At 45.1% G+C, this 215,257-nt stretch overlaps 4 protein-coding genes across 9 annotated transcripts; 2 read left to right on the top strand and 2 right to left on the bottom strand.

The window, feature by feature from the left end:
• Positions 1–32,780: 32,780 nt before the first annotated feature.
• On the bottom strand, positions 32,781–69,574 carry MAEL (maelstrom spermatogenic transposon silencer; the record flags this gene model as incomplete). Of its 3 annotated transcripts, none has more annotated exons than XM_080824989.1 (12): positions 32,781–32,968; positions 33,695–33,770; positions 35,424–35,556; positions 36,353–36,415; positions 55,567–55,708; positions 55,830–55,884; positions 56,628–56,752; positions 64,416–64,457; positions 66,368–66,523; positions 67,467–67,566; positions 69,089–69,181; positions 69,428–69,574. In XM_080824989.1, 12 exons carry the CDS (start codon positions 69,572–69,574, stop codon positions 32,781–32,783), a joined length of 1,320 nt encoding a protein of 439 aa, XP_080681115.1. The 3 variants fall into 3 exon arrangements, with proteins under 3 accessions (XP_080681115.1, XP_080681116.1, XP_080681117.1); XM_080824990.1 differs by having other exon boundaries at positions 69,443–69,574; XM_080824991.1 differs by lacking the exon at positions 69,089–69,181 and having other exon boundaries at positions 69,443–69,574.
• Positions 69,575–83,766: 14,192 nt separating this feature from the next.
• ILDR2 (immunoglobulin like domain containing receptor 2) lies at positions 83,767–139,242 on the top strand (the record flags this gene model as incomplete). Its single annotated transcript, XM_080824816.1, has 10 exons — positions 83,767–83,824; positions 100,321–100,653; positions 101,572–101,695; positions 119,946–119,998; positions 122,708–122,854; positions 123,955–124,131; positions 132,037–132,150; positions 135,907–136,123; positions 137,320–138,007; positions 139,207–139,242. The coding sequence occupies exons 1-10, from the start codon at positions 83,779–83,781 to the stop codon at positions 139,240–139,242; spliced, it is 1,935 nt and encodes a 644-aa protein (XP_080680942.1). The 5' UTR covers positions 83,767–83,778.
• A 38,341-nt stretch (positions 139,243–177,583) lies between these two features.
• TADA1 (transcriptional adaptor 1) lies at positions 177,584–194,537 on the top strand. 2 transcript variants are annotated; one of them, XM_080824219.1, is made up of 8 exons: positions 177,584–177,872; positions 182,521–182,612; positions 182,899–182,964; positions 187,346–187,443; positions 189,097–189,306; positions 190,587–190,738; positions 192,710–192,872; positions 193,312–194,537. In XM_080824219.1, exons 1-8 carry the CDS (start codon positions 177,799–177,801, stop codon positions 193,462–193,464), a joined length of 1,008 nt encoding a protein of 335 aa, XP_080680345.1. In that variant the 5' UTR covers positions 177,584–177,798; the 3' UTR covers positions 193,465–194,537. The 2 variants fall into 2 exon arrangements, with proteins under 2 accessions (XP_080680345.1, XP_080680344.1); XM_080824218.1 differs by having other exon boundaries at positions 177,603–177,872; positions 192,668–192,872.
• A 1,300-nt stretch (positions 194,538–195,837) lies between these two features.
• On the bottom strand, positions 195,838–210,502 carry POGK (pogo transposable element derived with KRAB domain). 3 transcript variants are annotated; one of them, XM_080824216.1, is made up of 6 exons: positions 210,366–210,502; positions 208,819–208,952; positions 203,305–203,431; positions 202,222–202,320; positions 199,486–200,975; positions 197,434–197,702 (listed from the first exon to the last, which is right to left on the bottom strand). In XM_080824216.1, the coding sequence occupies exons 2-5, from the start codon at positions 208,948–208,950 to the stop codon at positions 199,504–199,506; spliced, it is 1,830 nt and encodes a 609-aa protein (XP_080680342.1). In that variant the 5' UTR covers positions 208,951–208,952; positions 210,366–210,502; the 3' UTR covers positions 197,434–197,702; positions 199,486–199,503. The 3 variants fall into 3 exon arrangements, with proteins under 3 accessions (XP_080680341.1, XP_080680343.1, XP_080680342.1); XM_080824215.1 differs by having other exon boundaries at positions 195,838–200,975; XM_080824217.1 differs by lacking the exons at positions 202,222–202,320; positions 203,305–203,431; positions 210,366–210,502 and having other exon boundaries at positions 195,838–200,975; positions 208,819–208,831.
• Positions 210,503–215,257: the final 4,755 nt, after the last annotated feature.

Raw genomic sequence — 215,257 nt, 5'->3', positions numbered from 1 at the left:
GCTTTTTTAAAAAAACAACTTTTCCTTTGTATTTATTTATTTATTTTTTCCCGCAAGCTGTCTTTTTGTATTCATCGGCTTAAGCCAGCTTACGTCCTGGTAACGACGTAAAGTCTCAGGGGCGGACGACAACGAGGGGTTACTTCTTGCTCACACGACCCGCTGCCTCAGGTTAGCTCCGCCTTCCCCACGCCTGCCTCGTTCTGGGCTGCGGGCTGAAGATCCACCCGGCTCTTAGGACGGTGCATCTCACAGCAGAGGGAAAAGAAAAGCTGAGACTTTGAGAAGACTCATAAAGCTTCGCTTGGCCAGGGGGTCCGGTCCTTCTGCTCCTACTTTGTGGCCCGGAGCAAGTCACACGTGATCAGAACAGGGGCCCGCCACCCCTCTCAAGGAGAAACAGTGACTATATGGAACCATCAAACCACCTAGTGCACCTCCACTGTTTCCTCCTTCGTCCTCACAGCTTCCCCACACAGTCTAACCTAAAACAAACTGGATCGATCTTTGAAATCACTTAACTTGAAGCCACTTCTTGAATGAAAGGAAGGTACTGGTGCAGTATATGTAGCTTTTTTATTAAGGCCACCAGGTACGGCCCAGGCCTTGTCTTTTATTGTGGGAAAGCCTGTTCCTCACCTCTGGGAAAGCCATCACCTTCCCAATGCCCGAAAGGACAAGGGGAGAGAAGGGGGCCGACCCTTCCAGGACCCAGTAGGAGCCAGAGTCGGGGGACGGGGTTTCCAATGGGAGGTGGAGTCACGGAGAGATGCCAACGTCAGAACAGCAGCACCGGTGCAGGGAGTAGGCAGGGGAGGAAACACCAGTCTCCACCCTGCCCGCCTCCCTCTGGCAGAGCGCAAGGAGAAGCCCGATGGCAAGACATCAATCAGGTCATGCCTTCTGAGAGGATCGGTCTCTTGGAGTAAAAATCGAGGAAGAAAGAGAAGGAGAAGTTCGGGGGGGGGGAGGTGCAAAGGAAGAATAACCGACACATCTGCCTTCACCTGTAACCAGTTATGGGTATCCTGTTTTTACCGAGTTCTAACTCTCTTCACCCCCACTCCTCTGTACCCCCTGCACCTTATTAGAGGGTGAAGAGAGATGCATTCTACTTCTAAAAGAGTTAAAGCTCATTCAGAGATGACCCAGTCTAAGTTCCAAATAAGGAATTCTAGAAACACTCATATCCTACTTTGAGGGCTGAAAGAACAAGGGCCTTTCAATGTCTTCCCAGTTCCAGAAAACGGCGGATTGATTCTTCGGATGAATGGTCCTGCGACAGCGTCACCATTGACTGGGAAAGGCTCTAGGAACGGTGCACGTGGAGATGCCACATACACAGGAAGGTGGTGGGATGCTATGGTATCCCTCCACTGGATTTTTTCTCCTTCCACTATTTTTATTGAAATAATCTCAAACCTACAAAAAATGTTTAAGTACAACACAAAGGACTTTTTTTCCTCAACCATTTGAGAATGCCAACACAATGTTCCATCACCCTGAATGTGAATTATATATGTGGGATACTTATATATTATATATGTGGGATTATATATGTGGGATATATATTTCCTTCCTATAAGGATATTTTCCTATGTGGCTGCAATATAGTCATCAATATCAGGAAATCAGCATCCATACCCTTAGACCCCATTATCCCAGTAATATCCAGTAGAGCAAGAGCATCTAGTTCAGAATTATTCCTTGCATCTAGTTACATGTCCTATCTCTGTCTGTATTGTATAGAAAGTCTCTCAATTTGGGTTTGTCTGCTATTTCGTCATGATTAAACTCGTGTGTTTTTAAGGAGAGCATCACAGAAATGAAGCTGTGTTCTTCTCGTTGAGCCTATGGGGTGGCCCAGGACTTTAATTTCCCTATTACTGATCTCGTGAACTTTGATCACTGGATTAAAGCGGTGCCTGCAAGTTTTCTCCATTCTAAAGTTACTCGTTTTCCTGTTGCAATAAGTAACTTCTTTTTTTGAGAGGTTTTTAGAGACCATGTAAACATCCCATTTGTCACCAGAGTTTTAACTTACTCAACAGTTGATTAAATCTCTATGGGCTCTATTTTATTTCTATTTTATCTCCTGGATTATAATCCCTTGTTGTCATTACTTATTTTGATGCTCGAGTAGTCCCAGATTTTGGCCTTTGGAGTCTCTTTCTAGCTGACTTCTTTGACAACAATCCTATAATTCTTTTTATTTTGTTTCTTAAATTCCATATATGAATGAAATCATATGGTGTTTGTCTTTCTCTGACTGACTTACTTCACTTAGCATTGTACCCTTTAGGTCAGGTCCACCCATGTTGTTGCAAATGGCAAGATTTCATTCTCTTTCACGGTTGAATAATATTCCATTACGTTTAACCATTCATCTGTTCATGGGCACTTGGGCTGCCTCCAGAGTTGGCTGTTGTAAACAACGCTGCAGTAAACACAGGGGTACAAAAGTCCCTCAGAGTAGTGTTTCTGTACTTGTGGGGTTAATACCCAGTAGTGCAATTACTGGATCATAGGGTAGTTCTATTTTGTTTTTAAAGATTTTTTATTTACTTATTGGACAGACAGAGATCACAAGTAGGCAGAGAGGCAGGCAGAGAGAGAGGAGGAAACAGGCTCCCTGCTGAGCAGAGAGCCCGACATGGGGCTTGATCCCAGAACCCTGGGATCATGACCTGAGCCAAAGGCAGAGGCTTTAACCCACTGAGACACCCAGGTGCCCCAAGGGTAGTTCTATTTGTAATATTTTGAGGACCCTGCCTACTGTCTTCCACATTGGCTGCCTCAGGTTGCCTTCACACCAGCAGTGCATGAAGGTTCCTTTTCTCCACACCCTTGCCAACACTTGTTTCTTTTTTAAAAAAATTAATTAATTTATTTATTTTTCAGATTTTATTTATTTATTTGACAGAGAGACAGAGAGAGAGAGATCACAAGTAGGCAGAGAGGCAGGCAGGGAGAGAGGAAGGGAAGCAGGCTCCCCGGTGAGCAGAGAGCCCGATTTGGGGCTCGGTCCCAGGACTCTGAGATCATGACCTGAGCTGAAGGCAGAGGCTTAACCCACTGAGCCACCCAGGTGCCCCCTTTATTTAAAATTTAAATTCAATTAGCCAACTTATAGTATATCATCGTTATCTGCAACTGATGAATTACTGAACTCAACACTTGTTTCTTGAGCTTTTGATTTGAGCCATTCCAACAGGAGTGAGGTGGATTTGCATTTCCCTGATGATCAGTGATGTTGAGCATCTTTTCATGTGTCTGTTGGCCATCCGGATGTCTTCTGACCATTTTTTAATTGGATTATTTGGTTTTCAGATGTTGAGTTGTATCAGTTCTTTATATATTTTGGATACTAATCCTTTATCAGATATGTCATTTGGAAATATCTTCTCCCATTCAGTAGATTGTCTTTTAGTTTTGTTGGTTGTTTCCTTTGCTGTACAGAAGCTTTTTATTTTGATGTAGTTCCAATAGTTTGTTTTTGCTTTGGTTTCCCTTGCCTCAGGAGACACATCTAGAAAAATGTTAAAGCTGATGTCAGAGAAATTACTCCCTGTGTTCTCCTCTAGGATTTTTTTGGCTTCAGGTCTTACATTTAGGTCCTTAATTCCTTTTGAGTTTATTTTTGGGTGTGGTGTGAGAAAGCAGTCCAGGTGCCTTCTTTAGTATGTCCAGTGTTCCCAACAGCAGACGTTGAAGAGAATTCTTCCCAGGGAGCCTCTTTATACTTCAGCCTCAGGCATCATCCCTCTTCAGCCTGTGTATCATAAGTTCATGAATGGGGATGCCTGGGTGGCACAGGTGGTGGAGTGCCTGACTCGTGGTTTCGGCTGGGGCTGTGGTCTCAGGGTCATAGGATCCAGCCCATGGGGCTCCGCCCTCGGTGGGGAGTCTGCTTGGGTTTCTGTCTCCCTCTCCCCCCGCCTCTCCCCTCCCCCTGCATGCTCTCTCTCAAATAAATAAATAAATAAATCTTTTTAAAAAAAATAGTCCTGAACATTGTAAAGCATATTCAAAGACATTTGATCCTCGCAGCCGCACCGTCAGCCAGATAGCCATGCTACCTCAGAGGAAACTGAGGCTCCGAAGAATTGAAGTGACTTGTCAAGGATTCAGGCAGCTGGTTGGTGACAGAGCTGGGGCCCAAACTGAAGTCTAACTCTGTGTCCTGAGCTTTATTATAGAACCTTTTCCTCAGAGAGAGATCCAGAACCCTTGAACAATATGTTAGTTGCTTAAGGCTACATGCCATGAGCCTTAGCCCTTCCCTTCAGGAACATTCTATATGGTTTATCAGCTCAGAGTGGCCTTCCTCCTCTCCCAGAATGTTGCTTTTCTCTTCCTGTTCCCACTTTCTCTAACTGGTTTTTATTATCTGCCTTATGAAATTAAAAATATCTTGCAGTTCCTTTGAACCCATTCCATGACTCAGGAGAGCTGTGTCTTGGCACCTAGGGTGGAGACAGGGAAGAGTCAGGCAGAAACAATGCCACCACCAAAAAGTGCCCAAGACCTCATTAATTGGAGTTATTCTCTAGACCAGATGGGGACAAACAGATGGGGGTTGCATTTGTGTTATTTTTGCTCCCTTAACTTCTCTACAATGTGGATGCAGTGGAAATAACCCAGGAAGATCTGAAAACCAGGGGCTTTGGCTGTGTGACTCAGCAGTAGTAAGATCTGTGGAGTTTTTTCCTTCATTGATAAAAGAAGCCAATGAGACAAAAGGAGGTGCCTAACAGTCATCTCTACGGCAAAAAATTTACCACCATTTTTGACTCACTAGGAGGGATGACCCCAAATTTCCAGATATCAGAGATGGAAGCATGGAGAAAATCATGTAAACCAAGAGTATATTCTTTTAGGGAGAATCTTTCAGCCTGAATCAGAAAAATAATGTGATTTCCTTCTTCATTAGCTCCCTCAGGTAGGAAAGTAAGCTCGTTGTTGGATTTCCAGTGCCTAGAACAGTGTTTGGATATAGCACGTGCTCAAGAAATATCAGTTAATGAGTAAGTGAAATTAATGTAAACACCCAAGAAACCCAAGATTATTAATCTCATAATTCAGAAGCCTAATCAATATTTTAAAATATTTGTAAATACCACCCTCCAACTGCAGTTTTACCAGGACCTAACATTCCTTTAGTGTATCTTATTCTTGTTAAAATTTGAGTCTGCGTTAGCAGAAAGATAATAATTTGAAACATCAGGAAAACCCTGAAAAATCCATTATCAGAGATAGGAACAGTCAGTGCAGAGAAAGAGAGTGAAAACTACCCTTAACCATGTAAAAATATATTCAACGTCACTCACAATAAGATAAACGTAAATTAAAACTACACCAAGAAATATTTCCCACCTGTAAGATCTGCAAGAATCCAAACTTTGGACCACACACACACCGCTGGGGAGTCTGGTGAAAGCAGCACCATGTACCTTGCTGGTGGACGCGCCAAACGGCCTGGCAGTTCTGATGGAGGAGAAACTGGCAATATTCAGCAACAGTATACAGATGCGTACCATGCGGCCCAGTAATTACACTGCGAATCAGTATTTTAGGAATCTAGAGTCAAGACACTATCCTGAAAACACACTAACAACAATATGACAAGATGTATGCCCGAGGTACTATTAGGGCATTATCTGTAATAATAAGACTAGCAATAGCCTGAATCAGTAGGAAAATAGTTAAATAAAAAGGGCTTCAGCTGCACGATGAAATATAGCATGGTGTAAAAAGGTGTGAGGAGTATCTCTACAACCTACAGTCCAGCAGCCTCTAGGTTATATTGTTAAGTAGAAAAGGCAGAGTGAAGAAGAACATGTAAAGTGTGCTACCGTTTATATTAGAAAGGGGGGGATTTGCATATATCTGTATGTTGATATAGATACAGATGTACATATACACATGTATGTACTTGCTCATGTACTAAAAACCACTAACAGAATAGTCGTAAATTTTAAAATGGTTATATAGAGGGGTAGAGAGAGGGTCTTCTTGAAATAGCATGAAGAGGGGCGCCTGGATGGCTCAGTGGGTTAAGTCTCTGCCTTATGCTCGGGTCATGATCCCAGGGTCCTGGGATCGAGCCCTGCATTGGGCTCTCTGCTCAGTGGGGAGCCTGCTTCCCCCCTCTCTCTCTGCCTGCCTCTCTGCCTACTTGTGATCTCTGTCAAATAAATAAATAAAAATCTTTAAAAAAATAAAAAAGAAATAGTATGAAGAGTTGTCTTTAGAAGCATAAGCACTTCACAAAATTATAAAACAAAATTAAATAAAAACTCCTAAAAAGAAAAAATAAAATACAAGTGATAATATCTGCATATCCAGTTAATAGAGTGATTGCACAGAGATGAACTATTCTGAGTGACTTTAAAATAGTAATTTGACCATGTCTTCCCACTGGGATCAACCCTAAGGACAAAACAAAACAAAACCTTAAAAACAAAAACAAAACCTTAAACTCGTCTCAATAATTATAGTGTTGCTAGTAGATTTAGTGCTGCTATTTTGAGTTTGTTGTATTAGAAAAGTAAAGAGAAATGAAAATCTGTTTTCATTTAGAACCGGATGTTTCTGCTGTGGTTGAAGGGAGATACAGATACAGGATTAGTGAGGTTAAGTAAAAGCCTGGGGACCTGCACTTTGTAATAAAGTGTGAAATCATGATGTATTTGATCTTAAAAATACATATTCTCCAGTTGTATCTACTGAAAAGACCCAGACAGAGTTTCTGACTGTATTCGGGGGTCCCCAAGACAAAGTTCAGGTTGATGGGTTCCCTAAAAAAATGTACAGAACTCAGCAAAGCTATTGTACTCACAGTTTCTTCAGCGAAAAGATTACAGAGTGAAGTCAGCAGTGGATCAAGGCACATAGGGCAGAGACCAGGAGAGACCAGAACAAGCCTGCAGTTGTCCCTTCCCTTGCGGGGGAATCATAGAGACAGCACTTAATTTTCCCAGCAGTGACATGTAGCAACATGCACAGAGTATTGCCAACCCCAGAATCTTACTCAGGTCTTGTTAGGATTTATATTAGGGCTTCAGTCATGTAGCATGACCCTCCTGAGGTCAACTGACACAGTGTGGCCCCAGGACCCCTGCCTGCATAAATCAGGTTGCTAGCATAGAGCACCTGGTGTAGCCCAAGGTCCTAGATAAACACTCTTATCAGGTGGGATAGTCCAAGGGCTTAGAGGTTATCTCCCAGGAGTTGGCCACAGGTCAAACCTTTCTTTGAAACGTGCAGGGTTTAGATAACCCAGACCTGCTAAGTTAATTCTTCACTGGGCAGTGACCCAGTACTAGTGCGGCACCAGGCGTACTCAGATTGTGGTTTTTAAACAGTACTTTTCACAAAAGAAAACAGGGTTTTCTGGATAAATTGCTTAGTTCAGGTCTAGGGCAGGAATAATGTACAAGGCAAGCTTAGAACTTTTCATATTGTGATACCAGAGAGTAAGGAAGTTATCAAAGACCATTGGAATTGTGTCAGTACCATTCAGAAATCAATCTTTCAATGGCCAAAGAGGATGATTTGAGCAACAATAAAGATAACTACTAAAGTAGATTAAAACACATAAAAATGTGTGTATCTATTATTCATACTGGTATTAAAATAACTAAAACTCATTGGTCAGCATTGAAGATGCTAGAAGCTATGCAAATCATTAATGTGAAAACAGATAAATGAAATATTTCCTCTCTCTGTCCTAAATGATCAGTGAAACCAGACAGTTGATGTGGGGTGAATAGGGAAGGACTTCTCTCTGTGTAAGTATTTCAACTAAAAAGGGGTGGGGGGAGAATGTCACTATTTTTCAAAATACTACTAAACTACTGGATTTGGGCAATGATCATAACCCCTAAAAAAAGAGAGAGAGAGAGAAAACAAGAGATTGTTCCTTCTATTACAAGTACAAATTCCACCAGCAAAGCAGGTCTGAGAAAAACAGAAGAACCAAAATGTGACCAAGCTTCTACCAGTTTACAGGTGACACAGGAGACAAAGGAACACATTAAGGGACACTCAGGAATGCAGCCATGCAATCAGCAAAATCCAGACTATGGGATAATGCAATATAATTATGAGAAATTATTACTATGGAGCTGGCTTTTCAACCAAAAACTTGCAGAACATAAAGGAAGAATGTGAAGAATAGAAGAAGCATATCAACAAATCAGAATATCCTAATAGATCTCTAAGAAATTACAATATCTTCATTTGTAGCCTAATTCAAACTACAAAAGTGAAAAACAAAACAAAAATATTTATAACACAGTTGGGAAATTGTGAACACTGATTATATGATGATATTAAGAATTTAATTGATTTTTAGGTGTGATGAAATTGTGTTCTTTTAAAAGGACTCCTTATCTTTCAGAGATACATAATGGAATCTTTATAAATTAAAATGACATGATATTTGGGATTTGCTTCAGACTAACCTGTTGGGAGGTACAGGGAATGGTGGAAATATAGGTGAAACAAAAATGGTCATACTTGTATTGATAATTGTTCAATAAGGGTGAGAGGTACATTATATATTCTACTTTTACATGTTTGAGCATTTCTATAATAAAAAACAAAACCTCTGTATCAAATAACAAGATGGCCCCATTATTTCGATTGAAAAAAGGAGTAATAGGTAATCTCATTTATTCATTCATTCATTCATCCAACAAATTATTGATCATCAACTCTTGCCAGACAACATAAAAACAGTGATGAACAGAAGAGAAAGAAAAATTCCCTGTCTCCATGGAGCATACATTCTAATGATGGGAAAAGACTATTGTAAAAAAAAAATAAGTGAGGTGAACAAAGTATGCCAGATGCTTCTAACTGCAACAGTGGCCTGTAAATCAGGCTAGGGAGCTAGAGAATGTGGGGGAACAGTAATTTTGAAGAAGTTGTCCCCAAGAAGACTTTTTTCCCCTTGTTTTTAAGTACTTATTTTAATTCCAGTTAACTACAGTGTTAAAATTAGTTTCAGGTGTACAATATAGTGATTCAACAATTCCGCTCGTCACCTGATGCCCATCACAAGTGTACCCCTGAATCCCCATCACCTACTTTGCCCATCCCCTACCCACCTCTCCTCTGGTAACCATCAATTTGTTCTCTGTGAGTGTGCTTCTTGATTTTTCTTTCTTTTCCCTTTGCTCATTTATTTCTGAAATTTCACATATGAGTGGTATTATCTTTCTCTGACTTATTTTGCTTAGCATTATACTTCCTAGCTCCACTCATGTCATTGTAAATGGCAAGATTTCATTCTTTTTCCACAGCTGATGGACACTCCATTTATGTACATACAACTTCTTTATCCATTCATTAATTGATGGACATTTGGCTGGTTCCAAATCTTGGCTATTGTAAATAATGCTGCTATAAACATCAGGGGGCATGTAACCCTTTGAATTAGTGTTTTTGTATTCTATACTCAGGAAGTGCAGCTCCTGAGTTATGAATAGCTCTATTTTTTAACTTGAGGAACCACTATACTGTCTACCACAGAGGCTGCACCAGCTTGCGTTCCCAGCAGCAGTGCATGAGCGTTCCTTCTTCTTCTCATCCTCGCCAATACCTGTTGTTTCTTATTTGTTGATTTCAGCCATTCTGACAGGTGTGAAGTGATATCTCATTGTAGTTTTGATTGGCACTTCCCTGATGATGAGTGATGAGCATCTTTTCAGGTGTCTGTTGGCCATCTGGATGTCCTCTCTGGGAAAATGCCTGTTCATGTCTTCTGCCCATTTTAATCAGATTATTTGTGTTTTGGGATTTTGAATTATAACAGATATTTATATATTTTGGATACTAACCCTTTATTGGATATGTCATTTGCAAATATCTTCTCCCATTCGGTAAGTTGCCTTGTAGTTTTGTTGGTCGTTTCCTTTGCTGTGCAGAAGCTTTTTATTTTGATGAAGTCCCAATAGTTTATTTTTGCCTTTATTTCCCTTGTGCCAGGAGACATATCTAGAAAAAAATTGCTAAGGCTGATGTCAAAGAGGTTACTGCTTGTGTTCTTTGCTAGGATTTTTATGGCTTCAGGTCTCACATTTAGGTCTTTAATCCATTTTGAATTTATTTTTGTATAGGATTGTTGAGGGTTTTCAACATGAATGGATGTTGTACTTCATCAAATGCCTTTTCTGTGTCTACTAAAATGATATGATTCTTATCCCTTCTCTTACTGATGTGCTGTATCATGTTGATTGATTTGTAAATATTGAACCACCCTTCAACCCAGGAATAAATCCCATTTGATCATGATAAATAATTTTTAAATGTATTGTTGGATTCAGTTTGCTAGTATTTTGTCAAGGACTTTTGCATCTATATTTATGTTCTGCACAAAAGATTCACAATAGGCATGTTTTGGTTTCAAAAAGAAAAGAAAACTTAGTATTATTACTATCACAGAAGCCTAATAAAATCAGAGGAGGAAAGGAATCTATACAAGATGAAGGTAACAGTACGCAGTAAATGAGAAAGAAGCAAAGTTACATCAAACCCGGTACTTGCGACATCGAACCTCCTCAGCCGGGGTGGCCGGATGGGAAACAGCCAGGCTGGAGTCCTGACTGAGAGGCCCGCCGGGCAGAGCGTCCTCCCCTCAGGTGAGACTTCTAACTGACCATCCCCATAAGGGCCACGTTTATAGGGCAAATAACAGGTTTTGAAATTAAACATTTGCTTCCCAATGTGCAGTTTGGAGCGGGCTGCACTTTCCGGTTATCATGTTTCTATATTGTCAAGGAGCCTGGCCCGTGTGTGTCTGCCTCCCCTCCCCGATTCCACTCAGGGGGACCAGCCCAGCCTGGAGCAGGAGCGGATGTGAGACAAGATTTGTAGCTCTTGGTGTCCGGAACAGAAGGGCCAGTTCTGACCCAGAGGCCGGATATTATATTTTAAACAATTAGGCTCCCAAGGTTATTCACACACATGAGTCTCACAAACAACATTCCTTAGCCTGCCTGTGTACGTGCAGGTCTAGCCAGTCAGTTTTCAGGACAGATCATAAAAATACTTATCCATACAGAACAGATACCATGGATATTGGTCTGCAGTTCTCTCTTTTTGGTGATGTCTTTACCTGGTTTGGGTATAGGGTAATGCTGGCCTCATAGAATGAGTTTGGAAGTTTTCCTTTTCTACTGTTTGGACCCGTTTGAGAATAGGTATTAACTCTTCTTAAATGTTTGGTAGTACTCGCCTGTGAAGCCATTTGTCCCGCATTTTTGTTTGTTGGGAGACTTTTTTAAGAAAAAAAATTTTACTACTGATAATAATTTCTTTGCTGGTTATTGATCTGTTCAAATTTTCTAGTTCTTCCTGGTTCAGCTTCAGTAGTTTGTGTGTTTCTAGGAATTTATCCGTTTGCGAAGACGGCATTTAAGCAAATATGGAAAGAATGTAGGGGAAGAGCTGCACGCCCTCTGTGGGAAGAGCATTCCAGGCCGATGGACCGATGGACCGAGCCGCACCGGCCCGAGGCGGGAGCGAGCCCGGAGTGCTGGTGCGGCAGCAGAGACCCGTGTGGTTGCGCAGAGTGAGCAAAGGAAGGGGTGGGAAGCAGTTAAAGAGGCGGCGCAAGGTCTTAGCGGCTACAGAAGGGCACTGTCACGTGACCTGAGATGGACATCACCACCAAAGGTGGTTTGGTCTGTTTTTAAGTAGTTTCAGGAAGTGTGTTTCGATTCCTTAGGACTGCCATGCAAATCACGACAAACTGGATGGCTTAAACCAATAGAAATTTTATTCTCTCAATGTTCGGGCATCTAGAAGTCTAAAATCAGGGTGTCCGCAGGGTTCATTCTTCCTGGAGGCTGAGCCTGAGAAACTATAAAACCTGGAGGGAGGAGGTAATACAGCTAAGACTGAGAACAATTAGTAAGGCAGGAACGAGCCAAGAGAATGGGGCGTCTCTCCTAGAAACCAGGCGAAGAACCCGTTTCAGCGGGGCCGAGGAAGGGTTGCTCACAGGTTAACCGAGAGGAGGACGGAGACTGACCAGCAGCTTAGCAATATGAAAGTCACTGGAGACCTTGATAAGAATAATTACAGCTGAATGACAGGGGCAGATGCCTTATTGAGTTCAGGAGACAATGGGAGAAGAGGAAAGGAAGAAAACACAACTCTTTAGAGACACTTTGCTCTAAGAGCGGATAATGGAACAATATAGAAAAGCATAAGGATTATTTGTTTTCACTTATTTGAAATTGTATTTCTTTTCAGAGAGAGAGGGTGGGGGAGGGAGATAGGGAGACAGAGAGTCCCAAGCAGGCTCAGTATGCGGGAACTGATCTCATAACTCTGAGATCATGATCTGCGCCAAAACCAAGAGTCAGATGCTTAACTGGCTGACCCACCAGGCACTGCAATTGTTTTTATTTTTATTTATTTATTATTATTATTATTTTTAGATTTTATTTATTCATTTGACAGAGATCACAAGTAGGCAGAGAGGCAGGCAGAGAGAGAGAGGGGGAAGCAGGCTCCCTGCTGAGCAGAGAGCCCGATGGATGCGGGGCTCGATCCCAGGACCCTGGGATCAGGACCTGAGCCGAAGGCAGAGGCTTTAACCCACTGAGCCACCCAGGCGCCCCATTGTTTTTATTTTTAATGGGAGAAATCATAACAAGTTTATAAGGCAGTGGGAATTATCAAATAAGAGAAGGCAGCGTGAAGTGTGCCAGAGTAAAAAAGAGTCACAGGTGCAGTGCTCTGAGTGAGAGGGATGAGCTTTAGATCCAAGGAGTGGTGTTGACCTCAAGAATAAGCGCAAGAATCCCTTCTAACAGGCTGAGCGGCTAGGACACCGATATGGGACAGATGCCAGTGGCTGGGTATATGGCCCAGAAGGAGCTTGTACAAGTTCTCTTCCGAACGCTGCTGCTTTCTCAGTAAAGTGCGAAGCTAGGAGTGAGGCGGGGATAGGAGATGTTGGAGTTTTGAGGAGAGAGAAGGTATGGAGGAGCCGTCCAGAAGAGCGGGAGAGGGAGGGACGAGGGTAACACAGTGGCATTAAGGGTGCCCTTGAGGTGATGATCATAGATTTACAGTGAGATGGGGCGGCCTGGTAACGTGTCTCTCTGCGGTTATTATCGGATGCGCAGGTGTTGACACAGAATTGGCAGAGTTGGGTTTAGCAAGGAGTGGCCGGTACCAAACAAAGAAAGGAAAAGATCAGCAAAGGAGATGAGAATGCATGCAAGGGGGTGACCCTTAATTGTGGATTTTAACATGGTAAAAAGCAAAATGAAGACTGTGTGTGGTAAGAGATGGGGGAAAGGGTGATTGAATCAACAGATTGTAGGTCCCACATGCAAGAGAGGAACTGTTGAACTTGGGGTGCCGGAAGATATGAACCAAAACACTGAGGTGCTAAGTGGAGCAGAGAATTTGAAATGAATGTATTCTGCGGTTGTGTTACTAGTAATTATAAGGACCAGGATCGGAGTAGGAGACTGGGTAGCTGAAGTGGGATGCAGGACAAGTTCACTGAGAAGCCGATGTCCAAGAACTGAGACATCAGGATTTGAAAAGATGATCTCCATGGAAACTGAAATCCCCAAGAACCACGGCAGAAGTAGCACTGGAGAGCGCGACAGGGGTCCCAGAGCTGAAACCGGCGAAGGAAGTGTGAGTGTGCCGGCAGAGTCGGTGACCACAGCAAGGAGGGGTAGCTGACCATCCAGCCACGGGACACTCCAACCTGGAAGTTCTTAGGGAGAGGTGAGGGGAAATGAGGAGCCGGGGGGCACCCATCTCCCCTCCAAGCCCAGGGGTATGAGGAAGGTGGGAAAGAGACAACCTGAAGTGGAGAGAACAGAGAAACATGAAGAAGAAGGGAATGTTCTGACAAGAGGTGGTCATAATGGAGGGCGTGCCCACAACCCCCTTGAGCTCCAGAGGTCCCCATGAAAGGGTTTTATGAGATGGGGAGGGTCGGGAGAAGGGACCAGAAAGGAAATGTGCAGAGCTGCGTGGGGATTCTCATGTGGGGAAAGAGGATGACCTAAGTCTGGCGTTTGGGAGCATGGGGTGGGGTTATATGATGGAAAAAGAAATAAATGGCCCAGTGAGATGGGTCTCAGTAGTCTCAGGACAGGGGGTGGTGAAGCTGCTCATAGCTGTTGGATGTGAGGGAGCGGTAGAGTCCTGGGCCGTGCTGATATTCCTGTCAACCAGAGATGAGGAGGCAGGGAAGACGTCTTATCAGGGCACTGACACATCCCCAGGGGCTTGCGGGGGGCTAGTGGTGACAACAAGGTTGTCTTAACTAGAACTTGCTTGGTGCCACGAATATTCTAAGTGTATTAAATCTTTTAATTCTCATAACAACCTAAAAGGTAGTGTTACTACCACCACTTTTAGATGACAAGCAGAGAGGTTAATTTGCCCAAGGCCATACAGTGAGCAAGTGGTCAAGCCCAAATTTGACTGGAGACTGTCTGCCTCAAAGGCCATGCCCTTGACCACTAACTCTACCAATATTTGACATTTCCCAGGTACCATCTGTGTGCCCGCTCTCCGTGAACTCTCTAAGAGTAGGGACTGCCATTCATCTACTTCTCTCCTGCAATGGCATAATGCCAGGTATTTAGAAATTGCTTAATAAATGTCTGTATAGTAAATAAGTGGGTGCGTGAATGGAATAAATAAATAGAAAAATGAAATAAGCAAACTTGACCTTACGGAAGGGTAGGGATTGGGTTAAAAATGAATGAAATCTTTTCTTTGCCATGCCAAATTATTAGAGGTATATAACCAGATACTTGTCAAGCTATAAGTAAAACAGGACAATGAATACATGAAGTTGGGAATTAGACCTAAATATACATAGGAATTTATTAAATGAAAAATCAGCATTTTGAAATTATTGTGGAAACATGGATTTAAAAAATGATCTGGGGATACTGGTTAACCATCTAGAAAAAAATGCAGTCTGAATTCACGTCACACTGTCACCAGGATGCAATTTAGATGGATCAAAATTAAAATATAAAAAACCGAAATTCTAGAAGTCTGAGAAGATTTATTTATTTTAGAGAGAGAGCGTGTGAGCGGGAGGGCCAGAGGGAGAGGGAGAATCAAGTAGACTCCACGCTGAGTGCGAGCCTGGCACGGGGATCAAGCTAATGACCCTGAGATCACGACCTGAGCCAAAACCAAGAGTCAGACGCTTAACCAACTGGACCACTCAGCGGCCCCAGCAAGTATATATTTGTATCTCAATGTGTGGAAGGCATTTATTAATGCAATATAAAGCCCCAAAACATAAAAGATGGATAAATCTGAACAACATAAAAGTAAAAAATTTCAGCATGGCAAAAGCCACAATTAATCAAGATGACAGACGTACAAAAAAGATGGGCTAAAATATTTGCAACTCATACCATAAAGGGCTTCTAAAAGTGAAGGTTAAAAACAATTCAAAAGCATAGTGGACAAAGAACAAGAATGCTTAGTTAATAAAAAGGGAAATACATAATTGCTTTTAAGCATACAAAATATCCTCAGCCTCATAATAAGAGAAATGGGATTTCAATCATACCGCACTACCATGGTTACCTATCACACTGACAAAGAGCCAAGTTTGATAAACATACTGCAGGGTGAGCGTATGGGGAAATGGGCACACTTTTGGACTCACACATTTGCAGAACAACAGATGAACACGGATATTCATTGCAGCTTTTGTAACAGCAAAAGATAAGAAGACATGAATGAAAAAAAAGAGAGAGAAGCCATTAATGAACAGGGATAAGCCACACCCATGCAATGGTGTGTTGCTACAAGCACATGTAGATACAATCACCTGTGAAAATGCAGGGGGAGACTCGAAAGAATAATGTGGAATGAGTTCCAAGATCCATCAAGTACAAAGAAAGAAGGTGCAGATGGTATGCTACTATTTCTATTATTTTTTTCTGAGAGATTAAAGAATATATGAATGTATACATATCTGGTATGCTTCGATGGGTGTAAAAGATGGAGGAAGCATACCCAAGATACTGGCAATACTGGTTGCTTCTGGAAAAAAACAATGAGTCCATGGGAGCAGTGGTGTGATGCAGGTCATGCACACAGATGACTGCAAACCCTTTCTATCTTTTGTATTTGTACAGAAAGAACCTATTCCAGATAACTGTAGCAATATTTAAAAGAATGCCTTTTTGTCCTCAATTTGGGGGAAAAAATATACATACACTGCTTTACTACAAGATGAAAAATGTTAGGTGTCCTGATGAAATTGTCCAGAGATTAAATTGTGTTCTGTTGGCTAAAAAGAGCTGGTAGAAATTTAACAGGAGTATGCTTGTATTTTATTTACATATGCCCAAATGGAACTGGAATGACTATGCCTATTTCAATGTTTAGGTCATGTTCAGCAGCACTTTGGCCCCCAATGAGTTTTCTTCTGGTTAAAAGCAGGTGCCTGAAAATTCGAAGAATTGCCCAAGAGCACGGAGTGCATGTAGTTCAAGCCAAGGGCCTGATGTTACTAAAGGCTTTTTAAGTGCTCATCACCCTCCTTTGTGACCTGTTCTGGCAGTAAAATAATTGTGTTGAACACCATTGTGTGCCAGTGCGAGACAGAAGATGGTCGTTATTTTTAGCAAATTCTAGTAAAAATGGTAGATGGTCTTTGGACTCTGCTGGCAGATTTGCCTCTGAGCTCCTGGGAAGCCAAATCTATTCAAATTGCCATCCTTGTCTATCATCTCAAATGGAGAAATGGACTTTCTAGGTTCCTCAAACCGAGATGCGGTGGGTGAATAAATTCCCAGGGTGGCACCCAACTGGGGCTGATAGAAAGTTTGGGGTTTGTTTTACTTCTTAAAGCCAAGGAAAGACACAAAGTCTCAGCTCGGCAGCTGACACAGACACCTAATTCACTGATGTATCACATAAGGCACTTGCGCCTCCATGTTATTTTCCTTTTTTTTTTTTATGATTTTATTTATTTGAGAGAGAGAGTGTGCACAAGCAGGGGGAGTGGCAAGCGGAGAGGCGGGGGAGAAGCAGACTCCCAGCCAAGCAGAGACCCTGGGATCACAATGAGCCAAACGCAGACACTTAACCACCCCAGCCACCCAGGCGCCCCATGCCTTTATCTTCTAAAGTAGAAGCTTCGGGGCGCCTGGATGGCTCAGTCGTTAAGCAGCTGCCTTTGGCTCAGGTCATGATCCCAGGGTCCTGGCATTGAGCCCCGCATGGGGCTCCCTGCTTGGCAAGAAGCCTGCTTCTCCTTCTCCCACTCCCTCTGCTTGTGTTCTGTCTCTTGCTGTGTCTCTCTCTGTCAAAAAAATAAATAAAATCTTTAAAAAAATAAATAAGGTAGAAGTTTCACGTGACTCATTAACTTTGGCCCTTTCCGTATCAACTAGCAGAAACTGTCTTATTAAAGATTAAAATATTGTAACTTGAGACAAAGAACCTCTATCTCACTATTGCCTGAGTCACCAAAGAGCCTCTATTAAAATTTGCTTTGTACTGTCCCTTGAAATGTAATATTTGATACATGTATTTCTCTGCTTTCTCACTTTCATTCCCCAGAGGCAACCACTGTCCTGACTCCAGGCTTATAATTTCCAGCCTGTGGATTGTCTTTTCACAATCTCTGTAGTTTGTCCTTGTTTTAATGAACCCAGGTTCTTCAGTGTAGTCACTTGTATCGGTATTTTTTTATAGTGAACTCTTTCTGTTCAAAAAACCCTCAAGACCTCAAAGTCAGATGTGATTCGTCTTCCAAAACTTGACATTTCTCTTCATATTTAAATCCTTAGACCAAGTGGAATTACGTTTTTGAATAAAGTAGGGAAGGGGTCTAATTTCAGTTGTTTTCCCTTTATGCATTTATCAATTTTTTTTCTAAATAAACAATCAGCTAAGTGGACAATTTTCTAAGTAGTCCCATTGGTCTGAAAGGTCACTCCTGTCATACATCGGTTCCACAAATGCATGGGTTTTTAAATTCTGTTCCATTTGTTAATTTGCCTATCCTTATTGCAGTATCTCACAATCTTAATTATCATCATAATAAGCTCTATAATAAATTGAAGATCTGGCAGAGCAAGTCCCATCTTCCCAAGCACATCATTCTTCCGCAGGAGTGTCCCTAGCTTCCTCCTCTATTCTTCCCAGAGCTGACTTACGAAGTCTCACAAAAAGAAGGTTGGGATTTTAACTGAGATTGCATTTCATCTATAGATGAGTTCAGGGAGAACTGAAATCTTTATATTTTTTGATAGCTAAAAAACTGATCTATACAGAGAAAACCTATCTATAGAAAGACTCAATATTAAAGAATTCTCTGTATAAGACTTTGTTTTCCACTAAAGCTGTAAAATTTTCTACATATGGGCCTCATACATTTTTTTTTAGTCAGATTTATTCCTTAGGTACCTCACAGTTTTATTTTTTTGAGGGTTTTTTTTTTGGTTATTATAAATGCAGTCCTTTCTTTTTAAAAATATTTTTCCAAACTATTTGTTGCTGATGTATAGAAACGTATTTGACTTTTTATATTGATCTTACAGCCAGCCAAACTTACTATTTCTGCCTACTATCTGTAGGTCTTTTGAGATTTTCTGTAGACAACTGCATCTGTGAATAATGACAATTTATTCCTTTCCAAATCTTTTCTTTTCCTTCTTATATTGTATGTGATAGAAACTCCAGTACAATGTTGGATAGAAGCAAAACAGAGGACATTTTGTCTTATTCCTGATTTTAAAGTAGATGCTTTTAAAGTTTCTCCATTAACAATATTTGCTGTAGAATTTTTGTAGATGCTTTTCATCAGGCTAAGAAGTCCCAGTCCTATTTCTAATTTGCTTGGAATTTTTATCATGAATAGGTGTTGAATTTAGTCAAATATTTTTTCTTCATCCATTCTAATAATAACTTGGTTTTCTCCCTTTAATCTATTAATGTAATAATTGACATTTATAGATTTTCTAATGTTAAATCACTTTTGCTCTCCTGAATAAACCCAGATTGAATACAGACTACTTTTTAAAATATTGACAGATCTGGGACGCCTGGGTGGCTCAGTTGGTTGAGCAGCTGCCTTCGGCTCAGGTCATGATCCCAGCGTCCTGGGATTGAGTCCTGCATCGGGCTCCTTGCTTGGCGGGGAGCCTGCTTCTCCCTCTGCCTCTGCCTGTGCTTGCTCTCTCTCTCTCTGACAAATAAATAAATAAAATCTTTAAAAAAAAAATATTGACAGATCTATTTCTTGAAATTTAAAACTCCCAGTTAAACAATGTGGTCCTGACATTTTATTCTTTTTTTAATTTAAAAAAAATTTGTAATGTTTTTATTTAAACCCAATTAACTAACATATAGTGTATTATTATTAGTTTCAGAGATCAAGTTTAGTGATTCATCTGTTGCATATAACATCCAGAGCTCATTACATCAAGTACCCTCCTTAACGGCAATCACCGAGTTACCACATTCTCCCACCCACTACCCCCCTCTCCAGCAACCATCAGTTTGTTTCCTGTGGTTAAGAGTCTCTTCTGGTTTTGTCTTCCTCTCTGATTTCTTCTTATTTTTCCCTCTCTTCCCCTATGATCATGTTTTGTTTCTTAAATTCCACAGATGAGTAAATCATATGATATTTGTCTTTCTTGGACTGACTTATTTTGCTCAGCATAATACCCTCTACTACCACCCATGTCACAAAAATGGTAGGATTTAATTTTTTGATGGCTAAGTAATATTCCATTGTGTATATATACCACATCTTCTTTATCCATTCATCTGTCAATGAACATCTGGGCTCATTTCATAGTTTGGCTATTATGGACATTGCTGCTATAAACATTGAGGTGTAGTTTCCCCTTGTGATCACTATGTTTGCATCCTTTGGTTAAATATCTAGTAGTACAATTGCTGGGTCATAGGGTAGCTGTATTTTCCACTTCCTGAGGAACCTCCACACTGTTTTCCAGAGTTGCATTCCCACCAGTTTGCATTCCCACCAACAGTGAAGGAAGGTTCCCCTTTTTTCGCATCCCAGTCAACATCTGTCATTTCCTGACTTGTTAATTTTAGCCATTCTGACTGATGTGAGGTGGTATCTCATTGTGATTTTGATTTGTATTTCTCTGATGTTAAGTGATGCTGAGCATTTTTTCATGTGCCTGTTGGCCATTTGAATGTCTTCTTTGAGAAATGTTTGTCCATGTCTTCTGGCCCGTTCTTGACTGGAGTTTTTTTCTTTGGGTGTTGAGTTTGATGAGTTCTTTATAGATTTTGGACACTAGCCCTTTACCAGATAATACATTTGCAAATGTCTTCTCCCATTCTGTAGGTTGCCCTTTACTTTTGTCAACTGTTTCCTTTGCTGTGCAAAAGCTTTTTATCTTGATGAAGTCCGAATAGTTCACTTCTGCTTTTGTTTCCCTTGCCCCATCTAGCAAGAAGTTGCAGTGGCCGAGGTGAAGGAGGTTGTTGCCTACGTTCTCATTTAGGATTTTGATGGATTCCTCTCTTATATTTAGGTCTTTCATCCATTTTGAATTTGTGTGTGTGGTGTAAGGAAACGGTCCAGTTTCATTCTTCTGCATGTGGCTGTCCAGTTTCCCCAACACCATTTGTTGAAGAAACTGTCTTTCTTTCATTGGATATTCTTTCCTGCTTCATCAAAGATTAGTTGACTACAGAGTTGAGGGTCCATTTCTGGGTTCTCTCTTCTGTTCCATTGATCTATGTGTCTGTTTTTATCCCATTACCATCTGTCTTGATGATTACAGCTCTGTAATACAGCTTGAAGTCCGAAATTGTGATGCTTCTAGATTTGGTTTTCTGTTTCAACATTCCTTGGGCTATTCAGGGTCTTTTCTTGTTCCATACAAATTTTAGGATTACTTGCTCCAGTTCTGTGAAAACTGTTGATGGTATTTTTAAAAAAATATTTTATTTGTTTATTTAACAGAGAGAAAGAGAGAGAGAGAGAGAGAGAGAGAGATCACAAGTAGACAGAGAGGGGGGCAGAGAGACTGGGGGAAGCAGGTTCCCCGCTGAGCAGAACACCCGATGCGGGGCTCGATCCCAGGACCCTGAGATCATGACCTGAGCCGAAGGCAGAGGCTTAACCCACTGAGCCACCCAGGCACCCCTGTTGATGGTATTTTGATAGGGATTGTGATGAATGTGTAGATGCTTTGGGTAGCATAGACATTTTAAGAAGTTTGTTCTTCCAGTCCAGGAGCATGGAATGTTTTTTCATTTCTTTGTGTCTTCTTCAATTCCTTTCACAAATCTTTTATAGTTTTATAGACTTTTTTTTTTTTACCTCTTTTGTTAGGTTTATTCCTAGGTATCTCATGGCTCTTGGTACAAAGGTAAATGGGATTGATTCCTTGATTTCTATTTCTGCTGCTTCATTGTTAGTGTAAAGAAATGCGACTGACTTCTGTGCATTGATTTTATAGTCTGTGACTTTGCTAAATTCCTGTGTCCATTCTAGAAATATTTGGGTGGAATCTTTTGCGTTTTCTATACATAGTATCATGTCATCTGTAAAGAGTGAAAGTTTGACTTCTTCTTTGCCAAACTGGATGCCTTTTATTTCTTTTCATTGTTTGATTACTGAAGCTAGGACTTCAGCATTATACTATATACACAGTACTATAAACAACAGTGGTGAGAGTGGACATGCCTATTATGGTCCTGACCCTGGGGGAAGAGCTCTTAGTTTTTCTCCCATTGAGGATAATGTTAGCTATGGGTTTTTCACATATGGCTTTTATGATATTGAGGTATATTCCCTCTATCCTTACATTGTAGAGGTATTTAATCAAGAAAGGATGTATTTTGTCAAATGCTTTTTCTGCATCTATTGAGAGGATCATATGGTTTTTATCCTGTCTTTTATTAATGTGGTGTATCACATTGATTGATTTGTGATTGTTGAACCACCCCTCCAGGCCAGAAATACATCCCACTTAGTCATGGTGACTAATCCTTTTAATGTACTGTTGGATCCAATTAGCTAGTATCTTGGTGAGAAGTTTTGCATCCAGGTTCATCAGGGATCTTGGTCTCTAATTCTCCTTTTTGGTGGGGGTCTTTGTCTGGTTTTGGGATCAAGGTAATGCTGGTCTCATAGAATGAGTTTGGAAGTTTTCCTTCCCTATTTTTTGGAACAGTTTAAGAATAGTTATCTCTATTCTTTAAATTTTTGATAGAATTCTCCTGGGAGACCATCTGGTCCTGGGGGCCTTGCTTTTTGGGAGATTTTTGATTACTGATTGAATTTCTTTAATGGTTATGGCTCTGTTAAGTTTTCTATTTCTTCCTGCTTCAGTTTTGGTAGTTTATATGTTTTTAGGAATGTATCCATTTCTTCAAGATTGCCTAATTTGTTGGTCTATAGTTGCTCATAATATCCTTTATAACTGTTGGTACTTCTTTGGTGTCCTTTGTGATCTCACCTCTTTCATTTATGATTTTATTTATTTGGGTCCTTTCCCTTTTCTTTTTGATAAGTCTGGCTAGGGGGTTATTGATCTCATTAATTTTCAAAAACCAGTTCCTAGTTTTGTTGATCTGTGCTACAGTTCTTTTGAATTCTATTCCATTGATTTCTTCTCTAATTTTTATTATTTCTCTTCTCCTACTAAATGTGGGCTTTATTTTGTGTTCTTTTTCTAGCTCCTTTAGGTGTAAGGTTAGGTTGTGTATTTGAGACTTATCTAATTTTTTGAGAAAGGCTTGTATTGGTAAGTACGTCCCTCTTTGGACCAACTTTGCTGTATCCCCAAGGTTTTGAACAGTTGTGTTTTCATTTTCATTTGTTTCCATGATTTTTTTAAATTCTTAATTTCCTTGTTGACCCATTCATTCTTCAGTAGGATGCTCTTTAATCTCCATGTATTTGTGTTCCTTCCAAATTTTTACCTGTGACTGAGTTCAAGTTTTAAAGTATTATGGTCTGAAAATTACAGGGAAGAATCCCAGTCTTCTGGTACTGGTTGAGACTTGATTTGAGACCCAGTATGTGATCTATTCTGGAGAACATTCCATGTGCATTCAAGAATAATGTGTATTCTGTTGCTTTAGGATGGAATACTCTGTATATATCTGTGAAGTCCCATCTGGTCCATTGTGTCATTCAAAGCCCTTGTTTCCTTGTTGATCTTCTGCTTAGATGATCTGTCCATCGTTGTGAGTGGGGTGCTGGAAGTCTCCTGCTATTATTATATTTTCATCAATGTGTTTCTTTCATTTTGTTATTAATTGGTTTATGTAATTGGCTGCTCCCATGTTAACATAAATATTTGTAATTGTTAGATCTTCTTGTTGGATAGACCCTTTGTAATATAGTGTCTTTCTTCATGCCTGACAGTATTTGGTTTAAAATCTAATTTGTTTGATATGAGGATTGCTACCCCAGCTTTTTTTTTTTTTATGTCCATTAGCCTGATAAATTGCTTTCCACCCCCTCACGCTCAATCTGGATGTGTCTTTAGGTTCAAAATGCGTCTCTTTTAGACAACATATGAATGGGTCTTGGGTTTTGTTTTTTTTTTTAAATCAAATCTGATACCTTGTGTCTTTTGATTGGAACATTTAGCCCATTTACATTCAGAGTTAACTATTGACAGATATGAATTTAGTGCCATTGTATTCCCTGTAAAGTCCCCGTTTCTGTAGATTGACTCTGTTTCTTTCTGGTCAATGTTACTTTGAGACTCTCTCTTCACTTTAAGGGTCCTTTAAATACTTCTTGCAGGGCTGGTTTAGTGATCACAAATTCTTTTAGTTTCTATTTGTCTTGGAAGCCCTTTATCTCTCTTTCCACTCTGATTGACAGCCTTGCTGGATAAAGTATTCTTGGTTGCATGTTTTTCTCAGTTAGTATCCTGAATATATTGTGCCAGTCCTTTTTGGCCAACCAGGTCTTTGTGGATAGGTATGCTGCCAGTCTAATGTTTCTACCACTGTAGGTTAAGGAGCTCTTGCCTTGAGCTGCTTTCAGGATTTTCTCTTTATAAGGATTCTCTCTTTATCTCTATCTAAAATTTGCAAGCTTCACCATTATATATTGGTATGTTGATCTATTTTTATTGATTTTGAGGGGTGTTTTCTCTACCCTTTGACTTGAATGCTTGCTTCTTTCCCCAGGTTAGGGAAATTCTTAGTTATGATTTGCTTAAATGTATCTTCTCCCATCCAAGTACTAACCAGGCCTGACCCTGCTTATTAAATATATCTTCTGTCCCTCTTTCTTCTTCCTCTGGGACCCCAATAATTCTAATATTGTTTCATTTTATGGTATCACTGATTTCTTGAAGCTTCCCCTCAAGGTCCATTAGTTGTTTTTCTCTCTTTTCCTTATCTTCTTTCCTTTTTATTATCTTGTTTTCTATGTCACTGACTCGGTCTTCTTCCTCATTTACCCTAGCTGTTAGAGCATCTTTTTTTTTTTTTTTTTTTTACTATATCTCAGTTAAAGCATTTTTAATTTCAGGCTGATTAGATTTTATTTCTGCACTAAGATATTCTGTAGTGTCTTTTATGGTTTTATCAAGCCCAGCTATTAACTTCATTAGCATTACCCAAGCTCCAGCTCTGAAATTTTACTTACATCCATATCAATTAGATCAATGGCAGAGAGTATTACCTCTGGCTCTTTCTTTGTTGTGAATTCCTCTTTCTAGTCATTTTGCCCAGAGAAGAATGGATGAATGAGAGAATAAAATAAAAAAATCTACCACAACCCAAGCAAAATACATACTAGACAAATCCGAAGAGGTCAGAAACCAAAAAAAGAAAAAAAGGGGGGAGAAAGAATATAATCTCCCAGGTGGACAAAACAGGGTGATCCACTTGGTCCTGGGTGTATTTTGGTCTGTTTGTTAGAAGAGAGTAAATCCCAAAATTGTAAAGAAACCAAACATATATATACAACAATAGAATTGAATACAGTTAAAGGAAGCCAAAATGAAGAATATATCTATAAAATGTAAATGTAAAAATGAAAGTTAAAAATTTAAAACAAAGAGTTGATAAAATAAGAAACCTGTTGAAAAGGGAAAAAAAAAGAAAATTTTAAACTGAAAGATAAAAGAATCATGAGAATAAACCCCTCAAATTCTGTATACTATTTTCCCCTAGCACTGGAGTTTTGCAGTTTTATGTGCTCTGTAAACTTGGTATTTGCCTGATGTTCCAGGTGGTCTTCTGGGGGAGGGGCCGCTGTATTGATTCTCCAGTGTCTTTGAGACACATCTTTTTTTATGCCCAGGGCATAGTTGAACCACACCTCGCCAGGGGGATACACTCAGTGTAAGCTGCTTTGGTTTCCTCTACATGGTTTTTGTTCGTTCCCTAAAGGTTTTCTGCACTGCTTTAGAAGACGGAAATAAAAATGGCCATGATCTGTTCTCCAGCCCTGGAGCTGAAAGACCCTCTCTTCAGTAAACATCAGGGAAAAGCAGTCTTCACTTTTGTGTGCACCAAACTCTGCAAACTCCTGTGGTGCACACCCACACCTATCCTCCGAGGAGAAGGATGAGGGTCACTATGGTCTGCCACTTGCAGGGCCCCTGGACTGAGAGCAGTCACCACCCCTCCTGGATTTAAGGTGGAGGGCCCCCGCATGGAGAATGGTCACCCATTGTGCTGCTGTTTATGGTTTTGTGGCAAACTGGGCTGACAGCTCATTCCCTGGCTCACTGACCATAGCCAGTTTCCCCACTCTGATGCTTGAGATCTCTGGTGGTTTAGGCACCTCTGTTCTTTCTCTGACTTGGGTAGATCCTGAGATGACACTGTCCCACCTAGGATTCTGCCCTACTTCACCACCTGAGCACTTTCCAGGCAAGGACATCTCTCACTAGAACAGACTTCTAAAAGTTCTGATTTTGTGTTCTGGGGCTGTATCACTTTCTGGTAGCAGGCTTAAGAAGGCTCCTTCCCCCTACTATTTATCTTCCAATATATCCCCTCTGATTCAATTCTCCACACCGCCTATCAAGCAAAAAGTGGTCGCTTTTCTATTTGTAGAATTCCAGCAATTCTTTTCCTATATCTTAGGTTGAGTTCATAGGCGTTCAGAGTGATTTGATAGTTATCTAGCTAAATTCAAAGTACCCAATGAAATGAGGTTCCCTAATCTTCCACCATCTTGTCTCCTACCCTAGAACTATATTGTTATATAGAATAGTGGAGAAAGAAAAGGACTTGGTTACTTGAAATTGAAACTTATTTTGCAGTTTTGTCCTTTACCACTTTTTGAAAAAAAGTCCATGTGTTTTTAAAATGAATGTAGTCAACAGACTACTAATTTGAGTTTGTTAATAATATTTCTAAATAGACTATGTTTACTAATTTCTAGTATGCTTATCAATAAAAGTCTTGTATTTAAAACTTTCAGTGAGATGTCTATTTCTCCTTATGCTCTACTGCCTTCTACTTTGCAGTTGTTAAAACTATTGTATTAGTTGCATATAAGAAAAAAATCATTGAACAAAGAAATATTAAAAAAAAGTCTAATGGAATGATTTTTAACCTAAACATTCTTTTGTTTGATGTTAATAGGACGGATTTCAAGCAAGTTTTTGTCTGGTACATATATATTTTTTATCCTTTTATTTTTCATTTTTTTCCTGTCAAATTTGCTGCCAGTATATTTATAAACAGTATATAACTGGGTTTTTAAAAATCCAATCTGCAAACTTATGACTGGCTAGTCCATTTACATTTATTATAGCTATTAACATACTGCACTGAATTGTATCGTTTTACGTTGTAATTTCTATTCTCCTTGTTTCTCAACTCTATTCTCTTTTTTCTTTTAGAAGGAAATTTATAGCATTCAGTGCATATATTGGAAAAAGAAAGAACTAAAGTCAATAATCTAAACTTCCACTTTAGGTAACTAGAAAAAGAAAAGTTAAATCCAAAGTAAACAGAAGAAAACAAAAGTAGAGCAGAAATCAATGAAACTAGGAACAGTAAAGAAAATCAGCAAACCACAAGCTAGTTCTTTGAAAACATCAATAAAATTTATAAGGCTATAGTCAGATCAAAATAAAAAGAGAGAAGACACAAATTACTTCTATCAGAAATGAAAGAGGAGACATTGCCGCAGATCCCACTAAAAGGATAATAAACATTAAAAGAATAATAAATGAATTTATGAACAACCCTACACAAATTTGATAACTTAGATGAAATGGACTAATTCCTTGAAAGACACAATCGCCAAAACTCACAGGAGAAGAAATAGACAATCTGAATTAGCCTGTATCTATTAAAAGAAATTGAAACATAATAACCTTCCAAAAGAGAAAGCACCAGGCAGATTTATTTACTAGAGAATTTTAACAAACACTTAAGAAACTGCACCAATTCTCTACAATTTCCAGAAAACAGAGTCAGAGGGAATGCTGCTTAATTCAGTCTTTGCAGCCAGCATTAGCCTAATACCAAAACCAGCTATAGACATTACAGGAAAACTACAAAGCAGTATCTCTCACAGACATAGATGTAAAAATACTAGTAAATAAAATACTAGCAAATAAAATCTAATATTGTCTAGAAAGAATTATGCATCAGAACCAAGTGGGATTCATCTCAGGTTTGCAAGGCTTGTTCAACATTTGAAAATAAATTAATGTCATCTATCACACAACAGGTTAATGAAGAAAAACCACTTGATCATATCAAGAGATACAGAAAAACAAATGAGTAAACTGTGGGGAAAAAGAGAGAGAAATCTAGAAACAGACTCTTAATGACAGCGAACAAACTGATGGTTACCAGAGGGGTGGTTCGTGGGGGGATGGGTAAAACAGGTGAGGAGGATTGTAACTACACTTACCTTGATGAGCACTAACATACAGAAGTGTTGAATCACTACATTGTACACCTGAAACTAAAATAACACTGTTAACTATACTGAATTAAAATTTTAAACAATTTTAAAAAAGAGTATCTACCAAAAACTTTCAGCTAATGTCACACGTACTGGTGAGAAATTCAAACGTTTCCTACAAAGATTAGAAAAAAGCAAGATGTCTCCTCTTACCACCGCTTTTCAAAATTGTACCAGGAGTCCTTGCTGATACAGTAATATATGAAAAGGAAATAAAAGGTACACAGATTGGGATGGAAGAAATAAAACTGTCTCTGCTCGCAGATGATATGATCATCTATGTAGAAAAGTCAAAGATTAAAAAGCTCCTGGAACTAATAAGCAATGATAGAACATACATATTAATTTATTAATTAAAGATTAATATTAAAAAGTCAATACTTTCCTATATACCAGCAACAAACAAGGGAAATTCTAAATAAAAACATTACCAGCAGAGCACAGAGAATCTTTCTATAATGATGGATACATGTCACCAAGCATTTATCCAAACCTACAAAACATACACCACCAGGAGTGAACCCTCAGGTAAACTATGGACTTTGGGTGAATACAGTGTCTTAATTGTAACAAGTGTACTGTTCTGGTAGGGGATGTTCATAATGGGGAAAGCTATGCATATGTGGGGGCAGGGGACATATAGATCTCTGTAGCTTCCTTTAAACTTTGCTGTGAATCTAAAACTCCTCTAACAAAATACATTCTTTAAATACTTTATAAAAATTATTTCCATTAGCAACCCCTAAACGTGAAATACTTAGTTATAAGTCTAACAAAATATATATTAGATCTATATGAATAAAACTATAAAACTAATGAAAGACAACAAAGAAGAATTAATGGAGAGATATCCCATGTTCTTAGACAGGAAGACTCAATATTGTCAAGATGTCAGTTCTTCCCAAGTTGATCTACAGATTTGATACAATTTCAATCAAAATCCCAGCAAGTTATTTTGTGAATATTAACAAGCCAGTTTTAAAGTATACACATGGGAAGCTGAAAGATCCAGTACAACCAACTCAACATTGAAGAACACGGTCAAAGGACTACTTCGAGACTTTCTATAAAGCAACAGTAATCAAGACAGCATACTACTGAAACAGACAACAGATCAGTGGAACAGAACAGACCCACCTAAATATGGTTAAATTATTTTTGACAAAAAAGGTAATACGGTAGATAAAAGATGGTCTTTTCAAAACGGTGTTGGAACAACTAAACATTCACATGCAAAAATAATGAATCTGTCACAGAACTTATATTCTTCACATTTAACTCAAGCTGGATTATAAACTTAAATGTACAACACAAAACTATAAAGCTCCTAGAAGATGAGAAATCTAGATGACCTTGAATATGGAAATGAGTTTTATAGAAATCAATGATAAGCTGGACTTCATTAAAAATTCTGTTCTGGGGGCACCTGGGTGGCTCAGTGGGTTAAAGCCTCTGCCTTCGGCTCAGGTCATGATCCCAGGGTCCTGAGATCGAGCCCCACATCGGGCTCTCTGCTCGGCGGGGAGCCTGCTTCTCCCTCTCTCTCTGCCTGCCTCTCTGCCTACTTGTGATCTCTGTCAAATAAATAAGTAAAATCTTTAAAAAAAAAATTCTGTTCTGGGGCGCCCAGGTGGCTCAGAGGGTTAAACCTCTGCCTTTGGCTCAGGTCATGGTCTCAGGGTCCTGGGATCAAGCCCTGCGTCGGGCTCTCTGCTCAACAGGGAGCCTGCTTCCTCCTCTCTCTCTGCCTGCCTCTCTTCCTACTTGTTATCTCTCTCTCTCTGTGTCAAATAAATAAAGTCTTAAAAAAAAATTCTGTTCTGCAAAACACAATATAAAGAAAATGAAAAGCTACAGACTGCAAAAAAGTATTTGTGAAAGACACGTGATACATAACTTATCTAAATTGTATAAAGAGCTTCTAAAACCTAAAAAAATGAACCACCCAATTAAAAAATGGACAAAAGAACTTAAAAGACATCATAGCCATTTTTATTTTTTTTAAGATTCTATTTATTTATTTGAGAGAGAGTGAGAGAGATCACAAGCCAGAGGGAGAGACAGAGGAAGGAGAAGCAGACTCCCCGCCAAGCAAGGAGCCTGATGTAGGGCTCGATCCCAGGACCCTGGGATTATGACCTGAGCCAAAGGCAGATGCTCAACTGACTGAGCCACCCAACACCATACCAGTTTTTAAATTAGGATGTCCATTTACTGTTGCGTAAGAGTTATTTATATATTCTGGATTCCAGACCCTTATCAGATAAATGATTTCCAAATATTTTCTCCCATTCCTGTGGGCTGTCTTTTGACTTTGATAGTTGTCTTTTAATGTAAAGAGACACTTCTACTGGGCTTAATTTTGATGATGTCCAATTTACCTATTTTTCTCTTTTGTTGCTTTTACATTTGCTATCTTAAGAAACCAACGCCCCATAAAATGTCATGATTTACTTATACTTCCTTTTAAAAGGTGTATAGTTCTAGTTCTTAAAGTTTTTCAACCATTTTGAGCTAATTTTCATAAATGGTAGGGTCCAAATTCATTCTTTTGAAGGTGAATATCCAATTGTCCTAGCACCATTTGTTGAAAGACAATTCTTTTTTCCCCGTTGAATGGTCTTGACACAAATGTCAAATCAATTGTCCGTAAATAGGAGATTTATTTCTGGATTCTCAATTCTAGTCCATTAATCCATGTATCTTAGCACTTTTAGTAACAGGTTAATCATTTATTACATCCATGAAACAAAGTTCCTTGAAGGCAGGGGAAACATCCTTATTCACTGTAGTATTTTTTACTCAGCACTTAGCAGACCCTCAAAACATGCTCATTAAACAAATGAAACAAATCATTTACATCTGCAGTCCACAGGAAAGGTGGGCTTCTTTCCTCATACAGTACTTTACCATTGGATGTGGATTTGGGATTTTGGCATTCCTTCTCCATTATTTGCAATGGGAATTTTTTCTTAAAGTTTCAGGTGTACAATTTACTGATTCAACACTTACTTACGACACTCAGTGCTCCTCACAAGTGCACTCCTTAATCCCCAACACTTATTTTTTAACCCATCCCTCTATCCCCTCCCCTCTGGTGCCATCAGTTATTTTCTCTATATAGAGTTAAGCGTCTGTTTCTTGGTTTGCCTTTTTTCCCCTCTATGATCATTTGTTTCTCAAAATCCACACGAGTGAAATCATATGGTATTTGTCTTTCTTTTGCTTATTTCGCTAGCATAATACTTTCCAGCTCCATCCATGTCATTGCAAATACAAGTATTTCATTCTTTCTTAGGGCTAATATTCCACTTTGTGTGTGGGGTGTATGTGTGTGTGTGTGTGTGTGTGTGTGTGTAAGTAGACATTTACTGAACATCTTGTACAGCAGTATGGGCATCCTAAAGTTGGCAACTGAGGAAAAGATAGGTCATGAACTCAAACAGCGACAATTAAAAGCTCTAAGTGCTGTCAGAGAACACAAAGAAAATGGCCCTGAAGATGGCGGAGAAACCACTTTCAACCAGGATTGCTAGGAGTATCCCCCACACTCATAGTCTTCTTGAAGGGTAATTAATAACTCAAATTTGCTGCCAGAAGAATTTTTTTGGGGAAAAAAGACAGGAATTTGAATTTTACTAATATGGTTTGGAGGTTGATTAGCTCTCAAGAGAAAGAACAGCTATTCTTCTAAAGTAAATTCCTGGGACCCATTGCTTTGGTTTATCTGACACATATACCTCAAAAGTATAACATTTCCTATAAAATTTTAAAAATATAAGTTTTAGATTAACACAGGATTAAATTCAGATGGCACAAGACTTAGGCACCTAAATCCGTGGATCAGAGTTATAATTTTAGTCCTTTCCTTCCCTTCCTCAGCCAACCCTATTATTGTTATGCTGATTCTTCCCCCCACGAAGGATAAGAGGTGGGGGGTGGGAAGGAGGGGCAGAGAAAGAGAGAGAATCTTAAACAAGCTCCACACCCAGCATGGGAGCCGAAGGTAGGACTTGATCTCACAACCCTGAGATCATGACCTAAGCCAAAAATCAAGAGTGGGACACACCTGACAGAGCCACCCGGGCGCCCTTCCATCATGCTCATTTTGAAGAAAGATGTGTGTTCAAAGTTTGGATGTAAGATTTTTTTTTTAAATCTGCCAGTAGAAAATGTAATATAAACTTACATTGTGTGAGCTGTTTCTTATTCAAAGATCTGTTACCAAAAATAGATGAAAAGGAAGTAGAAGACAGTGCCATATATAAGAAACAGTCTTTGGAGTCAGTTAACAGTTTCTCCTGAATATGACCTGAATCTCTGAGCTTGTGTGTGCGTATGTGTGTGTGTGCACGCGTGTGTGTGTAAAATGGAAGTAATCTCCTTCCTCAGAGTGGTTATAAGGATTTCACAAGAGGATATATATGTCCATAAAGTAGGTACTCATTAAGGTTCCAACATTTCATAATGGGAAGAAAAAGATTAACACCTTATTTAAAAACCCTTTCCTTTCAATACCTTTATTGTAAAGGGAAAGATTATCAAAATATTCCCAAAAGCACACTCTGAAATGCCAGTTTTGTTCTTAAAGGACTCAAAACTTTAATGGTGTTCACATCATACAGTCAGGAAGTAGAACCACCCCTCGGAAAAGGAAAAAAAAAGCAAATATGCCAAGATCTTCTCCAGCCACAATTATTTTTACTATGAAACAGAAATTCCTTACAAATTAAGTAGTTTTTACAGTGGTGACACTTATCATTGATGTGATCTGTTTAATACGACTGTAGTCAGAAGGGAAGTTGGGCCTGTTATTTTTCCAGAAATTGAAAAAGTACCATCATTAAGATAAGGAAGAGAAAGATTTGTATCCATCTTTTTGGGACATGTAAGGCGAGAGTGCAGTCTCACAGTTGGAGAATCTGTGGATATTGCTGGAGGAATTGGAGATGCTCTCTAGCAAGCGGGTAATCCCTCTTCCCCGAACACTGCTGTTTTGGCCAGAAATTCTCACCCCAGATGGATAGTCACCTAAGGATATTGGAAATACAAGAAGAGAAATGTAGCAATTTTAAGGTTTTATTATATAGAGATCCCTTGATTGACTCTTATTCCACTGTAGACCTTTCATGAACAGGACAGAGATTCTTAGGAAAAGAAAACAGATGCTCAGAGTAAAGGCAAAAGGTTGAACAAGAATATTTTTATTTTAGCCACAGAAACCTTAATTGAAGTTCTTCAGGCACCACTTGAAAGTTCATGTCCCTAGGTTTTAAATTTTCTTGTCTGCCCAAAGACATCACAAAACTATAAAACTATAACTGCTACTGGACGCCTGAGTGGCTCAGTTGGTTGAGCGACTGGCTTCAGCTCAGGCCATGATCCTGGAGTCCCGTGATCAAGTCCTGCATCAGGCTTCCTGCTGAGTGGGGAGGCTGCTTCTCCCTCGGACCCTCCCCACCTCTCATTCTCTCTCTCAAATAAATAAAATCTTAAAAAAAAAACAACTATAACTGCTACAAGAATAATATGCTTTATTTTAAATGCCTTGAACAAAAGTCTGGAGGCTAAGTTAAATTATGTTAAAGTGATACAAAAATGTACATATCCAAATTGTTTCAGGTGCTAAAAATGCCAAATTAAGCTCTCAATTCAACAAGATTCTGTGTCTTAAAGCTAATTTAGAGCATCTGTTTAAGTATCATACTGTACCCTACACTTGCTGAGGCTCATTCTTAGGAAACAGAAGATGCTTACCAGTGGGTGTGTTTGGTCTTTGTTCCTGATTAGAAGGGCTGAAATGAGAAAATCCTGGACTCTCAACCTTTAGCTTCTATAAGTAACAAAGAAAAATACAAGTGGAGAAAGGTTTATTTCTTATCAATTATTGGATCATCTACTTCAATTTCAAAGTATTCTTTATAAATACCAATTAACACCCATTTTTCCAATGTGTAATCACCTTTTGAAGAGTACTGCTGTACAGGGAAGCAGAAGGCAGTGTTTGGAGGGGAATTACAGGATCAGGAGAGGGTTATTTTTAAAGATGAGATTATAGCATGTTTCCTGATAAGAAGGATTCAGAACTGAGAGAAACCTGATGATGTAAGAAAGAGAAGTAAATTGTTGGAGCTGTATCTTTGAGCAGGTAAGAGAATAAGATCTATAACATAAACTGAAGGACTGGTCTTAGCAGGAGCACAGACAATACATGCATTAAAGCAGGAGTCAAAGCAGAGTACATGGTAGATGCAGTAGTTGGCAAATGCAGCACATCTCTTCTGACTGCTTCTGCTTCCTCAGAGGAGGCAAGGGCATTAGGTATGTCAAACACAGATTGAAGCAACCCTCGGAGACTGGGAGAAATGGACAATTGACAGTGTTCCACTAACAGCTCTCTTGAAGTTGGCAGTAATATTTAACAAGACCAGTCAGTATAGACAGTTTCTTTTCAGCCTCATTTAGCTACATGAGTATAGGAATAGAGCAGGTGAAGAGTTAGAGTTAATCAGGGTTAGTGTTTGTCAACCAACTATTGATTCTATCAGTTTGGGGGGTTTCCTTTTCACTGTTTTATGAACCATTTTTAAATAACAATATTTTATTTATTACCTACTATGTTTCAAGGCAGAGTTCTTGGCATTTTCATACACAGTTGCATTTAATCCCACAACTACTAGCCCTTATTACTGTTCTTGTTTTACAGATAAGGAATCAGCACAGAAAGTTCAAATAATTTGCATAAAGTCACATAGCCTGTATGGAGCAGGCCTGAAATCCAATTCAGGAATTCTAACTCCAGAGTATATACTCTTCACTGCTATGCTGTTAGCAGTAGATAGAAGTCTACTAGTAAATTGCAAGGACGGAAGCTGGTAGGGAAATTAGATAGCTTTTAATCAAACCCTGAATCAGGTCTTACACGTTTTAGAGGTAGATATTTTAAATGTTTATATTATCTACATTCAGATTTTAATTTCTGAAATGAATTCTGGATATGATTTGTATAAAGACTAATTGCTAATATTAACTTTCTTAAAACATCATTAAATATAGTAGAAAATATACCAGGAAGGAATAAAATTTACGCAACGGGGTCCGACTGGACAATGGGGTCCGACTGGATTAAGAAGTGTGTGACATCCCAGGGGTGCCTGGGCGGCCCCCATCAGTGAGCAGCCAGTCGACTCTTGATTTCAGCTCAGGTTAAGATCTCAGAATCCTGGGATGGAGGCCGGCCCATCCTGGTCTGACTCGGCTCAGCCGGGTAGCTGTTCCCTCTCCCTCTGCCCCTCCCCCTGCGTGCGTGCTCTTTCTCTCAAATAAAAAAAATCTTTTTAAAAAACTGTTTGAAGTTCCATAAAAAAATCTTAAAAAAAGTTTTAGAAAAAAGAACGGAAGTCCCGATCTTTAGCTGCTGTCGAGCAGGAGCGCACTGAGCAGCACGGGTAAAGTGATCAACAGCTCCGAAGAGTCAGTTCTTTACCTGGTAACGCCCTGCATCCAATACAACCATTTTGGGTGTCACACTGTTGCTGGCCTCATAATCCTGAAGCGGTACGTGAGTCTCCGTAAGCTGGATTCCAAAGAGAGTGGCTAGAGAATTACTGATGCAGTACCTTCAAAAGGAAATAAAAGCTCATGATCAGAACCTGACCTAATTCATTCTAAAATGATTCATATTTTAACAATTTCTAATATAAAGAAAAAGCAAGTGAGATATACAGTTCTAAGTTGGGGAAAAAAGAAATTGAGAGATTTGGAGAAGACATGGGGCTGGGTAGCAGGACACCCCATAAAGCGGCCGTTACTGGTAAGCAATACGCTGAGTACCACATAAAATTTCAGGTTCATTACAAGGGAATAGGATTAAAAGTAAAGATGACCAGAATTCCCAAATGTTTAAGGCAGGTAAAGGGCAGAAACTGAAATTAGGCTACAACTTTAAAGCATTTATTTATCTCAGAACCAACTGTAACCAGCCATGTGAAGGGACCACCAAAGCACCCAAAGATCTCAGGCTCCAGGTACTTTCACTACAAAAAGAGAAAAGTATCTATATTTTTTGAGCACTTTAAGAAGGAAATGCTGTTGTTCATGATATTAGGGAAATTCATGTCCTACAAAGAAAATTTTCACTAAGTGCTTCTGAAGGTTCACCCAATTTACTCAGGTGGGAATTATACCAAGCAAGTATGACATGGACAAAATAAAAGTAACGTGAAGTTAAAAACAAACAAAAAAACAACAAAACAAACAAAAAACCCAAGAAAACCAACCCTTTGTCTTAGAAGGGAATTACGGAAATAGAGGTCAACAGTATTTAACCCTGTTTGCAAAGGCAACAGCAAGCAAAATGGCAAAGCACTCAATGCAGAACAGAGCATTTCGATGAAATGCCTTTCTCCAACTTACGCAATTTTCTTGCAAACAGCTAAAGCACAGAAGAGAATATCGTTTTCTTCATGCCACTTGCACCTGTACAGAAAAAGGATTTTAATATCCTTAATGGCAGCAGCACTGCTTGAAGATTTTTATATGCCAGATTTCTAACTTCCCTAGTTAAAATCATTTAAGAAAAACTGACAGTTACTCAAAAATTAAGGTTTTTCATTTAACAAACAAAAAATAGATTTTTAGAAAAGATTTTTTTAAAATGTTATCTCCTCTGATGCAAATTCATGATGCTATGCAAACCATACATAACTGGAACAGGTAAATTCTACCTTGAAATAAAATGAGCATCTTAACACATAGAGACGCATTAACAACTACGGTTAATGTGAAGTTGTCTGACAACTGTTTACTGGTGCACACTCTTTACCAGGTACTGTTCTTGGCACCGGGAATGCAGTATTGAATGAAACATGGGCTCATGGGTGTGGAGCCTAGTTTTAAAAAAGAGGAAGGAGGAGGAGGAAGAAGGAGGAAGAAGAAGGAAGAAGGAGAAGAAAAAGAGTGAAACACAAACTCTTGCCCACACAAAACTTACTTTCTAGTAAGGAAGACAGATCAAAAAAGATGCAGGCATAATACTCAGTAAATTAGATAAAGACAAGTTCTAAGGAGGAAAAAAATATGAAATGTTGGAGAGGTGACATTTTAGATAAGGCAGCCAGGAGAGGGACCACTGAGAAGCTGACGTTTGAGTGGGGATCTCTCAGAAGGTTAATAATTGAGAGGAACTAACAAATAGCATATTTTTCAATGAAAATCAGTATAAACCTGTATCTTTTCACTGAGTACAGTGTATTGAGACTCAGAAGAATACTACCCGCATAATTCAAAGCTTGCCTGAACCTAGCAAGAATCATTTAAAATTACAAACTTGTTAAACCTAAGTGTAAAAACTCAGTTATCTACACTTAAGTTACTTAACCGAATGGAAGACTACCTAGATATAAGATTAAGAATTTCTCCCACTGCTTATCTAAAATGAAGGCTCAGGTTGAAACTAAGCCTATGTTTTTACATATGCACACAGAATCAAGTAATATTTAAAATTCCAGTTAATTTGGCTCCTTTTCCAGAACTTAAACCCCAAGTTTAGTACCTCATATACACATTTCCATTGCAGATCATATTTGAAATAAACGCAACTGAAAACCCAACAATGTATTCAAGAATTAAAAACAAACCCAAGAACAAAGCTATGGAAATCTGATCCCAGGGAAAAAATGCTTCCAAACCTACAGTTAAACTATTAAAAATGACATTGTTGTCATCTGTTTTTACTTAATTTTTTATTTAAATTCCAGTTAATTAACTTAGAGTGTAGCGTTAGTTTTGGGTGTACAATTTAGTGATTAAAAAGTTGCATACGTCACCCCGCACTCATCACAAGTGCACATCTTAAACCCCCATCACCTACTACACCCAGTCCCCCATCCCCCTCCCCCTGGTAACCATCAGTTTGTTCTCTATAGTTGAGTCTGTTTCTTGGTTTGCCTCTCTTTTCCCCCCTACAATCATTTGCTTCTTAAATTCCACATATGACGAAATCATATGATATTGGTCTTTCTCTGACATTTCTTCTTGATTCTCTTCCCGAAAATCATCCCACCAATCCCCCTAAAAATAGGAGTGTATTTTCTAGTAAAGGAAGATTCATTCTAAAAATTTGTCAAAAATCAGAACTACTTTGTACACTTTGTTAAGCTATTAATATTTCACTTTGGAGCTTCAAATCTAGCTCTAGCTTTGACACATCTTAGATGGACTTCTTTTATGAAATTCTACTCTAAAGTCATAAGGTCACAAGTGAGTCGGGTCTTTTGGGTAAATCTGTCCAACACTGTATCTCATTCACTCAAATGATGTCTAAAGGCCTCGACACTCCTCTTTGCTTATCTGAAAAGGTCTCAATGATCTCCTTTCCTCCTGTTTCAGGGTTAAGATTCCTCCTCCTTTTCAAGGACAGCCCAGCCTTTACCTTGCTCAGAACCACTATCACCTGGCAGCTACACAGGCTCTACACTCTAGTTAAATGGAGTCTCTAGTTTCTCTTCAAGTTTCTGTTCTTTCAGTCCTTTGAGTCACTGTTCAGGCCATTTCCTTCTCTTGGACGGTCCTCCTTTCAATGTAAATCTCCGTTCACAGAAATCCCATTCATCTTTCCAGGAGAACCGTATACCCCATAAAGTATTTCATGTATTTTCAGCCCTTACACTGAAGTGATTTCTCCCTGATGTATCATAATCTTTTGAAATGCTTTTAAGAGTTATCAGAAATTATCATAGACAACTCCAGCATCTTTATTGCTCTTGCCAGACAGGGGGCACGGAGGACCAGGACAGTCATGCTACTCTCTCCCATATTTCCCACAAAACCTAGTCTCAGGCCTTATGTACAAGAGCTGCCCAAATACTGGTTAAGAATAAACTCAGTAAATTGGGCTAAGAAAAAAATGATTCTAAAGTGACATCAAAATATAAATTTGCACCCTTTAAAACTATAATTCTGGTGCTTCTGATTTAAAAATGCATAAATTTATCTCCTCTTGCTCCCAAGACTCCACCAAATGACAGTCAAAGAAAAAAAAAAAAAAACCAGTAGCAGTCCACAATAAAGTGAATAGAGAAAGAGGCCTCCATGGAAGAGAGTTTAACAAATGTGTGGGATACAGAAAGTGAGTAAAGGAATGGTAACCAAGGAGGCTAGACAAAGGAAGTCACAGCCTTCAGTCCTCACAGACCCAGCTGCACAAGAGACCTGCCTACGGGAAGTCAACAGAGGCTGTGAACCCACGCACATGTCCCTGGCCAGAAGAGCAGAGGTAAGACAGGAAGCTGAACTACTTCTGAACAAAGAATGGTCAATTCCCCGATGCTGTACAAAGAAGTGAACTGTTTGTAGGAGAACCCGGCAGCGAGAATGGGTGCTGGTACCTTAAGGCAAAGCCCTCAGTATCGTGGCATTCAGGATTCTCATTTAACATCCAGCTCCCTCGTCTGCTTCCCTATAGTAAAGCCCAACTAGTTGATTATCCCTACGGAATACAGAGCACTTAAGTCAGCTTTGTAGCCCAACTTCTAAGCATGAACATAACCAGGGACAATCAGACATTCAAGGAAAGCATACAAGACAGAAACACCACAACTCACAAACCAAAAGAATGAGACAATCCAGAGAACAAAAGCAAACAAACATCCCTGCCCTACCATATACCCCAACGAGATCTGTGAAATTACTGCATCTATGATCCTAGTTTTCGTCCTCATATCTTCAACCCAAATCAGCACTGATGATGGCTATAACAACATGTAACATGTCATAACTGCTGGCTGAGGTGCTGGGACGGCCAAAAGTCAGTCTCTGCCCAGTTTTAAAATGTCAGAGCTTGCAGGGCTCTGTGCTGGGTCTCTTTTTGCCCTCTGCCAAGGGACCTCGTCGATATGCTGTAAGATCCATTAAAGGAGAAGCCTGGTCTCTCTTCACTGTATTTTCAGTGCTGAGAACAGCGCCTGGCACATTGTGAAATGAATGCTGGCATTAACCAAACCTCTCCACTGAGTTCTAGACCAGGACCACCAGCTGCCTGCTTGTTATTTCTAGATCTTACCTCACCAGGGCCTCAAAAAACATTCTAAACTTGCTCCTCTCTTTCCTCCCTGTCTACTAACCTAAGCATGGTCTTTATTTCTTTTCAATCTCCCCTCCTATATGCAGTCCACCAGTAAGGTCCACTGGTTTTTACCCAGATGAAATCTACTTACTCCTCCTCTCCATTTCTACTGTCACTCCCCTCTAAGCCATTTCTTGCCTAGACTAGAGAAATAGTCTAATAGTTATAGACTGTACTTCCTTTTTTGCCCCTTCTCAATATAGCCATTAAACACTCAGGAGATCTTTTAGAAACTTAATCAAATTCTGTTAATTGCCTGCTTGATAAAATTCCCTCCTGTACCCCCTAAATACAGAGAACTGATAGTTGCCGAAGGGGAAGTGGAGGGGGGGGGAATAATTCCTTCCTGCAGCTAAGAAGGCTTATGGTATTTATGGTCCTTGCTTATTTCTCCAACCTCACCTTGTGTAGTCTCCCCTCTGCTCACTCCCTTCCAGTCACACTGACTTAATTTCCAGTAAACACCAAGCTGTCACCTCCAGGCTTTTGCACCTCTCTACCCAGGATGCTATTCCGTTTTCACATGGCTGCATCACTCTCTCGCTTCCGATCTCAGTTTTAATTTTACATTCTCAAAAAAAAAGTTTTCTTGACTACTCTAGAAAGTAGTCTTTCCACACACTCTTCTCTGTTAAAAGAGGAGCAGTATCCTGTTGATTTCCTTCTTAGCACTAATCACAAGCTAAAATCACCATTTTGTTATTTACTCCAAGTTTTACTTAACCATTAAAATATAATTAGCTTCAGGGCACCTGGGTGGCTCACCTGGTTAAAGGACTGTCTTCAACTCAGGTCCTGACCCTGGAGTCATGGAGTCCCAGGATCTAGTCCCGCATCAGGCTCCCTGCTCAGTGGGGAGTCTACTTTTCCCTCTGATCTTACCCCCTCTCGGTGCACTCTCTCTCTCTCTCTCTCAAATAAAATCTTAAAAAAATTTTTTTTAAATGTTAGCCTCATGAAGGCAGAGACCACATTAGCTCACCACTGTACCTTCAGCACAGTGCCTGGGACAGAGTAGATGCTCAATAAATACTGGCAGATTAAAAGCTGCCTTGGGGCACCTGGGTGGCTCAGTGGGTTAAAGCCTCTGCCTTAGGCTCAGGTCATGATCCCGGGGTCCTGGGATCGAGCCCCGCATCGGGCTCTCTGCTCAGCGGGGAGCCTGCTTCCTCCTCTCTCCCTCTCTGCCTACTTGTGATCTCTGCCAAATAAAAACAAAATAAAAAAAACTTTAAAAAAATAAAAAAATAAAAGCTGCCTTATTTCATTCATAGGTCATACACAATTATGACAAGAAGCAACAAGGAGATGGCAGATCTATAAAATCTGTAAATATTCTAGCTTTCAAAATACCAGGACAGTCATCAATAGCCTATTTAAGATTCTGATTCTCACTTTGTCTAACTATTCTCAATTTCACCAATACCTATCCTTTTCACCTATTTCTCCTAAAGCTACAGACAAAAATTTATTATAAACTTTAATGTAAAAGCAGAAGTTTAAGACAAGTGTTGGAAATGAGTCCCATTTGTTTATATTAACCAATTCTTTTTTTTTTTTTAAAGATTTTATTTATCCATTTGACAGAGATCACAAGTAGACAGAGAGGCAGGCAGAGAGAGAGAAGGGGAAGCAGGCTCCCCGCTGAGCAGAGAGCCCGATGTGGGGCTCGATCCCAGAACCCCAGGATCATGACCTGAGCTGAAGGCAGAGGCTTTAACCCACTGAGCCACCCAGGCACCCCTATATTAACCAATTCTAACAACAGCTCCTGTTGGCTACTAAACCAATCTCTCTTCTAAAATGCTACATATTGGAATCTTACACTAGGAAGCTGAGAAAAAGGCAGATCTATCCTGTTCGAAACAATTTACTACCAAGGTGCTTACAGTGCTATGTAATTGTTTCATCATGAACAAAACCCACGGCACAGCCCTTAATGTCTTACACCAAAGCTACTCTTGTCACAGCCCTGTACTTACTCAACTGAGCTCAACAATATTTCTTCAATTTTAAAACTTTTTTTCACATTTTAACTTAAATTGGAATGTATCTTACAATTGAAGGTATTTTACAGTTGCTATTGGTTAGTCTAGAATTAGTTGCATTACCTGAACATGTACAAATTTGGTTGTTCTTGATGATAAAAAACTATTACTCAGTTTAGTCAATAAACCATTTGAAGATTATTTGAGAAAGTATTGATTTGTCTCTGAACACTTTCCGCTGACATTATCTGATAAGATCAAGAAAGAATCAAAACTCACAGAAAAGGTGTTTGTCAGTGGCAAAAGTAGTATTTTAATAGACTGGCATATAAATACATATAACATTATGTAGGTTTCATTTTAATTCATAAAATTCACTTTCTTTGTAGAATACTGACTCAGTCTATTTGTTTCTCTTTTCTCTAAATAATCATACATTTTATCCATCCCCTAAAATTATTTTTCATTTTTTTAATTGAAGCATAGTTGACACACAATGTTAAATTAGTTTCAGGTGTACAACATAGTGATTCCACAAGTCTATACATTACACTGTGTTGACAAGAGTAACTACCATCTGTCATCAGACAACACTATTAACATACCATTGACTATATTCCCTAGGCTATATATTTTTTTCTTTTTAAAGATTTTATTTATTTGACACCCAGGGAGGTGGGGGAAACACATGCATACACAAGCTGGGGGAAAAGCAGCAGCAGATTCCCCACTGAGCAGGGAGTCTGACATGGGGCTAGATCCCAGGATCCTGAGGTCACGACCTGAGCCAAAGGCAGACGCTTAATCAACTGAGCCATCCAGGCTCCCTTATACTTATCATCCCCAAAACTTAGTCATTCTGTAACTGGAAACCTGTACCTCCTACTCCTCTTCACCCATTTTGCCCATTTCCCCACCCTCCTCTCTGGCAACCATCAGTTTGTTCTCTGTATTTATGAGCCTGTTTCTGCTTTTGTTTTGTTTTTTTAGATTTCACATGTTAAGTGGAATCTTATGGTGTTTGTCTTTCTCTGACCTTGTTCACTTAGCATAACACCCTGCAGGTCATCCATGCTTTGCAATCGGCAAGATCTCAATCTTTTTTATGGCCAAGTAATATTCGTGTGTGTGTGTGTGTGTGTGTGTGTGTGTGTTGTGTGTGTGTACACAACACACACATGACATCTTTTTTATCCATTCATCTATGTACGGACATTTGGGTTGTTTCCGTATCTTGGCTATTGTAAATAATGCAATAAACATACGGGTGTATATATATATCTTTTCCAATTAAGTGTTTTCATTTTCCTTCGATAAATACCCAGTAATGGAATTACTGGATCATACAGTATTTCTATTTTTAATTTTTTGAGGAACTTCAAACTGTTTTCCACAGAGGCTGCACCAATTTACATTCCCACTAAAGATAAACAAGGGGAAAAAAACCTCTTGATTTCCAAAGGAGTAACTTCTTAACTTCACACCTGAGACTTTATATGGCTTTTAGGGGGAGTGGAGTCCACAAAATACTGGGGCGGGGGGAGAGAGAAGGGAAATGGAGAGCCTAAGATTAAATTATAATCACTCCAAAATGAGATCTGTAAATATTCAAAATCTTGATAGTTCAGAGCAGAGAGACTTAAAATTGCCTGTGAATCTCTAGGAGGCCACATGGAGGAGAGGGAGGGAGAAGAGTCACTTAGAAACTGTGCGGAGGGGGAAAAAGGAAATGGAAAAGGGGAAAAATTTAGGATTTTTCAGGGCAAAAGAAAACAAAGAAAAATGGGAAGCCCCACACTCACACCCCTGCCACCCTGAAAGTATTCAAAGAAACCAGTTTGCTACACTGACAGAAGAGGGAGCACTTGAACTATGAATCTCACACCTCCCCAAATCACCAGCCCTGTCCAAGAAATACAAAGGAACAACATACCTTCATCTACAGGAAGCTACCACAAGAAGAAAACTGAAAATAAAGCTCAAAACACTCTAGCTGGTAATTCCTCCCCTTACCTTCTTCCCTTCCCCTGCCAAAAAACCATGAAGGGAAAACTATGTGTTGAATTAAATATCCTCAAACAAGAATTTTAAGAAATGAAAACATGCCTTGAATGAGAAATTCCAAAACTAAAATCAGCAATAAAAAGAAATAAGAGTTGATAAAACTCTGGAAATAAAAATTATATCAGAAAAGAACTAAATTACATACACATGTTGGACTCCCTTCAGAAGAGAAATTAAACAAAACAGAATATTAGGGGCGCCTGGGTGGCTCAGTGGGTTAAAGCCTCTGCCTTTGGCTCACGTCATGATTCCGGGGTCCTGGGATCGAGCCCCGCATCAGGCTCTCTGCTCAGCAGGGAGCCTGCTTCCTCCTCTCTCTCTCTCTCTGCCCGCCTCTCTGCCTGCTTGTGATCTCTGTCTGTCAAATAAATAAATAAATAAAATCTTAAAAAAAAAAAAAACCAGAATATTAAACTACTATCAAAGACAAATTTCCAGAAATAAGACCTGATTCTGCATACTGAAACAAACAGTTGAGAAAACGGCCTGCAATAATATACTCAGAGAAATACCCTAATAAAACCATTAGACTTTAAAGGTTTAAGAACATTCTTAAGGTCTCCAGGCAAAAAGATCAAATAACTTAAAAGGCCAAGAGAATTAAATGAGCAAACTTATTAAAAGCAGCACACAAAGACATACAACAATATAGCTGTATTTTCCAGAAACTCAAGGAAATAAAGGTCAAATAAAAAGTTTCAATAGGCAAGAACACAGGGACTGCTGGTTCCCAAGAGCCCTAATCAATCAACCAGATCAAGATTCAGCAAATTATTTTTCTGTAAAGACACCAAATACCACAGTAAACAGCTTAAAACTACAGAGATGTAATGAAACATAAAAACACAGGCGCCTGGGTGGCTCAGTGGGTTAGGCCTCAGCTCAGGTCATGATCTCAGGGTCCTGGGATCGAGGCCCGCATTGGGCTCTCTGCTCAGCGGGGAGCCTGCTTCCCCCTCTCTCTGCCTACTTGTGATCTCTGTCAAATAAATAAAATCTTAAAAACAGACAAGATAGTTACAGCAAACTTTTAATACACCATTCTCATCACATGACAGATCAAGCAGACATAAATCAAGCAACTAAGACAATTTTTTTAAATAACTGGAAGTTTGTATCTCTTAATCTCCTTCACCTATTTAGCCCATCTCCTCCCCCACCTTCCCTCTGGCAACTACCAGTTTGTCCTTTATAGTTGAGAGTCTGCTTGGTTTTTTGTTTGTCTGTTTTGGTTTTCAGTGTCCACATTCATGTGACATCATGGTCTCGGTCTCTCTGACCTATTTCACTGAACATAATACTCTCTAGGTCTATCCATGTTGCCATAAATGGCAAGATTTCATTTTGATGGCTCGGCAGTATTCTCCCGTGCGTGCGTGCGTGCGTGTGTGCGTGTGTGGGCATCAATATGCTTGATCCAGTCATTTGTCAAGGAACATCTGGATTGCTTCCATATCCTATTATTCTAAATCAATAGAATTTATTATTCTAAATAAATTCTAGGGGCGTGTGTATCTTTCGAATTAGCGTTTGCATTTTCTTTGGATAGGTATCCAGTAATGGAATTAAGTGGATCTTGTAGTATTTCTATTTTTTAATTTTTTGAGGAACTGCCATACCGTTTTCCACAGCGGTTGCGCCAATTTACATTCCCACAAGCGGTGCACAAGGGTTCCCTTTTCTCCACATCCTCACCAACTCCGGTCTTTCTTAAGAGATAAAACAACTTAAACCACACAATCAAAGTAGACCTCATGGATAATAAAAACACCCTTACAATATTCTTCTCACACACCCACAGATCATTCACAAAAATTGATTATATATTAAGTTAGCAAAAAACTGCAAAACTTTCATAAAGTAGAATAAAACTGATCACAATGCAAAGACACTAGAATTTACTAACAAAAAACAGAAAGGCCTTTACCTCTGGATATTTAAAAGCCTCATATTAACTCGTGAGTTAAAACAACAGAATTTTTTTTAAATGACAAAATACTATATATATTAATCTAGGAGATGCACTGAAAGCAGTGATTAGAAGAAAACTGACTCAACTAAACACAAGATAATACAAGCAGAAATTAATGAGAGAGAATTTTTAAAAATCTACATCTAATGAAATCCTGTTGTTTTGGGAAAAAAAAAGAGAGAGAGAGACCATAAACTAGCTTCATTTAAGGAAAAAAAAAAAGGCACAAATATACAAGAATAACCACTGAAACAGGAGGAATTTTAACAATTATAAGAAACTAACTTTGCAGACTTTTAAGCAAATTTAGAAGCATATATAAAATGTACAATCTCCTTGAGAAATACAGATTACCAATATCGATCCCATTAAAGTTAGAAAGCCTAATCAAAGACTTTCATAGATGAAACAGAGAAAGTTGTCAAAGAACTGTCCCCCCCTCAAAATTTGCCCAGTCCCAGATATGCACAACTTGTGTGAGAAAATTTTGAAAGTCCTGAAAGACTCAAAAGTAGATTTGAGAAATGGAATGACATCTCTTGTCTTTGGATAGAATTCAACATTATAAACATTTCAGTTCTCCCCAAATTAATTTATAATTTTAATGCAATCTAAGGAGTTTTATGGAGCTGGATTGAAGTGAAATGATACTGCTGACTATACTTTTTTGTTTAAACTCATTAAAAAAGTAAGAGAATCAACAAGAATTGGGAAAAAACAGAAATGGAATAAAACAAGAAAATGGACTGAACTATGTTTCAAAGGAATAATTCAACCACACTGAAGGGGGAAGAACCAACACAAATAACTTTTGAACAAAGTGTTTTGACTATATGCCTTCAGACTAAGAAACAACTGAAAGCAAATTCTGAACTATTTTTTTTTTACAGGGTATCACTTAACAATTCTCTAACTGATTTTTAATTAACATATTCTAGGATTGAACAAACAAGTAAGAATATTGAGTGCCAGGTTTTTCTCTCAGAGAAGGGAAATACAAAAATAGAAAAATGGAAAATAGAAAACAGTATGTGTTGAACTGGAATTATAGGTACTCAGTATGAACTCACGGTGAGACAGACATAAAAATGTGTGTGGAGGCTGTGTATATACGTAGCTCTCTCCACTAAGGGGAACTGGAATGAGCACACCTAACACCCACATCCTATCTCCTAAATACTGTCCTCCATTTAAAGGAACCCGGGCTCCATGCAGAAATGGGTAATCCAAAACTGAAGCAGGGAAAGCAAGGATGAGCCTGGAACATATTAAGCCAGAAAGCAAAGAAGCATTCAGAGAACAATGAAGAAATGTCAAAAGGACACAGAAACCACTGCTCTGAAGGGATGCCCACTGGCCATAAAATCAAGCTGAGCATAAAAAATAAGTTGATAATAACAGATAACAGATTATAAATTGATAATAACAGATTACAGCCCATTTATAGGATTCCAAATAGGAACCCGTGAGTCCATACTCATAAATTATTTTTTAAAAATAAAAGCTCTCTTGGGGTGTCTGGGTGGCTCAGTCGTTTGAGCAGCCGACTCTTGGTTCCGGCTCAGATCATGATCTCGGTCCTAGGATCAAGCCTTGTGTTGGATTTCCTGCTCAGAAGAGAGTCTGACTGAGGATTTCCTCCCCACCCCTCTCTCTCTAAATAAATAAATCTTAAGAAATAAAAGCAAAGCTCTTCCTTACACTAGAATGCCAACTAACAAACGTAAAGCAAACTACATTAGAAAAATCACCATTTCACAAATATAATAATTACTGATTCAGGCAAAGTCATCAAAGGATATGAAATTAAGAGGCAGACTGAAGTTTGAGAATATCTACCAAATCTCAAAATGTTTCCCTATAAAATATTAATTACAAGGTGAAAACCAGTAGCTTTTTAATGGAGAAATCTGGAAGGCATTATCTTAAGTGACCAAAGTTATCAGTAATGGAACAAATGGATATCATATACAACCAGATATGACACACTGAGAAAACATATAATTTTTGTGGTACTCCCGCCAAAAATATATGAACTCAAACTAATCATGAAGAAATAAAGGCAAACTAAAACTAAGAAACATTCTATAAAGTAACTACCCCGCACCCTTCAAAAATATCAAGATCACAGAAGTCAAAGTAAGTCATTCGCAACTATCTTCTCCCATTCTGAAGGCTGCCTTCTAGTTTTGTTGATTTTTTTCTTCGCTATGCAGAAGATTTTAGGTTGGAGTTATCCCACTAGTATATTTTTCCTTTTGTTGCCTTTGCCTCGGGAGATAGCTCTAGTGAGGAACCACCACATCTAATGTCAAAGAAGTTACCGCTGGTGTTCTCCTCTAGGATTTTGATGGTTTCAGGTCTCACATTTAGGTCTTTCATCCATTTTGAATTTATTTTTGTGTATGGTTTAAGAAAGTGGTCCAGTTTACCCACACCATTGTATATTTTTAAAGAACTTATAAAACTGAACACCCAAAAAACAATCCAGTTAAAAGGTGAGAAGATATGAACAGACATTTCTCCAAAGAAGACTTATAATTGGCCAACAGACACATGAAAAGATGCTCAACATCACTCATCATCAGGGAAATGCAAATCAGAATCACAGCAGATAGCAGATAGCACCTCACACCTGTCAGAATGGCTACAATTATCAGCACAGGAAACAACAGGTGTGGTGAGAATGTGGCGAAAGGGAACCCTCATGCATTATTTGTGGGAACGCAAACTGGTGTAGCCATTCTGAAGAACAGTACAGAGATTCCTCAGAAAGTTGAAAACAGAACTACCCTACAACCCAGCAAGTACACTACTGGTATTTACCCAAAGGATACAAAACTACTGGCTCAGGGGCACCTGGGTGGCTCAGTCCATTAAGCCCCTGCCTTCAGCTCAGGTCATGATCCCAGAGTCGTGGGATCAAACCCCAGGTCAGGTTCCCTGCTCAGCGGGGTGCCTGCTTCTCCCTCTCCCTACTACTCCCCCTACTTGTGTGCTCTGTCAAATAAACAAAATCTTAAAAAAAAATACTGATTTGAAGGGATACATGCACCCCAATGTTTATAGCAGCCTTGCGAACTATCCAAACTATGGAAAGAGCCCAGATGTCCATGAACTAATGAATGGATAAAGAAGATGTGGTACATATATATAACAGAATACCACTCAGCCATAAAAAGAATGAAATCTTAAAGGAGGGGGGCAAGGTGGCAGCAGTGTAGGGGACCTTGTTTCATCTGATCCCTCAAATTTAGCTAATCAAATCATTCTAAACACACACAGATTCAACCTGACGTGTAAGATTTATCTGGATCTCCACAAGCAGAAAAATGACTACTTTTTGCAAGGTAGGAGGTGTGGAACCTTGAACTTTGCGAGAAATACCGTAAGAGAAATGGAGGGGGGAGTGAGCCTCCATAATCTGGCCACCCGGTAGTGATGTAACACCGGAGCAAAAAACTGGGAACCCTGGAAATCTGCCGTAGTGAGAGGCACCTCCTTCTGAAAAGGGCATAGGGGGATGAATAGGGCAGAATTCTAGGGGAATCACTATGGTCTCAGGATTCCAGGAGAGTCCATTCCTAAACGGATGGACTGCCCAAGCAGTAGATGGGGAGAATGGTTATGGTTAGCGAGCCCAGAAAGGACTCTCAATTCCCTTCATCATAAACTGTGACACAAGCCAGTAGGGAGGCCACCCTCTGCCTGACCACCCTGGAAAGGACTAGAAGGTACAGGCTGTTTAACACCCTAGGGGAGATATAAAACAGCTTGTACCCACGACAGAGACAGCCCTCTGAGCAGTGTGGCCCATGAGATGACACTGGAGCGGCACCCAGCATGACCAGGGAGCTGCGGAAGAGGGTACATGCTTGAGCCCACGGCCACTACCAGTTGTGGAGTTAAAGTACAGAGATGTTCGTGGGTTCCCGTGACTCCCCCAGGAGAGAGCAGTGGGCATGAAATGCATGAGTCTGTGCAGTTTGGTATGTGCAGAGGTAGAGACAAATCCTGGAGGATTTGTTGTGGGGGGGCAGGAGGGTGGAGGGGGCAGTCCGCGACATTGCTGCTCTAGGCGAGATTCCTGAACAGCCACATTTGCTCCTACCATCTAAAGGCAAGCCACCAGGGAACAAAAGTCACACAGTCCACCAGCTCACATTAAGCCCATCCCGCTGACAAGGTACAGGGAAACTCCACCCAGGCAGAGATGCCTGAGAAGCCCAGCAGCAGGCCTCTCCCCCAGAAGACAGACTAGAACAACGGGTGAGTGACAAGCTCATTTCCCACAGGACTATAAAACTCCAGCAGCAGGGAAAATAACACAGGGAGCTCCAGGTGTTCCCTCATGACTCATTTATACTGTAGGCTAACATTTTATATTTCTTTTCTTAGTCTTTTTTTTTTATCCTGTTCCTATTTCAAATAGATTCTTTTTTCCCAACCTATGTTTTTTAAGTTGCTTAACTTTTATTCACATCTATGTTTATAGATTTATGACCCATACTAGCCCATTTTCATTCTATTCAATTTTATCTTGATATATATAAGTTCTGATTTCTTTGCAATTTTGGGATATAGTGTCTTCTAATACAAAGAACAAAAATCAATCAGGAACAGGGAGATCACCCTGCTTTGTCCACCTGAGAGATTATAATCTCTTTCCCTGCCCCCCTTTTTAACTGAGTTTTGCTTGGGTCATGTTTGATATTTTGGACTCTGTTCGTTTGCTCAACCATCTCTTGACAGAATGACTAGGAGGAAGAACCTCCAACAAAGAAAAGAACCAGAGACAATGTCCTCTGCCACAGAACTAACGGATGTGGATATAAACAAGATGTCAGAGATAGACTTCAGGATAGCAATTGTGAAATCAACAGCTAGGCTTGAAAAAAGCATTAGTGACAGTACAGAATCTCTACAGGCAGAAAGGAAATCTAATCAGACCAAACTTACAAAAATGCTCTGAACAAGATGCAGTCTAAACTGGAGCCAGCATAAATGAGGCAGAAGAACGAATCAGTGACCTAGAAGACAAGCTGATAGGAAGGAAGCCAAGGAAGAGGGATAGGCAGCTAGTAGCCCATGAAAACAGAAAGAGATCAATGACTCCATGAAACCTTCCAATGTCAGAATTACTGGGATCTCTGAGGGGGTGGGGAGAAAGCTGGAAACTTCCCTAACCTGGGGAAGGAAACAAGCATTCGTATTGTATCTAAGAGGCAGAGAGGACCCCTCCCAAGATCAAAAATAGATCAACACCCTGATGTATAATAGTGAAGCCTGCAAATCATTAAGACAAGGAAGCTATCCTGAGAGCAGCTAGAGGGAAGAGATTTAGTACACGTGGAGGGAGGAATATCAGAATAAGAGAGCTATCCACAGAGCCCCGGCAAGCCAGAAAGGGCTGGCGAGACATATTCTGGGTACTATATGAGAAAAACATGCAGCCAAGAATACTTTATCCAGCAAGGCTGTCACTGAGAATGGATGGAGAGATAAAGAGCTTCCAGGACCAGCAGAAACTGAAAGAGTATGTGACCACCAAGCCAGCCCTGCAAGAAATATTAAGGGGGAGTCTACAAAAGAAGACCCCAAGAGCAATATAAATGAGATATTAACAGAGACAATCTACAGAAACAGGGCCTTTCCAGGCAACACAATGGCACTAAATTCATATCTTTCAATATTACTCTCAATGTGAATGGACTGAATGCTCCTATCAAAAGACAAGGGTTTCAGATTGGATAAAAAAGCAGGACCCATCCATATGCTGTCTACAAGAGACTCACTTTGAACCTAGAGACACCCCCAGATTCAAAGTGAGGGGATGGAGAACAATTTACCATGCCAACAGACCTCAAAAGAAAGTTGGGGTAGCAATTCTCGTTTCTGCTTAATTAAATTTTAAACCAAAGACTGCAGTAAGAGATGTAAAGGGACAATATATCATACTTAAAGGGTCTATCCAACAAGAAAAGCTAGCCATTGTAAATATCTATGCCCCAACATGGAAGCAGCCAGCTACATAAACAAACTAATAACCAAAATAAAGAACAATATTGATAATAATACATTAATAGTAGGAGATTTCAACACTCTACTCAGAGCAACAGACAGATCATCCAAGCAGAAGATCATCAAAGAAACAAGAGCTCTGAAGGACACATTCGACCAGATGGACTTTGTAGATACACACAGAACATTCCATCCTAATACAACAGCATACTCATTCTGCTTGAGTGCACATGGAACTTTCTCCAGAATAGACCACATACCTGGTTAAAACTCAGGCCTCAATCGATGCCAAAAGATTGGGATTCTTCCCTGGATATTTTCAGACCACAATGCTTTGAAACTGGAACTCAACCACAAGGAAAAATTTGGAAGGAACATAAACACTGGGATGTTAAAAGGCATCCTGCTAAAGAAAGAATGGGTCAACCAGGAAATTAAAGAAGAACTTAAACAATCCATGCAAACCAATGAAAATGAAAACATGTTGGTTCAAAAGCTATGGGACACTGCAATGGCAGTTCTAAGAGGGAAGTACATAGCCATCCAAGCCTCTCTCAAAAAATCAGAAAAATCCCAAATGCATAAGCTAAACTTACACCTAAAGGAGATGGAGAAAGAACAGCAAATAAAGCTTAAACCAAGCAGCAGAAGAAAAATAGCAAAGATTAGAGCAGAAATCGATGAAACAGAAACTAGAAGAGCAGTAGAATAGATCAATGAAACTAGTAGCTGGTTCTTTGGAAGAATTAATAAGAATGATAAACACCTAGCCAGACTTATTAAAGGAAAAGAGAAAGGGCCCATATTAATAAATTCATGAAGAAAGAGGAGAAATCACAACCAATACCTAGGAAATAGAGACAATAATTAGAACTTATTGCCACCAGCTGTATGCCAACAAACTAGGCAATCTGGAAGAAATGGATACATTCCTGGACACTTATAAACCACTAAAACTGAAACAGGAAGAAATAGACAATCTGAACAGATCCATAACCAGCAAGGAAATTGAAACAGTAATCAAAAACCTCCCAAAAGGGGCGCCTGGGTGGCTCAGTGGGTTAAAGCCTCTGCCTTCAGCTCAGGTCATGATCCCAGGGTCCTGGGATCAAGCCCGGCTTCGGGCTCTCTGCTCAGTGGGGAGTCTGCTTCCCTTCCTCTCTCTCCGCCTGCCTCTCTGCCTACTTGTGATCTCTGTCTGTCAAATAAATAAATAATCTTAAAAAACAAAAACAAAAACAAAAACCTCCCAAAAAACAAGAGTCCAGGACCAAATGACTTCCCAAGGCAAATTCTACCATTTATTTTTTATTATTTTTTTTAAAGATTTTATTTACTTATTTTTCAGAGAAGGAGAGACAGCACATGCATGCACAAGCAGAGGAAGCAGCAGGCAGAGGGAGGAGCAGACCCCCTGCTGAGCAGGGAGCCCAGTGCAGGACTTGATCTCAGGGCTCTGGGATCATGACCTGAGCGGAAAGCAGACACTTAACACACTGAGCCACCCAGGCCTCCCTCTACCAAACATTTAAAGAAGAAATCATCCTTCTCTCTCTCTCTGCCTGCCTCTCTGCCTACTTATGATCTCTGTCAAATAAATAAATAAAATATGTTTTAAAAATTAAAAAAAAAATAAACAGGGTACTGGGTGGCTCAGTGGGTTAAAGCCTCTGCCTTCTGCTCGGGTCATGATCCCGGGGTCCTGGGATTGAGCCCTGCATCGGGCTCTCTGCTCAGGGGGGAGCCCATCTCTCTGCCTACTTGTGATCTCTGTCTGTAAATAAATAAATAAAATCTTTAAAAAATAAAAAATAAAAAAAAAGAAGAAATCAAACCTATTCTACTAAAGCTGTTCCAAAGAATAGAAATGGAAGGAAAACTTCTAAACTCATTCTATGAGGCCAACATTACCAACATTACTACAAAATGAGACAAAGACCACATCAAAAAGGAGAATTACAGACCAATATCCCTGATGAACATGGACGCCAAAATACTCAACAAGACCCTAGCCAATAGGATCCAACAGTACAATAAAGGATTATTCACCATGACCAGGTAGGATTTATTCTTGGGATGCAAGGGTGGTTCAACATTCGCAAATCAATCAACGTGATAGATCATGTTAACAAAAGAAGAGACAAAACCCATTTGATCCCCTCAACTGATGCAGAGAAAGCATTTGACAAAGTACAGCATCCTTTCCTGATTAAAACTCTTCAAAATATAGGGATAGAAGAGACATACCTCAGTATCATAAAAGCTATTATGAAAAGCCCACAGCAAATATCATTCTCAATGGGGAAAAACTGAGAGCTTTTCCCTTAAGGTCAGGAACACAACAGGGATGCCCACTCTCACCACTTTTGTTCAACATAGTACCAGAAGTCCTAGCCATAGCAGTCAGACAACAAAAAGAAATAAAAGGCATTCAAATTGGTAAAGAAGAAGTCAAACTCTCTCTCTTTGCAGATGACATGACACTTTATGTGGAAAACCCAAAAGAATCCACCTCCAAATTACCAGAACTCATAGCAGTTCAACGTGGCAGGATACAAAGTTGATGCCTGGAAATCAGCTGCCTCTCTATACACTAACAGTGTGAGTGAAGAAAGAGAAATTAAGGAATTGATTCCATTTACAACAGCACCACAAACCATAAGATACCTTGCAATAAACCTAACCAAAGAGGTAAAGGATCTGTACTCGAGGAACTACAGAACACTCATGAAAGAAATTGAAGCCAACACAAAAAGATGGAAAAGCATTCTATGCTCATGGATTGGAAGAATAAACACTGTGAAAATGTCTATGCTAGCTACCGAGAGCCATCTGTTGTTTCAAAGCAATCTCTATCAAAATACCATTGACGTTTTTCACAGAGCTGAAAACAACCCTAAAATGTGTGGAATCAGAAAAGACCCTGAACAGCCATGGGATTGCTGAAAAAGAAAACCAAAGCTAGAGGCATCATGCCTGACTTCAAGTTATATGACAAAGTTGTGATCATCAAGACAGCATGGTATTGGCAGACACACAGACAAGTGGAAGAGAACCGAGAACCCAGAAATTTCTGTACTATTCTTGCAACTTTTCTATAAACATGAAATTATTTCAAAATGAAAAATACGTTCCATTTATTTAACTTATATATTTCTTATACGTAAGTCTAAGAAGTCTATGTAATAAAACACCTTTAAATAAACATATTCTTCCATCAGTACAAAAATTCTAAGTGATAAAGCACCATGCCAGTTATCTGGCAATGTGTTTTATTTTTAGTTGTAGACAAAAATGACAATGTATCAGACAACCAATGGAATCTTATTATTCAAGGAAATAATGATTTCAAAGTTTCATAGGAAAATACTGCCTGTTGATGAAAAAGGAAAAACTAATCCTGCCACATTTTCTCAGTACAAAAAAGTCAAAATCACAATCACAAAATCACCATAAATACCTTGTGTTGCTAGAATAATCCCACATGGCCACATCTAGGAGGCTCCGAACCCAGGTTTTAGAGGGCTCCTTAAGAAATTTTTGTTGGTAGATCCCCACAACAAGATCCTCTACAGTGAGCAGTTCTAGATCTTGCCTGATTTCTTCCATTGGTAAAAAGAAAAAGACAAACAATTACTGAATTTAGGCACATAGAGAACACGTACACCAAAATGGAAATACAGATGTTATAATGCACTTCAACAGTGACCTAGTTTTACTTACCTGATGTCTTTGCCATATGCTTCAAACACCAGTTGACTCTGGCTCTGTCATCAGACTGGAGAAGGGAAAAAATTTACTTGTATTTTCTCCTACACTGAGTTAATTTTAATCAATTGCTGTCCTTTCAAACTGGGGAGGTGGGGGTGGCAGGAAGGGAAAGACTAAAGAGTTTGTGACAACTAAATGAGAACCATAAAAAAGAGCAACATATATTTTAAAAGACTGCTGCTTTTAATAACCAGTTACATTTATAAAGCAGTGCTAACAGACTCTGTGAAAAACAAGGGAAATCTAGGATAGGCACATGACGAAACCAATGTTCAGAAAAAGATAAGGTAATCTGTTCATGGTTACACTAAAATAGGTTAAAACCCAGTTCTTTGACTCTTAGCTAAAAGAATTTAGATAAAATTAAGAATAAAGGCTCTCTAAAGGTTACAAAAGAGGATCAAGAGATTGCTACAAAAACAGTTTTAAATAAACAGTAATCTTACTTAGAAGGACAGATGTACAGATTAGAACACCCTTTCTTCAGAGTAAAAAAAATACTGAGAAGATATTTCAGCAGGAGAAACTAAAAACAGGAGATCAAAGTAGAAATGCATTCAGCTTTTGCAGTGTTCAGAATCCCTCTAATACCACAGAAATTATACCTAATCCCATTCCAAACAATTCAGAATGAACATGTTTTAACACACACAGCTAACAAACAAGCAAACTCACTTTCTTTGGGTACCTTTCATGGATCTTTCAGTATCTAACTGGATGCCCTAAAAAAAATTCTAACAATGAAATTACCTTGCAGTAGATAGGTGGCCAGTTTCCTGGGTGTGGGTGAATAAACCTATAAAGGTTTTGTAACACAGCTGCTTGGTCATGCCCAGATTCAAAGTTTGAAATAGGAATCTTGTGACTAGAATCACCTGAAGGGAATAAAAAGGAGGAAGGAGTTCAAAATTTGGCCAAGACGAGTATTACAAAGTGGGTAAGGAAGTAGGGGTATAGGAAGACAGTACTCGGTAACTCATATTTAAGCACTTGTAGCAAGCCTAATTATGGTTAGGTACTTTACATAATTTATCTCATAATCTTATGAGAAAGGGGATACACACCCACACATATTAGAGAAGACACAAATGACAATCACAGAAGTTTGCACAGTAAGTTAATTGTTGGCAAGCAACGGAGTCAAGACTCAAACCCAGATTTAAGTGACCGAGCCTATACGTTTTCACTATTCCCATCTGCCTTTCATGAATCTGGTTTATATGTAAGGCAGGAGAACGTAATAGCAATGGCTGCTTTTTAAAAGGCTGTATGATTCAGATTTCCACTTCCAGTAAAAAAAAAAAAAAAAAGATCAAGTAATTCAGACTAACCTCCCACAAACATTTAATGTATCTGTGGATATCAAGAGTACACACAGTAGCAAGAAATTAATAGATCCAGATGCAAGAGAATACAGGAATCCAGAGAGGCTCTCCAGACAGCCTCCTTTGAGGGCAGTTTTTCCCCAGCAGCTACTTCCCAATTCCAGGAGGAGAAACTGATTAGCTGAGAAGTGTGCTTTTGACAGCTTTTGGGACCTGGTCTGCTAGGACCCCAGCTATCTAGCAAAAGCAAACATCTCCGGATGAAGGGAACATCATTCTAAGCCTCGAGTTACTTTAAAATCTTTTTTTTTTTTTTCAGTGTGGCAGGGGAAAGACTGGACAGGAAGATGGGAGAGGAGAAGCCTGAGAAGCCATGGTAAACTGGGCCCCTGGAGTAGTGGAAGGGAAAGCTCGTCACGTGCTGAGAAGCGAGCAGCTAAAGCAGCAGCTTGCAGACATCCCAGTAAAGCCTACAAAGATCTCCAAGTTTGGATTTTCCAAAGAGACACAAGACAAAGAAAGCCTCAGCCATATCCACCAAACTTGGACCGAATAAGCCTAAAAAAACGGCTTCAACTCTTGCTCCAAAAGCCTTTTCAGCAGCAGCAGCTTTTAATGAAGAGGAAAACTGAACCAGAGGAAATGCCTCCAGAAGCAAACATGAGAATGAAGAGTATTGGAAGGGACACACCTACATCAGCAGGACCAACTCCTTCAATAAAGGAAAGTATGATTTCTCTGATAACCAGAAGCTATGGGAGTGAAATATAAAATCTCATCTCAGAAATGTCCATGACCAAGACAAATGATGTATTTTGAAAGTGGAGTGTGATAGGGATGTAAAGTTAAAAGGAATAGTTTCTTTTTTTAAAGAATGGTAAAAGAATATTCTTGGAGCCACTTTTTTTTTTTTTTTTTAAGATTGGGTGGTGGCACACAAATAAGAGTTTGAAATTAGAGTTAATTTATGTTTTGTATTCAGATTTCAAGACATTTGCTAATTTTGTAGTATCATGTGATTAGTTTCCAAAAGGTTACAGATAATGAAAAAAAAATCAAATGGTACTTTTCTAAGAATTACATATTTTTAGACACTATTAGCACATTAAAAGGAAAAGAAAAGTTATTGTCTACTTAAACTGCAGAATTACTCTTAACTCCCTTATTAACCCAAACCGGCTCCCAGGAACAGCTGCATAAAGAGGGAGTGTTGTACTGGAAGGAAAATGTTGCTGGAATATATTAGATAAAATTAAAGTACAGCTTTTTCCTAATAGCCATTTGTTTTAAGTCATCACAAACGAGGTGTTGCACTGCTATCAGCTGGTACAGATGCTTAGCTCTTTAAATTTTTTTTTAATTTTATGTAAATTGTTGGGTATTTGAAATAACCCACTTCACCTGAATGGGTCTTATCTACCTTCATTAGTGTTCAAAGACCATTTGCTACCAAAGAAATCAGTATTTTGAATGTGCTTCCCTCAGTTTTTGTTATTAGCTAGTTCTTATAAGCATTTCCACCAAATCCTGAGGTGAATCACAAGGAAGCTCTTTTCAAATACAAATCGCCACCAAAAATTTAAATGTACATATAATAAATATTTGGCTGCATTTTTTTTAAAAAGACAGAACCAAAAAAATAACATTTTATGAAGATGAAAAGGAGAATGATGTACTTTCTGCAACTCTGTTAAAGCTTAAGTTACTAACTTGTGAAAGTGAATTTAGTCTTAATACAAGAATTCTTATTTTAGCACAGTAATATGATTTGAAGTGTATACATATTAATCAGTGGCCTCTCAAAAGTACAGTTTAGGTACTGAAGATAAAAGAAAATGCATCTTTAAACACATCTTATGGGGGCGCCTGGGTGGCTCAGTGGGTTAGGCCTCTGCCTTCAGCTCGGGTCATGATCACGGGGTCCTGGAATCAAGCCCCGCATTGGGCTCTCTGCTCAGCGGGGAGCCTGCTTCCCACTCTCTCTCTCTGCCTACTTGTAATCTCTTGTCTGTCAAGTGAATAAATAAAATCTTAAAAAAAAATAAATAAAATAAACATATCTTATGGAATCTTTGACCTCATATATGTTGTTAGATCTATGCATTATAGGGCTTTAAAAAAATTTTTGTATACGAAATTTTTTCATGTGATAGTTAAACACATCTTTAAAAGCACAGTCACAGATAAGAAACAGTATATGATTTCCTTGAAAACTCCTGCAATGTTTAATTTGGAGGCAGCTTCATACTATTTTATTGGTGATAACTACTGGCTGAGCTCTTTTAACAGGTAATAGAGAAGCAACTCGTATATGTTCCTAACATTTTGTTCATTTGCATTTTAGAGTAAGCCCCAAATAAAACAATGGAAATGTATATAGAACTATTAGTTCTTATATGGTTTAATTATAACAAGATACATGAACTTAACTCGCTTTAAGTAAGCAAACGTTCCACTTTTGTCCAATTTACTGTTTCCATTAAAATAACATCCCTCTCCTACATGCTCTTTTCTTGACTCAAATGAAGTATTAACCTAAGGTCAAACTATAAGAGAAACGACTGAGATCAGTGTCTTTACTAAAATGCCAGTAAATCTGGGGCACCTGTGTGGCTCCATTGGTTATGTGTCCAACCCTTGATTTCTTTGGACATGATCTTGGGGTCCTGAGATTGAGCCCCATGCTGGGCTCCGAACTCAATGGGGAGTCTGCTCAAGATTCTCTCTCTCTCCCTCTCCTTCCTCCTGCTCTAAAATAAATCTTAAATACAAAAAAATTTTTTTTCAGTCTATATGAATAACCAGGTATATGAAGAAAAAAGGATGAAACCAAACCAAATTTGACAGGAAGAGATCCAAAGGCATTCCAGCTACCCAAGTTATTCAGCACAGATTTTAAATAATCATGCTTATATCTAAGGAGATCAAATTATTAATTTCAGCATATAGTTATAAAAAAAGGATACAGAAGATACAGTTGCTGAGAAAAGCTGAATAAATGAAACACCTGCTTGAAAGCACTGCTGAGATAAAACTGCAGTAAGGAATTACAGGTTCAAAATCCTGGAGAGAAAGAAATGCTAGAGAGCTTGATTCTGGCATTTGGGCTCATTGGTAATCTGGCCATTTACCAGTTCTAGAAGAGGAGATTTAGAGTCTAAGAAAATGAGCAGTTCTCAACAGACCTAGGCTTGTAAGAACTAAAAATATTACTCCAAAGACCCTGGCTGGCTACATCAGTGGAGCATGTTTTGCCTCTTGGTCTTTGGGTTGTGGGTTTAAGCCCCATGTTGAGTACAGAGATTACTTAAAAATAAAATCTTTAAAAAAATATTACTCCAGTATTACTTGAATACCTTTTAATTACATATTTAATCTATAAAATTGTCTTCTGGCTTCCATTGTTTATGCCATGAAGTCAATTACAAATTTCACAGATGATCCTTTGGTGGTAATCTACTGTTCCCCCTTTTTTAGAGATCAACTAGAAATAGATGGGATTCTTAAAACATCTGAACCCAATTTTGTATTATCTCAATCTCTGAAATTGGATTAAGGTACTCTCAAGATGGCTAGCGGCAGCAGCCTTCTGACAAAAATTAATCATAATTTTTTTTGAGAGGAATAATAAGTTTTTATATCTACTGTTCAGCACTCAAAAATAATGAGACGTAGGAAGAGATCTGATACCTTGACTGAAAATCAAGATAACCAACAGATCCATAAAGAAGATCTCTATAATAGGGTTATCAGACATAAGACTTTGTGTGTTCAGGAAAATAAAAAATATTGATAATTTCACCAAAACTATTAAAAAATAAACCAAGGTAAACTAAAAAAAACTGAAGACACATTCTCTAACCCATGTTAGGATGGCAAAATATTAGTAAACCAAATCCAGCAATTTCTTTAAGAGCTATGTAGGGACTATGCTTGGTTTAGTGCTGGAATGGAAGGCTGGTTAGCAAAATACCAGATGAACAAAAGACAATCACGTGAGACCGAAAAACCATTTACTATAATGTGCAACTGGTATCTCTAACCACACTGGGAATAGAAGGGAACTTCTCTTACCCTGATCAAGAGCGCATATAAAACGTGAGAGAAGGAAAAAAACAAAAAGCACAGCGAACAGCATACTCACTGGTAAAACACTAGAAACTAAACTTCCTAGCCAGCACCCTAAGACAAATTTTTAAAGTTTTAAATAAAAAATAGATTAGAAAAAAGTCATTTCACAGATAGGACTATATAAGGAATTCACTAAAAACTCAATTATAGCTTAGCAATGGCTAAATAAAATACAAAAGTAAATAAAAATATAATTTTAAGAGATATCACTTATAACAAAATTTATAAGCTATAAATTTAACAAGATATTAAGATCACTGTGAAGAAAATTATAAGTATCGTAAGGCATTACAGATCTAAAAAAATAAGAGTATACCCCTATTCACAGATAGAATATCAAGAAGCTGCCAGTTTTCTCCAAAATGATCTGAAGATTTAAAGGTAATCAAAAAGTCAAGAATAATGATGTTCCAAAACAAAGTCAAGAAGCTTTTCTAAGTATTAAAATATTGTGTTTAACAGTATAGATACCAAAAACAAAGTAGACCAATAGAACAAAATAAAAGATACCGAAAAGACGCAGGCATGGAGAAATGTAGCACCACATACTGACAAACAAACTGATGATTGGATAAATGATGCAGAGACAACGGATTATCCACTTGGGGGAAAAAAATGAAAAAAATCTCTACTTCACACCATACAGAAGTCAATGCCAGGTGAATTAAGAACTTGGGATATGAAAAACAAAACTTAATAAAAACTATGCTTTATGGCTTTCAAGTAAAAGAGGATTAAGACACCAAAACCCCTTAAAACGTAAGGGAAAAGATTGATATTTACTAAATTAAAAAAATAAAAACTATTTTCAGTAAAAGACACCATAATGACATAAAGACAATAAAAAAACACAAGGCACAAACTGAAACATAGGTATCTGCACGTAAATCAATAAGCAGGTACATAATAAAATTCCACAAACCCAATATAAAGGACAATCCAACAGAAAAATTGGGAAAAGGCAATGTTGAGTTTAAAAAAATACAGGTACAGAAAGAAACACATAATGTTAATTATATAAAAGTTCAAAAAAGCAAAATTAAATACACAATTTAAATACGTATTCACAAGATGTCTGTCTGGCTCAGTTGGTTAAGCGTCCAACTCTTGATTTCAGTTCAGGTCGTTATCTCAGGGGTCATAAGTTTGAGCCCCAAGTCGGGCTCCACATTGGGCACAGAGCTTGCTAAAGATGCTCTCTCTCCCTTTGCCCCTCCCCTCCCCCACCCCCAAACCTCTGCTCAAGCACATGTTCTCTCTCTCTCAAAAAAAAAAAAAAAAGTATTCAAAATAAAACTATGCAGAAAAGAAAGGAAATGACTAGCACAAAATTCCAAAAACTGTCTCTGTTATAAAGAGGGAGGGGGATCAATGAAGGAGAGATATAATGACCTTCAATGATGGCACGCTGCTCTCAATGTGACATTCCTTGTGTATGAAGATTTTAAAAGCTGACAGACCTTTTGTATAGGAAGCTGAAATCAGTTTTTAAAGCTTTGTTCTAAAGTCAAACTTCTCTCAAGAAAATTAAGCAGGAAAATGGACAGAATCAGAATTCCGCTGGCTAAAGTAGGGGAGAATGAGGACAAAGACCTCTCACCCCTACAAATTCATACAGAACCCGAAGGACCGCTTCCAAGAAAAACATGGCAGTGAGGGTGGGGAGATCAACAGATTCCAGATCAATACCTCTTCCCGATTTGAAATTCTTTGATTCTAATGTGCTAAACCATTAACGCCCATCTATGAAGTCTTCAGTTGCTCTCACTTACGCGATTTCATAAAAGGCCAGAGAGCAGCACGGGAGCTTGTGAAAGATCTACACGCACATTCCTTAGCTTCTACTCACTCTGCATCCACACGTACATCTGCTTCAGTGTATTCCTCTGTGAAACATCACCTTTTCCTAAGCATCAGGCTGATTACATCAGCATAAGCATTTGTAGTTATTATGTCAACATGGCCGTCCCTTTAATGCAATCATTTATTTACCTTCTTTAGCTGGCGCACTTCCGAGGGTTATCAAGTCGACAATTTAAGGCCTGTCTAAATTGGTGAGCTCCAAAGTGGCTTACCAATGAGCTTTCCTGAGTGAGACTGTGATCAATTTTTAGTAGTTTGAAAAGTAAGTTAAGAAAACATTCCTAGAGTCTTTAGTAGGTTTCTGTTAAACTGGTTAACTTGAAAATGTAAAAATAAGCCTTAAAAACGGTTTTAAAATCAAGTATTTATCAGAACCAAAATAATAAACAGTAAAGCCAGTGGCACTCTCACAAATGAGTCTGGCAAATAGCAGGGATTCCAATGCACCCAAAGATGAACAAACCAGAAACAGCTTAAGTAAAAATGTAGTTAATTCACCAGCTAAACTTCTGTTTTTGTCTTACCACCACCTATTTGGTGAATAACCTCAGAGGATGTAACACATGGGGAGATTAGCTAGGTTCACACTTCAAAATCTACAACAGAATTTTTCTTCTGTATTATATATTGTTCTTCATTCAAAGCTATAAAGGGACCAAATTAAAAAAAAATGCCCTCGCCTTGTTCCAGAGTCTACTGCCCTGATTCCAGGCAGGCAAACAAAAAAAAGGTCTAGTACATATTTTTCACTAAGACCAGTAAAAACTCAAAGGACATAACCAAAGGGATTCTAAAATATTCTCTTTATTTATAAAGAACAGCATTTGCAAAACTTATCTGCAAAATTTATTTTGCAAAACTTATTTCTAATTGTTGTCTAACTGCTAGTTGTCTACATTTTTAAGTTAAAAAAAACAACTTATTAAAACAATGACACTTTTTTTTTATACCAGCCGTATTTTTTTTAAAGATTTTATTTATTTATTTGACAGAGATTACAAGAGGCAGAGAGGCAGGCAGAGAGAGAAGAAGGGAAGCAGGCTCCCTGCTGAGCAGAGAGCCCGACACAAGACTCGATCCCAGGACCCCGAGATCATGACCTGAGCCAAAGGCAGAGGCTTTAACCCTCTGAGCCACCCAGATGCCCTACAGCAGTAAGTCTTAACCAGGTACATACACATTCAGTGCCTATTATTCTACCCCATTCCCTTATACTTACTTGCAGCTTGACAATGAAACCGAAATCCTCGTGGAATTTCACCTGTAATACAAAATATTTTATTGAGAGAAGCCCTCTGGTTTTGCTATAGTCATATATCACAGGATGACCAAGTCATAACACAAATAGGTAATGGCTATTGCTATGTGAAAATACGAAAAAATTAAACTTTCATAGAAGTTACTGTTTTTCTTAACCAAAGAATGAAAACTATTAAAAAGAATTTTGGTATATTATCTAAACCACTTTAAAAAGGAAGTTACTCCTTACAGAAAAGAAAGAGTACATAAAGAGGCCCCTTAACATGACACGTACACCCGAATGTTTATAGCCGCAAAGTCCACAACAGCCAAACTCTGGAAAGAACCTAGATGTTCATCCACAGATGAATGGATAAAGACGACGTGGTGTATATATATACAATGAGTACTATGCAGCCATCAAAAACCCTGAAATCTTGCCATTTCCAATGGTGTGGATGGAACTAGAGGGGATTATACTGAGCAAAATAAGTCAATCAGCGAAAGACAGTTATCATGATCTCTCTGATATGAGGAATTTGAGAGGCAGGGCAGGGGTCGTGGGGAGTAGGGAGGGAAGAAATGAGACAAGATGGGACCAGGGAAGGAGACAAACCATAAGAGACTTAATCTCAGGAAACAAACTGAGGGTTCCTGGAGGAGAGGAGGGTGGTAGGGATGGTGTGGCTGGGTGATGGACACTGGGGAGGGTATGTGCTATGGTGAGTGCTGTGAATTGTGTAAGACTGATGATTCACAGACCTGTATCCCTGAAACAAATAATACATTATAGGTTAATAAAGTAAAAATTTTCAAAATTTTAAAAAGAGGCCCCTTAACATAGGGCCTCATGTACGTATAGCTTAAAAAAGAAAAGTCTCTAAATTCAATCTTTTTAATATGTTACAACTATATAAAGAAAAGCAGTTATTAATTTATCCTAAGCAGCAGCTCTCACAAGTGTGAGAAGGATGATTAGTTTCTCTGTCATCGAAACACAAGAAAAAGCACTGGCTTATTCTAATGAATTTTAAAGCAACTGACAAAACTAAAGATGAAGTTCTTTTTTCCCCCCAATCTCTACCCTCCCTTCACTCTTCTCCCTATAGACTTCTCCTACTTGCTGTTAAAGGTATATTGGTCCTGTAACTACCCTCTTGGGAACCTAACTGAATCCTATGCCTTCACTACTTCTTGGTTTGCAGGGGTGGAAAAGCCAGAAGAGCTGTTGAGAACATCTGAGAGACTCTCAAGTATTAGGCTATTTCCATACCTTCTCTTGTATCCCTTAGACCAGTCAACGATAGGTATTATTTCCACTTTACAGATAAGCTAATAAGTTCAAAAAGGTTAATAACTGCTCAAAGTTACAAAACCACCGCAGGTTAAAAGCTTGTGATGTCTGAAGTGAGGGATGGATTAAAGAAATAAAAGAGCAAAGGCATAAAAAACTTTTTTTTTTAAAAGATTTATTTATTTATTTATTTGACAGACAGAGATTACAAGTAGGCAGAGAGGCAGGCAGAGAGAGAGAGGAGGAAGCAGGCTCCCCGCTGAGCAGATAGCCCGATGCAGGGCTCGATCCCAGGACCCTGGGATCATGACCTGAGCCGAAGGCAGAGGCTTTAACCCACCGAGCCACCCAGGCGCCCCAAAAACTTTTAAAAAATTCCAAGATGCAAGGCCACAGGTAAGCAAACAACACACACATTTTTCAGGCATACTATCCACCCAATTCTAATGTTTTCTTGAGGTTAAAAACTTAAACTAAAAAACTCTGTGTAAACACCTAGTTCAACCAATTATGATGAGGTCTTTAATACACTTTAAGAACTATATGTCAGCTCTTAAGAAAACAAATACTGTTAAATAAAGCCAAGATCAAATGCATACTGTTTTAAGATTTAGCATCTATTCACTCCGACTACTTACCAGGATTTATAAACCTGTGGAAATCTGCCATAATACCTTCCTGGAGAGAGTATTTCACACAGCCTATTTCACAAGGGAGGAAGCGCTGTGCACAGTGCGGAGGTAGCTCGCCATGGCTAAAAATGTTCAAAAAATAGAAAATGCCTCCAAGGAGAGCTAAAAAGAAATAAATAAAAAGAAAAAAAAAGGTAAGACAACACAAACAATTGTGAGTTAACTCCTCCACAAAAGCAAAAGTTTTAGAACCATTTTCCTTGTCTACCTATAATCCTAAGAGCTGGAAAAGAGAAAACTAATCATCTGTACCAGATAAATGAATCAAAATTTTTATAATTACACTTATCAAGAATTACAGTGATAACCACTCTGCATGAAGCAACAAAATTATTCAAACTTGCAGCCAGCTCCACATAATTTAGCTAAACATAAGCCCTGAATTTTAGGAATGACTTAAGAAAAGCTGTGACCCATATTCAACAAATAGGAGAGGTTCGGGAAATAAAGCCAAGTAGAATTAGTATAGAAAAACTCTGATATAAACTATGGACAATTTAATTCACTCTTCACCTTTAACCAATATACACAAGAGCACCAATAAATACTCTAAAGGAAGGAAAAAATACGAGAATGTGTGAAGAGTCTTACTTAACAGGATTGGCCACATTTAAGACTGTTGAAAGTTTATTAATCTTCAACAAATTCAGAACACAAAACAGCCAGAAGGAATAACAAGGATTCTTATTAGGTAAGCTCTTCTCTAGGTAGCTCAATAATTCAACCTCTTTATAATTTATATGCATTTAAGGGTCTAGCTATAAACACTTAAATCTAAGAAGTATATTTAGTAACATAAAAAGTGGTTATTAACCAAGAGACCAGATTTTTGTATAAAACACAACAAAATCTCTCCACTGTTAATTCAACAAATGCAAATTACCCGATCTTTTACAACTTTACCACCACCATATTTGAACACTTGTGGTCAATTATTCTGAAATGCAGGATCAAAATGAACAGAACACATAATTACTGATCACTATATCACAGTGTCTGGAGCACCCACATTTATCTAAGCGTTTTGCTTTTAGGATTACTCTACCTTGATCACTTTTTAGAGACAAATTTGAAATATCAGGGGGTGAAACATTCTGCCTTGGTACAAGCATGCCTGGACGCCTCAGTGGGGTGGAAACAGGTTTCTAAAGAGGAAGAAAATAATTTGTCACATACTCAAACTCTTACTGGGCACTTTATACAAATATTTAAATTTAGCAAAATAACTGAAAAACAGTTCACAGATTACTTTGGTAATCCCTGTAAGCCAATGAGCCCAATGAGTAAATACGCACATATTTGTAAGTGATACCAACACCCAAAGGCAGACAAGGGCAGAATCTATAAATATTCTGAATCAAAAGGTGAGTGGTAAACAACCAATTCAACTACTGCTGAAAACCATTTGCCCACTACCGATAATCTAAATTAATTCCACTGAGTCACGTAAGTGACTACGTGATTATAATCTAAAATAATCCCACGGAGTCACTGAGCCCAGTGGCCAAAAGGACATCATTTGACAAAGTTTTCTAAATTGTTTTTCACTTAGGGGTGCCTGGGTGGCTCAGTCAGTTAAGCCTCTGCCTTCGGCTCAGGTCATGATCCCAGGGTCCTGGGATGGAGCCCCACATCCTGCTCTCTGCTCAGCGGGGAGCCTGCTTCCCCCTCCCCCTCTGCCTGCCTCTCCGCCTAATTGTGCTCTGTGTCAAATAAATAAATAAAATCTTTTAAAATTGTTTTTCACTTAAAGTAACAACCCAATCACGCTGATGCAATGAGGTACGTATACAAGACTCAATGAGGTACATATACAATATGGCTTACATTTTGAGGGGAAATGTCTTATAAGAAATTACAGTTTAAAAAAAAAAAAAAAGCAAGGTTCCCCTGTACAACTAAGTACAGTTCAACCGATTAGAGCTTCTATCCAAACATACACCTACAAAATAAAAATCTCTCAAACCGAAAGCAAGCAAAGCTCTCTTGAATTTCAATCCAATGTTGACACTTTAAAGAATGGAATTTTACTATGTAAGAATGGAAAGAACACAGAGGGAAGGGGAAAAGTTGACAATTATACTGAATTTCCCGATACAAATCAACAAGAAAATTTTTATTGAGTACTTTATCCTTCTACTACATGTAAGTTTATCCAAATCAGCTTCATTCCACTCTTACCTATAAGGCACACTAACATTCACCAGCATGTGCAAGTTTTGTTATTTCAACATTTTAAACACAACAGCATCCCTGATTTCAGATTCATTTAAAAAGAGATAATGGTCCAAGCTACTTTTAAACATTAAAAAAAGGGGGGGTTGTTAATCATATAGGGGTTTGAAAGGCGCCCTTAGAGTTCACCTAGTACAAATCTTAAAACCAACACTCTCAGCATTGACCATGATTTACTGGTTGCAGGTTTCCTAACAGGGATTCCCCCAGCCTTTCACCACCAAATAACCACACGTGCCCTAGTTAGGGAACCTGCTGGCTTTTTAACTGGCGTCCTAACACAAGGGGAAAAAAAGAAAAGAAAAATTCTTCTTTGCACTCAACGGAATCACCCACCAGCCCACCCTTGGCATTCACCCACTCGCTCACTCAGCATCTGGCGAACACGCCTGTGGCCCAGGCAGGGAGCTGCTCGTCTCGGGCCAACCTTACCTGCTTCTCGGAAGGCCCAGCGTCCCTTCCCTGGGCTGCTCTCCACTCTCGAGCCATTTCTGCATATTTCTCCTTTTCTTCCTCCCTCAAAAGCTTGGGGACATTTAAGGGGGTTGAGAAAGGAGAGAAACAGCAATGAGTTCCGAGCGCCCTGGGCCCCAGAGGCGGAAGCGTAGACATTACAGGTGGTCCCGGCGTTGGTTTGCCCCAGAGCGGGAACAGGGAGGCTTCCTTTCCCTCCAGCAGGGGCCAAGGCGTCACTGGCCTCCTCGTCGCCTCGCCCTCCCACTGCCCAACTGCCTGGTCTGCCCCCCCCCCCCGAGTCCCCCTGCCCCCAACTCCCCCCAATCTTACTGCCCAGTCAGCAGAGCAGTAGGGGATGGCGTCAGCTACGCGAGCCACAGGCAGGCCTCGCCTCCGTAACTCGGGGATCTTCTCCTGCACAAAGAAATAGTAGGCATTACGGCTGGCCCTGCGGTTTGGCATGGCGAGCGAGGCCAGGATTCGACGACGTGGGCCGGAGACACCACAAGCCGCCGGCGCCCTCGCCGGGCTCCCGCCCTTAGTAACCGAGGCAGGCGCCTGCGCGCGAAGGCCTACAGCTCTCGACCAATCAGGGCGCAGTGCGCAGCCGCACTGGCCTCGCTGGGAGGAAAACAGCCTGAGGCTGACTCGTGGGGCCGTGGGGGTGGGGTGGAGGGGCGAGCGTGGTCACAGGTGCAAAGCATTCTGATTGGCTGGGATGAGGCGTTGGTGGGCGTGCTGTCACGTGGAAGGTCTGGCGCAGTTCCTGGACATTATTGCGTAATATGTGTCAACGCCGGTGGAGGAAAAGAGGACCGCAGGGTGGTTCAAGGTCTTTCCTGTTTTATAACTGTAAAAGGCCGACTCTGTGCCGAGCACTGTGAGGTGTTGGGTGGGGGACAGAGTGAGGAGCACAATAAACAAGATCTTTTCCTTCCAGAAGTTTACAGTCCGGTGGGGAGAGTTTGAGGGGAAGACGACAGAACTGCATCAACCAATAGGGGCTTTTTTCGGTTACTGCTTTTTTGTGTTTCCCCCATTCTTAAGTTACACTGTTTATAGTTGTAAAGAATATGTTTTTTTTTTAAAGGCAAATTTTAATCTGTTAGGAAGAAAATGTACAATAAGAAGCTAGATTTAAATAATGTCCTTGAATAAAATTTTATAGGTTTCCTCATAAAGGTTGTGTCATTTTTTTTTTGTTAGTTTTATTCCTGGTATGTATTTGGAGCTACTATGAAAGCTTTTGTTTCCACTGCATCTTCCTTGTTTTTTTTATTCTGTAAGTTTAATTTAGTTAACATATACTGTATTATTAGTAGAATTTAGTGATTTGTCAGTTGCATGTAACACCCAGTGTTCATTACATCAAATGCCTTCCTTAATGCTCATCACCCAATTATCTCATGTCCCCAGCCACCTCCCCTCCATCAACCCTCACTTTGTTTCCTAGAGTTCAGCTTCTCTTATGGTTTGCCTCCCTCTCTATTTTCATCTTTTATTTTTCCTTTTCTTTTCCTATGTTCATCTGTTTCATTTCTTAAATTCCACATGAGTGAAGTCAAATGGCATTTATCTTTCTCTGACTGACTTATTTCAGTTGGCATAATACCCTCTAGTTCCATCCACATCATTGCAAATGGCAAGATTTCATTCTTTTTGATGGCTGTGTAATATTACATAGTATATATACCAAAACTTCTTGATCCATTCATCAGTTGATGGACATTTCACCTCTTTGCATAGTTTGGCTATTGCAGACATTATTGTTATAAACATTGGGGTTCATGTGCCCCTTCAAATCACTATGACTGAATGGGTCAACCAAGAAATTAAGAATTTAAAAAATACATAGAGGCAAATAAAAATGAAAACATGAAATTTCAGAATGTTTGGGCTGCACCAAAGGTGGTCCTAAGAGAAAAATATATTACAATACAGACCTTTCTCAAGAAACAGGAAAAGTCTTAAATATACAACCTAACATTACATCAAAAGGAGCTGGAAAGAGAACACCAAATAAAGGTTAAATCCAGTAGGAGAAGAGAAATAATAAAGATTAGGGCAGAAATCAATGATATAGGAAAATAATAATAATAATAATAATAATAATAAAGAACAGAACAGACCAACAAAACTAGGAGCTGGTTCCTTGAAAGAATTAATAAGATTAATAAACCCCTAGCCAGACTCACCAAAAAGAAAAGAGAAAGGACCCAAATTTTAAAAATCATGAATGAAAGAGGAGAGATCATAACCAACACCAAGAAAATACAATTATAAGAACATAAGAGCAACTATATGCCAACAAATTAGGCAATCTGGAAGAAATGCATGCATTCCTGGAAACTTACAAACTACCAAAACTGAAACAGGAAGACAGAAAACCCGAACAGACCCATAACAAAGAAATTGAAGCTGTCATAAAAAGTGTCCCAACAAACAGGAGTCCAGGGCCAGATGGCTTCCCAGGGGAATTCTACCAAACATTTAAAGAACTAATACCTATTCTTCTGAAGTAGTTTCAAAAAATGGAAATGGAAGGAAAACTTCCAAACTCATTTTAGAGGTTAGCATTACCTTGATCCCCAAACCAGACAAAGACCCTACCAAAAAGGAGATTTACAGAGCACAGATGCAAAAATTCTCAACAAGATACTAGCCAGTAGGATACAACAATGCATGAAAAGGATTATTCACCACACCCAAGTGGATTGTATTCCTGGGCTGTAAGATTCAACATCTGCAAATCAATTGATGTGATATACTACATTAATAATAATAATAATAAAAAGACGAGAGCCATAATATCCTCTCAATAGATGCAGAAAAAGCATCTGACAAAATTCACCATCCTTTCTTGATTAGATGCTTCCACAGTGTAGGGATAGAGGGAACATATCTCAATACCATAAAAGCTGTGTCTGAAAAGCCCACAGCAAATTTCATTCTCAATGGGGAAAAACTGAAAACTTTTCCCCCAAGATCAGGGAACACAACACAGATACCCATTCTCACCACTGTTGTTCAACATAGTGCTAGAGGTCCTAGCCTCAGCAATAAGACAACAAAAAGAAATAAAACACATCCAAATTGGCAAAGAAGTAGTTACAATAACTCTTACGGTCCTTATCTGTTGAGTCCATCATCTGTGTCGTTTCTGGGTCTGGTTCTACTGATTGATTTTTCTCCTTACTGCTTCTTTGCGAGCTTGGTAAAATTTGATTTGATGACAATTGTAAATTTTATCTTTTTGAATGCTGCATATTTTTGTATTCTTATAAATATTCTTGTGCTTTTTCTGGGACAGAGTTATGTTATGGAAACAGTTGGAAGCAGTTGGAGTATAGTTTTTCCTTCTTTTTGAGTCTTGCTTTTATGCTTTGTAATTTGGTATCAGAGCAACCTTTAGGGCTGATTTTCTCCTTGGCTGATATAATACCCTTCTTAGTACTCTGCCTGACAACCCGTGAATTTGGAAGTTTTTCCGTTTTGGCTGATGGAAATACAAACTATTTCTAGCCCTGTGTGAATTTCAAGGATTGTTCCTTCTAATCCTTTCAGGTTGTTCTTTCTCTGGTACTGTGTAGTTTCCTCCCACACATGCACAGATCAGTATTCAGAAGGGAGATCCTTAGCACATTTCCAGGGCTCTTTCTTTTTACTGTTCTTTCTTTTCTGGTACTCTGCCCTGCAAATTCTAGTCACCGTGGCCTACCTAGACACCAACTCCATCTCCTCAACCCCAGGGAGACCACAGGGCTCTACCTAGGTTACTCCTCCTGTCGCATTCTGGCCACTCTCTCCAGACAGCATCCTGGGGCAATCACATGGCTCACCTTGTTTGTCTCTGTTCTTTCAGGGATTAGTCACCTCGGCTCCTTGATGTCCAGTGTCTGAAAACATTGTTTTATATATTTGATCAAACTTTTAGTTCTTTCAGATGCTGGATAAAGTCGTTCCTTGTTATTCTACCTTGGCCAAGATTGCTTTACCTTATTTTGACATTTTAAGACAATATGCAGATTTAAATGCTAAATTTTTCAATGTGTAATCAGGACAAATCTCTCTGAGGAGATGCCATTTAAAACAAGAAAGCGTGCTAAAGAATAGAGCTAATCATGTAAAGAATTAAAAAAGAGCATTCTAGGTGGCGGGAACAATATACGTAATGGTCTCAGACAATAAATAGTTTGGTGTATCATCAGAATAGACAGAAGATTCGTTGATGTTACAGTGTCCTCTCATGTGGAGAAGGCACGTGCTGAGGATGGAGTGATGAGCAGGAATTTGGACATGGCAGTGTCAAGGGTTCAAGTATTACTAAGTATGTGGGTGGTCATTGAGAGATATTTTTTAAAAAGCGTCATGCTATGGTTTACAGCTGAAGAAGACCAGTCTTGTTACCATTTGGAGAATAGGTTCAAAGCAGTAAGAGTGGGCATAGGGTGACCAGTTAGGAGGTCCCTTCAGAAGTCCATGTGAGAGGTGATGGTGACCTAGAACAGAAAAGAAGCAGGAGAAATGAAGGGGAGATGATGGCTTCAAATTATACTTTGGGGAAAAAAGAACTAACTGATGGATTAGATGTAGAAGTGAAAGAAGAGGAGGAATCCTAGGGTTTTGGCTCGAGTAACCCAGTGGCAAGTCGTGTCTAGCAATAGCAAGAACTGGGGGAGGGAGGACAGTGCTGGTACCAAAGAGGGCCCAAAGCTCTTCATAATTTCTATTACCTGCTCCTCTCCTTCTTTGATACAACTGATGTTTTCATCAATCTTACTTACAGTAAAGTTCTACGTAAATGGATCAGTTTTCCCGCTTTCCACCCAGATTGATCTTCTTATTCAGAAATTCTAGATGGTGGTAGGTTTTGGCTGGGGTGTGAATGGCAGGGGGGATCAAGAATTTAGTTATAGATCTGTTTTGAAATGCCTCTTATACATTCAAGTGGAGATGTCAGGTAGGAAGTTCTCGGTCTACGTCTGGTATTCTGGGCTAGTGACAGAATTTGGAAGCAATTTGGACATAAAGATGGTGCTTAAATTCATAGAAATGAAATAGATCACCTAGGCTGAGAGTGAAGAGAGGAAAAAAGTTTCTAGGATGGAGTCCTGGAGAACACCAGCACTTAGAAGTCAGAACAGGAAAACCCAGCAAAGATGACTAAAAAGGAATGTCTGAAGAAGCAAGGAGAAAACCTGGGAAACCAAGACAAGAGGCTATTAACAAGAAGTGCCTCATTTATTCAATAAATATATATAGAAAGCCTATGGAGTACCAACCTTAGTTTTAGGGCCAAGAACGCATTACACATTGCAAAGCTTATAACATAGTGAGGCACGCAAGCGAGCAAGAAAGAAACAATTATGTATCTAATAAGATGCCTGAACATACTATTGAACAATAAATCTAGTGAAGAAAAATAATGCAGGATAAGGGAATAGGGGCTGATTGAAGGTGAAATTGAGGGTGGTCAGAAAAGGCGCTATTTGAGGAAATGAAATTAAGCAAACCGTGGAAGGAAGTGAGGAAGCAGACCGTGAAGTGGTCGGGCAAAGAGCCTTCCAAACAGAGGGGATAGCACGGGCAGAGACACCACGATGGGCACATGTCAAGTATGAGTGAGGAAGAGCAAAGCAAGTCTGTGGGTGCAGTGAGACAAGCAAGTAAGAAAATAGAGAAGGTTTTGGAAAGGGAATTTGGGCCGAACCAGGCGGCGTTACAAGGCCATCGTAAGAAACTTCGATTTCACCTAAGTAGGGAAGAAGCCACTGAAGACTCGGAGGACATCTACTATTTTTGTTTTTAATATGAAGTATGAAGAGATTTTCAACTGGGTGTTATGAAACCAAGAACACATGGCATTTTAGGAAAATATTTTTCCTAATGCTAGTTTTTCTTCTGATGTTCGTTTAAGTTAAGGCCCTGACATTATTCAGTGTGTATCCTGTGCTGATAATAATAGCAATCCTAGTTCATGTTCCTCGAAAGCTACTGTGTCAGACTGCGAAGCACTGCACGAGGACCCTCTCCTTTCTCCTCCTCACGACAGTCTTGTGAAACAGATTATAGAATCATCCCCATTTTGCACAACAGGAAATTGAGGCTTAGAGTAGTAAAGTGACATCCCCGGCTTGCACAGCCCATGAGTGCCTCTGACCTCTATGAGATCCCTGCTTCTTAAGCGCTCTTATTCCAAGCTGTTCTTTATCGATACTCAAGGGTGTTTATTACATAACGCTTTGCCAAAGCAAAAAGAGGGATTTCCAAGTTCCTCATCACCTCTAGCTGTTGCCCGAGCGCACAACCATACTCAAGTAACTCCACCCAAGGCCTCGTTGATTCCTCTGCCTTGCTCACTCAGGCCATGCAGATTCTACCCGATGTCTCCCTGCCATGCCCCTCCCACTTAATGTTTGCTTCCCATTTCTGCTCCCCTGTAGCCTAGTTTTGGTGCTCGTTCCTTTTTGGGCTCTTGTAATGAGCTCTCACATGGAAAAGGTTGTCTCTCTTCCCATGCATCCATCCTACACCCTGTGGCCAGAATAACTTGGCTGAAACCCAGGTCTAATCTTGTCCTTCTCTGAGAAATCCTTGTGTGGACCATAGCATGTGGAATTGAGTTCAGACCTGGTAGCCTGGCTCCCCTTGGTCTGACCTCAGCCTCCCTTTCTGGCCCTATTGCTGACCCTGCCCTTTGGAAAGCCATGTTACAGGCAGCAGACCCCCTTCTGCGCGGTGCCTGTTGCTTTTGTCTGCGTGACCTCCTGCTCCATTTCTGCTTTTAGAAATTCTGCCCAGATCACGTTTGAGACTTAGCTCAGGGATTACCTTTCCTTGAAGAGATCTCTGACCAGCACGCCTAGTGAGTAATTGACCCCTCTCTCTTTGTTCCACCACCATACCTGGCATTTGTCCTAAAATAAGTCCTGTCACACCCTCACAGTTAAAGACCATATGTCTGTCTCTTCCCCTCCCAACACACACGCATTGCTACATCTCAACTGTAAACTCTTTGACATAAGGGGCTGTGACTCATTCATCTTTAAATTCCTTTCATCTTCAATCTCTAGACTGCATGGTATCTAGAATATAGTAGGTGCTCAATAAATGTGTATGGACTAAATGAATGAATTCAGGGAAGAGAGAAGAAAAGATAAGGAAAAGGGAGGAAGAACCTAAAACAGTTTGCAACTAATTAGACAAAAATCCACATGGTTCCTCTCAGTGTCTAAGGCACCCACTGAGAACTGGGGTGGGAGTATGATATTAACAGGTCTATGAGAGAGCTTCGGGGAACGACGTCAACACAAAGGTCAAGGCTGCTGTTCTTTAACACCAGCTTTTGAGAGCCCACAAATGACCCTTCTTTTGTTTGAGCTCTTTCCTTTTATGCTCAGTGTTCCGGCTCTCTCATTCTAGCTCCCTTCCCTGCCTGTTCTCTGGGGGTGAGGTCATCCGATGACATACATCTTCTGGCTCACTTCCCTCTCTTAGGTCCCACCTTTGACCTGAGCCAGGGAAGAAGGGCTCTAGGGGAATGCTTAGTGCTGAGAAGCAATCCTCTGGCTTAATCATCAAGGCCTTGATAAAAATACGGGAAGACAGGCCCTCTCTCATCTCACCCTCTTTGGGCTAAAGGATATTGCTCCGTCACTAAAATGGTCTCTGCTGCTGATTTGGGGGGCTGTTAATGTTGTTCAGGTCTTTAAAGGACACTAACACTGATGCAAAAAGAAACAAAAGGGGGCGCCTGGGTGGTGCAGTTGGTTGAGTCCAACTCTTGGTTTTGGCTCAGGTGGTGACCTCGGGGTCCAGGGATCAGTCCCAAGTTGGGCTCTGCACTCAGCATGGAGTTTGTTTAAAGTCTCTCTCTCCCTCTGCCTCTTCCCCCTACCCCCGCATGCGCTCTCTCTCAAATAAATAAGTAAATCCTAAAAAAAAAAAAACAAAAAAAAAACAACCAACAAAATAACAAACAAACAAAAACAACAACAACAAAAAGAAACAAAAGCAAAAACCAGAGAAAGGGCTCATGGAAGAGAAGCAAGCTTACTTCATCTTTGGCTCTGTAACTCACAAAGAAATTACAGTTGAACTCTCAGTCGGTAAGGGCTCCCAGGGCCTCGACTGCTCATAATTAACTTGATTAACTGCTTAAGATTGAGACAGAATGAGAGCAGGTGTACATTTGGAGGCTTTGTATCTGGCTAAAGATACAGGCCTGACAAAACACCTGTCACTTCTTCTTTGTGCCTCTCTCCTCCCTCCAGGGATGTACCAGAAACAAAGAATTGTGGCACAGTTGTATCTTTTGTCCAGCAACTTTTTCTATGTTGTATAAACATTAGAGGGTCTAGAAAATTAGGTAGAAGATAGAAACGAATGACAGTCCTACCCAGAGATAACCATTCTTAGTCTTCTGTTGTTTCCATTGCCTCTTTTAACTGCATTTCCCATATTTTGGACCATGCTGTAATACAGTTTTATGTTCTGCTCTTTTTTCTGTACATTGTCCTTGGAAATTGTCCTCTGCAGGGGTATTGTCATTAAGAAGCTAACTCAGGTGGAGGCTGCCCACTGTCGGTGGGGTCTGGCCTCCGGATGGGGCAGGCAGACACCATCTAATTCAGCACCCTATACCACTGTCACTGTCGTTTGCTTTGAAGCTTGAGACAGCAGGCCTTTGGGTTAAATCTGCTTCAAGTACATGGAATTTTCAGCACATTTTCCCAATCTTTTACTTATTATATACTTACCACTGTTCTTGGCAGTACAGCTTTTTAAATTTTTTGGCTCTTGCATTCCACATTTGCATTTCCTTTCTTTAAAGCATTTTCTTAATGAAACAATTTATTCCTCAATCTGAAAGGGCTTCCAGATTGAAAATGTTTCTAGTTTCCAGTATAGAGCACCTAGAATCTCCAATTTTTTTTCAGTTCTTTGCTTCAATTTGGATTTTTTAAAACTTATAAGTCACTGAAGGTGGCTTGGAAGATATGGGAGATGGGGGAAGATAGCAAACCTGAAAGGTGGCACAAGGGAAGGAAAGCTGAACAAAACTTAGATAAGAAACATGGTATCTATTTCCAAGTCACACCTCATAGATTCTTCCTGGAAGTCAAGATCAGAGAGGAGAAGTAGAAATGTGGTGTTATCTGTGCGCTTTAAAAAGACCTATGTTAAGCAGAATTCACGTACTTGCGTGCCTGGGTGCCTGCAATGAAATCATGTTTTAAAGAGGATTCAGCTGAATTATATTTATAACAGTGGGGTTGCTACCAGCTACCAGCATGTCTCCTTGTGGTGGTTCACTTCTCTTCATGTCCTAATTCTGTTCTAAAGTGGGCAGCCTTACTGCAGCTGTTGGCTAGTCCACTCCGCGCCCCCCCCCCACCCGATCTCCGTGACACAGGATTCCGCTATGACTTCTTTCCAGTCCTGCTCTGGTCCCATTCAGGCCGGTGTTCTGACCTGTATGTCTCTGGTTGCAGGAGAGAGTTTGAAGTACTGGGGCTTCAGATCCTGCCAGGGCTGGGAAAAACCAGTCTCTGCCGGGGGTCCTGTCCTATCTGGCCAGGAGAAATGGATCATCATCGGAGCATCTCCAGATCTGAATCTGAGCTCATTTGCAAGCAGCAACCACAGTTCCCCGGGGAAACAATAAAAATAATTAGGCAGTACCTCTTAAACCCTAGAGTGCTTCAGAAGTGCTGTTAAGATGGAGAATTTTCAGGCCCCACCCAGGGTTTCTGATCTTGGTTTTTTACAAGAACCAGGGAATCTGCATTTTAAGCAAAAACTTTAATGTGATTTTGATGCTGAAAGTTCAAAAACCACCCTTGGACGAACACCAGGATTCTGATGTCACACTGGTACCTCTACCATCAACCCTACAGGAAAATAATACCATTGTTCTGCCTTTTTTCTATTACGATCCCTCAGGCTGCATGTTTTGAATCCTTAGGTCTACCCTCCAAGTTTCTCTTAACCTTCCTTCAGCTCGGTAGTAACGGTGCATTTGGGAGGGACACGCACTGTGATTTCTGGTTTGGCACCTCCTTAGCGATGGCTGGGAGCCCCAGCCACTCCAGAAGATGCAGGCTAGACCAACTGCTCCTCTCCAGCTGGAAGGTAGACATGCAGAGCGATACACAGAAAACAAATGCCCGGGTTGGTGGACAAGGCCCCGGGGTTCTATGACTCTCTCTAGCACAAGTTCCTCCCCCAGTCTCTTGAAACCACGTTGACATGCGTACAGACACATACTTAGAGCACACATCCGAAGCTCACTTCTTCAGTGGGCGCGCACTTTCCACTTCCCGGACCCTTGCAGGTTCTCTTTGCTTAGTCCCTCTCCCGTTCCCAATATCTCAACTCTTGAAAGTTGTCCAAGGGTTGCATAAAAGACTGTTGTTCTGTGGGCTTAGACACTAAACACGGCTCATACTTTTGGGCATTATGTGCACCTGCCCATGCACACACAGTCACATGCACGCATACAATAAATGGCAGAGCATAATACAAATACGTCATCCCATCAACTCTCTGGTCTAGGCGTTCCTTTTATGGCGCAAGGGCGTATGTGTTAGCATCAAAAGATTTCATTTCAAATCCTACCTCTGCCATTTACTAGCTACCTAATCTTAGAGAAGTTAACTAAGGCCTGTGAAACACCTAGGACTGTGCTGAGAACCTAATAGGGAATGTTTGGTACATCCTTTACTCTTATTTTCTATTTTTATTTTATTTTATTTTTCTTTATGAAAGGAAAGAGTCCTCCAAATCTCTCTCACAAAGCATATTATTCAGCATTCTTAATTGCAAGTATCAGAAATCATCTCTGACCAGAATACACAGAGAGGGAATTTATGAAAGGATATTGGGTGGCCCACAGAAATGCCAGGAAGGCTGCAGAGCCAGGTGCAGAAAAATGGGCTGGAACGCAGAGAGATCTGTACATGCTAGACCACAGCCAAAATCGCACCTCACAGCAATCTGGTGGCCTGACTTCTGTCCCAGCTGCTTCTGAACACTGGGTGCCCCAGAGTGAGAGGGTCCCTGGCCATGCCTGTGGCCTGGGCCATTACCCCAGCTGGGGTGTTTGGGGAGGTTGTTCTAGATTCTGTGGCCTCCACGGTTGGGAGTTTCTAAAAAATAATGATGTAGGCTGGCTGAGTCTGAGGACCCAGAGGGGGTCCCACAGGACCAGCTAAGAGGGTCCTTGGCTTTGTGCAGGATAGGATAGAAATCAAATGTGAGCAGAGAGGAAATGAGAACAGGGTTTACTGACGACAGAGAGAATAGATACTGACAGAGCATCTGAGAGACTCGGAAAGGAAAAGGAGAATGAGTTTTGTCTTTGCTTGGGGTCTGAATATTTTATTGAGGGTTGTGGTCTGGTGCGCATGTCTTCTCATACATCCAGGAACCAGTCAAAACAGGATTAGTGCTTAGGTGTCCTCCATGAGTTACTTATGCCCTAGAGCAGAAGTCTTGGCATCGAGATGTCTGGAGTTAGTGGTCTACATGACAACCTCACCCAGTCACTCCATAGATGTGAAATATGGCGCAAGAAATCTCCAAAGAAATCATTAACTCCTTGACCTGTACAAGGAGGACAGACATTATCTGTACTGTAAGACATGTGTAAGGTGGGGATGTGGGTCTTAACAAGAATAAAGGCAGAAAAAGGAACAAAAATGCAATCCTTCATCCGTCCTTTTAGTTTCCCTGTCTCAGTAAGAAGGGAATTCAGATGTCAAGCAGTCATAAAAGATCAACGTCCAGAGTCTTTTCTCGCCATTTCTAATGGTCACATCTCATCTCTGTTTCACATATAAATTCGCTCTCAAGTGTGTAGTCTTTCTCTCCAGGAACTCACCTCACGCCTAGAACTACTTTGTTTCTGAGACAATTTTACACCTTTCTGCCTTGTCTCCTTTCTTTTCTCTCTCCAGAATTCCTGATCCTGCCCCCTTTCCACCGCCAATCCCTGTACAGTCCAAATCCTCCCCATGCTACAAATGCCACGGAAGATGTACCATTTCTTTCTTGTGGTGCAGCACCCCGTCCCTAGATTGCTCCTTCCATTGTGTTCTGAGGGTACTTTCTCTAAGTCTCGATTATCACCTTTGCTCCCTTTCACTACCAACATGTATTTAATGGCCTAACCTTCCTCCCTCTCCTGGACAAGATGAAGCTCTCAAAGGGTAGGAGGTCTGCTTTATTTACATTGCAGCCTTGGTTCTTAGTACCTAGTAGATGCTTAAGACAGACTTGTCAACCAAAGCCTAAGTTTCTGCTCACTCGTCTCTTAATATGTCCATTCAGACTCATTTCCTACATACATGTGACAGATGTTTTTAAAAATGGAAACAATCTCTTCAATAAATAGTGCTGGGAAAATTGGACAGCTCTATGTAGAAGAATGAAACTCGAAATTCTCTTACACCATACACAAAGATAAACTCAAAATGGATAAAAGACCTCAACATGAGACAGTAATCCATCAGAATCATAGAGGAGAACATAGGCAGTAACCTCTTCGATATCAGCCACAGCAACTTCTTTCAAGATATGTCTCCAAAGGCAAAGGAAACAAACACGAAAATGAACTTTTGGGGCTTCATCAAGATCAAAAGCTTCTGCACAGCAAAGGAAACAGTCAACAAAACAAAGAGGCAACCCACGGAATGGGAGAAGATATTTGCAAATGACGGTACAGACAAAAGGCTAGTATCCAGGATCTATAAAGAACTTCTCAAACTTAACACACACAAAACAGATAATCATGTCAAAAAATGGGCAGAAGACATGAACAGACACTTCTCCAATGAAGACATACAAATGGCTAACAAACACATGAAAAAATGTTCATCATCACTAGCCAGCAGGGAGATTCAAACCAAAACCACATTGAGATACCACCTTACACCAGTTAGAATGGCCAAAATTAACAAGACAGGGCACAACGTGTGTTGGAGAGGTTGTGGAGAAAGGGGAACCCTCTTACACTGTTGGTGGGAATGCAAGTTGGCGCAGCCACTTTGGAGAACAGTGTGGAGATTCCTCAGGAAATTAAAAATAGAGCTTCCCTATGACCCTGCAATTGCACTACTGGGTATTTACCCCAAAGATATAGATGTAGTGAAAAGAAGTGCCATCTGCACCCCAATGTTCATAGCAGCAATGGCCACGGTCGCCAAACTGTGGAAAGAACCAAGATGCCCTTCAACGGATGAATGGATAAGGAAGATGTGGTCCATATACACTATGGAGTATGATGCCTCCATCAGAAAGGATGAATACCCAACTTTTGTAGCAACATGGACAGGACTGGAAGAGATTATGCTGAGTGAAATAAGTCAAGCAGAGAGAGTCAAGTATCATATGGTTTCACTTATTTGTGGGGCATAAGGAACAACACGGAGGACATTGGGAGATGGAGAGGAGAAGGGAGTTGAGGGAAATTGGAGAGGGAGATGAACCATGAGAAACTATGGACTCTGAAAAACAATCTGAGGGCTTTGAAGGGGCAGAGGGTTGGGAAGTTGGGCCAGCCTGGTGGTGGGTATTATGGAGGGCACGTATTGCATGGAGTACTGGGTGGGGTGCATAAACAATGAATTCTAGTACACTGAAAAGAAATTTAAAAAATTAAAAATTATAAAAACAAAGGGAAACAATCCATGTGCATGCACCCTGCACACGGTAAAGTGTTGGACACATGCATGTGATCTTAGCCAAAAGGCCGATCCGTGATTAAGAGTTGGACACACGTAAGCGATAGACTTGTTTATTTCATTCGAGTTTTACATGTTTTCAGTTAAAGAGCCACATGCCCTCACTATGCCTCACAGTGTTTCCACAGAAGGTCACAGCGCGGGTCTCCCTCCTACCTCTGAGCCTCTGATGTCCTTGCATTGCCAAGAAGGGAAGCAGCGGGGGGCATGGGGGGCCCAGCAGAAGCCCACACCTTTGCCCAGAGGACCTGCTAGGCGAAGTCCGGGGACTATTTATGCCAAGTCCCCACAGGTCCCCCTCTGGGTCTGTCTGTCCCTGTCCCGGTTCAGGCTGGCCACAGCCACCTGCGTTCACCCCTCCCCCCGCCAGAGCCCCCCCTCCCTGGGTTCCGGGACGCTGGCTTCCCTGGGAGCAGCCCCCGGCCCCCCAACCCAGCCCGCTCGGCCGCCTCCCCCGCACCCTCCGCCCGGGAGTACTTTGTTCCCAGGCGCGACCTCGGGGCCGGCACGTGACCCAGAAACTTCGGAAGCCCCGGGGCGGCGGGCGGCGGGCGGCGGGCGGCGGGGAGGAGGAGGCGGCGGCCGAGCTCCCCCGCGCGGCGGGCTCTGCTGCCGGGAGGCGCTCGCCGCGCGCCGCGCTCGCTGCCTGGGCGTGCGGGAGCCGCGCCGGGGAGCCGCGCCGCAGCCGGGAGCCGAGCCGCCGGGAGCCGCGCCGAGCCGAGCCGGGGAGCCCGCGGCAGCGCGCGCTGGGCAGGCGGCGAGGCGGGCCCGGCGGGCGGCGGCGCCGTGGGACCCCGGGGGCCCGCTCGCGCGCGCGGCCGCATCCCCGCCGCTGCCGCGGCCGCCCGGTTACCCCGAGCCGCGCGCTGCCGCCGGCCCCCGCTTCGCCCGCTGCTCCAGCCGCATGGGAAGTTGGGGAACATGGACGGGGTCGTGCTGGCGTGGACCGCCGTCTTCTGGCTAACAGGTGGGAGCCCTTCCCGACCCCGGCGAGCAACTTTGCGCGCGTTCCCTCGGGGCCGCGTTCCCACCCCACCCCCGGGTCCCCCCGGCTGGGCTTCCAGCCGCTCGCAGGTCGGCGGTGAGTGGGGGAAGGGGCCGTGTGCGTGTGCGTGTGTGTGTGTGTGTGCGCGCGCGCGTGCGAGGACGATGGGGGAGGCGGGCGAGGACCCCGGCCCAAGTGAGACGGTCGCGAGGCAGGTGTTCGACTCCTCACGAGATAGCTCGGGCGCGTCCTCTTCCACACAGCGGTTCTTCTCGGTCTCACCCTGACTTTGTGGTGCCGTGGGCCCTGGGAAGAGCCTGGTTAGGGAAAAAAGAAAAAAAAAAAGGAAGCAAGCTCGGAGGAGACATTAATCCAGAGAACTGGTTTTCTGGAGGTGCGGGGCGGAGGAGCGCGTCTCCCCGACTCCTTCCCCGGAGAGGCGGGGGACCCCGCGGCGCTCTCCCTGGGGCTCCGGGGCTGCCGCGGGGCGGGATGAGGAGCAGGATGGGGACCGGGGCTGATTGGTTGTGGAGTTTAGGGCCCTGCTCCCGCTCGCTTGGTACCGGTTGGAGGAGTGGTCCCGCCGCGGAGCAGAACCTTCCTCCGAAGCAAACAGTCTCCCCTCCCCCAGGAAGGAGGAACCGCAGAGACACTCAGGAGGGAGAGCTGCTCCCCGCACCAGAGGCGCTTCCGCTAGCTCCATACTCCGTGTCTCTCCCTCCCTTTGGGGGAACTTTCTTCCCAGCCGCCTGAGGTCTGCAAAGGTTCTTGTTGCCCCACGCCAGGGTCCTGCGAGGTCGAGGGGCCGGTGGCCAGGCGGGGTGGCTGGCCCTGAGACATTCACGAAGTGACCCGGCTTGGATGCTGGTGAGGTCGGGCAGGAAGGTTCCCGGAGTTTGGAAGAGACAAAGATTCCCAGCAAGGTGGAGGCCGAGGGATGGAGAAGGGATCAGGAGGGTTGAGAGGACAGGGTGAGGGCCATGCAGGGCAGGAGAGAAAACAGAAAACAGCACCCCAAAAATGCAGTTCTGTCCCCTCTGGGGGCACCAATCAGAAGATTTGGAAAAATCAAGTCAGTAGGAAGTTTGAAACATCTAAGGCAGTCATTGAAAGAGGGTGGAATGCATTTAAGAAGCAAAGCAAAAACTCTATTGCCCTTAGCTTCAGGATAAGATTATTGATGGCCTCGTTTTTTTCCTGTTCCAAATGAAGGACCCTAACACTAGCTCTGCTCTGTGCTGGCTTGAGGTTTGGGGGGTGGGGGTGGGCAGGCCTTGTCTGCAGAGTTAGCCTCTTCTCTTGGCGGCTCTGAGTTCATCCCTCCCACATTATTCAAATATGAATCATCTCTAATTTCAGGGTTTGGCTGATCCATGTCTCCCCACTCCCCTGGCCTCCCAGTGCCTTCCTCTTCCACCCTCACTGATTCTGAATGTCCTCGATTTGCCTCTCCTTCTGTGTTGCCATACTAGAGGGGAACTCGGGCCTGAAACCTGTGTCGCCACCTCCCTGAGCTCAGCTAGGCGTCCTGGCTCTAAGTCAGGGAGATGCTCTTCCAGACACTGCAGAGTGTGCCCAGAAAAAGCACTTGAGGTATTTGCAGGGAGTGGAAGCAGAAGGGGAACACAGAGCCCTGCTAGATGGCTGACAACATTTTACGAGGACGAGGACGGGGCCACAGGCCATCTAGGCCAGCCCTCGTTTTCTAGAAATGGAGGCCCAGAGAGGTGATGGGCACACAGCGAATGTGCAGTGGGACAGGGACTCGACCCCAGTTCCCCGAACCCCAGGCCGGTCCCATTTGCGCTCTTCGAAGCTGCCTCCCTGGGTTTTCTTGGTCGTAGGGAGTTCTGTTTTGTGTTTATTTTGAGGGGAGTTGCTGCTCTGTCCGTGCCTTCTTTGCTCGGTCCCCGGAGAAGCCGCCGCCTGCCTGGCGGCCGGCAACAGGTCCTTGTTAGGGCCCTCTCAGCTGTCGGACACCCGGGCGGCCGTGCTCTGCACTGAGGCTGGCTTTCGAGATCCCTCGGAGCACTGCAGCACCCCCTCCCCATCCCAGCTTCGGCTTCCCCCTCACACCATCGGGCTGTCAGCGGTGCGGCCCGGCAAGCCCCTGCCTCTCAGCCTCAGCAAGGTGGAGACGCTAACAATGGCGGCCGGGGGGTGGGGGAGAGGAGCAGTCACGGAGGAGGTGGATTCAGGCTCCTCGCTCACCGAAAAGCCACGAGAGGGAAAGGTAAGACATTTCAGTCCGGCCCAATCAATGGATTCTCTCTTGAGGGGGTGGGACAAAGGGAGGGAGAAAAGGAAGGACAGATTAAAAATGAGTCAGGGCTGGGGGCACACGTTCATTCTCCTCCTCCCCCACTTTCTCTTTCTCCTCCCTCCCCCTCCCCTGTTTGTCTCTCTTAATGCAGGCTGAGCAATGTCTAATCAACACTTCAGTTTTTTTCCTCAGCCTCAGGCAGCTCCTTCCTTGTCTTTCATTGCGAAATTCTGCTGTATATTTAGCCTCATGATTTCTTATTGTCATTGTGATGCTGCTTCCTGTACGAAATTGTTGTTTTGAACAAACACGACGCTTCTCAGCTGCTATTTTAGCAACAGGTGCCATCCAGCAGGAGGACCTGAAGGAGGGTTCACTCGGTCTTTGTTCCTGAATGCGGATGGCGTCTCCTCCTTGCTGGCAGCAGAGGCTGTGAGGAACGCGGGTGCTGTGTCCACTCCGCGAACACACTCGCAGGCGGGAAGCAGGCCCTGCGTTGTCCTGGAGACTCTCGGGTCTCTCTGTGGTGACGGTTGCTTGCTCCGTTAGCCTTTCGGTTCTAGTCATTCATTTATTCATCCCTTCCACAGGCACATACTAAATTCCTGTGCTTTCCAAGCGTTAGGATAGGTGCTGAGGGCAAAGAGAGAGAAAAGCCCCAGTCCTTCCCCTCAAAGAGCCATCAGTCGAGTCAGTGACTCGAGTGAGTTTTCTGGTGATTTTCAAGATTTTATTTATTTATTTGACAGAGATCACAAGTAGGCAGAGAGAGGGAGAGAGAGGAGGAGGCAGGCTCCCTGCTAAGCAGAGAGCCCGATGCGATGCGGGGCTCGATCCCAGGACCCTGGGATCATGACCTGAGCCGAAGGCAGAGGCTTTAACCCTCCGAGCCACCCAGGCGCCCAGTTTTCTGGTGATTTTGATCGGGAAGCAGAAGGCCTTCCAGTCAGAGCTGTGAGAGCCACATGAGGGGCTAGGAGAGCGTGGGCACCCCCAAGCCAAGCCTGAAGTGGGGATCGAGTCATCTTGAAGGGAACTCCTAGGAGAGGTGGCGGCCGAGGGAAGACACGTGTTCATGCCTCGTCAGGGGCTGAGTAAACCACTACCTCCAGGTGCGGTTAGACACGGCCCTGCCTTCCAGCACTCGGAGTCTGGTGGCAGGACACATTATGGAGTAGCTCGTGTCCAAGCAGTAATGGAGATCTGCACCAAGTGCGGTGGGGGTACCTCACGGTGGCTCCTAACCCACCCTGTGGGGGGAAGGAGGTTTCCGGGGGGTGATTGTCACCTGCTCTGGTTTGCATTCAGGTAGATACCTGGTGACTGTGTGCCGACAGGCTTGGATGTGGAGAGTTCAAGTGTTAATATTAGTCCTGGAGAAGGAAGAGTCGCTTTCAGAGGCTGCTGACGCCTCAGCTTCCCTTGTCTCCTTCCCTGTCCTGCACACGTTTAATTTCTCTCCCTCCTCTGTTCTCCTTTCCCTGCAGAAGAGACCTTGCTCTTCCCCGAGCACCTTCTTTCAACGCTATCACAGGCCTCCGCTCTCCCCTCCTTCTCTCAGCCAGATGCTTCTCTCTGGACCGGGAGAGAGGGCTTGTTTCAGTATCACTCTTTAGATTTTAGACTCACATGATTCTGCTGGTTGGCTCATTTCTACAGGCTTGGAGTTAGTAGTAGTAGCGGTTTTAGGGCAGTGCTGTGCTTATAGTCTTAGGGTAAGTACTTAGTGCTCAGTACAGTGTTCACAGTTTTAGTACCAGAACATGGTTGGTGGGAGGAACCCTGACCTGGGAATTAAGGTTTGGGTTCTAGTCCTTCCTGCCCCATAGATTGACTCTATAACCATGGGATCTGAGTCTCATAATCTGTTGAATGAGATGACTTTGGAGGTCACTTTCAGCTCTAAAGATGCTAGGGTTTAGAATCTTGTCTCCACTTAATTTTGATGAGTTGGAAGTCATGACCAAAAAGTGACAGGTCCAGTCTTCCTTTTATAATTCACCCAGTGAAAAGCCCATTTCTTTAGCCCTTCCCTGTTCATTAATGATTGGAATGAAAGACACCAGCTGGGGAGGGAGAGCTCTCGTTAGGATTTTCAGGGGGACAAATGGAATAGCACTCAGTGCCTGGTGGATGGGAGAGGGTCCACTCTGAATGATGAAATGTGGTCATGCTGGGGACTGGTACAGGAAAGTGAGCACTTTGGACCAGATGGGATGAACCCCACTAGAGCCAACATGGCCCCAGGATATCCCTTTGGTTTCAGGATGCACACACCTTTTCACTCCTTCCAACATTTTAGCTTTTATGTCTCCTTTTTTCCCCAATCAAGAATATAAACAAAGGTATGATGTGGTGGTTGTTCTTGCTTCTTTATATGCTATAATGCTTTCCCATATGTTAAAGGACTTTTATATACATTATGCCTTTTGATCATTCTAAGCAAGAATGACTAATATTACCTACTTCTACATTAGAACACAAAGGCTCAGAGAGGATAAATAACTTGTCCAAGTCCATGGTATCTTATTGATTAAAAGATCAAGAAATAGTGTCACTGACTTAACATGACTTGGTTGTGTCAAGGACCAGAATCCAAAGGAAACATTCTTTTCTGCTCACAGTGGGTCAAAGTAGAACTCTTGATGTAAGTGAACATACATGGTGTCTGTTATGGGGCACTGGGTCGTGAGGCTCAGAATTCACAGAACTCAGGGAAATGTTGCAAGGGAACATGAGAAAGAATAGCATTTAGTTTTTTCAATTAGATCCTGAGATCTAAAGGCAAGGCATAAATGAGAAGTGAGGCCCAGCGGAACAGAGGATGTGGCCCAGCGACAGCAGATACTGCTGGCATCTCAGAGCCCATCTGGGACTTGGGGTTGGTGCTGTGCACCCAGGAGCCACACAGGATGTAGCTGTGGCATGTGCATGCTTAACATTTTGGTCTTCAAGATAGCTCTTGGCTCTCTGAAAGTGGAAGAAGGCATTTTGGATGACTAGTGTTCTTTATGGGCCAAGAAACAAGGAAGAGCTGAGAAGAATATGTTGCTTCCCCTGTTCTCCTGCAGTGTCCGCACTCCTGCAGGAAGTGGTGCCCTGCCTTGGGAGTCTAACCCTCGCATTCAGCTGGGATCCTGCACTGTCACTCCTCCCATGCCCTTGGCTCATTGGGAGGCAGACTTAGAGGCCGTGCAGGGAGAGGGATTAGATTCAAACTGACCTGGGTTTGAATACTAGCTTAATATTCTACCTTATTTTCTCTGGCTTTAAACATGGGAAATTAATTTACCTTCCAGGGTGGTTTTGATCGTTAAGGTGGATATGTAAAACTCCTAGCGCAATGTTTGGCACACAGTAGGCCCTCAATATGAACTATGAGCCCCAAAGAGGTGTATCAGTCAGCATTTTGATATAGCCATGAGCAGCCTCCAAATCTCAAACGCTCACAAGGGCCAACATTTAGTTCTTGCTCATATGACGTGGGAGCTGAAGTCAGCTGCAAGTCAGCTGTGAATTGGCTAGAATTGGTAGACTTGGCTGAGTTCCAAATGTTTTCTTCTTCTGAGACGGAGGACGAAGGGTCAGCCACTGTCTGGGCATGCTTGTGTTGTGGCAGAGGGCTCAAAGGGGCAGGGCGAGAGCCTCGAGTGACCAGAGCCAAAGCAGGCACATGCCTTTTAAGCTTCTGCTTGGACGCGTCTTATGGCATGCGGGTCACGCAGAAGAGCCCAGGGTTCTTGGAGTGGTAAGTGCACTCTACCTACAGGGAACAAGGCGAGAGTCTGGAGGGAAAACTAACTGGGAACAAATAATCTGATCTATTAACTGGGTTAAATCATTCAACAAATGTGTTGAGTACCTACCACGCAGCGGAGTCTTTCAAGGCTGCTGGCGAGAGTTCGTTGCTGATGACAGAGACAGAGAGCTGGGTAGGAAATTCTCAGGCAACTGCCATGTCATTCTCTGGGGTGCTGGGACTGCAGTAAGAGCGAGAAGAAACTTCTGGAGGAAGTGATAGCTGAGCGAGTTTGGAGGGATGCATAGGAATTACTAGAGGAAAAGTGGGATGGAAGAAGGGGGATTTACAGATTTAAAGAATCAGGGAGGACATGATCTCCGAAAATTCCAAATATTTTAGTATGGTTGGGGAATTTAGTGCCGCAGGAGGAATGAAAGAGAGCGGCCCCTCTGAAAGGGGGCCTGTTGTCCCTTGTGCTCCCGAAGTGGCTAGAAGGCGTCTTTGAAAGGGTCAGAGCAAAGGAGTGCCATGCTCAGATGTGCATTTTGGAAATATCATTTGCACCGCAGTGTGGAGAGTGGGATAGGTGTGGGCAAACATGCAGCAGAGAGCACGCGGGAGACTCGTGCGGAAAGAGAGGCGAGGCATACCGAGAGCCCGACGTCACAGGGTGCAGTGGGGGTGGGAGAGGTGGACAGAGTGACTGCAGATGGAGGGGTAGTGGTGACATGGTTGGACCTGCAGACTGAGGGGGCAGGAGTGCCAGAGACCCTTCAGGCTTGCGGCGTGGGATTGCTAGAGATGACGTTTTTGGGCATGAACTAACACAGGAGACGAAACACATAAGGGAGGGAGATAAAGGTTTGATATTTTGCATTTTATAAAAGTACGGTCTAAGTTGCTACAGCAAAGAAACTCTAAAATACAGAAACTCACACAAAATAATTTCCTTCTCTCTCCGGTAACAATTTAGATGTCCTGGGGGTGCGTCTGCCGTTCCCAACATGCGGCTGCCCAGACGGCCCCCGTGACGGCCGTTCTCAGCCAGCTGGAGCGAGGAGATCAGAGGCCCAGGGCGTGCAGGTTGTCATGCGGCTCTGGGGAGGTGGCCCAGAAGTTGCAAGTCACTTCTCCTCATGTACCTTCGTCCTGAATATTCGGTCACAACTAACTACAGAGAAGCTAGGGAACGTAGTGTTTGGTTGGGTTGGCTGGCTGGATTAAAACCCGAGAAGTTCCTTCACTAAGGGAAGCGGGCAGTTAGTGTCTCCTTCTACAGAGTGACAAGTTGGAGGTGCCTGTGTCCCAGCCACATGTAGAATGAGGTCATGTATTTGGGTCTGGAGTTCAGGTGGGAGATCTAAACTGGAAATACAGGTAATGAGGTGGTAGAGTTCGGTCAGAACTTTCTTATAGGCGTTTTCTCGGTCCAAAGAGCCGGTGCATCCCAGAAAGCCGACCCACCCAGTGAACCAGGACAGTTTCCAAAGGACCTCTGCCTTGCAGGACAGGGACTAACCCCTTCCGGTGCAGCTTTGGTCCCACTGGAATGGTAGGTAGGCCAGCTAGACATTACTCATGAGCTCATGTCGATCTCTGGAAGACAAGGCCAATCAGACAGAAAAGAGAGATGCTTCTGGCTTTTATCTGCACAGTGGCAGCTGAGAACGGGAAAGCATGGCTCAGTTGGACACATAGGACATATGCTTAATGAACGGCAAGCACAGTGTGCACGAGGACCAGCGTGATGGGCGGCAAATAAGACCTAGGCCATGAGCAAGGCCTGCTTGGGCAAGGGCAGCACCGACGTTTACCATAGCACCATGGAAGACAGGGAGCTAGTCCTGCCTTTGGGGATTAATAGGGAGAAAACATACAAGAATGCTGTCATTTTTTTTTTTTTTTAAATCTCCAAATGGTACATCTGGTCACCCTAACCATAAAATGGCTTGAGTAGTCAGGTGTCATGTTAGCAAACAGGAGAAGCTGATCCTGGCCAATTTAGGCAGGAAAGGAATTTGCTGGAAGGCAGGCGATTGACTTACAGAACCAATGGGAGAGCTGGATAATCAGGCTTAGATATTAGGCAAATACGAAGGGAATGTCTACTATTCTTTGTAAAGTCTTTTTATTTTATTTTATTCTTAACCCAGGTATATAGGAAGATGAATGGTTCCTCTTTTTTTAGGGGGAAAAAAATAGATCCTATCTGCATTCTCTCCGCCTTTAAACCTTGAGCTCGCCGGCCGACATTTCTCCAAATACTTTGCTCCCATCCTGACAGTGCTCCTGGGGGATGGACAGGCTTTATTTCCTCATCTGGACCATGGACCAAACCCAGAGGGGATATGGGATACTTCATATTCATCTCCTACACTTAGAAAACCTGCCCATCGGTTGTCCCTAAGCAGTGTTTTAAGAAACTAGGACAATCGTTAACAGTGTGAGGACAAAAGATAAACGTCTTAAAGAAGATCTTACTTGAAGCCAGGAAAAGGAAGATTTGTACCGTCATACTGAATGAAACGAAACCTTAGGAGTCTGAAGGCCAAGATATCCTGGGAGACGTGATTTTGAGGTCAAAACCCCACTTCTGGGACTTCAAGACTTAAAAGATGCCTCTCTTTACAATGATGATTTTCCATGACCTTCAGCAGTGATCTTTGTTCTATAAACTGTGTGGGGCGCCTGGGTGGCTCGGTCAGTTAAACGTTTGCCTTCAGCTCAGGTCACGATCCCAGGGTCCTGCGATGGAGACCCATGTTGGTCTCCCTGCTCAGCGGGGAGCCTGCTTCTCCCTCTGTCTTTGCCCCTTCCCCTTGCTTGTGTGTATGTACTCTCCCTCTCAAATAAATAAATATTTCAAATAAAATAAGGTAAAATGGGGCTGTGCTTCTAGGTCTCCCTCCCAAAGATGCTGGCAGGCAGGAATTGCTTACCAATTAACGAGTGGGGAAAAGGAACTTGCTTTGGGAAAAAATGAAATTGCTAAAATAAGAACAGCTTTGCTTTAGACGCCGCTTTTGTGGTTCTTGCGGGAACACAGTTCCTTGAGTGTGGGATCCTCTTCTTCACAGGAGAACTGGGGCAGGACCTTATCTTGCTGCAAGAGGGGAAGCCGTGTCTGCACGTGGAGCTGAGCTTCCTTGGCCTAGTGACCCGCTGAGCTGGGGGCTGCTCTCTGAGCTGTCAGTCACCACTCTCCTTTCAGGCGGCTTTTCTAGTAATTTGTCAGAATCCATTCTCTGCCGGGTAAGCTGCTAAGAAAGGTCATTCAGACTCAATCCTTCATTTATTCTTCCATTCTTTGATTCTTTCCAGATTGTGTGAGCTTCACCCGTATTCTATGGCTTTGCTCTGTACTGGGGATCAGAGTCAACCGAATCCTGGTCTCTGCCCTCAGGGACCTTAGAGTCAGAAATTAAGTTTATATTGAATTTCTCAAGATCTGGGACTGGTCTCTTAAACCGATTTTCCCAGAACTTAACATAATGTTTTGAAATATGATTTTGATTGAATTTGAATTTAACAGTCAAGGGCAGTTTCTCTGTGCATCAAGGGCACAGAGAAAACTACAGGAATGCTCTGGGGGGGTCTGAGAAAGAGGATTCCCTCCCCTGCAAATGCCCAAGAGCACGGAATCTCCAGTCTTCACTTAGGACCTTCCCTGTGCTGTCTGGACAGCTTTCAGTCGGGAATCCTAATTTTTACAGGTGCCTCCTACACGGCATGCTCGCTCACCTTGCTTCACGTTCTGCCGTCTTCTCTCACCGTTTCTCTCCAGTGTTCTGCAATACTTGCTTTCGTTTGTAGGATGCAACACAGATTCTCTCCGCACCTCCGTAAGTCTCTTTCTAAGGGCACCGACACAGACGTCCCTTACAGCGTCACCAGGGCCTGGACTCAGTCCCAGCCTTGCAGGACCCACACTCAGGGCTGCTTTCTCTCTGGGCTGCTGAGCCTCCTTCAGTTACATGCTCTCGGGTCTCCCCAGAGAAAAGGAGTGACAGATGGACAGGTAAAGAATGGAAACTGTTTCCGTGCGTCTGGAGTGTGCTTGGGGCCAAATCGCAGGGAAGACCTCACATGCCCTCTCTAGGCATTCAGGTCTTACCCTGGAAGCAATGGGGAATCAATGGAGGCCTTAAAGCATGGACGGACATGATTAGATATGTTTTGTTTTTTTTTTTAAACCCGCAACTCTAGATTTGGGGCTGGAAGTACGGAGGCCACTTAGGAGGTAACGAAGGTCTGTGTAGAGGGATGGTCAAGGGCTTTGCAGCCTGGCTTCATACCTGACCGTCACTTGCTAATCCTGAGATGGTAGGGAAGATACACACATTCGCTGAGGTTCAGGGTCTTTATCTATAAAATGAGTATGATAATAATACTCATTTTATACTTTATAAAATTCTATAAAATGCTTTATAGAATTTTTGGAAAAAAATCATGAAGATACTGCATGAATAATGCTTAACACAATTTCTGACACGTAGTAAGCATCTCATGATTAGTATCTAGTAGAAGGAGCGGAACCCCAATTTAAGGAGGTGACGTGGAGGTCGAGAAGGGTCAAATTTGAGAGATGCTGAAATTTAGTGACCAACCAAATGGACTCAGGGACGGACAGGAGATCGCGAAAGCTATGATTTCTATCTGAGGTGATAGGCTGGAGGTATACCGGCAAAGGAGCTAGAGGGAGGCGGGGGGAGGGATTGCTTTATAAGAAACGAGTGGGAAAAGAGAACATGGCTGGGGTTAGACATGTTGAACTTGAAGCATCTGTTAAAACGTGCAGATGAGGCCTCAGAGAGGTGAGGGTCTGAGACATAGTGATAGTTGGAACTGTGGGAAGGAATAAGGTTTCTTAGATCAAATGCACAGATGAACACCACGAAGAGGCTGACATTTTGTTTACCTGGCATACAAAAATGTTCTTATCAGCCTGCAGAGGCTCTAGCATAAGAAGTACTAGGTTTTGGTGTCTGACAAGTGGTAAAATAGGAAAAACTCTGTAGGAGTTGGGACCAGAGCTCAGGACAGGAACCACACCCCCAGGGAAGACCTCTTGGAAATGCGAAGCAGAGAGAGGGTGTTCCCAGGTTTGATCTCAGTGTGCGCGCCGGATTGTGCATTTTAGTGTTTCCTGCAATTACGTACTGTCTCTGAGGGGCCTGATCTGGAGGTAGGAATGGAGGTCCCATGAGAGGTATTTTTTTGAAGTTGGGTGGTTAGCCACGTCAGTTTCGGATTTGGTTCAGTCATGAGTAAGGGATAGGAAACAGTACCAAATCCTCTAGAGAAGGGGCTGGTGTCGTGGCCCAGGCAAGCAGGCTGGAGCTCAGAGTAAGCGTCAGTCCCAGCTGGGTGCATGGTTTGCAAATCAGGAGGAAACAGTCCAGGATAAACACAGGTTAAGCGAAAGAGATGCTGCTTGGTGGGTGTAAGGAATCGAAGCCCTTACCTGGAATTCAGGGCTTGGGCCAGAAGAGCAATTCCAGACCCCACCCTCCAGTGGGAATGGGATTCCTAATAGGCAGGGCCAGGGGAGGCTCAAGAATTGGGTGGCACTCCTCCTGGAGTTTGACGTTTACAGAGCTAAAGCAGAGACAGGCGTTTTCAGCTTTCTCTCTAACTCTTCACTTTTATTTTCCTCAAAGGTCCAATACACTGGCATTTCCTTGAAGTTTCTAGTCCTGTCCTCTCCCGTTGTCCAGCTCCGTCCTTGGCTTACGGTCCCAGGGTCCCGTTACACCTGCACGTGTGCACACATGGTTACCCTCCATTTTCTGATTTCCAGGAGGTGCATACGTGTTTGTGCCATGTGGAGCACACCCAGGGCACCGTCACTGTGCAACTCCTAATGACCTATTCTAACATTCTTGTGCGGTCTTGCCCGTCCTGCACTATACGCATTCAGCACCTCCCGTCCGGGCATCTGTGCTCACCAAGCTCTAGGTTCACAGCTTCACCAGAAGTCAGCTGACTGTCCTTGATGGCAGCAGCCACAGTACATTTACTGAGTGCTCACTGTATACCGTATTATCCTGAGTGCTTAGGTTAAATGCTCATGTAACGCTAGTGAGCTCCATAAGGTAGTTACAATTTTTATGTACCGATGAGGAAATATTCACCAGTGAGAAAAGTGAAACTCTTGAGTTGAGAAATTTGCCTTCGGTCATGCAGCTACGAAGTGGTAAAGCTTGGAATGTACTTTAGCGCTAACTCCCAATTCCATGCCTTTAACTCTCACGTTATAGAAAGGCAGATGTTTCTGACTCTCTATTCCTTATTTTCGGGAGCAGGACTTTATATTTTATGTCATGGAATAAGCTGAGAACCAACGAACTCCCATTAATAATTAGGAGAGTCCAAGGGCACCGGGGTTGCTCGGTCACTTCAGTGTCCGGCTCTTGATTTCAGCTCAGATCGTATCTCCGGGTTGTGAGATCCAGGCCCACGTGGGGTTCCGTGCTGGGTGTGGAGCTTGTTTGAGATTCCCTCTCTCCCTCTGCCCCTTCCCGCTCCCTTTCTTAAATTGAGGGAGTCCAGTGGCTTGGTCAAGCAGCTAATCTCATTAACAGAGGACAGAGCTGGGAAGGAGGTTATTGTTAGTAGTCCCCTAACGAGCAAAACCCCATACTTAACTGTCAAAAATGTCCCCCGGTGAAACGAAACAAACAGAAAACCCTACAACACTTTTATTTAGCACCTGCCTCCTTTGCTGGTTTTATTTATCCTACAAAGACTAGGAAATGGGACTTTCCAGGTATAGCCTGAACAGGTAGCAGAGAAGAAAGGTGGTGTGGTCAAGTACAAAGCGTTGTACTGGGAATGATGTCCGTGATTGGCTCTCCAGCCTCAACCACGGCTAGCTGGTCTCTTCACCTCTGTCCCTTTTCCGTTACCTGGAAAACTGGAGTGCGAATAAGGATTTGGAGAAGAATGACAAAGTTAAGAACTAATGCAATAGAATTTAAGGCGAAACTGTAAAGAAATTTATTTTCCCAATCCAGCTCTGTGAGTTAGGGAGCAGTGGAATGAACCACATCAATATTTGGGGGGGGGTGGAAGGAAACAATGGAGCCTAGAAATGGGGGTTCTTCGGTGAGCTTCCAGAGAGGAATGATTTGCCCCTCGATGGGGCTGATCTGCATATTCTGACTGTAATCAAACCTGTTGGTGGTGAATGTTCATGGAGATTCGGGAGCCTTGGTGTGGGATGTGAGAGAAAAGGCAGGAAACAGGAAGGAGGATTAGTGAGTCCTGGGCCTGGTCCCGGGGCTGCTCCGGAGTCTTCTCCCTGCAAGCTGTTTGTTTACAGCCCTGGGAGTAAGGATTATGAGGCTCATTAAGGCCTCATGGCTAGTGGATGGCCAGATGGGACTCGAAGCCCTATCTATGTGATTCCAGTGCTATTTTACTATATTGTGCTACCTCTGACACATTTAACTGGTTTTCTCTACAAAATCCTAGAGATTTCCATAGTAATGACTATTACCATGTGCATGCATTCCTTCATTTATTCTAGGATGCTTGGTAGGTTCAGAACACTAAGATTTGGTAAATCTCAAATACTCGCACTTCCTCATTCGGCAGAACGCAGAAACTGTTTTCTCCCCAGAAGAATTAGAACACAGGAGACGTTCATAAATAAATGTATGTTTGAACCATAAGAGTGAGTGTGTTTGCAGGAGGTCATTTTGAACTCTGGCAGTAATAAAGGACGGGAGGCACCCGAAGGGAACGAGTCCTTCCTTGTGTGTCTCAAGTCCACTGTAATTCTGGGGTGAAATGTTCTGTCTCAAGCTTCCCGAAGCTGACTTGGCAGCCTCCTGAATTTAATTCAGAACCTCTTTACCGTGTCTTTCTATCCATATTCCTTTTTTCTGCCTCTCATCATCATTCTCTTTCTGCTTCTAATGTCAGATCAAGCTAGAAACGCTCGACTCTCCCATCCAACTGAGGAAGTTAAGTTCTCTTTGCTTGGAATTTCTAGATCTCACCATTGAGTTAATAGAGACCTTTTGCCTCTCAAACACTCCCCTGGTCTGCCATTCACTGAAATTTCCCTCTTTCTTGGACACCAGGCCTCAGGTTGGATCTTTTCACCACTTAAACTTCTCATCTGCTTTCTAGCGTTTTTTTCCTCACTTTTTTTTTTTTTTGATTACCCTTCAAAGCTTTTGAACTTAGTCTACTGCTTTTGATCGGAAAAATCTTCATTTCTCTTAAAGCTTTCCTTTTCCCTTCATCTCTGTCCCCTTCGCTTGGTTATCAGCTGCAAGGGAAGTCACTTCCTCCTAAAGTCATACTTCCCAGCCTCATGGTCTTTATTGATCAAATATTTGTTGCGTACTTACGGGCTTCACAAGCTGGGACCACGACGTAAGACACGTTTCTGACCTGACAACTCTGTTAGGGGTGACAGGCATGAAAATAAATACTTGCAAAGTAATTATAAGAAATGTCTAAAAGAGGATGCTGAGGCACAAAGGAGGAAGTGAGTAATGAATTAAGGGTCAGAGAAGGCCTACAGAAAGCCTTTAACCTGGGTTTTGAAAGGTGGAAAAGAGTTTCCCAATGAAAGAAGTGAGGTAAAAAGCGTTCCAGAAACCGAGAGTATCGTGTGCTAAAGACCTAGCGGTGTGAGCTAGCAAGTCCCGCTTGGGGAACCTGTTACTTGTTTGGTTATTCTTGGTGCTCAAATCGAGATGCCACCAGAAATGAGGCTGAGGAGGTAAGAGGGATTCGATGATGGGGCACCTTCAGTGCCTTCCCAGGAACTTTGGGTTCTATCCTGAAGGCTGTGGAGGCTGAGGGAAGGGTTTTAAGAAGGTGAGCCATAGCAGTCCGATTTAGAAAGATCATCTGAACCATATAGCAAGGATGGGCAACTGTAGGTGGGGATACCAGACAAGAGATTATGGGAATACAAGTAAGAAATGAAGAGGGCGCCAGCAGAAGCACTGGCGGTGAGGTCAAAGCGGAGAGAAGAGAGTAAAGATACTAAGCGGTCAAGTGGCGGGGCACCTGGGTGGCGTCTGACTTTGGCTCAGGTCATGATCTCAAGGGACTGAGCCCCCGGTCAGGCTCCCTGTTCAGCAAGGAGTCGGCTTCTCCCTCTCCCTCTGCACCTCCCCCTGCTTGTGCTGATGCTGTCTCTTTCTCTCTCTCAAATAAATAAAAACTTAGAGAGAGAGAGAGAGAGAGAGAGATCAGGCAGATACGGCTGAGTGATCGCCTGGACATTGGGAGTGAAGGCAGGTGTCTGGACAATGCGACCCGGTGGATATTAATGCCATTAACTGTGATGGAGAAAGCGGGAAGGGGCAGGTTAGGGAGGTGAGATGGAGAGGTGTGCGTGTATGGCGTGAGGTGAGGTCCAGGGGGTGGTTACCATTTGGACGTGAGGTGAGGTCCGGGGGGTGGGCACCATTTGGACGTGAGGTGAGGTCCGGGGGGTGGGCACCATTTGGACGTGAGGTGAGGTCCGGGGGGTGGGCACCATTTGGACGTGAGGTGAGGTCCGGGGGGTGGGTACCATTTGGACGTGAGGTGAGGTCCGGGGGGTGGGCACCATTTGGACGTGAGGTGAGGTCCGGGGGGTGGGCACCATTTGGACGTGAGGTGAGGTCCGGGGGGTGGGCACCATTTGGACGTGAGGTGAGGTCCGGGGGGTGGGTACCATTTGGACGTGAGGTGAGGTCCGGGGGGTGGGCACCATTTGGACGTGAGGTGAGGTCCGGGGGGTGGGCACCATTTGGACGTGAGGTGAGGTCCGGGGGGTGGGCACCATTTGGACGTGAGGTGAGGTCCGGGGGGTGGGCACCATTTGGACGTGAGGTGAGGTCCGGGGGGTGGGCACCATTTGGACGTGAGGTGAGGTCCGGGGGGTGGGCACCATTTGGACGTGAGGTGAGGTCCGGGGGGTGGGCACCATTTGGACGTGAGGTGAGGTCCGGGGGGTGGGCACCATTTGGACGTGAGGTGAGGTCCGGGGGGTGGGCACCATTTGGACGTGAGGTGAGGTCCGGGGGGTGGGCACCATTTGGACGTGAGGTGAGGTCCGGGGGGTGGGCACCATTTGGACGTGAGGTGAGGTCCGGGGGGTGGGCACCATTTGGACGTGAGGTGAGGTCCGGGGGGTGGGTACCATTTGGACGTGAGGTGAGGTCCGGGGGGTGGGTACCATTTGGACGTGAGGTGAGGTCCGGGGGGTGGGTACCATTTGGACGTGAGGTGAGGTCCGGGGGGTGGGCACCATTTGGACGTGAGGTGAGGTCCGGGGGGTGGGTACCATTTGGACGTGAGGTGAGGTCCGGGGGGTGGGCACCATTTGGACGTGAGGTGAGGTCCGGGGGGTGGGCACCATTTGGACGTGAGGTGAGGTCCGGGGGGTGGGTACCATTTGGACGTCAGGTGAGGTCCGGGGGGTGGGCACCATTTGGATAAATTCATTCTGTCTTGCAGCCATGGCTGACGGCCTTCAAGTCACGGTGCTCGACAAGAAGAAGGTGGCCATGCTCTTTCAGCCCACTGTGCTCCGCTGCCACTTCTCCACGTCCTCCCGACAGCCTGCCGTCGTGCAGTGGAAGTTCAAATCCTACTGCCAGGATCGCATGGGCGAGTCCTTGGGCATGTCCTCTCCCCGGGCCCAGTCTCTCAGCAAAAGAAACCTGGAATGGGACCCCTACTTGGATTGCTTAGACAGCAGGAGGACTGTTCGCGTGGTAGCTTCAAAACAGGGCTCCACCGTCACCCTGGGAGATTTCTACAGGGGCAGAGAGATCACGATTGTGCATGGTAATGACACCTCTGCTTTGAATCCAGGAATAGAAGGGAGATGAGTTCTGTTGTCCCAAACACAGGGAGATGTCAGCCTCTCTACCTTGCAGCCCCTCAAGATTTTGATTTTATGGGAAGTGGAAGCATCGAGAAGCCTAGCAAAGGACTTAATGTGACAGCGAGGGGGGAAGGGGGAAGGGTGTAATATCTAGAACAGACACCGAGATGAGCTCTGGAAATGGTCTTTCTCAAACCTGACCTCTAGTCTAAGGAGCTTGCTATCAGAACTGAATCGAAAGAGGTTCTCGTCAAAGAATGTTCTCAAATACACTTTGACGTCAGCCTTTATGGCCCTTTCCCAAAGTCAGAGAGCAGACTTCCCTAAGAAGTTCCTCTGCTGGGAGAAGGGATGTACGTATACACCATCCAGAGCCAGGTAGATGCCTCGGCCTGAGTCCCCTGTGGTTCTGTATCAGTTCTACTCTTCCTTCTGCTCCCTAAAGTATTGGACAAGAAAAGGGCCTACGAGGCTGACCTGATCGATTTGATCATCTGAATTTCGAAGAACTGCTGTGAAGCCAGCTCATTTCCAGGAGTCCAAAGTAATTCTGGAACGACCTGGCTTTCAAGGGCTTCTGCAGACCTGGTTAGTTGAAAGCAGTCTTCCATTCCCCAAACTGGACTAGAACTAGACCAGTTTCTGGGAACGCCCTAAGTCTTTCACCTTAGGGATGCTAGTATTTGCTATCGGGTTTTTATTTGTTTGTTTATTTGGTCATTGGAAGTAAAGCAGACATCTTGTCAACCACCATCTAGGCGGCAAAGTAGAACACGGCAGACATTCCTTCTGGAACGGCCCCCTCTTACCCTCCGTTGTCCAGTGCTTTCCTTTCAGGGAGACGTTTTAGGAATTGGCCCTTCTTTTTATGGTAACAGATGCAGATCTTCAAATTGGAAAACTCATGTGGGGAGACAGCGGACTCTATTACTGTATCATCACCACCCCCGATGACCTGGAGGGCAAAAACGAGGACTTGGTGGAGCTGCTGGTGTTGGGTAAGTGAAAACCATCGGCAGCACGGCCGTCTTAGACCGCTTGCGCCGCTCCCTCCGCTCACTGTTTCCTGCGTGACCCAGCGGCGTGCATACACCGGGCTTTATTTCTTGTGCACAAACGGGTTTTAGAAACTCCTCATGAGCAATAGCCATATTTATTGCACCTTGTTTCTTGGAGGCCCTTTTTGGCACGGTCCTGATGTCTCTTCTGCTCACTCAAGGTGGTTTTTCCCCCTCCTTTCCGCTTGTGTCCCCTTAACCCTGATTTCTCTCTGCTCTTAGGCTCTACTTCTCTTTTTGTGTGCTAAGTGTTGAAGAAAATGCCAGACGCCTTTGAAGCAGAGTAGAGACAACTGAGAGATACGAATTCATTGCTGAGTGAGGAATCTCCCAAGATGTCAGGAATCTTTTTCCATTCAGTTACCTACATGCAAGACAGTCCTGAGGAAGGGTGGCTGTCAGCTGGAGGGTTTAACCATCAAACGTGCCTGATGGGAAGAACTATTGGAGAGTCTGCTAGGGTTTAGTTGGAAGGCAAATGCCTTGAAACCTAAAAGCTTCTGAGTCATTCTCAAAGCAAATAGTTTTAATCTTTATTAATATTAATTTCTTTGTAAAGGAAAATTCATTACTTTTGGCCACGTGTCCTCTTTTGCAGATTGGAGGAATGTCAGTGGGAAATGACTTCTTTGTATGGAACTGAAAATTGAGTACATATTTCATGTTCTATAAAATGTTGGTTGTACAACAAAATTAGAATAAAATATACAGAAATTAAGAAAAGAAGCTGCATTAGTTGTAGGAGAAAAGGTAAATGCTTGAGGCCATTTTTTAGATGAAATGACTTTTTTTTTGTAGTTTCCAAGAAGCCAGGTGATAACAATTTGGAGGAATGTTTCTTTTAAAGGCAAATGAGGTTGAAGGTTACTTTTACCCTATGTGGGAAACTCAGAGCCCAGGGAGAAAGTGGAATTTGCTATTTAGGATTTTTAGTTTTACTCTATGATGACTGTGTGCCTTTAGCAAATCAAGTATTCTGCTGCCTTACTTTTATGGTTTATAAGATGTATTAAGGTAATTATTTATTAATAGCTAACCCTTTAATTAATAATAATTAACCTTTGCTAGGGGGCTGACTTAATTCAAATACATATTCCTTGGGTCTAATATGTAAAGCATAGCTGCCGTGATTTGTAAAAAATGGGAAGTAGGACAGACATACAAAAGGAGGTAAAAAAGTAAAAAGGCTTATACTGACATTGTGAAAGAATGCAGAGAAATCAGATTTGGGATCTGCAGTGACTCTGTAAATCAGAAGGGAATAAAAAGATAAATTTCTGCCCAATCACACAACTCTCATGGCCAAGTTTGAAGGAACAAGTGGCTCATTGAGCCTGCAATTAGCTAATTGTGGACACAATTATCTGGCCAGTGCAGACATTTGCAGAGAAGTAATTGCCTGTGCGGGGGAAAAGGATGCCAGGTAAAAACCACTTTAAATAATTTGTTCCCAATTCTGCAAATGTGGGAAAATGAAGAGAGGGAAAGCCTTGTCCGCTGAGGATGTGCTGACATGCAGGAAGGGTGTTCCCCTGGGTCCAAACTTGTAGTCATTTGGGGGAAGACACCGTCCTTGGGGCAAAGAGAGGTGGGTGAAAGAGAGGCTCAGATGAAGACCGTCACCAATGAGCGGAGAAGAGATGAAGAACAGAAACCAGGGTCACTCTAAAAAGAATGGTAAAGGAAAACGGGGGAGGCTGCAAATCAACTCATCACAGAAGAGGCATGTCTGTGAGATGAGCAGGTACATGCTAGCGTTCTTGGGGAGGAGAAACACATCACGCCGCTGTGTTCCACATTAATTAGAAATGTTTGGAGCATGATATATTTGCCATGTGAACTTTTTAGGGCAACACTAGTTGTGCTATTTATTTAAAGAAGTGAGTTTGAAATCAAAGAGAATTTTCGGGACACAGGAAGGACCGTATTTACTTCCCAGATGCAAACTTCTGAGTCTTCTTCATAGAAGGTTTCAAAATATCATCACAGTTTTTAAAATTCTAACTGTTTGGTTGTTATACCCTACAGGCCTAAAGGTTAGGTATTCCTTTCATGGGAGGCCAAGAGAGCAACCTGATGTCTGAGGTCAACCTCAAGGAGATGAAGACCTCAGGGTCTTCATCTGAGTCAACAGTCTGCTTGTTGCAACCTCCACGAGCCACTGCCTCAGTCATTGACTATTACATCAGGAATGGTTAGAGGGGCTGGGAAGGTTTGATCTAGTGAAGGAGGACTTGGGAAGTATCTCCAGTTGAAATTGTACAGAAGAGGGACTAGAAACCTACTCTGCCTGTGTGGCTGCGTAGAACTAGAACCAGGAGTAGAGGTTACAAGGGGCAGGAGTCTGTCTCAGTATGAAGAAATAACTTAACAATTGGAGCCGTCTGAACGTGGAATAAGCCTTCCCAGGCGTCCAGGAGTAGTGACTTCTTCGTCCCAGGAGGGTGGAAAAAATCTTGGGAGTTGTTATAAATGAGACATTGACGTATAAGAAAAGGTGTTGAGGTTACTTCTGAGATTCACTTCAATTTCGGAATCTGGGGATTGAAAAGTTGAGGAACATGAGGGATGTGACTACCTTGACAAACAAGAAAGTGACCTCCCAGGACTTAAGTCCTCGTGACAGAGATAGAAGGGGTTACAGGTTACAAGATTGTGCAGGGTGACATTCATTCACAAGGAAGCCAGAGAGAATAGACTATGGCCTTTTGCTGTAGGTCAGAGTTAAAAGGAATAATCCCACAGGAATGAAAAGAAACCGTCGATGGTGGCTGGAAGGAGCTGAGCGTAGCTCTTCTTGAAGATGATCACGAAGTGGGGAGCAGAAAACTGGTTGGAATTTCAGTGGGCCGATTAGTAAGGAAAGGGGAGTTAAAGGGATAAATTAGAGAAAAAGTTAAGAATTTATTTTTTTCCATCACACAGAGGTGAAGATGAAATGTTGACAGAACAAGATGGTGAAGTCTCTTATATGTCAGATTAAGAAATTTGGACTTTGTCCTGAAGACTTTGGGGGTGCCAGTACAGAAATACCAACAGAGGAATGAAGTGCGATCTCGGGGTCAAAACACTACTCAGCAGCAGGGTAGACCATGCAAAAGAATGCGAGAACAGAGGCCTGGGCTGTGGGGCTGCTGCAGCAGCGTGGGTGAAAGCCTGTGAGATTCTGAACCAGACCAGTGGCTTGAGAAGCGACAACACAGAAACATTTCAGAGAGGAAGGGATGGATCTTGGTGACTGATGTAAAAAAAAGAAATGAGAGAGAGGGATGAGTCAAAAGGACACCGTGATTTCTAGCTAGCTGGGTAGCCAGCTGTTCTATCACCTAAGAGAGGATACAGGTTGGAAAGCAGGTTGGGGAGGCAGGAGAATGACCTTGGTTCTTGACATGTCAAATATGGGAGGCCTGTGGGAACCCAAGGTAGGGATGTCCCGCTGACAACTGGAAATGGAGGTCTAGAGCCCAGTGGAGAAGCAAGGATCAGACATAATAGATTTGAGAATCCTTAGTGGTACAGCCATGAGAGAATAGATGAGTCACCCAGGAAGATTATATAAAGTGGAAAGGGCCAAGGGCAGACCCTATCAGTCTTATATCCTGGCTTGCTTCGTGGGAGTGGTTCCCCGTGGTGCTGCATCGGTACTTGTCTTGATTTCTCCCACAACACTGGAAGCTTCTCCATAGCACCGGACCACGTGCTCTTCAGAGTAAAGGACTAATGCTCATTTGTCTTTACATCTGTAATGCCTGGTAGAGTGTTGAGTATAAAGAGGCCGGTGTGAATGTTTTTTAAAAAATTATAAATAGATAGCATCTATAACTAATATTTTATGCCCCTTAAATGTTGGCAAGTGCTAAGTATATATTTGTTGACTTACAAAGGGTCAGTACCATAGATGTCTACAGTCTCAAGTGAGGTAACATGGTTTCATCTCACCGGGCCATAATTCTTTATCTGGCTCTTTCAATTCTTACTGGTGGTAGGTCCATCCAGGACTGTGGTTGGAAGCAACAGAGTTGGTCTCTGGCTAACTTCAGCAGGAAACTCAGTTGTTGGAAGGCTGTCATAATCGAAAGGAAGGTTGGACAGTCAGTCTCTGAAGAGGATAGTATGCTAAGGTAACGCTTGTTAGCTTCTGTAAAAACATCCCCCAAGTCTCAGTGACTTACTGCGTATAGTAAAAATCTCTTACTTCCTCTTGTCCCAGTCAGATATGAGCTAGGAGGCTCACCTGGGTAGCTCCCTTCCAGGTGGTGGAGGAGGGGTCTAAGCTTCTCCATTGTTTGGCTCAGCTGTACTGGAGACATTGGCTCCCACCTGCTCAGAAAGAGAGAGTGAGAAACGTCATGTGGGACTTTTTAGGGACCAGGTCTGGCAGTGACATGGGTCACTTCTGCTGTTATTTTGTATTTCCCCCGGAAAAAAGTAAAGATGTTTTGATGAACACAGCACAGTCCTTGATGTGTCAGAGATGCTGTAGGGTCTATGTAGCAAGAATTAGTAGACAATGTCTTTAAGACTCCATAGCCAGAAAAAATCAATTTAACTGTTTTGTTTTTTTTTTTTGGTTTTTTCTTCATTTTTCCACTCAAGTCAGTCTCAGGTGAGCAAGTCGAACTGGCCCAGTTTGGACGTGCATCCGCTGCTTAGCTTTGGGAGATCAAGGGCTCTTGGTGGCTAGTCCAAGATGTGGAGGAAAATCATCTCCCCAGAGTAAACTGGGGCACTCTTACCAAAAAGAAAGGAAGAATGGATGTGAGAGGCAAAAAAAAAAAAAAAAAGGAAAAGAAAAAGCAATTAATGTCCACCAAAGGGATACAATTACTATGTCTGCTCTTCATAAGGTACACTGATAATAAGTTGTAGTTCATAAATTATTTTTTCTGTAAGAACCATGTAAGGTAGGAGAGAGGAGGCATTATTTTCCTTGTTTCCAAATGAAGAAATTAATGTTCAAGTTTTATAATAGTTATCCCTGTTAAAACAAACAAACAAACAAATGTCTTGGTTCCTAGCCTCATCTCTTTCCACGATACCACAGGCCCTGTCTACATTAAGAAGCTATAGAATACTCCTCTGCAGAAGCCTTATTTGTTTACTTATTTACGTAGAATGCGAGAACAAGTGGAGAGGGGGTAGGAGAGGAGGGGTAGAGGGAAAGGGAGAGAGAATCTTGAGCAGGATCCTCGCTCAGCACTGAACCCGACGTGGGGCTTGATCTCACGAACCTGAGATCATGACCTGAGTTGAAATCAAGAGTCAGAGGCTTAACCTACGGAGCCACCCAGGTACCTTATAGGCAATGTTTTAAAAATTGTGGTTGCTGCTTGAGGTCATGGGTAATAATTTTACTTGTCCCAGATTTGCTTTAGTATTTTCACCTTATTTCTTAGGGAAACTGCCTATACCATGGACCTAGGCCCTTACTTCAAAGGCAGAGTTGTTTTTGCCCGGATTGCATACCTCCCCCACTGAGCATGACCCCAGACATCTGAACCATCTACAAATCACGATGGATGCTTCTTTCAGAGGTTTCAGAAATATCTGAAGACGAGTGATTCAGAGAAATGGGAGGACAACTGCTGATTCAACATTAAACACAAAAAGTATACTGAGCACTCTTTAATCTCTTTTTGATGATTCAGAAGGTAAAGTCATGCCAAAGTTAGAGATACACTTGGTGTTTTGGGTACTTTGAGAGGACTGTGACAGGTACCTTAGAAACATTTAGATGTTTGGGATCATAGAGCCATACCATTAGACAGAAGAAAGGAGTGTCCAGAAATCTGCCACCCTGAGATTAGATGCTGGTCTAAGATCTGTGGCAAGGACAGGATGTTTATAACCTGGAAACATGCCACTGTTTGGATAGGAGGAAAGTTCCCTTGGGCAGCTCCAGCCGGCAGGAAAGGACTTCACCATTCAGGAAGGCTCCAGCAGAGAAGTTATTATTTTAAAATCTAAAAGCAGCTCGCCTTGTTCTTACGTCTTCCCATGTGCAGTACGAGGGCTGACCTGTTCTGTCTGATGTCCCGTACGGTAGCTTGATTTTTAAGGGCCTTCAAGTAGAAAAATGAGGGAAAGGGCCCAGGTGGGAACATGGCTGGGTCAACACTCCTGATTCTGGACTGAGAACAGAGTAAGAGGACATGACCCAAGGGGTGTTTAGATTAAAGCGAAGGAAGGCTTTCCTAATGGCAAACAACACTTTTTAGAAATTATGGTTCGTGGGGGCAATTAGAGAAACTTCCTCTCTGATGAGCTTTCAACATGGAACAGGTTCTCTTGTCTAAGTCATTAGGATAAGCAAGATCGCTTTCAGAGTCCTTTCTATGATTTTTGACTTTACTAAGAAGACCCACCGATTGCAGAATTAATTCTCTGTGTAGGGTGATGCCTAAAATACTGCTGTTTTGTTTTGCTTTGATAATGTTTTAGAAAAAAAAATGATGCATGTGTATTGTAAACATTGTTCTTCCAAGCAGAACAGAAATGTACAAAAGAAGAAAATATCTCCTAAAATCTCGCCACCCGGATCCAGTGACCATTTCTTCAGAATTCTCCCAGTTGCAAGGGCTAGACGCTTCACCTGGCTTAGGGAAATTTTTTGGCTTAGGGAACTGGTAAGTCCAGGCTCAAGCGTGTCTGAGTCCCAGTGTTCAGATTATATTTTAAAGAATCGGTTTCTTCTGTGTTAGCTTAATTCTCAGTCAGGCTCCCCATCTGGGGCAAAGGTAGCTCCCAGCAATTCTAGACTTCCACGGTCTTTAGTGCCTTCCCTCTCAGGAGGGTAGATGCCTTTCTCCATGGTGTGGGCAGAAGTCCGGTGTTGGGGGTAGGCCGTGCTTTGGGACAGGAGAGCGAGTACGCCAACAGCCCCCGTCGAACCGCACGAACTGAAGGGAAAAAGGAAAGGAGTAGCTTCCTAGAGGGAAGTTGGGCCATTGTTTCCGAAGGCAGAAGGCGGGCAGAGACCAACACTGTTAATATTTTGTGGAACTCATCCATTTGTGTTTCTTTATAGGCCAAATGCAACGCTATTCCAGGAAGCCAGAAATAGGTTTGCTCCCAGCGGGTCCTTGTGAGTAGGCGCTAAGTCGAGCTTGGTTCTTCCCTGTGACAGTGATGCCACAGAGACACCTTTGTTTTCCTGTCATGCTTCTAGTTTTCCCTTCAGTCTTCTCCTGTGATTTACCCAGAAGCACCTGGGCACGGGATGGAGGCACAGACGTACATGGATTTTCATAAAATCACGTTGTTCACAACACTGGGCCCGAAATTGCTATTGTGGTCGAAAATACATCGTTCAACCCATCAGTATTAAGAAGCCATTAAGAACACAGTCAGAAATCAGGGAACTCTCGGGAGGGGACGTCTCAGAACTTCGGGGATTTTTGACAGGTGCGTGTTTCGGAGGCTGAGCAGGAATGCTCTGGCCCTCACCCCTCGTCAGTGCTGCACGCCCTCCCCACCCCCCAGCATTAGTTCTGGCTGTTCAGAAAGGCTACTTGTCGCCCCGGCTCCTCCTCCTCCTTCTCTCCGTCTCTGCCAGCCCCAGCCCAGTGGTGCTGCTGCTAACCAAGGAGATTTGCTGATTAAAAGGGCTTCAGCTCCTAGAGTTCCCATGGCAACAGCCTCCTTGGAGGTCTTTGTTGCTTGCTAAAACTTTGATCTCTCAGAGTGGCTGCTGCTGTTTCTCTCCAAGATTTACAAACAGAAGAAGAGGGGAAAAGAATTGGGGGAGAAGAAAGAAGAAGTTTACTCCTGGCAGAAAGGAGAGAAGGAATTAATTACAGAGCCACACTCTAGCCATAAATCTGGGGTTTACGCCTTTGGACCATCTTTGGATTTGGGCTCTGCCCGTATTTTCATTTGTAGACTCAGTGATACCTCAGAGATCTGGGCCCCACGTGGAAGACCTTAACTAGGTCTGATTCCACTGAGAGGGCGGAACCATCCTTGCTGTCTTCAGTAGACACCTGGGCCTTCAGATTTCTGGAAGAGCCAAGACAACCATGCTGACTCCGTGCCAGGAGAGAGAGAGGGCTAATGAGGCGTGAGCTCTTTAGGCTTTAGCACCGCCACCTGTCCCCCCAGTCCTCTCTCCCGCGCCTGGCCTGCTCTGCTTACGTAGATTCCTCTGCTGGAGGAGCTAGAAAGCCAGCCAGGCGTCAACTGGAATGTGATTCTGGTTAGTGACTGTCAGTGACAACCATACTACGGTGTGAGCCGTGGGGTGGGGCGTGTGACTGCTCCAGAGACTCGGGATCAGGCCTTTTAGTCTTCACAGGACGTCTCCTGTGGCCTTCAGGCCTCCCTACTGCTTAATTGCAACCTTGCTCTTTTTTTTTTTTTAATTTTTTATTTATTTGACAGAGAGAAAGAGATCACGGGTAGGCAGAGAGGAGGAAGCAGGCTCCCCGCCGAGCAGAGAGCCCGACGCGGGGCTCGATCCCAAGACCCTGGGATCACGACCCGGGCCGAAGGCAGAGGCCCAACCCACCGAGCCACCCAGGTGCCCCGCAACCTTGCTCTTTGATGGGCACCGTGATAGTTCTGCTTCAAGTGTGATTGACATTTAAATTATGATTTACATTTAACTCGTCTTTTTTGCATACTAGGTCCCCAGCACAGTGAAGATACAAAATAAGTGACACTATCTTGTCCTATAAAAATTACTGTGTTTTGGTAAAGATAAATATATTTCTGAAGCAATTAGAGAGTACAAGAAAAGATTAAGACTGTTTGATATTAAGTATCGAGGCTATTGGTTCTCAAGAGGGGGCTATTTTGCCCTCTCTCTCCCCCCCCCAGGAGACATTTGGCAATGTCTAGAAATATTTTTGGTCATCACAACTTGTGGGGTGCCAAAGGGGCCGAGGCACGTGGTCGACTTTCTACAGTGCACAGGACAGCAGTTTTATGCCCAGCAAAGAATTATCTGGCCCCACATGTCAGTAGTGCCAGTGTTGCAAAACCCTGATCTTGACCAAAGGTCCATCTCGACACTGGACAAAGTCTTCTGTGAAGTGCATGCGTTCTGGGGTAAGACATCCCTGGGCTCAGGGCAGCGACATGGCCTAGCGTGAGTCGATGTTGATGAGCCTCAGTGTCATTATCTGTGAAAGTGGGGAAGGGGTCACAGAGGTTACATGGAAGACCGATTGTGAGGCTGAAACGGCCCTTCATAAGAGCTCCCACCGGCTCCCGTCCCCCACACTTCATTGCATCCTTAATCTGAGGGAACCCTCTTTAGCGAATCCTGGGTTCTGGGAATCCTGCTAGCAAGCAGATTTCCCTTCGGCCTGTGAGGCTTTAACGAGCCATCTGCGAATCGGCAATCCTATTACTAATAGATGCACGTTTTCTCAGTGACATCTGTGCGGTGCCTTGCCAGTGGTGACCCTAATCAGCCCGGGGGGACTCTTCCTGCTGGTGGATTTCAGGACATTCCGTCCCAGCATGCTATGTGGTGGTTACTATGTTTTGGTTGCTGTTGGAAGTCCCCCTTTCTCAGTGGATGGCCCTTAGTTAATTACAGGGTGGTCGGTGCCTAAATACAAGCGTTCCACCACCCAGGCCATTTGACGAAGTCTGGAGGGGCTTGGGGAACCCCTGACTTGGTGTAGGATCTGGATGGCCCCGGAAAGACTTCAGCGAGGGTGACTTTCTGATTTACCGTCCAAACCAGGATGCCTCAGGGTGAAAAGGGAAAACTTTTAATCATTTATGTCAAGACAACAGGCATAAACTTGTGCTGTCCAGTCAAACCGGTGTGACGGTCGGCCCATAGACGCGACCACCTTGGAGGTTCTCCTCGGTTTGAAGAGAGCAGAAGATCCAGAGAAGCTGGGGGCAAATTCGCGTCAGCTCCCTCCCTGCCCGGCTGACTCTCGCGGCCGGCAGCTGTTTACGTCGTGGAGACCTGGGGATGCGCACGTCTCCATTCATTTCCCAGAAGCGCGCAGAGGCCCAGCAGAGAGACGTGGTTTGCTTCGCTGACCCCTGGGAGATTTCGCACCAAGCTGTCTGGGGGGCAAAGGATGTCCACTGAGCTCTTCGCGACCCTGGGTCGTTGCGGGGACGGACGCGGTCTTGAAGGCGCTCTTTGCCTTCCTAAGCCCCAGCCAGCCGGTCCCGCGCGGCGCCCGCTCCCCCCTCCGCCCCCCGCCCCCTCGCAGCCTTCATCCCGCCTCACTATTTTTGCTTCACTTGTTGCTCATCGCCGTGGGAGGAGGCTCGGCCTTCAATTAGCACGCATTCCTGCAGCCCCGCGGTTGCCGTGGTTACGCGGGCCGAGCCGGAGCAGCTGGGTCAGCCCGCCAGCTCCATTGTGGTCCCGGGGGCCGGGGCGCGGGAAGGCGGTGGGGGGGACGCGCCCGCACGGGGGGAGGCCCGGGGGCCCCGGGAGTGTGGGTGTCACCGAGAGATCGGCTCAGCCCCGGGAAGAAAGAACTGCGGCCCTTGAAAGCCGGGCAGGAAACAGTCAATCCCTTCTCCTCCAGAGCCAGCTGCCGCCATCCACGGGTGCAGGGTCGCGTTCACACGGGGGCGGTGCCCCCGACTGCCGTCCGGGAAATGCCTCCTGCTGGAAGCCCCTCGCACGGAGACGGAGGAAAGGGCAGGGCCGCTTGACGATCCAACACCTACAAGCGGTGCCCCCCTGCGTGTCTGCCTCCAGCCACCGGGCCTTTGGGGGTTAAGTAGCCATTCTTGGTACCTTTGTGTTTAAGTTGCCAGTCGCAGGTGCCAATCTGTTGAATAGAGCAAAGTGGGCGCAGGAAACCACATTGGGTCCCCAGGAAGTCCATGTCCTCCTTCCATTAAATCCCACCTTCCTCCGTGTCATTTTGGAGTCAAATCTAGCTGTCTGCAGCGTTTCCTCGCAGGCCAAGTTTTACATGTTCCATGACTACTAAGACTTGGCATCTCTTCTCTCTCTGGGGCAGGGAGTTGGTTCACTATAGCACTTTGCAGAGTACTTTGCAATCATTTCCATTATTGTTTATTAGTTTGTAGCAGCATGGTGAATGTCTTTTAATTAGCTCATACTGTGTTGTGATGGATTCAGTAATCATTTTCTGGTCACAGCTTCAAAAGCTGCTGAAAATTTCAACCATCTCTAACATTTCATACATCCAAAAATTATACTTTAATTATATAAGTAGAGCAATAATGCCACAAACATAAATTTCAGAGTTGTTCTCTGCAAATATTAGGAAACTAGAAAGCTGTTGCTGCACATTTCTAAATTAAGGATAAGCAAAGCTTGAGGAGGATTAAGATGTTGGGGGGGGGAAATACCGGAATTGGGGTGAGTAGACCCAGGTTTTACTCCTGGTTTGATTATTCACTGTGTGACTGAATAAGAACCTTAATCTCTCTGAGCCTCAGATTTCTGGAAAATATGGAGTGGGTTATGGATTAGATGACCTCTGAGATTCTTTCTAGCTATAAAATAGAATCCTGAAATTCTATGTGAATAAAAGAAGTCAGAGCCGGGGTGTCTGGGGGGCTCAGTTGCTTAAGTGTCCAACTCTTGATCTCAGCTCAGGTCTTGATCGCAGGATCACGAGTTCAAGCCCTGCGCTGGGCTCCATGCTGGGTGTGGAGCCTACTTTAAAAAAAAAAAAAAAGAAGAAGAAGAAGTCAGTGCCTTAGGCCAAGCATATAATCACTGCCAAAAAGCCTAAAGCACTTATTAATAGTTAATTGCAGATGGTACAATACTAGTCATTTTGTGGAGAGAATTCACTGTCAGAATTATTCACTATAATTTAAAGTGACCTAAAATGTAAAAGATATAAAAAGAAAAAAGTACACACATGAAATGCTTAAATACACTTTATAAATATATGTAAGAGAAAGGGAAGCTATATCCACATTTGTGATGGATAATCATAAATTATATTTATTGAATGCATGGTTGCCATGGGAATATAGAATAAAAACAGGGATGTGTGTGCACTTGGGAAATTTCCAGGCTATTTGGGATTCCAAATAGCCATAGAAACAACTTTATACTCAAGGGGGCCAGAGAAAACCATCTGCTCTCCTAAAAGACTTAGGAGAGAAACATTTTGGACGGTTAGGAGCTGAGAGACCAGGGGGTGGGTACAGTACATCCCTGAAAATGGATCTAGGACATGTTAGGGAAGCTTGGAAGTGGGATGAAGCCCAGATGTGCATTAAACAGAAGGGAGGAGAGGGGAATTGCAAGGAACTGGGGAAGAAAAGCCTCTGAACACCTGATCATCCTGAACAGAAAGGTGACTAGTATGAACACTGGCAAACCTGAGGCGGACTCCAAGGTCACCCAAAGAAATGAATGGAGATAACCATGCTATCAGTGCTGGCGACGTCATAAGCGTGAAGGAAGTATTGTTTTTTTCTCCCGTTTGTGAGTTCCAGTGCCTTAAATAATTTAGTGTCTGTTGTCAGCGAGTAAGTGACTAACAGATCTGGGATCTGAGAACAAGTTTGTCCTAAAGGAGGATTTCTGTAGTTTCCATTGCACTTCGAAGGTTTGGACTAGTAATCAGAGCTCAGACTTAAGTTTTAAGAGTAGAGACAAAAACAACTTTTTTGGCTGAATGTTGTAGGCTTCTTGTCTGCCTTAATAACACCATAGCCTGGTAGTTTGTAACTTGTGGGGAGTGGGGTGGAGTGGTGCTTCCATCCCCCTAGATAGCAAGATGTTGCAAGGACTAGACGATGCTCCTGGCAGTGAGCCCTGAGTCCAGTACATAGAACAGCACTGAATGAATGAATGAATGAATGTCTCCTTCATGTTCTTATTAAGAGCCTGTTTCCGTCTGGGATAAAAAGTGAACAATGAACCAGAAGTTCAGCACTGGACAGTGGGGATTTGCTACTGGAAACCTTTAAAGGGGTTTCTGTCCTGCTAGTGGAGGTCCACGTAAAATGGCCGCAGCAGCGGAGAGATAAGCGCCCTCGTGAATGTGTGTACGGGGTCCTCAGGAGCACGGAGGAGGGAGCACCCTCTCAGGGCAACCTCCTTCCAGGGCTCTACCAGAATGGACTTGAGAGTGCACGTGGTAAGGATCTGAGCAAAGCAGGAGCTTGAGAAGTGTATCAGCTGGTGTTTTTAGTAAAGAAGGTGAGTAATTCCTGCCTTGAGGAGCCTGGCCTACCAAGAAAAGAGCATCGGAACCTTGGGGAAGTCCCACCAGGACGTGGCTTGTGGTGAAATGTGCAAAGATAAGGCCCCGAGGAGAAGAGAAGTGGGAAACCAGGCAAGGACTGTGTCTTTGGGGAAAGGCCTCTTGACCAGGTGGAATGGGATGTCAAGAAGAAGAAAAGAAATGGAAAAAAAAAAAAAAAGCCGATGATAATTAGATTTGGCAGGAGGAAAACTCTTTTGACCTTAGTAAGTTTGCGGAAGAGCAGCCGGTAACTACAACTCTTAGACCGACATTGCTGGGCAGGCTGCAGAGGCTGGACAGCAAACCTCTCAGGCACGGGCTTCCCGCCTTTCTCCTGTTTGTGTCCACCGGCACAGCCCACCTCTCTTTGTTGACCGAATGATGAACGAGTTGAGTTGGAGACATTCCAGAAGTGGGTTTTCCAGGAGTGGTTTTCAGGAATATGTCCAAAGAGTCCAGGTGGGGGGTCACTTCAGTGTGTCAGTGGCAGGAAACAGCTGACATAGGGACTTGCATAGCTAAGATACAGGTTGTTTGAGTCACAATGCATGTTTCTGCCCTAATCATTCAACCCCAAGTATGAGAATGTTTTTGGCTGCAGAGTTTGTGATGGTAATTGTAGGAAGCAGGCACTTGTGTTTGTGTGTGCATGTGCAAACTATTAGTATGCCTAATTTGTTTGGTCTATTCATGTGGAAATGTCTTAAAAGTAATGGATTCTGCAAGGTTTGGGGAAAACTGTTTTGAGTGCTTACATAAGACCGGTATTTTCTACTGATAGTTTGAGCTGTGGTTTGAAAAGCATAGATGTGGCCTTCTGTTCGCAGGGTCTGTTCTCTACCCTTTTCTCAGACGTGAAAGTGACTTGTAATTGCCCCTCTTAAGCTGAATCCTGGAAGAATGGCAATGATTCACAAGTGTTGGTAAAGTGCTACTGAAATCTGGAAAGGATTTACTGGAATTGTTTGGACTTTCTAAGATCAGACCTTCATTGGGTGTGATAGAATAGGAAGAAAAGATAGAGTCTTTCCAGCCGGCAACAGCATTTCTTAGGAACTGTTCATCAAGAAGCTGGAAGCAAAATTATTTTCAGAAATCTATGATTCCAGCATAAATCTACTTTTAAAAATGTCCTTAGCCCCAGGAAAATATAAATTGTGGTATAAAAGCCATAGAGATCTGCACTCTTTCTGCTGCTGACATGATATAGTCATATTGTCTGGTATCCCCAAACCCCTTCAGGGTCCTGAAGTCTGAAGACATTACATTTCACCCACCGTGTGGCAAGACCCTGTCACCCATCCTGGGGCCAGCACTACACAGGTGCATTATGGGAAAACTTCATCCCTCCCTGAAGCATCAGCTACTGACTGTTGCTTGAGGGAGAATGAGAAGCGTGATGTATGTCTCTCTGTCGGAGTGGCGACCTTTGTGGATCTCCTGTCCATAGTTTTGATACCACCCTATCCGTAAGTTTTTAAATTACAAATGCAAACATATAATCTGGAAATGAAAATCCCTTCATTGTTCTTCCATGATGCCCATTCCAGCTCTCCAGAAATAAGGAGCCAACAGTTTGGTGTATAATACTCTTGCTTGCAGATTTTCATTTGAACGTAGGTTCTTAGAGCTCACACTCACTGATGTTCTGCTGTGTGTAGAAACAATGTCAGAAGACCAGCAAGGTGACCTAAACAGACTGTGGGGAAATCCAGCTTTTGTGTTTTATGTGCTCATAAACATCTTGGTCTGTTTATACCTGTCAGTGGTTCAAAGTATGTGATCTCTGGGCCCTACACAGCCCCCAAATATATTTTGTATGGCTTGTCCAGTGTTTTAAAAAATCTATGAATCAGTTGCCAACATTTGAAAATTAGGATATTTCGCACAAAAACTCCGTGGTCTGGCTAATCCTGAGAACCAGGAAGACCCGCAACTCCGGAGCCACATTCCCGTCAGGCAGCGGTTGGCTAGAGGTGAACAGCAGTAGCCCCAGAGACACGTAACCGGCCATTCGCTTCGCCCCTAAACGCTCCCGGATGCGTTACCCTCGGCTAGCTGCATTTACGGGCCTTACCTGCTCTCCCTGTAAACAGCTGAGTTTGCAACTCTAACCATTAAGCACCAGATTTGAGAGCCAAAAATATTATAGATAGGGTGACCATATAATTAATTGTCCAAAGTAGGACACCTTGAGAGTTAAAAGTAGTGCTATTAATATTTACACCAGGACAGCAGGCACACACCCGGACATATGGTCTCCCTCTTTGTAGATCACTTAATTCAATCTCTTCACTTGACTAGGATGGAAATGGAGACCTAGAAAGAAGATTGCCTGTGGCACTCACCAAGCAAACTAAGGACAGAGTTGACTCCCAGTACCCTGCCTCCCAGTCCATGCTTTCTCCAGTATAATGTCATCTCTATCATATGTATGCGCTCCATATTTTCCTTCAATATATGGATTTTTTCTTTTTTTTTTTAAAGATTTTATTTATCTATTTGACAAAGAGAGCGAGAGAGCACAAGCAAGGGGAGCAGAAGAGGGAGAGGGAGAAGCAGGCTCCCTGCTGAGCAAGGAGCCCGATGTGGGACTCGATCCCAGGACCCTGGGATCATGACTTGAGCCGAAGGCAGGTGCTCAACCATCTGAACTACCCAGGCACCCAAATATATGGATTTTTTTTATAGTTCATAATTATCACATGGCTAATACCCTGTGAGGGTGTACAGATCTGCAGTTTATATCGTCAATAATATTTCAATTATGAATGTGGTTAATTATGGGCTACCACATATCTAGAGATGTTTAAAACATTGGTAGGTTTGAGAGCTCAAGGGTAGATGCAAGAAAAGCTTTTTCATTTCACTAGCTACAAGAAGAGATGCATTCAGAAGTGCTAATTGTCTGGATTTTTAAAAAATCACCATTAAGTGACTATCTGACAACTAGCTTGCCGGAACAAGAGAAGTCATTGACCGTTGGCTGGTAGTTAATATGAATTATGTCTTTTTAAGAGATGGCCAACATCCCCAGTCCCAGTCCTTGACCAGTTGTTTCCTTGTAAAGTTTCCAAGAGGCATTTGTACACAGAACACTTTAGATGAGACCAATGCCTGCACTTAATCACTGGCTCAGACTCTGGTCCCAGATCCCTGTCTGGTATTCCATCCCAGGAACGGGATGGGACTGCATGTGAGCCTCAGCGACTCCTCTTAGCATTTCAGGAAGGCTTAGGCCGAAGGCCCGCCTGGGAATTCTCCTCCAGGATGCCTTTTTCCAGTGTTCCATTTGGCTCCTGCGTGTTCTTCCAATAGACCCTGCAAACAGCAGGCTATCCTTGGCACGTTAGCTGCACAAGATAAAAGACAGACAGAAGCCCTTCTTGCCAAAACCTAGAACAGAGTGAGCCTAAGTCACTCATTCTATACTTCTTTGCCCTTGGAATGTATTGTGGTCCCAATTAATTTTTCAAACGAGGGACCATTACCCGCACAGGACATGCAAGCAGGACACATTTTACCACATTGGCCTTGTCTAGTTAGGGAGAGCCAAGAAAAAGTAAATGTCCCAGAGGAGCTGCTTTTTCTTTGACTTTTATCAGTGCTTCTTTTCAATGGAGTGGTTTGAGAGAGGAGGGGACCAGTGAGCCATCGTGACCCATCTTAAGATTCAAAATATGAACCACACACAGGTAACTTTTTCCCCTAATGCAACTCGACAAACTTAAGTTGTTTTCTAAATGAACCAAATCCATATGCATGAAACAGACGCCCTCAAACTGTATTCGTAGGCTCCGGAGCCTCTGAAGGGTTAATAGTTTGGCTACGTTGGTATGAGTAAAAGAATAGTATTAAATTTCTTTCTTTCTTTCTTTCTTTTTTACTCTTTAATGTGATTACTAAGAAAGCTAAAGTTAACGTGTCGCTCACATTATATTTCTATTGGACAGAGCCATTCTGGGGGAGTATGTTAGGCATATAAGTGAAGTCATAAGGTTCGGTCCATGCTTGAGCGGTACGCCAGTGGCTTTTTGCCCTCGGGAGTCTGAAAGGAGGCAACCTGCGGGGTGCTTCATAGGGCAGCTTGCTCGTTAGCGAGGCTTCGGTGTGGTAGAAACATCTAGGATGAGTGCGAAAGTCGTATCGGGGTCTTTACGTTCAGCGTGATATGAGAATGTGGCAAAAGCATTCCGTGCTTCTTCCTATACATCAGGCTGGCGGTTAAAAGAAGGAACCTCCGGATCCCCCACGTCTTCCACAGTCTTGGCGCCTGCGCAGCTCTTTGCCTTACAGAGCCCCGACGGGCACCTGTTCTGACACCAGCCCGTCAGCTCACCTGCTGTCCCCCGCAGAAGGCACTTGGGTTCATACAAGGCCAGCTCCGGGTCCCATATGGAAAAGCCACACCAGATACATATGTATAGAGTATTTCTGAAACCAGAAGGGGTGTGGAAGAGCATGCAAGTCATCTAGCTTTATCTTTCCCTTGCCTTTGAGAATTTTAATCACTGAAGCATCTTTAGGCTATAAATAGAGTCACGTAGTGAGACCATACCGGGTTAAAACCAGATACGGACTTGTGCTTTGATATGGACACAGGACTGTGTATGGATGTATGAAAATGTGGGTTGCACGTTTAGGTACAGATGGGTTTGACTCTCCGATCATATGTGTGGAGAAGACTGTGTACATGAATGGAGACAGCGTATGTCCGTCTGCTCGAGCGGGGCTTTTCATATGGGAATCAGAGATTTCCTCCTCCTATAAATAGTTGGAGAGAAAGTTCTGTTTCTGCTTCCATCTGGTTTCGGTGCAAAGTTCACTTAGGTGGCTGCCGAAGAGGGATGGAGAAAGCTTTTCTCTTGACTGAGCTCAGCCTCTGGGACTCGCCCCTCCTACCGCAGACAGAGAGCCTGGGTCCCCAGCCGTGTGGAGGGACGGGGCCAACGGCACCAGGCTTCAGGCTGTGTTTGCCCTTGGAGTGACCTCTTCCCTTCTTTTTCTTCTACCTCCTCCAGGCAGGACAGGGCTGCTTGCTGACCTCTTGCCCAGTTTTGCTGTGGAAATTATGCCAGGTACCCAGTCATTTCACTCTTTATTTGCTTAATGTGCTGTCACTTCGTCTGTCTTGCTTCTGCATTAATCGCTATCGCTCCTTTAACTTATTTGCACATTTGTCTGTACGTTTCTGTGGTGTTTTCCAGGATGAACTAAGCCCAGTGGAAAAGACTTTACATTGTGTTTCTTCTGTCACCAGGCCCTAAAAGAATCATGATAATTAAAATGGGCTACAACTTCAATGTCGGGCCTTGCAGGCTCTTTGGCAATTTCCGGAACCATTCAGTACCTCCGCTGTGCCTAGACAGCTAGAAGTATCCCTAGCGGAGTTATTCTTTATCGCATTTCCTTATTCCCTAAATTATATGTTTATCCGTTCATTAGGGTACAATCGTGTTGCTCCAAATTACCTTTCATAACTTGATCAAAACATATTTCCAAGCCTTATGAAAGCAACACACCCCACCTCCCTTGAGAAGTACACATGTAAACACCTACATTGCTTTGTATGCAATTTCAGGAGCTTCTTGGGCCCCCTAAGTCCCTGGGATCCATAGACCGTATGTCAAGGAAACGCCCAAATGCACACCCCTGTCGTTTCCTGTAGCTTCGGTTGAATGCACCAGCCTAGACAAGCCCGCCTCAGCTCGCTGCAGACCCAGAGTCCCTAATGGAAGCAGGTTCAGAGAGAAATTAGAATGAGCTATGGGGAGGGACATATGCAAACTCAGGGAATGGGAAAGACTATGATTCAGACTTGCTTTAGACGGCTTCTGGCGAAGGGTTAGGAGCTGCCTAAGTGTTGGCAGCAACAGAGAGATACAAAATATTCCTGGCCACTGGTTTTGACTTTGTTCAGGTTTTAAAACATCTGAAGTCTTTACAGTTGAGTTTCACTAATTATTCTTCCATGAATTCTCCTGTTTTGCCATTAGCTGGCCGTCCCAAATACGGACGTTCTTCATATAAACGTTGATCCCAGGGACGCACGTAGACACCTTTTTGTGACTCCCCCTTATCCAGTTGTGTTTGTTTGTACCCGTTTGTTCATCACACCCACAAACAACGTTACAAAGCATTACTTCAAACTAGATGTTATATCTCCCGGTCCCAAGAAAGAGTTACTGTATTTTTCATATCTGGTCCTTGTCCGTTGAATATCCCTCCCTTTTGACTCCCAAGAACCCTTTCATGGAGAGCATTCTTTTGTTTCTCCGAGATAAAACTGCCAGTCTTTATCCTTGACTGCCTGAGCCTCCTTGTAGCCGCCGAGCCACACCACCGCTCTGTTCCTCAAGGCTCGTATCTGTCTCAGGCTACATAATGTTATTGTGTTGCAGCTGAGGACTGGGACAAAGCCCTCAGCTACCTATTGTCCTCAGAAGGAATGCTCTCCAGACCATTCTCACCAGACCCAAGACCTTCTCATTACCTCACTGAAGAGATGGTGACCTGGTTAATTTGAGTATATTTCAGAGGGAGAGTGAGGAGGGACATTCAGGAAACATAAGTTGCTTGTTTTCGTCCTGAGGAAATCATGTTCTAAACAAAGATAATTTTAGCATGAAGACAAAACCCTTTATATAACAAAAATATCCTATTTTCAAGCTCCAACTGAATGTCCATTTAATTGAAGGAATATTTAACCACCAAAATTCAAGAAAAACAATATGTACTTAAAGTTCATTGTAAAGGGACTTCTGGTAGGTGGCCTTCCATCCAAATGAATCACTTTAATCTTTGGACTTTCAAAGGCAATCCTGGCTCATCCAGTCCATCCCAGGCCTCCCGTGGGAAGCTGGGTCCTATAGCCAAGTCCTAAAAGCATGACATAAAGTCACTGGAGGGTCACGCCATTTTTACGTAAGCCAGATGGAATTTGTTTCCTTTCTTGAATCTTATGGACAAGCAAATGAACCAGAAGTTGTGTTTGGCCCCTGGCAGAGGTGTGAAAACAGCAGAAGTTAACAGCTGGTACGGTTGTCAGAGCCCGGAGCCATTGCAGCCGGGGGCGTGCTGGCTGTTCAGCACAGCCGGCCTGAGTGTGACCAAACCAAGCCACTCCCGGGGCATGGGGACAGCACATTGTCTCCCTGAGTCTTTGTCTCTAGTTTTCTCCCTGGTTTGTTCCACAGATAGAAGCAAAAGGCTTTGGTCTCAGCCTCGTTGCTGGGGACAGGAAAGGGGTTACAGGGGTGGTCAGCAGGGAGAGACCTGGACCACCTAAATATCTTGAGACCGTGTGACACAGAACTTTGTCTCAGGACTCATGTTTTTAGAGGTAAGAATCACTTGCCCACGAAAGGGACATATTCACAGAAGCCACCACTTCCTAGCTCAGCTACCAAGATTCCTCTCCCCAGCCGGGGGTCTTTCTGCTCTTGTCCCATCCTGGTTCAGACACTACGGTGGATGTGGTGAGCCCTTTGCCCAGGAGGGGGCCCCGAAACTCCACCACCACTCCGTGCTGGTCATTACACCGCGCTCAGTGGGACCCTAGGTCCCCTTCCTCCCTCTTCTCCATACCCCCGCCGTGTCAGACCTACACATCTAGCTCTCAGAGTTCCCCCTGAGCTGGGGGGCGCTCTGTGCCCTGTCATGATGCTTCCTTCCCCCGGTGCCCCCTGCCCCCACTACCCCCTCCTCTGACAGGAGACAGCGAGGAGAGCGTCCCGGTCCGTGCGGCGGGCCGCCTGCAGCGTGGGTCTCTCTGTGCGTCCTTCCAGAGTGGGTGTTCGTCGGCCTGGTGATCCTGGGCGTCTTCCTCTTCTTCGTGCTGGTGGGGATCTGCTGGTGCCAGTGCTGCCCGCACAGCTGCTGTTGCTACATCCGCTGCCCGTGTTGTCCAGAGTCCTGCTGCTGCCCTCAGGCCTGTGAGTAAAGTGCCCGCGGGGACACGGCGGCCGGAGGAGAGGCCGCGTCTCCGTCGGAGAGCTGTGTGCCCCGAGTTTCTTCTGCACCTCCTTTCCTTCTACCTCCCGAGCTGGCTGTCCCAGGCTCACTGCTCTGCCGGGAGCCCCTGAGCTGCCCGTCCCTGTTTGCCTTCTCACCTGCATGCAGTCCTCCTACTCCTTATCCACACCCGTCCCCCTGCATCTGCATTTCACACGGGCGCAGCCCACGAAGGGAAGGGCAGGCTCCCGAGGGCCGGGTTGTGGGTGAGGCTTCTGCCCTGTCTCCAAGCGCTCAAGCTAGAGGAAAGCTTCTCTGGTCGTGCCTCTCGGAGGCGGAGAACTCCTCTCTCCACAAGCAGAGTGTGCAGACGGCAGGCTCGCCGTACCAGCCAGCCGGGGAGGAGTCTTACTTACGCCCGAGACAACGTGGCCCACCGAACTAGTCCTCAGCGGGGGACGCACGGTTGTACCGTAAGGGCCGAGCCCGTGCAGCCACCAAGCTGGGCGCCCCGTGCCAGAAACCAGACACATCCTCAAGGGGAGAGACATACGTGCATCTTCAGTGTCCTTAGGCATGAAGCAGCTTCCGGGGGGGTCCGGCGATCTGCTCTGCCTTTGCGATCCCAGAGCAGAGCCACGTGCAAGCTCAGTGCCTGCCCGGCCTCTCTAGAAGAGGCTTGGGATCCTCCCGGAAGTAGCCCCGGGTGGCCCGGTGCTAGGCTTCCTCCAGGGGGCCTGGGGCAGCCTACAGACCACGTGGGGAAGGGTGGGCTGCTGCTGGCACTGGGGAGACCGCCGTGGCAGCTCCTAGGACCGCTTAACGACTCCGTTGCCAGCTACTGAACCCTGTAATTCCTTACGTCATTGCCTTTTGGTGGAGCCGGAGGAGTCCAAGGGAGTGGGGGACAGAGGTTCTGATGAATCCGTTCAGCCTAGGAGAACACGCGCCCGCGTACACGCACGCGCACGCACGCGTGTCCAGGAGCTCCCTTAAGCGCAGCCTCAGGCAGTTTTGGTGTGAGGGTTGTGGAGGGTGGGACGATAATATAATCTCTTTTGCTCTTCATCTCCCTCCACAGTGTATGAAGCAGGGAAAGCAGCAAAGGCCGGGTACCCTCCCTCTGTCTCCGGTGTCCCCGGCCCTTACTCCATCCCCTCTGTCCCCCTGGGAGGAACCCCCCCAGCCGGCATGCTGATGGACAAGCCGCACCCGCCCCCCCTGGCGCCAAGTGACTCCACGGGAGGCAGCCACAGTGGTAAATGTAGTCCCAGACCGCCCTGCCCCATGCTCCTCCCTGGCTTCTGCTCTGGTTCCTTACTGATGGGAACCGTCCGCTCGGTGACGCTTCTTTGGAAAATGACGGTCTCCATTCCAGAAATGGGATCCCTCCAGCTGTACCAGGTATCATCTGGAGTGCATGTCAGGCTTTCCAAGGACCGCAGGATGTCGCTGTCCCTGCTCCCTTCCCAAGCTCCCCGATAACTGAAGTGATGAGGAAAAGAGGCAAGGTACCCCTTGAATGTTGCCCTCCAGTTCATAAATAGTTATCTCATCCCTATCTAGTGTTCGGGACTGTCAAAGGCACTGTGAGGAACACTAAGAAGTATAGGACGCGGTTTGTGTAGGAAGCAGTATGGCCCAGCCAGGGAGAGAGAACGGATTTTTATTAGGACGATTAGATACTGCAAAGAGTGTGGTGCTGGGCGTTCAAAGGAGAAGGAGCTGGAGCGGTTACAGAGGGTTCAGGGAAGAGGTGGGTTTGAGCCGGGCCCAGAGGAACGCAAAGGAATAGGAGAACAGAGAGGGAGGTGCTGAGCACCCCCCAGGAGGGACACGTGGTAGGAGCCTGGAGCTGGAAGAAAAGGAGAGGGTGTTGGACACTGGAAGGAAGTGGAGGGCTTTGATGGAGCCTCACCCAGATCACGGAAGGCCCTGAAACCCATCCAGGAGAGCCCGAGGCTCGGTGCCGTAAGTGAGCGGGAGCCACTGCAGGAAGGTTCCTGAGTTCTTGGAAAGGTGACGCGCTGACGAGGTGAGTGGCAGTGGGATCAGAGATACTGAGCTGAGATGAAAATGAAGCCCTTCAGGGGCTCTGAGAGCAGTTGGGCCACGATAGAGGCCACGGAATTGAAATGAGTAGGTCAATCTGAGAGATACTTCAAAATAAGACTTTGGGGATGAAGGAAAGGGAGGCTTCAGATGAGCCCAGGTTGTCCAGGGATGCGCATCATAGAGAGAATTAGGTAATGGGTAAGGAGAGCTTATTTGGATGGAGATGCACCATGGTGTTTCAGGGCATGATGAATTCGTGGTTATTGGCAAAGGCAGAGGGTTAGAGGGGCGGGGGGGGCATTCAAATGGAGCTTCCATGGAGACGCTTGAACAGGATTACAGAGTAGGAAGGTTAGACGTGCGTGAAGTATCTTTAGGAGATGACTGTTAAATTCCTCGGTGTGGATGAGCTAGTAGGGTTGGTAAAACAGGCATTTCCCCCCAGAGCTATCTGGACTTCTTCCGGTGGGAGCAGGGAAGAGTGTCTTACCCACTGAATGAACTGTCAGTGCTTGACCCTGGAAGGAGTGGATATCAGTGAGTAATTGGTATTTGTGTTTTTTTCTCTCCCTGGAACAGTGGGTAGAATTCTGACATCTGAGCCTGAAAATGAGTCACAGACTGAGAAGTAAAAGTTAATGATCAAGGACACACAGGGAATTAGAGAGATGCAGACAATACAGTTCATGTCCCCAATGGTGGAGGGGGCCAGGGGCATTAATGGAACTTGTCTCATAGTTTCTTTGCAGCTTCCCCTTTTCCCAGTCTTTTTATCCTTCCTTCCCACCAGAACCCACTCCCTCTCCCTTTTTTTAAACAGATTCCTATAATGAAATGATTCTTATTCATAGGATGACAAATACTTCCTCTCTCCTGATTTCAACCTTTTTCTGCTTGTTGCAGTTCAGTCATTTTGGCTCCATCCTGCCCTACTAACCAACTGCAATTAGAAGCGGCTTGCGGGTGCCTGGGTCACTCAGTCGGTTGCGCATCCGACTCTTGATTTCAGCTCAGGTCATGATCTTAGGCTGGTGACATCGAGCCCCATGCCCCGCTCCACACTCAGCAGGGCTGTCGGTCCCTGCTGGGGTCCCTCTACTTCTGCCCTTTCCCCCGGCATGCTCTCTCTCTCTCTCTCTCTAAAAATAAATAAATCTTTAAAAAAAGAAGAAAGAGGTGGCTTGAAAAATAGGAACTTTTCTTATTTCAAATAGCAAGAAATCCCAAAGAAAGACGGCTCTGGGGTTGGTTGATTGATCAGTTCACGTGGCAACACTGAAGGACCTAGTTCTCTCCATCTTTTGTCCTGTGCTTCTGGGCTGGCTCCCCTCCTGGTCCTATAACGACTGCCATAGTTCCAGGTACCAAATGCGTTCAGAGATGGAAAAACATATCCTTCTTCCTTGTGCTGCTTTTTTCAAGAGTGAGGCTACCTCTTCCAGAAGCCCCGCCCCTCCCAGCAGACATCTCCTAGCAATTTTATTGGCAAGAATTGTGTCTTGGGCCCATTTCTATACCTGATTGGTTTGAACTAATCAAAACTCATCTCTTAGGCTGGAACACTATTCATCTTGGAAATGAGCAAAATCAGGGTTCTGTCAGCGGGGAAAAAGGGAAGGTGCACAGCCGATGTCTGCCACAGCCGGTCTAGCCTAGGGTGTCCTTATCTGGTTCGAGTCAGGAAGGAATTCTTCATGATCCCCCAATGGACACATTTCTGTACTCATGGTCCCATGGCCAGACTTACTGATGGCATTTGGCTATATGTCCTTTAAGAAAAAGGTGGCTTAAGCCAGTGTTTCATGTAGCTTATTTTTGAAAGAATGTTAGAGATGTTAGGAAATGCTGACTGAAAAGATGTAAATTTAGCCTATTTTATATTTATATGCTACTTTAATTTTAGGGATTTTAGGGTAATCATCTAGCAACCGTGATTTTTTTTCAGATTACGTTTGTACGCAGTACCCCTTTGGACCCTCTCGGTAGTTGAAGAGGCAAGGTTACCAAAGGGGAGCGACGAGAGTCACCTTGATTCCTTTCCCCGTCCTTCATTCGCGATCTCTGTTCCAACAGAAGAAGGCCGTCTCCTGTCCCTCTCTGGATGCGGCCTCTTCCTCTTTGTCAAGGTTCTGTCTTTACTGAGCGGCCACGCTCCACCAGTCGGAAGACGGGCTCTCATCACCAGTTCCTGCTGCCTGTCCGCATCCTAGCAGCATTCAAGCCATGCTTAAGCCTCTCCCATTAAAATATAACGATCCGCAGAACCCCCATGGTCCTCTGGCGTTGCTTCCCTGTTCCTTCTCTCCTCTTCAGAGCCCAACTCCTTCAGCGTTTTGAGCAGTTCTCGTCCCCATTTCCTCTGCTTTTCACCAGCTTCTCCGCGAACTTCCATCTGGCTATCACTTTCCCTGCCCCAGACACCCGTGCTTGTGACGACGGTCCTACTGCTAAATGTAATGGATGCTTCTAAATTCTTACGCCGGTTGACTTCTCAAAAGCATTTACCTCCTATATCACTTAGTCATTTTCCCTACCTGTTTGGCTCTTTGCCGCCTCTCCTTCCACTGCCCACACCCCAGACGCTGGTGTTCCTGTTTTGTCCAAGGTCCTCCCCCTGGGAAATCCTACCTACTCCAGTGGTTCTGTCATCTTCTCCGTGCTCATGACTCCCAGTCACCATCCCAGCCTCTCCTCTGCTCCCCAGTCCCATATATCAAATTGCTTTCTGGACATCTCACAGGCATTTCGAACTTAAACTCTAGGAAATGGAATTAATCTGCTGTTTTTTGACTTCAAATGAACTCCCACATTTCTTAACGTAGTGGATGGCACTACTGTCCACCCAGCAGCCCAAACTAGAAGCGGGGACCTCATCCTTCTCTCTCCCTCACTTCCCTCATCTGATTTGTCACCAAGTCCTTCAGACTGTACTCAAAATAACCTTGAATCCGTTTACTTTACTCCGTCTCTATTATACTATCCTGGTCCTTTCTACCATCATCCCCCTCCTTGATTGATGTCATGCTCTCCTGTCTCAGCTTTCCTACAGCTTCTCTTGCCTGGCTCTAAGTCATTTCCCATCTACCTGGCCCCCACTCATCCTTCTTACAAAAGAATTGAGTAGGCAAGTAGGGTTTTGAAATGTCATTTTCAAAACTAATAAGGATGTGTGTCTATATATATGCCTACTGTATGTATACAGAGAATATGCAAATTTTAAGCATCACTCCTCCCACAGCTGAGCTGCCCTCTCCCTGGGGGTGGAGCTGGCAGCTGTTCCATCATCCAGGAACAGCCTGACTGAGCTCATTAAGACAGGACAGGAAAAACAAGGCTATATCCATAGGTATCTGCCTTAGACACATTTTTTTTTTGCAAGTTTTATAAGTTAGATTTGGCTGTGAAGAAGAAATTAGCTGAAAAATGGTTAATTTCAATTAACTGGGTCAAAAACATCTGCTCAACTACTTTAACGATACAAATGTTTGAAGTTCTAGTTTGGCATCAAAGGCATAGCCCGGTATTCCCTCTCCACTAAAACCAAAGGTGCCAGGGCTAATAAGTTAGAGGGGCCACACCAGCCAAAGGACTTGGACTGGACAGAACTTGAGAAAGAGAAATCATCCATCCGCCCGAAACTGAAACATCCCTGGGCGGGGGCGGGGGGGGGGGTGTCATTTTCCAAAAAGTGCTGGACTTCGGCCAGTAGTCAAGGATACATCTTATTAAAATATCACCATACCTCAGAGTTCTCTGGTTTTCAGACAGACAGACAGACAGACAGGTTCTTTGGTTTTACGGATCTAAAACCAAAACCAAAACCAAAACCAACACCTTTTACTGGGAGAATTGCCTCGCTTTTAAGCTACTGAAATCAAATGATGTTACCTCTAAAGTCTAAATAATCCATACTTTGCCTTCTTGGCCAATGAGAGGGATTTAGATTTCTGAAGGCATTCGCTGGAGGGACTTGAGAAGTCACGGCTGAAAATGCCTATTCTGCTGGAGTCCCTGTATAATGCCAGTGTTGAAAGGCGAACCTACCACCTTCATTCAAGGCCGTCAGTAGTTATTGTAACTTCTCAGGGACATGATAACCTGCGCATACATAACCAAATCTGTCTCATAATGAGGATTATAATTTGTTATAATGACACAGAAAACAATCTAAGCTTTGGTCCGAGTTGCAATTAACTGAGAGGTGTCCAGCTGTCTCTGAGCGGCCGCGCTCTCTGACGGCCGCGGGACAGCTGGTACACGGTTCCGTAAAGCATCAACCCCCTTCCGCTCTGTCTCAGTATGACTGAATGTTTTATCTTAGTAGCTTTACGTCCTAAAAACACCCCGATAAGGCCATAGCTCAGGTAGAGCGGGCCCGTTCCCTGATGCCTATCAAATGCTAGTTTTCTCCTTTGAAAAATAACCATCGACAATAACAACGAAATCTGCGTACGCCTTGCTGCTCCCTCAAGCTTCCATTCCAGTCCTCTCCTTCCTGGTCAAAACCCTTCAGTGAAGCAACCACGTGGCTGCTTCGGTCTTACCTTGTACTCGTAGTTTCTATTCCCGATTTCCATCCATCCATCCATCCATCCATCCATCCATCCATCCATCCATCCATCCGCACACACACATTTTGAGTGTCTACAGTGTGCCAGGCTCTGTGCTAAATGCTGGGGATGCAGAGATAAACAGAGGGAACTGGTCTTTATCCTCAGGAAGTTGACAGGCTAGAGAGGGAAACTCTACTAAAAATACTATTTCCAAAGGAATCATGAACTTCACCACCGTCCCCAGACTGGCTCAGTTCAGCTCCAACAGACATTAAATGCCTACTCAGCAGTGTCCTGGGCTTTACACTGATCTAGAAGAATTCTTTCCCTTCAAGAATCTTTGGGAAGATTGGACCTTTATATCCATAATTTGGGACAAACTAGAATATATTGAGAGTCATAATGAAAGTTCCAAGTAAATGATTTATGAGAGAAATGAGATGGAAAGAGAGAGGGAGGAAAGATAGAACTTTCTAGCTGTGAGAATCAGAGAAAGCTTTTTGGATGTGGTGCTATTTGAGCTGCCCCTAATAATTACAAAGAACTCAAAGTACTCTAGTGATTTGGTCTTTGTTGTCTTTTTTTTTTTTTTTAAATTTTTCCTATATTTGTCTTCTTTACGATGAGAAGGGTTGAGAAGTATTAGCTGCATTTGATAGATGTGAAAACTTGGTCCTGGATAGGTCATCATTTATTTGAGGTCCCTCAATGAACCAGAGATGTACCCACGAACACCGGGCTCCCCACCTTCTGAGCCCTGTGTTTCATCCATCAGACATCACTGCCTCCGAACAGACATAGCACTTCCGTGGGATAATTGCCTTTTAATTGAACTGTCTGTACAACTCTGTAAACGCCTCTGCAGAGATGGAAGGCTGTGCAGCTTGATAAATAAAATCATTCCTACTAATAATTGCTTCGGCCTAAGGATTACGGCTCCAACCTCCAGGAGAAGGTGCTCCTGAAAAGTGTGTGCAGAGATTCACTGATTTTTTTTTTTTTTTTTAAGAAATCCCACAAGTGGAGGTGAATAGGAACGGCCCAGAATGTTCGCATAGAGAAAATCGGTGCACCTGCAAATGGGCGTGGGGGCGTTCTCTCGGTCTTCAAAGCCAGGGCTGTGAGGAGAGCGCTGAGCAGTACAGCATCTGAATCCTCCGTGTGCGTCGTTTGTGTGCACGTGGGACTCTGTCCACAGCCAGGGCCGCGTGGCCGGAGAGCGGCGTGCGGAGGCTCCTCTGGAGGCGCACGTGGCCATATGGTTTCTTTACGGTATTTGCCCTACTGTGGGAGCAGAGCGCGTTGGCAGTTGGGTTACTTGCTTCCATCCCGTTGTGTACTCCTGACTGGCCAGAAGACAGGACCGATAGGCCTGTGCCCCCGCTCACACCACCCATGACACACCTACAAGCACTTCCTCCTCTGGGCCTTCTTGTCTTCCTTCTTGGGTCGCTCCCTCCTGCCTCCACCTCTGGGCTCCCGAGGTTCAGTCAGGTTACGTAGGTCTAGCCCCTGTGCTGCCCATTATTCTTGAGCAGGGCGTGAAACTCTCTGAGCCAAGGTTTTCTCGACCCTAAACGGAGGCTATCAGCAAATTTGGTAGGGGTTGTGAGGAACAAATGTCCATGCAGAGCATTAGGGCAGTACCTAGCACACTGAGAGGCACGACGCATGCTGTCTCTTCCCACTGGCATGTTGGGTCCTTCTCCCTCGTTTCTCGTATTTGTGAAGATTTGACTTGCCTGTGTCTGGTCACCCTTGGGGCTGGTATTGGACTCGACTGATACTAAGTGATATGGGGCTTAAACAGCCTTTGTTCCTGACAGTCTGAGTGATGGGAGCGTAGGAGATGGTGTTCTCTCTCGTGCTTTTGTCGTGTTCTTTATGGAGCCCCCCCCCCCCCCAAAATAACGCCTGCTTCTGACCACACAGCACCAGGTGGAATTAATCGTGTCTGGAGTATGGTATTCCCTCTCCCGAAAGGAAAATGTCAAAGAAAGAAAGTGGAACCAGAATCAGCCCCTCGCTTTCGTTTGGCACGAACGCTTCTTGCAGTCTATCATCCTGGCTCGTAGACGCCACCTGTGAGGGGATTTTTGCACCATCTCCCGTGAAACCAGAGGCGTTCGGGCCACCCTCGTCAAGGTCCCCGATGTTCGGGTGTCTGTTTTATTTACATGTTCTCCCACCAAGCGAAGATGTGACCCGCAGATGCTATAGCATGATCTATGTCCTCCGTCCAGAAAATCTGTCTCCCCCCGCCCCCCGAGCTTTAAGTGGCGCTAAGGAGGTCAGAAAGTAGGAAGCAGAAGTTAGCAAATGACCCCAAATCTACTGTGAGAGAACTCAGTGGTGCACTGCTGTTCTTCCATTCCAGGGCCACCATCTGATAAAAGGGATCTCAGTCACGGTTCCATAAGTATAAATATAGATGATTATTTCTGGCGATTTCAAAAAGAGTTGTCATAAGCAGGCACCGAGGGTTTTGCTTGGTAAAGTAAAGAGAGGCCACCTCCGGCTTCTCTCAGCTCCCCTCCCTGTCCTTTTCTCCACAGTTCGCAAAGGTTACCGGATTCAGGCTGACAAAGAGAGAGACTCCATGAAGGTCCTGTACTACGTCGAGAAGGAGCTGGCTCAGTTCGATCCAGCCAGAAGGATGAGAGGCAGATGTGAGCATCTGTTAGTGCCATGTGATCTGGGCTTCACGGCCAAGGGGGGTTTGGGGATTCCCAAACTTGGGCAGCCCTGAGCTCTTGGGGCTTAGGACGAGCAGGGGTGCCGGCGATGTCCTGAAGAGAGTAGCTCTGAGGGCACAGAAGGGAGAAAAAGGGCTCCTGGTGTGACGGGCAGAGCAGTCGTTACCACCTTGCTTCGTGCTGTTTCTCTCCGTGGGGCAGTCAGCTTTGCTGGGCCCAGGCAGTGCTGAGGTCGCAGATGTTTTCTTCAAAGGGTCATTCCCTTCTATTCAAAATGATGACTAAAGATGTGAGCTTTTCCCCCAAAGTGAAAACCCCTACCATTGAGCAATGGTCCAGCTGCCGACTTGCTACACGGAGGCCTCCAGCAGCGGAAGGACAAGTCTACCAGCAGAAAAGGAGGCCCGTGTTCCTCGGAGATGCCCAACGGCAGAGACGGAGGGCTAGGAAAGAGGCGGCCCCTCTTGTCAAAAGAACGTTCCAGTTCCTGAGCTTGTAGGTGGCAGGACCCCAGCCTTCACTCACAGCCCTCGGACACGGCTGAGTGCCGGGGTGGACTCCAGATTACCACGGTGACGAGAGACGGCTCAGGGCAGGTCTGACATGGACAGGCTGATTACTGGAGGGTGCTGGCTGGCATGGTGGTGAGGTCACTACCTCTGTCTCTCTCTCTCTGAACCCTCCTTGCCTTGGAAGCGAGGAGAGACTTGATGGAACTGTTGGGGAAACAGTCCCAGACTAGAGGCGCTGTATTCAGATGAAGGACAACATATTCCTCCCAGTTTGCAAAGCTAAATTCATCCTGTCTGAGCTGCCTTCCTTGCTGCATCCTCCCACCGGCTGCCTATAAAAAGACCATCTCCAGATTGGAATGTCAGGAATGCAGATGTCACCGCACTTGACAAGTTAGTTGTAATGTGTTGTCATGGAGCCCTGGGAGGGGACAGAGACAGCGATCCAGGAGAAGGAGCCTGGGGAGGAAATCTGTGAATCTCTCAGCTCAGGGAAAGAGTTAAAAACTGAGGTTGAAACTAAAGAATGGATCCTGATTTAGGTGACGTCGCCAGTCTACCTGGATTGAAGTGGTCTCCAGGGACTGGCTGGTCAGAAGGTAATGACATCCAAACACCTAAGGGAACCTTAGCGGTGGCCAAAGTCAGTCTGCACAGCGTACAGATGAGGAAACAGAAATCCAGAAGGCTGAAGTGACCGCACCAGGATTAGAACCCAGCTCTTCTGATTCCCAATCCTGTGCTCTTTACACAAGACGTTTTTGAGCCGACTGATGGCTCCGTGGCTGTAGCGGCTGTTTCTGTTCAGAGATCACAGCCTTCTCCCTCCTAGGACTTTCTAGTATGTTGGAACAGAAGAGACTGAGGTGGTTGACTCCACCTCCCTCATTTTACAGAGTAGGAAAGGAAGCAGAGAGGGAAGGGACCCAGCGTTGGCACCTCGGTACCCGTGCCACAACTGGAACCAAGAGCCGGACCTGCAGGTTGACAGTCCCGTATCTGCATAGAGGTGAAGTGGGAATACAGCTCACTTGACTTTGCCAGGCTCTCTCTCTGAAGAGCAGAGTAAACCCTGGGACAGATCATGGACATGGGACAGTCTTGAAGATCTCATTGTAAAACGGATCTCATGGTTCCAGGTTGTGACGAGATTCTGTAAGAACTGGGAATGTCAGGTTCGGGAATTTGCTAGCCAGTAAGACCCTCACTTTCCTTGCCCCTGGTAAGTAGGGGGTTGCACTTGGGCTATTTTTAGTCCAGAACCCCAGCGTGTGATCTGGCAGACTACACCTCCCAGGGCCAATAGGTTCCATCTCCCGTTCTTGGAAAGTTTGTACTGGAACAGAGTCAGGCCGGTTCCCTTACATGTTGTCTGTGACTGCTTTCACACTGCAGTGGCCGAGTCGAATAATCGTAACAGTGAGGCTTGCAAAGACTAAAATATTTAATATCTGGCCCTGGCCCTGTACAGAGAAAGTTTGCCTATCTTGTTCTAGAGTTACATTATTAGGTGTTTGTGAAGCAGGGATGTTGACGTTTACATTCAATGTGGCAGAAACGTTAGAACAGCCTAGACAGTCCATCACTTGAATGGTGAAACTGAGATAGCTCTCAGGATGTGGAGAAATGGAAAAGATCCATTATTCCCTGAAGTTTAAGGAAAGTTCGGAGGCAACAATGGGATGCTTCAATAGTTTCACTTGAGGCATTTTAAAATTCTCTTCTGCACTGCTCCCAGGAGATTAGAATTCACTGGGATCATGAGAAAAGGAAGGTTCTAGATTTTGTTAATCAGTAGCATCTGAGCTCTTTTCCTTTCAAATGGGGACTCACTAGTCCATTCTCCTCAGGAGGAGGAAAAGGTTTAAAAATTCTAATTCAAAACCAACTGATTACATGACCAAAATGAATGGCATTCTCAGTAAGCCCAGACCCTGATAAAACAGGACCAGGAGGCTGTGTTTATGCAACGGGGGGGATGGAGGGGAGGCCCTTCCTTTCCTCGGCGGGTGGGAGTGCTCCTCTAAGAACTCTTGGGGCTAGGAAAGAGAAGTAGAGGGGAACCTGAGATGCAGATTTGCGCTGCCCACATCCTATCTTGGCTTACCTTCTACTCAACAGCCAAGCCTTATACTTTATAAATGTTGATTCTGATAATATTTTGAAGTTCTGACCAAAGGATTTTAGAAAACAAACGGATCCAGTTGCATTACAAATAGATTCACTAGATGCGTTTTTAAGTAAAATGATATTCAATCCATTTCAAAGTTCTGTAAACAAATGGTTGTGGGGTTTTTTTTTTTTCTTTTTTTTGTTTCTCCCCCTTTCTTTCTAGACTGTGATTCTTATCTTGTTCACAAGTGCTTTTGCAAAATTCTACTTAGGCCACTTTGTAGGAAATGAGAAAACTGTGACCACAACCCCCTTCTTTGTAGGAAGAGTACAAGTGGAGGCCAGCAGGCCGTGAGTGCAGCCCGCCCCCTTCTCTTCCCGTACCTTGACACGGCTGTCCTAGCCACCCATGGCCAGACACATCTGGAATATTTGTTAAGGAGGCAAAGAAGTCTTTGTGGGCCTTGGAAATGGACTTGGTACCAACTGGGAAGGATAGTCCACGTTCCTGGATGAGCGTCCAGAAAGGGGATGATTGGATACTACGTGTGCAGTCCCCTTGCCCCTGGGGACTGAGCTCTGGGGTGAAGGGCACAGCTGAAGGAGGCTGGGACGGGCTTCCTCTAAAGCATGGGGCCGCGCTGGTTTTGAAGGCCCACGCTGGGACGCGGCCACCAGTGAGGAAGATTTTGTGACCTGTGGGTTCTCTCTCATTTTGCCCCATTTGGCTCAAGATGCCCGGGATCATCGTCGCTGTCACAGAATTCTACAAGAAGAAAAACACTGGAACAAGGATGACGCCGCCTTAGGAGGAAACCAGCTGCGAAGAGCCCAAGTTCTGGGAACCCTGCCTTAGGTGGAACAGTAACAGTTATTTTCCTATTTTAAGAGCAGAGCATGTAGGAAGCCTCTCTCTCTCCAAGCCAGTGGCCTTCTAGACAAGGCCTGTTCCTGCTGAGCTAAGAACACAGACACTGTTCGTTCGGGTCTACGACTAAACCAGAACAGGACTGAAGCCTTTGGGAGGGAGTTTCCCCAGAGCCGTTAACACAGCTCCCTTCCTAATACGTAGAAAGCTCTGTCATGCCTGGTTTTGTCCCTGCAGATAACAACACCATCTCCGAACTCAGCTCCCTGCATGAGGACGACAGCAATTTCCGCCAGGCCTACCACCAGATGAGAAGCAAGCAGTTCCCTGTGTCCGGGGACTTGGAGAGCAATCCTGACTACTGGTCCGGGGTCATGGGAGGCAGCAGCGGGGCCAGCCGGGGGCCCTCGGCCATGGAGTATAACAAGGAGGATCGGGAGAGCTTCAGGTACAGGTGAAGGTGGCCGTACCAGGCTGCAGCTGTGGGGCGGGGGGTGAAGGGGCTGGAGCTGGCAGGCAGGGGTGGCTCTGAGACAGCTGTCTTCTGAGAGCATCTCTGCCTCCCTTTCTAGGTTGTCCTGCCACAGCTCTCTTTGGGCTGTTGAACATCCCCTTCTCATGTTTATCAAACAAAGGGACACCTGTGACACCATGTGCAGTCATAGCCAAGTCCCTTTGAAATGATTACTCTGTGCTCCTTAATGAACCTTATTAACATTCTCTTGCCTTTCTCATAATATTTTATCCTACATCCTCTAAAAATTCCCATCCATCATCTCCCTCATTTTTAAGAGATTTATTTGAGAGAGAGCGCGCGGGCGAAAGAGAGTGTGTGCGCGCGCAAGTCGGGGAAGGGGCAGGAGAGGCTCTTCAAGCAGACTCCCAACTCAGCTCGATTTCCCAATCCATGAGGTCCTGACCTGAGCCAAAACCGAGAGGCAGGTGCTTTACCCACCGAGCCACCCAGGCGCCCCTCCACCATGTTTGATCATCGTTATGTGAAAGGTGAAATACCAAACGTTACACTGATTGATTCTCCTGACCGTTGTCCCCGTTTTAAGATGGGGAAACTGAAATGTACAGACGTTCCCTAGAGTCACCTGGCCAGTGGTGTGGGAGGCCAAGATGTGCACCCTGTTTCGTATGGCTGCTCCCCACTGAACAGCACGGTCACCACTCACCTGTCCTTTATGTTGAAGCACAGCAGACACTGCCCTTCTCTTAGATTTACCAGCTGCGGGTAACTCGCAGGGATACGTTGGGCCCTGAGGGAGGAGAAGGCTTCTCTGTGCATCACCAAGTATTGCAGGGTTTCCCTGGATCGCCGGCCACGCCCGCCACGCCAGGCCCCTCGGCTCCGAGGCTGGCAGAAGGGAGGCCTGTGCCGCTCAGCCAGAAGTCAGACTCCTGGCCGCCAGGCCCCGCTGTGTGCTTCGGCACCGTCTGAGTCACAAAGGAGTTTTACCCACACGACTCCGTCTTGGTCCTTAGCACGAGTTCCACAGAGAGCCCCGGTCGCCCCGCTTCACGGCGGTGCCCACCCACGTGCGCGCAGCCCAGCCCGGGGCACCCCGCTCTGCCCGTCCCGGCCCCGCGCGCGCCCACCTCGGCGGCTAACCGCCCCCTCGCCCCGCCCCGCTCTGCCCGCAGCCAGCAGCGCTCCAAGTCCGAGATGCTGTCGCGGAAGAACTTCGCCGCCGGCGTCCCCGCCGTGTCCATGGACGAGCTGGCCGCCTTCGCCGACTCGTACGCCGCGCGCTCCCGCCGGGCCGACGGCGACAGCCACGAGGCGCGGGGCGGCGGCCGCTTCGAGCGCTCGGAGGCGCGCGCGCTGGGCGGCTTCTACCCCGACGGCTCCCCCGACGAGTACTACGGGCCGCGCGGCCGCAGCCGGGAGCCCCTGGGCGACGCGGGCCGCGCCTGGGCGCCCAGCCCCCCGCGCCGGCGGCCGGACGACGCGCCGCTGCCGCGCCTGGTGAGCCGCACGCCGGGCACCGCGCCCAAGTACGAGCACGGGCCGCGCGCCGGGGGGCTGGAGCGCCAGGCGCGGCCCGAGGGCGCCAGTCGCGGCGGCAGCCTGGAGACGCCGTCCCGGCTCAGCGCGCAGCTCGGCCGCCGCAGCGCCTCCTACTACGCCTGGTCGCCGCCCTCCACCTACAAGGCGGCCGCGCCGCAGGACGACGACGACGAGGACGACGACGACGACGACTCCGCCGACGACCCGCTGCCGCCCTACAGCGAGCGCGAGCTGAGCCGCGGCCCGTCCTACCGCGGCCGCGACCTGCCCTACCACAGCAACTCCGAGAAGAAGCGCAAGAAGGAGCCCGCCAAGAAGACGGTGGGGCCCAGCCGGGCGCCTCCCGCGCAGGGGGGTTGGGGCCGGGGCGGCGGGGGGGGGGGGGCGGGGAGGGGAGCGCGGCGGCCCGGCCCCAGCCCCAGGCAGTGAGCGGAGGCCCTGGCTGGGGGCGAGAAGCAGAAGGAGCAGGTGCTTCGTGGAGAGCCTCCGGTCCCCAAGACCAGCCCTGAGAAGCAGGTAGCATCAGGCATGCGGGGCATCGTGACCGCCGCAGACATCGGGGTGGACCTCTGAGCTCTGTGCGCAGAACGTTCTAGGCGTGCCTCTTGCGCCTTCCTCCCCATCTCCCACCCCTTGCGGGAGGGTTTATAACTTGCATAAATTCCCAGAGCGCTCACGTCCCAGAGGAGGTCAGTGGCTACCGCTGTGTTTGAAGGAAAGCTCACTTTCCTCCCTTGACGCTGTGCTGGAGGTAAACTGTGAATTGTGCTCCGCGCACGTGAGGGAAACCTTTTGGCCCCTGCCCAGTTAATTGTCTCTTTTGTAACTGGCCTTATGGCGCTTTGATTGCTGTCTCCGTAAACGCCAAGAGCAGCCCAGTCCGTCCCTCAGCCCCCAGATGTGAGCTCCCCGGCTCAGAGAAACGCTGGGGGACAGGCGCGGATGTCCACCCTCGGCTGCCAAAGTGCCTCTCCCCCTGTGCCCTGGCGGCCGCTCCGCGAGCCCAAGTGCTTGTGCTCCCTCCTCACTTCCCCTGCCTCTTCCACCATTTTGTTTTTCATACTTCAAGGGGGACGTTTTCTTTAGCACGTAGTATGGGGAGAGAATACAAATGGAAAAAAGGTATTGACCCCTCTAAAACAGGTATCTTTTGTTTCTCTAACGAGAACAATGACATGACCCGTGAAGTACCATGAGCAGGGAGTGAACTTCCGGGTCATGCCAGGTTCGTGTGCTCCGTCCGCACTGGCTCTGGTGGAGCCATGAATGTTGTGGCTGGCCCTAGAGGGCTGGGAAGTCGTTCTGTGGCCGTGGAACTAAGTTCTGTCCGATGTGTGTTGGCTTCAGCACCAACTGAGGCTTCGGAACTGTAACCACAAGCCTAAGGAGATGCCCGGAGTCAGGCTGTGCCAGACTCTGGACAGGGTGTGGACTCTGCCCGGGGCACCATCTGTTACGGTGTGTTGGGTTTCTTTAACCGTTGCGTGGTTTAACATTGTGCCCTTTCTGCTCTTTTCCAGAGTGACTTTCCAACCAGGATGTCCCTTGTGGTCTGATGTTTGTTTTGAAGACACTTCTCTGGGTGACTAGACATCAGAAGCAGACCACTGGGACAAGACACAAACCTAAGAGCCAGCAGGCCCGGGACCTTCTCTGGCCACCACCTCGGAAGATTTGCTGATCTTTGCTTTGGCAAGGGATGGGGGGCAGCCTTTAAGGGAGGCTGATTCCAAACCGCAGCGTACATCCAACTAGTATGAGAAACTCAAGAAGATGACTATGTGTGAGAACATTCCCACACATGGACTGTCTTACCCACTGAGTTCATCCTGCCTGATGTTCTTCCAAAGCTGAACCAGGATTCCTTTTCCAGTTCTGAAAGGGAGTTAGCTCTGGACTGCTAATCTCTAGAAACTGCCTTGTCCTCCAGTATGTTCTTCTATGCCTCCTGTGCTGTGCTTAGAGACAGAAAAACATTACTACTATTAGAAGAAGGTCTTGTACTGACAACAGAAGATAGCTTTAGGCAAAATATACCTTTTATCCCCATCTCCTCCTAGTCGTGAGGCAATGACTATTGTTACACTAAAATCAGAGGACCCTTGGTGAGCTCAGTGACAGTGACCTGCAGGACAATCACAGAAATGACTTCAATTTGCTGTTTTGAATGACAGCTCTTGAGTGGCTAGAACAAGACAAAAGAGAGTATCCCCTTTTTGAAAAGCAGTCTAAGTGCTATTTCTTTTTCCATTCTGAGAACTTAAACTGCTTTTTCTCTTTCCGCTGTGCACAGTGACATCCAAGTCTTGGACGTTAAGGGCTCTCCTCGTCCTCCCTTCTCCTGGACTTTTCACACGTTGGTGCCACCCACAGAGCCCCACTTCCCTCCGCACTCTGATTAAATTGTCATCAGGTGCCTTTCGAAAAATGCTTAAAATACACACATGAAAGAGAGGAGGAAGGAAAAAAAGGAGAAAGCAGTTATGCAAAATAGAGAAGAATGACAAAAGAATTTAAGAGGAAAAGAATCTGTGATCTCACTCTATTTTGAACGTGGGCCATTTTCCCCACAAATTCAGACCCCAGTCTTCTCTGGCTTTGTACTTCATTCGCCATGAGTTGTTCCTGCCGTCCCAGCTCTGTCATTCCGGGACCCCAGGGATGGGTGGAATGTGCGTCTCTTCGCCTCACCAGGCTGCTGCTCCAGATGCGCTGGGAAACGAGTGATCTTTGTTCTCTCAGGAAGGAGCACTTCCTAGTCCCACCCTGGCCTAAATGATAGATTTGGCCTAAATCCCAAAGCTAGATATTTCCAGATTTTGCAGTCTGTACAGATTGCAAGAAATGGCCACACTTTCTTCCCTTCTCAGCAAGAGGTGCAGTCCGTTTCTCCACCCGTCCAATCTGGGATGGGCCAAGCGATTTGATTTGGCCAGTGGCCCAAAACAAATGTAACACAAGCAGAATCCTGAAAAATTCTTGTGCGTGGGGCCTATTTTCTCTTGCAGTCGCCACGAGGTAAACAAGCCTGGGCTGTCCTGCTGCATGATGAGGAGAACAGGCCCAGTACCCCGTCCACCCTATCTGACAGTCGAGTCTCAGCTGATTGCAAACAGCTGTGTGAGCCGCCAAGCCCGATGGGACAACTGCCCAGCTGAGCCCGGCCCAAATTCATTCCGACCCAAGGCATGAGAAGTGGGTGCACCCTTTAAATGTTCGTTTCTCTTCAAGGACAAGCCGTTTCTCCTTGTCTCGGTGTTCGTCCCCTTAACCCCTGACTCCATCTAACCTTAGGTGTCTCACAGTCTCCACTTTGGCAAACGTCTGCCAAAGTTTTTCACCCTGCACTGTTATGGTGGGACACATGGTTGGATCCAAAGTCACTGGAAGACAACGATGCTTGGCCTCCCAGCAGTGGTCAACTTTCTGTCTTCGAGTCCACGGGAAACCTCCGAAGGTTTCTTCTTCAGCATCTTCTTGGTCTTGTCCAGAGCCATCTGACGGGAGCTGGGCCCTAGTCTCAGAGCACCATTCCACTGGGATCTTTACTTCGCGGCCTGTCCAAAACAGTCCTACATGTGCAAGGAAATAAAGAAGTGGCTGGTGAAGGTCAGGAGGATGAGTTGCTATCCTTGCCTGGAGGAGACCTGGCCTACCAAAGGACTTTGCGGTGGCTTTGGCCTGAGAGGAACCAGGGACAGCTCAGCCCAGTGCTGGCACTTCCAAGGGCAGGAAGACACATGCCGTAACCTGGTGCTGAGTGTTAGACTCGCTGGGGTCCCTGGCCTCTGAGAGCCTAGTCTCGTCTGTTTGGGCCCCGCATCAGATGGGAAAGATGACTAAACATCATCATTTCTTAGTCACCAGCTCTGGATTCCAACTTGCTCAGGCAATCCTGGAGAATACTGGATAGCTGCAGAGCTATTATCTCTTCAACTGAGCACTGTGTCAGGCTTCTCTCCACCAAAGAGCCCCATAGCACCAGCTGCAGAGACCAGACATACTGCTTTTGTTAGCCGAGGGCATGTAGGATTTTGGAGATGGTTCGGGGAGTCATAGGGAAAGAATTACTAAAATTGGAAACCTGCAATTCCAAAGACGACAAAACCATAGACAGACCATACAATAAGAAAACACGAAGACAACAGGCTCCTGAAATAACCTGGGGAGATGGGACCAGGTTGTCCCCTGTAGGGCTGCATAAATCCCTGAAACTTCCAGAGAGAGAGAGAACACTGTTGTTCCTGGGTATGTGGATAGAGACAAGAACTGGCTGGACAAGTAAAGGCAAAGCTGGCCATCCTCGGCACCCCGGCTTTTCCCAGCGGGTCCTTTTATTTCTTCCCTGAATAGTGTTTCCCACCGAGGAAGGGCTTATACATATTAGCTCCCTTCCTAGCTTTTACTGGGGGTACAGAATGTCTTGCATAAGACACGATCTCTGTCCATTGGGACCCTGCAGTTGAATAGTGGAAATAAGACATGCCCAAGAAAGAAGCAGGAGATTTTATGCATATAATGTGAAATATTGCTATGGATAACAACAAACCCAGAGAATTAAAGTTTTTAAATTTAAATGGGTATATTTTGATATTTAAATGTTGTGTGTGTTTGTCTATCCATTGTGTTTAAAGATAAGCTCAATGTTCTGAAAAGCCAGTCTTAAAAAAAGATCTGACTGGAAGAGATGAATTAGGATGGGGAGCGGTATGAGGCAGAGGACCCGGAGGGATGATGCCGGAGCCGCTGTGTGCCTGTGAGTCACAGCTGAGTCAGGGATGTGTTGGATAAGGGGGTGTGGAGGCAGGTGGCAAGAGGTGTCCCCTGGAACAGCTTCTTTTAGGCCATGCATAGGTTCACTAGGAAGCTGGGGACATTTCCCCCGGACCTGAGGGTACGTGTCAGCCGATCCTCCCAGGCACGCTCACGGGGAACTCGGCATCTGCTTTTCCGGGGGCTCAGTTCTGCCGCCGTGAGTGCTGCTGGCCACCCTCCCCAACGCAGAGAAATTCTGGCAGAGGTAACGGGCCTCTCGTCTCCCTTCATGTCTTCCTCACTCGGCACCTGGGGGCCCTGCCACTCTAGCCCGAGGCACTCCATGCAGAAAACACCTAGCCCTGTCTGTAAGTATTTCTAAATACTCTGAAAGATGGCACACAGGTAACCGGACTAGGTTACCCGATTACCTTCAGAGGCTGAAGTTGTAGATACTGCTGGGCCCCATCCCTTCTCTTTATAGATGGAGAAATAAACCATCATCGCCCCTGGTGAGGTTACAAATCTCATTAGGCCTTTGCATTCCAAGCCTATAAACCTCTTCTGCTGGACCAGTGTTTCCCCAAATTTCCTGACCATACAAATTCCGCGATTGCTGTTAAAAATAATACGGCTGGGCCCCACCCACCCTGGAGATTGATTAGGTGGGTCTGGAGTGAGTATGGGTTCTTTTAACAAATATTTCAGAAGAGCCCTGTGATCAGATGCATTTGGGAAATGCGGCACTAGGTGGGTCATACCTGAAGTGTGCCCCGAGCCGCTGGTCCCCAGGCTTCCTGGGGCTCTGGGGACGTCTGCAGAGGTCCTCTTACTCCCCCGGGGCTGGCAGTGGTACAGCGCCCGGCAGTCTGGCTGCCACGGCGGTGACTGGCTCACCGGGGTCCGGGGGTAGGAGAACTCTGTGAGGCAGAGAGAAAGGAAGGCTGGAAATACCCCCCAGGAGCCGGTTCTAGATGTTTCTAATCCTAGAATAATGATCTATTGTGACAATCTCAGAGCTGACAACAGGAATTACAGGTAATTTTCTTATTCCCTTGATGTCATTCTGAGCAAAACTTAGATCACGAATAGAAAGAAAAGAGACCACTGGGGAAACGGCAAAGTCATTTTTTGAAGTGTTCAAAAATATTTTGAAGTTGATCAGCCTGGCTGGTCGACTCCCATTTCCACCTTAACGACCCAAGCGGGGTGGGCAGGAATGAAAAAATCTACATCATATATACCCTCCTCCCAACAACAGATTTAGATGCTGCCCCGGAATCTTGCTAGAGTTGAAAGTCGATTTATAGGATGTGGAGATCCAAATTCACCAAAGTAGGGCCCCAGGTACTTAAAGTCCCGGAGGAGAAAAGTGCCTGGTTTTTTTCCTGCTAGGGTCCTACCTCCCCGTCACCCGGGAAGCTGGTCCACGGAGCTTACGTGAGAGGCGTTTACCATCAGAGAGGAACAGCAGGCTGTTGAGCTGCTTGGAGCGGCATCCTGAGTTCTGGCCCTGCCTGAGGCTGATAAGTTCAATGTGGACAGCATCTGCGTTGTTTTTATGGTGCATTACTGTTTACAGAGCACTTCCACAGGCATTATATCCTTTGATCCTAACACCCTTCTGCCACCGCGGCAAGGGGGATGCTGTGGCCTCCTCATCGAGAAAAGCTGAGCGATTTGCCGATAGTGCAAAGGTCTTTAAAGTTGTACAGCCAGGCCCTCTGCCTGTCTAGGGTTCTTCCCGCACAACTGCTGCCACACCACGGGACTGGTACCCGGCTGACCTGCCCCTGGCGCCGACAGCCCTGGACCCCGCGCTCAGCCACACGCCGCCGGCGCCTCGAGGCCGTGAACTTGGGCAGCCCAGCACCGCTCCTCCAACGGAGCTCTGCGTGGGAGCCGGCCCCCCTCAAGGACGGTTTCTCTTTCACTAGCTGTGCTGCGAGGGGGAAAGGCTTTGACGACAAGCTGCTTCGGGTCCCTTTCTGAGGAGGCATTTCTGAGCCAAACTACAAATTCATCTAGACTCGGGATGCCGGGGTTCAGGGGCAACCTGCCTAGAAGTGAACCGTCTGGCACCTTCACTGCATTTAGGGATTAGACACTCTCCAATGAGAAGCTTCCCTTTGGGAACACACGAGAGGGGAACAGAAGGAGCAGCAAGACAAAGGGGTCGGAAATCTGTGTCACGAGAGTCACCTGCCCAGTTACTTTGTGCCTTGTCTGTGGCATCAAAACTAAAACGTTGTATCACTCTTGCCCGTGATTTTTTTCAGTGTCAAACAGATAAAGTGAATTTGCTTGTCATGTTGTAATCTAAATAAAGTAGTTCACCTACATTTGTTATCAAGAACTCATAATTAACACGGCGATGTTTAATCGTGATCTGATATTAAATGACCTCAGCAGGAAAAAAAAATCACACAGGACTGCCTCTGATTGTTTTGGGTTAAATACCGCGGGATTGTAGGGGAGCCCAAGTAGTTTTCACAGACTTTCATAAGCTGCGGCCTGGATGGGTTTCTGTTGCCGCACTCACCACTCCCCACGCACTAACATTCAGGAGAGCACGAGGAGTAGGAAGGTTGGTGGACAATGGGATGGGACCCAGCTCATTTCAAGAAGGGCGCAAGTATTTGCTTGCCAGAAACAGCACTTGGGAAAAGGGCGGAAGGAAGCTGCGGGAGGATGTTTTAAGTTCCGAAGAGATCTGAAAAATCCTACAGCATCATAATTCAGAGAAGGCCACTTAAAACCTTTGTTAGCAAAAGAAGAGATAAGTACTTCAGGGATGTATTACTCCTTTTTTACGAGCCAGGCCCTATCAAGGGAATCTTATATTTTAGAGTCCCAGTTGAATACAAAGCCTGTCCACTTGCTTGAAGCATCTGGACTCAATTCTCTTAGTAGTGAACTTAAAAATGTTCACGTGTAGATTTAACTTAAAGATAGACTCCAAAACAGTATAACTCTGATTACTTCCTTTGGACTTGCTGCTATTTCGTCCCTTGTCTTAATTTTATCTTGCTTTTTCAACTTTATAAAATACTGTGCTTAGAAAAATAAAATATCAATTTATAAAGTGTTTAGAATCACCTTCCTGTTTTTTCTACACATCTCTTCTTTTTGCATTTCAGGTCTTCTTTTGAAATCTTTTCCCCTCTTCCTGAAGGAACTTTTCTCTAGTGTGGTCTTTTGGTAGGACACTCTATCCGTTTTTGTTTATCTAAAACAGTCTTTACGTCATTCTTGTTCTTGAAAGATAATTTCACTGAGTAGACAATTTTAAACTAGTCGACCATTTTAAACCAATTTTCCCTTGGCACACTGAAGATAGTGTATTCTCTTCTGGCTTTTATTGTTGCTTGTAAGTCCGTTATCAATCTAATTATCCTTCCCTTGTAAGTAATCTGTCTTGCCTCTCTGGCTGTTTTTAAGATTTTCTTTTTGTCTCTAGTGTTCTTTGGTTTAATTAACACGGTGTGGATTTCTTTTTTACTTATTCTGATTAGGACTTCTTGTGCTTCCAATGTAAGGGCCTGGTTAGCCAGAGGAACTTATTGCAAACCCAGGATATAGAGGCGGGCCAGGCTGGATGGAGACATCCAATCAGTGGGGCGCACATATATTTACTGTGGTGAGTTGAAATCTCATTGGCCACCTGTGTGTGGGCCGGGCTCAACCACCTATATAAAGGTTAGTCTGTGAGGCTGGGTGGAGCGGATGGGTAGTAGGAGGAGTTAGAATAGCCCTTGAAATAGCCATTAGGGTAGTCGTTGGGAGCGTCAGAGCGTCGTGGTCGTCCTGGTCATCGTAGTCATTGGCAGCGGCACCACAGCGAAGGCCTCAACGCCAGCAGTCTCGCTGCCCCCAGTGGCCTTGCCGCCCCGAGCCATGGCACCGCCGCAAGCGGCCTCGCAGGAGCGGCATCATTCCAGGGAGCGGCCCTGTCCAGGGAGCGGCCTCATCGGCAAGTGGCCTCGTCCAGAGCGGCCTCGTCCGGAGTGGCCTCGTCTGGGGAGCGGCCTTGTCCAGAGCGGCCTTCTTGGGAGCGGCCTCGTGGGGGTCGTCGTCGTGGCCTCTTCGTAAGAGACGGCCCCTACCAGTCGGTTTGATTTTCGATGCTTGGCGCGAAATAAAGCTTTGCTTGACTTTCACTTTGCATCAGTCTCGCTCCTTTGATCACAGACCCTAACACTTTCCAAACCTATGGATTGGATTTTCCATTAACAATGGAAAACTCTTAGTTATTAACATGTCAAATAAGTCTCCTCTCTAAGCTTTCTTTTAAGAATTCCAATTAAATGTATGTTAGGCCTTTCCATTCCATCCTCCATACTGCTTAAGCTATCTTTTGTATTTTTCATCTCTTTGTCTTTTTGTGCTGTATTCTGGGTAATTTCTTCAAGTTTATCTCCCAGTTCACTATTTTTCTCTTCAATGGGCTCTAATCTCCTTCGAGTTTTAATTTCAATTAGTAAATTTTTCATTTCTAAAAGCTGAGTTTAGTTCTTTTTCAGATTTGCATGGTCATTGTTGATACTGTGCTGCTCCTTATTCTTGTAGATAATTCCCTCTTATTTTCTTGACTACCTTAAGTGTACTAATTTTATACTTTATACCCAGTAACTCTATCTGCAGTCTTCATAGGTTTTTGAAGTTTGTTACTTTTGCTAACTCTCACTTCTGGTTTCTTATTTCCTTATATGTTTTATAGTTTTTTTTTTTTTTATGGACTCAAGTTTGGTAGAATGCCATATTGCATTGATGCCAGTCAAGAAGGACTTTTGTTGCTCCTTACCTGTCCTCCTTCTCTCCATAATGACTCCACAAATACACAGTAACTCTCTTGGAAGGCCCAAGAGAAATGAGTAATCGAGTGATGAGGGAATGGAAGTGCTAAGTGGGATAAATCTAAGAGGTACATGCATTTCTCTCCGATGCAAGTTTCTAGACTAGAATGAGCCCAAGATAAGAGAGAACAAGAAGATTTAACTTTACATGTTGTTCATATTTTTTTAAAGATTTTATTTATTTATTTGACAGAGAGAGAGCGATCACAAGTAGGCGGAGAGGCAGGCAGAGAGAGAGAGGAAGAATCAGGCTCCCCGCTGAGCAGAGAGCCAGATTTGGGGCTCGATCCCAGGACCCTGAGATCACGACCTGAGCCAAAGGCAGAGGCTTTAACCCACTGAGCCACCGAGGCACCCCTATTGTTCATATTTTGATCATTATAAAAGAATCACTATTTTAATTCTAGAAATAAGACTATTTGAAGATGAAAAGTGAACAGAAGTCCATATATTTAGTCAAATGACCAAAGAAATTATGGATCCAGATTTTATTCAAAAAGCAGAGAAGGATGAAACCCATAGGATGGATTAGAATTAGGCACTTGTGGGGGAAAATATGTTATCTTATGTTTGCACCCTATCAATTCCCATTTGTCTAATGTAGAAGTCATATTTTTATACACAAAATCAATTCATGAAATCAAAATCAATTCCTGAAATAAAGAACTAGGCTTAACTAGGTTTCGGAAAGCTTCCGAGAAATCTTGACAGATACATCCTAATAATACTTATCACACCATTTAAGAGAAAAATTTTCTGCTGAATTTGGTTTTAAGCATTTCCTGAAAGCTTGTCAGGTGGTCTGAGATGACTCACAAAACATGGCAGGAGGTAAAGCCACAGTTAGCAAGCCCGCTCCTGAGAAGGGCAGTGTGTTGGCCTGACACGCCATCTCGTGGCCCACATCCAAGGGGCTACCTCTGATACCACATTTCCAGGACTCAAGGTATTGGATAGAGGTGTTCCTCACATTGTTCATGAGGTGTCTTCTTAAAAAGCCATGTATGAATTCACTTTTGGCAAATCAAATTGAAGTGCATTAGGAGATCTTTATTTATAAGTGCTGAGTGTTCCTGTATGTTTTTCAAGTGTAGACCTTGTCCTATTACATTTTCAGGGCAGACTTCTGTGGATACCATGTGGGGAAAATCTCAGGCTTCTTCTTTGGGACCAAGTGAGAATGAGGCATGTGCCTTCTTTGATTTAAAGCTATTTTAAAGTGTGCTTCTGACCACCATTGAGTTACAAGTCTTTTCTGAAGTCAGGTCAGACTCTGATACTACAGAGATACAGTGAAGTCATTTTCTCATTATTGAGCAAATATTGTCACTGAAATGTGCAACCAAACAGTCCATTCCCTGGCCTTTGGTGGTAAAAAGATGAATCAATCTCTCCCTCTCTCTCTCTCCCCCTCCCTTCTTCCCTCCCCACCTTCTCTTTAAAACAAAACAAAACAAGACAAAACAAAAACACACACACACACACAAAAAACAGAGAAAACTCTATAGTCTCTTGTATTACAACAATTTTTAAATACAACCCTTACTCTCAGGAGGTGTGCTCTTCTATTTCGTTTACATATCTTGCCCAACAGCCCAGCAACAGCCCTGGCTCATTTTGTTTTTTTCTGGAGATGATCAGCCTCCAGCAGAACAAAGCCAGAAAGATATATATGCTGACTTCTGTTTACCACTGTTCTTATAAAAGATCTTTTTTTAACTCTGTGGAATTCATTTATAATAGATATACTAGCATCCCTCCTCCCCATAGCCTCTTGGTGTTGCTGCGATGGTCCCGGCAACTGACTTATCTCACTCCTTCATGACAGAGAGACATGAAGTCCCAGCTGAAGTTTTTCCTTTGGCACAGATATTAGTCAAAAATCTTTTGGTTGCAAATGACAGAAAGCTAACTCAGACTAGCTGGAAAAAAAAAAAAAAAGAGGGGATGAAGGTAGTTTATTAGAAAGATCCTGGGGTAGCTCATAAGATGGAAGAAGAGCTCTAGGAACTGAGGGAAAATCTGGGTTTAATGTCGTCAGAGTCTCTCTATGTCCATCACTCACATCTACTTATTTCTGACATATATATTTTTCTCCCGGTGAGGACAGACTGTCTCTCCAAGGCAGGAATAAAGACACTAGCAGTCTAGGAGTCACAATTTTCCCGCTTATGTGACAAGATAGGTGAAAGGCCTTACTCATGAGAACAATGAGGAAAGGCTGTGACTGACCCATAGGGAGTCATGTGCACATCTTTGACCGAATCGTGGCCAGGAAGATGGCAAGTCCACTTGTGACCAGGAAGATGAGATTCTCTGAAGGACTAGAGAGTGGGAGAACATTTCTCCAAAGGAGAGAGGGAGCTACCAATAGGAGTGGGATATGCAACGTTGTGCAGACAAAACACAGTAACAACAACAGGTATCCACTAATAAATCAAAAAAGATTCTTTTCCTTCACTTAAATTAAATTTAGTTAATATACAGTGTATTGTTAGTTTCAGGGGTAGATTTTAGTGATTCATCAATTGTATATAAAACCCAGTACCCAACACATCAAGTGCCCCCGTTAACGCCCATCCCCCAATCACCCTATCCCCCCCACCTCCCCCTCCAGCAACCCTGTTTGTTCCCTAAGAATTTCTTATGATTTACCTCCCTCTCATTCTTCATCTTATTTTACTTTTCCTTTCCTTCCTTTATGGTCATCTGTCTGGTTTCTTTAATTCCACAGAGAGTGAAATCATGTATTTGTCTTTTTCTGATTGACTTATTTTGCTTAGCATAATGCCCTCTAGTTCCAACCATGTCATTGCAAATGGCATGATTTTATTCTTTTGGATGGCTGAGTAATATTCTATTTTATATATATCTGTGTGTGTATACACACACACACACACACACACACACACATCTCACATGTTCTTTCTCCATCTTTTGATGGTTGTATGGATATCTGGGCTCTTTCCATGGTTTGGCTACTGTGGACATTGCTGCTACAAACATTGGGGTACAGGTGCCCCTTAGAATCTCTGTTTGTATCTTTGGGATAAATACCCAGTAGTGCGGTTGCTGGGTCCTGGGGTAGCTCTATTTTCAACTTTTTGAGGAACCTCCATGCTGTTTTCCAGAGTGCATGCCCACCGGCAGGGCAGGAGGGCTCCGTTTCCTCGCCAGCACTTGTTATTTCTTGTGTTTTTGATACTAGCCATAGCCATTCTGACTGGTGTAATTTGATATCTCATGGTGGTTTTCATTTGAATTTACCTGATGCCAAGTGATGTTGAGCATCTTTTAAAGTGCTTCTGGACAGATGTGTCTCAGCAGGTTCTGGAGGAGAAAAATCTACTTATTAAGAGTTCTTCCCTCAAGAGAAGTGAGCACCGTGTACAAGGTGTTCCTCATGAGCACCTGGGGAGTCCGCATTTTCCCAAGACTCTTCAGATTTAAATAACTCTATTAAATTAAGGTGGACTTTCATAAGGATCCAAACCCTGGTCACTCAGAACTGTTCATGGGGAATTTTGAAAAGGAAACTTCTTCTCCAGCCATTTGAGGGCTTTTGTGTCCACTTTCAGAGCTTCAGAGAGAAAACGCTTCAAGAATTAGCAAACAACTCTTTTTATCACAGCAAACATATCTCTCATTCCAAGAGAATTATCAGCACATTTTTATCTCCCAGAGAAATTCAGGACTAAATAAAATGTTTTAAATTCCTGACTTTAGGAGACCAGCATTTTTCACAAAGCTGCCCAATGCTCCTCACAGTTTGAGAGAGGAAAAAAAAATCTACCTAAAGACCGTCAGTGTAAGAACTGTACGGCGTAGAAGGGAGCTACTCGGCTCAGCCTCGAAGCAGAAGGTGCCTGGCACGCGAAGAACGGGGCCCCGGGCCGTGTGCCACGAACAGATGTGTTCCTGGGCCCCCGGATCCAGGCACAACAGAACAAAACAAAGCAAAAAACAAAACAAAACCAAAAAACCTAGCAGCACACAGTTCATTCAAGACGGCAAGCACAAAAGCCACATCACATCTCGGTAATGACCCTCAGTTACGAAATTCCGTATGTGCGGATGTTTCCTAAGCAGAAAACGCAAATAACAAAGAGTTCATTCAAAATCAAGATGTGTGGCAAGACTAATAAAGTCTGACCCTGTCCCTCCCTGCTGAAAACGTTTCTGGCTCCCCATGGTCTTTGGGACACAAACCCAAGTGCCTGAGAACCTATACGAGGTTCTCTGCGATCTGCCCCCCGCCCCCCCCCCCGCCGCTGCAGCTCGAGGGCCGGTCTCTGCTTCCGCGGCTGCAGAACCGTTAGTCGAATCTGAATACACCATGTGGTTTTGCACTTCTGTGCCTGTATGGCAGAACGCCTTCTTCTCTCTGTGCATTTTCTTATGCACGCTTTAGGGTTCGGTTTGGGTGTCAGGTCCTCTAGGAAGCCCTGCTCTCGCCACACTGAGCGAAGAGCGCTCGTTTCATCCTTCCCAGCACTGTTCAACCTGTCGCTGCAGTCAACACAGTATTCCACTATGGTCTCTTTTTGTGTCTGTCCACCCACAGCAGTGCAAGTGCTTTGCACGTGTTCTGTGTCCTTCAGATCACTATGGTGTATGGCACATCGTAGGCTGCCCAGTGTTAGCTCTGCTAAACCAGAGCAGGATCATTTCTGACGTTCTGAAAGCTCTGACCTCGGGAGGGCTAGAGGCCAGTCACTGCCATGTGGCTGAATGTGCCCAGACCCTTACACATCCAGGTCACCTCTCAGCCAGGACAAATGATCTCAGTCACTTTAGGGCTTTCGTCTTTGCTGTATGCTAGAGCAGAGCTTGGAAAACTTCTGAAAGAGATTTGCAAAACAAACAAACAAAAAACAAAGCAAAACAAAACCAAAAAACCTGCTCTCTTTCACAATGACACACAAGCTAGAGGGGCTGGAGAGCAAGAGATGGGGACTGTTTTCACTTATAAGCCACGGATGAGAGGCCGAAGATTTGGGGTATAGGAACACCCGAGGTGCCCTGTGCTGGCCGCTGACCTCGGCGCTCAGTTCAGCTGAGGATTCCTATCCACAGATGTTACTGAAGAGGCCGCGGGTGAGACACGAAGGAGGCAACTGGTCCATAGGTAAGCTATTCGCGGCGTCTTCACCAACGGCTAGACTAGGGATTACTATGCCCAAGCTCAAGAGAACCACAGAAGAGTAAAATCTACGTCTACAAAATAGAGACATGAGGATTAGACAACTGGGGGGCTTGGAGGACACCCTCTCCCGGTCATGGGGAGGATGAAGCATGAGCAACTAAAAATACTCTCAAACTCTGTGCCTGCTCTAGTCCCGGTGTCTGTTCCCTTCCTTGCCGCTGGGTCTGGGCCTCAGTTTCTTTTCATCTAAAAGGCAACAGATCAATGTAATAGGTAGGAAGCACTCTTCAGCCTCCTTCTCTTGCAGTGTGCACCCATTTGTCAACAGTCAGCTCAGTGCCTGCAATTTCCAGTATCCGACAAGGTAATGAGTGAGGGAAGAACGCAGGGGACCCAGGCCTGGCTTCACTGGTTCACACGGAAGGATCGGAGTGTCGGAGAGAAGAGTGCAAAGGATGATGGTCAGGATGAGCTCGAGGACTTGGAGAGTTAAACACACACAGATTTGGGGTATAACCATCATTTACTTGAGCTCTTGAGGAACATATGAAAAGAAGATTCTAAGGATTTGTTGTTGTTGTAGTTATGAGTGAAATCCTCTTTGGCAATTTTGGAGAAACTTCAACATGTGCAGTGATAAGGCCCTGGGGTACACTGGCTCCCTTTTTATCAGGGCCATTCTTTCGTCATCTTGCACAAAGGGATTTTTTTGATGTCTTCTCTGAGGGGGTGTCTCCATACTTGACATGAAGACTGGAGGAAAAAGGTGAAGACACCCTACTGTGTACAGAAAATGGGGTGGGGGGAGCTGGTGATTTTGGAGACGGGCTCCCCAACAGTCTCCCACATTGCACAGTGTCTCCCTGACTCCTGTCATCTGGCCTTGGCCGTCCTGGAGTACTACCTTCCATTTCAATAGAATTTGGGACCATTCCATGGCACGTTTATATATGCTGTTATCTGATCCTTGTAACAGTTTTTGTGAGGCAAGCAGCGAAGGCATTTCCCCCTCTATCACATATGGGAAAATCAAGACCACAAGAAGGGGAACGACTGTGGCGAAGTGGCACCGGGGCCGGCTCTCCCATCTCCTGAATCCTGGTTCATCACCCCTCGAGACACACGATCCCTGCTTGTAACTAGCGTAGAGATTGTGGGGACTCATCTCAAGAGCGAGGTGAAATGAAAAGGAAACACAAAGCCCCGGCGAATGGTGAGCGCCCATCAACACGGCGCGAGAGGCCGACAGCAACTTGCGCGAGAGGCTGGGAGGACCCGCAGGTCCTGATCCTAGGCCGGGGAGTGGCAGGTCCGGAATCAAATCCCAAGAGGGATCTGTAGATTCAGGCAAGTGGGCCAAATCTAACAAAATAAAATTAGAAGTCTTAAGTGTTGATCTGAAAGATAACTGCACAGAGATGAAATGGGGAGATACTGCCCAGAATCTTCTTATTCAATGTACTTTTTTAAAAAAGATCTTATTCATTTATCTGAGAGAGTGAGAAAGAGAGAGCACTTGATAGAGCACCACTTGTGGGGGGAGGGGGGGCAGAGCGAGAGGCACAACCAGTCTCTCTGCTGAGTGGGGAGCCCAGTGTGGGACCCTGGGACCACGACCTGAGCCAAAGGCAGACACTTAACCCACTGAGCCACCCAGGCGCCCCTCAAGTTACTTTTAAAAGGATTGTTTGGGCACCTACCATGTCTCTACAATATTCTTGGCACTGAGGTTGTAACAACTCAGTTACAACTCAGGTTGTAACCTCAGTAAACAAGAACAAGAGAAACAAAGCCCCTAACTTAATGGAACTCCAGGGAGAAGCTCAGGGAGGGAGACAACCAACAGGAAAACAAGTAAACGGTCTCACGTTGTGAAGAAAACGCAGCAGAGTTATAGCCGCTGACGGCGAAGAGGTGGGACGGTTCTGGAAGGGCGGTTGGAGACGGAGGTCTCTCAGAGGAAGAGACTCCCCACCGCTACCCGGGCATTCAGAAGGAGCCCGGCTGCGAGGATCGCCGGAAGGTTCCAGGCTGAGGGAGAGCGAGTGAGCGAGTACGAAGGCTTTAAGGCAGGCTTGACTTCAGGATGTTTGAGGAGCAGAAAGGAAGCCACCGCAGCTCGTCCTCAGTGAACTAGGAGAGAGGGAGGAGGGCTGTTTCGGGAGCTGCAGGGGCCAAGCCATCTAAGCCTTGAAGGCCGCGCCAAGTACAGCGCAAAGCCAGACGCAAAGCTTCCCACACTTCTCTTTGGCCATACCGCCAAAGTCATTGCCCGTGGAATACGAACAAAGGAGATGGGCACGACACCCGCCTCACTTGGTTGAAGGGAACGTGCTCGTCTTTGACTTCCTCTCTTTCCCCTTCCCTTGAGGGACCGACCTTGCAAATGAAGACAGAATGCGAACCTGTGGAAGGGACCTGGGTCTCCAAACAGCCTCACAGGGCAGGATTGTCTGTTGTATGAAAGAGAAATGAACTTTTATTTGAGATTTTTATTAGACTGGTATCGTCTTTCCTATAATTATGAGATACTTGGATTTTTTCTAAGGGAGAAAGCACTAGAAAGTTTTCAGATGACTAACATGACCTATGCTTTCAGAAGATCATTCTGAGTTCCGCCTGGATGACGGATTATAGCAAGGCCAGCCAGTGAGAAGGGAAACCAGGGAGACCTACTGCAGATTTTACGTGAGAGACAACGGAATAAGATGTTGGCAATGGAGAGGGAGGTATAGAGTGGAGGATGAAGGTATTTTGGGAGGTTAGGATTAATAGGCTTTCCGACTGATTAAGTTCTGGAGATGATGCAGGAGAAGTAAAAACAGATCTGACTCCCGGGTCTCTGACTTGAATAACTGATGAGACACTGACAGATTTCCTGAGGTGGGACAGGACCGAGGGACATGGCGGAGTGGGACATTTTCACAAGGAAACAAACCAACAAGCCAACAAACCCATAACCCAAACAACAGAACAACAACAACAAAACCAGAAATCTTGACACACACTGGTAAAAACGATGAGCCCGTTCACTAGTCAACAAAATGTAGAACAGGCCACGATAACTGGTTGTTTCCATGGCTGAAATTTATGTTATCGATGAGCTCTTTCTTTCAAAAAAAAAAAAAAAGATTTTATTTATTTGACAGAGAGAGATCATAAGTGGGCAGAGAGGCAGGCAGAGAGAGCGGGGGAAGCAGACTCCCCAAGGAGCAGAGAGCCCGATGCGGGGCTCGATCCCAGGACCCTGAGATCATGACCTGAGCTGAAGGCAGAGGCTTAACCCTCTGAGCCACCCAGGCGCCCCTTGATGATCTCTTTCTAACTCTGCTCTTTGCCATCCAAATTGAAGCTTCATCCTAAAGCTGATTCCTTTTGTGGTCAGCAACCGGGACAATGGATTTTTCTGCTCACACCCCATGGGAAATTAAGAGAAGCAGCCATTCCTTCTAGGATTTAATACAAGCCCTTTCTGCTGGCCTGAATTGTTGTCTTAGGTCTGCCATCTGGCTCGAATGAGCAAGTGCTAGAGTTGGAGTCACTGTCCTCTGAGTCATGCCTGCTACCTGGGGAGGGTGGGTAGTGCATGACACGGTGAGGGGATGGGCAGGGATCAAGTTCTCTTGGGAAGGACAGGAGGTTATGTTCATGCACTTCAGCTTTCTACCGACCTGTGAAGTGGGGGAAAGACAGTTGTGCAGCCTTAGCCTAAGGGAGAAGAGATCTTTGCATCCATCAGAAGAAAGAAGACTAGAGCTGAAGTCTCTCTGGCAGAGAGGAAAAACCCCTTCTAATATCAAAAGGACCCACAGGACAACACTGCTGTGTGAATGATGTCACGTGAGGATCAGTGACTTTATTACGGTGACGCAAATGCGGTGTCTGGGAAGGATGGGTCCATGTTGCCCTGTAGGGGAGCCGGGCAGAAGGCAGGGAAAGAAAAACCCTTTTGGCCCTGGTTTCTGGGTCATAGGAAGCCAGTCTTTTGGTCTGGAGAATGATCACAAAGGATTCTAAAACCGTCTTTCTTTTGTAAGTCAGGCCTATAACGTTTTCAGATACCAGGCCTTGACTATAAAAAACAAATCGGGATTGCGCCATAGAGGTCAAGAGGAGGCTGAGCCCAGAATGCGGGGGGTGTGGGGAGAGAACCGGGAAGAGAAGGGCAATGTTATAAGCCGCACCGACTCTCCAGGGAGGCCCAACCTGGGTGGGCTGCTTTCTTGGTCATCATTCTGTGAGTAAGAACCTAGTCCGAAAGCTGTTCCCAGTTGACTATGGAGAGGCACTGTCAGGAGTAGGTCTTAGCTAACCTTTGTGATGACCCTGGGGCACCAATGATTGCCCTATTGATAGGGGTTGGGGTCAGCTGTTTCTCCCCAAGAGGAAGAGAGCAGGGTTTATTCCCTATCATAGGTACCGCTGCCAAGAACCTAACAAACTCAGGGGACATGAAGACTTTGGGCACCCCCTCCCCCCAGTTAGTTTGCATCGGACACACAGAGTCTGAACCCTCTTTAGCTCCAGAGTGTTCCCCAAGCCATGAGCTCCAAATGCTAGGGATGGAAGTCGCGAAGCTATGAAGCTACCAGAGCTTCAGTTCTGATGCTGCATCTCCTGTAGGTATCACCACCTCTCATTTTGTATTTCTTCAGGAAGACGTTGGCATATTGAATTCTAAAAATGAGAGTTGACAGTTGAACAAAGAAGGAAGGGAAATAGAAAACAAGCAACTTCTATATTTAACCTTAGGAATAACTGGGAGTTGGAACACAGACTACCGGTAACTTAGCTTTACCCATGCGGCTCCCAAAGCCAAGGGCCTCTCCTTCCGCCTGTGTTTCCCGGCGGTGCTGATGGCCTCACCAGTCCCAGTGAGTTCACTGGAGCCCCCAGTCACGCTTCTTCCGTGCAAATCCTCTCTTTGCCACTTTACAGCTCTGTGGATTTAGACAGGGTCTAGGGCCTTTCTGAGCCTTGGTTTCCCCAGTTTTGAATGAGGATAAGAACACTACCTGCTTCACAGAGTAGCACAGGCCATGGCGCATAGTAAGAATGAAATAAATGTCAGAGAACGTTGGGACTAGCCTACTGAGTCCCTGTAAATATCTCATGCATTTTCTCTCCATGGCCATCTTAAGGGATGCGCAGTGAGATGAGAGGCTCCATTTGTACCGAGCAGGCTACTTGTTGACGGAGGAGAAATCAGAGGGAAACACGCTCACCAGCGGGCAGTGGGAAAGGGGCAGACGTGGACAGGTCAGGCTTTTTGAAGGGGTCCTCGCGAGCCAGCACTGGGGTGGAGGGTATGAAAGGACAGCAACAGAGAGAGGAGAAGCTGAGGCTGGCAGGTGTGTGGAACTTGGCTTCGACACATGAGAATGTTTGAGAATTTTTCTTCCTGCGAATTTTTCATCTAAACATCTGTATTGTGACTTCCAGAAAACCTAGAGTGAAGATCTACATTTTTTTTCCTCTGACAATTTTTAAATTAAATTGAACTTAATTTACATTCAATTAATTGACATATAGTGTATTGTTGGCTTCAGAGGTGGAGTTCAGTGATCGATCAGTTGTATATAACACCCAGTGCTTATTATTTTTAAAGTGATTTGGAGCCATGTTTGGATTTCTTTTACACATGGCATAATCCAAGATGGTCTTTAATGGACCTGTTTGACTTGGACCACACGCAGTGCCCAGAACAGACACAGCACTCGGGGGGGTGGGGGGGGGTTCTCCGCAGCACAGAACAATGGAAGACCATGACCTTCCCCGAACCAGAGACCAAACCTCTTGGTCAGCCTGTATGGTACCACTCTCCATCACCCTATTTCCTTTATGGTACATAGTGTTATCTCATTAGCTTGAGAATTTGTTACTTCTTTATTGCCTCTCTTCTCCAGTAGCATAAAATATGAGCTTAATGGAATGCAAGCTCTGTGAGGGCAGGAATCTCACTATTTTGTTCATCACTGCATTCCAACACCTTGCTGAGAATTGTGCCCCGGTCAAATATTTGCTTAATTAAGCAATGTAAAAACAGAAAACCATAGGATTAAAAGATTTTAAAAGATAACTTTAAAAAATAGAAGTACTCAAGAGTGTTTTCGTCATTTGTCCTATTCTGCCCAGGGGCAGAGCTCTCAAGTAAATGACTCTGGGAGTCACCAAATACCAGCGCTACAGTTAAAGAGATCTCATAAATGAGACACCTGAGCCTTAGCGGTCCTGTCCAGAGCCACACAGCTTGCTTGGGTCTGTAGTGTATTGACAGGTGGCTCCCCCCAGAATCTGTCTATATCCCAACCACAAGAATCTGTGAATGTAACTCTATTTGGGGAAAAAAATCTTTGAAGCCATAATGAAATTAAAGATCTCAAGATGAGATCATCCTGGACTCTCGTGGACCCAAATCCAATGACAAATGTCCTTATAAGAGATAGAAGAGAAGACACAGAGAGACAGAGAAGGCCACCTGAAGACAAGAGGCAGAGACTGGCCTAAAGCCAAGGAACACCGAGGGTCACCAGATATGGAAGAGTCAAGGAAGCGTTCTTCTCTAGAACTTTCAGAGGGACACATCCTGCAGACAGACTGATTTCCAACTTCTATCCTCTGGAACTGTGGGAGAACAAATTTCTGTTGTTTTTAAGTCTTCAAATTGTGGTGAGGTATTATTAGTGCAGCCACAGGAAATTAATATAGGGGCACAGCAAGGAACTATAACCCACATTTCTTAATCAGCGCACTTTCCATGAGCTCCTGGTTCCCCAGAGTCATGGGATAATTACAATATAATCCATTCCCAAGTAACAAACCAAACCATTAACACCCAAGTCTGAAGGCACTTAATTCGAAAGAAGGTACACATCGAAATCCCAGGCAAAACCATTAAGAGCTGAAACCCAAAGAAAGAAAATCTGAATTCTGAATCCAGGCAAAGGTTTTCTTAAGCCATCAAAAGAGGGAATGCCCTGGGCTCTAAAACAGTCCTGATGTTCAGGTAGTGATGGGTGGGTCTTGTTGCTCATGGGCCACATTTCTTCCCCAAACTCCATTCCAAGAAATCGAAGCATCAAGAAACTGGGTTCACTTTGCTCAGGGCCACCCTGAATGCACAGCCCATCTCTGCACCATTGTGTGCTGAGCGAAGGTCCCTCTCTCTCAAGATTCTTCTCTAGTTCTGAGATGGGAGAGTGTGCTTGAGCCAGAGGGAGACTCTTCTCTCCACCAGCTCATTAGAAATGCTCACCTCAACGTGGAGAGTCTCCACCAAGCAGCCAGTATGTACAATGGGATTGAAGTTTAATTTCCCTGGCATAATAGTAGAGTTTCATGAAACTGCCTGAAATTCTCTGAGTAGTGCTTCTCAAACTTGACTGTGCACTCGAATCACCTAGTGATCTTGTTAAAAATTCAGATTTTGGGGGCCCGGCTGGCTCAGTCGGTGGAGCCTGTGACTCTTCATGTCAGGGTTATGCGTTCGAGCCCCATGCTGGGTGTAGAGAGTATTTTTAAGTATTTAAAATAATGAACTATCTCGCCGTGTTATATAACGTACAAGAGATAAGACGAGCCACCTTGCGAAGGTTCCGAGTTGTGCCCTCCCCATCCAGGGGACAAGGTGAAAAGGGCAAGAGTCACGGAGCGGGTTATCAGGTGAAAATCAAGGAGCGCAGAAGTGAAGGGCGTGCCGGCTCGCCGGGTGCGGGCACGCGCTTCGAGCCACCTGCTTAGCTACCCTCACCAGATCATCGGCTCCATAGTTGGGTGGGAAACAGTTTTAGGGATCACCTCAGGCCAGGCTGGGAAGGGCGTAAAGAGGGAGGAGTCCCTTCGTGGAGTTTTGGTAGAAAAGGCAAAGGCACAGAAGATCTGTCTCGCCGGCGGGCAGCGGACGGAAGGAGCAAGGGCTTTAGAGGACACGAAGGCAGAGAAATTCCTATTTCCATATCCTGCGTGGGGGGCGCGCCCGACTCTTCTTCTGTGGCCCAGATTCTCTCCCAGACTCCAACGGTGTAGCTTCCTCCATGTCTCAGCCCTGAAGATAAGGGACTCCTCAAAGTTGACAGGAATGGGGCTCAGTCCGTCCTCCCCGGCTCTGACTCAGACGCGCATCTCCTGCTGAGCTCCCTTCGTGTTTAGGTTAGAAACTGTGGAGCCGTGCCCCCCGCCATGCAACCCTGACCCTAGCCGGACAGAGTTCGGTTAACTTCCACAGGTTAAGGGCCCAACCTCCCACAGGACTGCCCTCACTTTCAGAGGCGAACTGGCTAAAAACGGAGGGGTGTTCCATAACCCCTTCTGGTTTGACCATTCACTAGAATGACTCACCGAACTCAGGAAAGTGTTATACTTCTGATGATGGTTTACTATACAGGTTACAGATCAGGACAAGTCCCCCAAAGAGACCACAGTACAAGGTCTGGGAGGGTCCCAAATGTGAAATTTCTGTGTCTCACTCAGGCCTCAGTGTCCAGAGTTTTTATTAGGGTTTTATTGTACAGGCATGATTGCTTGAATCACTGGCCACATGACTGGCCTCTATCTCTAGCCCCTCTCTCTCTCCCCAAGGTAGGAGGTCTGGCTGGTATCACTTAGCTCAAAGCCCCAAAGCCCCACTCATACGATCGGTCCTTCTGGCATGGCCAACACCCATCCTGAGACCACCTAGGGGCCCACCAGGAGTCACCTCATTAGCGTAACTCAGGTGTGGTCCAAGGGGCCCACCATGAATAACAAAGACACTCCTATCACTTGGGAGATTCCCAGGGTTTTGAGGTTACCTCCCAGGAACCAGGAACAAAAGTTAAATTCTTTATTGCACAACACACCCTTAGAGCCGTACTAAGCCACGCTAACTTCCTTTCCTAAACATATTTTCAATATAGCCCCCCACTTCCATTGCTACCACCTTATTTAGGGCCTTTCTGGCTCTTAAGTGAACTACAGCAATAGCCTTCTAACTGGTTATTCACCTTACTCCTGGGTGAACTCTCCCACCAAGCCATCCTTCACTCCCCTTGTAATTATAAAACCCCAACTCAATCACATTCTTTTCTCTCTCAGAAACTCTCAATGGTTCCCAACTGTCTCTAGCAACCCTGTCCAAAATAAATATTACATGAGCTGAATATGTAATTTTAAAGGTTCTAGTAGCCTCATTTTTTTAAAAAAAGGATTTATTTATTTATTTGAGATAGAATTGGGGGAGAGGGGTGAGGGTCAGAAGGAGAGGGAGAGAAAGTCTAAGCAGACACTGTGCTGAGAAAGGAGCCTGGCTCGGGGCTTGATCTCATGATAACTGAGATCGTGTCCTGAGCCAAAATCATGAGTTAGAGCCTCAACCAACTGAGCTACCCAGGCACCCCACCCTCATTTTTAAAAGTAAAATGAAATAAGTGAAATTAATTTTAATTTAAACCAGCATATCCAAAATATAATCAACATGCAATCTACCGCCATTTATTTTAGACTGTTTTCATTTATAAATTTTAAAAATTCTGCCTCTCAGTTGCTCTAGCCACATTTCATGTACTCAAGGGCCATATGTGGTCAGTGGCTCTCCTACTGGACGGCACAGGCCTACTGTACCAGGTCAATTTCCTTGTGAAATTCCACGTGAAAGTCCTTCACATGCTGCCATATTTAATCCTTTTTCCTACCAACGCCCTTTCCCGCCACCAGCGGACTTTTCCTCCCACTACCCTGAACCACTTGTTCTCTCTCCGAGCAGACCATACTCTTTCCCACTTCCACACCTTCGCACACACTGACCTGTCTGCTTTAAAAGCTCTGTCTCTCCCTGTGCTAGGAAAAGTCATGCATATGGTGGCGTATTTTGCCTCCCATGGGAAGACGTCTCAGACCCTCCAGGCTGAGTCAGTCATGCTCACCACTGAACTTTTATTTTTTTTTTAAGATTTTATTTATTTATTCACGAGAGACAGAGAGAGAGAGAGAGAGAGGCAGAGGGAGAGGGAGAAGCAGGCTGTCCGCAGAGCAGGGAGCTCAATGTGGGACTTGATCCCAGGACTCTGGGATGGCAATCGGAGCCAAAGGCAGACGCCTAACTGACTGAGCCACCCCGGCGCCCGGCCACTGAACTGTTGTGGTGTTTTTATTCCTCTGTTAGTGCAAACCGCATTTTCTGCCTCAGAGCCGGCCACACATGATTTGACACTTTCACAGACAGCTAGGCAGACGATTTGAAAATCAACGATAAATGTTTTTTTGCAATTATAGTACTTACCATGTTACATGAAAGTTGTTCGTACATGGCAGGGTGGTGAGCTCCCCAAGGACACGAACTCCTCTTCACCGTGAGCTCCTTCCCCACTTACTAGATAGGACAGATCTCTCCCTGGATACAGCAAACACTCCTAGGAGAGGAAGCATACGGACCAGTTATGGACACTGTTCTTCCTCCCCTTAACCTCCACTCCACGTTGCTTTATCAAAACACTTTCAGAATGTTTATTCCTCATCAAGGTACAGCTAATAGATGACAATGAAAATTGTTACTAATCATATAGGGGTTTGCATTTTGACAGAGTTCAAAGTCTCAAACCAAGAAGATGACACATAAGGGCAGAGGGAGAGACATCTTCAGTTAGAGAGAAAACACCGGTCAAGCGGGAGAGTTTTCTAGAGTCTCTGAAGGCACGCCTCATATAGGGAGCACTCAGGGTGAGACTAAGTCATTTCAAAAAAACACCGCACTATGCCACTTTTGAAGTTCGATTTTTTTACGAAACTAAACATAATCTTACCATATAACCCAACGATTGTACTCCTTGGTATTTACCCAAAGGAACTGAAAACTTATTTTCACACAAAAATCTCCACAAGCATATTTCCAGCAGCTTTATTCATAATTGTCAAAACTTGGACACAACCAAGATGTACGGCGGCAGGGGAATGGGTAAGTAAACACATCCAGACAACCGAGTATCATTCAGCGCTAACAAGAAATGAGCCAGCAAGCCATGGGAAGATATTTAGGAACTTGAATGCATATTTCTAAATGAAAGACGCCAATCCAAAAACGCTACATACCGTAGATCCCTTACATGACATTCTGGAAAAGGCAAAACTGTGAAGACAGCAGACAGATCAGGGCTTGCCAGGCATTAGGAGACAGGGAGGGGATGAATGGGCAGCACATGGAGGACTCTGAAGGCAGCGAAACTCTTCTGCATAGAACCATAATGATGGATGCGTGTCATTATACATTTCTCAAAACCCACAGGATGTACGACACTAAGAGTGAACCCTAATGTCAACTAGGGACCCTGGCTAATAAGGGCAAGTACACTGTGTTACAAACGTACCTCTCTAATGCCGGGATGGGGGGGGGGGCATTTTGTACAGTTGTGGGCAAGGAGTATTTGGAAACAGTATATTCTGCTCTGTTTTGCTGTGAACCTAAGTCTGCTATAAGAAAGTCTACACACACACACACACACACACACACACACACACACACACCGTAGAATGAAGACGATTCTGTCCATGCACTTCCATGGTGCTTGAGGAAAACACAGACTTCTACACTCTCCCAGCCTGGGAGGTCCGCTGAGTACCAAACTGGGTGAGGTAGGTCCTCACTGCCCTGAACACCCTGACCACAGGCATTTACTCATTCATGTCCTCTGGGACTGTGTTTGATTCAATGTTTCCTCCTCAATTGCCTGGCTGCAGGCCTGGCATCTGTTTGGTGTTTAAAGCACATGGGCTCAATCAATGAATCAGACAGTGTGGGCAGCTACTTAGCTACGAAATTTTATGCAGTATGTCTTTACATGGAAGGATGTGAATGACACATAAATTAAGAAAAGCAAATTGCAGAACTATATAGATCCCATTTGGGTAAGAACAAAACCCTGTAATTGTGCGTATGCAAAAATGCATATTTGTATCTTTCGTGTCTACACAGAGAAAAAAATATGGAATATAAAAAGTATCTCTGGGTATTGCATTTGGAGTAGAGAAAAGGAAACTCCTGCTGTCAGTTTTTTAAATGTCATATATGAAACATGTATAAGACAGAAAATGTATCAAGTAAAAGATGAAAAGTGAAAGTGAAAGTTTCTTTCCTTTTCTTCACACCAGCTCACATCCCACTGATAACTGTTTCCTGTAATTTATTGCTAAAAATATTTTAATGCACATATTCATGTCATATATATATATATATACACACAGAGATATATATACACATATATCTGTCAATTCTCGTAAAAATGTTACACAGTGTTCTGCAACTTACTGTTTTGATCCTTGAGGATATAGAACTATTTTATTCTTTTCTTAGGGGTATCCTTACTCATCATATGGATTTACTGCAATTTTGTTGATTTGACTCCTATTTTTGAATACTGAATGTTTCCAATCTTTTGCTGCCTCAAAACAATGTAGCAATAAACATTCTAGTACATACATTTTGCTACACATTTGCAAGTATATATATTGGGTAACTTTAAGGCAGAAGGATTAATGGTAAACCGAGATGGGCATTTTTAGTTCTGACAGATACTTGTCCAAGTATCCTCCAGAAAGAATGCACCAATGGCCATTTTTCCCCAACAATTTATGAGAGCGCTCATTTTCTCCTCAATCTTGCAGAAGTAATCATCACTAAACATCGATATTTGCCAGTCAGATGAATGAAACAACAATCTTATCTCTTTATTCACTGTAGCTTATTTGCACTTATTTAATTATGAGTGAGGCTGTACACCTCGTCATTTGCCTTCTGGACTATATTGTTCCTTTTTTCTGCAAACATAAGTTTCTTTTGACCATTTTTCTCCTGGCTTGGTCATCTTTTTCATACTGATTCCTATAAACTCCTTGATAACTAAGGAAGTTTAACTTTTTACCATTTTCTTTATAAATACATTCCCCAGTTTTTCATTAGTCTTTTAGCTTTGTTTATGGCATTTTCCCCCATGCAGCTTTAGAAATGTTTACATGGTCAAATATAATAATTTTGTTTCCGGATGGCTTCTGGAGTTTGTTCTGGCTGAAAACAATCTTGCTGATCACAGATTATAAATTCTTCTATAACTTTTACAGTTTTTCTAATGTTTAAATCTTTGACCCAGCCAGAATTTATTTTGGTAAGGAGAGGAATGTTTACTTTAACTGTGCAGGCATCTATATTGTTTGAGTTGTCTAAAATGAGGATGTGTTTGGTTTGGCAATTTGAACATTGCAGTAAGGGAAAAGAAAAAGAAGATAAAACATAAAAACCCACAGGACAAAGCCTGGAGATGGACCTATCAGGTAAGAGCTATTTAATACACTGACCACCTATTATTTGTCAGGTCCAGTGCTAGGTACTGAAGACAGAGTAAGGGCCCAGATTGCAGAACTGACGACGGTAATGGGAAGGAGGGGAAGGATTGACGGAAGTCATAGAATGATCGCCATGGCGACGGGAGCCTGAATCATCACTATGGAGACAACGTGCTTGAAATTATGACTAGAGGGATAGTGTGACTCTGCTGGTAAAGATTTTGAACAAGGTAAATAGGTATGTTGCAGATGTTTCAAAATGACACTGTTTCTCTCAGTAGAGGTTATTGGTTCCCCCCCCATTGTTTTATTTCCGGGGGGCTAGAGGAAAATAGTTCAACCATAACATGGATTATGACAAGCTCAAGTTTTATTTGGTCATTGCTAGTCATGAATGCACCGGCCAGGGAACAGCCTTTTATCCAAAGAAGTTGTTACCTAATATAATATATAATATATGATATAATTATATTAGATATACTATCTAATATAATACATATTGCATACGATGTCTTAGAGCTCTGCTCCCCAGGATACCTTGTTGGGAGAGTACACTCATATACCTTCTTCCTTGCAGCAACCAGAAAGATGTATAGCCAGCACTTAAGGCCAAAGAGAAACTTACATATGTTGGGAATGGGGCTTTGTGTTAATGGGAAATCGGAGTAGGGCTTGAGGTACACTCCTGAACTATGAGATAATGCCAATATGCGGTAGCCTTCATCTGCTCATCGGTACAGGCTATTACCAATGTCCAAATTATAATGCCTCTTTGCCCATCTCCCCCCCACCCCCCGCCGTTTCATATAGAACTTCCAGCCTTACTTTCAGTGGTGATGGGGACTTGGGCAGTCTCCAGGGCAGGGGGATTCACCCACGTGCTAGTCAGTCTCTGACATCACTATATTTCTGCTTCCGTGGGCTCTGGACGCTGGCCCTTGCCCTGCCTGTGATCTCTGTTCATGCTACTGCGTGCTTTCTCCTGCAGTGCCCAGCCACCGTGTCATCCTAAACAAGGTCATTGCTCCTCTTTTACCAGCCCACCCTTAGACTTGTCCCTGATCCCATGGCACAGCTCAAACCAGATTTTCACATTAGGTGTGTATTTTCTTAAAGTTCAAGGGTAACCAAAGGGCAGCTTATAGCTATTTGGCACCAAGGCCCAAGGTCAACCTCCATCATATGACAGAGGCTGATTTACCTCCATCCTGGAATGCCCTCAACATGTCTAAGTCCTTTGTATTAAGTGATCCTATAAAATTGATATCTGATTTTACCTACAGCAAACATATTGGAACTTGCCTCTTTTAATTCAATCAGATCAGCATACTCTCTCCAGGAACATTTGCGGTTCCCTGCCCACAGGCCTCTGCCCTAAAATGTCCTGTAGGTGCCCTGCACTGTAAGTCACTTTCAGGAGGAAAATGCACACTGACATTACCTGGGCGAGGGGTGGGGGGACATAGAAAAATACCAATACCTGATTTCATTTCTCAGACATTCTATTTTAATCAGTCTGGAGGGTGGCTTGGGTGTGGTGTTACTGAAAATCTCCCCAGGTGGTTCTAACACCAAAGTTGGGAAACTACTTTTATTGAAGTTATATTGGGACAGGCAAATTAAACAGAAATAATTCTGTTACAGAAAGCAAATTCCAGTCACCTTTGGCCACATCAGGTCCCAGAAATGGAGGGTCGATACCCTTCATGTCTTCCATAAGCCCCATTGGGCTCCCCAGAGTTAGCAACTGGAATTAATTCCATTGCCTGGCCTGGTTGGTTCCTAGGAATCCCCTACATGACATGGAAGCCATGGAACTAGGTTGGACATTAGCGTAATTTGTGTGGACATAGTAAGCACTTGGTAAATGTTTATTAACATTATTATCTGATCAGAAGCTGGGTGTGCTGGCATTAGAACACACGGTCACCCCAGCCACCCAGCGATATAATAGGTACTTTGGGGTGTGAGGCTGCTCATCAGTCCCTCCTAGCTAGTAGAGAACTGACCCCCCAGTTCCTGCCCATATGGTATTAGACAGCCAGCCCTCAAAGTCACTGGTCATAGGAGCAGCCAGATTTCATGACTCTGGTTTACACTGGCTATAACCTTCTCCACACACAAATTTAAAATCATAGGGTCTCTACAGATCATAATGATGGAGAAGTAGCAAAAGGCACACTTCTGGCATTTTTTACTTGCTTGTTTTAGTCGTTTGCTTTTGGTTTTGAAGTCCCAAGCCTCAGGAACCCTACTGGGAACAGTAAGAGTAAAGCCGACGATGGATCAGGCTCTACCATACAGATACAGTACCACAAAGTTTATTTCAAACAACACATAGAAATGATGGTAGTCCTGCTTCCACGTGGGAGAAGACTGAGTGGACCTGCTTCATGCTCCTGGACTGGAGTCAATCCTTCACATATTATTTTCTAGGTTTGGACTCTTCATTACACTTGGTAATGGGGGGCGTGGTGGGGGGCAGGTAGGCAGTAAACCCAGGCATCAATTTGTGCAAAACGCAAAGCAGAGAGAATGAAAAGACGATTCTGCCTAAATCTCCCAGCCTAGCTGATGTGCACGTGATGGGGCCAGTGCAGTGTGTAGAGGGGTCTCTTGTAACATGGGTTCAGGACATGCATGACCTCTGTCCCCACAGTGCACAGGAATCATGGAGTTCCAGGGGGTTGCATTATGTGTAATGCAGATGGTTGGAAGGAGGGCATCAGTTATAGCGGTTGGAGGGCACTGGGAATTTTCACCCTTCCTTAGCTTTCTCAGATGAAATCCTTGGGAAGAGATGGCCTGAGGCATTGGTAATAGGGAGAGCACTAGAACATGGTGGCTAGTGTATGTACGCACTCTGGTGCGGGACTGCCGGGCTCAACTCCAACAATACCAGTGATTAGCCATGCGGCTGTAGGCAAGTTTCTTAACCTTTTTTTTTTTTTTTAAGATTTTATTTATTTATGTGAAAAAGGGAGAGAGATCACAAGTAGGCAGAGCAGCAGGCAGGTCAGGGGGCAAGGGGGCGGCAAGCAGGCTCTCCATTGAGCAGAGAGCCTGACACGGGGCTCGATCCTAGGACCCTGAGATCATGACCTGGGCTGAGGCAGAGGCTTAACCCACTGAGTCACCCAGGTGCCCTAGTTTCTTAGCCCTTTATGACAATTTCTCTCCCTGTAAAATAACAGTGATGAGTACCTACTCACTAGTATCCAAAATCTATAGAGAACTTACGCAACTCAACACCCAAAAAACAAAAACTCCAGTCAAGAAATGGGCAGAAGACATGAATAGGCATCTTTCAAAAAAAGACATATAAATGGCCAACAGACACATGAAAAAATGCTCAACATCACTTATCATCAGGGAAATACAAATCAAAACCACAGGGAGATACCACCTCACATCTGCCAGAATGGCTACAATTAACAAGTCAAGAAACAACAAATGTTGGTGAGGATGCAGAGAAAGGGGAATCCCTTTGCACTGTTGGTGGGAATGCAAGCTGGTGCAGCCACTCTGGAAAACAGCATGGAGGTTTCTCAAAAAGTTAAAAATAGAGTTACCCTACGAACCCAGCAATTGTATTACTAGGCATTTATCCAAAGGATACAAACATAGTGATTCAAAGGGGCACCTTCTATGCAATGTCCACAACAGCCAAACTATGGAAAGAGCCCAGATGTCCATCCACAGTGGAATGGATAAAGAAAATGTGGTGTATGTACACAATAGGATACTATGCAGCCATCAAAAAGAATGAAATCTTGCCATTTGCAATGACAAGGATGGAACTAGAGAGTATTATGCTAAGTGAGATAAATCCGACAGAGAAAGACAAATAGTACATGATTTCACTCACAGGTGGAATTTCAGAAACCAAAGAGATGAACATGGGGGAAGGGAAAATAAAATAAGACAAACAGAGAGGAAGGCAAACCATAAGAGGTGCTGAACTCTAGGAAACAAACCGAGGAGAGGTGGGTGGGAGGAGATGGGGTAACTAGGTGATGGGCATTAAGGAGGGCACTTGTAATGAGCGCTGGGTGTTGTATGTGACTCATAAAGCACTGAGTTCTACCCCTGAAACTAACAATACAGGATATGTTAATTAAATTGAATTTAGATAAAAGATTAAAGAAAGAATAGTACCTACTTTATCGGGTTGTGGTGAGGGTTAAAGAGAGTACTATGGTAATAATAAGCTACTATATGTGGGGCGACCTGATTGCGTGGAGGCTGGTGGTGCGGGTGATGAAAAAATTCACCGAAGCAGAACAAAGGAGATAGAACCTTATTGAATATATTGAGAGGGACAGCGGGTGGGACAGGAAAGGACAGTGCCTGCCAGGAGGCAGTGGTGGGAGCTATAGCTAAAGGGCAGAGTGAAGAGTTATGGGAACGTTTGGAATTTCCCCTTTTTTGGTAACCGTGCGGGTTTGTAAGTAACCACTGGTTGGTTGGGGCCTATGGCTATTTCCAGGCGGGGAGCCTAGTGCGCCTGTTTGCACTCGGCTCTGTGCAGGCAGTGGGCCCTTTTGCTTCCTAAAGTTTCCGTGGCTCAAGTCTGCTGCCTAAAAGCAGCCTCTATGTTACAGCGATACAAGGCACTGCGAAAATAACATACCTTCCTCACGGGGCTGTTGTGAGCGTTAAATACGGCATTACAAGGGGCGCCCGGGGGGCTCCGTGGTTCAGCCTCTGACTCCTGATTTCCTCTCTGGTCATGATCTCAGGGCCATGAGGTCATCGGGTCATCGAGCCCTCGCTCTCTCCCTCTCTCCCTCTGCGTCCCGCCCCTCATTAAATTAAATACATCTTTAAACAAACAAACAAAAAGCATTACAAAACATCCCACTCAGGGCTTGGCAGATATTAAACGCCCGGTGGAATTAACTTTTATGATTAGGATTATCACAGCGAAGGGGATAAGCACGCGGCCTAGTATCAGGCGGACCCCGGCCCAGTCCCCACCCCACCCCTTCTTTCTCAGGGCATCTCAGCTTTCCTGGGCCTGGGCTTCCTCACCCACGCCACGGAGCGGTCTGGACGCCCTGGGTTCCGGTCTGGACCGCAGGAGGTCCCCGCAGAGCCCCGCCGGCCCCCAGCAGGAGCTGCTAGCGTCGCCCGGTTGGGTTCCTCGCTCCCCCCCGCTCCGGGCCCAAGCGCTCAGGGTTGGGTGAGCTCTAGAGGCCGTCACCACGCCAGCGGCTCCAAGCCCCTTGGGTCTTCAGCCCCCAGATTGCTCCTAAACGTGGCAATTCGGCGTCTCCCCGTCGGTGGCGACCCCGTGTTCAATCGGACAGTGAATTGGAGCGCATCGGGGCGGGGGCCTCCCGGGGCCCGGTGCACCCTGCCGACCACGGAACCGAGCACTCAGCGGCGCGGCCCCCTGCGTCCCCGGAGGCCGCCTCGGACTGCCGACCGGTGTGCGGTCGTAGGAGGAAAGCGGCCGCCGGAGCCGGCGTCGGGGCCGTCGGAGCTTCCGGAGGGGCGGGGAGCGGGATGCGGCGCTCGGCGGTGGCAGCCGCGGCCCCGGAGGACCGACGAGGGCACATCGCCCCCTGGTGGGCGGCCGGCACACACCAGCCGGGCGGGGCGGGGCTGCGGGCGCCCTCCCGGCGGGAAGCACAGGCGGAGCCGCTGCGGGACACCTCGGCCGCGGCGGCGACGCGCCGAGCCTTCGCTTTGCCTCGCGGAGACGGGGGCCCTGACGCGGCGCCCGCACTGCCCCGCCCGGCCCGCGCCGCCAGCAGAGGGTCCTCGAGCTTGGCAGAGCCCAGCCCCCACGTGCGGCGCTGCCCGCGGCGTTCACCCGGGCCGGGGGCCGGGACCGGCCGTTCACCGCTCTAGGCGACCGGGACCTGCGCGGTGTCGCGGCGCGTCCCCGCGCCGTCGGGTCACCACCTCCGCACGGAGGGGCAGTACCGGCCCGACCCGGGAGGGGCTCCCCTTGTGTCCGCGCAGAAATTCTTGGAGGCCGCTCTGGGGCCGCCTGGGTGGGGAGCGCCTGGGGGGCGCCGAGCGAAGACTTCCCGCGTCGGGAGAGCCCGGCCCAGTGCCCGAAGGAGCCCCGGCATCCAAAGTAGGTTCGGAAATCCGAGAACCGAAACTACCTCCTTATAAAGATGTGGTGAAAAAAACCGAGACCCCAAACCGGAGAACCCACAACCGGGCTTTCCTTCCTCACGCGACCCTGCGGAGTTTTCTCCGGAAAAAAGTTTCCGTGAATCAGGCCAGAGGCGGGGCCGTTCTCTGAGGCGTCGGGAAAATAGTGACCGTGTTAGCCTGCGTCCACCCACATGCAAAGACGGCGAGACGTTAATGGGACACCCGTCCACCTCCAGCAGCCCAACCCGACTCCAGCAAAAAGTACCTACCCACACAGTGCTCCTTTGAAAACTCAGAAGAAACGGAAAAGTGTACAGAAAAAACACATCAATATACAAAAGTTAACTCAAGAAAAAATGGGAAACCCCAAAAATCAGGGAATGGAATTGAAACTTTTTAAACATCTGCCCTCTTCTCCCCCAGAGCAGGCTCGGATGTTTCCACAGGGAAATGTTCTCAAACTTTCAAAGAACAGAGAAGCCGCTCTCCCTTTTTAAACATTATTTCAGAAGGCAGAAAAATGGGAAAACTCCCCAACTCATTTAATGATGCAATGCTTGTGCCCCAGCAAAGGCAGTATTCAAAAGTTTTAGATCGATATTAGTATTATTCAGAAGTATTATCCCTAGATGCAAAAATCCTAAACAAAATATTATCAAATCAGATGCCACAGTGTATTTTTAAAATGTACCACAATCAAGGAGGATTTATCTAAGAAATACAAGGGTGGTTTTACATCGGGAAAAAAAATCAATGGGTACAAATCACCACACCAAAAAAAAAAAAAAAGAGAAGAAAAAAGGAGAAAAATAATACAAGATAGATACGCAGAAACACATGGATGTATTCCATCATAATCCATGGTAAAACTTTCAGCAAACTAGGAACAAAGGGAATTTTTTTCCAAGTGTACAGCAAATATCATACCTACCGGTAAAATGTGAAGAGTGCCATGAAAGCCAGGTGCAAGGCCAAGACACCTGCTAGTAAAGCCCTGTTCCATACCGCAATGGAGGGTCTGACCTTGAGCTGTTCAATGACTCCCACTAGCCATGGGTGGCTTTCAAATTTAAATGTAACAGATGAAAAAGATGTCTTGACAAAAGCAACAATTTTTTTTAAGAAATTAGGCATAAAAAGCTAAGAAAAGATATGCAAGACTAAGTTCCTGACTTTGGAGGAAGTGCTGACTCCCAGAGGGGTTATTGCTTCTGACAAAGATAGAGAGTGGACCCAGGACTCCAGCAGGTGGATAGGACTGCAGCTAGAACTCCCGGCAGCAAGTCACCTCTTCAATTTCAAACAATTAGCACTGGCCAAATCTTCCAAAAATTTACTTATCAAGTTCCTTTCCTAGGGTCAGGCTTTTTAGGGCAACTGCAGACAACAATTCGTCTTTCTGGGCCCGCCCTGTGGCTTTCCCTCTTTCCAGAGGGTGAGGTCTGGTCTTTATCCAGCATCGGCTGGATGTCATGAGCAACTCTAGTGCCAATGTGCAGTGTGGAATTTCCCCAAGTGGCCCCAGAGCCAAAGATCCCTCTAATGCTTGACCTCCATCACTACACAAAATACTTCTTACACCTGGAGAAGCTCTTATCCACATTCTGAGTAGAGGCCAAAGGCTTCAGCCAAGTTTCCCAAATTTTAGTTTGGCTCGCTGCTTACAGAGGTTTGGAGGGGTGGTTTTCCAACACATGCAGTTTGATAATTCGTTTTTTGGAAAGTTTAAATGAGGGTGCTGCAAATACCGCTGATAGGTGCAGACTAACTTCATCCCTGATGGGAGCTCTGTGAGCCATGTGCAGTCTCACTGCAGTCTGTCTGTAGTGTTCTCACTACCAGCACAGAAACCAGACCAAGGGGGTCTTGCTGTCGGGCTGTCAGAGTGAGGAAGCCCAAAAGAATGAAGAGCTGCTTCTGAGAGACCCTGGAAGGCACAGAAATATCCTGGAGAGACCTAAGGGGCTGTGCCCACGGTTGGCTGCCTCTCTGTCCTCAGAAGCTAATCTGTGGTCCAGCTCGGCCCCTCTTCTGCCCTTTTAGCTGAATAAGAAACTCTACCGGGCCTCTAGTCTCAGCTGATCGTCCTACCTCTAGCCACCACACCTACAGTCCTCTGCTCTACCAACTGAGCTACAGAAGGGCTCTCTGATTGTCCTAATTTTAAATTTTCTTTCAGTTTTTTACAATACTTCTATTTTTACTCACACTCCCCTAACTGGGAGAAGGAAAATTGTTACAGGATAATTATAAAAATAGATTTTAAAAACTAGACTAGGTAATGTTTATAGAGTTATTTACATTTTATAAGGGTTAAGTATTATACACTTGACTGGCTCTTAATTATTGTCCATCTGTCACAGATCATGCTTCTTCCTTCTACCCCTTAACTTCTGAGACTATCTGAGACTAAGTCCAGCAAAAAGGCTTTGGTCAAGTCAACCATGATAGTATCAAAGTATAGGTAAAAATAGTGTTTACTTTTCAGTATTCTTAGGGTTGTTTAGGTGTCTTTCATTTACTAGAATCCCTAGATATCTTCCGTTTCTCAGAGTCCTAGAACTTTAATTTCTAAGAACTTCTGAGAAAGAGAATGGGAAACCATTGTTCACTTCCTGTAGTACTATTTTGGACTGAATATCTGCATCCCCCCCCCCCAAATTCGTATTTCGAAGCCCTAAATCCCAGCATGACTGTTTTTGGAGATGGGGCCTCTAAGGAGGTAGTTAAGGTTAAGTGAGGTCAAAAGGGTGGGGCCCTGACCCAGCAGGATTAGTGTCCTTACAAGGAGAGACATCAGAGAGCTCCCATGCTTGTGCTCTCTCCCTCTCTACACAAACACACACACACACACACACACACACACACACACACACATAGAAGAAAAGCCTTGTGAAGATAACAGAAAGATGATGGCCATCTATAAGCCAGGAACAGAGCCCTCACGAGAAACCAAATTTTTTGATGGCTGAGTAATATTCCATTATCTATCTCTCTATAATATGCCATATCTTCTTATCCATTCATCTGTCAACAGACATCTGACAAATTACAAATGTTTTTGATAATATTTCTATTAAGTACATTATTCGGTCAGACTTCTGTGTATGTTACATTGTCTAACACTACAGTTTAAATGGACGTTGAACAATTATACTGAAATTGGTGCTAATAGGTATTCAAAGTGATGAGAGAAAAAGAAATATTTAATTGAACTGGGTGTAGAGTGTTACTGATGTTATCAAGCACAGACGTGAAATGCTTATGAAGCAGAGAGCCATATTTTTCTTAGTGGATAGGTAGTGAGAGAAACGAGAAATGAGAAACAAGGACTGTTCCTGGAAGATATACCTAAACATTTCCTTGTGCCCTTTCTAGCTGTTGAATTGACCCTCTAACAGGGTCTTATACATGTCTGAACTTGACTGCGAAAAATGTAGGCAACCACCCATAGGTCTCAAAGCCAGCAGAAGGGAGAGAGATGTGTAAAGGGACTGAGTCATGTGGTTTGTTTCAGAAAGTCAAGTAACTGGAGTGCAAAGTGCGTTCTAAGGGGTGATGGGGATAGGCCGGGATGTGTGTGAGTTGGACAGAGGAAGTCTAGGTCATAAGAAAATTCGAACGCTAGATTTAGGAGTCTGAATTTTGTTCAATACTCAATTTTGTTCAATACTGAATTTTGTTCCACACTCACTGGCGTGGACTAAAACTGCAGTATGCGATTAATGTCAACCTTCTATGACCATCTCAAGTGACCTCAAGGAGAAATCAAGAACAGCAAGAACTGGAAAACCAGTTAAACAGAGGCATTCAAACAACGTTTTTGAACAACCAGACATGATAGAAACATAATGTATTAAGATGACTTAAGGGTCTTTTTCACTTCTTTGTGGAAATCGGTAAACCTTCCTTTTTAGAACTCTAAAAAATTATACCTTTGGTGGACAAGTATTTGGAGATCTGCTTGCAAGCACATGCACCCTTTCCCCTCTTATGTACATATAATAATTCTATATACACGATTTGTACACATAACAAGCTTCGGAGCAGTTCTTGAGAAATTTGAGAATTTGAGAGCAATTTGAAAAGCTGTTCCTGGGTTAGAGTCTTTAGTAAGACAATGAATAAAGCATTTACTAGCCTACTTGGTGGTTGACTTTCTTTCTGTCTACAGTGGGGAGCCATGAAAAAGCAGAAGTGGATAAGTACTTTTTAAAAAGCCAAAATTTGGGGGTACCTGGGTGGCTCAGTGGGTTGAGCCTCTGCGTTCAGCTTAGGTCATGATCTCAGGGTGCTGGGATCGAGCCCCGTATCCAGCTCTCTGCTCAGCAGGGAGCCTGCGTCCCCCTCTGCCTCTGCCTGCCTCTCTGCTTACTTGTGATCTCTCTCTCTGTCAAATAAATAAATAAAATCTTTTAAAAAATAATAAAATAAAATAAAAAGCCAAAATTTCTCTAGCGTTTTTTGACACGGATAGGAAGACTTTACCTGCCTCGTTCATCTTCGCCAATCCGGCGCACACGTGTTCCCAGCACATGATAGTAGCTGTTTGCTGAACAAGTGAAGAAGCTTGAAGAGGCCTCTGCAGAGAAATTACACAAAGCAGTTAGGATTATTTTCAATCTTTGGGAGACAATCTGACAACATACACCAAGATTCTTAAAAATATTCTTACCATTTAAACTAGTAATTCTATTTGTGGGGCTCTATCCTAGAGCAATAATCCCTAAATGAAGAAAAGCTTTATAAAATTTATTACAGAATTGCTTTTTTTTTTCTTTTTTTTTTAAAGAGAGATCACAAGTAGGCAGAGCAACAGGCAGAGAGGGAGGGGGAAGCAGGCTCCCTGGTGAGCAGAGAGCCTGATGCGGGGCTCGATCCCAGGACCCTGAGACCATAACCTGAGCCGAAGGCAGAGTCTTAACCCACTGAGCCACCCAGGCGCCTCCAGAATTGCTTTTAATAGAGGAAGAAAATGGAAACAGCAGGCTAACAATTAGGAAGCAAGTTATTGTGCACATTTTATCTGGGGTATTTAAAAAGCCGTCATTAAAATGATTATAAAGACACTGTAATACCAGGGGGAAATATGTATATTATTACATTAAGCTTTAAAAAAACCACCAAGACGCACAATTGAAGATAGAACATGATTACAGATTACGGGGCAGGCGGGAGGGGACTCTCAGGTAAAAGTTTGTCCGGAGCTGGGGGTAAAACACTTTTTCTTTTTCTTTCTTCTTCTTTTTTTTTCCTTCCGTGTATTTTTCTTATTGTTCACAATTACTTCATTCACTCAGCAAATACGTACTGAGAGCCCAGCACGCGCCGGGCGTTGGCTCTAGGAACCTGGGGAAACAGCCGTGAATAAAACGCAAAACCTGTCTACATAGAACTTTACATTTTTTCTGGAAGACGCAGAAAATTAAGACGACTCTAGTAGACTCTAGTAGGTGGCATATGACATGATTCGTGGTTGGCGAAAATTAAGGCAAAGAAAGAACCGAACTGACAGAGGGTTTACTTTTTTATCCGCCGGGGAAGGTCCTCATCTAGGTCGAAGGACAGGGGCCGAATTCGGAATTTGCCCAACGGGGAACAGACCGAAAAGGCGGGAAGCACCGGCCCTGCAGGCGTCGCTGCAGCTCTGGCTGGTCCCGGGTTTAAGTACGGTGTGGGCGGGGCCAACGATACGACTCACGTGACTCGCGCGGGCGGGAGGAGGAGGACTGAGAAAACGGCGAATTTACTCCTCACTTTCTCTTCAGGAAGGCGGGCGGAGCCGAAAACCAAACAAAAGTCTTTTGAGGGACTGGGGGCGGGACAGACCCGAGCGGACCGAGCCTCCAGCCCCGAGACTCTCGCGTAATTGGCTTTTCGGTTGTTGGTCACTGTGGCAGGGCGGTCTGCGGTCGGGTGAGACGTGGGGAGCAATGGCGACCTTTGTGAGCGAGCTGGAGGCGGCCAAGAAGAACCTGAGCGAGGCCCTGGGGGACAACGTGAAACAGTAAGAGCTGTTCTGGCACAGCCTCCGGGTCCCCGCGCCGGTGCTCCCCTGGTTTCGGGCTGCCGACCCACGCTGGAAACGCCCCCCCCGCCGCCCCGAGGCCCGTGCTGCCTCGCGTCGCGGGCGGCGGGGCCTCCGGGCTTCTCTGGCCGGGGCCGGGCTGGCAGCCCGAACTCGCCCAGACGCTGGAGGGGCCGGGCCTCCCGGGCTCCCTCGGGACTCGGGCGGGCGCCTTCGCCTGGGACTCTCTGCCCTGGGTGGGGCGGGAGGGGCGCACTCCACGCCCGGGGCCTACTGAGCGGTTGCGGGCCCCTGCGCCGAGTTTCGGGACTCGTGGGGCCTGCCCGGGGCCGAGTGACCCGGAGCCCGACGCGCCCCGGCGGCATCGGGCACCGCGCCTGGCGGCCCGCCCCGGAGGGCTTCCTGGAGGCGGGAGCTTCCTGAGGTCGGGGATGCATAGATCCTGCGTTATAGAGCACTGACAGCATCGCCGCGGTTATAGGGATGATCTCAGTGACGGACGTTGATCACCTTTTAAGCACCCTAATGTACTGTCTCATCTGATACACGCATCGGAGATGTGAGGTCCGTCCGGTTATTATTCCCATTTGATAGACGTGAAGACCGAGTTCTAGGGAGGTTACGTAACTCTTCAGAAGTCACCAGGCCTCCCGTGCCTGATTCCTGGCTCTGAGGCCTTACAAGGGGTTCCAGAGCGGCACGCACCCAGCCAGACCTGGGTTACAGCAGGGGACCGAGTCCACCGTCAGGGCCGGTGCTGATGGCGGGATGAACCAGCCGTAATCCGGCCGAGGCCGAAGCCAAATAAGATATTTCAGAAGTACAAGGACGAGTTTGGAAGTTTTCAGAACATTAATCATTATTACAATTTTATTTTTTTTTAATATAGGAGACACATTTTAAATGTTTAAAATTAGAATGCCTGTGTTGTTGCTGCTAGATGGCTTCTGGGATATTCCACACATTTGCATTGCTCGGTAGATGGTCCCTTAAAAATAATGTTGCTGGAGGAGCAAGGTGTTTGGGGGGACACTTTCTTATCTTTTTCTTTATATTCTTTATTATGAGCAGACTGAAGTTACTTGGATGTCATACATTAATTTGGAATTTTTCCTTCTTGTGAAATTTTGGGGTGGCGGAGTTGACATTCTGCTTTTTATTCTAGCAAGATACGCAGAATTCCCATGTAAGACCTTTTGAAATACTCATGACCTAAACCGAATAACTAGAAACAAAATATAATTTTTTTAAAGACTTGTTTATTTCTTTTAGAGAGAGAGAGCGAGCGAGCATGAGTAGGAGGGGAAGAGAGAGTGCCAAGCAGACTCCTCACTTGAGCACTGATCCTGTCCTGGGGCTCAGTGTCACCCTGAGATCATGACCTGACCCGAAATCAAGAGTCTAACACTTAACCAACTGTGCCACCAAGGCGCCCCAAGCAAAATATAATTCTTAAAGATTATTTTAATATTATGAACGTTAATCAGACTTCTACAAACACTAGCATTAAAATCGAATCTATTATTTTGGCGTAATTATTTAATTTTTTGTGAACATTTATTGACTCCCAAAGATAAAATAGTCCACCTAAAATTACATCTTAATATTCATGTTTACTGTCAATTTCTTTGCTTATTTGATTGAAAATTATTTTAATAAGTAAAATTAAGTTTTCACCACTCATTAATTACTATAGTTTGTTACTTTTGTAATACCGACTGCTAAAATTTACATTTTTTTAAGCACAATTGACTTTTTACTGTTACGTTGAGGATGCTTAAAATATTGGAAAGTGTTTCCATAATATAATAAATTTGAGAGACCTGGCTGAGTGTGATTTACTGATGAGATGTGATGGTGACTTCTGTGATCCCACAGATATCACACAGGGTTGCCAGAAATTTGAAGTTAATATTTCCTATTTGGTCTTTAAAGGCCAATGCTGGCTATCAGATGTTGGTTAAATACAGATGCGAAAGCTAAATTTGGTGCATCTGTAGGGTGAATCTCCATGAACAATGCGATCAAAATACGCTTTTGTGCCAGGAATAGCTAGTGGCATAGTGTGGTTTTGTATTTTTCCATTCTCTCACTGTCTTTTCCTCCTGCTCCTTAGAAAGTGCCTCTTGGTTGAACACTATAATATTGCTCTATAGTGGTGTCTCACATTTCTTCCGTGAGTAGTTTGCTTTGGTTTATACAACCTGGCCATTCACACATGGTCCTTGGTGGCAGGTAGAGCAGAGGCAGCGTATAAGGAACCCAGATAAGAGTTGTTTTCTACTTAGTTAGTAGTCCGAATGTCCTTTACGTCAGGTTGCATGCCCTCATCAGCTTCTAGAAAGACGTGGCCTTTGCTAGTTAATTCACTTTGTGTCGTACCCCGGAGAGTGTCCTGTGTAGAGAGGTGTTGGATTTTTTTGGGTGACTCGATCATATGTATTTAGTTTTCTCTAAGTCTCTCCAGTGCTTCCTGGTCTGACCCACTTGTATTTCTCCCCCATCATCCTCACCTTCACAGAGGCTGACTGACTTTTTCCTCAATTAACTGTTGAGAACAGTCGTTTGTCCATGGCTATACAGCAAGGTAACACAGAGACCAGGGTTGGGGAGCAGGTCTTCTAGATCTTGGAAGGGGTGCTGGCCCTTTGGGCCACGAAGTTTGCCCCTGGAGACCGGTGGTATCATGTTGGCAGAGCTTCCTGGTAGAGCCTGGTTTTACTTAACAAGTTCGCATTCAAAATATGAATGTATTTGCATCTTTCTTATAAAATTGTGACGCAGGGTTTTTAAATAATGAAATTTGTCTCTTGTTACTATCTTTCATTGGATAGAATGGGACGGGAAAACACTTGTTTTTTTCTGTGGAGCTTTATCTCATTTCATAATTGTTCCTGTCCTTAAAAAAAAAAAAAAAAGGCATTTAAGTGTCCATTGTTGGGAAGTTATCAACTAATGAGTGTGTAAGTATCAGGTGAGAAGTCATGCCAGACTCTAGAACTTAACATATTTTGCTGTCGAGTGAAATGGGTCTTAGGCAGCTTCGACTGCCTTAAAGCTAGTTTTCTTCTGGAAAGAAGGAATGCGTGTGAAGCCGAAGCTTTGCGTGCGGTTACTTGCGCACGTAGCCGGTTACATACAGAGGCACCGACTCGTGGCTTGAAACGCATCTGTGTTCAGAAGCCCTGCCAGGGGTATAGTAAGCCAGTGAGGGCATTCAGCCGTCTCGTTTAGAAATCTTTTTTTTTTTTTTTTTTTTTAATTTTCTGTCAGGAACTCAAGTGAGCATCAGAAAGTAGCTAAGTGTGAATTGAAAGTGATTGTAAGACATGGACCGAGTACCTCTTCATTCTGCTTCATGAGGAAGGGGCAGCTTCCTTAAACCCTGAATCAGGGGCCGTGGATGTGGAGAGTCGTATTTTACTCCTGTTTCTAATCTTTAGGTATAAAGGATCAAATCTCTCTCTCTCTCTCTTTTTCCTGCTAGTTAACTGGAACCTGTTATGATTAGTGGTTGGTTTTCACTTTAAAAACCACCAAGTTTCACATATCCATGGGTGTTTTCTTCCTGGTGAGGCAATTTAGAAACTCATTACTTCAGCCGATTAGATTAAAACTTGAGTTCATTTGAAGGGAAGGAGGTTATAGGATCAGAATGAATGACCCTTTCCCAACCCATAAAACATACACCTTTTAAAATATAGATCTTTTTTTTAAATTGGGGGATGATTGACATATAACATTACATTAGTTTCAGGTGTGCGACAAGTATTCTGTGTGTATTGCAAAATGATTATCACAGTAAGTAGTTAATATCTGTCATGATACATAGTTAGAGTTTTTTCTTGTGAACTTTTAAGATCTCTCAGCAGCTTTCAGATATACGATATGGTATAATTAACTGTAGTTAATAATGAGAATGCGTATCTGAAATTCATATTTAAGTTAATACTTTTAATAGTAATACTTTTAAAATATAAATCTTAAATGTAGGATTCTGGAGGGGTCATCTTTTAGAAAGGTTAACAGTGAGGAAGGAAAGGTACAGCTGTGGTTTTTGACTAATTGATTCATGAACCCAATTATGTGACTACCTGTCAGTCCCTTTTGGGAAAAACTTTTCTTCCTTCTCCTTCGGTCGGTATTCTGATTCCTAGGTGTGTTGGTTTTCAAGGCTGCCATAACAGAATACACAGAGGGGGCGGCTTAAACAACAGAAACTTGTTTTGTCATCATTCTGGAGGCTGGAAGTCTGACATCAAGGTGTCATCAGGGCTGTTTTTTCTGACTCCTCTCCCTTTGGCTAATAGATGGCCACTGTCGGGTGTGTGTGTGTGTCTCTCTGTCCTAATCTCTTCTTACAGGGATACCCATCACATGGGCTTAGGGCCCAGTGTGGAGATGCTATTTTAATTTAATTTCCTCTTTAAAGGCTTTGCTCCAAATAGAGTACTTCCTGGGTGCTGGGGGCTGGGGCTTCAACATATGAATTTGGGGAGAGGAACACAACTGAGCATATTATACAGTAGGGAATGCACGATTTCCTGCCCTGGGTTTTGGAGCAGGTAAGGCGAATTTGGGAAAGAAGCAGACACCTTGGTTCTTAATACTGCTTCTGCCTTTGCAGGTACTGGGCTAACTTAAAGTTGTGGTTCAAGCAGAAGATCAGCAAAGAAGAGTTTGACCTTGAAGCTCACAGACTTCTCACACAGGATAATGGTAAAATAATTATCTGGGGAGTTATTTTACTGTTCTGAAGTTTTCCCGGACTTGTAATAAATGGCAAATAAGTAATTGCAGTAATAAATTGCGATATATTTTGTAGTCTTCTTAGTTAAAAAAATAAAGTTGGGTTTTTAGTGGTATGTGAGATTATTTTAATACTATGGATATTTAAAATAAAGCGGAAAGAATGGCCGGGTAGGGGATAATCCAAAGTCAAATAATGGTTTTCTGATGTTTTAAATATTTTGTACTTGACTTGTGGCAATCTTCCCTTTTTCAGTCCATTCTCACAACGATTTCCTCCTGGCTATTCTGACGCGTTGTCAGATTTTGGTGTCTACACCAGGTAAGGGAGTGGAAATACTTCCGGGGACGTCCATCAGCAAAGCCACGGAGCACGGGGCTTTAGCTTCCTTTAACAGATACATCTGTTGCACGCAAAGGAAAGGGTCTTTGACCCGCTCGGAAGAAAACCTTTATTACGCAGGCGCAGCTTGTTTCTTAGAACCTTCGTAAAGCCGGTGATTTCCCTGCGCTTAGATTGACTTTGGTCTTTACTCTCTGCTCAGCTTAATTTTGGATGACTTAAACGAAGGACACATGAGGAAGAGGGTGGGCAGTCAGGATGCAGAAGGGAGGGCAGCGGGTGTCAGCAGCGGGTGTCAGGAGAGGGTTTCCGTGACACAGGGAAGGGGAGTGAGGGTTAGGTGCAGGGGAAGCCACGACATGGGGTGGAGACCTGGACTTCGACCGTCTCACTTACATTCTCGAGTAGGAGAGTAGCACCCGGAAGGTGAGAGCTGCCGCCTGTTGGAGGGGTAGGTAGAAGCTGGTCCTGTCACTTCGGCCTAAAGAGGTATAGATAGAAACAGTGACTACTGATTTTTTGGAGCTTAAGTGGTGCAAGTCACTTCTTTCAACCATCTTGTTTGAATCAAGTAGTCGAAAATAAATAATTAGATATATTAAAAATTTGCCTTGCAGTAAAACTTACCCTGAGCTCTTGTTAAAAACTGGGATTTATAGGGCCCTCCTGCTGTAGATTGAGTATTTTTGTTTTTAAAGGACCCGTGGTGATGGTGCCGGTCATCTTTATATAGAAGTGACTACTAGGACTTTCTGTCATTTCCCTCTGCTAACCTCTACTGTATGATAAAGAGCTCACGTGGAATCTCCTCCAGGCCAAGCCCTCACACTCGGAAAAGCTGTTGTTGGCGCAGAGTAGTGAACAGCGAGCGTTTGTTTGTGGGGAGTGGGGTCAGGCGGGGCTGTTTCCCTGAGCCCACCCGCCCCGTGCTGCACGTGGTCACGGGTGTCTGATTTCTCATGTTCTGTTTCCTTCAGACGGGGGTGGACTTCAACCAGTTAGGTTGTAAAGGTGATCCACTCCTCTGCGTAAAATTTATCAGGAAAGCCAACATGGTGAGACCTAGATCGTGCTTTTCCTGTCGGTGTGTTCTGAAAAGTGCCGTGCGCGGAAAGGGCGAGTGGTGGGACCGGGAGTGAAAACCCTGGCTGAGAGGAGTCAAGAGACTTCGGTGCAAGTTGAGGTTTTGCCGCTGGTTTAGGTGGGATAGGTAATTATTGGGTGTTCTTGCTTTCACACTTACAAAATACAGTAAGATTTGCCCTACAGATATGTATTAAAAAGCGGACAAGAGAACAGTGAAAAAGTGCTCTTGAAAGTAAAAAAAAAAAAAAAAGCCAAACAAACATGGAGTGGTATTAGAGTGTTAAGTGGCTGATTTTAACTAAATAAAGCCTTTGATAGGCATGAATATTTGTTACTGGTTATTTTAAAATAAAGGATGAAACGTTTGGAATTTGAGAGGTTACTTCTCTATCAGGCCTACAGTTCCTTAAAATGAAATTAATGGTTGCTGGCATCAAAGAGATGATTTAAAAGTGAAAAATAGAAATAGTTCTTTGTACGTATACTACTTAGGGGTGGGTTTTCTGTTTTCCTAAGCTAGGCAGGAAAAATGATTTTCCATAATATCGATAGAGCGACTGTAGTGCAACAGACACGGTCTGTCATTCTTGTTAACCTTCACAACAGCTGTTTAGGGTAGGTATTAGCCTCCTTTTTTATGGATTAGGAAACTTTAGAGAAAACAAAAGGAAATTAAAAGCAAAACTTAACTGACACCTTCTGCGACCAGTAAGTGGAAGTGTTGGATCCACACTGAAATCTGCCTGCTGCGGGAGAGCTGTCCTTGTTACCCGTCCGACCTCACTCACTGTGCTGCCTCGCTGGGACTATGGTCACACATCAGCAGCGTCACCCAACGCCCAGGCCCTCCGGCAGGAGTAGGCTTCGCTGGGAGTCTTCCGCGATCAGCTGACCTCATCCGGGAGACTGGGTGTTCCAAAAAGACATTCGAAGTGGTGGAGAGGAGGAACTTGACTTCCCAGACAGTCCCTCCCCCGCCCCCCACAACTTTCTAATTCCAGTCTAGTTAATATGCAGTGCTATGTCAGTTTCGAGTGTACAATATAGTGATTCAACAATTCTGTACGGTACTCATACTCATCATAAGTGTCCAGACAGCTCTTTTTTTAACTGACAAACTTGGAGTATTTTTTTTAAAGCTTTAAAAATTCATTCCTCAAAAAACATCAAAATGGAAGTAATGTTTTTGCTTAGATGATGAGTGGCCTTTTTTTTTTCCTATCTTATAAAAATTCGGGGGGGGTAATTTTTTCAAGTGTACTGTAATGAGCTTGGATTACTTTGCTTTTTTTTTTTTTTAACCTCTAAACTATACATACACTCAGGGTTAGAAAGAAATGATACAGACGGTCTTATAATGAAAAGTTTTTTCCACTCCTAGACTTGTTCTCAAAGACAACCACTTTGTTTCTTGTTCTTCTGATAGGACTTTGATAGCTCCTCATTGGAGCTTAAATCTCTTTCTGGATTTACTGATTTTAGACATCTGTCTTAATGCTTTGTGTTTGTAAGATTTCTTCAACTGTTTCAATCTTTCTGTCCAATGCATTCTTTTTTTTTTTTTTAAGTGTTGTTTTTTTTGTTTTTTTTTGAAAGAGAGAGAGAGAGAACACAAGCAGGGGAGGCAGCAGAGGGAGAGGGGGAGGCAGGCTTCCTACAGAGCAGGGAGCCCGACCCCGGGCTTGATCCCAGGACCCTGGGATCAGGACCTGAGCCGAAGGCAGACGTTTAACCCACTGAGCCACCCAGGCGTACCTCCAGTGCATTCTTTAATTCGGCAATTTTTATAATACCTTCTTTTTGTTTTATGGATATACATCTTTTCAAACTTCTCTGAAGACACCAGTTAGAAATTATTTGAAGTCCTTTGTGTTGCCTGAATTCTTTAATCTGGGACCTCCGTTTTCCGTTTGTGAGCTTGGGCTTTCTGATCATGTTACAGATTATCGTCCGATGTCTGGTGACGCGTGTTGAAGAGTGAAGCATACGACGCCTGGGGGTTTTGTTGTAGAGGTTGCTGACGGGAGGCCAGCTCGGCTGGGGCTCCTCACATGTCAGCATGCGGAGAGTTGTGCTCTGGGGTGCCAGCATCCATACCAACGACCTCAGGATAGCCCAGAAGTTTTGTTCCGTTTAGCTAGAGGAGCGTTCTCCATCCTCTTGCCCCCCCCCCCCGCCCCTTCCCCCTGCTGTTATAAACACTGCGCTGGGCCGGCTTTGGGCCCGTGAACTGCCCATGAACTCCAAAGGGCCCCTTACTTGGCTTAGGGCTCTACTGTGGTTGCTTGGAAATTGTAAACGTTTGAACAGGGGACCCTGCGTTTTTATTTTGTACCAAGCACACTGCTAGGGGTGAGGGAAGGGGTTTGTGTACGCGATTTTTGAATACAGACCTTCCATTAATCTTGTTTTTAGCCTTACTGACCCCTCCGGTTTCCACTGTACTCACCTTCTCCAAATCCAGACTCTTCGTGGATTTCTGCTGTGCAGGTTGACTGATTTCTGCTTTTCCCAACCTTGCCTAGCCAGGTTACTGCTGGATTACGGCTTCCGTGTGTCTGCTTATAATTCGGCACCTCTTTAGCTCATTGTTTTTTTGTTTTTTTAAAGATTTTATTTATTTATTTGACAGAGAGAGAGAGAGAGATCATAAGCAGCCAGAGAGGCAGGCAGAGAGAGAGGGAAGCAGACTCCCCGCTGAGCAGAGAGCCCGATGTAGGGCTCGATCCCAGGACCCTGGGATCATGACCTGAGCCGAAGGCAGAGGCTTAACCCTCTGAGCCCCCCGGGTGCCCCTCTTTAGCTCATTGTTGGAGTTCATTGGGCTCTCATCTTGTTTCACTCGTCTTCCTTTTTGTCACCGTTGTGGATACATGCTGTTTGCTTTTCACTATTACCATTTTTAGTTTGTCTTGGAAGAGAGAGGAGATAAATTTGTGTGCTCTGTTCGCCATCTTGAACTAGGAAATTCTGTCCTTTTTTGATACTACTGCTACTCATAAGCAAACAAAGCACCCAATAAACATTAATTAAAATTAAAAAAAACAGATTTGTCTTCATAAAGGAGTAAGTTCGGTTGCAGCTGAAAAAATACGATTTGAGAGGATTCATAATTTTGTTTAGAAAGTAGAAAGAGAAGATCTGAATTTAAGCATTTATTATTTAGTTTCATTACTTGAGCATTCCATACTTTTTTAGCCCAAAATGAAAGCAAACTTAGCAGTTGACAACTGTCATTATTTTCTCTTACGGTTATGATTTTTCTCTCTCACAGAGGGTGCTGGATCTTTGCCCTGGACAGGGGGTTCTGCAGCTAAACCTGGAAAACCAAAGGGGAAGAAAAAGCTTTCTTCTGTTCGCCAGAAATTTGATGTAGGTTGTTATTCGATAGATCTTGGTAACAACTGATTTAAATGCTGGTGTGATGAAACTGGCTTTCATTTCTAAATAAATCTTAAAATACTGGTAGTAGAGTTGAAAAAAGGGGAGCATGATTCGGGGGGAAAGATGTTACTGTATTTGAAGTTGATGAGAGTTTCAAAGATTCTGAGTCCCAAGTATCTGAATTTTTATAGTTCCAGTTTGTTACAACATAAATATTAATATGTTTTCATTAGTACCTCACGATTTTTTAATGGTTCAAAAAGTATGCCTGTGTTCTTTCTCCTCTTAAAATATTTTTGTGGAATGAATAATGTTTCTCCCATTGAAGACTTCTGTTCCTGGTATAGGATGCTTAGAGGTCTCTGGCAGGATCCTGGTGATGCCCAGCTAGGCCCTGAGCCTTTGGGGATCAGCAGAGAAGTCATGAAGGGGTTTGGCTCTAACACTTGTAAACATTTTAGAATAACTTGCTTTTTTGTTCGTATTTGGGGAAGAAAGTTTCTCAAAAGTATTCCTTTTATAGATTTGACTGGTTGTTGATAGGTTTATTGATTAACATCAACAAACCTTTATTGCTACCTTTGCTCTGTGTTTTCTATCAATCATATTCAATCCAGAGGGTGTCAGTATCTCCAGAGAAGCATACCTTGGTTTAGAAAGGGATATTTGGTATAAAATACAGTTTTATACTTGGAAAATGGAAAAACAACCAGTGTTCTTTCTGTAATACAAACTTTAAATGGGGACGGGTCATATTCGCTAGCAGCAGCTTATCTCCCACCGATGACAGAGAGACCAGATGGGCTGTCTGAATGTACCCGAGGAAGGCAGAGGTTTTATGGGTGGGACAAGATTGGGAAACACTAGTTTATTTTATTTTTTTAAAGATTTATTTATTTATTTTAGAGAGAGAGTGCACACATGTACTCTTCTAGGAGCCAGGGGAGGGGCAGAGGGAGAAAGGATCTCAAACAGGCTCCCTGATGAGTGCAGAGCCCTACTTGGGGCTCAACCTCATGACTCTGAGATGATGGCCTGAACTGAAATCAAGAGTCAGATGGGCACTTACCCAGCTGAGCCACCCCGGTGCCCCAAGAAAAGCTATTTTAAATAATTAGAATGATATGTTTTAGTGAGATTCTGTGTTGAGGATTTTAAGTAGATGATATAAAATAGTTACACTGTCTGGTGTTCTCTTGGAATACCTGTTATTAGAGGTTATGTTGGTTGGCTAGGCTTTTAGAGCGTAATTGGAGTATTACTCTCTATTTCTACTTTCAGAATTTGCTTACTTACAAGTATACTCTGACTTGTTTAAAAATAGTTTTATGTTTTCTCCTTTCCCCTACTTGTATTTTTAAGCACAGAGCCATGTATTTTGTGATTACCCAGGTGCTCACTGAATAGAACAGACCACTGTGCGCACTGCCCCCGTTCCCCTTGGTTCACGTCAGCGTTATTACTATGTAATGGTGTGACTCTGTGATTATTTGTGCATGAGTTACTTCTTTTTTTTAACACCCTGTGGTATGGTTTTGGTGGCATTAATTTGTGGGATCTCAAGCCGTAAATTGGTTACTTTTCTTTGCATCATTGCTTGCCACTGTGATGAATAATTTTGAAAAGTTTTCTTACCCATAGCATAGATTCCAGCCTCAAAATCCCCTCTCGGGAGCCCAGCAGTTTGTGGCAAAGGATCCCCAAGATGATGATGACTTGAAACTTTGTTCCCACACAATGATGCTTCCCACTCGGGGTCAGCTTGAAGGGAGGATGATAGTGACCGCCTACGAGCACGGGTTGGACAACGTCACGGAGGAGGCGGTCTCAGCTGTTGTGTATGCGGTGGAGGTTAGTTTGCTGGTGACAGAAACAATCTTACAGGTTGCGTGTAACGAGCTTGTGTGTGTTGTTTAAAGTTGGGACTGTAAGAAAAGAACCAAATGTTGCCATCTTGGAGTTGTCATCTTGAAATTGTTTTCTTTGGAGGAGGGAAACACCCCATGGTCCAAGCAGTTGCCTTCAGTTAACAGCCTAAGCTCTTCAGAAAGGTTAATTAGGGCATAACACTTCTTCTTGACTTGGTGTTTAATTTAACAGGGAAACCGTTTTGGGGGGGGGGGAAGAGTTTGAGAATCGTAAAGATTAAAATCACTGGTGTTTGCTGTGGCACAGCATTTAAAGAGCATTTGACTTGGTTTCCAAACAGTGGGATTCTTGTCTCACCACACTCTTCCGTTGATCCATTCACTTTATGCATTCTGTTACTGAACAAGGTATATTGGGTTCTATAGGGCCTGGGTATGCCAGGCGATATTGGGTAATTCCCAATACTTGGGGCCCTCATTTCCTCACATGTACCTTAAAGATCATAAGAGCTGTCTCATGAAGCTGTAAACATTAAATGAATTCTGTGTGGAAATGACAGTTTATATCATTCAGGCCTGGGTATGAGATGATCTTACTGGTGTAGTTGAAACACCAGGCCTGATCCCGACTCCCCCGTTGCTAGCAGTAGGCTGGGACCAGCTCTGTCTCTTTATTTTCACGGACATTTTCCATTCCCCTCTTATGTACTTGGTGCTCATAAAGAGATATTAAATACCTAATTTTTTGCTTTTTCCTATATATCTGTTGTACATGTGGCTTTTGAGAGAGCCAAGGCTCTTCATGCAAGGATTTTAATAGATGGAGCATTATAACCAAAAAATCTTAGATCTTGAAACTTTTTGTCCTATTTTTAAACCGGATTTCAAGGTAGCTTGCCTCCTTTAAAGAGTTTCATGTAATTTTTTTTTGTACTTTCATTTAAAGCTATCTGAAAACCCTTTTTTGAGAAAGGAGCCAGTTTTGGGGGTATAACTAACTCCTTTAATAAATTACATGTAGAGCAAGCCCCTATTAAATAGAACTAAATAAAACTAGCACGGCTCCCTCCTTCGTGTACGCTCCTGCTCCGGCAGGGCCCTGGGGCTCCGGGGTAAACCTTCATTTGGTTCCACCATATGCCAGCCTGTCTCATGCCTCCGTCCGCTGAACGCCAGTAAATGTTTTTTGGTCAATGGAAGTTTTATGATTGGCTTTTAAACAGGAGTTCATGCTGTTTCTCCTTTCTTTACTTGTTTTCACAGAACCACCTGAAAGATATATTGACATCTGTTGTGTCCAGAAGGAAAGCTTATCGGTTACGTGATGGTCATTTTAAATATGCCTTTGGGAGTAACGTGACCCCACAGCCTTACCTGAAGAACAGTGTTGTGGCTTACAACAACTTAATAGAAAGGTACGTGATCGTGCAGCCCTTCTTTCTAGCTGGTGTGCTACCGTCGTGTGTCCGATCGCTCTTAAATGATTGGTTACTGCGTTTCTATAAGTCTAAGTGCCTTTGCGAACAGGGCAGTTTTGTTTTCTGGAGCTGCATCCTTGCCTGGTAACTGGTGAAGTACTTGGTGCTGTTTATCGGAAGTGAAGTTGCAGAGGCTGCCACATGCGGTGCAGCGTGAGTGCCTCGCCTCCTCCGAAGTGGAGCGGAGCCGTTCCCTGGGGCGGTGCGTTCTGATGGCTCCTGAGGGCCAGCCCCCGCCCGGTGGTAGCAGCAGGCCTGCCCTCAGTCGGAAGCACGCCTGTGATTGTTGGGTCAGGGCTGGGTGTCTTGATGGTGGGAGGAGGGGTGGGAAGGGTTTCTCTACCTCCTTGAGTGGCTTCCGTAGCTGTAGCTCAAGACAGTGGCCTACGCTGGGTTCATCACATTGCTCTTGGCCGACCTGGTCTCGGCCCCTGACTCCAGGATTCCTCTGTCCGCCCTACGTGGAGGGCTCCCAGGACTTGTAACATCCCGAGTCATCGCTTTATGAGATGACCTGGATTACCTTTCATCTCACCCACGCGGGGTCTGTCTTCACCCCTCACCTTCCTTTCTTCCTGCCCAGCAAATAATTTAGTCCAGATTTTAATCCTTTGGGAAAGAAAAAGCAGTGATGTAATTTTTCTCATGGTAACTGAAGGGACTGAATTTCTTTGAGCGCCAGTTAGCTGCTTGGTCAGGGAGATGACAGGGAGGTACACGTTCAGAGAGAAAAGTGTGACTGGGAAGGCCGGTGGGAGGGATGTCGGTGAAGAACTAACAGGAAGGGAAGGTAGAAGGTGCGGTAGGAAGCGGTGAAGGGTGGGAAGCTGAGAAGAGAGTTGGACACAGCGAAGTGTTAACAGCTAACAGCGTGGAGGGGGTTGAACCAGAGCCTCCTTCATGGCTAAAGACCTTTAGGTGGCTCACCAGGGCCCTGGGAAGAGCACTGTTTATACTCAGATGGCCGGATGTGAAGGTTTCCACGCTCAGTCGCGTTCAGGCCTATCTGCGTGGGAGTACTTGTTCTCTTTTGTAAGTCATTCTTTTCTAGGAAACAACAACAAAAAACAAGAACAGGGGTGTGGGGGGCTCCCTTAGTGGCTGAATGCTGGGAGTAGTGTCTCTGACCCCGCCAGGCCTCCTGAGCTGCCCTCTCCCCCCACTGGCCGGTCCCTGGAGGGCTTCTGCCTCACTGCTGGCTGCTTGGTTCCCCAGCAGGGCTGCCTTTTCTGATGCCCTTACCCATGCTCATACCCCGCTTCTGCGTGTGTCTGAGTTACCTCCTCACTGTTGTGTTACCTCCGGGATGGTCTTCAGAATTGTGTAGGTCATCTCCTCCAGTTTTATGATATAAAAATTATGCCTGCCTTCCCTGCTGGTACTCTATCTAGGTCCTGTTTCGGGAAATTGGCAGGATTTGGATTTTCTCCATCCTCCATTTTTGCCTATCGCTTGTTCTGTGCTGTATCTTCTTTTCTTGGATGTTATTTTTCAGCCCTGTTGCCTCCAGGTACATTTTATCTTCCTCTCTCAAGTCAGTTTTTCAATTTCATTTTCCTTTAATTAATTAAGGTCGCACCCCCGCCCCCCCCCCGGCCCCGCCCCGGACTAGAAGCACTTTAAGGGCAGGATAGTTTTGGCTCAGTGTCCTGAGCTTAGTAAATATTTTAACATTGTGGAGAGAGGAGTGTAAGTGTAGTTGCTCTGTGTTCTGTTTCCAGCTTGACAGATGGGCTGCCTTTAAAAATGTAAATTATGGGCTACTGATGTATATACTAGCTAAAAAGTAATTGGGTTTGTAATTGGGTTTCTTGTTCATTTTAAGATATTTTTAATAAGATGTATTAAAGTCCATTTCTATTCTAGTTGTTCAGTTGTCTCCTTCCTAGTTACTGGCTTTGTTTCCAGTCCTCCAGCCTTTTCTGCTCCTTGTGCGGGTCAGAACCCAGCTTCCCACCCGCCCCCCGATGACGCGGAGCAGCAGGCTGCCCTCCTCCTGGCGTGCTCCGGGGACACTCTGCCTGCATCTTTGCCTCCAGTCAACATGTACGACCTTTTCGAAGCTTTGCAGGTAACTCTCGGCCCCTTCGGGTTGGCCTAGATTTAGGGACAGATTCAAAGTTTCTTCGAGTTTACGAAGATGATCAGTAGCCTTTCCTCTTCCTGGTTTTGGTTTTCCGTTTTTAGTTTATTAAAGCCATTCATACTACCTTCATTTTTCAAATCCAGGGTCCAGGCCTCCTTCCTCCCCCCTCCTTCCCTCTCCCAGCCCCCACGTGCCCCGCAAGAGAAAGAAAAGAAAAAAAATCCTCTCGTTCCCTTACTCCTATTCCAGGGGCTTGCTATTTGTTTTCTTGTTACCTGGTTGGAGCTTCATTAGACTCTGGCTTGTGGTCAGTAGGTTTATGCATCTTTTGTGTGTTTGTGGATCGAAGCCTTTTTAATTTTATATGTTGGAAAAATACATACACTGAAGCGAAATCGGAAACATGCGAATATTTGAATCACAGGTGCACAGGGAAGTCATTCCTACACATACCGTATACGCTCTCAACATAGAAAGGATCATCATGAAACTCTGGCACCCGAATCACGAAGAACTGCGGCAGGACAGAGTCCACCGCCAGCGCCTGGCGGCCAAGGAAGGCCTGTCGCTGTGCTGAGTTAGGGCGATCTGAGGGGACGGGACCCTCAGCGAATTCATTGATTGTTGAGAATTGGATGTTTTTTGGGTCCACATTTCAAGACTGAAGTGTACAGTGTAAATATAAATTTTCCTATGGAAATGTGACACCGAGTACATTTTGTGTTGCTACTGTGAAGCCATTAATATAAACCTGACTTTGCTCATGACCCATGTCTCTGTATGTGTGTGTGTGTCCTCAGTTATGGGAGGAAGCACTGAAAAAATTCTGTGCCTGGATTGGAAACGTTTTTGGGCATCTGAGGCTTAGTATCCTGTGGTCTGCACATGAGGTAGATGACATCCTAGAACAAAGAAGCTGTTATAACAGTCCCCATGATCAGCAGGGACATCTGAGTTTTCAGTGGCCGCATATATTCTGTATCTGGCAAGCCTGACATCTCTGCCTTTCTTCTAAAGAACTGTGCTCTTGCATTTTGGTTGAAATAATCCACACAGTGTTAAAAATCATATACCTCCTTTAGTGACCAGTTTAACAGATATAGGTGTCTCCCCCAAAGTTCATTACAACTCCATAGAAAATAGGACCTAGAAATGCTGTGCTTTTAAACAAAGTCCTTTTTTTTGCATTAAAAACCAAAATAACAACAAGAACAAAAAACCTCTGGAATGTAATTAATCTTACAAAGTTTTTTGTCATAACTTGTTTCTTTTATAGTTGATATGCCCGAGGACTTTGGTTGGCAAGTCCATCTACTGACTATTCCTATAGAATATGTTTTAAAAAGCCCACATACACATACTAGATTTATACTTAGAAACTACCCAGTTCTTCTGCAGTATGTTTCTATCCTTTATCAAATGATAAAGTGAAAATAATTTACATTTGGCAGTGTTACTAATAATAAAGTTTGGTTTTTTTAGAAGTGATGCTTTTTACTCAGAAGATAGTATTGGGCTATGCTAGAATGTTCGGATGGGTTGTGTAGGGCTACGGGATCTATGTATAGACGGACTTGTTCACATGGTTCAGTATTTGGATCTGTGTATTTGATTTTGTACTTTAAATGTGACAAATAAACCTTTCGGGAGAAAACTTCTTTTTGTGTGTTTATTAAAATAAACATACAAGGAAAACTGCCTCCTGCAGAAGGTTGAGAAGCCGAAGCCCTGCTCTCTGAGATCTTACCAGACTCTTCAGAGGGATGCGCTAGATGAGAAAGATTAAAGAACGGGTTCCGACTTCAGCATGCCATTTCGTCCTTTTGTGATATGTAAACTAAAAAGAAAAACACCCTGGTTTCAGTTCTTGGCACAAGTCTGAGAAGTCCTTCAGAATTTTAGGTAATTTTTTAGATTGAGAAAAATTTGCAGTGGTATCTAGTGAATGTAGTGGCTTTGTTTTCGGGCTGTCTGTACATCTGGGGACGTATAAGCTTCATGCAGTCCTTCGATGGAGAGCAGCCGGGGCCTCAGCCATGTCCTGCTGCGTGTCACAGTGACGGCTTCCAGGGAGCAAGTTGCTGGTGCTAGGATGTGGCCTGCCTACATCCCCAAGGTCACCTGCTTTGGTGGGACCACAGGCCACCAGAGGACTCCCTTTGTGTCATGTGTTTTGGGCTTACATGAAAATCTGCTTTTCATGCTGGTCTTCCTCAAGAATCATTTTGTAAAGTGGAAAGGTGGGATCGAAGGTAGAGGGATACTTGGGATTTTTCAAGGGAGTCCCTGAAAGATTTGAACACCTCTGTTCCACCAAAGGTCGGCTCCAACTCTTAACTCTTGCCAACTGTGGGATCCCGAGTGAAATCGTGACTGCTTATTACCAAGCGCTTAGAAAAATAACTCTCCCAATGAGGAAAAAGCTGTTAGAAACGAGATAATTTCAGACCTAAAGCCTATTTTTCCTGGCAGGACCATCAGTAATTATCTTTTAGCTACAGGTGTATCACTATGTAAAACCAGGCACCCGGAGTGCTGGGATCGAGCCCTGTGTCAGGCTCCCTGCTCAGTGGGGAATCTGGTTCTCCCTCTCCCTCTGCTTGTGCTCGCTCAAATAAATAAAATCTTTAAAAGAAAGAAAGAAAAAAGCTTTTCATGCCAGACCTCCCTTCAGCCTGCCAACCCCCGGACTTTTAATTCAGTTTAAAACCACATATATCGTATTTCTTTCCTCTGTCTTCAGAAGACATTTATATTGCCGTCCCATGAACAGACACTTCTTCGATTCAAGGATATTACATACACATACATACACACACACACACACACACACACACCCCAAACTGAATGGAGAATAAAGTGTAACTCATAGTTTGAAGTGTGACCTTTCACAATGCTAGCAGGTAAATAATAAATAAAACCACGATAGCCTATTGTCTTTATTATCAAAGTTTATTGTTGGGGTCAATTTCTACCTACTGGGGAGTACAACTACGTCTCAATATGTGCTATAGTAGTTCTAGGGTAATAGCCGTTCTGCAAAATAGTTGTACTGGGACTCTGTTAAGCATAGATCATAATTAAGTCAGTGGAAGAATGAGCCCAGAAAAACCCTGACAGTAGAGCCATTACTCTAGGAAAGTTCCAGTGCTATGCAACCTGTAAGGCATCATCTATCAGCTGATGATGAGACTCAAGAAGGTGTTGGTGGAATGAAATAGGAGTCAAACCCATTTTCTGCTCTTCTCTGTAAGAAAACTATGGCTCCAAAGCAGGAACCCGAAATTAGGTCTTATAAAATCATTTAAGCTCCCGAAACAAGTAAAACAGAACATAAAGAGGAAGGGCCAGGAACCAGGACAGTGGAGGATAAATTAAGTCGAAGTGGAGGGGATGGAAACTTCTGGAATGATAAGTAGCTGGATCTGGATGCCATTGAAGATAACAAGGAATTCAGTACAGGTGAAAGCAAATGGGGAAACAATTCAAATACCGAAAGTTATTCAGTTACCAGAAACTAAGTGAAATATTCCCCCGTGGCCTTGGAAGAAAACTGGTTTTAAAAATACGAGAAAGGTGAATCACTAATAGGAAAATGAGTACCTGAGTAGAAATAGGTGTTTCAAGATGCCCAGAACAGGGTAATAGATAAATGAGCTGAGTCTACAGGGAGGAAAAGTGGTTATGGTAGCCTGTTATTCAGAGCTGACATTGGAATGACATTGCTAGCAATGGCTTTGTCTATAAGGTCCTGGCATGTTTTCTGTAGCACAGAGAGCTTGGAAGGAATGTTTTCATAACAACTTACGTGGGAATGCAAATTACTGTAATGTAAAAATTCAAAGACCTCCCATCTATTCCTGCCGGGTAGAAGGAGATTAGAAGTCTTGAAACAGCTGTGGCTAAAGGCCCATGTCCTCTCATACCCCCGTGATAAAAATATTAAAGAAATCAACAAAACGAGTATCAGATGAGTCAAGGAGCCTTGTACCATGTAGACAGCAGATAATTTACGGAGACTTCGTCTTCAGGCAGCCAAGAAACAGAAGAGCTTGTGTACCAAGTGCTGCCCTATCATTAAGTGTAACGACACACCGGGGCCATTAAAGAAGATCCTAAAAAATTCTAGCTGCCAACCAGATTGGGAAGATAAATAAAACAGCACAGTTTTTTCTAACCTGTATCTTCCTGAAACCTAGTTTATCTGTAGAAAAGCCATCTGCTGGCACCAGGCCAGCGTATCTGAATGTTGTTATCATTAGTATCTCCTTTTTCCAAAAGAGAAAATCTGTGAGTGGCAGGTATACATAAAGGACTCATTTCCACAAAACCTTCTCTGCAGTCTTGACCTGTGCAGATACAGGTTCTACTCTTGGAAGCATTTTTAAAGGCAAAAGAAAACACTGACTTGAGGTTTGCTCCACAGAAAGGACAGACACCAGCAGAGTTGGGCCCATCTGAGTCTCTCGGTGGTATTGAATAAATGGTCTCTTCTCCAGGAAATACCTTTGTTCCTTCATATTTACAGGTTTGTTTTTGTTTTTTTGATGGACACATGGATTAGTCTCTTTAAAAAAAAAAAAAAAAAGGGACAGAAGCCATTTTTTTCCCTAATCATTGTCTCTGCTGAAATCAAGGGTCCCAGACACCTTTTCTGACACTTTGTGGATGGGGAGTGGGGCTGGGCTATGTCACGGGATGGGGTACACAGGCTGCTGTCCAGAGCCCTGTGGCCTTTTGCTGTGCCCTGTGCATCCACACTGAGGAATCTTCTCGAGGATTCTCCTCCTCACCTGTTTCAAATAGTTCCATTTGCTGGAAAACAGAGAGAACCTCGGTGTGAATTAACCCTTGGATTTTAGAAATCGTACACATTTTAACAAACATAATTATTCCATGAGTCAGATTTCCAAACAGATGAGGAGAGGGCAATTTTATGCCCATCTGTCCCCTCCTAAATCTCCTGTTTCCTGACAATCCCTAACTACTTCCATCATGTCTTCCCGTTCAGCAGAGGGCAGACACTGTACAGAGAGCTGGCGGTCAGGCTGGGCAAGAAATCACGAGTGATACCAGATGTACACGCCTACCCTCCCAGCTGCAGCCTAGCCCTGTCTCCTCCCTTTCCTCTTCTGGTAGCAAGAGCTTAGGAAATTTAAAAAATGCACAAAAGGGGGAAAAAAGGTAAGATGAGAAAAGAATGAAAAACTCACTATAACCCAAAGTTTGATTTGTATAGTGATTAGTAGAAAAGGGAGGCAAAGTTCGTGGAGGGGAAGGGGAGGGGACACGACGGGGGAGAAAGCAGTTTCAGAGATTCGGATGTAACAGTAAGAACCCCTCCTGGGCTCCATGGTCACCGAGGGCCTCAGAACCGCCCTGGAGTCCAGCAGCAGGAGTACACTGGGGTTTGGGGGCAGAGACGGAGACGGAAGTCTCTCCTGGAGTTAATACAGCAAGGAGCGGGAGGAAAGACTTGTCAGCATTTGCTTCGAGAAAAAAGCAAGGAGGATGGAACCATGCAGTTACGCTACAGAAGGACAAAGAACGTCAAAATAGTTTAGGTCCTCTGTGAAAGGAGGAATGATCTTTCATGTTGAACACTGTGTCTCTGGAAACAAATGAACTGACCATTAGGCAAACGACAGCAGGACGGTAAAATAAATCTGTACCTGGTGGGCTGTTCTCTCATCTCGAGCTGTGCATGTGGGGGTGGGGTGGGGGGTGGAGGCCCCCCCTCCACTTGTTCACTTCGGTGAACAGTCACCGGTGTCGTCTGTCAGTCCCCACTCCCCACTTCCTCTTAAAGCTGCTCCCCTTCTATATTCAACTCTGAAAATTCCAGGCCTATTGTCCTAGTCCTTGGACTTTATTCACTGTAGTCCTAGATATGTGCCCTGCTTTCTTTTTTTGGTGCAAAGATTCAATTTAGAAATCTCTCCCTTCAGACGTCAGTGGACTACAAGAAATTACTGCAACTGCTCCCTCCATCCCCGTGAAGGTCACTAGGAGACTAAGATGACGTTTGAAAACACCCCTGAATTCCTAGGGAAAAGCAAGCCTAAGCTACCGTTCTCACGCCCCAGTGGGCTTCCGCGGAGCACTCCAGGACGGAGAGCCGAGGCCCACAGTGCGGTGCTCTCCCCCACGACGGCCCTACAGGCCCCAGAAAGGGAGCACAGTCGCTCCAAGGGCATCAGATAACATGACCTGGCCCTAAATGCTCCACGTGATTTATAAGGGAAGAAGAAAGTTGGCTTCAGGACAAAACTTTTCGTTTAAATGAGCAATGTCAGACTATATCCTTTCGGGCCCAAATAATTTGAGCACGACAGCGCTCAGAGGAAATGTTCTGGTAGCTGACTCTGTTCATTTTAGGTACCGTACAAGCGCTCCCCGGTCCAACACCCACAGATACGCCAGGCAACCGCAGGCTGATGTCAGGGAGAAGCCGATGGCCGGGTGTCGGTAGTGCCCTTACCCCAGGCTCCAGAGCTCTCAGAACAGGAGACAGTAGCGGCAAGAGGAGGGGTGTCTGGGGAACCCGAACAGGGCTGTCACTGGAGGCGCCAAGTGCGTCCTTGGGGCCCCCCGTTACCTGGGCTCTCCCCTCAGGTCAGTTGCCCTCCGCCGTGGCCTCCGCCTCGCATTCCTTGGGCGCCTCCCCGCCTCCTGGAAGCTCACTCTCGATCTCCCACAGGACGTCATCTTCGTCTTCCAAGTTGCTGGAGATGTGGCACTTCCTGAAGCCCTGGACGATGGACTCGCTGGAGATGCTGTTCCAGGCGACCATGACCCACTCCAGGAAGAGGCCCAGGGGCGGCTTCTTGGCGTTCCCCGTGGGGCTGAGCGCCAGGTTGCCGGCCAGCAGCCAGTTGGAGTACTGGGCCCGGACGCTGTCGTTGAGCGGCTTGTAGACCACCACGTCCAGCACCTGCAGCTGCGAGGTCAGGCCGCCGGGGATGATGACCATGTCGGTGTTCATGCTCTCCATGGAGCTCTTGACCGAGTCGGTGGCGTGGCCGCGGAAGCCGTTGAGGATGAGCATCCCGCGCTGCTTGGGCGCCGCGCCCGTCCGCCGCCGCCACACCACCTCCAGCCAGTCCTGCATCAGGTCCTCCGTCATCCACCCGTAGCGGTGGCAGCGGATTTCCATCCCGCTCGGGAACTTGCCGGGCGGGATGTACGTACCCCGCAGGATGATGTAGGGCGGCAGCTTCCGCCCGTCCGCCAAGACCCCCAGCATGGCCGTGATCTTCAGCTTCTCCCTGCCGGGCGTCTTGACCAACACCGGCTTCTCGCCCTGGTTGTCCACGGTGACGCGCGACGGCACCTCGAGGCAGATGGGCGTCTCGTCGGCGTTGCCCATCTGGGCCACCTGGTAGTCATGCGCCCTGCGCAGCGCCAGCACGCTCCGCTGGTAGGTGACGAGCTTCTCGGTCAGGTCCTCGGGCAGCTGCTGCGGCACCGGCACCTTGTGCCGCAGGGACAGGTCGTACCGCCGCATCATGCGCCGGCACCAGCCCAGGCTGGCCTTGAAGCCCTTCTCCGGAATGTTCATCTCCTGCGCGATCTCCAGAGCCTTCAGCTGCATCGCCTCGCGGGTGATGGGGTCGCCCTTGGCCTGCATGTACCTGACGTACTCGGCCACTCGCTGGTCCACCAGGGCGAAGCGGCCGTTCTTGGGGCCGCGGAAGGCGCGGCGCATGGCGTGCGCGTTCTGCAGCTGCGGCTTCACCTTGCGCCAGTCGCGGACGTTCTTCTCCAGCACCCCGAACTGCTTGGCGGCCTGGCAGTTGTTGGTGCTCTCGGCGAACTCCACCACCATGAGCTTGAAGCCCGCGTCGTAGCTGCGCCGCATGCCCCGGCTGAACTGGAACTTGCCGGCGAGGTCGTCCGCGGAGAGCTCGCAGCCCGGGAAGCCCATGGCCATGTAGAAGGGGTAGCCCTCGCTCCACTCGGGCAGCTCCGTGAGGTCGCGGGGCAGCCGCAGGCCCAGCCCGTCCAGGGGCTGGGGCTGGGGAAACTGCGTGGCGGCGCTCATGGGACCCGCCCAGTCCGCGGCCTTGACGTCCGACTCTTCGGTTTCTGCGGACAAACGGGGAGGGGCGGAGAGCACAGAACTTAGCGGGACCTCCGGCCTATCCCCCGCGTGGGGCCGATGCCCGGAAGGTCTTAGCCTGAGGGTCACCCGAGCAGTAACTCTAATAACAGACAGCATCCCTAAGTCCTTCCTCATCTGCCAATTCCCGTACGACCAGAAGCGAGTACATCCAGGTCGGTGGGCTCGAAAGGGCCAGAGCCGGGAACTAAACACAGGTACCCAACGTGGATCATGCCATTAACTGTTTTGTGGGCCATGTTTGGATCCAAATACTTTTTTGTAGCTGAAAAACCAAATATAACCCACACTACCATATAATAGTACAGAATTTAGATACATCATGGCCCGAATCACATCCCTTAAACCAAGAAAACCTACAGCAAAACCATACTTAGCACAGTTAAGCCTCTACGGCAGAAAACTAGTTCCTTTCCACCAACGTCAGAACTGGGTTTCACTGTATGTGTCTATTTAGAAGGTGGTCACAGAAACCAAATAGTGCTTGGAAAAATTATCCTTTCTCACCAAAACTCAGATGCCATCTGTTGCAAGACACACCATTTAAAAAGGGGGGAAAATGCCATTAATTCTAAGAGGCGTTCTCATTTCAGAGATATTAACAAAGTGGGGGCAGAGGAATGTCTTAGAATCAATGAAATATGGCATTTTAGACTCTTGGCTAGAGAGAGAAGGTGAGTAAAACCACTGGCTGCTCGAAACCTGTCTTTACCAACTACTAGTCTCCTAACTACGGCGCCTGACCAAGGACCGTGAGCTTCTCAGACACACTTGCTCACATACGTACTGTATCTGCCCCTGCTTTTCCTACCCAAGGTGGAATGGACCAGAAACCAGGGGAGGTTAACGCTGGCCACATGCCTTGTGCCATTATCTTCCTTGGTCTTCAGAGGTACGTGCTGCACTGCCGAGGGGGCCTCCTTCACCCAGGACGTGCGCTGGACCACACGCCAGAAGTTTCAGGGTGCTTCCTGCACACTGCACACTGACATTGTTACCCAGTGCACAGAGGAAGAAACGGAGGCTCAGAGAGGTGAACGAAGTGGCCTAAGGTCATGCAGCGCTGGCAAGAAGATTCTGAAACCCCAAAACCCATCATCTTCCTGCCTCACAACCCTGCCTTACTCTCAAACGCCCACACCACGTATATGGAAACAAACTCCAGCTTCACCATGCTCCCACTGGACAGACGCTGGAGTGGTTTAGCTGTACCTGCCAAAGGTCCTCCTTGGAGCTGCCACTCGTCAGAATTCTGAGACTCCTCGTCCCCTTCCAACCGAGTGATCATGTCTGGCTTAGGGAATGGGAATTCTGTTTGCAGGAAATAAAACAGGCAACAGCCGTGTGTTACTGTCTCACAGCACTGCCGAAACAAGTATTTTATAATACTTGAGGAATATCCTCCCGTGCACAAGCCATTCTCGATGTGGAAATATACAAAAGATGGGGAAAGGGGCTCAGGGGTACTTAAAGAAAAAATATGATAGGAAGTAAGTCTGTCCAAGGGAACTGACGGATCTCTGCTAGCGAGGGCTGGTCCTAGCAACAACAACAAAATGAACTGCGTGGAGTGGGGAAGTGGGCGGACGAACATTCTGGAACATATATGCACAAACTAGGAAATGCCCCCAGCTGGCTTCATTCTAATTACATGGCTTATGAATGCTGGAGGAGGGGAAGGATTCTTTGGGGGTATGTTCCCAAGTGGCTGAGGCCTGACAGGGCAATAAGGAGACCTGCCTTCCCTCCTAAGGAATCTATGAAACATCGGCCCAGACCTGTGCTGACATTTCTGAGATCTTGTCTTTTTTTTTTAAGATTTAGTTATTTATTTGAGAGAGAGCGCGCATGTGCATGTGGTACATAGGGGCAGAGGGGCAGGGAGAGAAAGAGACAGAGAGAGAGAGAGAGAGAAAGTTCTAAAGAGGTACCACGCTGGGCACAGAGCCTGATGCGGGGCTCTGATCTCACGACCCTGAGATCATGCCCTGAGCTGAAATCAAGAGTTGGATGCTTAACCGACCGAGCTGCCCAGAGGCCCTAGGTTATGACTTTTTTTATGTGAATGCCTGGGCTGAATAAGGAGAGTTTGGAGAGCTGGCACAAGTTGCTGGGTAGAAGGACACAATATTTATATCCTGCCTACATCAAAAACAGGAAATTAAATGGGCAGAGGCACTGAGGAGACAGAGTCCACGTTCAGGAGAAAGGGATGTCGGACACACCAGAGAAGAGACATGGGAACAACTTTCTGAGCTCCGAGCTTCCGGGAGACAAAGGAAAACAAAGCTTTACCCAGGGACAGGACAGTTTCATAATTCATCCTCATGACTTCCCGGTAGAGGGCCTTCTGTTGCTCGGTCAAAACTTCCCACTCCTCATCGGAAAAATATATGGCCACCTCATCGAATAGGGCGGGCACCTGAAACAGGGAACAGGCCTTTCTCAACGACTAATAGGCACATGCAGATACAGACTCACATACCTTCATTTCACAGGGGAGGGGCCGTGACCTGGGGGACATGCTCTGTCCACACTTGCTAGGCTACTAGAGGCAAAACAAGCACACGGCCCAGGTCTCACGGGCCCTGCTGAGTGTCTACTACTGCCTCGGTCCACAGATCAGGAGAGCAGCACCTTGAGAAGAAAAGCTCCCCAGCACTGATCACCAGATCACCAGGCTGGGACACACACGGCAGGGACGGATGATCCCAGCTCAGCCCCCGTTGCAGGCCCAGGGGCAACTGCCCCCAAACAACTTGAGTCAACCCCCCACCAATACAACAGGCCCAGCCAGCCCCTGTCTTCCCTGGAGTCGGCAGATCCCTGGCCCAGGGTTGGGATGTGGGGGGTGCTCCTGGGCCCTGCTCTCCTTTCCAGGGGCACCAGCCCTAGCGTTTGACTCAGAACCCAAAGCCCAGGGAGGAGCCACTGAGCGAGAAGGCCTCATTTGGCCTTTTCTAATCTCCAAGAGCATGAGTAGGAGGCAAGAAGAGCTAATTAGAGCTTAAATTTATGTAATGAGATACTGGAGCAAACTGGTTTGCTTTCATGCCTAGACCTTCGGCAGAAAGCCCTAAGGACAGAGAAGGCCGCTCTACTCCTCTCCCCACTGCCCCGCCCCAGCAGTGGGAATGGGCACTGGCCCCCAGAGGCAGCCGTGCCCCCCAACCCAGCGTCCTCTCGTCCACTCAGCTGTGTGCTCTTCTTTTTACCGGTCTGTTCCTTTCAGCCACTCAAAGTCCTACTCTGAAGTTCATCATGTTCAGCGGTAAAGAAATCACTGGGTTTCAGGCTGGTTCCTTTGTACTGTGGCTTTCAAAGCTATTCCCCAAGGCTGAGACCAGAGCCTGAGTGATTATGAGACCGTTTTTCATCAGCTTAGAAAATTAGTGTCTGCACAGCCCATAGCTTCTTCGGGTGTCCAGCCCTCAGTCATTTGGACACTGGCATATCTCCTTACTCCCAAAGTCCACGTCTTCCCTTCCCACTCCCAGGGCACCCTCTACGTAGGGAGCACTTCCTAGGACAGGTCCTGTAAGTACTTCCTCTGTTTTCTCCAATAAACCCATTTAATCCGGGAGGAAATGGGCTCAGAGAGGCCCTGTTGCCGGTCACAGTCACACAGCCAATGAACGGCAGCACTGAGGTTTGGACCTAGCACTCTCTGGGTTCCAGGCTCCAGACTCTACAAAGCCAAGTGGCCTCCCCGGTGCCCAGCCCTCCACTCTGCCCCACCTCCGCACACAGCGGGACTCAATGCCTGCAGGTCCCAAGCAAACCACACCCTGACCCTTCAGGTCCCCGCACGTGGCTCTCCCCCTGGCTCAGAGGTCTTCCCCGTTCTTGGCCTGGCTAACACCCAAGCCCGCCCTGACCGGGGCTGTGTGCCCACCCACGCGTTCCCGTGGCGCTCTGAACGCAACACCGGGGTGGCCCTCATCACAACGCAGTGTTCTCCCGGTTCCTGTGTCCACTTCTCCCACTGGAACACAAGCTCTCTCAGCGCAAACCTGTGCCCAACCCATTTCCCGACGCTTAGGACACTTCTCGTAGATCGCGATCACTTAACAATGTGTTTCTGATTTAAGCAAACAATATCCGATTTTCCCTTCTCTTGTTCCACTTAGAATGGCTTCAAAGAATCATGAAATGTTGTCTGTCACAAAACCAAGCCTCCTCTTTGAAGTGCGCGTGAAATACTAGAAGGGAAAAGGGCTTGGATCTCTAGGTCTTCCTCGGGCTTCGTGGGTCTGGAAAGCCAGGCAGCCGGGAATTTTCCACCCCGCCCCTTCCCATTTCCCAGGCTTTTGAACAACTCTCTCTTTGGCCTTTTCTCTCCCGAGGAAATTCCAGATCTAGGCCATACCTATTTATAGTCCTTTTCCCTGTGCTGATGAAATGGGACACAGGACGGGCGAAGCCTGTCATTTCAGAGGGTCTAGCGATACTCACAAAGGTGACCGGTCCCCGGCCTGGTAAGAACATCAGGAGCCCTGAAGCCCCGAGAAGGCGGCTAGAGGCTGGCTGGGGCCAGATTCACGTCCTCGTATTTAAGACTGATGCCCAGAGGCTCTTCGAACAAGCCCACATTATGCTCCAGAGACACACAGTACCGTGGCTGAGACATTCCCTTCACAGCGAGCCTCTGTGAGAACGGAGCAAGCCTGCAGCCAGGCCCCGCGGCGCAGCCTCCCTTCTCTCCAGAGGCTTTTCACCGGCCTAAGCACAGCAGAAGGTAAACAGGGCCGGCCCTGGGCAACACTCAGAAGCCAGGCAGCCTGTGTCCAACACCCGGACACCCTTTCCTGGCCTCCCAGGTAGGGACCCTCAATCCCTGTCCCCTTCCCTCTCCTCAGAACAGCAGGACACCTCAGACACGTTCTTTCCTTCGGCCGTGTGCGGCCCTGCTCCGCCGACAAGCTGGCGTCCAGTGCCCCTCCAGGGGCGACCGACAGGCAGCACGGAGACGCCACAGAGCCTCGCTGAGGACGCGGCAGAACCACCCAGCGAAGGTGGCAGGGAGCTCAGCGCCAAGGGCTGGGACCGGTGCACGGGGAGAGGGTCCGCTGGACGCCGGGCACCAGGCAGGGCAGTCCCTCCTACACGTTTAAATATCTTACGGAATCCTTTACATAACATAAAGAAATGGGACCCGCTACCGTACCTTTATGGTGAGGAAACAGCTGCTCCGCACCTGGCCGCAGGCACCAGGACAGAGTCTGATCCCAAAGCCCAGGCTTTCTCAGCAGGCCACTGAGCGGCGGGAGCTGCTCCCGACTCTGCCCACAAGCTTTCCTCGTGGGGGCTCCTGCCGGGGGCCTCCTCATGTCTGGAGTGCAGGCCCCCTCCCTTCCCTTGGCCAGTGCTACTCATGAGTAAAACTCAATTCAAGAAAGATTTTTTCCGAGCTCGTGACTGGCCTCTCTCCACCAGCCCCCACCTAGGAGCACCGGTGTTAGCTACCTCATGGGAACTGGCCGGCCGGCTGGCTGGCTAGCCAGCCTGAGCCCCAGCCCCTTCCTCAAAGTATTTTTTTGAAGTGGTTGAATTGCAGAGATGGGTATGTGGAGGGATGGAGGGTGGTGGGAATGGGGAGAAGGTGAGGAAGGTTCACTGGCTGGTACCTCTTATCTCTGCAGAGAAGCCACTGATGGCCACTCAGCCTTATAAAGCACGGTTTGGTTTCTTAAAAAAAAAAAAAAAAAAAGATTTTTTCCTTTTCTCTCCTTGAAACTCTATTTCTACTCCAAGTCTCCTATGGAATGTTATCCTAATACACAGCACAGGTCTTACGTCAAAAAGGCTTTGATTGATCGCCCTAACCCCACTCCCTACAACCAAACTACCTAACTAAGGAAGATTCATTTCCTTTCTTTCCCTAGTTTAATACCCTAAAGCAGGGTTGTCAACCTCGGCACTGATGGATGACGGGGGGGCTGTCCTGCACACTGTAGGTGTTCAGCAGTGTCCCTGGTCTCTCCCTAGGAGCTGACCCAAGTCATGAGAGCCCAAAATGTCTTCAGATATTGCCAGATGTCCCCAGTAGGGGACAGGCCTGGGAGTCAAGCTACCCACCACTCAAGAAGGCACACTTGCCTTCTGCCGAGAGCCTCTTGAGTTCTCCAGCCTGAATGAGGCCCCACTCCACGCTACCTAGATGTTCTGGGTTGGCCAATTCAGCCTTAAAGCCCAAGGATTCTCTTGCCTTGAGGTCTCACTCCAGGCTAGATGGGACTGACTCCTGTCCTCCAAGGTCTCCCCGGCCATGGGGGAGCAGAACCAGGGAGGAGGCTGGGACGGGCAGAGAACAACACAAAAAGACAAGGGCAGTGCAGCCTAGACAGCCTGACTATGAGCCCAGAGCCTGGTGGTGTATTGTTTTTCTTTCCTTTTCTTTTCTTTTTTGATTGAGGTATAACGTACACACAACAAAATGCACTACTTTTAAGGGTCCAGCTCAATAGGTATTTTTAAGACCAAATATCAGTGCACATGCGTATCCTTGAGGCAGAGTAGATAACCTCTCTGCTCCCTAGTTCCCTTGTGTGGGAGGGGAGCCAGAGTGGACATTTGGGAGGACCAGGATTCTAGGAATACAGATCTCTTATTGGAAACAAAGAATACAGTGGCTACTGATAACGATGACATATAAAACTAAGCAGAGAAAAGGAATGTCAATTTGTTGCATGTTTAAGATTTTCACCGTTTGTGCCCAAACGGCATGATGTCCAGTATGTACTGTGAATAACTATACACAAGCATAACAATAAACACCAATTACATTACAGCTACATTTCCCCCCTGAAATGTCCGGAAGCTCCCATGGCACAAGGCCACAGAAGCCCCGCTCACTTCTCAGGGTAAGGCTTCTAGAGAGCTCTGGGCCACAACTGAGACCTGCCACAGGCGGGCCGGCTGGGGTTAGGATGGACTGTGTTGCATTCACATTTTTCTAAATTCACTCTAATTCTACCACACTCTTCTGGAAACGCAGCTCCCCCGTGCATGCTGTCACAAGCGGTGGTCACACAGAACCAACTGGTCTCACGTCCTGAAGCTCTCTGCGTGTCAGCTCAACGTCCCAAGTCTTGTTTCAAAGGGGTCCCTTCAACCAGCAGCAGACCCTCTCCTTCCCAAACTCAGTCAGGTTCCTTGAGCCCTCTTCTCCGCCAGGCCATGTGGGCTCCCCTCCTGTCCTTGGCCTGCCCAGCCTGGCCTTTAGCAAGAATCCCGTTAAGTCAGTTTAGCAAGAATCCCCCTATTCTTGGTATCTCTGCTGAGTAACTTTCCATCCACTGACCCCTCCGCTCTGGCTCCTTGGCTAGAAATCCCTGCTGGTCTCACTGTACTTGGTGTTGAGCCCCAGCTCTCTTTCCTACCGCAACAGTCTTGACAGGTATCGCAACAGTCCTGAACAGTCTTCCTTACCATCTTCACAAGCGTCAGAATAATTTTTTTCTTTAACAGAGATTAGCAAGCCCTACGGTTTGGTAGCTGGTGTTTGCAACATGCCTGGCCCTGAGCACGATGTAGGGGACTCAGGGGGAACAGCAGAGAGATAAGCTCTCTGCGTCTTGGATTTCCAATCCGAACGATGATAAGAGACCATTCCTATAACCGGCTCTTCCATTCCCCACAGTGCCTTTTAAAGCCACAGGACTGTTTTCTCAGGAATGCAAACATACCGGGCTGGGCTGGGCTATTTTTACTTCCTATGTCTGCCTCAGGAGGAGACGTAAAACAAGCCCGGCTCCCAGGCCTGCTGCTCTCCCCCCAGCTGTGTGGACTCCACACCTTCCTACTTACCCATCCACCCTCGGAGCAGATCCGGACTTTCTGCATATCTGTGGGGCCATCCTCCAGTTCCCGGCTCTGAATCTCTTCTTCCTCTTCTTCCTCTTTTAGGGTCAGATTGAGAGTGTAGGCTGTGGACTCCATCTCTGCAAGCAAGATTCAGTTGAGAAAAATCAAGGCGCTGGTGTGAACTCTTCAGAGCCCAGGACGGGGGTGGCTTAGTGTGCACCAACCTCTTAGCCCTGAGCACTGTTCAGGCTGGAGTGAGGGAAGGAACGGAGTCAGGCCTGGGGAGGAAGGGATTTAGGAAAAGCACCAGGAAGCTGGAAGGTGACATATTTAATTATGATAAGAGGGGCTGCAGGCAGATAGCACACCTGACTGCCTTCAAATATTTAAGAAAGCTACCTGTGGAAGAGACCAGACTGGTTCTGTAGAGACCCAGGGGCAGAACAGGCCGGTGGGTAAACATTCCTGGAAGAGGTTTTTAAAGAGCGCTGTGAACAACAGAACTTTCTCACAGCCGGCGCCGCTCAGACATGAAATCGGTGGCAGGAAAGGGGTGCTGGCTTCCCACCCACCAAGGTGTCTGGATAGGTAGGACACTTGCTCAACGGCGGTGTGTCTACAGGCCAGATCAGCATCAGGAGGGTCGGTGGGCCCAGGATACCCATCACCTGGGCTTTCCAAAGTCAAAGATTCTGCCCGTGGGCTGGTGCAGAAAACAGAGTCATTCTGCCCGAGACTCAGTGACACATAGTGAGGTGTGTGCCTGGACACCCAAGAAGGTGCAGCTTATCTGCTACCCCCCCCACCCCGCCCCAGGGAAATGCCTCTGGGCCAGAAGAGCAGGCCAGTACAAAGGGCCGCGCTCCTGCCCTCTAGGGGCGCGGGCAATTCCTAGGTGTGAGTGAGTGTGCATCCTGGGGGCCGTATCCAACCGGGCTTCCAAGGAAAAGAGGCCTCCAGAGTTCAAAGTGTGCTTTTTCGAGATTTCCAAAAAGGACGGGCGAACGCGACGGGTCTGGGGCAAGCGGACCGGGCTTCAGGTCCCCGGAGCTGGGGCCCGAACTTGGCCGCGGCCTCCCCGCTCCTGGGCAAGAGGTGGGGGCAGAGGTGACACCGCCCCGCAGCGACGGTGTCCCCCCGCCAGGCGCCCGCGGCCGGGGCCGCCGCCCACCCGCCCACGGCCCCCGCGCCCCGCCCGCGGCCGCCGCGCCCCCGGGCGCGCTCGGATTTCTCCAGCCATCTTGTCCCATTTCCCTTTCTCCCGGGTCCCGCGCCGGGAGCGCCCCCGCCGCCCCCGCCTCCCCCCGCGGCCCAGCCCTCCTCCCCGCCGGGGCCCCCTCCCCGCCCTGGCGCACCTGCCGGGCGGCGGGAGCCGGCACCGCCTGCCACCCGGGCGGGCCCTCAACAAAGACGGTGGCGGCCGCCGCCGCTGCAGCCTCGCGCCCCCACCCCCGCCGCCGCCGCCGAGCCGCCCCGGAGTCGCGGGAAGGGCCCCGCCACCCCGGGCCTCCCGCCCGCCCGCCCGCCGCCCGCCGCCCGCGCGCACTCACCGGGCGGCCGGGGCGCGGGGCCGCGGCCGCGGAGGGGGAGACGCCGAGGGCTCCGGCCCCGCTGTCACAGCGCCATCCCCGCCGCCTCTCCGGCTTCCCGTGCGAGCGGCCCCCTCGGGAGGGAGCGGGGAGGACACGTGGTGGGAGGAGGAGGGTCCGGCCGCGAGCTGAGGGTGTTGGGAGCGAGGGGAGGAGCGCGGCTGATGTCAGCGGCCGCGGCGGCGCGGGGGGACGGCGCCCGCGGCCGCTCCGGACCCTCCTCCCGGCGCAGCTTCCGGCCGCTCGGCGCGTCGCGGAGCTCCGGGCCGAGCGCCCGCGCCTCGTCGCTTCTCCCGCGGACCGGCCTGCGCCGCCGCGCCCGCCGCCCTCTCGGTTTCCGCCCCGGCCCCCACCCCGGGGGCCGTCGGCTTCCGCGCGCCGGGTGCGCCCTCGGCGCCAGGAGGCAGCGGGGCCCGGGTTTCTGCTCTCGCCGGGTGTGAGCCGGAGCGCGGCGCCCGCGGGGTCCGCCCCGGCTGCGGGAGCGCCCGAGGCGCCGGCGCCGAGCCTCACGGGGGGCCTCGGGAAGGGCGGGCCCGCGAGGGGTGGGGCGGCCAAGGAGGGCTCGGGGGTCTTCGGGGAAGCCCGGCGGGACGCGGGCCAGCGTGGGTGCAGAGCTGCGGGGGCGCCGGAAAGGAACTTGCTGAGGCGCCGCCGTCGGCCGCCCGCGTGGGGCCGTGCAGGAGGCCGCCGGGGGACGCTCTGCCGCGGAGCGCGCGAGGACCGCTCCGTGGACAGGAGCCCGCGAGCCCCGGAGCCCGTCCCGTTCCGGAAAAAGACTCGGGCTCTGGATTTTTGTTGGGAGGTCGTGAAAGAAAAAAAATATGTATTCCGGCACCTGCGGTAAAACGGAAAGGAGGGCTTTATTCAGAAATACGAAGTGGGCGTGGAGACGACCACGCGGGGGGAGAGACGGACTCGGCTCCGAAGCAGCGGAGACAGGCTGGGGACGCGGAGCCCGCCGGCGGCGCGGGGAGTCGGGGTGGACGTTCGCCCGGAGCGACGGTGCGAGGAGGGTGGTGGCCGACGGGCCGGGCGCTCGGACGTCCCGGCTGGGGGGGTCTGTGTAGACGGACTCCGCGCCACTCTCCGGCCGTGGGGGGCGGGGGCGTGTGCCGCGCGAGGCGGAGGCCTAGTGGACGAGACGGTTCAGGTGGGACCAAAATCTGGCCAAGGAGGGAGTTTTCTCAAACTTCGCAGACTGTGCCTGTGATCTAAGCAGCTGCTGGGAACATCTCTCTCCCGATTTTTGCGGCCATTTCTGTTGACTTACGCGTGAAGGTCACTTCTCTGCGCCGTGGAGCGGCTCCGGTGGAGCTGTGCGGGTCTTAATGCGTAACATGTAATACGAAAAACACGTTTTCGAGGTGGAATTGTGGCGGACACCCAAGACCGAGGCGGGTCTAACGGATGGACAAAGAACATGACTCAAGCATCAGGAGAGATGAGACTGTTAGCGCTTCTTGTTTGTTTTAATGAACAGTTATTTTTATTTGTGCATTTTTATTGCTTTTTACTTCAATTCAATTTACTTAACATATAGTGTATTATTAGTTTCAAGGGTAGAATCTGGTGGTTCATCAGTTGTATATAACACCCAGTGCTCATGACTTCGGGGGCCCTCAATGCCCATCCCCCAGTTACCCTGTTCCTGCCCCGCCCCTCCAGCAAAACTCAGCTTGTTTCCTAGAGTTAAGAGTCCCTTATGGTTTGCCTCCCTCTCATGACAGTGCTTTCTGTGTGTAAAGTTAGCATTTTCAGAGCAGGAGTGATTTCTTAGCTCAAGTTGATTGACATTTCCATCTTCACCTTACTGAGGAATGACTACTTTAAATGGAAAAGTGGAGAATGTCAGGAAGGAGAAGGATACTAGGGCATCGTTGGCAATAAGCATCCCTTGCTTACAAAAAAAAGTATTAACATGGGTTATGAGATAACCAAAGAGGAATATTATGTTAGGGTTTTAGACGGTGAGAGCCTTAAAGTTTGTATGAGCGGGGAGTCTGATGCTGTTGCCGCTAGGCTTGATCCCAGGACTCTGGGATGGTGACCTGAGCCAAAGGCAGATGCTTAACCAACGGAGCCATCCAGGAGCCCCAACCCCCCTGAATTCTTGACTTCGAACCCACGGCCCGTGATCTCAATTACTGTCATGGGGCCCCCACCTTAGTACAAGTCCATAATTGCTAACGAAACTTTCTCACAGGAACAAAGTGCTGGGGTGGGCCCAATACAGGGCCGACATTTGTATTTAAGTGGCTTGTAAGTCATGCTGCTTATCTCTTCCTGTATGCCATGCTGCTTGCCTCTGCCTTTCCTCATCTTCAGAAAGAGGGAATTGGACCGGCCAGACATTGTCAGAGCTTCCCCTCAGTTCTATCATTCAGCAATTCTGTTCCTGTTAAGACTTGATCTTAGTCTGCATGAGGAGTGACTGAAGCCTGTTTTCGAGATAGTGCATGGCTTTAATGATCGATAGAATGGGTTTCTATTAGTAGGTACTTAAATGTGAGCAGAGCACCTATGAAATTAACATAATGGTTCTTTAATTATGCTATTGGTCTGACTTCATATTTCCTCCTATTGAATTATTGTGGTACATAAGTCATAGGGATTCTACAGAGCCCGAATCCCGCAAAATATTCATACTGGACTCTAGTATCTCCTGGTATATAAACACTTCTTCTTTTTTTTTTTTTTTAAGATTTTATTTGGTTATTTGACAGAGAGAGAGCACAAGCAGGGAGAGCGGAAGAGGGAGAGGCAGGCTCCCAGCTGAGCAGGGAGCCCAATGCGGGACTTGATTCCGGGACCCTGAGATCATGACCTGAGCTGAAGGCCATCGCTTAACAAACTGAGCCGCCTGGGTGCCCTGAATACACACTTCTGACCTTCAGCAGAGGCCCCATGGACCTTAGGTAAGCATAGCTGCTAGCCTCCTGTGGCTGCATTTCTCAGGGACTGCGGTAGATTGAATTAATTCATCCTCACATGATAACCTGGTGAGCCTCATGTGTGCAGAGTGGACTTTGATGCCCTTTACTCGGCCTGGCCATATGACATGCTTTGGCCAGTTGAATGTGACTATGGGTAAGCCCTGAGCATAGATGCTAAAAGGTCTCACATGCTTCCACTTGCACCTCGGGGAGCTTTTGTCCTCTGCCATGACAAAACCATGCCTAGGTAGCCACTATCCCTCCAGCCTAGGCTCCAGAATGAGACCTTTTCTACACAGCCATCCAGTGAGGATGGGAGATTCTTGTTTTGTTTTAAATGATCAAGTCCTGGGGTGGCTTGTTATGTGGGATTTTTGTGGTGATAACTAATTGAGACAGTGTCAGTGGGCAAACTTGGACTTAAGAGTTCCCAGCATTGGCCTTCATAGGCTGCTCTGAGGCAGGGGAAAGGAGAATTGCCATTTCATGATGAAAATCTTCATCTGTTGGACATGGAAATGCTAGATTGGGAGGGAAAAACCAAATTGCCAGGAGGCGGAAGTCACTGCCAACTGTATCTTTCTCTTCCCTGGGGTTCTGGAACCTCAGAAGATCAAGATACCACCTCAGCATTAGATATTTCCCAGCAGAGCCTCAAAATAGTCCTGAGAGATCTTGATAAATGGTCAGGGAAACCCTGATTTGGACAATTCCTGAAAGGGCTTAGAAAGTTCCTGGAGAAGAAGCATGTGGTTAAAGCACCTCACAGGGTTAAGGAACACTCAGAGGTTTCTCTAGAAAAAGGAGAAAGAGAATTGTAATACCTAGTATAGTACTAGCTGCTGTAACAAACAGATCCCGAAGGTATAAATGCACAAACAATAGAAATCTATTTTTTTAATGTAACAGCTCTTTGTGGATATTCCTGGTTTACAGGTGACTTTCTTCCATGCTGCAATTTAGGGACCCAGGTTCCTTCCGTCTTGTGGCTCAGCCACAGCCTTGGGACCTTGTGGTTTTCTTCATCCACCAGAGTGAAGGGGAAAGAGAAAATGAAGAAGGCACATCCTTTTCTTGGCCTTAAAGTGACACACATGGCTTTTGCTTCCATCCTATTTGTTAGAATCAGTTACATGGTGACATTTACATGAGAAGGGACAGAGAGATACAGAGCAGTCTAAGGAGTTACTTTCCACTGACAGCTCGACACATGAATAGGAGAGCTTAGATTTTTGTCTTTACCACAGGGATGCTTTTTCTTTAGCCACTTGAAATACTTCATTCCACTTTCTTCTTGTTGGCAAGGTTTCTGGAAAGAAGTGCGATGTAATTCTTATCCTTGTTTCTCTATAGGAAAGGTGTTTTTATTCTTCTGGCTTCTTTCAAGATTTATTGTTTGTCTTTGATCTTATGGAGCTTGATAGGATATTCCTGGGAGTAGATTTTTTTTTTTTGGTATTTTCCTGGGTGGTATTTTTTGAGCTTTGGGAATCTGTCATTAATTTGGGGGAAATTCTAAGCTATTATTACTTCAGTATTTCTTCTGTTCTTTTCTCTCTTTTGGTAGTTCCATTATGGGTATATTATACCTTTTGTAATTTTCTCATGGTTCTGTGTTTGTTTTCCTGGTTTTTTTCCTCTTTGTATTTTAATCTGGGAAGTTTTACTGACATATCTTCAAGTTCATTGATTCTTTCTTTGGCTGTGTCCAATCTACTGATGAGCCCACCAGAAGAAATCTTTACTTCTATTGCTGTGTTTTTGACTCACAGAATTTCCTTCTGATTCTTTCTTAGCATTTCCATCTCTTTGTTGACATTAGCCATCTGTTCTTGCATATTATACACCTTTTCCATTAAGGCCCTCAGCATAATAATTATAGTTATTTTAGCTCCCCAGTTTGATAATTCCAAAATCTCT

This window comes from Martes martes (genome assembly GCF_963455335.1).
Source record: "Martes martes genome assembly, chromosome: 15".
In the NCBI taxonomy this organism is placed as follows: Eukaryota; Metazoa; Chordata; class Mammalia; order Carnivora; family Mustelidae; genus Martes; species Martes martes.
Note: the sequence above shows the minus strand (reverse complement) of the source record. Positions and strands in the feature narration are given on the sequence as shown.

Excerpts from the sequence above, each read along its gene's own strand:
- TADA1 (XM_080824218.1), top strand. The coding sequence starts at position 177,799 with ATGGCGACCTTTGTGAGCGAGCTGGAGGCGGCCAAGAAGAACCTGAGC. Across the intron at positions 182,613-182,898 it reads ACTTCTCACACAGGATAATG|TCCATTCTCACAACGATTTC; the intron begins GTAAAATAATTA and ends TCCCTTTTTCAG. Across the intron at positions 190,739-192,667 it reads TACAACAACTTAATAGAAAG|TTGTTCAGTTGTCTCCTTCC; the intron begins GTACGTGATCGT and ends TTTCTATTCTAG.
- POGK (XM_080824215.1), bottom strand. The coding sequence starts at position 208,950 with ATGGAGTCCACAGCCTACACTCTCAATCTGACCCTAAAAGAGGAAGAA. Across the intron at positions 203,432-208,818 it reads TCTGCTCCGAGGGTGGATGG|GTGCCCGCCCTATTCGATGA; the intron begins GTAAGTAGGAAG and ends TCCCTGTTTCAG. Across the intron at positions 202,321-203,304 it reads TGAAACTGTCCTGTCCCTGG|AATTCCCATTCCCTAAGCCA; the intron begins GTAAAGCTTTGT and ends TCCTGCAAACAG.